At 41.2% G+C, this 275,203-nt stretch overlaps 3 protein-coding genes and 1 non-coding gene across 8 annotated transcripts; 1 reads left to right on the top strand and 3 right to left on the bottom strand.

The window, feature by feature from the left end:
- Nucleotides 1-13,989: 13,989 nt before the first annotated feature.
- Nucleotides 13,990-28,700, bottom strand: ELP6 (elongator acetyltransferase complex subunit 6). The gene is given in 7 exon segments (XM_068558382.1): nt 13,990-17,532; nt 19,041-19,187; nt 20,754-20,955; nt 22,352-22,470; nt 25,115-25,185; nt 26,488-26,566; nt 28,191-28,700. Coding segments are annotated over 7 exon segments (1,257 nt in total). The 3' UTR covers nt 13,990-17,403.
- Nucleotides 28,701-67,163: 38,463 nt separating this feature from the next.
- Nucleotides 67,164-80,441, bottom strand: CSPG5 (chondroitin sulfate proteoglycan 5). Of its 2 annotated transcripts, none has more exons than XM_068558195.1 (5): nt 80,204-80,441; nt 78,387-79,521; nt 75,396-75,584; nt 73,460-73,535; nt 67,164-67,337 (listed from the first exon to the last, which is right to left on the bottom strand). In XM_068558195.1, the coding sequence occupies exons 1-5, from the start codon at nt 80,298-80,300 to the stop codon at nt 67,176-67,178; spliced, it is 1,659 nt and encodes a 552-aa protein (XP_068414296.1). In that variant the 5' UTR covers nt 80,301-80,441; the 3' UTR covers nt 67,164-67,175. The 2 variants fall into 2 exon arrangements, 1 of the variants encoding a protein (XP_068414296.1); XR_011075683.1 differs by having other exon boundaries at nt 67,235-67,337; nt 75,396-75,498.
- Nucleotides 80,442-86,366: 5,925 nt separating this feature from the next.
- Nucleotides 86,367-272,274, bottom strand: SMARCC1 (SWI/SNF related BAF chromatin remodeling complex subunit C1). 4 transcript variants are annotated; one of them, XM_068557306.1, is made up of 28 exons: nt 272,080-272,274; nt 264,305-264,424; nt 237,070-237,155; nt 228,439-228,520; nt 227,214-227,306; nt 224,288-224,357; nt 216,360-216,429; nt 212,962-213,037; nt 199,307-199,432; nt 197,174-197,295; nt 194,380-194,504; nt 190,406-190,465; nt 182,613-182,650; nt 179,730-179,851; nt 176,777-176,848; nt 174,270-174,383; nt 173,542-173,695; nt 172,383-172,496; nt 166,461-166,520; nt 159,365-159,623; nt 158,205-158,366; nt 134,872-134,927; nt 133,068-133,182; nt 132,233-132,387; nt 121,576-121,710; nt 105,443-105,704; nt 91,142-91,318; nt 86,367-88,802 (listed from the first exon to the last, which is right to left on the bottom strand). In XM_068557306.1, the coding sequence occupies exons 1-28, from the start codon at nt 272,272-272,274 to the stop codon at nt 88,705-88,707; spliced, it is 3,318 nt and encodes a 1,105-aa protein (XP_068413407.1). In that variant the 3' UTR covers nt 86,367-88,704. The 4 variants fall into 4 exon arrangements, with proteins under 4 accessions (XP_068413407.1, XP_068413408.1, XP_068413409.1 ...); XM_068557307.1 differs by having other exon boundaries at nt 132,233-132,384; XM_068557308.1 differs by lacking the exon at nt 86,367-88,802 and adding an exon at nt 89,114-89,374.
- On the top strand, nt 250,459-250,560 carry LOC137774374 (U6 spliceosomal RNA). The gene has a single exon (XR_011075895.1). It is a non-coding gene; the product is annotated as a U6 spliceosomal RNA (small nuclear RNA).
- Nucleotides 272,275-275,203: the final 2,929 nt, after the last annotated feature.

Genomic DNA, 275,203 nt, shown 5'->3' with positions numbered 1-275,203 from the left:
TTTCCATTTGCTCACGGGCATGTAACCATCTTCTACATGGAACACATATTTGTTGTAATAGCAATAGCTATGTCCATCGAGTGTTTACTCTTCACCAGGTGCTTGAAACCAAGTCCCCCTAAAACCGAGTTCCTCTGCCGAGTTTATGATTATCCTCTCTACCCAAAATGTTACTCCCTTTCTTGTCCAATACATGTTTCCCTCAAGACTGAGGAGTAGCAGAGAAAAGGGGGCATTGAAATCGAGCAGGACCCTGTGGGGCCCTCCTATAAGCAGATAAGTTAGGGGGTCCCAGAGAAAGAGAACCAGGAATGGCTTTCATGATATTTTGTGATCTAAGCCTGGCCACAATGCTTGCCCTTGAACAGGTCTCAGTAATTAATGATCTAAGGGATGAAAGGGATGCAGGAACAGAGAAAAGGCAGTCAGACAATAGTGCAGTGATACAGCAGAGTTCTAGTTCCTCCTCAAGGGATACACACAACATGTATCTTTGAGTTCTGCAAGAACCAAGGCCCCCATCCAGGTGGAGGACAGAAAGATGATGTTGACCCTCCTGACTTCAATCAACTAAAGCTTGGACTCTGTCGACCTTTGCCCCAATTCTATGTTGAATTCTCTTCTGCTTAAAGCCCCTTCATGAATATGCATGTACCCTTAGCTTAAAACTTCCCCAATTTTGCTGTTCAGGGAAACGCTGCTTTGGGAAAGATCCCTGGTGTTCTCCTTACTTGCTGCGAGTAATAATCATTCCTTCTCCCAATCTTTGGCTTGGTTGTGTCTATTGGCTTGATACCCACCAAGAGGCGAGCCCAGTTTTCAAGTAACACTCCCAGGTAGCAAAGCCTTTCCGTGTCCCCGTTTCTTGTTTGTAGGAAAAAGGCTTCAGCTTCCTTGACCTTCCCTGAGTTCCAAAGGGCAGATTCAAACAGTTACTAATCACGGAAGTGAGGGAATGCAGAAACAAGTGAAAACAATCCTAGTTCCTCCTCCAGGAATTTACGTAACAATATATCACTTTGAGTTCTTCTACTCGAACTAAGGTCCCCACCCAGGTGGAGGATAATAACTTCAGGTTGAGCACAAGATTCCTGGAACACCTCCCTTCAGCCCTCACCCCAAATTTTGCCTATACAAACTCTTCCCTGACAACCATCAGGGAGTTCAGGTCTTTCGAGCACGAGCTGCCCATTCTCGCGTGGCCCTTGGAATAAACCTTTCTCTGCTCCAAACGCCTATGTTTCCATTTGTTTGGCCTCACTGTGCACCCAGCACATGAACTTGGGTTGGACAACATGCTGAGCTGAGCACTTTGCACATGTCCTCTCATCTGACCTTCCTGAAAACCCCAAGGTAGGTCTCGTTACCTGGTCTCACAAGAGAAGGGGAGGCTTTGCCCAAGATGAGGGTGCAGGTCCCAGCGGGCCCAGCGCTGGCCCATCCTGGGACGCTGCCCGTGGTGATTGCCTGCGGGCCAGCCCATGGGGACCTTGATCACACCACCCCACGTACTCGTGAACACAGGTCTCAAGTGTCAGGGGGCAGCCTCACCCCACCCTGCTGCCCTGGGCATGCTCCCCTCAGCTTACCCCACACCCACCCTGGTGCTATCTGGATATGGCAGATAGATCCTGTTCCTGCCCTTGAGGGTGGCAGCACTGGGGTTGCATAAAGGACAGATATAACCACAATGCAAGGCTAAAATCAGACGTGGCCCTTCAGGCAGCTCCAGCCACCTCACCCCTCACAGGCCTTCTTCACAGTCATGCCCCTTCCCATCAACCCTGTTCCAAATTCTCCATAGTCTTGCCTTCCTCCTTGCCCACCACAGTACTATCATGGTAAAATTAAACAATAATGGTGTTGGGCTGTACCCCGCAGGCCTACAAGCCCTGTACTTGCCCAGCTTCAAGACCGAAGAAAGAGCCCAGAGTCAGCAACAGAGACGTCAGTGGTGTAATGGATGGGGGAGCTTACACGTCTGAAGCAAGGTCCTGGAGCGACACCCCACCGTGTGCGGTGGACGGTGGACAGGACATGGCGGCAGGCTTCACGCCCAAGTGGAAGGAGAGGTTACCAGTTATAGGGGAATTGATGTCAGGTGGGCTCATTAGGTACCAGGGAAACCAGCAGAGGGGCACGCCCCTCACTGCCCCTTTGATAAGAATAATCACCAGCTGGGGTCGGGGCAGGAGCGTAGGAAGGTCAGTCAGGTGCATAAGATATAGGTGAAGCAGGCACTGGTTGGGCAGGGGACTGTACAGAGAGCAAGAGAGCAGCCATATTGAGTAGCCTGACCATACAAGTGGGGACAATTGACCTTGGCCCAGAGTGACCTTTAAGATTTTGCCCTGTATTCAGAGTTGGCTTTTGGCTTTAGATGAGAATGTTTATAAAGGAAGAACTCTTTTTTGTTATTTTTAAATTAGAGAGGCAACAACAGAGAGCAGTGTGGGGAGCCTTACCTACACCCGTTATCTCACATCACTCCACGTCTGATCCCTTGCAGTGCCATCATCTGGCCCCTCAGAAAACTTGGGCAAAAAGGACCTCAGATCTCTGTCACCAGTTTTTCCTTCTCTCTCCACTGCCTCGTTCTTTTTGGCAAATATAAAGTCTACCCAATTTTTTTAGTTTTCTGAGTGAATGTCACCGTGCAGACCAAGTCCCAGTTTCTTCCCTTTACTGTCAAGTTCCTACAAAGAATGCAGTTCCAAGCTTGCCGCACAGCAGAGTCACTTAGGGGAATGTTTAAAGTGAAGTTGGAGTCTCCCTGAGCACCACCCCAGGCCCACTGGACCAAAGTCTTCTCTCCAGAGATTGCTGGAGACCTGTCTTTTCACAACCCCTACCACAGGGACTTAGCTAGACTGTCTTTTGGGCACTCCTGTCACCCTCCCTACTCCCCGTCCTCCCCCCACCCAACCGTTTCACCCAACCTGTGTTTACGGGGGAATGACGCTCAACAAGCTCTGGAAACCTTCCCCCAAGAACAAGAGCCTCCAAAACTGACAAGCACTTAATTAAGTGCCTCTGTGCCTTGCAGCACTGTCAAGAGCCCCGCGCTGCACAAGAACCACGGGGGACCCGCTGAGAAACCTAAGGCTCATGGGCCCGAGGTGAATCCACTACTGAATGTCCCCCGTGAGCTGAATGAAGTGGCCATGATTTTAGGGCTTTTCCAACAATTTATTATGAAAACACAGGGAAAAGCTGAAAGAACCATACAGTTAACAACTATATATTCTAGATTCTACAACTATTAATGTTTTGCTTAGTATCACGTTTTTCTTAAAAAAAACAAAAAACAAAAAACCTTTATCCACCTATCAATCCATCTTATTTGTTACGCATATCCAGGTAAGTTGCAGATACCTGATTTTAGTTTTTAACTATAACAACACACAACCTACAAGTTGACTGAAAAACAACACAAAACCTAAAAGTTGAAAATGGTGTATTACTTGCGGACATTATTGAGGACTATAGCCTGGAAACAGCCTCTCAGATAGCTCTGAGGAACTGTTTCAAAGAGGTAAGGGAGGAGCCAGGATATATAGCAGTTTTTGCTGGGGGGGAAAAAAGTAGTCAAATATCCAAAAAACTACTGCTAATCACAAAAACAGATATCTCAAGTATGGGAAGACGCAAGAGTCTGGGCTCATTGAAATCATTCCTTTGATACGCATCTTAACTATGAGGGGCATCCATCCTGAATGCCCCTCGGGGTGCACGGTTGTTGGGAGGCAGGCGGCTGCAGTGGCTGATGACTTGATGGTGGGCAACATGTGTTGTTTACTGAAGAGGTCGGCAATATTTTTTTGTCTACAAGCTCCATTTTGCCCTAACTAGCCAAAGCTCAACCTTACTTCGGATTGCTCCCCACGGTAAATTCAAAATTAAAAAAAAACTAAATGGAGCTTAGAGATCATCCAGAAGTGATAACAATTCCCAGTTCTTGGGATTCCATGCTGGGCCAAACCTCAGGACAGTCTTGAAAAATAGGGGCTAGGTCTATTTCACAGATGCAGAAAACTTCCCTGAGAGGTGAAGAGATTTGCCCAAGGTCACTCTGATAACTGACCAAGCAGGCCACCACAGGACTCTGGGTTCCAGCCCACTGCCCAGCTACCTCAGCCTGTCAGGGACACAGAGAAGGGTGTTTCACAATGATAGGGCTCTGTCCTTGCAATCACTTGCACTAACACTCATGCTCACCCTGAATTAAGCATTAGTGATAGCAGCTGGCAATGTGGTAAAGTGGAAAGGGTGCTTCAGGACTGGATTCCTTGGGTTTGAATTAAGGTTCTGACACGCAGCAGCAGCTGCTCTGCAGCCAGGAAAATTAACTCAACCTCAGGGAACCTGGACTTAGGAGTCAGGTTCCAAGATGCAACCAAGAAAACTGACCTCTGTGGTTTTCAAAAAAATTACATCGCTATGAACACATGTAAAATACTGAGATTCTCATAACCAGTAGCCATTTTAATAACCATGATACAGTCATTAAAAATATTCAAAATCTCTAAGTTGTATTAGTAGTCATTCAATGCCTTTATTACCTGTCAAGTTCCTACTATGTGTCAGAGGCCAGGGATATAAGTTCTCTGCACTACAGAAGTTGTCTTAGTGCATACCTTTAAACAAAACCTTACAGGCAATATGATAAAGAATATTACTAAGGTCATAATAGCTGCCAATAATGACAAACTATTGATTGTTGGCTCCTTGCCAGAGATGGGCTTTACAATATATTACCTCGTAAAATCCTCACGATGGCCTTTAGAGGCAGGTAAGATACACCTCATTTTAAGGATGCAAAAAGTAAAGCGCCTAGAGCTTTAACAACTTGTTGGAGGTCACGGAGAGGCAGCATCAAATGTCAATCTGCACAACCCCAAAGCCCCTGAAATTCTGTCACTGAATTTCCAAGTGCTATGGATGGAAGGGAGTTGTTTGGCAGGAAACCAAAGAGCAGGGATCACCAAGGGGATGCTCTATGAGCAGGGCCTTGTAAGGTAAGGCTTTGCAGCAATAGCTAATGCTTAAACTACATGCCAGGGCTACCTTAAACGTCATCACTTATTTTACCCTGACAACCCTTTAAACCCATGAAACAGGCTTATTATCTCCCCATTTTGTAGATGATGAAACTGAGGCCTGGAGAGGTTAAGTCACTTGAGCAAGGTGATTATAGTCGATTACTTCATTGTTCCCTTCTCTGTAAGCAGATCATACACACAGACCAGCCCATTGTCAAGTGACTGTGGTGCCTCCCTGCAGGGTGAGTGACTTCATTGTCAGCCTTGGCCATGTGTCTTGCTTTGATCAGTGGAGTCTGAATGAACGTGATCTACACAGGTCTGGAAGAAGCTTTAAGAGCCATTGCTTGTGTGGATGAGCCTCCTGTTCTTTCCCTTGGCCAAGAAAACAGCAGTCCCAAATTGGGACTGCTCCTTCCACCTGGGTCCCAGACCAAGAGGCCATGGAGCAGAACTGCAGCAATGACCCACAGCCCCTGGACATGTAATGTGAGTGAAGAATATGTTTGTCAATGTAAGTCACTAGGATTTGGGGACTGTTTGTTACTAAAGCAGAGCTCTAAGTTGAGGGAGTCAGGATCCTAACCTCAGTAGCTATAATTTAAATGCCATAAAATTTACCTCTTTTAACTGTACAATGATTTTTAGTATAGCAAAGTGCAACTATCACCATAATCTAACTTTAGAACATTTTCATCATCCCCAAAAGAAACCTAGTGGATTGTTTCCCTTTCTCACCCCCAGTCCCACAGAATTGTGCAATACATAATCTTTGTGTCTGGCATAGAGTTTTTGAGGTTCACCCATGTTATGGCATGTATCAGAACTTCACTTCTAATTATGCCAAATAGCATTTCATTGTATGGATATATCACATTTTGTTTATCCAGTCATTAGATGATTGGTGGGTTGTTTCCACTTTTTGGCAATTATGAATAATACTGCTATGGACATCAACATGAGTGTTTAAGATAGCCTCATCCACCAGAGGGCAGACAGCAGAAGCAAGAAGAACTACAATTCTGCAGCCTGTGGAAGGAAAACCACATTCACAGAAAGATAGACAAAATGAAAAGGCAGAGGACTTTGTACCAGATGAAGGAACAAGATAAAACCCCAGAAACACAACTAAATGAAGTGGAGATAGGCAACCTTCCAGAAAAAGAATTCAGAATAATGATAGTGAAGATGATCCAGGACCTCGGAATAAGAATGGAGGCAAAATTCGAGAAGATGCAAGAAATGATTAACAAAGAAGAATTAAAGAACAAACAAACAGAGATGACCAATACAATAACTGAAATGAAAACTACACTAGAAGGAATCAATAGCAGAATAACTGAGGCAGAAGAACGGATAAGTGACCTGGAAGACAGAATGGTGGAATTCACTGCCATGGAACAGACTAAAGAAAAAAGAATGAAAAGAAATGAAGACAGCCTAAGAGACCTCTGGGACAACATTAAATGCAACAACATTCGCATTATAAGGGTCCCAGAAGGAGAAGAGAGAAAGGGCCTGAGAAAATATTTGAAGAGATTACAGTCGAAAACTTCCCTAACATCGGAAAAGAAATAGGCACCCAAGTCCAGGAAGCACAGAGAGTCCCAGGCAGGATAAACCAAAGGAGAAACATGCCGAGACACGTAGTAATCAAACTGAAAAAAATTAAAGACAAAGAAGAATTGTTGAAAGCAGCAAGGGAAAAATGACAAATAACATACAAGGGAACTCCCATAAGGTTAACAGCTGATTTCTCAGCAGAAACTCTACAAGCCAGAAGGGAGTGGCACCATATATTTAAAGTGATGAAAGGGAAGAACCTACAACCAAGATTACTCTACCTGGCAAGGATCTCATTCAGATTCGACGGAGAAATCAAAAGCTTTACAGAGAAGCAAAAGCTAAGAGAATTCAGCACCACCAAACCAGCTCTACAACAAATGCTAAAGGAACTTCTCTAAGTGGGAAACAAAAGAGAAGAAAAGGACCTACAAAAACAAACCCATAACAATTAAGAAAATGGTAATAGGAACATACATATAAATAATTACCTTAAACGTGAATTGATTAAATGCTCCAACCAAAAGACACAGGCTCGCTGAATGGATACAAAAACAACACCCATATATATGCGGTCTACAAGAGACCCACTTCAGACCTAGGGACAGACACAGACTAAAAGTGAGGGGATGGAAAAAGATATTCCATGCAAATGGAAATCAAAAGAAAGCTGGAGTGGCAATACTCATATCAGATAAAATAGACTTTCAAATAAAGAATGTTGCAAGAGACAAGAAAGGACACTACATAATGATCTAGGGATCAATCCAAGAAGAAGATATAACAATTATAAATATATATGCACCCAACATAGGAGCACCTGAATACATAAGGCAACTGCTAACAGCTATAAAAGAGGAAATCAACAGTAACACAATAATAGTGGGGGACTTTTAACACCTCACTTACACCAGTGGACAGACCATCCAGACAGAAAATTAATAAGGAAACACAAGCTTTAAATGACACAATAGACCAGATAGATTTAATTGATATTCATAGGACAGTCCATCCAAAAGCAACAGATTACACTTTCTTCTCAAGTGCACACGGAACATTCTCCAGGATAGATCACATCTTGGGTCGCATATCAAGCCTCAGCAAATTTAAGAAAATTGAAATCATATCAAGCATCTTTTCCACCACAACACTATGAGATGAGAAATCAATTACAGGGAAAAAAATGTAAAAAGCACAAACACATGGAGACTAAACAATATGTTACTAAATAACCAAGAGATCACTGAAGAAATCAAAGAGGAAATCAAAAAATACCTACAGACAAATGACAATGAAAACACGATGATCCAAAACTTATGGGATGCAGCAAAAGCAGTTCTAAGAGGAAGTTTATAGCAATACAAGCCTACCTCAAGAAACAAGAAACATCTCAAATAAACAATCTAACCTTACACCTAAAGGAATTAGAGAAAGAAGAACAAACAAAACCCAAAGTTAGTAGAAGAAAAGAAATCATAAAGATCAGAGCAGAAATAAATGAAATAGAAACAAAGACAACAATAGCAAAGATCAATAAAACTAAAAGCTGGTTGAGAGGATAAACAAAATTGATAAACCTTTAGCCAGACTCACCAAGAAAAAGAGAGGACTCAAATCAGTAAAATTAGAAATGAAAAAGGAGAAGTTACAACAGACACCGCAGAAATACAAAGCATCCTAAGAGACTACTACAAGCAACTCTGTGCCAACAAAATGGACAACCTGGAAGAAATGGACAAATTCTTAGAAAGGCATAACCTTCCAAGACTGAACCAGGAAGAAATAGAAAATATGAACAGAACAATCACAAGTAATGAAATTGAAACTGTGATTAAAAATCTTACAACAAACAGAAGTCCAGGACCAGATGGCTTCACAGGTGAATTCTATCAAACATTTAGAGAAGAGCTAACACCCATCCTTCTCAAACTCTTCCAAAAAATTTCAGAGGAAGGAAAACTCACAAACTCATTCTACGAGGCCACCATCACCCCGATACCAAGACCAGACAAAGATACTACAAGAAAAGAAAATTACAGACCAATATCACTCATGAATATAGATGCAAAAATCCTCAACAAAATACTAGCAAACAGAATCGAACAACACATTAAAAGGATCACACACCATGATCAAGTGGGATTTATCCCAGGGATGCAAGGATTCTTCAATGTTCGCAAATCAATGTGATACACCATATTAACAAACTGAAGAATAAAAACCATATGATCATCTCAATAGATGCAGAGAAAGCTTTTGACAAAATTCAACACCCATTTATGATAAACACTCTCCAGAAAATGGGCATAGAGGCGAACCTACTTCAACATAATAAAGGCCATAGATGACAAACCCACAGCAAACATCATTCTCAATGGTGAAAAACTGAAAGCATTTCCTCTAAGATCAGGAACAAGACAAGGATGTCACTCTCGCCACTATTATTCAACATAGTTTTGGAAGTCCTAGCCACGGCAATCAGAGAAGAAAAAGAAATAAAAGGAACACAAATTTGAAAAGAAGAAGTAAAACTATCACTGTTTGCAGATGACATACTGTACATAGAGAATCCTAAAGATATCACCAGAAAACTACTAGAGCTAATCAATGAATTTGGTAACGTTGCAGGATATAAAATAAATGCACAGAAATCTCTTGAGTTCCTATACACTAACAACAAAAGATCCGAAAGGGAAATTAAGGAAACAATCCTATTCACCATTGCACAAAAAGAATACAATACTGAGGAATAAACCTACCTAAGGAGGTAAAAGACCTGTACTCAGAAAACTATAAGACACTGATAAAAGAAATCAAAGATGATGCAAAGTGATGGAGAGATATACCATGTTCTTGGATTGGAAGAATCAATATTGTGAAAATGGCTATACTACTCAAAGCAATCTGCAGATTCAATGCAATCCCTATCAAATTACCAGTGGCATTTTTTTACAGAACTAGAACAAAAATCTTAAAATTTGTATGGAGACACAAAAGACCCCAAATAGCCAAAGCAATTTTGAGGGAAAAAAACGGAGCTGGAGGAATCAGACTCCCTGACTTCACACTATACTACAAAGCTACAGTAATCAAGACAATAGGGTACTGACACAAAAACAGAAATATAGATCAATGGAACAGGATAGAAAGCCCAGAGATAAACCCAGGCACCTATGGTCAACTAATCTATGACAAAGGAGGCAAGGATATACAATGGAGAAAGAAACAGGCTATTCAATAAGTGGTGCTGGGAAAACTGGACAGCTACATGTAAAAGAATGAAATTAGAACACTTCCTAACACCATAACAAATTCAAAATGGATTAGAGACCTGAATGTAAGACCAGACACTATAAAACTCTTAGAGGAAGAACACTCTTTGACATAAATCACAGCAAGATTTTTTTTGAGCCATGTCCTAGAGTAATGGAAATAAAAACAAAAATAAACAAACGGGACCTAATGAAACTTAAAAGCTTTTGCACAGCAAAGGAAACCACAAACAAGATGAAAAGACAACCCTCAGAATGGGAGAAAATATTGCAAACGAATCAATGGACAAAGGATTAATCTCCAAAATATATAAATAGCTTATGCAGCTCAATATTAAAAAAAAAACAACCCAATCCAAAAATGGGCAGAAGACCTAAATAGACATTTCTCCAAAGAAGACATACAGATGGCCAAGAAGCACATGAAAAGATGCTCAACATCACTAATTATTAGAGAAATGCAAATCAAAACTACAATGAGTTATCACCTCACACCAGTTAGAATGGGCATCATCAGAAAATCTACAAACAACAAATGCTGGAGAGGGTGTGGAGAAAAGGGAACCCTCTTGCATTGTTGGTGGAAATGTAAATTGATACAGCCACTATGGAGAACAGTACAGAGGTTCCTTAAAAGACTAAAAATAGAATTACCATATGACCCAGCAATCCCACTACTGGGCATATACCCAGAGAAAACCATAATTCAAAAAGACACACGTAGGGACTTCCCTGGTGGTGCAGTGGTTAAGAATCTGCCTGCCAATGGAGGGGACATGGGGTTGAGCCCTGGTCTGGGAAGATCCCACATGCCGCGGAGCAACTAAGCCCGTGTGCCACAACTACAGAGCCTGCACTCTAGAGCCCGAGAGCCACAACTACTGAGCCTGTGTGCCACAACTACTGAAGCCCGCATGCCTAGAGCCCGTGCTCCACAACAAGAGAAGCCACCGCAATGAGAAGGCCACGCACCACAATGAAGAGTAGCCCTCGTTCACCACAACTAGAGAAAGCCCACGTGCAGCAACGAAGACCCAACGCAGCCATAAATAAATAAATAAACAAATAAATAAAATTAAAAAAAAAAAGACACATGCACCCCAATGTTCATTGCAGCACTATTTACAACAGCCAGGTCATGGAAGCAACCTAAATGCCCACTGACAGACGAATGGATAAAGATGTGGTACACATATACAATGGAATATTACTCAGCCATAAAAAGGAACAAAATTGGGTCATTTGTAGAGACCTGGATGGATCTAGAGACTGTCATACAGAGCGAGGTAAATCAGAAAGAGAAAAACAAATATCGTATATTAACGCATATATGTAGAACCTAGAAAAATGGTGCAGATGAACCAGTTTGCAGGGCAGAAATAGAGACACAGATGTAGAGAACAAACGTATGGACACCAAGGGGGGAAGTGGTGGTGGCGGTGGTGGTGGTGTGATGAATTGGGAGATTGGGATTGACATGTATACACTAATATGTATAAAATAGATAACTAATAACAACCTGCTGTATAAAAAATAAAATAAAATTCAAAAATTCCAAAAAAAATGAGTGTTTATGTGGATGTATGTATTCATTTCTCTTGGGTAAATACTTAGGAAGAGAATGGCTGGGTCATACAGTAAATCTACATTTAACATTTTCAAGAAACTGCCAAACTGTTTTCCAAAGTGGCTGCACCATTTAACGTTCCCACCTGCAATGTATGAGGGTTCCAATTTCTCCTTATCCTTGCTAACACTCGTAATTGTCAGGTTTTTATTTGTTTTTCTTAAATACATTTATTTATTTATTTATTTATTTATTTTTGGCTGCATTGGGTCTTCGTTGCTGTGCACAGGCTTTCTCTAGTTGAGACGAGCGGGGGCTACTCTTCCTTGTGGTGTGCAGGCTTCTCTTGTTGCAGAGCACGGGCTCTAGGCACACAGGCTTCAGTAGTTGTGGCTCGCAGGCTCCAGAGCGCAGGCTCAGTAGTTGTGCGCACGGGCTTAGTTGCTCCATGGCATGTGGGATCTTCCTGGACCAGGGATCAAACCCATGTCCCCTGCACTGGCAGGAGGATTCTTAACCACCGTGCCACCAGGGAAGTCCCCTGGTTTTTTTGTTATACCCATTTTAGTGCTTATGTAGTGGTATCTCATGGTGATTTTTTAAAATATTTATTTATTTATTTATTTTGGGCTGTGTTGGGTCTTCATTGCTTTGTGCGGGCTTTCTCTAGTTGTGGCGAGTGGGGCTACTCTTTGTTGCGATGCACGGGCTTCTCATTTTTCATTGCGGTGGCTTCTCTTGTTGTGGAGCACGGGCTCTAGGCATGCAGGCTTCAGCAGTCGTGGCACACGGGCTTAGTTGTTCCACAGCATGTGGGATCTTCCCGAACCAGGGCTCGAACCCATGTCCCCTGCACTTGCAGGCGGATTCTTAACCAGTGTGCCACCAGGGAGGTCCTTATGGTGGTTTTAATTTGTATTCCCCTAATGGCTAATGATGTTGAGCATCTTTTTATGTGCTGTTGGCCATTCCTATCCCTGCTTTAGTGAGATGTCTATTCAAATCTTTTACCCATCTTTTAACTGGATTATTTGTCATCTTATTGAATTGTTAAGAGTTCTTTATATATTCTGGATACAAGTCTCTTATTGTATATCTGGTTTACAAATACTTTTTCAGAAAAACAAACAGAATGGATAACTATTTCAGAAATAAACAGTACTAAAACTGATACAACAAAGAAAAGTAATGATAAAGACTACTAACAAAGAAAAAATTGTAAATTATCTCCAAAAAGTTACCTGACCTTGACCAATGCAAGACCTAAGTTGGAATAAAAAGCACTAAGAATTACAAAGGATATAAAAGGCAGCAAGTTCCTCAACATGGCTTATGAGGCATATAGTGCTCTAATGCTCAAACCTGAGCAGGCTAACACAGGTAAACAAAAAATTATAGGTCATCTTCATTCACAAATATAGAAGGTATAATATCACAAGAAATAAATCTCAATAATAAATATTTTAAAATCTTATCAAGGTTATAGCAAACATCAGGTTATAGAAAATACAACAAATACCAGTAAGATAAGAACATAAGAGGAATTCAAGGCTTATACAACAGAGACAGAAGTGTTACCATGCTCACCACATTCACAGGAAAAACAGTGCCTTACCTCAGTGAGGCTGAGAAAGTCTACAGAATACAATGATTACTGGTTAAACTTTTTAAAAGGGGGACAGGAAATTGACGAGGAACATTTCTTCCTTCTTCACCTTTCCAAGGTTATTTTTTAAACTGACCTGATAATATATATTTTTTAAAATTAAGAATTACTATATAAAATGCTCTCTATTCCCTTAAAAACAGAAAATTAGACAACAAATACCTTCACACCACTCTTATTTAACAAATTTTGAAATGCTGATTCAAGTTATTTAAGGGAAAAATAAGTGAGGTTGGTATCATTATTTGCAGATGTTAACAATACCCACAAAAAGGAAAAAAAGAAAAAATATCTAAAAATTTCAAGAATCTCAAAAAAATTATTAGAAGTAGTAGTTTATAAAAACTGTATGATAAGTTATAAATTTTAAAAAATCAACTGCACTCCTCCATCAAAGGCACCAAGGAAAGATCAACAAAATCAGATAATTCCTTTTCCAATATCGAAAAGCATTTAATAAGAGGGTACTACATTAATTTCGTCATTATTTTCTAAATAGAATTATTTATTTAAATAACACAACTTTTAAAATGAGAGAGAAAAGTCCTGAAGAATACTTTAGAGCTTGATAAGAGGTGGTGAATTTCATCTGGATAAATAAGTGGGCACAATATCCTTTTAATGAAGACTCTTGATACAGACATACACTAACCTTTCAAGACCTACTAAAGACAAACTTCAGAGGGTTCATTTTACGAACTTTACACATAAATAAATCAGAACTACATAAAGAGAAAAGAACATTACTTTTTAGTAAATACTGTTGGTTATTTAGTTATCAGCATGGAAACAAATTATAATACTGTAACAAATTCTAAACAAGTCACAATTTTAAGCATATTTTAAAAATTATTTTAAAGTTGAAAAAAAACCAACAAAGAATAACACCTTCATTCCACTGAGGAAGAAATATACATTTCTGAATCCTGAAGAACTAAGATACCGTCAGAGACAAAATAGAACATTCCAAGATCCTGTTCAAATAGTACTGCCTCCATAAATTCTTCCCCAACTCTCTGCTCCCTCGATTCAAAAAAAAAAAGTGAGGGGAAATAATTACTCTTTCCCTCCTTCCTATGACCATCAACCTATCAGCCCCCCATTACTTGAAATATTTTTTGAATTTTATTTTATTTTTTTATACAGCAGGTTCTTATTAGTTATCTATTTTATACATATTGGTGTATATATGTCAATCCCAATCTCCCAATTCATCTCACCACCACCACCTCCCCGAAATTTTTTTTTTTTTTTTGCCACACCATGTGGAATCTTAGTTCCCTGACCAGGGATCGAATCTGAGCCCCCTGCAGTGGAAGCTCTGAGTCTTAACCACTGGACCTCCAACTTGAATTGTTTTTATGGCCCTCATCACCTTCTCCACTGCATCACATTAAGTTCCTATTTTCTATGCCCATTAGAGTGCAGCAGATGTCTTTATCTTACTAACCCCTTATATAAAATAGGTGTTCTACAAATATTTCTTGAATTAATGAATATATCTGAATATATCCGAATATTTTAAAAATGTTTCTGAAGGTTTTTAAAAACCAGAATGTAGAAAAATATACACGAACAAAGACAATGATAAAATCTTACTTTCCAAAATATTACAAAGAAGAACTTCCCTGCTGGCACAGTGGTTAAGAATCCGCCTGTCAATGCAGGGGACACAGGTTCAAGCCCTGGTCTGGGAAGATCCCACGTGCCGCGGAGCAACTAAGCCCGTGCACCACAACTACTGAGCCTGTGCTCTAGAGCCCGAGAGCCACAACTATGAGCCCACGCATCGCAACTACTGAAGCCCACGTGCCTAGAACCCACGCTCTGTAACAAAGAGAAGCCACCGCAATGAGAAGCCCACGTACCACAGCGAAGAGTAGCCCCTGCTCGTCGCAACTAGAGAAAGCCTGCGTGCAACAACGAAGACCCAACACAGCCAAAAAGTAATTAAAAAAAAAAAAAGAAATTAAAATAAAACAGAATATTACAAAGAATAAAAAATAAGGTTGACACCAGATTTTTTTTTTAATTTTTATTTGTTTTATTTATTTTTGGCTGTGTTGGGTCTTCGTTTCTGTGCAAGGGCTTTCTCTAGTTGTGGCAAGCGGGGGCCACTCTTCATCGCGGTGCGTGGGCCTCTCACTATCGCGGCCTCTCTTGTTGCGGAGCACAGGCTCCAGATGCGCAGGCTCAGTAATTGTGGCTCACGGGCCCAGCTGCTCCGCGGCATGTGGGATCTTCCCAGACCAGGGCTCGAACCCATGTCCCCTGCATTAGCAGGCAGATTCTCAACCACTGCACCACCAGGGAAGCCCCAACACCAGATTTTAATTGATAAATAATTAAGGGTGAGGAATGGACTCTATACATATGGGAAAACAGAGAAAATTATATCCTAGTCATTAACCCAATGTTGGTGGAGGAAACCTATAGATCACTGTTAACTGGCGCCATCATCCTGAAGAACAACTTGATGACATGTGAGGGTCAGTCCATGCTTTCATTCAGAAATTCCACTTCAGGGAGTAGGCTCTAAAATGTCATCATTCCTCACCCGTTGTAGGCCTCCTCCCTGCTTTATTTAGAGCACTTATCCTGGTCTAACTCTATGTCTCTAAATTCTCAATTCTGTTGACTGTCTCTGTCTCCTCTACTAGAACATCAGCTCTTCAAGGGCAGGGACCTATTTTGTCACTGTCATACCCTCAGAAGGTGCTCAGTATTTGTTGAATGAATGAATGTTCTAAGGAAACAAATACTTACCCCCATCCCCAAACAGGTATAGATGTAAAATTCATAACAGCACAATTTATAATTACAAAAATCAGAACCCGACATGCCCAGAGAATACCTAAGCAAATTAGAATATAATGACACCAAAAAATGTCAAGTAGCCATTAAACATTAAAAATTTAATGAAAACATTTATAAATCAAGTGAAGAAATTATAATAGCATATCATGTAAAAAATGTTTTGTGGTGCCTTACCCATTCAGAACTGCAGCCCATATGAAGCTGTATAAATACTGACGAATTAATAAAAGAATCATTGGATTCTTTCCTGACTACTTTAAGTTACACTCATAATTTTAAAATATTCTATCAAGTCTGCAGTATTTTGAGAAGAAAAGCAGCTACTGTTTCAATGGGAAAACTAACACAATAGTCAGTATGACTTGAGGAGCGGGGTGATAAATTGTTCCCTTTTGCAAAGACTAAAAAATGTTTAAAAAAAAGTTAAAATTAAACAATGGGTATGAAACTTCCTTAGTCCCTGCAAAGCAGTGTTATTTTTCCATTTTATTTATTTTTAAAATCAGATTCTTTGTGGTATAATGTACATACAATAAAATGTACCCATTCTAAGAGAATACTCAGAGGTGACCCTGACTGAAGGGCTAAGTGTGGCAATTGGCATCTACAGGATGCTGGGGAAGAGCTCACCGCCTTCAGTCTTCACAGGTGAGGGAGGCACTGGCTCCTCCCCAAGGTCCTAGCCTACCTGGCAGCAAGAACATTCCTTCCCCCCCTCACCAAGGCCATGCACACCTGTGCCCTACGTGGGGCCTCGTGTGGCCAAGGCCAGGGTGCCGGGCCCACGATGGCTTGGTCTCCTCAGCATATGGGCAAGGTGCTCAGCTATGACAGAAACAAGAAGAGCCAACTTGTGAACTGGGCAGGAGCCTGCCTCTGGTTTCCATGAGGGTCAGGCAGCAAGCGTGGACTTCAGTCAGGCCTCCGTTACTGGCAGCAGGCTCTACAGCTTTGAGCGTGCTTCCAAACCTCTCGAAGCCTATTTCCTGACTGGACTGAAGAAGAAAATACTTTTTCAGGATGAAGGTGAAAATGAAATGAGACAATCCACAGGAAGCCATGAGGTGGGAACTCACTTTGTGCCGGCCACGAATATCCTAGCTGTCACCTTGGACACCTGCCATCCAGGACTGCCTCCTGGCTAGTACATCCACACCCACTCTGGCTCTGAAAGGCATCACAACCAAAAATGGGCAGCTGGGGCTAAAGCGTGTTTACGAGGAAAGCTCCAAAGGACCCATTTCACCCAGTTCAACATGCAGCATCTCAGCTGAGGCAGGGTTGCAGCTTCCTCATGTGTTTTCTAAACAGGGCCCAGGGGAACAAAGGCAACCATCACAGCACCATTCCACCATCCCTGGGTCACAGCGGAACTGTCAGTCCACAACAAAGGTGTAAAGATCCATTTCTGCTCAGTTGCTTTATCTTTCACAACTAAAGATAGTCCAAGGTAGCTTCAGCTGGCCCTAAATCAGGTCACAGAACAGCAGGAGACATTCCTTTGGCAAAAAAGGACACATTCTTGTCCTGTATCTTGTACTGGTAAGTGAGGCTCCGATCTCGCTGGGCTGTGGGCTGTGATGGTCTCCTCCACAGGATCCTCAGCTAAGTGACAAAGAGAAGAGTGAAAGAGGAAAGGCCCCCCCCAAATACCTGCTCCATTGTGAACCCTTCCTGCTTCATCGGTGACCTTCAATTGAGGTCATGCACCATGCAGTAATGGGACCGACTTCCAAAACAAAGCTTACTACCAGCCACCTAAAAATAAAGGTTTCCCCTCCATTACAATAGTAATATTTGCTCATTACAGAAAACATGAGAGACAAAGAAAAGTAAAAGGTAGAAAAAACCCATCCAGAGAAGAACCATTGAAGTATTTTTGTGTATATCCCTTCGGTCTTTTCTGTGTGCATGGTTTTGTACTTTTTGGCTAGATGAATTTTGAAAATCAACACAACAGAATGTGTACACTCAATTCCGAGGCTCAGGAAGACTGGACATTTGTCTCTAGTGACTAGAAAGCTCTGGAGGGCTGACTGGCTTCAGAGCCATAAGCTGCCGGCAGAAGCTTCTCCTCAGGCTATGCCTGGGGCGCACCACCAGCACAGCATCTCTGGGCCTGTGCTTCGCTTTTCCACACCTGACTCTGAACGACTCTGGGCCAAAACGCCCACCCACCCTTAAAGGGTCAAAAGGGGTCAACATGAAGTTAACCTGGAAGAGGTGGTAAAGGCTTTGGGGTGATCCCAAAAGAGAAGTTTCAGAAGGCAGAGAACCACGGCAGCCCCTGGGCATGGGGAGAACCTGACCTCCCTCCCAGGGCAGGACTCAGCTTCCACCTAAGTACTCCAAACATCCCAGGCAGAGGCAGCAGTGGGGGTGGCAACGCCAGCCAGTGGAATGGCCTTCCCAAGTCTCTATTTTATTATATTTTTATTAAAAAAATTTTTTTTGGCTGCGTTGGGTCTTCCTTGTTGCACGCAGGCTTTCTCTAGTTGCAGCGAGTAGGGGCTACTCTAGTTGCGGTGCATGGGCTTCTCACTGCCATGGCTTCTCTTGTTGTGGAGCATGGGCTGTAGGCACGCAGGCTTCAGTAGTTCTGGCGTGTGGGCTCAGTAGTTGTGGCTCACGGCTCAAGAGCGCAGGCTCAGTAGTTGTGGCGCATGGGCTTAGTTGCTCCGCAGCATGTGGGATCTTCCCGGACCAGGGCTTGAACCCAGGTCCCCTGCATTGGCAGGCGGATTCTTAACCACTGCGCCACCAGGGAAGTCCCAAGTCTCTATTTTAAAAGGAACGGTGTTGGCCTGAATATACAAAGCCTGCTGTGGTCCTGCAGAGGAATTCCGCTGTTTACTGCCTTCCCCTGTAGACAGCCATCTTCTCTTCAGGAGCTCCCCTTTGGCTGCAAATGGACCACCATGGAAAACCTGCCTTGGTGCATGGGGCCAAGCACCACTTGGGGCGGACTGTGACCTGCATTCACACAACTTCTGAGGCTTCCCTTCCACCTGAAGGCACGCCCCAACCAGACCACCCCACAGCCGGACACTATCCCACGGGCAGCCTAGACTCGGGAGGCGAGCAGCTCCCAGTGAGCCCCAGCCCCTGCGCACCTGCCCATGAATGTCCTTGCAGAAGCCGGTGGCCAGGCCTTCAGCCCGCAGTATCAGGTGGCTCTGGTGACCAAGGCCATTCAGCAGGATGTCATTCTCCTCGTCCTCGGCATCTCCACTGTCGTGCACAAGGGCCACTACATTTCCCTGCAACAGAGACCATGATGGAGACTGATGGCAAGGGATGCCAGGACCAGGGTGTGCTGGGCTCTCAGAGCCTCCACTGCCCTGCACCCCTCTCACAGATCAGCCTCCCAGCTGTAGCATCCGCTTTGTGGGAAGCACCCGTGCCTGGGCTCCAGGACCATAACTGCAATCATCTGCTGGATAGTTTCACCAGCACATCCAACCTGTACTTCAGCTCAATCCATCCACAAGCAAGGAATAGTGTCCAATTGTTAAAAAGAATAAAGCAGATCTGTGTGTTCTGTTTTGGGGCAATGGACAGCAAAACATACTGTGTGTTAGTAAAAGGAAAGAAGTACCAAACTGTGTGAATGGTAGGTTACCAATATTGTGAAGAAAAATGCAGGGAGACAAGTGCACATACAAACGTGTTCATGACTGCATAGACTCTCTGGAAGGATATACAACAGAGGAAAAGAGACAATTACTTTTGGCTAAAATAGCCTTTATACTGTTTATATCTTCTTTTTTGCTTTACTGAACTATTCCCAAGTTTTACTTTTTCAACTAGAAGAAGTATTGTTACAAAAAGAGGCTGGTAGTGGGCCACAGAGCAGGCTGAGCTGCAGAAGCTGACTCTGACTGCTTCACTCCCTCCACAAGCCCCAGTGAACTGTGTCCTCCAAGCCCCACACATTTCCTCCTCCTTCCCTTCTCTCCCCATCACCCTGGCACCTGGCCCTGTGACTGTAGCCAGGATGGCCTCAGAAGGTCCCCTGACCCCAGCTTCCAGGCAGGACCTTGCACGCAGGTGAGCAACATGCATTGCTGGATCCACACACCCCTGGCCAACCCATTTACCCACTCCCCACTGCTCTGCACCCCGCCTGGCCCTGTGGGCCACACGCTGAGCTGCCGTGCTACAAGCTTCCCCTCACTTAACTCTTGCAGTCTGGTTCCTGGGAGATGGGCACCACAGCTGTTCCTATTTTGTTAAAATCTCTAGTATGGCAGAATTTCTATTTTTGCCTCACCACTTGACAATGAAGGTTACACCCTATCCCTGTATTGCACCTCACAATTTTAATATTGTTTTATTTTTTTGGCTGCACCTTGCGGCATGCGAGATCTTAGTTCCCCGACCAGGGATCGAACCCATGCCCCTGCAGTGGAAGCACAGAGTTTTAACCACTGGACCGCCAGGGAGGTCCCTTCACCTCACAATTTTTTTTTTTTTTTCACCTCACAGTTTTTAAAGCAGTTTTACACCCATTATCTCAGCCAACCTTCAAAACACACTCAGAGCGATATGACACCGCGTGGCAGAGCGGGGACAGCAGCAGTACCGCAAATGACCAGCCCCGTTAAAGACAGTGCCGGCACCCTTTTAGTTTTCAGGGCCTTATTTTTCATCAATGGCAGGTAGTGGAGAGCAAGGTGCATTGACTGAAAGGTTCCTGGGCCTGCCAGGGTAAAGCCAAAGCCCCAAGCACTTAAACAGAAAAGATCACTGCAAGCAAGTGAGGCCTGGGCCTGTCGGCCCGTACGGGTCACAGGCAGGAGCACAGGGAGCAGGCCCATGATTACCTTCCGTTCCCGGCACACGGTGGCTCTGCAGTAGTGGACGAAGTCCAGCACCGCCACTGCCCCCACGCCCAGGCTTAGCAGCACACTGAGGTCGTCCACCAGCAGCACCGGGCACCTCCAGGCAGCCTCCCCACTGTCCATGGGCTTCAGGGCCTCCTGCACAAACTCATACAGCGGCTGCAGGTTCCCAGAGCTGGCCTCCCTGGGACACAGGGCAAAAGTTACCAGAGAGCTCACGTGCTCTACAAGTGTTTATGAGACTGCACAGCACCACAGGAAAGGGTTAGGGGGAGGGAAGGAACTGGATTCCAGTCCTTGGCACCAAGGGGCTCATGATCTGGCTGGAAAGAAAAGGCACGCATGCACACGTGAGTACATTTACTTCAGTTCAAATATTCCCTGAGGCCTACTAGGTACAAAGCACTGTGCTAAAAACTGGCAGACACAGAAATAAACAGCCCCCAAGGCTCATACAGCCTCTCAATCCAAGAACTTAAGGCATCTGAAAGACTCATTGGGACTGGGCAGGAGAGGCCTTCCCAGGAGGTCACAATTGGGTATGAAAGCTAAGCAACGGTTCAGGTGTCCTGGGGGTGAGGGCAGCAGTCTAAGGGCTACCGGTGTGCTCGTGTGCGTACCAGGTCCAACCTGTTTCTGACACACGTGGCCCTGCTACCTCCATCTCCCCAGTGACTACAGCAGTTGTCTCCCAGCAATAGGTCGGGGCCCGGGGCCCAGGCACTGGCCCCACTGCCCCACACTCCAGGGCTGAGCCCCACTGACAGCCGGGACAACAGTGCCCTATAACCTGGGCTCAGGTGTAAACCAGGCCCACGCACTCAGACAGACACCCAGGTTCAGAGATGCGAAGGGCTGTGCCCCAGGCCACACATACAGGGTCAGGACACGTGGCCTTCTGACTCCACACTGAGCCCGGCCACTACGTAAGGCTGAGTCTGAGGGAGCGCAGAGCGGGGAGAGGTCCCGTACAGACTCCCTGGGGTGGAGGAAGCACAGCAGCCAGGTGCGGCATCTGCTACATCTGTGACTGATGCTCATGAAAGACAAGAAGCAGGAACACCAACCTGCAGGCAACAAACTTTTTCTTAAAGGGCCAACAGTAAATATTTTAGGCTTGTGGGTCATACGGTCCCTGTCTCAACTCTCACCTCTGCTGCTGTAGTGCCAGACAGCCAGGGACAATACGCGAACAAACAAGTGTGGCTATTCCAACAAAACTTTATTTACCAAAACAGGTAGCTGGCCCATGGCCCGTAGTTTGCTGACCCCGTATCAAGCCAAGAACAGAAAAGAGGTGTGTGCTAGGGCTCTGAGCCAGGGTTGGAAAAACCAGCAAAGCACACTATTCTGCCACATGTCCAGCAAATAATGCTTTCTATCGCTTCAGGGACAGCCACACACCCTCTGGCCCACGGTCAGAGCCAAGGACCTTCTGATAATGCTGCGATACCAGGGAGGTGTCTGACTCCTGAAGCCAGCTCTGTCCTCCCATACACTGAGGAGAAGGAATCACACAGCAACCCTGGGCTGGGCCTACCTGCCAGGTGTGCTCTGGGCTGGGTCGTGGGCTGACTGACCTGAGGAACTGCAGGGGGTGTGGATCCTCCTGAGGCCGAAAGAAGACGTCCACCGCAGACTTGAGACCCTCGAGGAACACGAGCTGCCCGCATTCCCGCGCTGTGGTCAGGCTGACACCCTACACCCGATGGAGAGGCGAATGAGTTCCTGCACCTTGCGGGGGACCCACCAGAGAGGCTAGACTCCAGCTCACGAGAGGGCTCCAGACACGTTCTGAACCCTGCAGACGTGTGTCTGTCCACCCTCCGGAGGAGCCCGTGTCTTGCCTCCCCTGGGCGTTCCCAACACACAATCCCCGTTCTGCTTTCAGATGTGCATTTACATTTACCTGTCACATTTTTTTTTTAATTTACTTTCTTTTGCTTATATATTTATTTTTATGATTACCCAGTACTGGTTTTTAATTTATAATAGTAATATAAAGTTTCTTTTTTAAGGGCACGTAGTTACAAAATTTTAAAAACAGTACGTGGGGGGGTGGTGGTGGGATGAATTGGGAGATTGGGATTGACATGTATACACTAATATGCATAAAATAGATAACTAATAAGAACCTGCTGTATAAAAAAATTAATAAAATAAAATTCAAATATTCAAAAAAAATACAGTAAGTAAATAATAACAGTAAAGACGGTGGCAGGATGACATTCTCTGCTGCAACTACTCAACTCTGCTACCGTAGAGCAAGAGCAGCCATAGACCATTCATGAGCAAATGGGGCTGGCTGTGTTCTAATAAAACTTTATCTACAAAAAACAGGGGGTGCAGGCTGTGGTTGGTCAACCCCTGCTCTAGACCAGCACTTCTTAAATATAGGTCTTCATGAAACACGCAATTAAGAATCTCTTGAGATACCTGATTAAAATGCAGATCCCTGAGCCCCACTCCAGCTCTCCAGAAGCAGAAGCCTTGGGGGCAGGGCCCAAGAATGTGCATTTCAACAAACACCCAGAGATGGTGACACCATCTAAATGTGCAACCCACCGTTCTGTCTGTGCAGAAACAGGTGACATGGAACTTCTTAGACTCCTCATGTCCCTAGACCAGGCCTCAATCACTCATTCATACACCAGAGTTCACTATATGCAACACCATTAGCAACGTAGCCACCCTGGCAGAGAGAAGGATTCCTGATCATCATCTTTACTCTCACTCATTACCATTCTCCTGATGTAAGAACAATAATACACCAAGAGGATGGAAGCTCACGCTCTAGTACTTTGCACACCCAGTGCTGTGCATGTCTTTCCTGCCGTGTTGATGATTCCAAGGTAACAGAAAAAGCAGCCAAACTGGATATGAGAATACACAACTTTCTCATCTATAAAAACAGATGCTAGGGCCACAGACATGCCTCACAGACCTGGAATGCAACACACGTTCGTGACATGACAGTGCTCCCTGAGCTCACGATCTGACCTCTAACACAGGAACTTCTCCCTTCCCTGCAAAGGATGAGAAAGAGCTTACCCTTCTCTCACTCTCTCATTGTTTTCTCCCCATCAGAGAAGAGGCAGTGATGTGGCCCAATAGTATGACTGGCACTTCAAAGATCACTGCTGATGGGTGGCCTTGTTCTCTCCCTCTCTGAGGCTGACCTAATCAAAACAAAAAGCAAAAACACACTACAAGGGACTTCCCTGGTGGCGCAGTGGTTAAGAATCTGCCTGCCAATGCAGGGGACACAGGTTCGAGCCCTGGTCCGGGAAGATCCCACGTGCCGCAGAGCAACTAAGCCCATGCACCACAACTACTGAGCCTGCGTGCCACAACTACTGAAACCCACGCGCCTAGAGCCCACACTCCGCAACAAAAAGAAGCCACTGCAATGAGAAGCCCGCGCACTGCAACGAAGAGTAGCACTTGCTCGCGGCAACTAGAGAAAGCCCGCGCACAGCAACAAAAACCCAACGCAGCCAAGAAATAAATAACATAAATTTAAAAAAAAATCCTAGCAGGACTTTAAAAAAACAAACAAACAAAAAAACACACTACAATAACAACCCAGTAAATTCACCAGGTCACAGGTCACAAGTATTGGGCCAAGCCAGGCCAGGAGGTTCACCAGCCTCTGGGCCACCTTATTCTTGCTTGGCTGCATCTAATGAGATGAGGGGCAAACCAAGATGAGGTAAGAGGCACATGACAAAAGCGCCTGCCTCTCCCCACATTTGGTTCCTAAGCCCTAGACTTAGGGAGACACAGTGGGAGGCACTCAACTTGGCAGCAGACCAAGCTGTGATCTCTCACTCACTAGGAACAAGATTAAAGCTCACACCGAGAAGGAGAAAACCTGAACTGGTCCAGACTCAACAGAGAAGAGTATGATTAATTAACAACAGATCTGGGACTTCCCTCGTGGGGCACTGGATAAAACTCCGCACTCCCAATGCAGGGGGCCCGGGTTCGATCCCTGGTCAGGGAACTAGATCCCACATGCATGCCACAACTAAGAGTTCACGTGCCGCAACTAAGGAGCCCGCCTGCCGAAACTAAGACCCAGTGCAACCAAATAAATAAATAAATATTTTTTAAAAACACACACCAGATCTGGTTCTACAAACTTTATAAATTAACAAAACATGTAGAGATGCTGCCTTAGCCCTTCAGATAAGGGGTTCAGGATTCCATGGTTTCCTTAGTCCCTCCCTTGCTAAATTCTCCACAACCCAAACAGGGAAGCCCAGCCTGACAGCACACTCACACATGCCTGGCACACACACTCACTCAGGGATCTCATCACAGAGTTCTAAAATATTTACCAGCTTCTGTCCCACGATATTGTAGTGACTGAAGGACTGGATGAGTGCCACAAAGCAGACTTTACAATTAGCTGGAAAATAAAGTAAAATAAACTGATTTTTAATAAAGTCTCTACTTACAATCAGTCTCGTATACTTCATACCTCTGGAAACAAAAGCAATGAGGCAGATCTAGAGAACCGAGGCCTTGCAACCTGACATACCCAATTTGATTCTAAGATGTACTTTTTCTCGTATTTAATAATAATACCTTATTTCATTGATTCTGAGATGTACTTCCTCTGTGAGAGGTATTACTAGGAATCTTAATTTGTTCCACTGAAAATAAATTGTGGTTTTTTAAAAAATTATATTTTTCTAATTGCTTGTTGGTGTACAGAAATACAATGGATTTTTTTGTTTGTTTGTTTTGTTTTTGGCTGTGTTGGGTCTTCGTTTCTGTGCGAGGGCTTTCTCCAGTTGCGGCAAGCGGGGGCCACTCTTCATCGCGGCGCGCAGGCCTTTCACTGTCGCGGCCTCTCTTGTTGTGGGGCACAGGCTCCAGACACGCAGGCTCAGTAGTCGTGGCTCATGGGCCTAGTTGCTCCGCGGCATGTGGGATCTTCCCAGACCAGGGCTCGAACCCGTGTCCCCTGCATTGGCAGGCAGAGTCTCAACCACTGCGCCACCAGGGAAGCCCTACAATGGATTTTTTAAACTAGTCTTATACCCAAGAGGAGACAAGGAGAGCACAAAGAAGCTCTAGCTACCTTATGAACATAATTAATTCTAATAATTTATCTGTAGATTCTCTTGGTCTTTATAAGCCGACAATAACATCATCTGGAAAGGAAAATAACTTTCAAAGCAGTAAATTATTACAATTAAGAGTGCCAAAGGTCTACCTTGTTTCCTGGCCTGGCTCAGTGGGGACTCAAGGAAAATCAATAAGTCTTTTTTTCATTTGGCTGTTTTCTTCTTCTAATCAATTTCTGTGGGTGAATTGCAGTGGCCATGCTGTTTTCTTCCCTGTGTTCTTTAGGAAGCATCTACTGCCAGGGCAAAGTGTTAATGGGTCAAGTGCCTAGAGACTTCAAAGTAGACAAGGACCAAGGAGCAACTAAATGAGAAGTCCACACAAGGACCTCCGGGAGGCAGTGCCTATGCAGGACGTGGAGAAGTGGAAGGCGGGACTGGATACAGGGAGCACATGCCACTCTCTGGCAGAGTAGGAGACGGAACCAGATGGTCCAGTAATCAGCTACCTGATAAACAGCCATTTGGCTGACTGAACACCAAAGCCCTGGCTAGTTAATACGATTCCTATTGCTGCCTGAATCAGGCTTTTTTTTTTTTTTTTTTTGCCTTGGGTTTTCTTTTTCTACAGTCCATACCTTTGAGATAGAAGGAGAGAAAGTGGTGCACAAGGAAACTGCCATCTGTCTTGGCATCACAGAGTAGAGTCAGTTTCCCCTAAAAGTAAAGAAGAACACAAAAAGATGAATTAGACTCCCAGGAAAGAGGTCAGCTGAGTGTCAAAATCTAGCCGGTTGTATCCACCCCTAAATTTCTACACCTGGAGACTCTGCATATGTGTGTGTGTGTGTATTTAACCACAAAAAGAAGAAAATAAGTCAAAATTATGGAAAAACCAATAATTAAAATGATTGGTATTAAGTCACTCATTATGGGCAAGCATATCTCAACCTCATAATTCCCAAGGCAATAAAGAATAGAATCCCTTCTCTTCCTCACCAGTCTTGGAGAGAATTAAATCCTGAACAAAGGAAGCTTTTATCATGGAATCCAACAAAAATCACTGACTGCCAAGATTTTAAGGGGTCTTCTAAAAAGTCATCTGATCCAGCTTCCTCCCTATTTCTAATCCTGCTTCCAATTCTGTCCCCTAGGTAGGGGAGAGTGAAGAAGTAGTTGTTGACAGAGACTTCCAGTATCAAAGTCCTCCTCCCAAAGGCCCTGGAAACTGCTTCAGGCAGAGCTCTGATCATGGAGAGCCCTGGAAAGACCTCTAACAATGGTCTCTGCAGGGCCTGGCTGCCCTGCTCCAGCCACCCCTAGTTCCTTCTCAGTGACAGGGAAGGTCGTCTCTGTGCTGTTGTGATTTTTTTCACTTATAAAATATGAAAGATCACACTAGCAGAATTTGAGGGTTAACCCTAGCGCCATTTGTCATTTCCTGGCGCCCACTTCTATCCTCCATTCCCTGTGGCCCTGGGCTTGGACTTTGGAGGTGCTTGTAGTAACTGGCAAGGTAACCAGCGCCATCTGGAGGCTTGGGCAGAGAAGAACTGCTGGGCAATTAAGATGCACAAGTATCCACTGAATACTATTTGCCAGGCATTAGGGAGTCATAAAAAGGCTTTACACACTTGGTGTCCTGTCTTTCTGGAAGAGCTTACCATTTCATCAGAAAGACAACAGCTATGAAATAAGTCAGGTATATTCCTAGGAGAGGTAACCCTTGGGCGAAAGCGTGGAAATTTTCGAAATGCCCTAGAGTGTGAGGAGGGAGAAGAAAACAAGAGTAGCGAGCCTGTGGTGCCAAAGGTGGACTCCTACAATCCAACGTTGGCTGAGAGCAGCTTCAAAGAGCACTATTCGAGAACACGAGGAGGAAGAGGAGCAGCAGCATTCCCTGCGACCTGCCAAGCGCTCCCGAGCCAGAGGGAGGCTCAGGATGGTTAAGAAGCTGGTCCCACGTGATGGGTGGAGAGTCGAACTCTCCTCTCCTCTCCTCTCAGGCAGCCTCTTTTGGGGCGCCGTAACTCCCACCACACTGAACACGCAAAGGGCTCGCCCGGTACACGTCTGTGAACTTAAGCCAATCCAAACGTCGGACATGCTTCCTATGGACTTTCAAGGGCACGCACGACCTATGAGAAGGCGCGAGATGCCCACCTCCCACAAGCCCAAATGTCCAGGCCAGCTCCGGGCGGGCCCTCTTTGCACTACAACTCCCAGGCGCGCCGGGGTCCCCGGACGTCGCGTTATTTCTCACGGGTCCGCGTGCGCTTCCCGTACGGTCTTCCGCCACGCTCCCAGGACGTGCCCCCTTCCTGACCGTGCAATCTCTTACCTGCTCCGCCTGGTCAGGGGTGGTGTTGAGAAGGTTATTGAGTTCCGGGAACATTCCGAGCAACGGGAACGAGCACCCTAGACAGGAAGATGGGGGTGCCACGGGGACAGCGGAGGCTGAAGAGCAAAACCCACGACACAAGACCGCGCGGAAGGAGCGCGCACGCGCAACGCCGCTTCTAGGCGCCGGCCGCAGCCAATCGGACGGGCGCCTTGACCCGGGCCGCATCCGGCGCACGCGCGGGGATGCGCATCCGGCCGGGGGACCGGGGTGCTGGGAGGTGCGGTTCCTTACCTGCGGGTCTCCAGCAGGGGCTTCCCCCGGCCGAGGCCCCGGGAGACCGGTCTCTTCCTCCTTACCTTGACCGCTGTCTCTCCCCGGCCCGGGGCCTCCGAACAGTACGGCCTATCGAGCTCCTGCGGGGTGCCCCACACTGCTAGAAGCTCGAGCTGCATCGGCGACCCAGACGGGCGAAGATGCCCTCCCTCGCGCAAAGCAGAAAACAAACATAATGAACACGGAATGATATATTGAAAAGTTTTATGGAAAAATGAAAAAGCAGGATAAGGGAGTAACGATGGAGTGGGGGTAGGTTTCGGAATTAAAGAGGTTGTCAACGTAAGGTCACTGACCACGTGTGGTTGAAACACGCTCTGCAAGCTCCTACTCGGGGCTTTTGCACTAACTGTTTCCCCTCCCTCTACTGCTCTTTTCCTAGATACTCAACCGTTCAAAAAATCCCCCACTTCTTTCAGATCTTTGCTCAGATGTCACTTTATCACCGAGGTGTTTCGTAAGCATCCTATTTAAATCGCAAACAGCCCCTTCCCCAGCACTTCTTATCCTTTCCCCCGCTTTTATTTTTTTTCCATACCATTTATATCTAGTATACCATGTATAGTTCTAGCCCAATCAATCTCAGATCCCCAGGGATAAACGTGTAATTCGAAGAAGTCAATTTTATTTGATCATTACAGTGAGGGAGATAGCAAACAAGTGGAGCCCACAGGCTTATCAACAAGCACAGGAGAAAGTTGTATGAGGATCTGGGTTCAGGGGAAATTTAAATGAAGCAGTGTTTTGATGGGTTCACATCAGAGCACAGCTGTTTGAAGAAAAAGTCAAAATGTGGCCTGACTGCAAAGTAGCCCAGGGTTTCCATGGAAATGAGAAGATTAAGATAGATGTGGGGCTTCCCTGGTGGCACAGTGGTTGAGAATCCGCCTTCCAATGCAGGGGACACGGGTTCGAGCCCTGGTCCAGGAAGGTCCCACATGCCTGGGAGCAACTAAGCCCGTGCGCCACAACTACTGAGCCTGCGCTCTAGGGCCTGCGAGCCACAACTACTGAAGCCCGCGCGCCTAGAGCCCGTGCTCCGCAACAAGAGAAACCACTGCAATGAGAAGCCCGTGCATGGCAACGAAGACCCAACACAGCCAAAAATAAAATATAAATAAATAAATTTATTAAAAAAAACACAAAAGATAGATGTGGAATGTAGCCACTTATCTGAAGCTCTGCATCTAGGCTGGAAATGGAGGCTCCTGTCTCTATGTGTCAAAATCACTTAGATCCTCCAGCTAAGGGTGGATGTTTCACGATTACTGCTATGTGAGAAAGAGGAAAGCAGGCAGGGGCATCCAGGGGCTGCCCTGACACTCAAAGCTAGGTCTCCATGTTTTCCTGTCGAGTGTGAACAGTTTCACAAAACATCAACATCAGCCTCATTGTGATGGATAAAGACAAAACTACACAACTCCATCATCATGTTGACCACAGAACATGAACATTGTCTAAGACAAAACCGAAATATCCCCTTTCCCAGAAAATGAGTGCCGCTTCATACCAATAATATAGCCACACGTTAGTTAGACCACCCTATGCTAAGACATGTTAACATAGCGAACCATAGAATTTAATCCTGTTGCTCAGCCATAAAAAGAATGAAATAATGCCATTGGTAGGAACATAGATAAACGTAGAGATGACCATACAAAGTAAAATCAGTCAGAAAAAGAAAAATATGTGATATCACTTATAGGTAGAAGTGAAAAATTGATGCAAATGAACTAATTTATAAAACAGAAGCAGAATCACACAAGGAGAAAATAAACTTAGGGTTACCAAACGGAAAAAGCGCAGTGAGAGGATTAAATAAGGAGGTTGGGATTAACATATACACACTAATACATATAAAACAGATAAGCAAAAATGACCTACTGTACACCAGAGGGAACTCTACTCAACACTCAGTAATAACCTACATAAAAAGAGAATCCGAAAAAGAATAGATACATGAATATATACAACTGAATCACGTTGCCATAGACCTACAACAACATGACATAATTGTAAATCAACTATATGTCAACAGAAAATAAAAACTATTTTTTTTAAAAAAAGAAAGAAATGCCTATTCTATTCCAATCAGAGCTCAGTGACGGGGGCTGGTGTCACATCCCTAAAGCTTGAGCAGACTTGGGTCCCAAGGCTGGACTGTCCTGGTGCTGAGGGAGCTGGGAAGGATGTGGTAGCAGAGCAGCCCCCCTTGGACTCGTAGTGACAGGTCCCCTCTGGATGGACCACAGTCTCCGGATCCTGGCGGGCCCTCCTACACCTCAACCAAGCCTAGTGCACCCAAAGAATGGTGGACCCTCTGAGCTGGAAGAACTTTGAAATGTCACGTGGTCTGCACGTCTCCTGGTGGTGGGGTTCCCACGTGCAGCCTCTTTCCTTAGAGGCGCCCCACCTATATACGACAGCACCCTCAGCATAGCGATTTGACAGAGGTTGGGATTTGTCTGGGGAGGGGGTGGGAGGGTAAGTGGGAATGAGAAAAGGAACACAAGTCCTTGGGTGTTTCTTCTGGCACATTCCACTCTAATTCACAACCCAGGAACTGGACTAGCCCTAAGGCCCCTGTACCTTAGTAACCAGAGTTGGGCAGGAGGAAATGCTGCTGCCTTGTGGCGGTTTCCCATAACAACAACTTTAACCCCGCTGCTTATGGGCACTTAATATTCACAAAGCCTGCAGGGCTAGAAATGACACCTGCCCCCAAGAAAGATCCTCAGGGAGGTAATCAAAAGAATTCAAGACAGGGCAGACCTTCAAGCAGCCAATTTCAACAGGGAAGCTGTACTCACACCGTTTAAAACAAAACCACACGGAACGATGCACAACATTGCTAATTCTTAGAGAACGCAATTCAAACGTACAACGAGGGATCACCTCGCACCAGTCAGAATGGCCATCACCAAAAAGTCTACAAACAATAAATGCAGGAGAGGCCGTGGAGAAAACGGAACCCTCCTCCGCTGTTGGTGGGAATGTAAATTGCTAACAGGCGCTATGCACAACAGTACGGAGGTTCCTGAAGAAAAAAACCAAAATAGAGCTACCAACTGATCTGGCAGTTCCACGCCTGGGCCTATGTCCGGAGAAAACCATCATGTGAAAAGGCACATGCACACCACCATTGCTTGCAGCATGATATACGATAGCCAAGACATGGAAGCAACCAAAATGTCCATTGACAGATGAATGGATAAAGAAGATGTGGTATAGATATACAAAGGGATATTTATCAGCCATATAAAAGGATGAAATCATGCCAATTGCAGCAACATGGATGGACCTAGAGGTGATCAGAGTAAGTCAAGTAAGTCAGACAGAGAAAGGCAAATCTCATACGATATCACTTACAGATAGAATCGAGAAAGTGACGCAAATGTTCTAATTTACAAAAGAGAAACTGACTGACAGACTTACAATTGTTGGTTACCAAAGGGGAAAGGTGTGGGGGGAGGAGTAAATTAGAACGTTGGGATTCACATATACAGAGCAACATGTATAAAATAGATAATCCACAAGGACTTACTGTACAGCAGAGGTAACTCTACTCAACACTCTGATATACCCTATATGGGAAAAGCATCCACAAAAGTTTGCATGACTGTATGTGTATAACTGTATCAGGTTGTTGTACAACTAAAACAAACACAATGGTGTAAATCAATTATACTCATATAAAGTAAAAATTAAATTAAAAAAAGAAATAAATGCTTAATATATTCCCCGCAGTACTCGGTAACCTGGCATGGTGTCAGTCTCTGGGGCCTGAGCAGGCTTTGTTCCCACACTGAACTCTTGTGGGTCCGCGGGAGCTGGGGAGGATGTGCCAGCAAATGAGCTCCCCTTGGACCTGTAGTGCCTGGTACTCTCTGGATGGGACCACAATCTCCAGATCCAGTTGAGCCCTCCTATAGCTGAACCAAGACTAGTGCACCCAAAGTTGCTCAATGTCAGTAATAATCAATAAACGCAATCAAAACCAGAGTTATGTATCACTCCACACCTAACATATACACACTACTATATATAAAATAGATAACAAACAAGGACCTACTATATGGCACAGGATACTACAATATATTCAAAATCCTTTAATATAGAATAATGGAAGATTTTGAAAAATAACATATATATATATATTTATAACTTAATCGCTTTGCTATGCATTTGAAACTTTGTCACTGAACTATATTTCAATTAAAAAAAAATTAACCTCACTTTGTTACAGTATCCAATCCCATGCAAACCTTCCTCCAAATCACCTAACAACCTCAAATATTTAATTCTGTTCTATTGCTCTCATAATAACACTCCCTATGGTTTCTTTCTTTTGCATTGTCTTTCACAGCAATGAGTAATTAATCCAACCTTTTCAACAAGTGGTATGTTTTTGGTATTTGTTTCCTGGAGCAAATTGACATATGATTTCAAACAGTAAAGTCTTGTTTTTAGAGAATAAATTTTTCAGCAACAATGCAGTAGTCTCTCAAAGAAACGTGTTACGTGAGACTCCAGCAGACACATGTCCTTGAGAGAAATACTGTTTCCTGTTAAATCTGGCTTTATCTGTGTTGTCAATGAATAGCAGGACAGGTGTTTACAGATTGAGCTAATTGTTCTTTTCTTAGTTTCCTTATTCATTGGAATCTTCATGCTAGGAGGCAGGAGGGTGGGATTTTTGTCTGTTTTATTTGCTCTTATTTCCTAAAACAGTGGCAGGCACATAGAAGGTACAGGTAAACCTCATTTTACCGTACTTCGCAGATATTGTGTTTTTAACACATTGAAGTTTTGTGGCAACCCTGCATCAAGCAGGGGCATCAGCCCTATTTTCCCAACAGCATTTGCTCACTTTGTGTCTCTGTGTCACATTGTGGTAATTCTCGCAATATTTTAAACTTTTTCATTATTATTATATTTGTTATGAGGATCTGTGATCAGTGATCTTTGATATTACTACTGTGACTCACTGAAGGCTCAGATGATGGTTAGCATTTTTTAGCAATTAAGTACTTTTTAATTAAGGTATGTACACTGTTTTTTAAGACATAATGATATTTCACACTTAATATACTGTCACGTAGTGTAAACTTAACTTTTGTATGCATGGAAAAGCAAAAAATTCATGTGACTCACTTGACTGTGACATATACTTCATTGCGGTGGTCTGGAAGTGAACCCACAATATCTCTGAGGTATGAGTGTACTCACTTTGAATGAATAAATTTATGTGTATTTTTCTGCAACTATGGGCTGTCTTTTCACTCCACGCCCCCCCCCCCTTTCTTGATGATGTCCTTTAAAGCAAAAAAGTTTTTTTATTGTGGTAGTCAAAAAGTTCGCTAGGTTTTTTCTGTAAGATGGCTCTAGTAGTGCGTAGTCGTCTTTAACCTCATTCAAAACAATTTTGTTAGGTTGTATTGTGACAGCTGTCATATCAGTGTGCATTAAAAAAAAAAAACTTATCAAAGTTGGTGAATTTTTGTATAGCCATTTTAATATTGAATATGGAAAAAAGGCAACATTTTGGCATATTACGCTTTATTATTTCAAGAACGGTAAAAACACAACTGAAATGCAAAAAAAGATTTGTGCAGTGTATGGAGAAGCTGTTGTGACCGATCGAATGTGTCAAAAGTGGTTTGTGAAGTTTTGTGCTGGAGATTCTTTCTCACGGGACAATGCTCCATAGTCAGATAGACCAGTTGAAGTTGATAGCGATCAAATCGAGACATTAATTGAGAACAATCAACATTACACCAAGTGGGAGATAGCCGACATACTCAAAATGTCCAAGTCAAGCGCTGAAAATCATTTGCACCAGCTTGGTTATGTTCACCACTTTGATGTTTTGGTTCCACATAAGTCAAGTGAAAAAAACCTTCTTGACTGTATTTCCACATGTGATTCTCTACTTAAAGGTAAAAAAAACGTTCCATTTTTAAAACAGATTGTGATGGGTGATGAAAAGTGGATACTGTACAATTGTGTGGAATGGAAAAGATCGTGGGGCAAGCAAAATGAACCACCACCAACTACACCAAAGGCCGGTCTTTATCCAAAGGAGGTGATGCTGTGTATGTGGTGGGACGGAAGGGAGTCCTCTATCATGAGCTCCTTCCAGAAAACTAAACGATTAATTCCAACAAGTACTGCTCCCAATTAGACCAACTGAAAGCAGCACTCGATGAAAAGCATCCGGAATTAGTCAACAGAAAACGCATAATCTCCTATCAGGATAATGCAAGACCGCATGTTTCTCTGATGACCAGGCAAAAACTGTTACAGCTTGGCAGGGAAGTTCTGATTCATCTGCCGTATTCACCAGACATTGCACCTTCGGATTTCCATTTAATTCTGTCTTTACAAACTTCTCTTAATAGAAAAAATTTCAATTCCCTGGAAGACTGTAAAAGGCGCCTGGAACAGTCCTTTGCTTAAAAAGATAAAAAGTTTTGGGAAGATGAATTATGAAGTTGCCTGAATAATGGCAGAAGGTAGTGGAACAATACGTTGGTCAATAAAGTTCTTGGTGAAAATGAAAAATGTCTTTTAGTTTTACTTAAAAACGGAAGTAACTTTTTGGCCAACCCAATAGTTTCAATGAAGTCCAGTTTATTTACTGTTTTGTTTGTTTGCTTGTGCTTTTGGTGTCATTTCTAAGAATCCATTGCCGAATCCATTGCCAAATCCAGGGTCATGAAGATTTACCCTTATGTTGTCTTCTAAGAATTCTGTAGTTTTAGCTCATACAGTTAAGTCATTGATCCATTTTGAGTTAATTTTTGTATAGGATGTGAGGTAAGAATCCCTGTCATCTGGGATTCTGATAGGGATTATATTGAATCTGTAGATGAATGTGAAGAGTACTTCCATCTTAACAATGTTAAGTTTTTCAATTCATGAACATTGGATATTTTTACATTTATTTAGATCTTCTTTCATTTCCTTCAACAATGTTTTGCAGATTTCAGAGTATAAGGTTTACACTTTTGTTTAATTTATTCCTATGTATTTTATTCTTTTTTATGCAATTGCAAACAGAAATTTTTTCTTAATTTTATTTTTCAGGTTGTTCATTGCAAGTGTATAAAAACACAGTTGATTATGTATATTCATCTTGTATTCTGAAACCTTGCTGAACTTATCTGTTCTAGTAGTTTTTCAGTAGATTCCTTAGGATTGTCTACATATAAGATCTTGTCATCTGCAAATAGAGATAATTTTACTTCTTTCTTTCCAATCTGGATGCCTCATATTTATTTTATTGCCAAATTGCCCTAAGTAGAGCTTCCAATTCAATGTTAAGTAGAGCTTCCAATTCAAAGTGGAATAGGAGTGGCGAGGGCAGACATCCTTGTTTTGTTCCTGCTCTTAGTGGAAAAGCATCCATTCTTTCACCATTGAGTTTGATGCCAATTGTGGGTTTATCACTGATGCCCTTGTTTGGGTTGAGGAAGTTCCCTTCTATTCCTAGTTTGGGCAGTCCTCTTATTCTTTTTGACGCTTCTTTCCCCAGCCCTGGTAGTTTCCTCACATGCTGAATACTGAAGGATGACCCTCTGCAGATCTCTAGGTTCTCTCTCTGTGAAACTCTCTCCTCTCTGGTACTCTGTCTGATGTCTATGAACTCTGGCAGCCTTGGTCTCTCCAGACCCTCAGCTCCATCTTTTCAGCTCCGGGATAATTACACCTCAGCTCCTCCTCCCTGTGTGGAAACTCAAGGCAGTGGGCTTGGACAATCAGGGGGCTCATCTTGTGATTTTCCCTTTTCCCATGGATCACTGTCCTTCTTTACCTGATGTCCAATGTCTTTAAAGTTGTTGTTGCATATATTTGTATATTTCATCTTTTTTTGGGGGGGGGTTGTTGTTTTAAGCAAGAAGGTAAATCTAGTCTTTGTTACTCTAACTTGGATGGAAATGGAAGTCTGTGGATTATCTTTTGATGACCCAAAATTTAGCAAAATTGTCTTTTATTGTATCTCTTTAAGAAAGTCTTCCTTACCCCAAAGGTCATAAGGATATAGAAGATTTTCTCCAAAAGTTGTGAAGTTTTTTTTTTCACATTTAAGCCTTTAATCCATCTTTAATTGATTTTTGTGTTTGTGGTAAAGTAAGGGACACAGATCACCTATTTTTTTTCATTTCATTTCATTTATTTTTGGCTGTGCGGCTTGCAGGGATCTTAGTTCCCCAACCAGGGATCGAACCAGGAACCCTGGCAGTGGAAGCTCAGAGTCCTAACCACTGGACCGCCAGGAAATTCCCCAGATCACTTTTAGAAGTAGCATGTTTCATTTAACCTTGCTGTAATTTGATCTGTATCGTATTGAATCTTTAGATCGAGTTTGAGGAGAATCGGTATCATTTTAATATAAAATATTGGCTCTTCATGTATTTATCCATTTTCCTATCAATAGTGACGGGTTAGTTATAGCTTTTTCTATTACAATGAAGACCCTTGTGAACATACTCAACCATGTCTCTTGGTACACACGTGCAAGTTTATCTAGGGTATGTTGGGGATGTAGGGTGAATTTACCATAAAGCTAATAAAGCTCACTTTTCATTCATAATGTTATATTCCTTTTCTTTCTTTCTTTTTTTTTTTTAGGGGTTTGCAAATTGGTGATATTCTTTTTTTTTTTTTTTAATATTTATTTATTTATTTTTGGCTGTGTCAGGTCCTAGTTGCGGCACATGGGATCTTTCATTGAGGCATCTGTCGTTGTGGCATCTTTCGTTGCGGCACACGGGCTTCTCTCTAGTTGTAGCACGTGGGCTCGCGGGCTCAGTAGCTGTGGTGCACGGGCTTAGTTGCCCCGTGGCACGTGGGATCTTAGTTCCCTGACCAGGGCTCGAACCCGCGTCGCCTGCATTGGAAGGTGGATTCTTAACCACTGGACCACCAGAGAAGTCCCTGTATTCCTCTTCTTAAAGGGAATTACTCTCCCCCATTGAATAAGCCTCAGGTCCTCAAATACCTGGATTTGCCCTTAGTCATAGTGTATGCATGTGTTGGACAGACCAATGCAAATATAGAAAATTCCAACACAGAAGGATCTGATGCAGGAAATTGGGTCAAAGGGTGTTGGAAGGAACTGGAGGAACAAAAGGAAGAAGGGGGTTTTACATAGCAGTTAAGAAGCTGGTACTGCCCCTGGGCTGCAGCGCCCTCCTCTGTATGGAAGGGGCTGGAAGCCTGAAAACTACATCCTCCAGACTGTTTTGCCAACTGGAAGAAGCCATTTTTTTCCTGCTGCTGGTGACTCTTATGACAGCAGCAGCAGCAGGTGACTGTGGGCTGCGGCAGTGGTAGAGAGTTGCAGCAGCAGCCGGAGAGCAGGCTCCTGGATTCCAACATCAGCAATGCTTCCAGTGGCTCCATGGCTCCCGCCACTCCCTCTTTGTCCAGTCTTCTCACACCCTCACTCCACCAGATCTCCAGATCCGTTTTGACCTACAGGTCTTCAACGTGTCCATTTTCTTTCCATTAGCTGGGCCTTCCCAGCGGCATTCCCTTTCCTCCCCATCAGGGACTGTGCCCTGGACTTCAGAGGTCTCTGGCAATCACCCTCAGTGTCTTCACCTTGTTCTCCTCTCTACAGCACCTGCTGTACAGCTCCTTGCCCTGGGTGCATCCTCCAGCCCCACCTCCCTGCTTCTGGATGCTGCTGACCATTGCTGCTAGAAAACACCACATGGCCCTGCCCCAGCCCTGCTCCAGCCACTGCTGCATCTACATCATAGTTTCCCCTTGCCGTCCTGTCTCTAAGCTGATGAACTGTTTCCTCCAAGTGCCTGACACCTCCACCGTCTGTGACAAAACAGTTTTTTTTTTTTTTAAATATTTTATTTATTTATTTTTATATTTACTTTTGGCTGTGTTGGGTCTTCGTTTCTGTGCGAGGGCCTTCTCTAGTTGTGGCAAGCGGGGGCACTCTTCATCGCGGTGCGCGGACCTCTCACCGTCGCGGTCTCTCTTGTTGCGGAGCACAGGCTCCAGACGCGCAGGCTCAGTAGTTGTGGCTCACGGGCCTAGTTGCTCCGCGGCAGGTGGGATCCTCCCAGACCAGGGCTCGAACCCGTGTCACCTGCATTGGCAGGTAGATTCTCAACCACTGCGCCACCAGGGAAGCCCAACAAAACAGTTTTTATAGCACCAAGTTGTAGGTGAACCTGCAAAACCCACAGACTGCAGGCAAAAGTAGAAAAGCAAAGCTGAAAGCAGGCTTGGGTAATCCCAAGCATGTCCACCAGAGGGCAGCAGACACCGGCTAAAGCTGCCGGGCTAACAAACCCCGAGCGTTCATTGCACAGTTGATTCGCAGGCCTTTGACCAGGGTCCGGGATCACTGGCGTCCTTACCTCCCCAATCCGGAAGCCCAGCAGTGGACTTTTCATGGGCTCTCCTGTTCCCCAGTAGTGTCCCCACCGCCCTGACCCCTCACCCCGCCATGGCTCACTCCCGCTCAAAGGCCGGAGTCCTCACCTGGCCTCCCAGGGCTGGCCCGCTCCTGCTCTGGACTCCTTGCCCGCTGCTCACGCACTCCAGGCCCACTGGCCTCCCTGCTGCTTCTCGAGGCCTCAGACGCAACCACACTCAGAGCCTCGCGCTTTTGTTCCCTCTGCCTGCAAGACTCTTCCTCCACGGGTCTGCGGGGCTCCTTCCCCGAACTCCTTCAAGGCTTTGCTCCCTGAGGCCTTCCCTGAGCACGTCCCATGTAGTAGACATGGAGTCACACCACCCAGACCCCCTTTCCAGAAGGATCTGCAGGCAGGAGCCGTGGCCATACAACCTACAGCTGCCAGTTCTGCCAGAGTCCACCTAGGCTTCACAGAGCGCCCTCGTCTGCTGACCGAGAGAAGTGCGGGGCCTGGGGCCTGCGGTCCGGTGGTTTCCGCGCCGGGGTTGGGGAGCCGCGCTCTGGCAGAGGATACTTGCTCCAGAACGCCCTAGCGGGGTCTTGTTGGACTTGTGTCACTGTTCAGGTTCTCCCTCTGCCCAGTCCTGTTTCCTCCCCCTTTCTTTCACAGGCATTGACCCCGAAATCCACCTGAGCATGTGCTTCAGCTAGTGTGACCCCTAGCACTCCCCACCTCCCACCCTGCATTATTTTTCTCTGTAGAACTTATCGTCTAACTCACAATTCAGTTTGCTACCCAGTGCCTCTCCTCACTAGAATGTAAGCTGGGTGAGGGCAGGGATTCTGTCTCTTTATTAACGAAGCACCTAAAAGAGGGCCTGTGACACAGTAGGTGCTAAATAAGTGTGATGAATGAATGAGTGAAGGGGACATGGACCTGTGGTTGTTCTGGTAAAGCGGGAGGATGTGTGCTTTTGAGAAGGTTGCAGAAGATGAGAGAGGAGAGTTCTTAGCCTGGCTTCCCCAAAAGGCTGAGCTGAGATGACGTCACTTACTGGGAAGGGAACCCCAGAGCAGAGAGGGAGAGAGAAGTTGGAGAGGCCTGGGCGGAGGTGTGTTGTCGAGCTGGGGTCTGGGAAGAGCATGCAGAGAGCCCCCCAGAACGGTGCCCCTGCAGGACAGGTGACTGGAACACTTGCTTTTCTTTCAGCTTCCTCCCTGCTGACCGAGGGTCTACCCGGGAGTGTGGGTTGCCCGTGCCCCAAGTGGTCTGCTGAGCCTGCCCCTCTTGTCGGAGGAGCTTCAGGGCACATGAGACTGTGCTTGGGGTGAGAGGGAGAGCACACAGGGGGAGTCAGAGCTGATGTCAGAGGAGAGTCTGTGAGGGGCTGCAACCATGGAGGGAGGAAGGCGGGGCGTTGGTGCCGTGCTGACGAGGAGCTGGGAGTTCAGACGGGGCACGGAAGCCACAGCACCGGCTGCATTAGAAGGGGTGGGGCAGGAGGCCAGGAGGGGCTGAACTGGGCCTAGCTGTGTGGTGGGGAGGGGAGAAATCTTAAAAACCAGTGCAGGGGACTTCCCTGGTGGCGCAGTGGTTGGGAATCCACCTGCCAATGCAGGGGACACGGGTTCGAGCCCTGGTCCGGGAAGATCCCACATGCCGCCGAGCAACTAAGCCCGTGCGCCACAACTACTGAGCCTCTGCTCTAGAGCCACGAGCCACAGCTACTGAGCCCACGCATCTAGAGCCCGTGCTCCGCAACAAGAGAAGCCACTGCAAGGAGAAGCCCGCGCGCCACAATGAAGAGTAGCCCCCGCTCGCCACAACTGGAGAAAGCTTGCGCGCAGCAACGAAGACCCAATGCAGCCAAAAATAAACAAATTAATTAAAACAAAACCAAACCTGTGCAGGCTGGAGAAGTGAGAAGACCCTGGGGGAGGGGGTGAAGGGCTAAGAGTAGGAGGGAGGCATCACTGGCAGCACAAGAGGAGGAGGAGGGGGTCAGGATGAGTTTCAGCCAGAGGTGTTCGAGGCCCCAGTTCCTGTGCTCTTTCAGCCAGACCATCTTCATATGCCCGTCAACTTTTTTTCCTTCTCAAAGTCTAGTTGCTCTCAGAGGAGATGCCTGAGGGGGACACCTGGCCACATGTGCTCACCAGTCTTGGGCCCTGCGTTCTACCTGCTGCTGCTCCATTGTCTTACCCAGTGCACTGTGTGCCAAGATGGGCAAGAAGACCAAAAAAATGGGTGAAAACGGGGGCGGAGGGTGTTGTCTTACGCTTTCTGTTCTGCATACCCTCAAAGTCTTTTTACAGGAAAGAACTACAGAGATGCAGAAAATATAAATGTTACTGCGTTGCCTATGACAGTCACCTGGTGATTTGACGTCTTGCAATATCCAAACCAAAATCCTGGCACTCTTAATTGTCCATCGGTTTTCCACCTCTGGCATAACAATGTGAGAAGCCCTGCATTCCCACTCCCCAGTCAAACTGGTGACAATTATAAAAAGAAACCCAGCCATTTAAAGTCCCTGGAAATTGTCCTAAGGGCATTCAGCAAATGAAGAAACATTTATTCAAAAAATCTACTGGGTAAGAAAAATGAAAGCTATGGCGTTTGAACCAGTCCCATTCCCACCCCCTCCCGTCCTAGTTCAGCAAGATGGAAACTCCACTCCAGACTGTGCAGCCAAGAACACTAGGGCTTCCTCTCCCCGCAGCTCCCAGTTGGAGAACCATCTTCACCCTAGGGACAGGATGCCAGCATTTTTCATCCTGTTACCTGTTGCTGAGGCTAAGTTCTGGGTGAGTGCGACGCAGGTGGTGGCTCCCTTAGCCCACCCAGGTTCCGCTGGTGAGACGGAGGCTCTAGCTTGGGTGCAGTGCCACTGAGAATACCAGGGTCCTGATTGTCCTCAACCTGGTTCATAAGGTGCAGATAAGCCAAGAAGAGTTGAAGTTGCTTCCCCACCTCCACAGAGTGACCAGCTCCTGGAGGTGTGCCTTGTCCCAGCCATTGTCCAGAGCCACAGCTCAGAGATTTTGCCCCGGGTGAGGAGAAGGCAGGGAGTCCCAAAGTTCTTGCCAAAAGGATTGACTTCATTTGCAACAGAAGTTCAAGCCTAGAGGTGCTTTCAAAAACAGTGGAGGTTGTAAGTGAAAAGCAACTAAGAGATTGGTATGTTCACTTGAGGTATAAGCAAAACTGTAGGTAGGTTGGTTGGTTTACCAGAGAGAACCAGGGAAAGATATAGCTAAGAAGAGCTACCTTGGGGTCAGAACAAATCTCAAACACTGACCTTAAGAGATATGCCTTCAAAGGAGCCTGAATTTAATTGGATTAGCCTGTGGAACAATTTATACCCCAGGGGAGTATTGAAAACAGTGGAGCAATCAGCTTGCAATTAGTGGAGCTTAACAGCCAGGTGTGGTCAGGGAAAGAGATAGTGAAAGAGAATCCTGCCAAAACTACTGATATCCCAGAATGACTGTGGGTGTACCTCAGGCAGACCTGGCTGAGGGGGTGTGCCACAACTACTGAAGCCCGCGCACCTAGAACCCGTGCTCTGCAACAAGGGAAGCCACCGTGGTGAGAAGCCTGGGCACGTCAATGAAGAGTAGCCCCCGCTCGCTGCAACTAGAGAAAGCCCTGCGCGCAGCAACAAAGACTCAACGCAGCCAAAAATAAATTAAAAGAAAAAAAATGTCTGGCTGCCTTAGAGTTGCTCTACTGGAGAGTCCAAGTGGAAAGACCACAGAGAGACAGAGGGAGATGCCCAGGGAGCCCCAGCTGGGCTAGTCTCCAGCTTTGTGGTCTTAACCCAGGCCAGACACCAGACATGTGAGTGAAGGAGACTTTGAGGTGGTGATCCCAGCCCATCCCCCCTCTGACTGAAACCTCATGAGACACCCCGAGTCAGAAACACCCAGCTGAGATGCTCCCAAATTCCTGACCCACAGAAACCTTGGGAGGTAATAAATGATTCTTGTCTTGAAGCCACTTGCTTTGAATTATTTCTTACACAGCCATAGAAACTGGAACACTTTCTCAGTGAGGCCTTCTCTGACTACCCTATTTAAAATTTCAAGCCACTCCCCCACCTTATCATTCCTTGTCTCCCTTTTCTGCTTTATTTTTCTCCCCAGCATATACCACTGCCTGACACAGTATAGATTTAATTATTTAATATTGCCATACTAGTATGTCATCCCACCAAGAACAGGGATTTTTTTCCTGTCAGGTTCATTGCTGTACCCCCAGTGCCTAGACCAGTGCTTTGCACATAGTAGGTGCTCAGTATTTGTTGAATGGAATGAGTGACTCTACCCAGTAAAACTGCCAACCGCATACATGAGAATAATAAACACTGGAGTCTGAATGGGGTTATCTCTGGGGAGGGAGGAAGAGGAAGCATATATCAGAGGCTTTAACTATATGTGTTTTCTTCTTGAAAGAAAAAAGCAAATACGGCAAGATGTTTATACTTGATTAAAGAGTGTGTTTGCTACATTATTCTCTATACTCCCCATCATAAAATTTTTTTGATAAAAATACAATTTGTACATGAATGTTCATAACAGCTTCCTTTGTAATAGACAAAAAAGTGGGAATAAATCAAATGTCCGTCAGTTGGTGAATAGATAAATTGTGGAATATACTCAGCAATAAAAAGGAACAAAGTACTGATCCATTTGACATCCAAAATCATTATACTGAGAGAAAGAAGTCTTATCCAAAGGAGTACGTACTTTATGATTATGTTTTTAAGAAATTCTAAAGCAGGCAAACCCAACCAATGGTGGAAAGAAATCAGCCTCAGTGCGGTCCTGGAGGACGAGGCCTGGCTCCCAGGCCGGCCCAGCAGCCCCTGTCCTTCACATTCCTCCCTCCAGGCCCAGCCCAGGCCCTCCCTCAATGAGTGACCCTGGGCAAGTCATGGCCTCTCTCTGGGGCTCAGTTTCCCCCATGGGAATTTCAATGGAGGCTGGAACATGTGGCTGTATGCTTCCTTCCATCCTGACACTCCAGGATCCTGGGATTCCTGTGCAGCCCGCAGGTGGCTCAGGCCTCTGCAGCAGGGGCGGATGTGTCCCCAGGCCCAGGAGATCCGACCTCAGGCAGACCTGGACCGGGCTGGGTGTCAACCATCCCACTTGTGGGGCTGGGGCTCCCTGTGCTCCCCTAAAGCACAGGGCTTGGAAGGTGAGAGATCTGGCGGTCCCTTCTCAACTTTTTTTCCTGTTTCTAAGGCTTTGCAAGCCAATGAAAATGCAGTGCTGAGAATAAAAGCCCCTTGTCCTGAGTTCTGAGCCCTAATCCTCTTATGTATCATATCGCCAGCGGAAAGCCGGAGCTGGTGGCAGAGGGCTGCTCTGATTTCCCTGCCAGCCGTCCCTCGCCCCACACGGTTGTGCCAGCCCAGTCCCATCACAAAGGACCGGTGCCCCGGCCAACTCACTGCACAGCTGAATGTAACCGCCACTTGGGCCTCTGATGATGAAGGGATCAGACCATGATGAAGGGATCTATCGGGGCTGGATGGCCCAGGAAAGTCTGAGCACCTGCCCGCCCAAGATCTACAGGCCAGTTCAGAGACACAAGTCCGCCCAGTGTGAACTGGCGCAGGGGTCTGCCTCCCTCCCCTGGGAGCCCAGACTTTTCCTCAAGCAATAAGGGGGGCCTCGACTGGGTAGTCACAGGGTCTCTCTGGGCTCACCCATTCCTTCAGGAAGCATAGACTGAGCCCAGCTCTCAGCTGAGGCTGACAGGGACCTGAAGAGGTGGGCGATGGGACACCCACCCAGGGTCTCTGAGGAGTGAAGGGACAGACACTTCCCATGAAGCCAGAAGCACCACAGCACCAGTGTGGCCATGGGAGGGCGCACCCAACTTGCCCGACCCCCAGGGAGGCTGGGCAAGGCTGTTCGGACTGATGAGCGAACAGGAGATGGGCAGGTGGCTGGAATCGGGCTGGGAGAAGAGGAGAAGACAGCCCCTCTCAGGAGGAAGGAGCCGCAGCCCTGAGAATGGCTTTCCAAGGGTTTGGTGAGAACAGCTGGCCATGGTCGCACAAGACAGGAGCCGCAGCCCTGAGAATGGCTTTCCAAGGGTTTGGTGAGAACAGCTGGCCATGGTCGCACAAGACACTGCAAAATGTCTGTGCTGGAGACCCATGGGGCCCAAAACATGGGGCCTCACAGCCTCCACACAAAGAACCCCAGGCAATGGGCTCCTGGCACACTGTGGGCTGCCTCTCCTCCTACCCCCTCCTGAGCCTGCTCTAATCACGCTTCCAACCTCACCAACCCCATGGACCTGCTCGTTCAAGGTCACCAGCGACCTCCACGTTGCTAACCCACCATCAGGTCCCACTGCCATCATCTCAGTTCAGCAGCAGCCGCGGCAACACATCACACAGACCCTCACTCCTCGACACGGTTCTTTGGCTCACTCGCCTGGTGATCCTCCTACCTCCCTGACTGCTCCTTTTCCACTCCCTTTGCGGGTTCCTCCTCTTTCCCCAGACCTCCTCACCATGGTGGACCCCAGGGCACAGGCTTGGAGCCCGCAGTGGCTTCTGCTTTTAAAATAATTACAGCCAGTGTGGAGGGCTCTGTGTTTGGCATCAGAAAAAGAACAGCGCCCCCTCCTTCCTCCTACCCTCACAGCCCTGATGCGCTGCTGGGACCCTGCTCAACACACATCCTGTGCTCCAAACACAGCTGCCACGTGGTGTGCCTGGGTCTTACACAGTAACCACGGTGTGGCTTAGAGCAGAAAGGTTAAAATAGCTCTCCAAAGATTTCTCACTGTACTTGACACTCATCGCACACCATCACAGCACTTCACACCCCTGTTGATCCAACCATTCATTCATTCATCGTCACTCATTCGACCCACGTGGATTCACTTCTCCCGGGCCCCGTGGGAAATGCACCGAGGAAGACTTCACTGAGAAACCAGAAAATAAGCACTGTGTCCAAAGGATAGATTTTTTTAAAAAGAAATTTCAAAATATTTTTCCCTAAAGGATTAATAAAAGCATAAAGATTCTGCCTGGGTAAAGATATTTGAACAAACAGATAGGAAGGTTAAGAGATAAGAAATACCGGTCTGGGGGGGGAAAAAAACCCTATAGAAATACCCTATTAAATATCATAGGTCCCTCTCTCTGTACACTTTGTAAAAAAAAGTAAAATAAATAAGAAAATCATATAGGGATATGTGACATTATTGCAACTGTGTACTTGGGAATAACGTGACTAAGTTCATGTTTTTTTCTTAAGAAAAAATGTACAGTTTGTATAAACATCAAAAGCAGTGGAAAATATGAAATGCTGGTCTGAAGTGTGACATCTTGAGTGAAATAGTCACTTCCCAGCAGTGCACCCTTGATTAATTTCACTGACCTTCAGGTTCCTCCTACTCAGCATAAGAAAGAAGGAAATCCTGGGACTTCCCTGGCAGTCCAGTGATTAAGACTTCGAGCTTCCACTGTAGGGGGCACGGGTTCAATCCCTGGTCAGGGAACTGGGATCCTGCATGCCGTGCGGAGCGGCCAAAAAAAAAAAAAAAAAAAAAAAAAAAATTAAATTAAATTAAAAAAAGAAGGAAATCCTGCCATTTGTTACAACGTGGATGGACCTAGAGGGTATTATGCTAAAGTGAAATAAGTCAGATAAAGACAAATACCATATGATCTTACTTATATGTAGAATCTAAAAAACAAAACAAACAAAACAGATTCATAGATACAGAGAAGAAACTGGTGGTTTTAAGAGGAGAGGGGGATGGGGAAATAGGTGAGGGAATAAATAAGTCACAAGGATGTAATGTACAGTGTAAAGAATGTAGTCAATAATACTGTAATAACTTTGTATGATGACAGATGGTTACTAGACTTTATCGTGGTGATGATTTTGTAATGTATTTGAACATCAAATCATTACGTGGTACACCTGAAACTAACATAATATTGTATATCAACTAAAATTTAAAAAAAACAAACTAACAGAAAAGGCAATGCCTACATACATCTGAGGGTTGTCATGAGAATGAAATGAAATTATGCTGTTGAGTATGTTGCATAATACCTGGTAGCTATTATGAAGTTTACTAATCACAGTTCAATAAAGCTTGAATAATTGAGGGTTTCTGTGAAGGAATATGCTGGTCATCCAAGGGTTAAGCAGAAACCTTTCAGGTTTTGTCATCAAGCTGCTGTCACTGACACACTCCTGTCTGCAAATATGCCAGAGAAGTCAAGATATGATGCAGGCCAGCAGCAGCCTCGGGCGACCACACAGGGAGGTCTGGAGCCAAAATGGGCCATCAGGGTTGTCTGGCATTGGGTCAAGATGGCCAGCTTTTTACCCCCACTTGGATCAGTCATTGGATGTGGGCCATCCTGGGAAGGGGGTGACCTCAGGAAAGGTGGATCTGTGCAGCTGGGACAGTGCCCAAGGGACTGGCTTGCTGACCACACTCTTGGGGGGATCTGGGTGGGCACATGGCGGAGATGGGCTGGAGGGACGGAACCAGGCCATGTGGAGGGGAGGGCAGAGATGACAGGAACTGGGTGGTGGGGGATGACTGACAGGGAAGCTTGGCCTGGGGCTGGACCCTGACCAGCCGGATCCGGAGCAGAGCTTGGGAGGTGGGGCCTGTGAGCCATCACAGCCTGAAGTGCCACGCTGGGCAATCTGCCACCTAGAGCCCAGCTGATGGGCCCAGAAAGTCAACTAGCCACCCAGGAAGCAGCCGCACAGCAGGAGCTTTACAGTTTACACAGTGCTGTTCACCCTCCCCTGCATCATGAGCTGGCTTTCAGCATCACTAAGCCTACATCCTGGGACCAGCGTAGCCAGAGATGAAGGAACACCAGGTGAAAGAGCCAGGTTCTGGGGCTGGGTGATGACTTATGATGGGCTTGGCTGGGGTGTGAATGGCACATCTAGCAAGTGTACAGATGGCAGAGACATGAGTAGTTAGCTCCTCTGTGGTTCCTGAAGGACAGAACTGGGGCTTGAAACAGTCCTAACAGGTTAGAAATAGGAAACTCAGTTTTCATAAGGCCCCATCCAGCACATGGGCCCCCAAACCCAGTTGAACAAATAGAGTCATCACCTCCCTCAGGAAAATGACATCAGCAATTTTATGGGTATCAGCTCAGGATGACTCTACAGAGGGATGTGTGATGCTCGTTGTGGGAACAGGGCCAGTCAGTGAGGCCCTCAAACCCAGGTAAGGAGGGCCCTGACTGTCCTCATGGGGCAAGGGGTCCTCGGGGCCAAGGGACATGCCTGCTCAGGGCACATACTCTCCCCTCCAGACCACACTTGTTACCTGGGACCCCAGAATCTCTTGCCCAAATGGCTCCAAGCCTACTTGCCTGGCCCTCTTCCCTAGGATGGTGTCTGAGAGGCCAAGTGGTGTGAACAAAGACGGGACATGTTAACTGAGGTGTCCCCATGTGTGTTCTTGAAATATCTCACGTGGAAGGTGGAGCCAGGGGTAAGAGGGAAGGGGACCAGGCTGGGGGCAGCAGAGCTGCTCTCACCGCCCCACCACATTCTGGGGCAGAACTCTTGAGTCCAAGAACCCTAAGTTCAAGCTTAGCCTTCCAAGTCATTGGGAAGGTATGAAGGTCAAAGCTGAGGTTTGCTCATTGAATGGTTAGCTTGAATCATAACTTGTGAATTTTCAGACACAGATCTGCCCCAGCCCTGTGAATGTCTGGGTTGACCTGGGGCAAGTGGCGCCTCTGGGTTCACACCTGGGGTACAGAGACCCCTTCTGGACCTACCAGGATGCTCTGAAAAGAGCACCCGGGCGTCAGCCAATAGAGCTGTCACATGAAGATGGCTGAAGGGACTGAAGACCTTCAGCCAGGAGGAGAGAAGGTTCAGGCACAGCATTCTGGTTGCCTTTTGGTCCTGAAAAGATCATCAAAGGAAAAAAGAGACTGATTCATTCTAAGTGCACCCAGAGTAGAACTAGGAGCTGGCGGTGACTCAGGGAAGAAAAATGACCCGTTTAACAAGAAGGCAGGGAAGGTGGCAGAAGGAAAAAAAAAAAAAAAGAATGGACAATGGTGGGAGGAAGTGAGCACCTTCTTGCTGAAGGAAGGCCAGCTGTGCTGGCTCAGGATCTGTGGGGATCTCCTAGAGTTGATTTAAGCCACAGCTAGAGGACCAGGACCAGCTGATAATTAAGCTCTTCCCTACCTGAGAGGCTCTGTGAGTGTGACTAGTGTAAGTCATGTTGCAAGCCTCTCACAGACAAGGTCCCCCCGGGCCTGCCATCACGTATCTGAAAACTCTTTCCATTTTCCAGGAAGGGTAAACGGAGGCACAGAGCAGAGAAGTCACAGGAGGGCCTGGCTGCCCAGCTTTCCCCGTGATGCTTCCGATGGGATCTGCCCTCTACTTTTATTGGCCGTGTTCTCGTCTGCCTTTTTGTGGGTTTGGCAGGGTCTCTGGGGGGTGTGACAATTCTCACATGGACACATCTTCATGAATGCCAGAAGCCAGAGTCCTGTGCCTGGTGCTTGGCAGTACCCGGGTGGCCATAGGAACCAAAAGGAGGTCTTTTTTCCTGTGGGAACTCATTCCAGTTGCCAGCAGAGTGAGGAACAGAGCCATGTCACTTGGCTTTCTAGTGGTTACTCCTGGCAACCTTGCCTGGCCTTGCTGTGGCCTAGCGCAGGGACCCAGTCTACCCCAGGGCTTCTGTTTCTCCATCTGTAAAACAAGGGTGAACTCCTGCCCTGGCTGGCCACAGAGCCGGCCGGATCAGGAAGCGTGCTGTTCTCCTTGAGAGGGCGAAGCAGCAGCCAGAGCAAAGACAAGTGAGAAGCAGGGCCTGCCGCCTCCCAAGAGAGGCCCAATTAGGCCAGTGAGCAGTTCCCACCAGAGGCTCTGGCCAGCCCTCAAAGCCGGCCGCGTGGGCAGGCAGTAGCAGGCAGTGTGATCAACGGTGGCAGCCCCGGCCGCCCACTGGGCCTAGCCTCAGGAACTTCAAATGAGCACATTAGCGCCAAGGGGGAAGCAGGCCAGCTCCCTTTCTTCTGCAGGGAAGGGGTGAAAGGGAGCCAGTGTGAGAGCACCCAGCTACAAGAGGGCAAAGCCAAACAAAGGGCTACGCTTTTGAGGCCTCCTGGGACCTCTGCACAGGCCTCCCCTGGGGGCCCCAAAGATGGGTATCATGTGGATCCAGAGATGGGTTCACTCCACAGGCCCCAGTCAGTACACCCTGAGGAAAGCTCAGCCCTATTCCAGCCCTGGGGGCCATGGATGCAAACAAGAAACTGCCCTGTTCTCAAGGAACCAGAGTCTACCATTCATTCATTCATTCATCCATTCAACAAAACTGCTGCCTATCTACCGAACCCTGGGGCCATGGCTGTGAACAAGACCGTCAGGATCTCCGCTCTCAATAAGCGATATGGAAGTCAGACAGAAAACAATAACCCAATAATGAAAAACCAGAGAGGCAACAGAGTGGTTGTGAACACTGACTCTGGAGTCAGAAGGCCTGGGTTCAAATCCCAGCTCCAACTCTAGCTTCTGACCAGGAGGAAGCTATTTAACCTCTGTGCCTCAGCTTCCTTCTCTGGAAAGTGGGGATAATAAAAGTATCCATTGCACAGCGTAGTTATAAAGATTAAATGAGTTAATAATTGTAAAGTACTTCAAACTGTGTCTGGCATATAGTAAATACCGGTAAATATTTGTCAAATAAAAAATAAAAACAGCGTCAGGTAACAATAAATATTATGAGGACCCTACTGGGGAAGATGTGTGTGTTGGGTTGGGGGGAGCACATTAGAGGAGGTGAAAGTTGAAATGCTTTTGGTTTCAAGTAACAAGAAACCTGGAGGCTGGGCAGCTCCAGAACTAGCCAGTTCTGGTGCTAAATATCTTTGAAGAACCAGGCACTTTTTATCTCTCTGTTTTGTTATCCTTAGCCTTGCCCTCAGGCTAGTGCCCCTCAGAGTCTCAAGATGGCTGCTGCAGTGCCAGGCATTGCATTCATGCATGACATATTCACTGAAGAGATTGGCTCTTTCTGGTGATAGGAAAATTTCCCCAGAATTCCTCTAGCGAACTTTCCTTCCCACCTCATGTACCAGAGCAGCATCACATGCTCAAGATTAAAACCAGTCACTGGCAAGGTAGCAGGGATCACCTTGACTGGGTTACCAATCAGGATCTACTTTGAACATGGGGTCTTTCAGAGGAGGCATAATAATGAAACAAGAACAAGGTTCTTAGGACTGGGACACCATATGGTAGTGGTGTAGGCAATTAACAAATTCTGCAACAGAGTGTAAGGCAAGGTCTCATTAAGGATATCCATGTGACCAGGGATGAGAAGGAGCCATCCATACAACTATGAGCTTGCTTTTCAAGGAACAGAAGGAAGACCAAAGTGCCTGTAAAATGGACTGAACAAGGGGGAGGTGGTGTAAAATGATAACATAAATGATAAATGATAAATGGTGTAAAATCAATCATCTAAGTTTCTACCTTAGGAAACTAGAAAAAGAAATGCAAATTAAATCCAAAATAAGCAGAAGAAAAGAAATAGGAATTAGAGCAGAAATAATTGAAATTGGAAACAGGAAAACAATAGAGAAAATCAATGAAACCAAAAGCTGTTTTTTTTAAAAGATCAATAAAATCAATAAGCCTCTAGTCAGGCTAACTATGACAAAAAGAAGATAAATTACTAATATCAGAAATTAAAGAGAGGACATCACTACAGATCCCATGGAAATTAAATAGATAATAAAGAAATACTATAAACAAAAGAACAGATAAATAAATCAATGGAACAGAATAGAAAACCAGAAATAGACCCATATAAATATAGTCAACTGATCTTTGACAAAGGTGCAAAGACAATACAAGAGAGCAAAGATAATCTCTCTAACAGATGGTGCTGGAACAACTGGACATCCACATGCAAAAAAATGAATCTAGATATGGATCTTACATGCTTCACAAAATTTAACTCAAAATGAATCATAGATGTAAATGTAAAACGCAAAACTATAAAACTCCTAGAGGAGAACATAAGTGAAAACTTAGATGGCCTTGGCTATGGTGATGCCCATTTAGATACAATACTAAAAACACTATCTATGAAAGAAATAATTGATAAGCTGGGTTTCACTACAATGAAAACTTTTGCTCTACAGTAGACAATATCAAGAGAATTAGGAGACAAGCCACAGACTTGGAGAAATTATTTGCAAAAGACACATCTGATAAAGGACTATTATCCAAAATATACAAGGAACTCTTAAAAACTCAATAATTTAAAAAACCAACCTGATTAAAAAATAAGCCAAAAACCTTAACAGAGACCTCACCAAAGACAAATAAGCATATGAAAAGACAGTCCATAACACATGTCATCAGGGAAATGCAAATTAAAACAGCAATGAGATACCACTACACATCTGTTAGAATGGCCAAAATCCAGAGCACTGACAACACCACATGCTGACAAGGATGTGGAGCAACAAGAACTCTGATACATTGCTGGTGGGATGGTGGGAACGTAAAATAGCACAGTCACTTTGAAGATAGTTTGACGGTTTCTTACCAGACTAAACATACTCTTACCATATGACCCAGCAATCATGCTCCTTGATCTTTACCCAAAGGAGTCGAAGAATATATGCACACAAAAATCCACACAAGGATGTATATAGCAGCTTTATTCATAATTGCCAAAACTTGGAAGCAACCAAGATGTTCTTCAACAGGTGAATCAATAAATAAGCTGTCCATCCAGACAATGGAAAATTGCTCAACACTAAAAAGAAATGAGCTATCGAGCCATAGAAAAGACATGGAGGGGCCTCCCTGGTGGTGCAGTGGTTAAGAATCCGCTTGCCAATGCAGGAGACACGGGTTTGAGCCCTTGGTCCGGGAAGCGTGCAACGAAAAGACCCAGTGCAGCCAAAAACAAACAAACAAACAAATAAACAAATAAATAAATAAATAAGAAAAGACATGGAGGAAACTTAAATGCATGTTGCTCACTGAGAGGAAACCAATCTGAAAAGGCTACATACTGAAAAGGCTGCAACTATGTGACATTCTGGAAAAAGCAAAATCTTGGAGACAATAAAAGGATCAGTTGGAAAGGGGAGATGAATAGGCAGAACACAGGATTTTTAGGGCAGTGAAACTATTCTGTATGATATTATAACGGTCATTATATATTTGTCCAAACCCATAGACTGTACAATACCAAGAGTGAGCCGTAGGTAAATTATAGACTTTGGGTGATTCTGATGTGTCAGTGTAGGTTACCAATGTGTCCTGGTAAAGAAATGTACCATTCTGGTGAGTGATGTTGATAATTAGGGAGGCTGTGTATGTGTCGGGGCAGTGGGTATATGTGAAATCTCTGTACCTTCCTCTAAGTTTTGTTGTAAACCTAAAACTTCTCTTTAAAAAATAGTCTTAAAAAAAGACTACTGAGTAAAGCAAAACTTAGAGTAAAATTCATAGTCTTAATATGGGTATACTAGAAGAAGGACTGAAAAATAATGAGCCAAGCATCCATAAAGAGGTTAGAAAAAGAACAGCAAAATAAAGTCAAAGAAAGTTAAAGAATGGCAATAATAAAAATAAAATCAGGAAATAAGGAAATAGAAAACAAATGTACAACAGAGATGAACAACAAAAACCCAAGAAGTTGGTTTTTTGAAAGGACACAACTGATAAGCCTCCTGTGTCTAATGAAGAAAAAGAGAGAAGGCACAAATAACCAATATCTGGAATATAGATGGGACACAACTATAGATCCTGTAGACATTAAAATTACAAGAGGATACTGAAAACAATATTATGCTAAAAATTTTTGACATTCTAGATGAAATGGACAAATTTCTAGAAAAATATGTCATCAAATGTGACATAAGGGACTTCCCTCGTGCTCCAGCAGTTAAGACTCTGCACTACCAATGCAGGGGGCCCGGGTTCGATCCCTCTCTGGTCAGGGAACTAGATCCCACATGCATGCCGCAACTAAGAGCCTGCATGTTGCAACTAAAAAAAAGATCCCACACCCCGCAACGAAGATCTCACACACGGCAGCCAAGATCCTGCACGCCTCAACTAAGACCCTGCGCAGCCAAATAAATAAGTAAATAAACAAAATTTTTTTTTAAAGTGACACAAATGTAGAAAATTTTAACAATCTTGTAACTGTTAAGGAAGTTAAATCCACGGCTAAGAAAACGTTCCACAAAGAAAATTCCAGGCCCAGATGGCTTCACCGGAAGAAATGGTGCCAATATTAGGCACTTTTCCAAAGAGTATAAAAAAGAGTATACTACCCAATACTTTTTATAAGGTTATCATAACCTTGATTCCAAACACCTAACAAAAAAGGAAAGTTACAGGCCAACCTCACTCAGGAACGTATATGCAAAATTTCTAAAAATACATGCTATCAAATTTAGCATAGCAATAAAGTGAAAGGTTAATGTATCCAACCAAGTTACATTTATTCCAAAATTGCAAGATTGGTTTAACATTTGAAAAATCAATGTAATTTTATGTATTAAGAGGATAAAACAGGAAAATTACATGATTATCTCAAGAGATGCAGAAAAGCTTTTGATAGAATTTAACATCTATTCAAAGTAAAAACATTTAGCGAACTATGAATAGAAGGAAACTAATTTGATGAACGGTATCTGCAAAAAAACCTACAGCAAACATTACTTTTAATGATAAAAGTTTGAAGGCTTTCCTTTTGAGACTGGCAATGACACAAGGATGCCTGCTCTCACCCTATCTATTCGTAATGTACTGACACGTCCTAGCTAGTGCAATAAACCAAAAAAGAGAATTAAAATGTGTAATAATTGTAAAGGAAGAATTAAAACTATTTTTCTTTGCAGATTATATGATTATATACATACATAGAAAATCTAAAATCTACATATAAATTCTTATAAGAGTGTTTATCAAGGTTGCTGAATATCAAATCAATGTTAAAAATAATTGTTTCTGTATAAAATATAATAGAAACCAGAAAATGAAAAACTCTGAAAAGACATCATTTACAATACCGTAAAAAAAAAAAGTACCTAGAAAGAAATCCAGCAGACATGTTTCATGCAGAAAACCATAGAACAACTTTAGAGAAATTCTAGAAGACCCAAATAAATGGAGAGATAGACCATGTTCATTGCTTGGACAACAATATTGTAAAGATCCATTCTCTCCAGATTGGACTATAGATTCTATCCAGTTCCAATTAAAATGTCAAAGATTTTTATCTATGTTTTTGTTTTGGTGGAAACTGACAAGCTGGTACTAAAATGTATGTAGAAATGCAAAGGACTCAACATTGCCAAGACACTTTGAAAAAGAAAGTGGGAGGACTTGGACTACTGGATATCAAGGCTTACTATGAACCTAGAAACACAGTGTGATTGTAGTGCAGAGGTAGATAAGTAGACCAAAGGAATAAAGTAAAGAATTCAGAGACAGACCCATTCATATGCACACATTTGAATAATGCAAAAGTGACACTTCAGAGAAGTGGGAAAATGAGAAATGGTAGCCTTTTCAATAAATGATGCTGGGCCAACAGGATATCTACTTGCAAAAGAAAAAAAAAGAAAGAAAGAATTGGGATCCCTACCTAATATCATTTATAAAAATCAATTGCAGGTGGATTACAGACAGCAGTGTGCTGATGAATGTTTAACCACTAATTCCCCAAAGGAAACAATCCCTGACTTTCAGTGTTTACTGAGTTCCACATTACAAATACTCCTACCATGGCTTATTCCAAGTAACTAGCGTAAGGTCATAGAAAGCAGAGTAGGGGAAAAAATCCACAGAAGCACTACATAGACGGTATTTCCAACATACAGATTCAATTGACATGAAGAGAAGGAAGTGATGAATTTTGACTATTTATTACCTTTGGGTTTGTTTGTTTGTTTTGTTCGTGCCCCGCTGCTTGCGGGATCCTGGTTCCCCAACCAGGGATCCAACCTGTGCCCCCTGCAGTGGAAGCGCAGAGTCCTAACCCCTGGACCACTAGGGAATTCCCTTACCTTTTTTTTTTGTTGTTGTTGTTGTTTTGTTTTTTAATATGTATTTATTGGCTGCGTCTGGTCTTAGTTGCAGCACGCAGGATCTAGTTCCCTGACCAGGGATCAAACCCGAGCTCCCTGCTTTGGGAGTGCGGAGTCTTACCCACTGTACCACCAGGTAAGTCTCCCCTTACCTTTGTTTTTAGTATTTTTGTTTATTGTAAGTTTATACAGGTTAAGTTTTAATAATTACTACATTTAACAACTGGCTCACAAAATGCATGAAAATTTAACAACTTTCTCATGAGCCAGTATGAGTCACCTCTAATGCACCACTGATTTTAGACCTGAATGTGAAAGGCAAACACAGTTGTTTTTTTTTTTTTAATATGGAATTATTCTTCAATTTTTGAAAGTTTATTATGAACAAAAGATTATTTAGGAAAATACTTTCATGATCTCAAGATAGGGAACAATTTCTTTTCTTTTCTGGGTAAGTTTCTTGAGGTATATGGAGAAAAGAGTTAACATAGCAGGCCTGAGCATTCTGTCCTTAGAAAGACCTGCTTACAAGATTGGCCCTTGGTTAGCATCTGGGAACTTAAGATTTTGGAAGGGTTCTCACTGTTCCCTAAGTGGTAAGAGTTTAGGTACTATCCACTGTGCCTAAACTGTTCTGCAAACAATGCAGTTTACGCTGAACACCGCCTTCTTTCTGGGAGACTGGAATTTTCGTACGTGCTAAGCAGTGGGTGCCTACATAACCACTCCCCAGTAAAAACTCTGTGTCTCCTATGAGCTTCCCTGATAGAGACCATTTCAAATGTGTTGTCACAATTCATTGCTGGAGGAATTAAGCGTGTCCTGTGTTGAATCTGCCATAAGCTCCTGGTTTTCTCTGGACTTTTCCCTGTGTGCCTTTTTGATTTGCTGATTTTGCTTTGTATCCTTTCACTGTAATAAATCTTAGCTGTGAGTCTGGCCACATGCCCAGTTGTATAAATCCTACTAGTGAATCATTAAAGCTGGGAATGATCTTGTGGAGTCCTGACACAAGGTATAAAATTCATCTTTTTAAAGTGTACAGTTTCATGAATTTTGACAAATATGTATATTTGTGTAGCCATCATCGCAAGCAAGTTATAGAACATTTCCATCACTACAAGTTTCCTTATGCATCTTTGCAATCAACTCTCTCCATCCACCTTCAGCCCCTGGCAACCACTGATCTATTCTCTGTCACTATAGTGTTGCCTTTCCCAGGATGCAAAATAAATGGATTCATACAGGATGAAGCTTTGTGATTCTGGTTTCTTTCACCCAGCCTCATGTTTTTGACATTCATCCACGTTGCAGTGTGTATGAGTAATTCATTCCCTTTTGTTGCTGAATAGTATTCCATCATACGGCTGTACCATGGTTTATTTATCCATTCACAGTTTATGTACATTTGGGTTGTTTTCTTTTTTTGGTGATTATGAATAAAGCTGCTATATACATACATATACAGGTCTCTGTATAAACATATAGTTTATTTCTGAGTAAATATCTAGGAGTGTGATTACTGTGTTGCGTGTATGTTTATCTTTATAAGAAAATACCAAAGTATTTTCCAGAGTGGCTATACCAATTTGCTTTCCCAGAAACAATGTTTGAGAGTTCCAGTGGCTCCACATCCTCACCAGCACTTGGTATTGTCAGTCTTTTTAATTTTAGCAATTCTACTAGGTATGTAATGGTATCTTACTATAGTTCTAATTTGCTTTTCCCTAAAGACTAAACAATGTTGTATATCTCTCCATGATATACATGTATCTTTGGTAGCTTATTTGCTACCCACATCTTTTATGTTGACATGTCTGTTCAAATCCTTGCTCATTTAAAATATTGGGTTGTCTTCTTATAAGTGAACTGTAAGAATTCTTTATATATTTTGAGTACAAGTCCTTTATCAGATATGTGTTTTGCAAATATTTTCTCCCCTCTCTGGCTCATCTTCTTTTTCTTTTCATTTCACTTTCTTAACAATGTTTTTCAAAGGACAGAAAGTCTCAATTTTTATCAAAATTAAAAATGCTATAAAAATTTTATCAAGTTCAATTTAACTACAAATTACTTTAATAAATATAGGGTTATTATGGCTATGTATTTCTTTTTGATTGAGCTTTAGTACTATTTGTCTTTGAAGGAATTTGTCTCTTTAATTGAGATTAACAAAGGTATTGGCAATTAAATTGTTCACAGAGTTCCTTCATTATTATTTTAATGTTTGTAGTACTTGCAGTGCTGCATGACCCTTTCTTCATTCTTTATTTTTTTTTCCATTCTTCATTCTTGATTATTACATACTTGGTGTCTTCTCTTTTGTTTTTCTTGATCAGTCTTGGCTAGAGATTATAAATTTTATTAATTGTTTCAAAGATTTAGTTTTTGTTTCATTTATGTTCTCTGTTGTTTTCTGGTTTTCTGTATCATTGATGTCAGCAGTGATCTTTATTATTTCCTTCATTCTGCTTGCTTTGGGTTCATTTTTTTCTAGCTTATTAAGATGGAAGCTTAAATCATTTATTTGAAATCTTCTTTTCTAATAAGAGCATTTAATGCTATAAATCTCTATCCAAGCACTGCTTTAGCTATATTCCCCAAATTTTGATGTGCTTTCATTTTCAATCAGTTCAAAATATTTTCTTATTTCTCTTGTGATTTAGTCTTTGAACCATGGGTCAAAAATGTGTTGTTTAATTGCTAAATGCTTGGAGGTGGGGGTTTCTAGATATCTTTGTTATTGATTTCTAATTTAATTATATTGTAATCAGAGAACATGCTTTGTATGATTTCAATACATTTAAAATTTTGAGATTTATTTTATGGTCCAGAATATCATCTGTCTTGACAGAAGTTCTATGCGCACTTGAAAATAGTTTGTATTTTGCTGTTGTAGGGAGGAATGTTCTAGAAAGGTCAATTAGATTAAGTTGGATGATAGTGTTATTCATGTCTTCCATATCTTTAATGGTTATTGGTTTCCATATACTGAGGGAGGAGTGTTGAAAACACCAACTATAAGTGTAGCTTAGCTATTTATCCTTTTATTTCAATAAAAGGATATAATTTTTAATATATATATTTTGAAGCTGTCATTAGGTATATACATTTTTAGAATTATCATATATTCTTGATGAACTTGTTTATCATTATGTAATAATCCTCTTTATCCCTGTAATATTCCTTGTTTTGAAGTCTTTTGTATGTTATTAATGTAGTTAAAGGATTTTTTAATTTCCCATTTTGTGTTGATCTTTTTGGTGTTATTTCTAGCATTTTCATTACTTTTCTTGTAATTTCCATGTTTCTACTCAAATTCCCCATCTGTTTATGCATGCTGTTATTTTTTCTACTAGATCCTTTAACATACTGATCAGTCTCTGTCTGATAGGTTCATTATCTGGGTCATCTCTGGGTCTGGTTGTTTTGACCATCTTATCATTTGACAGTGGTTTGTTTTTCTTTTCTTTTTTGTTTGTCTCTGAGTTTTTAATGAATGCTAGATGTTGTGTGTAAAAGAACAGTAGAGACAGGTAAATAGTATTTATGTCCAGAGTTGGGCATGCCTCTTTTTCTGTTAGGTTCTCAGTATAGGGATTGAATCAGTCAAGTTGGTAGTAGGGTTGAGCGTGAGTTGTTTTTTTTTTTAATACATTTATTTATTTATTTTTGGCTGCGTTGGGTCTGTTGCTGCGTGCAGGCCTTCTCTAGTTGCGGCGAGTGGGGGCTACTCTTTGTTGCGGTGCACGGGCTTCTCACTGTGGTGGCTTCTCTTGTTGCGGAGCATGGGCTCTAGGCGCACGGGATTCAGTAGTTGTGGCTCATGGGCTCTCTTAGAGCACAGGCTCAGTAGTTGTGGCACACGGGCTTAGTTGCTCCGTGGCATGTGGGATCTTCGCAGACCAGGGCTCGAACCCGTGTCCCCTGCATTCGCAGGCGGATTCTTAACCACTGCGCCACCAGGGAAATCTGAGCATGAGTTTTTTGTTGCTGTAATTCCTCCAATGGTGGGCTACTGCTGCCTTTGGATTAATGGGAGGCCTGGGACGCTGGAGTGTTTTTCTGTTTCTGCATTCCTGTTTCAGCAGGCCCTGTATTCTTGAACCTCAGAGAAGGGGAAATTTCTTCATGCTTTTTCCACTCCCCAGCAGTAAACTGTTGTTGCTTGTTCATCAGGGTGAGCCCTGTGGTGAGGGCAGCTTTTCTCAGCTATCCTGGTCTAGCTTCAGTCTGAGGCAGGCCTTGTGCACCTGAGTCTCAAGGTGGGGTTTCTTAACTTTCTTGCCCTTCCCTTCCTTGCCAGCCAAACAGATTTTTATCTGAGAGGAGTCTTAGGTGGGAGCAAGATTTCAGATCCTCCTGCAGTGGTAGCAGACCTTTGCATCAGTGCAGGGTCTGGCCCCACCCCTCCCCCAGGGTTGTATGGGTTTACTTTTACCCTCCCCCATACTTTTGCTTGGAAATGATGGCAGAAGGGATTCTTGCTCTCCCCCCACACCCGAGAGTTTTTTTAAAATTTTTAAAAAATTTTATTTATTTATTGGCTGCGTTAGGTCTTAGTTGCAGCACACAGGATCATCGTTGAGGCATGCGGGATCTTTTGTTGCAGTGCTCAGGCTCCAGGGCGCATGGGCTCTGTAGTTTGTGGCACGCAGGCTCTTTAGTTGAGGCGCGTGAGCTCAGTAGTTGTGGCGCACGGGCTTAGTTGCCCTGCAGCATGTGGGATCTTAGTTCCCTGATCAGGGATCGAACCCGCATCCCCTGCATTGGAAGGCGATTCTTTACCACCAGACCACCAGGGAAGTCCCCTGGAGAGTTTTCAAAGCAAGGCTTATAGTGGGGAGAGAGGCTTCCTGTCCCTTCTCAGAGGCAGACAGCTTTGCTTTTATCCCTTTCATTTTTCCTGGTCATGGGAACATGAAGATTTCTAGCAGCTTAAGGCTTTTGCTTTGATTGATAGACGTCTAGGAAGCGGGTGGTGTTTTGTTCCTGTGCACCAGTAACTAGGGTGCTCTCAGATCTTCTGCCACTTCCCTCCTGTTTTTCTTGTGAGCACCCAATTGAGGCTTGTGGAAAAGAGCTTGTGAATGGCTGTAGACAACCCTTATGTCTGGAGCTCTGGAGCTGGGATTCTGAACTGTCAGGCTAGCTCACACTCTGCCTTTATGAATTCATTGACATTTTAGCTGTCTTCTTTCCTACTTTTGTGGTACTACCTCTTCCTCCTGGGCTCTGCCATGGATGAAGTACATGTGCTCTGTGTCTCTTTGAAGGGGTTTATCACCCTTTGGAGTTCAAATTATCTAGCTGCTTTGTGACCTTAGCTCTCTGATTGGGCTCACGAAGTTGTGACTGTGTAGGTTATCTGACTTTTTCTTGCTGTTAGGGTTGAGTGATGTTCTCATGTGACTTTCAGTATCCTAGGTGGAAGCAACTCTTCAGGAATGATTTTGTAACCAGAAAGGATGACTGGTAAATTTGACTTCATAAAAATTAACTTTAAGGGAATTGCCTGGTGGTCCAGTGGTTAGGACTCTGCACTTCCCCTGCAGGGGGCATGGGTTCAATCCCTGGTTGGGGAACTAAGATCCTGCAAGCCATGCAGCGTGGCCAAAAAAAAAAAAAAAAAAAAATTAAAAATTAACTTTAATATTAACTTAGTTAACATGAAGAGTATGAAACTGCAAGACACAGAGTGGGAAAAGATATTTGCAACACACAGGACCGATAAAAAGCTCATAAATGGGATATATAAAGAATGCCTGTCAAACTATTATATATAGAATGGAGATAAGGTCCTACTGTATAGCACAGGGAACTGTATTCAATATCATGTGACAAACCATAATGGAAAAGAATATGGAAAAGAATATATATGTATAACTGAGTCATGTTGCTGTACAGAAGAAATTAACACAACATTGTAAATCATCTATACTTCAATAAAATTAAGAAAAAAGAATACCTGGGAATCAGTAAGGAAGAGATAATCTAACAGATAAATTGGCTAAAGAGTTAAACAGGTGCTTCACAAAAGCAGAAATATAGATGATGAATAAACATATGAAAAGGGGTGCCATTTCATTAATAATTAGGGAATGCAAATTAAAATCACAATTACACACCATGAGGGAGCCTATAAAAATGGCTAAAATTGAAAATGTGTGACAATATCAAGTTTTGGCAAGGATGTGGAGCAAAGCAACTCTCCTCCACTGTTGGTGGGAGTTATTAGTTGATAACAAGCACTTTCGACATTATCTTGTTAAGGTAAAGACAGGCTAAATTCCATCCTAGCAATTCTGCTCCTAGGTATACACCTCAGAATTGCAGGACACGTGTACCAGGAGGCTAACCCCTCGGATGGACACATTCTTCCTTGGCTTTGATAAACCTTCGGCCAGAGTACTGCTGAGTCTGGCTGGCCATCTGATCTCTTCGGGTACCTATGCATATCTTTGCTCCCATGTACTTTGCAGAATCTCATTGTAACACACTCAGGAGACAAAATTACTTCCAAGTTTGCTTTAGCGGAGCCCCACATTCTTCCCCCAAGTCTCTCCGGTACCTGTGCTGAGGGAAGAGCCTCTGCTACAGTTCTCAGCAGTGGTGGTACTTACACATCTCAGTAAAGCCGCCTTCATCCCCCTGCAGGGACTCACCCTTTCCCTTGGGCCTGAAGGTGGTTTTGTATAGCCCCTTCTGTGTCTCAGAATCCCTCCACATACTTTACCTCGTATGACCCCGTGACATGGGAAGTAAGCTCCACCAGGCAGGGCTTTTTGTCCGTTTTGGTCATTGCTCTATCCCTGATGCCCAGGTAGTCCTGTTAAAAGATAGGGATTTTACAGGTGAAGAACTTGAGGTTCAGAGAGGTCACTTGACTCCTAAATGGAGAGACCTTCTAGCCCTGAGTCTGGTGTGTAGTGTTGTTTTTTGGAGTACAGGATAACTTTTTTATTTCTATAAATGATATGAGAAAGGACAAGGAACTGTAAATATAGCGTCTACAGTGTGATGTCATACAGAGGAAAGGACTGAAAAAGTTCAAGGTCTGGTTTCTAATACTGTCACTGATGCTTGCCTGTCCTAAGGCCTGGTCTCCAGGCTCTGGTGAGGATGTGATGAGAACACGAATCTGAAAGTGTGCTGTAAATAGTAAGGTGTGTTTGTGGGTTGAAATGTGTCCCCCCCAAGAAGGTATGTTGAAGGCCTAACTCCCAGTACCTGTGAGTGTAACCTTATTTGGAAATAGGGACTCTGCATTTGTAATCAAGTTAAGACAAGGTCATACTGGATTAGGGTGGGCCTTAAATCCAATGACTTGTGTCCTTATAAGAAGGCCTTGTGAAGACACAGAGACAAAGACACACACAGAGGGAAGACAACCATGTGAAGGCAGAGGCAGAAACTGGAGTAACTACAGGCCAAAGAATGCCAAGGATTACTGGCAACCACCAGAAGCTAGGAAGAGGCAACGAAGGATTCTTCCCTGGAGCTGTCTGAGGGAGCACAGTCCTGCTGACACCTTGATTTCAGACTTCTAGCCTTCAGAACAGTGAGAGAATAATACGTTTCTGCTGTTTGAAGCCATTCAGTTTGTGGTAATTTGTTATGGCAGCCCCAGGAAACTAACACAGGTGTGCCACGTGTGTAAAGGATACACCTTGTATCAACGGATGGTTCAGCATCGCACGTACACGTCTCCCAAGTGAAACGACCCATCAGTGCTGAAAGGCTCCCCAGACTAATGATTTTCCTTCCATGCTGCCTAAGTTACCCACATTTTCAGTTTGTCCTTTCTTTAGCGAGAAGGACACAGGGCAAGCTGTGGAGTGGGGTGGAAAAAAGCACAAAGAAGGTCTCCAGGGACTATCCTCTAAAAAATAAAAAGCACCAAGGGGGATGCTGAAGGGGGATGTCTCAGTGCTAGGCAATTACTGTGGGCGCAGATGAGGGAGGGAACAGCAGAGCTGGAGGTCCCCAGAGAGGATGCTTGCCGGCCCCATGGAGCATAAGCACCGAGAAGCACAAGCACAAGGCAGGAAAGAGGGCCGGCACAGATACACATCAATATATCCTATTCCAACACGTCAGCCCCTTCTTTGGGTCAAAGACTCTTGGCAACATGAGGTAAGTCTATTCATTAGGCCTGCACTATCTCCTGTTGCCTTCTGATCTGGGCTTTCCTATCCCTCCTGCATGTGCTATGAAGGTAGGATAGGGCCAAGGGCTTTGATCTGCATTTCATAATGTTCTTGTGGGAAAAACAAAACAAACACAATACTAACAAACCCTTGTGTCTGGATGGGATTTAGAATTTACAAAGTGCTTTCACATACAATCCCTCTTGGTTGGGCCTCCTTGTGAACGATCCAGAGGTGCTTATCCATGAAACACAGGTCTGTCCCCTAAATCAGAGATTACAGGAAGTCCTAAGCAGAACCATGCCAACCTCCCAAAGTGGATATGGGTCAGGTTACGAAACCATAATACACACAGGCCAACAATCCCAATATGCAGCCCTATCGAATAGCAAGGAGCAGACTGAACTCATGGCACCAGTGGAATGCCATCTGGGCAAGAGTCCCAAGATGAAAACAGAGGACTTCTGTTGTCAGTAAATGGGAGACTAGGTGAATTGGACCAACCCTTCCACTAAGGACAATCAAAAGGCTGTACAAACATCTTAAAAGCATCAACAAGCAAACAAGATTCTAAAGAATTGCTAGGCTGACATCCCAGAGAGGACAGGAATCCAGACAGGTAGGCCCAGCATTCAGGGTCACTTTTCCCTGGAGGCACTTGCCCATTTGGAAGAGGTGACTAAGAGAACGAGCTGTGTGTTTCTGAAAGTCTTGCAGGGTTGGGAGTTGGGGGGTGTTGGAGTTCAGGGTCCTCCAAAGGTGGGACACTGATAAACCACTGCCTGTTTTGGGCCGAGACCCCAGACGATTGTGCCCTAAGGGGTAAGGATGAACCAAAAGCAAAACAGCCTTTGCACAATCTGATAGGTCTGCAGTCTGCCTTCAGTGGCCAGGAAATCTCCAACTTTGAATCTGGAATAATGTGATCTCAGAATTCTAGTGCCCCGGCCATGTGACAGAAGCAAACAAAAACCCCCTCTAAAGGAAGAGTCATCCTAGGTCTGAAAATCTCAATAAACAATTTTTCAAATACAATGTCCAGCACAAAATAAAAAATAATGAGGCACAAGAGGAGACAAATCAGGGGGAATCAGCAGAAATTAGGCAAAAGAGACATACTCATGGGGATTCCAGTTATTGGAATTATCACAGATTGAACACAGGCAAAGTTCTAGAAAACTCCCCCCACCAGTAGTCAGTAATTCTGGCTATTTGAACTCTTAACACTCTCTCTAATCCATCCTCATATGTTGCCTGGATTGCTACAATCCCCATTCTCTCTGCTTTTACCATCGTCTACCTTGGCAATCTGTCCTAAATTGCCCTTTCCAACCTCATCACCTAAGACCTCTCTCTCTCACAATCTCTAGTCACATAGAACGGCTTTCCTGTGAGTATTCTCCCTCTGCCTTGAATGTCTTCTCCTGCATCTTCCTGAAAAATGCCCCCTCATCCTTCAAAGTCCAATTTAAACCCCTCTCCTTGAAGCCTTTCTGAATTCATAACTCCAACTCTCACAGCTTTGTATATACCTCTATTAAGTATTGACACACTGTATTATAATTATTTGTTTATAAGACTGTTTCTCAAGTACACCATTAACTTCTTGAGGTTAGGGTCTATCTTATTCATCTAGAGTTCCTGGCGTCTAGCATAACACCTGGCTGACTTAAGTGCTGAATAAATATTTATGAAAGAAGGAAAGATAGGGCTTCCCTGGTGGCGCAGTGGTTAAGAATCCGCCTGCCAGTGCAGGGTTCACGGGTTCGAGCCCTGGTCCGGGAAGATTCCACATGCCGCGGGGCAGCTAAGCCCATGCACCACAACTGCTGAGCCTGCGCTCCAGAGCCCACAAGTCACAGCTACTGAGCCCGCGTGCCACAATTACTGAAGCCTGCGTGCCTAGAGCCCGTGCTCCGCAACAAGAGAAGCCACAACAGTGAGAAGCCTGCGCACCGCAACGAAGAGTAGCCCGCACTCGCTGCAACTAGAGAAAGCCTGCGCACAGCAACGAAGACCAACGCAGCCAAAAATAAAATAAATAACGTAAATAATTTTTTTAAAAAATTTAAAAAAAAAGAAAAAAGAAGGAAACAGTATTCTTAACAATAAGTGTTACAGACTGTTATGGACTGAATTGTGTCCCCCCAAATATCACATGTTGAAGCCCTAACCCCTAATGTGACTGTATTTGGAGATAAGGTAATTAAGGTTAAATGAGGTCATCAGAGTAGGGCCCTAATCCAATAGGACTGGCGTCCTTATAAAAAGAGGAACAGATACCAGAGAGCTCTCTCTCTCTCCATATGCACACAGAGAAAAGGCCATGTGTGGACACAGCAAGAAGGTGGCTGTTTGCAAGCCAGAAAGAGAGGCCTCACCAGAAACCAACTCTGTTGGCACTTTGATCTTGGACTTCCAGTCTCCAGAACTCTCAGAAAATAAATGTCTGTTGTTTAAGACTCCCAGTCTGTAGTATTTTGTTATGGCAGCTCAAGCAGACTAATACATAGACCATTTCTGGGATTTCAAACATGTATAAATACACATCTTTAATGAAGGGAAGAATTCAACTCAAACTGACAAGAAGGGGTAGGGAGTAGAAAAAATTACATCAGGAAAATGGCTTTTTAAAAAGTTTTATTTCAAGAACTTTGTTTTTTACTGGTATTTCAAAAAAAGGTGGGTCAAAGTACAAAAAAAAAGTCAGTTGAATAACAGCATAGGTTTAGAAATCACAGCAGCAGAAGCAATGTACAGACAGCACAGACAAAACAATCCAATGTATGCAATTCTCTTTAGGTTCTTTTCATATTTTGTGTTTTTTCCCTCCTGTACAAAATACACCGAAGCATGCCATGAGATCAGAAAAAAGAAAGGAGTTTAACAAATGGTTACAAGAAATACTCTGTACAAGAGGAGATAATTCTTCTTCCCCTGCCCCCCCCTCCACCCCCGCTCCCATTTCCTCTCTTCTTGCTCTGCTTTAGGTTAAGTCGTTCTGAAGACAATTCACCTCCAAGTCGGCCTGGTCACCTTTGCCACCCTCGAGTTTGGGCGACATGGAGTTCTGAATGTTAAATGGCTCCTCCTCTTTCAGGCAGGACTTGAGAGCTTCCTGGATTTTATGGGGAGCACTAGAATCATCCTGAAAGAGGAAAAAAAAGGTGAGGGAGGGTTGGGAAGGAGACAGTGGGTAGAGGGATCAAATAACATCTCAGATTTTTCAATTTGGCTGAAAGAATCATAACTGAAAAAAGGAAGAAAGCTCTGAGACATGAATGAACCAAAGAGACTCATTAGCAGCTACTTTTTAGGAACATCATTCTCAAAAACACTGGCCAGATATAGATGAAAACTTGACAGGTAATTGCATTACAAATACCTTTAACTTAGGCCAGTCTGAGGTTTTCTCTTTGGCAGAGACTGGGGAGAAACAGTCCCTTTTAATACTTGGCCTGGTCCCTCTAAAGCCTCACCTGTTGGTGAGCTCTGCCTGGCCCCTCTTCACACGGCCCTCCATCTTGTTGAGTTCTGCTCTCACAAAAAGGTCTTGATCAGGAACATGACTTGTCGGTGTATTCAGTGGGGCACAAACTGGACTGTGGTCAGGTGCAGAGCTGTTCCTGGCAAAATTAAGGCCTCTCTCCCCACAGCAAATATATGTTCTCTGACTAGAGGCTGGAGAAGTGTGAGCCTCTTCCTATCAGAATTTATCTACCAAAAGATGCTAACTTACAAGGTGTTTCCTCAATCCAAGCCCTGTGCTGCTGGTTCGCAACCCATCTCTGACTGGTACCCATGCCCTCCTGCCTAGCCAAGTGTGCTGCCTGCAGCCCTATGACAAGCTCCTGAACCTGAACTGAATTTGTTAAAGGTTTTCAGGAAACCCACACCAGTACACAGTGCTCCGGCTCTGCATTCAGAGAGCTCTTACAGCAACACCTGCCTTCCCACTACTCTTTTCCTTTAGGACCGCCTGAGGGGATTTTACCCTGTGCGACTCAGTGGGCCTCAGTTCTTTCTCAAGTGCTTGGAACTGTGCTGATCAAAGAGGTCGTATAGCTACCCAGGCAGGTTCATGGATGGCAAGAAGGGAAACGTCCCTATCTGATCAGCTAGCTCAGACCTTTCTTGCTTTAACCAAAATTCAAGGTACTCATCATGCTTAAGGACCAGGGCATTCTCCACAAAACTGTGAGCTTGGGCTTCCCTGGTGGCGCAGTGGTTAAGAATCCGCCTGCCAATGCAGGGGACACGGGTTCGAGCCCTGGTCTGGGAAGATCCCACATGCCGCGGAGCAACTAAGCCCGTGCGCCACAACTACTGAGCCTGTGCACCCAGAGCCCAGGCTCTGCAACAAGAGAAGCCACCAAAATGAGAAGCCCGCGCACCCCAACAAAGACAAGCCCCTGCTCACCGCAACTAGAGAAAGACCGCGCACAGCAACGAAGACCCAACGCAGCCAAAAATAAACAAATAAATAAAATAAATTTTAAAAAACCCAAAAAACTGTGAGCTCTTGTCCATGCTCCCTGCTACTGAGTTTGACCCATAATGGCACTAGGTCAGGCAAGTGACTAGTTGGAAAGTAGGGAAAGGCTCCAGGCCTACATCGGATGCTACGGGTGTTTAAACATACTGTGCATGTAGAAATCACTGTTACCTGCCCCTTGCTCCAGCCTCACTTAGCACTTTCCCAGAAGACCGGCTTGAACAGAACAATTTGATAGAGTTTCAAAGACCTCAGGAGTAATTTACAGACAACAGCGGAACACATGTTCCCCATTTCCAGTGAGACAAGCACAAGAGGAAATGAACTTCATTCTGTGCTGAGGCAGGTTTCAGGCAAGGCAGCTGCGCACAGCACGCGTAGGCACTTGATATTTTCTACCACTGCTTGCAGAGGTTTAGAAAAAACTGTTCAATGGCATAAATGTATATGTGCTGAGATGGAAAGATTGCCCTGATATATTGTGTATTTTGTACACACACACACACACACACACACACACACACAGGTTTTTTACAGAGAGGGAAGCAGAATGAGGCAGAACTTCTGTATCGTGTCGGGGGAGACGCTGGGCATGATTGCTTGAGACCCTGAGTAGAATGGACTTTGGATCACAGCAAAACTTGAAGCAAAATAGGATGGCCTGTACTCACCTCTCCTCTTACAAGCGTGGAACTCACTTTCATGTTTTTCAAGATAATTGCCCCTGCTCCCGCCCCATCACACACACCTTGGGGGGATACAGGGGCACAGGGATATTCTCGTAATGTGAAAAAAGTGGATTTAGTGAGTCTTATAGACCTGGGCATCAAAACTGTGATGCCATGAAGGTGGGGACCCAAATTAAAACTGGCACCGTGAGGGCTTATGGGATTTGGACAGATGAGAAAGCTGCCTTCTGGGTCAATGGGAGGAAGAAGTAGATCCTAAAAATAAGGAACACAGGTATCCAGACAATGCTATGAGATGAGCTAAGTACCTTCAACATGTAGAACGGGTGAGGGCGTGTCTAGACCAAGATGGAGCTATCCTAGTCCAAGTGTTTCCCTCAGAACTCCATCCTCTTAAGCCTAGGGTTGCTGAATCCCTCAGCAGAAGGATTATGTGCCTTTGATTTGGTGGAAGTCCCTCATCCAGAGGGAACTGGACTTCCCTCTGGGCTGTGTCCTGGGAACTATTTCTGGCATTCTGCCCCAGCCGCATGGGCATCCTTCAGCCAGGGGTTCAGGCCTGGACGCCTACTTGTCCAGAAACAAGCCTCTATCAGAATGGGGCGGGCAGTCAGTGTTTTACCAAATACATGGAAGAAACAGAGACTGGGAAGTAAGAAAGGTTTAAATTGGGGGGTGGGATGGCGGTGGGAAACACTAAGGGACATCTTGGAAGGTCTGTCAAATCGCAGGAGGACCAAGTTACAGCCATGGCATTGCTCTAACAGCACAGCTGTGAGAACCAACAGGGCGGCTCTCAGCACTTGGGCAGTTTGCCCGTGGAGTTCAGGTGACTTCACTCACGCTGTGCAGCTGGAGAGCGCCCGGCTTCCTACACACTCGCCATTCCTCCTGGAAAACGGCAAACCTCCACAGCAGGGGCTGAGGAGCTTTGGGCTTTTCCTTTTCCTCCCGAAGTTCCTTTCCTAGGCTGGCTGCTCAGCTCCAGAAGACTCACACGCACTCGGCCGCTGGCTCACCAGCCACAGGGCCCCAGGTCAGTCCAGAGGGCCCAGGCGAGGAGCAGCACAGAGCGATGCATGTAGCAGAGGAAAGGGACGTGCCCCCTACACAGACACCAGCCATGGACCCTTCCCCCACCAGACCCAAAGCAGCGTGGGTTTTTTTGTTTGTTTGTTTGAAATCTTTTCAGAGTGTGGCTTACAGAGATTACTGAAACTGGGTAGGAAAATGACCCATTCAATCTCCTTGACTTATGTAAAAGAAATAACCCCTCTACTAAGATAAATAAAACTCTCCAAAATTTTAGGAGATGCCAAAACCAACAAGGAAATTTGAGGGGTGAAGGGAGAGGGATGGGGAGACTAAATGAGCAGGCTTGACTCAGGTGCCCCCGTTTCAGCTCCTAGCTCACCTGGAGGTTTTCTCACTTTCATCCTGCTGCTCGCATCGCTTGTAAGCAATCACTGGGGTGGCTGAAGCAAGGGCTAGGGCTCCACTTCATCATAAAGTGGCAACTGTCTTAACTGTCAATGCCCACAAGATCTTGACTATGACCGAGTCTGACTTCTGGGCTGGGTGGAGGGAATTAGAGATGGAGTTTGTAGAAAATCCGCCTGCTGGACAGGAGAGTCACCCCCTCACATGCTCAGAGCTTTGGCAGAGAGGACAGGATGTGTCCTGGGGCACAAGCTGAGGGAAGGATGCCAGGTGGAAATGGCCCTCAAGATCCAAGAGGAGCCAGAGAGCACGACTTCGCTGACGGATGCCCCGAGTGCTGCCCAGACAACCCCATGGCCCTTCTCAGGCGGAGTCTACCATGGCTGACCACCCTGCTCCATTCCATTTTTGTTTTGCCATATTCTTTTTTCTAAAATTTATTTATTTATCTATTTATTTTTGGCTGCACTGGGTCTTCGTACGTGCTTTTTTCTCTAGTTGCGGCGCATGGGGGCTACTCTTCGTTGCAGTGCTTGGGCTTCTCATTGTGGTGGATTCTTTGGTAGGGAGCACGGGCTCTAGGCGGGTGGGCTTCAGTAGTTGTGGAACACGGGCTCAGTAGTTGTGGCTCGCGGGCTCTAGAGCGCAGGCTCAGTGGTTGTGGCGCACGGGCTTAGTTGCTCCGTGGCATGTGGGATCTTCCTGGACCAGGGCTCGAACCTGTGTCTCCTGCGTTGGCAGGCGGGTTCTTAACCACTGCGCCACCAGGGAAGCCCCTCTGTTTTGCCATACTCTGAACTCAAGGTCAGTGGCAGCTTTCATGGACAAATGCCTTGCTTTCACAAAGTTGGCTCAGCCAAGAAGAACTGGAAACCTTTGTATTGCCTCATGCAACCAAGGCCTCCAAGAGGAGCTGTTTCTTTCCCCTCCATCTTTGTGAAGAGGAAAGGTGGACATAACAAGGGTGCCAGAAATGCATGAGTCAGAAACTTTGCTAAGGACCCTCGCACTCCATGGACAACAAACACCCTGACTGCAGGCACCACTGTATGCGTCAGGCCTGCCGTCCCACACGTACGAGACGGCAGATCAGACAGTGGACCTGAGAGACCCCATGGCAGGCCATCATTCACTAGTAGTCCATAACTGACAACTAAATGCACATCACTGCAAGGGGCCTGGTAAGGTAGGGACAGGGTGTCCCAAGATAAGGCTCATCCTATATCCTTGTGGGTTGATTAAAGTGGTTACCAATCTCAGCAATTACAGGACATGTTGTTCTCTTGGTTATTATGTCCATCTTGAACTTATTAATATCTTGGTGCATACCAAGTATGTTCTTTCTCTACCCTTTATATCAAAGACTTTAAAAAATTATCCTGAATTGGCCTCTTTCATTTCTTATTTTAAATAGACCCCTTTGCTCCTCCTCCACCAGGCCAAGCTTTTCTTTTCTGGGATTTGGTGATCAAGGTCTCATGTACCATTATTCTCTCTTTCCCCTTCTGGGGCTACACTTTCCCCACCTATAAAAAGAAGACAATGGTCTAGATCTGTGCTGTCCAATATGGTGGCACTAGCCACATTCTGAGAGTTCTGAAGCCACAGGTAGCTGATGGCTGCTGTAGTGGACAGTACAGACACACAACTTTTCTATCTCACAGAGAGTCCCTCTGGACAGCACTGGCCTAGACTGTGAAGGCCCCTGTGAGCTCTTATACTCTATGGCCCATTATTTCAAAGAACTTCTTTAAAATTTCCTCTTAAACTCCACTGTTTCCATCTGAAAAGTCTTAGTTTCACTCCGTTATCTGTGTAATGATGCATTTACCTGGAGGTATGGAGCCTGTGTCATGTGCAGAATTCTTGTGTTTGGATCTGATATGATTTGCGGCTTGGATGGTTTCTGCTTAATTTCTGAAATTCTGACAGTACCCAGTATTTGACTGGTTAGTCTGGTCCAGATAACACACTGGGCCAGTATCTTTAGAAAATGGTCTGTTGGGACCTTTTATTGGGTTTCAACTTATATTTATGAGCCTATCCTCCTAAGGACAGATTTACCCCTAGACTTATGCTTCCACCTCACCATAAGTGTTTTGTGCTTACCTCAGCCGTAACCAATGTGTATAAGCCTGCTCATTTTTAGGGTCCTCAAAACAGTGTCAAAGACACTGTTTTTCCAGCCATCCCAGAGGTTTTCCCACTCATCCCAAAGAGCAACCACCATTTGCTTCAATGACCAGCAGGAAATTCCCTAGCAATGAAAGCTGAGCCTTTCTCCTTGATATAGAAAATAGAAAGACAAAAATCAGACTTCTAAAGCCTAGATGAAGCTAAAAATCATGTGTCATCCTAGAAACAGATCTTCTGTACTTTGTATAACTTTGCTTGTCCAGGAAGTGGTACACCATCACGCCCTTATTCTCACTTTCACGGCCCCAACTGCCTGCCCTATCCTGATCCTCAGAGCTCTGAAGAGTGGCTCCACACTCTGAAGTGGACCAGAGATGTGGCCAGGGGCTGGAGCCTGCACAAGGACAGATGTGAAGAAGACAAGTTACCTGACAGATAACATTATCATAGAGAGCCAAGGCACAGGCATGGGGGGGAGCAGGTATGGGGAGCGTTGCAAAGTTTCCTTACATTTGGGTGAGAGCCCTCGGCAATGGTGGAGAGGGAGAAGTTATCATTGTGGAGCTCAGATGGGGTCCGGAATTTGCTGGTTAGGACAGAAGAGAGAAGGGAAAAATGTAAGTGAAATGATCACAGCGAAATCTGATAGAAGCTTCATGGGTCAGGTACTGTATTTCATCAAATGCCACAGATGCACCACTAAGAAAAATCTTCTACCATTTAAACCATGATCCAATGCTTTCTTATCACCTAGAGTTTTTATTACACACTTTAAGGGGCTCATTTAGACTTTAGATAAAGAACTGACAATGATATGAACAGCTATGACCACGTTTGTGTACGCTAGACAATTACAACTACATCATGACTGCCATCAGGCCAACAGTGGTTATAAGACGCCAGCGACTGTAAGATACAATCCAGTTTCTGAGATGTTAATGTGTGAAAAAAAAAGTGTATCTTAGAATCAATAAACTGCAGCAGTATCTGTAGTGCACTGGGTACATGTAGCATTTTCAGAGCAGTAACCAGGCTTGGGAAAGAAAGAAGGTATGCAGAGGGAAAAAAGGGAGTTGGCATTTGAGCTGAAGGGCTGCGGGAGCCATGTTTTGCACAAAACACATAACCAGCTACAGGAGGACGACCTAGAAGGAGGCCCTTCCCTGGGCCTCAGCTCTTGCTTCTCCACTCGCCTGGCAGCTGCTTCTTCTCTCCTATCAGCAGCAGCCCTGATCGGTGGTCCCATCCCCACCCTGACCCTCCCCACCACTCCAACCCCCTGGTGTCAGCGTGAGGAGCCAAGGGTCTTGGCTTGTGATCACATGCACAGATACAGCCCTGCCTCAATGCACAGGCACAATGGAGAGGCCCTTGCAGGCCCACAACGGTTAGCTGAAAGGCTGCAGAGAGCTGCTGGCATCTGCACATCTCACGAGTTCACCCAGCAAAGGAGCAACAGATGGCGTTTTGTCCTTTTCCCAGGACCTGGGGCAAGTCCTTCGGTCACGTTCTCTGGAGGGAGTCTCGGGTCAGGGGGAGGGGATTACTTGGACAACAGGCTGAAAGGGGGGGTGGGCGGCAGTTCTGCATAAATTGTCTCTTGGGTCCCGAGGAAGCTGAACTCCAGTCTCCTCCTTCTGTGACTCCTGTGACATTTAAGAAGGTTCTTTACTTTGCTTAGTGATCACAGTGATTCTCTCATAGTGTGTAAGGTCACATTCGAGTGTTCAAGCATGGGCTTAAAGGGTAAATGCATGCTGATTCTCACATGTGCACAGCAGTCACTCCTCTGCTAAGAGAAGAGCTGAAATGAGACTCCATATCCCCACATGGCCCTTAGAATCCACAGTGGAGAAAGTGAGGGCTGGGGTCTCACCACCCCCCACATTCTACTTAGGAGGGGGAAAGAGGACTTCCTTGAGTCCTCTGCCCTTCTGCCTGGACCAAGGGCTGACAAGTTTGGAAAGCAATGCACTGCAGTGCTAGACCCTCTCACTGAGGAGGAGCTGGTATTGAGTGACGGCAGATCTGAGGGAGCTGGAGTCACTTCATGCTGATTTGTGAGCGAAATCCTCACGCTGGCCACAGGCTGTCAGAGACCCAGGAAGCAGGTGCAGTCAGGTGGGGGTGGGGCACTGAGCACAGTAACTTACTTGACCAGAGTTGGGAGCTGCTATACTCTGGTTACCTTTTCTAAGCACCTTCTATACGGCGGTGTGTGTGTGTGTGTGTGTGTGTGTGTGTGTGAGGAATGGTGCTGGGCAGCTGCAGTGTGCCACAGGGGCTTAACCTCTGCTGCAATTCCAGCACGTTCTGTGTAGGAATGGTTACGCTTGGGTGAATTTTTGGTATGAAAAACACAACCAGGGATGGAGAGCAGGTGCCAGAAACCCTCAGGACCACATCCCTGGATCAGATGGGGTGGGGTCGGCTGTCACAGACTCACCTGGTCCTGCGCAGCTTGGTGTTCTCTGTCTTGAGCAGGTAGAGCTTCTTGGCGAAGAACACCGTCATCATGAAGAGCAGGAGCAGCACAAGGGCGGCCGAGCCTACGGCCACACACATCACCTGGAAGTCAGTGATGATGGACTCGCAGCGCATCCCCTTGTGCCAGATGTAGTCCTGCGTGTTGCACCTGCAGCGGTGACAGGGCGAGACTGAGGCGACGGGCTGGCAGCCGTGGCCACAGTGAGGTCCTGGCCCCTGACCCCAGGACTGCCCTCAACAGCCTGCTCCTAGTGGGACTTTGGGGCCCCCATCTGTGCAGACATTATGGTTGCTATTGTTGCCTTGTCCTTACAACCATTCCATGAAGAGGTTCATGACACAAATGAGGTAACCGGGGAGCTGAGAAACTGAGCAAACTCAGTTTCGAGGAGGGAAGGGAACCCTCATTTTCCACCTCAGTGAGAATAATCACAGGATTCTCCCAGACCCCCCAGACCGCTCCAACCCCCCTGGGCTCTGGTGAAAAAAAAAAGATGGAAAACAAGACCAACAGGAGCTACAGCTACAAAGTAGTAGGATCCGCCCTACACAACGTGAAAAACCTATCTTGTGGCATTGCAGTCCCATCTAGTTCACGTGGCTAACCAGACACTGAAAAATAAGGAAGCGACAGACAAGGACAAGCACAAAGACAGATGTATATTCTCCCTTATCTCTGCAGCCCCCAAAGTGCTGCCCCTAAAGCTTCCAGTCCTATTACCATGAGAACTGTCATGAAAGCAGAGTGAGAATCAACCCTCTGGGTGGGTTTCAGTCCTTTCGTTGAGTGACTTTCTCCTGCCCTTGGGACATTCCCAGGCTCCAACTCTTCCAGTGACATTGCTGTTTCCATGGGAACCAGGCTGCTTCAAAGAGGAAAAATGTGGAAGGATACAGAGGCAGGCAAAGGAGGGAGGACATGAACCTCAGGGTGAATGACAGACAAGAGAAAGGGGTCCAGAAATGGGGAAATTTTGCATGGAAGAATTAGGTACTCCACACCTAGAATAGGGCAGGGATACGAGGTTAGCAGGGAATTCTCTCTTTTCCAACTGCCCCTTTGCAGTCGTGGGGGGCTGTTGGAGGATGGCGGGGAAAGAAGATCCCTCTAACCGACCATTCTAGAGAAGTTATGCCATAGCTCTGCTCATTTCTCTGCAGTGGTCGGTGTGACAGAGACAAAGGCATGCTGCAGTCTGCTACCAAGGGCTCAGCAGCCTCCTGTGAGTGGAATGCAAAACAGTTTCCAAGTCAGGGCTGGGCCTGGGTGTACCCACCAGAGGAGGAATCTCTGGTAGAGAGGCCCAGTGTGATCCTGGGATGGAAGCTGTGCAAGGGGAGCTGGAGTGGACTTGTGTGACGCCCTTCTGAGGCAGGACCCACTGGAGGATCCATGGTCAGTACAGGCATGCTGCTCAGTGAGGACACGCTTACTCTTCCATTTGGGAGTCCTCTGATAGCTCCAGGAGGTTCTGGGAACTGTCTAGCTCTCCAGAGGCAGCAAGGGCTCCAAATTTCATACTCTGATGGGGAGCTTACTTTGAAGGTGAAAACTCAGGCCCCCAATAGGTTGAAAGATAACGATTTTTGCAGAGATTCCATAGTTCCCAGGCTAAAATCATTACTGTAGTCCCCCCAACTAGAGGCTGAGGAGCAAAATCCCAGGGTTTCCTCATATTTCTGGTAGCCCTTAACCAACCAGCAAGGTCTCGTTGCCATAATTTCTTGATCACAGTTCCTCTTTTTGGCAATGGCTGGACAACTCCAATCAGAACTGTGTGGACACACCCTATATGAGTGATGCTAACGTCATGATCATTTATAGGGAAGAAGAACTTCATAGGAAGGAACTGGAACTTAAGCTTTAATGCCAAAGGCACAGCATTCATGCATTCTGTATGTTATTCTTCTACCAGAACATTAAGACCTACAGAAATTTGAATTCTTCACATACCTCCAAAGAGACCAAGAAAAAGAAACATCAGGAATGACACTTTAAAAAGAGACACCCAGATTACAGAAATGCTTCTCCTAGGACCAGTGGAAACAAGTCCCAGGAAGAATCTGAGGCGTCCATGCCACTTCTAGGGCCTGTAAAGGATGGAGACAAGCAAACCACCCAGGTCACCCCAGACTTGTGCTTCTTCCAGAATAAGCCAGTGAGCTCTCCAGCAGGTTAACTACCTTGCTGTGACGGCAGGTGTATGGGGTAATTACTGATGAGGCATGGGATGGTGGTTGCAGACAATATCTTTACTCTGACACTAAACTCTCTGGGTCTTTAAAATATGCTGGATTGGGTGTCCCCAGGAAGACAACAATCAAGGAAGGAGGGGCAAAGCCACTACCCAAAGTCAAGAAACCCCACCACATCTGCTATGCCAGGAAAGACACTCTGCTTGACTTGACCTGTTTGAGTGGCTGCTCTCTGGGTCTGCTCCCAACAAGAAGGTCTTCACTGTGACTTTACGTGCCACCCCAGGCATGTGCCCCACAGGGTCACAGGGCCTTCCTCCTGCCACACACATGGCTCAGAGGGAATGGTCAGCAGTTATCTCTCCTCCCAGTACGTTTATGGGCCTACTCCTTCTGCTAGTTTAGTCAGAACTCGCCAACAAGAACTTGCCCTCAGGCCAGCAAAGGCCTTTCCCAAAACCTTTTCGTTTTGCCTCTGTAGTTTACTGGTTTGGTAAAGGACACAACACTTAGAGGAAATACACAGTCTTATTTCTGAGGAAACTCTCCTAGTGATGAGATCACAGGAAGTGCATGTAAGATGTAATTCTATAGAATATTTGCTGTGACTATCCCTTGACCTGGGACTTCCGTGAATGCACAAGCTCTGGGATGCTGTGCCTGTCACATTCCCCTCTCTGCTGAGGCAGCCTCCCATGCCCTCTCCAGGAGTTCTCTGACAAGCCCCCGGGGAACCTGCCTGTCACACCCTTACCTGCAGAAGGCCCCTATGTTCTCCACCAGGTAGCACTGGCCGCCATTGTGACAGTAACTTGGGAAGAGGTCGCACACTGACCGGCAGGAGCCGTTATGTCGCACAAAGCCACTGCGGCACTCAGTGCCATTCTCGCTTGGGGCCAGGTCCTTGCCTGGCTCTCCTGGGTGGGGCCTGAGGGCGATGCTGCTGCCGGGGACCATCCCCAGAGTATGCTGTGGAGGGACAGCATGCCACCGACCAGTGGGCTGCCCTGTCCCGGGCCCCAGACCAGGTTTCTCAGTGGGCACTAGAAGGTCATTTTCATCTTCCAGGTCTCTGCCTCCTGCTGCGTCCTTGTCATCTTCCTCTTCCTCCTCTTCTTCATCTAAATCATCATAGAAGGATGTGGTAGGGTAGAAATCAGACTCATCAAACGGGGTGAAGTCATCGTATAAGTCAAGCAGGCTCCAGGAAGGGGTCTCTCCCCCAGGATCAGGGTGGTGCTCTGAGATACCTGGAGACCCGGGGAAGCTCCCCAGGTCGGCGCCACGGCCCTCACCATCCAATCCTTCGAAGTAGTCGATGTCAATTATATCTGACGCCGTGTGGGGCTCCAGTGTGCCCTGAAAGGGGTACGTGGGCTCTGGCCCATGAGGGTCAGGTGTGCTGCCTCCCAGGTTCAGCCAAACCTCCAAGGGGCTCTCCTTGGGGAGTTCAGGGTCTGGGCTCAGCTTGTCGCCAGGGGTGGGTGAGGGTGGCCCGCTGGCCTCTGTAGCCTCGGGGGTGGCGGGGGGCGTCGATGACTGCCCGAGGGCCGTCGATGACTGCCCGAGGGCCTTGTCAGGAGCCGGGAGCGTGGCTGGAAGGGCCTGGGTGTCGCCGCTGCCCGCCTCTGCCGTCACTCCGCCCAGGCCTGGGCTGTCCACCTCCAGCCAGGCTGTGTCCGTCACCGCCGCCGATGCCTCCAGAGCCTCCTCTGGCCCGACCCCAGGGCCCACCACGGCATGCTCGCCGCCTGGCGCAGTCCGAGAGGTCTCATCTTCCCCAGCTGCTGGTGGGCCGGCCTTCTCCCGCGTGTCGTTAGCACGCGGCTCCCATGCCAGGACCCTCTTCACCTGCCTGTCTGCCTCGACGGCTCTGCCCGCCTCACGCACTGTGGGCGGGAGGGAGAGGGGCCTGGCGTCAGGGCAGCGGGCGTGGTAGGACCTTGGGTTGCGCCCCGCCCCGCCGCGGCTGCTCTCCCAGAACCCCGCCAGCCCTAAGCCTCTGCTTCAAGATTTCCCAAGGCCACGCCCCATCTTTAAGTCCCGCCCCGAGCCCGCCCCATAAGCCAGGGAACACACCCAGCCAAACGTTTCCTCGCTCAGGCCCCGCCCCCAAGCGTAAGGCCCCGCCCCCTACACCACCCGCAGTCTAACCAGGGAGGCCCCCGACTCCAGCTCCAGGCATAAGTCTTACCCTCGGGGCTCCACTCCACCTCCAGGCCCCGCCCAGAAGTCGCACCCTGAGGGCCCCGCCCCGAACTCGCATCCTCTTGCCCACCCATCACCTCCAGGTCCCGCCCCGAAGTCTCACCCTCAGGCTCCGCCCACCAGGCCCCTCCCCCAGCCAACACCTGGGTCCGCACACCAGAGTCGGGGCCGCCACCCACCACTCGGCCTCCCCCAAGTCCCTCATCTCCTCGTGCGCCCCTTCCCCCGCCCGGGCTGCAGGCAAGGCGCTGCCCCGCCCCCTTGCCACAGCTCACGGACTCCGCCTGTACCCGAAGCCAGTGGGACCCTGGCTCAGGGTGGGGCGCGAGAGCTGCTGGGGTCCGGGTCGCTGTCGGTACCTACCCGGTGCGGCCCCAGTGGCGAGGACCAGCGTGGCCCCCAGAAGCAGCAGCAGCGGCGGCGGCCCCCGACCCGGGCCCCCGCCCTCGGCTCGACCCATGGCGCGGCGTCCCGACCGCTGTCCGCGGTCTGCCCGGCTGGCTGCGCCCTCGGCTCGCCGGCCGCCGCGCCTCCCGCCGGTGCTGCGGACGTATCACCCCACGATGGGCAACGGGAGAAGCCGCATGCCGCCACCGCCGTCCGCCGCTGTCCCCGGCGCGCCGCGCCTCCCCGCCTCCCTCGCCGCGGCTGCCGCGCTCAGCGCCGCCCCCACCCCGCCCGCCCCGCCGCACGTAGCTCTGACGCCTGCCCTGCTCAGTCCGCCTGCCAGGGGGACAGACAGACCCCCGGCTCCGGATGCGGAGACAAACGGACGTTGGGTAGCGCGGGTGCAGGCGCAGAGCGCCGCGGGTGGCGTTGGCTGCCAGGTGCACTGGCGGGAGACCTGCGGGGCGGGGCCGCGGTCCCGCCCTCCCCGTGGAGGGCTGGCACGGGGCCCCCACCCGCGAGGAACCCACCCGCCAAGCGACAAGTAAGGAGGCGGGGGCGCAGACACCCGCAGGCTCGGGGCGGGGCTCGGAAGGGCCGCAGGGGGCGGAAGCCCGAGCCCGCGGTGTGGCAGTGAGCCAAACCTGGGGGGCACGGAGCCTCTCGGATTTCTGCGCCAACCCTGTGTTCGGGGCGGAGAAGGGTCTCCGGGAGGTCTCCGAGTCCCCACGAGGGCGGGACGGGCGCTGACAGCGCCAGGCAAGGGGGCGAAGTGGACCTCCCAGGCCCTAATCGGATCAGACCTAATCCGTCTGCAGCCAAAGCCCCCGACCTTGCACAGCCAGGCCGGACGGAACGCATCCCGGGGGCAGGGGGCAAGCCCTTCCTGGAACTGTGGCTACAATGCCTTCCCTCTCGCCTGCTCAGGGCAGCCTGGGGAGCGGCCTTTAATGCCGGTTCCTTCCTCCCTCTCCAGGATACATTGCCCCCCCAACACCACCATGTGTCCCGGGCCACCAAAGCTCAGGTTGGTGGGTAGTCGCTAGCGGCCTGGATCACAGCCTGGGGACACGCGGACGCCAGGCCACGTGTTAAAGTCTGTGGGCCCTGTCCAAAGCTCACTCTGCCGTCCAAAACCACTCATCTCTGGATCCCTGCTTGCTGGGGAGTCACCTAATTTGTCCACCAAACCGACTGTCTGCCTCTTGATCTTCTGGTAACCCAAATGATATCTGGGGTCACTGCTCGAGATGTGGCAACTCTGGTATTTGAGAAACTCTCATTTCTGTCACTAGGGAATCACATAAGTGACCAAGATGGAGATTCTCCTAATCTCTTTCTAGTACATGTCTCTGGATGGGGTTGCCTTGATTCAAAGCTCGTTTCTCTCACTGGAACTAGATCTGCTGCAGTCTACTTGCTTGTGCTGGTTGTTCCCTCCTCTCCAGGTCTGCCTGGCAAACTCCTTAACTCAGAAAGCTCAGTTCCTATCACCTTCCCATCCCTGAAGCCTTCTCAGCCTGACCCAAGTAGTTAGACACTTTGGCCCTGATCTCATTGTCTACAGCAATTCTCTATTGGACTGCAAGACACTTGAGTGTACAGCTCCTCGTGCAGAGGGAGGCTCCCTAAGGTGGGGAGGAGGCATAAATGAATGAATGGCAACCATCATACTCCCACCCCAGAACCGTGGGTCTGGAGCTTCCTGCAAAGGGGCGGACTTGCTGAGGCTCTTTCCATGGCTTCATGTTGCCACTGGGAGAGTAAATACCAGTTTGAAATACAACCTGTTCTGAGCAGAGGGCCAGGCAGGACTTTGCACTTGCCTGTTGCCACAGAGGCACTAATGCACCCTCCAACACCATCTCTGCTTTCCTGTACCTTTTTTTTCTGGCCTTATGTACAAGTCTCTGTGTTGCTCTTCTTCTCTGTGTCTCCTTGACTCTTGGGTGATGGCTGTCAGAGTGGAGGACCTTGGTGTACATGCCTACCTCCTCCTTCCTGAGGCCAGTCTTTGTGGGAAGGAAGCCTCACAGATGGGTCCTTTGGTGCCTAGAGCATGACAACCACTCCTGTGTTTTTCACAAGAAAGGTCTGGATGGGGGCCCTTTTCCCATCCCTCTGTTAAAGCTCTACCTACCCCAGTTTATTAACTCATTTTAATATACTTTGTTAAATATTTAAGTATATCCTTTTAAATTCAATTTTTGAATTAAGTAAAACAAGCACATGGTATAAAATAAAGTTAAAATATGAACTATCTCCTTCCTCAATGACCATCTTCCCTTCCCTGGAGACAGATTCTGTTACTACTTTCTTCATTTGGGGATTTTAACTCAACTGTTGCCATTCAGTTTCATTCTGATCCTCCCTAGCAGATCTCACCAGCAGTTTCAGGACCGAGCACAGCACACCTGGTTAGGTGGCACCTCCACAAGACAGACAGCAGAAGCTCGTCAAGGCAGTGGAGTGTGACTGCAACAGCAGGATTCGGCATCAGATCTGTGTGACCTTGGGAGAGTCAGTATCCTGTCTCATGTGTGAAAGGGTAACCATACAGTGTCAAATGAATGTGATTTTTTTTTTTTTTCTGGGCACAAGGGCTACTAGGGTAGGCATAGAAACTGGAGAGTGAAAGGGAAATTGACCTCTCTCTAGAGCTTACACCCATGTCCCCACATTCAAGTCTCGTGCATTTGGGCATCAGGGATGCTTTGAGGCAATGGCTTCTGCATGCCTCTGAAGTTCCCACTGGGTTTGGCAGTACCAAGGAAGGCACAAGGCCCATTGCCATGGCTACAGCCTGCCGCCCTGTGCATAGAAAGCCACTGACTTCGCCAGGGGGCTGCTGTCCAGGGCATAGCTGCTCCTGTTGCTGTGGCTGGGGGCATACTTCAGTCTCAACAGGAAGTAGCACAGTTCCTGGCTTTAAGTCCTCAGTAGTAACCACTACCATTTTTCTGAGTTTTTAGTTTTCCTAGTGCTCTAATTTGTCTTATTCTGCACAACCATACTATTAATGTTTTACTGGTCATTTTACACACTTGCAAATGGACGCTGAGATCATGCTAATTAAGTGGTAAGGCTAGGATTTGAACTAAGATCTTAATTTCAAATCTTTTCATTTTAATATGGAGGCTTTTCATTCTTGCTTCTTAATTTCAGAAGAGGAATCAGGATGCAGAGGTAGGGCCTCACTTGGCAGAATGGAAGTCCAGCCTCTCTCCCTGCCCACCACTTCCACCCGGGTGTTTAAAAGTTAATGCTGTGTTCTCTTAACAGAGTACAACACAGCAGTCCAGACTTACGTCCTGTATCAGTCAGAAAGGGGCATCTAGCATGGCTTCTTTCCTGCCAGTGTGCTGCATAGAGATACCTGGTTCTGGGCTGCAGGGCAGTCAGCTCTGTGCCATTTTTGGTGATGGGCTGCTGGGAATGGTCCTTCTTGCACCTTTACCAGAAGAAGGGAAGAGCCAAGGGGCGGGGGCCTGAGTTCTTTGTGCTGACCACCACCTCCTCTCTCCGGAAGCTCTGGATTCTCAACTTGCACAAGTGCTCTCATCTTAGAAAAAGACATTACATCCTGGAAGCGGTCATCTTGTTTGGGGAGTGGGTCTGCTACAAAATTGGCAAGTCCCCTGAACTTCATTACCCCAAAGCCAAGTCAGCTGGGAGAAAGCCACACAGCACATGTCAACACAGCCTCAGATGTGGAGCAACCAGGCTTGTCTTCTTGCAGAAGAGTCCTGCTGCCTCAGCAGGCAACCTAAGTGCTTCTCGGGAACCCCACTGCTACCGCAGAATATGCAGACTGGAACAAGGAATGCCACAGTCAATTTGGATGGCCGTGGGAAATCCATTAGTGTCAGGGCCAAACCAGCCAAAGAAATCAAGAGCCCCGCCCACTTCCTAAGCCCTTCAGGATCACCTGATAGTGAGGGAAGACAGCCACAGAACCAGAGTGGGAGGTGTTTTCCTTCGTGTCACAGCTGTTTGACAGCAGTGGTGACTGTACTGTACTCAGGCATGGTGATTTTGCTGAGGCCTGCAAAGGCCGTACCCTAGGGGTAGGTGGTGGTGTAAGGTGGCTGCCAGAAATCAGTCACCTGGCTGCTCCTCATGGGTTTGGAGGGGCCTGGAAAGGCCTCTGGGGGCAGTAAGGAGTAAAGATGGCTCCAGTTCTACAGGGCAGGCCAGGAGCAAGAAGACAGGGGACAAGGCTCTCTTCCGCTGGGGTCCCATGAGAGCTGGAATAGGGATGGGTGGTCCAAGAGAGAAGTAGCTATAATTAATTTTGGAAACTTTGTCTAGGTTGATTTATAGAACTCTCTCCTTCTACCCTTTTAGTCACCCTTTGGGTATGGCAGTCCTGTCTCAGCTCTGTACTAAGGAGTTCAGGATCAAAGGTGCTTCCTAATGACAAGAGTAGTAGCAGGGCTAAAGCGAGCCACAGGGAAATGAAGTTCAGGGGAGCTGTTCACAAGGAGGTCCAACGTCAAGCATCCTGGGCTTGAAGGCAGGCAGCATTTCCTTCAAGAATGTATCTTTCCATCTCTTTCTGAAAGATGACTTAAGTGGAGATAATCCATTAACAACAGGGGATCAAGGTGCTTTCACACTGTTCCCAGGAAGAAGTCCCCCTTCAACAATAGTGGAGCAACTGAATAACAGCTATGCTCTTGGAACTGTAGAAAGCAGGGGCTTTATAATAAAAATCACAGGCAGAGGTTTGCAGAAAGAACAGGGGTTAGTTGGCATTGGGTATCCAGATGAAAGAGTTGTCTGATTATTCAGATGGAGGTTTTCAGGAATGAAAGCCAACCCTCAGGTTACCAAACCTCGCAGGACAGAAATCATGGAAGAACATCCAATTCACAGACTAATATACACTGTCCCCCAGAAAACAACTGAATAGACTCTTCCTTTTACTTCATGAACACTTAGCACTATCTAAACTATTTATGGTCTGGTATCCTCCGGACCATATACCTTATCCCCCATTTTTCTACAAAAATGTAAGCGGCCTGGAGTACAAGGGCCTTGCCTTACCTTATTCGTAATAATGACTGCATCCAAGTTCTAGTGCCTGCCACACAGTAGGCTCTCAAATGTTTACTAGACTAACGGGCTCACAGAATGACTGTCAGGAACTGCAGAGAGATTGCTCTACCATACAATCTTCTTAACCAGTAGTTCTCAAAGAGTGGTCCCATGACTAGCTGCATCAGGATGTCCTGGGAATCTGTTAAAAAGGCAAAATTTCAGAACACACCCCAAACCTGCTGAATCAGAAGCTTTGAGGATAGGGCCCAGAAGCTGTATGTTAAACTCGCAGGTGATCCTGACCTGCACTGAAGTTGGAAAACTGCTGTCCTTAATCGCATTTGGGGGAATCATTCCACAGGAAGGATCTGAGGAACCCGTGGAAACCTGGTTAATTGTACATGTCTTGGTGTGCTCTAAAAAGAATTCACACTCAGGTTTATAAACCAGTCTTCAGATTGAATCAAGGATTACCTTTCCTCATAACCTTGAGGGAAGTGTAGGAGTCCTGTGAGACCCAGCTGGCTCTAGCACTCTTTACTAGAGGGAAGAGTCAAACAGGTCAGAAAGCACAGCACCATCAGGTGGCACACTTCCATGAAGAGCCAAGTTTTCACCTCCTGGCAGACACAGAATCTGCTTCTTTTGCTCCATTGGGTTCACAAGCATCTTGAAAGCATTGGTTTCTGTTTTCTGCACAGGGCGTGCACCTGTGGGTGCTCAAAGGCTGTCCATGAGAGCGTATCAAAGTTCACAGAATCATCTGCCCTCAATGCCTGCCTCCAACTTGAGGCTGTCTAAACTGCAACCTGACATTCTCTACTGCACCAAGCAGAACTACTCCTCTCTTGGAGGTGCCAGGATGTTGGCCACCCTTCCTGGAGAACTTCCACTCATCTTTCTCCACTTTGACCATGGAAATAAAAAGTGGGCAAGGCACATCAACCATATGTTCCTTAAGCCTCATGAAGGTGAGAAGGTGGTCAGCCAGTCAGGAAACCCGCACCACTGAACATTAATTGATGACTAAGACCAGGTGAGGCTGAATATTTAGACTCTTCTTGGGACACATGAAGAAACTGGTACATGAACGCAGAGAATGGGACTAGAATCCAGAAATGATGTTCCATTTATTCACTGAAAAAGAGGGAGATTAGGCCTTCTTGATGAACTTCTTCCAAACTCCCAAAACTCCCTCTCTTTTCCAAAATAACACATTGAGAAACATGTTTGTACAAAAACCACATATTATTCCCCCCCTCACAAAATCGGGTGGCTGTATTACAGGAATGAAACCAGATCAGACATAAAGAGAAAATGTCACCACTTATACTGAAACATAGCAGTGTTAAGAATTCACGTATTCTGTAGATTATCAGCATAGTAAAAATACTTCCACCTGGATCTTTTAAATTTGAAAGTGATCACATTAAAGACCTGAGGTTACAAGAGACCACAGTATGAACCAGAATTCCATTTTCCTTCTAAGACCTCAGTATAAAAGGTAAGTATTTGGAATGAGTTTCCTTTGGGAAAGACTGGTGTGAAAATAAAACCCTGGCCATTGTCAAAAGGCACGGGGGTCTTTCTGGAGTCAAAAGCAATGGAATTAAACTCCAGTAGGAACAAGCTCATTTCCACTCCAAGAGCCCAGAATAAACTCAAAAAAGGAACAAGGTCTCCTTGGTTCCAGTACTCTGATGGTGACCAGGGCCACCTGGTTAGAGGTAACACCTGAGGGTTTGAAAGGCAAATCTTAATTGTGGTTTAATTTTTTCTTTTTTTGCTTTCTGATATTAAGGAAGAAAGTTCTAGGGTGTTTTATAAACACCTTCCCACACTCTCACATATGTAAAGCTTTATAGAATATATAGAAAAGGTATCCAAAAGATGTTCCACTTGCATTCTAAATGAAACTGACACTTGAGACTGTGAAGAAGCCAGGTGCTTTGGAAATCAAGCTCTACTCAAAACACCCTTTCCCCACCCATGGAAAGACAGAGGGGAGGGAAGAAGGACAAGAAGAGAAAACCAAGAACTCTTAAGTCACTCATCAGCAGGGGCAGAAATGGGCTCATATTAAGGCATTTTTGTGGCTCTTCCTCTGGAATGGTATTCCACTCTCCTAGCCCGAGCACCTCACCCTCAAAGCATGATGCTCTGATTGCCAAGTGAGTTCCTTGGTACCCACAGCATCTCCTTGACAACCCTGTGATAGATGGAATGTGAGATCTCAGACAGGGAAGGGAGAAGGGATGAGAGGCTGTTGATCCTGCCCCACTTCTCCAATCCCACCCCAAACCTAAAGTACCGCTTCACTAAATCCTTCACCCTGGCTACTGCAAGAGGTAGTTTGGGGACTTGTACCCACAGCCAACCTAACCAAGTTCCATGAGCTAAAATGTTTATCAGCACTATCTACTTACTTTTTTTTTTTTTAAGGTTTTTTTTTTTTTTTAAAGGAGAAAAAAAGAATGCATACAAAGCAGTGAATAGTGGGCTAGATTCATTGGGTGGCCGTTGCCCTAGACACCCAAAACTTTCCTGGCTAGTCTAGGGAACTAAGGAATGCCTCCCAAATGCAGCCCTCAAAGCTCACACTGCCCTCAGAAAAACAACCCCCCCCACCCCGCCCCCAGAATCTAACAAACCATCTGCATAGAAAACCAGAACCAGTGGGCCTGGGGAAGAAGTGGATCTGTTCTAATGCTTGTGCTCTCCCCTACCAAGGACTAAAGGGGGATGTTCTGCCAGGCAGGCTGGAGGCTCTCACAGTCCTCACTAGGGATGAAATCAGTGGGATCCCTTTCCCCATCTCTTTTAATTCTGGTGCGTCCATGTGTGGCAAAAGTCTCATGAACCTTCACCATCAGCACCATTCTTAGCTCAGATAAGCAGAAATAAGGTCACTTATAATGCCTTAAGGTTTATCCCTTCTGGCTATCCCCTCTGCCCATCACTATTTTTTGGTTCCTATTAACTTAGGATGCTCTCCTTTAAAGAAATAATGACACCCCCCCCCCAAAAAAAGAAAAAGATAATGATTATAAAGCATTATCCATAAAAGCATAAGACAAAGCAAAAAAACTGCAGGAGAGCAAAAATGACAGACATAGAAATACTGATGTTGACAGGACCTGCAGATAAACTGTCAGCATACCCCGTACCAGGACAGGGAGATGCTGGGTATTTTTAGGATGACCAGGGCACACTGTCACCACAGGCTTCCCCCTGAGTGTTGGAGGAGGACCTAACACAAGACGTGTCAGAGCATGGACAGGGGTGGCAAGAGAAATGGGGAAATATGGGATGTGTGCTTGGGGCTGCAAGAAGAAAAATCCTGAAAGAAACCCAAGGAAGCTGAGGAACACAAGTCCCGTCATCCCCACTCCAGCTGGTGGCGCTGGGCGTGGACGTCCCCTGCATCTTCCAGGCTAGGGCGCAGCCGAGGCTGGTGGGCCTGGAGCGGGAGGCGGAGGGACTCCTTCTGCAGGTGGTGGAGGAGGTGGCTGCTGCTGCGGCGGAGGGGGATCTGCAAACACATCCAGAAGTAACTCATCATTGCTGGAAACACAGGGGCTCGGGAAAGAGCCCATTCAGAGAAAAATGACTTAAGGAGGAGGTTTCTTTATCGCCTGTGAGGCACTGCTGCCGCTGCGATCTACGTGGCGCAGGTCCATCTGGACCTCCAGGTCACTGCTCATGTTGCTTCCCCTGACCCATGAGGCTGGGGGAGTGGGGAGGTGTCTGAATCTGCCCCAATCTCCTTCAAGGCCCACCCCTTCCAAGAATCACTCCAGACCTTTTCAGAACTTAATTATATTTTGATTTTATTGTATTTTAATGGTTCTCGCTGCTAATTTTATTTCTTCAGTTAAATGATAAGCTCCTTCCTGGGCAAGTTCTGCGTCTTCTTTTCTTTCTCTCATAGTGCCTAGCCTGGGCACAAAATAGATTATCAGAAACTTCTTGCTGATATTAACTATCTCCAGCAGGGCCAGAAAGCTTCACTTGAGGCAGCTGCTGACAAGTTGGACAGTCCTGGGAGGCCCCACAGCTCCTGAACTGCAGTCCTTGGATTTTTGGCCAAAACTAGGTCAGGTCCTGAAGGGAACAATTAGTATGAGTGTCTGGGGCTCTTTCCTGTTTCAATTTTAGCTGCTTTTCAAAGGAACCCTGGATATAATTTAATCCAGGGATTTTTAAACTAGATTTTGCCGGAAATGAAAACATATGAAACAAATAATTAAACTGCAGCCTTCCTTACCAGTCAATTCACCCAATTTTCCCCCTAGGAGGTTTCCACCAAACTGCTAAGGCTCTTCAAAGCATTTTGAAGCCCACTGATCTAATCCTTTGTGTCATCTTGCAGTGGAGAAAACCAGGGCCTGACGACGGGAAGCGACTCGCCTGATGAGGCCTGCCCAGTGCCCTGGAGCCAAGTCAGCGGTTCAGAATCCCTGAAATTCACTTGTGGCAGGAAGTGATCGGGAGCAAACCTTCCACATTCTCAAGGTGCTCCACTGAGGGCCCTTTAGGATGGAATCCTGTACACAAATTGCGGGTTATCAGCAGGACATGACAGTGGTAAAGACCAATGACATTATCTCTGCAACGGGGATGGGCAAACTGGTCAAACCTCCTTATCAGCCAGCACATTTGTATATTGCCTGTAAGGCGGCAAGGCAAGGATTTTCTTGCCAAGGAAAAGAGGTACCCACTAGACTACGGCCTCTGACCACTGACTCAACAGAGATACCTTTTTCTATTGCTGTGATCCTATATTGACCCAGCTCAATTGCTGTCTTTCTTCTGTGCACCTACTTTGTCCTTGCCCCTGTGGGTCCAATGAGAAAGGAGATGTACCTCTGTCGATAGTCCCTGCTTCCTGGCCCTAGGAAGTCTCCCAGAGAACTACAGTGAACTCAAGTCACTTCACAGCCTCGCGTAACTTATGGTAAACCCTATACTACTATCCACTAGTTCATTTCGTATTTTCCCAACTAAAGCTCCTGGAGGCCAGGAATTCCTGTGCGTCCTAGCTCTCTGTATTGTGAACAGGAGCTAACTCCTCCTCACATACGTGACTTCTAAATGGACCTGGGATCACACATGTGGCTGGGAACATGGCCACTATCGGCTGCATTTTGGGATCATTACTCCTGGTCTACAGGAATAAAGGGCAGGCCAGGCTCTGATGCAATCCTCTGGAAGCCAGGATTGGAGCAGAACAAGGGCTCCATGGCAGAAATGAGCTAGCTGGCTTTGCACATATCACCAGGCAGACATCGTTCAGCAGCATCTGAGCCTTCTCCATGGAGCCTGCTAAGACCTCAAATTCCTTCTCAACACAGCCCCGAACACTCCTTCCTTAGTCTAAGCAGCCACTACGAATATATCAAAATGGCTACAAGAAACTTACTTGTTATTCCTGCCCTAAACCAGATCCTATTCTTTTCTTTACACCTACCACTTTTAAACCCTGAATCCATAAAAGGCTCCTATAGGGAAAATAACTACCAGTAGCTCTGTATGTCTTCCAAGATTCAAATTACATAGGCTTAAACAGGCGTGGGCAAGGCATGCCCCTGGCCTCCCAACAGACCCTGGAGTCACGAGTGCATGCCACGAAGGCTATGTATGGCATAAGAGCCTGACTAACTGGGAGCACTTTGCACTCATCACCTGGGTACCTGTCCATCAGGGGTGCTGAAGAGCAATGACTAAAAAACCAGTCTTTTGGAACCCACTCTCACAGGTCATACTGTCCATGGACCTGTCAAACCCCAGAGAGAACAAAAAGCCTGCCTCCCTGTGTACAGCCCTCCCTAAAAGACACGGGGGTAATGCATCTCCCACCTTGCTACTTACACATGCCGTTAGGTGCCGTGAGGGGTACCCGGGGTCCTAAGATGTTTCCTGGGATTGGAGGCATACCAGGAGGGGTAGGGCCACTCCCAGGGGGGTGGATGTTGGCTGCAACGGTGGACATCATGCGGCCTGGCATGGGCTGCCCAGGCATCATGGAACCTGGACCTGGTATCTGACCTGTGGAGGGAGATTTAAAGTACTGAGGTAAATGTACTAGGAAAAAAAAGGAATCAACTCACTGCCCGAGACTGCTAAATACAGACAAATACCTAACACTCCAAAACAATTAGAAAGATCAACACAGCAATAATCTGTAATAATCTCTCTGCCCAGGGTGGGGTGGGGGGACAGAGGGATAATGGGGCAGATCTGTGAAGTGAATGATTACCCTAAACCCTGCTATAGGTAGGTAGTAGCTGTAAGAAGCAGTTACCAAACATCCTTAAAAGAAAGCATTCATTCTGGTTAGTTTGGGTGAACAATGGATTATCCAATATCTTCCTGAGGACACAAAATGCCAAGCAAAGACCCACAGGGAGCGGAGAGAAGGACTTTAACAGCAAGTCAGTGCACAGTCCAAGGACTGAAGCTCAGTCCAGATTGAGCTTCACGCACAGGCTATGTGGGAATGTGTATGCCTGAAAGAGTATTGATCACTACTGTGAAATCACAATTAAAAAGGGATTCTAGGGGCTTCCCTGGTGGCGCAGTGGTTAAGAATCTGCCTGCCAATGCAGGGCACACGGGTTCGAGCCCTGGTCTGGGAGGATACCACATGCCGCGGAGCAACTAAGCCCGTGAGCCACAACTGCTGAGCCTGCGCATCTGGAGCCTGTGCTCCGCAACGGGAGAGGCCGCGACGGTGAGAGGCCCGCGCACTGCGATGAAGAGTGGCCCCCACTCGCCGCAACTGGAGAAAGCCCTCGCACAGAAACGAAGACCCAACACAGCCAAAAAAAAAAATTAAAAAAAAAAAAGGGATTCTAATTGGAATTCTGAAGTCCTGTTCACAAAAAAATCTCTCCCTCTCTCCCCAACCAGGAAGCACTGGCTCTGGAGAACCATGGTGGGGGAGACACATGGGAGACAGGCAACTCCTTCATCTCTTCCTATTGCTTTGATGTGCATAATGGGATACGCTAGACATAAGGACAGTGAAACACTTCCTGCATTCAGTTTCACACTGAGTCTTTAGAACTTTCAGCAAACTTTTTCTGTAAAGAGCCAGATAGTAAGTATTTGGACTTGGCAGGCCATATGGCCTCTGTCACAACTATTTAGCTTTGCTACTGTAGTATGAAGGCAGTCAGACAATATGTAACAAATAGGTTACCTAAACATCTTTATTTATGGGCTCTGAAATGTGAATTTCACATAATTTTCATGTGACATAAACATTCTTTCGAGTTTTCCCCAACCACTTAAACTGTAAAAACCATTCTTAGCCTATGGCCCCTACAAAAATAGGAGATAGGCCAGATTTGGTTGCAGTTAGCCAATCCTCCCTTAGATATGGTGGTGGATATGTATTAATTCTTCAACTCAGTGGTCTGGCTCCTGGGCTTGGCTTTAAAGAGCCACAAACAAAGGAGAATTGTTTAATGGGCACAAACCAAGGCTGAAGCTATATATAAGGACAAATTATAATCTCTACAGAATAAGGAAAGAGAATCTATTATAGTTTTTTCTTTCTTTCTTTTTTTAATCTAGGGACATTAACACACCTATGTAAGGTCAACTATATGAAGCTGAACACAGGCTTCTAGGCATAGTCCTGAGACAGCTGGAAATAAGAACACTTGAGGTTCAAGCTTGGAAGATGGGACTACCAGACAGCTAACTGGCAACTAAAATATATAGAGCAGTACTGGAGATAACTCAAGTGAAGAATCCTCTGTCAGTGCTTAGAAAAAGGCCTGTCTTAAGAAAGACACACAAAGCTTCAAGCCTCACACCATCTATTTCCAGTGTCTGTTCCATGAGCCAGGACTCAAAGAGCGGAGCCTTTCACTACAGGGTGTCAATGAAGAGAACCCCAGTGAGATACAAGAGTCAGGAAGAGAAGTGGTCCACTGTCTTTGGGGGACTATTTTTTAAAAGCATAGGGAGGCATCAACCTTATGCCTCAGAATGAGAAGAACAGCAAGTTTTGGGTCCTCTGGCCCACCTTCCTGTGCTCTATAATGCAATCATGCAAAAGTGCAGCAGAGGAGCCCCAGAGGCCCATCTGCTGGAGGACAACTTGATCAAATCACCTCAGAGAAAGCAAGAGCAGGTGCTGGGCTGACACTACCACTACTCCTACACCACTGAACTTCAGTAATTAAAGCTGGGTGCCTGTGCCACAGTGCTAGGATGGATTTAGGCCGTGCTGAAGAGTCTATCCACGTAGGGAATGACACAAGAGATAAAAAAACAAATGCCAAGTATATTATAAGCCATACGAAGGATGAGTACACATGAAGGTGTGGCAGGCAAATCAAAGGAAAACTATGGAAGCAAGTAAAAGAAAACAATACCTTCTGGTTAACCAAGACCAACTTGCGAATGACTTGGGACTTTGGATAATGTGTATATAAAGTGAAGGAGGCGAATTAGGAACAGGATAACAGCAGACTATCCTAAGTACAAGGCCTAGACTGATTTACACAATCAGAAAATAATATGAATATTGTTCCATTTATACGTAGCACCTTCATACTCGCCATTCCCTCTGAGGTAACTGCATCACCTTATTATCTATCACCTGCATTTCACCGAGGAGTAACAAGCTCAAAAGGTTATTAAAAAAAGTGCCCAGGTTACAGAGCCAAGTTGTCCACGCTTGGTTTGTCTGACATGAATCAAAGCAAAGGGGACCGGATGAGTCATACACACAGAATGGGGTGAGGGACTTGGCTGGTAAGGCTACAGGGGACTGGGTGAAAGGTTTTGGAGAAACGAGGAACATGGGCCTGATTTTCTGTGTGATGGAAAGCTTTAAGAAGGGATGCAGAGGAGTCTGAGCCTAGAGCAGAGGAAGAGAGCTTTTGCAGAGAAATAGGGGCTGCATGAGGGCAGGATAAGTAGATAAGAGTTGAGCCTAAGTGTCCATCATCGGATGAATGGATAAAGAAGATGTGGCACATATATACAATGGAATATTACTCAGCCATAAAAAGAAATGAAATGGAGGTATTTGTAATGAGGTGGATGGAGTTAGAGTCTGTCATACAGAGTGAAGTAAGTCAGAAAGAGAAAAACAAATACAGTATGCTAACACATATATATGGAATCTAAGGGAAAAAAAAAGGCCATGAAGAACCTAGTGGCAAGACGGGAATAAAGACACAGACCTACTAGAGAATGGACTTGAGGATATGGGGAGGGGGAGGGGTGAGATGTGACAGGGTGAGAGAGTGTCATGGACATATATACACTACCAAATGTAAAATAGATAGCTAGTGCGAAGCAGCCGCATAGCACAGGGAGATCAGCTCGGTGCTTTGTGACCACCTAGAGGGGTGGGATGGGGAGGGTGGGAGGGAGGGAGATGCAAGAGGGAAGAGATATGGGAACATATGTATATGTATAACTGATTCACTTTGTTATAAAGCAGAAACTAACACACCATTGTAAAGCAATTATACTTCAATAAAGATGTTTAAAAAAAAAAAAGAGTTGAGAACAGCACCCTACAGGCTTCCTGGGGATGGGTAAGAGAATGAGGAGGAGGGGTGAGTATGAAGCTGAGAATGAGAAAGAATTCGGGTTTGGCACCTAACTGGCATGTGAAGTGTAGAGAATGGGGAAGGACTTTTGCTTTGGGAACAGGAGGTGCGGAATTGGCTGTCATTCCAGTGGAACACAGAGATGGGGTGAAGGGAAGATACAGAACTCTCAAAGTTTCCAATGGGCAATAAGTAGCACACACAGAGCCTTATTATTCTAAGAATCAGGGTCTGTCCTCTGTAACTCTCCCAGCTTCCTTCCTAACAAACACCTGTGAGGCCATTACTAAACACAATGCTTTGTTTCCCACTCTCTGAGTCTCTACTAATGATTCTCTGATGGTATTCCAGGTGGTGAGACAGGGCAAGAGGAGATACTTTTGCTATTGTTGGGGGCAGGAGGCCTAGTATGAAGTCCAGACTTACAGAATCCCAACCTAGAGATGAAAGAACACTTTCAATGGACTTGCTGTGATGAATGGAAGCCATTCACTAGAACAGATAATACGGCCCGTGTTTATCAATGGGTACAGATTGCCTCCTTCTACCCAGTTCAACCTGGACAAGAGGCCTTGAGCAAGTCAGGAAGAACATTTTGCCAGCCCGTCTAAGGTCTCTCTCTCCAGAAAACCGACAGCAGAACACTGAAGAATGCCTTTACAAAAAGGCCAGAAAGAGTACTGAGTAAGGGAGAAAGAAAGAAGGAAAAGCATAGACCAGGTGTGCGCTAAGTGATAAGACACACAACTGTTCAGTCCTAACCAATCTCGTCCACAACAGTCTGACCGAGTTTTTATACTTTGATGTCTAGAGCAAGGTGTGGGTTGTCCAAACTCCTGGCTGACCAGTGAGCATCCCGGTCAGAGAGCCACCCAATACCACTCTCGACAGGGAAAGTGAAGATGAACGTGACTGGAAGCTGAACAGTGCGATCTCACTTCCACTTCACGCCGACCCAGATGAGTGGCCTTGGACAAGTCATTTAGAACGCCCTGAGCCTCAGTTTCCTGAGATTATTATAAAAGTGATGCTAAATATCTGTTGTACTCTCTCTGTATGATCAGGGAAACTGTTTATTTCTTATGGTGCCTTATTATGTCACTGGCTCTGCCTAATGAGAGGCAGGGCAAATATTCTCATTTTATAGACAGTAAACAGAAGCTCAGAAAAGTTAAGAGACTTCTTTACGGTCATAGAACTTGTAAGAGGAATGAGATCCAAGTCTTCTGATTCTAAATCCAATTCTCTTTCTACCACACTATTCTGTGCTCAAATGAAACAGTTCCTGTGAAAGGACTTAATATAACAGTCAGCATTAAAAAAAAAAAATCTAAGATGTAAACTTTAATTCCAAACACCATGTTTTCTTCTTTACTATATCAACAATAAGGAAACTGCTCTGCTTCCTGCAATAAATAATTTTATCAAATATACTTTCCAGCACCTTGCAGTGGGTTGGATGGTGGCCCCCAAACAGATAACGCACACGTTCTAATACCTGGAACCTGTAAATGTAACCATATTTGGAAAAAGCATCTTTGCAGATTTAAGTTAAGGACCTTGAGTTGAGATCATCCTAGATTATCCTGGTGGGCCCTAAATCCAATGACAAGTGTTCTTATAAGGGACACATGGACGAAAAGACACAGAGGAGAAGGAAGGTAAAGATGGAGTAAAGAGAGATGTGGCCACAAGCCAAGGAATGCTACCAGCCACCAGAAGCTGGAAGATGCAATGAACAGACTCTCCCCTAGGGCCCCTGGAGGGAACATGACCTTGCTCTAGCAGCTCCCAGAATTGAGACCTACATTTCTGTTGTTCTAAGTTACCACGTTTATGAAAGGGGAAAACAAAGACTGAGCAGCTCACCCAATGTCATAAAGTGTATAAATAGGGGAGCCCAGCTCTGACCTGGGTACTCTGGCTTCAGATCTGGTGTTTGCAATACAGTGCACTCTGAGCATGAAGGTCTGGAGGAGGGGGGCCCATCTGTCTTCCAGCAGACTATGTGATACAAACCCTGCTGCCAATAAAGTGATGGGTCAGTTATTCAACCCACACCTAGCTCCAGAAACAATCTGGCAAAGAGGAATCAGTGGCACATGGACACAGGCTCACAAGGTGATACCTACCAAAACACACTGGGATAACCTGCAGGCTCGGCTGTCAGGCCCATCAGTGCTGTTTCCAAAGCTACCTGCTCAGCGGCAGTGGCCCATTTACCTATTTCCCTACATCTTTATGGCGACAAGCTGGGATAGAGTAGCTTTAGGGTTTCCAAGGCTATTTGCCGAACAGCTGGAAAAAACCTTTCCTTTCTCTTGCTATAAATCCTGAAGCTTTCTGTAAAACAACATTCTTCTATCCTCCTGTCAAAAACAGAGCCATAAAGCCACTGGGGTATGGGTATTTAAGGTATGAGAGGACAATGGCTCCTTGGGAAAGGTGGAAGCAAAAAGGAAGAACTAGAAGAAAAACAGTTTACTTCCACTGTGGGACCTTGCACAGACAAACATTTCTCAGGAAAGCAAGAAGCACCAAGAGTGAGGCAATGTCCCTGTGCCATCCAGAGGTGCTGGTGTGCCTATGGCAGTGGATTTAGAGGACAAGGAGGGGACAGAATGTTGCTCTGAGCTGCGGCCTGTCACTTCCCAGGCAAAGACAGTTGTCTCATGGAATCCTTCAGGTTGTTAGAAAGACTGAAGTTAAGGGCCCAGTTTCAAGATAAGGAAACTAAGTCTCAGAGAGGCTATGGAATTTGGTTGAAAGTCACAAGGAACAAGAGACTGAGCTGTCTGACCGTGAGGCTCATTCTCCTTTCCTTTACACCACCCTGCCTTAAAAGGGTATTTCTTTCTGTGGAAAAGCCGATTTCTCTCTTTTTTTAAAATAAATTTATTTATTTTGTTTTTGACTGTGTTGGGTCTTCGTTGCTGCACGCGGGTTTTCTCTAGTTGTGGCGAGTGGGGGCTACTCTCTGTTGTGGTGTGTGGGCTTCTCATTGCAGTGGCTTCTCTTGTTGTGGTGCATGGGCTCAGTAGTTGTGACACGCAGGCTCAGTAGTTGTGGCTCACGGGCTCTAGAGCGCAGGCTCAGCAGTTGTGGTGCACGGGCTCAGCTGCTCCGCGGCATGTGGGATCTTCCCGGACCAGGGCTTGAACCCGTGTCCCCTGCACTGGCAGGTGGATTCTTAACCACTGTACCACCAGGGAAGCCCCTCACCACTTTTAAATGGATGACAATGTCTGAAGGCATTTCCATTAACTCTTAATAAACATGAAGAAGTCTGACCTACAGATACCTAAAATGAACCAGAGCAGGCCTTACCAAACAAAATAAAGGGTGTGTATATGTACTTTCCATTAAAAAAAAATTCAGGTGTTTCCTTTTCCAGTAGAGGAAGGTGAGAGATAGAGAGATGTGGCTTCAGAACAGCAGTATCAAAGCATATACTGGTGGGAGTCTGACCTACATAGAAGCTTTTTTTTTTTTTTTTTTTTTAAAACAGCAGGCATCTGAAAGCCTGAAAAATGGAAAGGTTTGCTAAAATTAGGCTTTGCCTAGTGGAAAAATCCCTCACACTCTCAGGTTTATTAGATCTTATACTAAAGCGTTACGGCCACCATGCCTAATAGAATATTAAGGATTTTATTTTTATTCTTTGGGATGGGAGAGGCAGGTGGGTAAGGAACACAAAACTAGGAAAGGGAACCTATGAATTTCCAATCTTAAGCACATTTCATTGCTGTTTCTAACCATCCATGGCACACTCTCTGGCTGAGTCCCCCAGAGAACAGAAATAACAATCGGGTCCAAGCGAGGGGAAGCCCAGGCTCCTCGGAGATTGCTCCTCCTGCAGCAGCTTCCGGGGGGCACAGACGCTCTTTGTTGAAGACTGTGCCCTCACTGTTCTCTCTGTGAGGATAACCTGCTACTCCGGAAAGTGGCACAGCAGCCTTGTTATCACATCATGCAAGCAGGACCAAAGGCACTGCAGATAATAAAGACTTGGCTATGTGACGAGCTAGTCCTTTTCCCTTTCCAGTGTGGGGCTCTGAGTTGGGTGGAGAGGGGAGGCTGGGAAGTGATGAGTGGTTGTAATCCTTTCCTAAGTAGTATTTCCCATGGGGAGGGTTCTGTAAGTGGGTCTAACTTGGGGGCTTAAAAGTCAAGTGCCTAATGCCTTGCTTGAAATTTCCTTGAACAACCAATATTTACTAACTGATGCAAAATATTCTAGTTTTATTATTAAAACATCTCTACCATCCCTGATTTCTCATCAAATCAGATCAATTCCTACTCTGATTTTTCTTAGGCACTTCTAAAAATTCTTATATTATTAATGAGGAAACCATAAAGATATTTAAACCAACATGTCCTTTTCTCTCTGCTTTTCACACACAGAGACACATAACAAAGGCTTCCTCAATGCAGGTGGCTCACTGCAGATCCATGAGGCATGAATACTCAAGAGTGCCTCATTTACTATTTTTTTTTAATAGAACTTTATTGGAGTATAATTGCTTCACAATACTGTTAGTTTCTGTTGTACAACAAAGCGAATCAGCCATATGCATACACATGTCCCCATACCCCCCCTCCCTCTTGAGCCTCCCTCCCATCCTCCCTATCCCACCCCTCTAGGTCATTGCAAAGCACCAAGCTGATCTCCCTGTGCTATGCTGTTGCTTCCCACCAGCCAACTACTGTACATTCGGTAGTGTATATACGTGGATGCTACTATCACTTTGCCCCAGCTTCGCCCTCCCACCCCACGTCATCAAGCCCATTCTCTATGTCTACCTCTTTATTCCTGCCCTGCAACTAGGTTCAAAAGCCCAAGGGGAGGGCAGAGCTTACACTGCACTTACATACTAGATTTTTAGGTAATCTTCCTGTAAATACACCTGGCCCTCCGTTCCTCCGTACCCATGGGATCTGCATCCATGGATATAGAGGGCCGACTGAATTCACTGTACAGTGCCATTTTATATAAGAGACTTGAGAATCCATGGATACTCATGCATTCCCCCAATGGGGCTCCTGGAACCAATCCCTGGTGGATACTGAGGGATGACTGTAGGTGCCAAGGCCCCTGGAGGGTACCCCCTGCAGTCAGAAGTGTTCTCCTTGCTCACAATCAAGAACATCTCAGGAAGCAGCAGCCACTACCCAAGGCCACACTCCTTGGTTCCCCATGTGCTGTCATGAACACAATGGTCCAGGGTGTGGGCAAGGGATACCATGCATGTGCTCAAGAACTGGTGGCTATCATGACTATTCACCTTGTGCCATTTAGAATGGCAGTCTTACAGGAAGAACTAATAAGCCTTTAATTTAGGAATAACTTCATGAAATCAACTGTTTTTCAATTTAAATGAAAAGACATGTAGTGCTGTGTATTTTACGAAGATCAACAAAACCTAAGGGTGGTATAAGGATGGCTATGGCCACCTCCAGTTTCCATTTGCCAACTTTATACTATAGATTCTTCCTTTGACTATCTGTTTGGTGGAAACAAATCAACTTGGGACACTTTATCGCAGATAAGAACAAAACCTACAAAAAGCTGGAGCTCCCAGGTGAGTTAGGAGTCGGACCAAATAATAAAAGCCCAGGAAGAGAGCAGCATACAGGTGGTACTCTCTATACAAAAATTCTAAGCATTTGAATGAATTAGAGGGGTGGAGGGGAAGACTGCAGAGGTACAAACTAAATGGAATATGTACAGGTGTCAGTTTATACTAGCCCTGCTGGTGCCTGGGCCCATACGTGTTTGACAGTCTGGCAGATTCACAACAATGAGCCATATTTTAATGGGCTCTACCACTAACTGATGGCCAGTTATGTGGAGAAAGATTACATGTGATTTACCTACAAAATTATTTAAATTCTACGAAGTCAGAGAGCTGGACAAATTCACCACTCAGTAACAAATCTGTCTTAACCTTCTTCTCACCACTTCCCCAACCTTGCTGGCTTTCAGAGGTTGATCTTTCTCCTTCCTTCACACACCATAAATTCTGACCAAACAACAAAACCTAGCAAACTGACCTGGATAATTACCCTCAGCTCCTAACATAAATGCTGTGGCCCGCTAACTTTTCTAGAACCTAGGAAATATTAGTTGGAAGGACCATGCTCACATTTATTAACTTATACCTGTGGCAAATAAGAGACTAAAGCTCTTCTCCACCTAAAACACTACAGACTCCCTCACTTGCTTTGATATATAAGGCCTCTTTAGCCAATTTCTAAAATATGGTGTACAAGACTCAGCTGTTACAATACAATCAGCCTTTTCTGATCTGTCGATATTAAGAAAGCTTTTAATTAGTGGGTTCAATTTATTTTTCTTCATTTTACTTTCCAACACACCTGATTTTTACATTCAAACTCTGAAACAATCTCACAAAAGGGGAGACTATGAAAAATGATTACCTTGAGCTGCTGGAACTCTCATACACTGCTAGAGAGAATGTAACTGGCATTACCATTTTGGCAAAATTTTGGCAGCATCAACTAATGTGAATACATGGATATCCTAAGACCCATTCTAGGCACATAACAAATTCCACCACTTAGGGGAGCACGCAACAGAAATGTATACCTATGTCTCCAAAAGACATGTGCACATGCATGTTCACAGCAGGAGTTACTATTCGTAATAACTAAAATGGAAATGAATCAAATGTCCATCAAAGGAGAACAGATTAATAAATCATGGTAGAGCCCCATAGTAGACACATACAGCAAGAAGAAAGAATAAATCTATGACCAGTCACAACAATGCAGATGCAGCTCACACAGTGTTGAGTGAAAGAAGGCAAACAAACAAAGATCAGTATGTGATTCCATCCAGATAACATTCAAAACCAGCCCAGGGACTTCCCTGGTGGTGCAGTGGTTAAGAATCTGCCTGCCAATGCCGGGGACACAGGTTCGATCCCTGGTCCAGGAAGATCCCACATGCTGAGGAGCAACTAAGACTGTGCACCACAACTACTGAGCCTGCACTCTAGACCCCGCATGCCACAACTACTGAAGCCCTCACGCCCTAGAGCCCACGCGCCACAACTACTGAGCCCACACGCCGCGACTACTGAAGCCCACGCGCCTAGAGCCTGTGCTCTGCAACAAGGGAAGCCACTGCAATGAGAAGCCCGTGCACCGCAATGAAGAGTAGCCCCCACTTGCCACAACTAGAGAAGGCCCGCGCGCAGCAACGAAGACCCAACGCAGCCCCCACAAGAAACCAAAAAAAAACCCCCCAAAAACCCCAGCCCAACTAGTGTATGATGTTAGACATCGGGACAGTTGTTACCCAAGGGCAGGGAGGAGACTGAAATGGGCATGAGGGGGCTTCTGGGTACTGGTTACACAGGTATATTCTCTTTGTTAAAAATCATCAAGCAAAATACTTATGGCTTGTGTATTTTTCCATATGTACATCACATTTCAATAAAAAATGTTTAAGAAAAGAAGGACTTCTCTGGAGGTCCAGTGATTAAGACTCCGCGCTTCCACTGCAGGGGGCGCAGGTTCGATCCCTGGTTGGGGGGACTAAAATCCCACACCACCGCACTGCGTGGCCAAAAAAAAAGGGAGGGAGGGAGGGAGGGAGGGAAGGAGGAAGGGAGGGAGGAAGGAAGAATAGTTCTTTAAAATAGATTTTAAAAAACACTCTCACCATACACACAATGATCATTTTCTTTAAAATTCACTTAAGAAAAGCCTATCTCTGTGAGAAAGTAAAAAGAGAAACAAAACCTATTTTTATTCTAAAGGCTATTTTATGAACCCTAGTTTTTTACCACTATCTCCCTAAAAGAGCTGTAACTGAGTCTGCTCTAAACCCCCTTGGTCCTCCATCATCGGAGGTGGCATCATGACATCATTTTGGAATAGAAGGAGCCCAGTATGAATCCTGGCTCCACCATGCAGCAAGGCGACGTGGCCTTGGCATGCACCAGCTCTTCAACTGTAAAGGCAGGACAATAAGAAGTAAGCAAAAATACTGGGGGTGAAGGGCCTGGCATACAAACACCTGTTCTCACCAGGATGTAATTTAGAAAAAAAGGTAGAAGGGTATCTTTTCTAAATGCAGATGGTGGAACTCCTGAGAAGTTCTCTGTGAACAGTTACTGTGGATGATGATGCTTTAGCACCATTAAGAACCAAATACCAAGGAGCCACAGCGAACCCCCTCCTAAACATTTATCCCAAGAGTTTTAGGAATTAAATTTTTAAAATAACTGTTTTCGAAAAATCACTTTGTGATCATCACTCTGTTAAGCAGTCATATCTTTCAACTTGGAAGAAAATTAGATCTCACAGAGAGGTTTTAAGATCCACTCAAGCAGACAGACAGGAAAACTGAGAAATAAAGTATCCTGTGTCATGAGCCTGGCAGACTTCTAAAACTATCTCCACAAATGTCATTTAGATCAAGTGGCAAGTCAGATGATGGTAGCAAATTCCACAACTGCAATTTAATAGTGTGTGTGAGAGTGTGTGTGTGTGTGTGTGTGTGTGTGTGTGTGTGAGCGTGTGTATGAAAATGAATGCTTCCCAAAGTCAACCTAGCCCCATTTTTGGGTCAAGGCAATAAGAACTAATATCTAAACATGTTTGGGGTTGTAAATTAAAAATTCATGTTGGTAACACAAGTTGTCAGATCATAGTTTTTTCTGTCATGGCTTCCTCAGGCAAACATGCCTGGTTATTTCCATGAGATTTAGAAATTCTGTCATTTGAGGAAGTCAGGGCAACTGACATTAGTCATGTTGGGAATCTTCTCAGGCCTCCAAGGGTCTTTCTATTTTTATTTCAGCTCACCTCTACACGCCCTGGCCAGAGAACTTGCATCCCTCCCCAGAAAGCACAAATTCTGGCTCTGGCAGGCACTTGACACATGATTATAAAGTACCTATAAAAATCTTACAGGAAGACTGTTACCAAAGCAATATAATACACAGCACACAGCCATACATATTACCCTCTAGGAAGGGAAGGAATATTGCAGGGGGTTGGGGGGGGAATGCTGAAATTAAAGGTATATTTTAGGTTTAATGATGTCAGTAGTTAAGTTTGAAAGAATCATGAGCTTGACTTTCAAGGTTGTTAAAATGTGGTGAATAGTTGCCAACCTGAAGGGGAACCTGTGAGCTAAAAGATGGGACAATTTGAGCATGAAAATGAGTAAGGTCCATAATAGATTGAAACTCATAAAAATATATAAATTCACAATACTAAAAACATACACACACAACAGAAAAAAAACCCTTATTGGTAACCTTTGGAGACTGTGTGTGTGGGGGGTGACTTGGCAGAGGGGTTGAACTCATTATTAAGGTAACTGATAAATAAAGGGAAAGGATCAAGCATTTATCCAGCCTTTCCTGTAAGGACTGATTTTCAGGGTAACTAAATGATTGGTGAAGAAAAGCTTTTTAAATAAAAGAATCACTGCTAATAAATGTAGAAGAAATACAAATAAATGCAGATGGAATAATAAATTTAGAAATCTTACCATTTTGTAACACTTGATAAAATAACTGATCTAGGAAGCAACTCTCAATGGCAGGTAAAATCTTAACTGAGTCTAATGGGGAACTCTGGAACACCAGAACCACTGACCAATCTGAACGCCACCAAGAAAGAACCAACATTACAGGAAAAATGCCTGCACCGCCAAAGTGAACTTGAAACTGCTAAAATATCCAGCGCCACCCTGTGGTTTATTTATGGGAGACGTGTGGGAGGGAGGAAAGGAGGGGGAAGGATATGTGAAATGACACCATGCACTTTGAGTGCACGATCGGACACAGCCATGGGCGGAAGACCCTGATGTCTTCAACACATGAATGGCATTTTAAAAAAGAAGAAAAAAAGGGAGGGTGAATTGTTAACACGTTAAAATAGATTTAAGAGAACTATTAGCGAATTCAAACAAATGAAGCATTCAAAGACATTTAATTTATGTTATTAGGAATTATGGTTACTTTTGTTGGGTGTAATATAGTAGGTTATGTTAAAGAATAAGATTTCCATTGGTTAGAGATACGTTTTGAAGTCTCTCTCTAACACCAAAGTGAGGAGGAAGAGATAAAATGTTGATAATTTTGAAGCTGTGCAATAGGTATTTGGGGGATTATTATGCTAGTCTCTCTACTTTTGTCTATAGTAGAAGATTTCTATAACAAAAAGTTAAGAATGGCAGAAAGGTGATGATCGCTATCATAAGAGTTCATTGTGCTATTCTTTTTGTGTGTGTCTATCTTTGAAAATGTCTATAAATTAAAAAAAAAAAATGTAGACAATCCAAGGATGAATTTTTAAGGATCTCTGGGATATATTGCCGACCCACCCAAGAAAAAGGCATAATGCCAAGAGGTCCCTGGAAAAAGAACATGGCAGGCATTATGTGGTGATGGCTATAAAACCAGATTCACTTGTGTAATATCCTAGATGATAATGGACATTCTGAACAGTTTTAGTCAGAAATCACCAACAGTGTGGGTTGCCCCTCTGATGCTCTGTGCCACAGGGATGACCCCAGACTGAGTGGTGAGCAGAGCTTTCCTCTCACCTGGCTGGGGTGGATGAGGCGGCGGCATCTGGTGGTGCATCAGAGGGTAGGGAGGGGGCTGCTGATGAGGCATCATGCCAGGGTGCCCTGCTGCTCCCAGTGGTGCCAGGACAGGTCCTCCTGAGTGCTGGTGTGCCTGTTGAGGGTTCTGCCCATGCTGCTGCTGTTCCATTTGCTGTCGGGCTCGCAACTCAGCGTATTTCAGCTGTTCCATGTGGAAGTTCTGGCGTTCAGTAAGCAACTGCTGCCTCTGTTGTTCTAACTGTTAAGAAAAGGAAGGGAAAGAGAAATGAAACCAGGAGAGGCTTTCAGGACTGGATGCCAACACAGGATATCTACATGATGCCTAAGCTCCCAATACCTCATCACAGTTACATAGTCACCTCCTCTCCTGAAACAACCACAGTGAGAGAAAAGGCATTATTTCCTGAGTAGAATGAAGTCAAGTTCTTCTCTATGTTAAGTATAAGGTCTGCCTTTCCCTGGAACCTTCACCCGGTGGGGGGCTATTGTACTCAGGACACTTGTAATTCCCTCTGTTTGGTAGGCCTTCAGATATTTAAAAAACAGTTTCCATGACTGCCTTACTCTTCCCCAGGTGAAACAAGCCTCTCCTGTCCTCTTAATAGTTCCTTAGATACTAGTATTTCAAGTCCAACCAACATTTCCAGGTGCTCTCTTCTGCATGTGAGCCTTTTGGTTACTATTTTAGAATGTGACACCAGACTTAAATATCCTCTGGATGAGTGGACGTGGCCTTAGCTGCAAAGATACACATTTTCTATATGGAACTTTGACGGTACCATTGTAAATCTTAGCTTCCAAGTACCCAAAAATTATACTGGGTGACACTTTCACAGCATATTTTAGAAGCCTAAATAAAAACTTACATGAATCGTGGTTTGAAGAAAATAAGCATTTCAATATTCAAGATAATCTTTCTGGGGGCTTCCCTGGTGGCGCAGTGGTTAAGAAAACGCCTGCCGATAGAACCAAGATGGCGGAGTAGAAGGACGTGCTCTCACTCCCTCTTGCGAGAGCACCAGAATCACAACTGGCTGCTGGACAATCATCGACAGGAAGACACTGGACTTCACCAAGGAGGATACCCCACGTCCAAGGACAGAGGAGAAGCCACAGTGAGACGGTAGGAGGGGCGCAATCAGAGTAAAATCAAATCCTATAACTGCTGGGTGGGTGACTCACAGACTGGCGAACACTTATACCACAGAAGTCCACCCATTGGAGTGAAGGTTCTGAGCCCCACGTCAGGCTTCCCAACCTGGGGGTCCGGGAATGGGAGGAGGAATTCATAGAGAATCAGACTTTGAAGCCTACTGGGAATTGATTGCAGGACTTCGACAGGACTGGGGGAAACAGAGACCCCACTCTTGGAGGGCGCACACGGAATAGTGTACGCATCGGGACCCAGGGGAAGAAGCAGTGACCCCGGGGGAGACTGAACCAGACCTAAATGCTGGTGTTGGAGGGTCTCCTGCAGAGGCGGGGGCTGGCTCTGTTTCACCGTGGGGACAAGGACACTGGCGTCGGAGGTTCTGGGAAGTACTCCTTGGCGTGAGCCCTCCCAGAGTCTGCCATTAGCCCCACCAAAGAGCCCAGGTAGGCTCCAGTGTTGGGTTGCCTCAGGCAAAACAACCAACAGGGAGGGAACCCAGCCCCACCCATCAACAGTCAAGTGGATTAAAGTTTTACGGAGCTCTGACCACCACAGCAACAGTCAGCTCTACCCACCACCAGAGCCTCCCATCAAGCCTCTTATATAGCCTCATCCACCAGAGGGCAGACAGCAGAAGCAAGAAAAACTACAATCCTGCAGCCTGTGGAACAAAAACCACATTTACAGAAAGATAGACAAGATGAAAAGGCAGAGGGCTATATACCAGATGAAGGAACAAGAAAAAACCCCAGAAAAACAACTAAGTGAAGTGGAGATAGGCAACCTTCCAGAAAAAGAATTCAGAATAATGATAGTGAAGATGATCCAGGACCTCGGAATAAGAATGGAGGCAAAGATCGAGAAGATGCAAGAAATGATTAACAAAGACCTAGAAGAATTAAAGAACAGACAAACAGAGATGACCAATACAATAACTGAAATGAAAACTATACTAGAAGGAATCAATAGCAGAATAACTGAGGCAGAAGAACGGATAAGTGACCTGGAAGACAGAATGGTGGAATTCACTGCTGCGGAACAGACTAAAGAAAAAAGAATGAAAAGAAATGAAGACAGCCTAAGAGACCTCTGGGACAACGTTAAACGCAACAACATTCGCATTATAGGGGTCCCAGAAGGAGAAGAGAGAGAGAAAGGGCCAGAGAAAATATTTGAAGAGATTATAGTCGAAAACTTCCCTAACATGGGAAAGGAAATAGCCACCCAAGTCCAGGAAGTGCAGAGAGTCCCATACAGGATAAACCCAAGGAGAAACACGCCGAGACACATAGTAATCAAAGTGGCAAAAATTAAAGACAAAGAAAAATTATTGAAAGCAGCAAGGGAAAAATGACAAATAACATACAAGGGAACTCCCATAAGGTTAACAGCTGATTTCTCAGCAGAAACTCTACAAGCCAGAAGGGAGTGGCATGATATACTTAAAGTGATGAAAGGGAAGAACCTACAACCAAGATTACTCTACCCGGCAAGGATCTCATTTAGATTTGATGGAAAAATCAAAAGCTTTACAGACAAGCAAAAGCTAAGAGAATTCAGCACCACCAAACCAGCTCTACAACAAATGCTAAAGGAACTTCTCTAAGTGGGAAACACAAGAGAAGAAAAGGACCTACAAAAGCAAACCCAAAACAATTAAGAAAATGGTCATAGGAACATACATATCGATAATTACCTTAAACGTGAACAGATTAAATGCTCCAACCAAAAGACACAGGCTTGCTGAATGGATACAAAAACAAGACCCATATATATGCTGTCTTAGACCTAGGGACACATACAGACTGAAAGTGAGGGGATGGAAAAAGATACTCCATGCAAATGGAAATCAAAAGAAAGCTGGAGTAGCTATACTCATATCAGATAAAATAGACTTTCAAATAAAGAATGTTGCAAGAGACAAGGAAGGACACTACATAATGATCAAGGGATCAATCCAAGAAGAAGATATAACAATTATAAATATATATGCACCCAACATAGGAGCACCTCAATACATAAGGCAACTGCTAACAGCTATAAAAGAGGAAATTGACAGTAACACAATAATAGTGGGGGACTTTAACACCTCACTTACACCAATGGACAGATCATCCAAAATGAAAATAAATAAGGACACAGAAGCTTTAAATGACACAATAGACCAGATAGATTTAATTGATATTCATAGGACATTCCATCCAAAAACAACACATTACACTTTCTTCTCAAGCGCGCACGGAACATTCTCCAGGATAGATCACATCTTGGGTCACAAATCAAGCCTCAGTAAATTTTAAAAAATTGAAATCATATCAAGCATCTTTTCTGACCACAACGCTATGAGATTAGAAATGAATTACAGGGACAAAAACGTAAAAAACACAAACACATGGAGGCTAAACAATACGTTACTAAATAACCAAGAGATCACTGAAGAAATCAAAGAGGAAATCAAAAAATACCTAGAGACAAATGACAATGAAAACATGACGACCCAAAACCTATGGGATGCAGCAAAAGCAGTTCTAAGACGGAAGTTTATACCTATACAAGCCTACCTAAAGAAATAAGAAAAATCTCAAGTAAACAATCTAACCTTACACCTAAAGAAACTAGAGAAAGAAGAACAAACAAAACCCAAAGTTAGCAGAAGGAAAGAAATCATAAAGATCAGAGCAGAAATAAATGAAATAGAAACAAAGAAAACAATAGCAAAGATCAATAAAACTAAAAGCTGGTTCTTTGAGAAGATAAACAAAATTGATAAGCCATTAGCCAGACTCATCAAGAAAAAGAGGGAGAGGACTCAAATCAATAAAATCAGAAATGAAAAAGGAGAAGTTACAACAGACACTGCAGAAATACAAAGCATCCTAAGAGACTACTACAAGCAACTCTATGCCAATAAAATGGACAACCTGGAAGAAATGGACAAATTCTTAGAAAGGTATAACCTTCCAAGACTGAACCAGGAAGAAACAGAAAATATGAACAGACCAATCACAAGTAATGAAATTGAATCTGTGATTAAAAATCTTCTAACAAACAAAAGTCCAGGACCAGATGGCTTCACAGGTGAATTCTATCAAACATTTAGAGAAGAACTAACACCTACCCTTCTCAAACTCGTCCAAAAAATTGCAGAGGAAGGAACACTCCCAAACTCATTCTATGAGGCCACCATCACCCTGATACCAAAACCAGACAAAGACACTACAAAAAAAGAAAATTACAGACCAATATCATTGGTGAATATAGATGCAAAAATCCTCAACAAAATACTAGCAAACAGAAACCAACAACACATTAAAAGGATCATACACCACGATCAAGTGGGATTTATCCCAGGGATGCAAGGATCCTTCAATATACGCAAATCAATCAATGGGATACACCATATTAACAAATTGAAGAATTAAAACCATATGATCATCTCAATAGATGCAGAAAAAGCTTTTGACAAAATTCAACACCCATTTATGATAAAAACTCTCCAGAAAGTGGGCATAGAGGGAATCTACCCTCAACATAATAAAGGCCATATATGACAAACCCACAGCAAACATCATTCTCAACAGTGAAAAACTGAAAGCATTTCCTCTAAGATCAGGAACGAGACAAGGATGTCCACTCTCACCACTATTATTCAACGTAGTTCTGGAAGTCCTAGCCACGGCAATCAGAGAAGAAAAAGAAATAAAAGGAATACAAATTGGAAAAGAAGAAGTAAAACTGTCACTGTTTGCAGATGACATGATACTATACACAGAGAATCCTAAAAATGCCACCAGAAAACTGCTAGAGCTAATTAATGAATTTGGTAAAGCTGCAGGATACAAAATTAATGCACAGAAATCTCTTGCATTCCTATACACTAATGATGAAAAATCTTAAAGAGAAATTATGGAAACACTCCCATTTACCACTGCAACAAAAAGAATAAAATACCTAGGAATAAACCTACCTAGGGAGACAAAAGACCTCTTTGCAGAAAACTATAAGACACTGATGAAAGAAATTAAAGATGATACCAACAGATAGAGAGATATACCATGTTCTTGGATTGGAAGAATCAACATTGTGAAAATGACTATACTACCCAAAGCAATCTACAGATTCAATGCAATCCCTATCAAATTACCAATGGCATTTTTTACGGAACTAGAACAAATCATCTTAAAATTTGTATGGAGACACAAAAGACCCCGAATAGCCAAAGCAGTCTTGAGGGAAAAAAACGGAGCTGCAGGAATCAGACTCCCTGACTTCAGACTATACTACAAAGCTACAGTAATCAAGACAATATGGTACTGGCACAAAAACAGAAACACAGATCAATGGAACAAGATAGAAAGCCCAGAGGTAAACCCACGCACCTATGGTCAACTAATCTATGACAAAGGAGGCAAAGATATACAATGGAGAAAAGACAGTCGCTTCAATAAGTGGTGCTGGGAAAACTGGACAGCTACATGTAAAAGAATGAAATTAGAACACTTCCTAACACCATACACAAAAATAAACTCAAAATGGAATCGAGACCTAAATGTAAAACCGGACACTATAAAACTCTTAGAGGAAAACATAGGAAGAACACTCTTTGACATAAATCACAGCAAGATCTTTTTTGATCCACCTCCTAGAGTAATGGAAATAAAAACAAAAATAAACAAATGGGACCTAATGAAACTTCAAAGCTTTTGCACAGCAAAGGAAACCATAAACAAGACGAAAAGACAACCCTCAGAATGGGAGAAAATATTTGCAAACGAATCAACGGACAAAGGATTAATCTCCAAAATACATAAACAGCTCATTCAGCTCAATATTAAAGAAACAAACAACCCAATCCAAAAATGGGCAGGAGACCTAAACAGACATTTCTCCAAAGAAGACATACAGACGGCCACGAAGCACATGAAAAGATGCTCAACATCACTAATTATTAAGAGAAATGCAAATCAAAACTACAATGAGGTATCACCTCACACCAGTTAGAATGGGCATCATCAGAAAATCTACAAACAACAAATGCTGGAGAGGGTGTGGAGAAAAGGGAACCCTCTTGCACTGTTGGTGGGAATGTAAATTGATACAGCCACTATGGAGAACAGTATGGAGGTTCCTTAAAAAACTAAAAATAGAATTACCATATGACCCAGCAATCCCACTACCGGGCATATACCCAGAGAAAACCGTAATTCAAAAAGACACATGCACCCGAATGTTCATTGCAGCACTATTTACAATAGCCAGGTCATGGAAGCAACCTAAATGCCCATCAACAGACGAATGGATAAAGAAGTTGTGGTACATATATACAATGGAATATTACTCAGCCATAAAAAGGAACGAAATTGAGTCATTTGTTGAGACGTGGATGGATCTAGAGACTGTTATACAGAGTGAAGTAAGTCAGAAAGAGAAAAACAAATATCGTATATTAACGCATGTATGTGGAACCTAGAAAAATGGTACAGATGAGCTGGTTTGCAGGGCAGAAGTTGAGACACAGATGTAGAGAACAAACGTATGGACACCAAGGGGGGAAAACTGCGGTGGGGTGGGGATGGTGGTGTGCTGAATTGGGCGATTGGGACTGACATGTATAAAGTGATGTGTATAAAATTGATGACTGATTAAAAAAAAAAAAAAAAAAAAAAAAAAGCCTGCCAATGAAGGAGACACGGGTTCTATCCCTGGCCCGGGAAGATCCCACATGCCGCAGAGCAGCTAAGCCCGTGTGCCACAACTACTGAGCCTGCGCTCTAGAGCCTGTGAGCCACAACTACGAGCCTGCGTGCCACAACTACTGAGCCTGCGCTCTACAGCCCACGAGCCACAACTACTGAGCCCACGTGCCACAACTACTGAGCCCGAGTGCCACAACTACTGAAGTCCGCACGCCCAGAGCCCGTGCTCTGCAACAAGAGAAGCCACTTCAATGAGAAGCCTGTGCACCACAGCGAAGAGTAGCCCCCACTCGACGCAACTAGAGAAAGCCCGTGCGCAGCAACGAAGACCCAACACAGCCAAACAAAACAAAAGAAAAAAAAATTATAATTTTTTTTTTAACGTGGCTACTAGAAAATTTTAAATTACATATATGGCTCATGTATTTCTGTAGGAGAGCACTACTCCAAGGCATTCGATAAGTTAAGGAAATGTAACATTTTAGCTTTCAGGAATAGTCAGTTTTATAGATAAATACTACATAATATCATTAGCAAAATCTAAGTGGAATACCCATGAGAATTAGCTTATGAATCTGGGCTCTTAGCAGAGAGTAGCTTGGGGAAAAGTCCCCATGGAACCTAGTGAGAAGCCTCACTGGCTATCAGGAGTAGCAAGTAGGGAATGTCCACAGACGGATGGGGTGCTGGAAGACAGGCCGTGGACACAGCATGAAGACAAGCGGCACGGCCAGATGAGGAGAAGAAAAGGAAAGAACAGATGGTAACGCTTATATCCCCGGTGTTGGTTAGCTGGCTTGCACAGAGTCTCCCTTGGGAGAAGATCTGAAACGAACGATTTTGTGAGTGGCTGAGGGTTATCAGGAGGGAGGAAACATGGTGCTACCATGGCCTAACAGGCTGGTGCGGGCTCTTCATTTTCTAAGGGTACCCGAAGAGGCTGAAGCCTGGCTCAGTTTAACATATCCTTCTTCTCATAATCAGAAGGGAGTTGCAAGGTGCAAACAGCAAGAGAATCCTCTGGAAGTCCAGCTCTGCAAGATGACTAATCAGTGAGATAATGTAAGTAAAAGGCAGACCAAAAAAACAGAATCTAAAGATTCTGACCATAAGTGCTATGCTCAGAAAGGTTTTGCTTTCTTCTAACCATTCTTCCCAGGAAATTTAGCACTTTGCTGAGGTTAGACTTAAGAGGTTGCCAGAAGAGGACCTCAACCTATGTTTTTGTTGAGCCACTATTGGTCTGGACAAGTCGGCTGAAGCCCAGCAGTTACGTTAAGAACTCCAGAATATAGGTCAAGATCTGCTTTATAAAAAGCTGAACTGTTACTGGATGAAGACTTTGTGTCTCTGAAGGGAAATTTTAGTCTCTGCCTTACCTATCTCAGTGGGTTTTTTGTGTTTTTTTTTTAACTGAACCAGCCTTACTTTGGGAACTGACCTTAGTATCGAAGTATTAATCTTGGAAAGAAAATTTGCCCAATCTTCCTAGTTTACAAATGAACTAACCTCAATTATACTATTTTTTCCTGAGCTTCATCTGTCATTTCAAAACATAGAAGGTAATTAAAAGGTAATTAGAAGAATTAAAAAGGACGTGACTAACACACACACACACACATCCCTGAAAAGAACACAGTTTAAGCTTTAGATCCAATGTGGAATGAACAGGTCCTCTGAAGTGAGAGCAACGTCCAGACAGCAGGCTACCAGTTGGCTCCAGAGGGCCACCTCTGTTCTAGGGCACATGCAACAGAGCTTATGGACACATACTGGCCCCACCATCCAAAAGAAATACCTCTCTTGTTATAGATATCTTACTGTTATTGAATCCAATTGAAGACTGCATTCACTTTTGTGGCAATGAAATGTGGGAATCTTTGAGGAGAGTTTGACAGTACTGACTGAGCAAATTTTATTTTATTTTATTTTATTTTTTTAAACTTTGGGTTTATATATTTATTTATATATTTATGGCTGTGTTGGGTCTTCGTTTCTGTGCGAGGGCTTTCTCTAGTTGAGGCAAGTGGGGGCCACTCTTCATCGCGGTGCGCGGGCCTCTCTTTATCGCGGCTTCTCTTGTTACGGAGCACAGGCTCCAGACGTGCAGGCTCAGTAATTGTGGCTCACAGGCCTAGTTGCTCCGCGGCATGTGGGATCTTCCCAGACCAGGGCTTGAACCCGTGTCCCCTGCATTGGCAGGCAGATTCTCAACCATTGCGCCACCAGAGAAGCCCCTGAGCAAGTTTTAAATTCACATAACCAAAGACCCAGTGATTCTACATCTGGAAATCTGTCCTAGAAATCTGTATGTATATATAGTGTATAAGGACAGTCATTAAAGTACTATTTTTGATGTACATTTATGTCTGAGATGCACTGAGTAAAAAAAAAGCAAGTTGCAACAACAATATTTATGTCAATTATATTTTAAAAAAAAAAACCTTTGTGTCCCTGTATAAACATTACATACACACTGAAAATGTTCTGAAGACACTAAACTATTAACAGTGATTATTCCTAGGAATGAAACTGAGGGTAGAAGACACTTTTTAATTTATTCATTTCTTTATTATTTGAAAAATTTTTCATCACACCTATTTTTGTAATCACAAAACAAAATACTAAAATTACCCAAGTTATATGCTTCAGATAACTTGATTTTCTTCTCTCCCTTTTCTATTTCCAAGGACTATAGATAAAGCCCCAATAGCTAAACTGGATAGTGTAAATTACTCATGTAAATAGGGCGCTAATCAATCTGTTCACTTTCTTTCAAGACTCCGATCTGGCTCGGCTGCCTGTGGCCCTGATCTGAAGACATTCCCACCCCCACTGCATTCAAACCCTGCCTTCCTCTCCCCCTTCATTCCTACACTGTGTATGTATAAAGCAGCCGAATCCAAGTGGAACCGGAACATAACAGCACTCTTCTACACCAAGACCCCAAACACACACACACAGCTGCAAGTGCAGCTGAAGTTCACACAGAGCTCTTCTCCCAACTTCATTTGCATAGAACAGGGAGGCGGGGTGGGAAAGAGTAAAAGAAGGTGGGGGCCTCAAAAATCCATCTACACTGCTAAGGGTCGAAATATCAGCCGAGACTTGAAGCCTCTGACTACTTGGCCTCAGAACTGAAGTACCTTTGAAAGTTTTGGTATCAGTACCCAGACATCCACTTAAGAGAAAACCAGATATACTCATTCCTTCTTACACCTCTGGAAAAACAAAACAACACAACTGCATCTTTCTGCTCCACTGGAGGCAGAAATCCAAAGGGGGACACGGCACCACTGCTGTGACTGTCATTCTGTCCTTGTAAAGTGCTTGCTGCCTGAGGCCCTATGACTTTTTTTGAATCAGAAGTAAACCTGCTCAGTCCTAAGTACAGCTTTCTTAATCTCAAATAAAACTACCCACAATGTCACGGTGCATGTCTAATAACAGTTTCAATTATATGACAGGCAGTACAGAGATGAATTACTACAAATACGCAGAAAACAAAGTTAAATACAATTCTCCTGGGGCAGTATAAAATTAACTTTTTGTTCTTTTTTCCTTAATTTATCACAGAGTACCACAAACTTTTCTAACCCTACACCCTGTGTGTGAGGACGTCCCATTAGTAATACCTTTAAATCCATCCAGAACTTGACCGTTTCTCCTCACTTCCACGGCCCACCACCACCTCACGTGGACTTCCCAACAGCCTCCTCACCAGTCTCCCCTTTTCTAAACTTGTCACTTTATATTCTCTACAGACAGCAGAGAGACTGATCGTCACTTAACTGTAAGGAAGATGATGCCAGTTTTCTGCATGTATTCCACATTTTTATGGAATAAATAAAATAAGCCCTGCAATTATTCCACATGTTAATCACAGTAAAATGAAAGGCCTCTGGATGGTTTACAGGGACTTCTGTGATTAGGGCACCATTATCTCTGCCTTCACCATCTTACCTCTCCCTACTCATTCATGCCCCAGCCCACCCCACCTACTCCTTAGTTCCCAAACATGTCAGTCACGCTCCTGCCTCAGAGTCTCTAATGCTGGCTGTTTCTAGGGCTTAGAGACATTCGCCCAACTGTCAGTTTCTCAATAGGGCTTACACCGATGACACCACTTAGAACTGAAATCCTTCCCTTGCCCCGCCCAATCTCACCTACCCAGCCTGAAACATACAGGTATGTATACATACACAGTATATATGCATGCATACACATACAAAGCACATAACATTTAACATCCTTCATTAATTATTTAAGCTCTACCAAGGCAAAGAGTTTTGTTGGGTTCTATTCACCAGTGTATCTCCAGTACTTAATATGCCTAGAACAAAGTAGGTGCTCAATAAACATTTGCCAAACGAAAAAATGAACTTAATCCATCATCTATGACGTGAAAGCCATCAGCTCTGGGCAGGCTGACTCTTCAGTCTCCTCAGCAATCATACCTTTCTCTTCACAGTTTTGGATTTGGACCTTTTCTACAACTCAGATCAGTCCTTCCTTTACCAGGAAGCCTTCCTTGATAATCTGAGCCAATCACGGCCTCCCCTCCTCTGACTCTCCATAGCCTCACTACCTCATGGTATCTTTGTGTCAGTTTCTCATCTACCCTCTCACCTCTTTAAGGACAGGGTCCAGGTTTCTCACAGCTTTGAGTTTCCTACAATGTCTCTCTTTTCAAAGGTACACAATTTCTATACCTAGTCAAATGAGAGCATTAAGTCCAGAAGCTATAAATGAGATCAACACAGAGATTCTCACTGGTCTCTCACTGGAAAAAAAGTATTTTTTTTCCCCCCTTTAATCCAAATAAGAATGCTTTAGGTAGGACCCAGGCCTTCCAGTTCTCTTCAGTCCCCAGCATAGCCCATGTCTGACACCTGTTCTCTTGAGTGATGTGTGCCACGTGCTTGGCACGGAAGGCTGCACACTTGGGCAGACCCTCTCAGTTTCGAACCCAGGGCCAGCTTAGCATCCTCACCTCAACTGGGGTCAGTAGTCTTTATTGGGCTTCCCTGGTGGCACAGTGGTTAAGAATCTGCCTGCCAATGCAGGGAACATGGGTTTGAGCCCTGTTCCGGGAAGATCCCACATGCCGTGGAGTAACTAAGCCCGTGAGCCACAACTGCTGAGCCTGTGCTCTAGAGCCCGTGAGCCACAACTGCTGAAGCCTGCACGCCTAGAGCCCGTGCTCCGCAACAAGAGAAGCCACCACAATGAGAAGCCCGTGCACCACAACAAAGAGTAGCCCCCACTCACCGCAACTAGAGAAAGCCCGCGCACACAGCAATGAAGACCCAACGCAGCCAAAAATAAATAAATAAAAATAAACAAATTTTTAAAAAAATAGTCTTTATCATGTCAATTCCTGGACAGACTCTGTATATTCCATAACTGACTTCCTCCAATATTAGTACTTTATGAGAGGACTGTAACAAAAGCTACTGAGCTCTAATTATAGCTGTATACATAATATCTATAAAAGATATTAAATCGTTATATCCTTATTCTTAATTTCTAAATAATTAAGACTCCAGAGAACATCTGATTTTACGTCATTAGAGAAAGAAACTTCATATCTGATTCTGAAAGTGTACTAAAAGATTCTTGAAATCTATTGCTATATAAAGAAAACCAAATGTTTAATTCCAAAAAGCATACCCTGAAGCTACTGCTTACTAGGTAAAGATGAGCAGGACCTCACCTACAGTGAACTGAGGAGTGTGGTAGGCAGAGCACTAGGCAGTGGGTTAGAACGTGCCGCTCCTGGCTGACCTGACCCTTTTCCACAATTTCAACTTTCATGAGTCATAACAAAGGGTATCAAAACCTTGCATATCTCAGAGTCTCTAGGTAAAAATGCGTTAAGAATGGCTCATTTCCTTATAAATTTTGAAGTACTAGATAAAAACACAGAGCTGAACAAACACAGGTTTGAGACCCAGCTCTGTTATTTATGAACGGTGTGATCTGAGATACATGAAGTGTACCTTGTTTAAGCTCTGGACTCTTCGTCTATGAGAATGGTTAACAAAGAAATGGTCTCATGTTCCCACCCAGCATCATTGCTGGATTCTAAATGTTCTAAATAATGTTCTAAATTCTAAATGTTCTAAATAAAGCCAACAAAGACTTATAAATATTAAGGATTTAATATATAATTTTTGATTATTGGTTTGCATAAAGGGAGGCATAGAAATATTTACTGAACACTTACTCTGTGTTCTAGGCAGTGTGCCAGGCACATGCCATAGTTCTCTCATTTAATCCCCACAACAGTCCTGTGAGGAGAGGAAATCATCAGTAGGAAAATAGCCACGGCTTTGTTCGCCCACAGGGAAGGACAGGATAACTAGTGCTGGGAAGGAGAAAAATAGATTATGTCTTACTGTGCATGAAATGAATGGAAGCCATTTTAAAGTTTGCAGGATTTTTTGGTTGTTGTGATAGTGAGCCTCCAAGGTTGCCCCCAGTGATCCCGCTTCCTAATACTTAGGCCTTCCCCACTGAGCCCTGCCAACCCACAGCCCCACCCAACCCCAGAATCAAGGTTGGGCTGTGGGACTGAGAGAATATAGCAGGAGCACAGGAAAGTGACTGCCAAGTTTAGGTTATAAAAGATACGGTGGCTTCCACTTGGGGTGCTCTCTCACGTTCTTGCTCTTTTCAGTCACTTGCTCTGGGGGAAGCCACTTCATGAGGAGTACTATGGAAAGGCCCACGTGGCAAGGAACTGAAGCCTCCTGCCAATAGCCACACGAATACGGTTGGAGGGGTATCCTCCAGCCCCAGCTGAACCTTATGAAGACTGCATCCTAAACAGAGACCCTGAGCCTGATCCGCTCAGGAAAGCTGCTCTCAGATTCCTAACCCTCAGGAAATGTGTGAGATACTGTTTTCAGTCACTGCTTTGGGGTAGTTTTTTACATAGCAATAACTAATACAGGTATGCTACTGACATTCAGTGGCTAGGGCTAGGGACTGTCTTATACAATGAATTTTACTGCCCCAAATGCTGATTAAGAAAAAACAGGCCGACCACCAAAGGAATTGAGAAGATCAACCTTGTGTGGTGAAAAAGATTCAGTAGAATGTTTTCCCACATTTTCGGTTGTGCTGTTTTATTCAGAGACTATTCTGTAAAATGTTTTATGTGCTCAATTAGAATTTAAGATAAAAAAATAGATTCAAGTAAGAAAAACCCAGTGGACTCAGATTAATTTGAGATAAATAACTATTAGAAATCCAGAGCACAAGGATGTCTGCGAATCAGTGGAGAGAACTGGGAAGGGACTGAGGACTCTGCTATTGCAGGGGACAGTTCCACTAGGGGGGTTTAAAAGAGTGAGGAATCCACAAGTTCACCCTCTGAAGATAAAGCAATTTAGAGCTGAGAAAAGAGCCCCTTGACAATCTAGACATAGTTGCATTAAGTGCCCAGAGAGGGTCATGTCAATCTTCCAGGCTAACAACATCAGTTCTGCTTCATGAATGACAGCAAGGCGTCTGGTTGCCAGTGGGAACTACGCAATGATCACTTGAATTCTGCATGTGCCAATAATCCATTATGTAGCCCCCTGTTATCCCAAGTACCCTAAAAAAGGCTATCAAATGACAAAAGGGCAGCTTATTAGGGTAAGATAAACACAAACACTCACTCTTCAAAGCTCTAGCTCACCTCTAGGAAGTTTTCTCTAATACCCTCTCCTTCTCCGCATCTTCCACGTATGTTCCCTTAAGAACTGAACACACGATATTGTCATTCGTCTTCTTGACTGTCTTCCCTGTTAAACTAAAGTAAGGTCCCCTAGGGTAAACTTTCCTTTCCACTTTCCCAGCTTCTGACACTGATGCTGGCATACACCCATTCAACAGACACGTAAACAAGGGCCTATGATGTGCCAGTTGTGTCTGAACAAAGACACTTAACAAACTCTGCCCTCAAAGAGAATATACTCTGGTATGGGAAGCGGACGCATGAACTAGCATTTACAATATAGTAAGTGCTCTGTTAGGCTGCTACAGAAGCAAATGGGGAGGGCATGTCACTCACAGGTTCAGGGCTGAGGGATGCAGGAGGCTGGCAAAGAGTAGGAAAAAAGGCCTTGCTGGTGGAAGAGCAGGATGCACTCAGGTGGCAGAGGATACACACGGCCATGAGGGAAGCCTGCATGTGGCGTGCTGTGACATGGCTGGTGCACAGAGAGCAGTGGAGATGAGACTGGGGTGGCCTGTTGCTCCTGGGGCAGGAGAGGGCTGGTGATGTGAGAGGTACTTACAGGATTAGGGAAGTGGGGATGAGGTAGCATAGGGTGTGGGTAGGATAGTTACTGAAGCAGCCTCTTCCTCATGAGGCCAGAATGTAAGTGGAAGAACAGGTCTTAGGACAAAATGAAAACGGGCTATTGTGATAGTTACTGAGCTACTCATCATGAAGAATCTGCCAGAGGACTTGCTTGGATTAACCACTAAGAAAGAGTCTAACAAATGCAAATGGATCCTTAAAATTAAAACTCTTCTGGAATGGTTTAATCTTAAGGTTCTCCCATTTAGAGATACCAGTATCTGGTATGCCGATAAAAAAGTCAAAACAATCAGAAAATCAGAAAAAGTCCTAACTAAATCCTCAAATTTAGCCCACTGTTTAGAAAGGCATTAATTCCTTTCCTGGTCAACTCATTAAAAAATAAATTTCTCCAGAGAACTTCATCCCTGTCTCTCCAAAAAATCCCTTGAAATAACCAAATGTTCCCCTGATTATATGTTTCTTACTTTTTGTGGCTTCCTTCCTCATTCTTGGCCTTTTTCATAATTCTTTTTGTCCTGTTTGGGCCACGTCCTTATATCAAGTGTATGCCAGAGAAAATGCTGCTTACCAGTACTCTGCTAGGCCTGGTTCCACTTGCTCTTCCCCATACAGGAGAGGGAAGGTAACAAATAGGTAATAAAGCTAAGTCTAAGATCCGACTATTACAGAAGGGAGAATTTGATACCATCATGTATCTGGAAAGCCAAAAGGTGTAAGAAGCTGAGGTTTAGAAAATTATTTTCAGAGTTACTTTTATTTATCATCACTGGCTGATAATCCTTTTGAAAGGGCAAAGCAAACACAGAAAAAAGGTTAGACGACAGCCACGGAGACCAACAAATTACGTTACTGTCTTTTCTCTATTTCTATTTCTCGTATTTTATGAAAGGTGGTCAGAGTTTAATTGTGAAAAAGCCACTATAAAATTCCCCTTACTTACAGCTTCTTTCTCTCTGTCCATGATGGTTTCCAGTTCCTCAAAATGTCTAAGTTTGATCTCCAGTTTCTTCATTTGTGTCTCAACCAGGAGAGCTACCAGAGACTTGATCTTTCTCTCTTCCACGGCAGCCAAGTGCTAAGGGCAAAAAAATCATTCAAAGTATTTAGGTAAACGTTTGCTTAAAAAACAGTAAGAAAATGCTGAAATTGCTATTGGAAGTGGGAATTATGGAATTAAGAATGGTGCCTTAGATGCCCCCTTTGCATGTTTTCTACTATTTATTTCAATTTAAAATAACAGGGACTTCCCTGGTGGCACAGTGTTTAAGAATCCGCCTGCCAATGCAGGGACACAGGTTCGACCCCTAGTCCGGGAAGATCCCACGTGCTGTGGAGCAACTAAGCCCATGTGCCACAACTACTGAGCCCGCATGCCACAACTACAGAAGCCCTCACAACCCAGAGCCCGTGCTCTGCAACAAAGACGAGCCCCGCAATGAGAAGCCCGCGTACCGCAACGAAGAGTAGCCCCTGCTCGCTGCAACTAGAGAAAGCCCATGCACAGCAACGAAGACCCGACGCAGCCAAAAATAAACAGATAAATAAATAAATTTTTTTAAAAAATAAAAAATAAATAAAACAACAACTATCCATGCCTGAATTTCTGGTACTTACAGATATAAATCTATATATAGATATAAATCTATAAATAACAGAAATTAAGGATTAAAAGGAAACTTCTCCCATGCTAATCTACTCTCTTCAAAGAGCCCACCAAGGAGGAAAGGTTGAATCAGGGCCTTGAAAGGCAAAGAGGAGGACACCATGGCCTGGAAGGTACGTCCCCATCTACCACCCACTTACCTCCCACCCTCACTCTGTAACTCTGTCTTTCCCTCCTTATGAACTGTCCCGGAGCAGGCAAGCAGTGCTCTCCCTCAGCAACCAACACTCAGATGCAAAGCCCCTAGTGAGTGTCTACTGTGAACAGAGAGGAGGGGGTGAACAATATTCCACCCCTAGTTTGGGGATAGGGTATAAGACAGGAGGTTATTCTGGAAGAATGTACCACTCACTCCCCTGTACAGGACTGATGAGTCCTCCTCATGCTTCCTGTCAAATCAGCAGCACACAGAGGAAGATGCCACACTACTCAGAGAGGATGAGGATCCCACATTTGGCCAACGTCCTGACTACGTGCAAAGGATCAATACCACCTTCTCCAGACACCATCCAAAAGCTTATACCAACAAACTCCCAACACTATTTTGTACTATTACATCTACTGAATTTATGTGCTTATCTTGCTTCTACACAAGGTTTTGAGAAGTAACATGGAGTGGCTGACTTACTGATCTGTGTTTCTTATAGACTCTAGAAGGAGTGAACATACAGGAGGAGTTTAATACAGGCTTTTGGGAACTAAACTGGTAGAGAACACTTAAATAAGAGCCTTATTTTTCACTCTTTTATAGTTGATAAAGAAAAATATAATTTTATACCTATAGAGACCCATCTGCAGGAAGATTCAGAAGTGTAAGCAAAAGATTTTATGAAAGAATCTACAGCTATTAATGGTCATGTTTGCCTCCCTAACTACATTAAGCTGCATCAATAACACCAAAAGTTTAAATAAAGATTACATGATTCTAAGCCTGCTATCATTGATCGTGTTATGCAATTTTATATTTCTAATGAGATATAAAAAAAAAAGGTTACAAAAAAAAATTCAGACTGTCACAGACTTCTCAAAAGCAAAACTAGGTTTTTGAAAACAAAGGTAAAAATGCCTTCTAAATTGTGAGGGATAATAAATTTCAGTCTAGAATTTCAAGTACAACAACTTAAACCAATTAGGTGCAGAATAAAGACAAATTTCCAAAATCAAGGACTCAAAATCCTACACATGTTTTTGAAGGACGTGCTCCAGTTAACTTCGTGTAAACTGAGAGAAAGATAAAAGACATGAGATCCGGACATCACAGACTCAACCTAAGAAAGAAGTCCTAAGTTAACAGGGTGGCACAAACAGGCCAAAAGCAAATAGGGACAAATGAAAGAAGACTGGCAATATACTGATAACCAAAGCTGGGTGAGGGGTACAGAGTCATTACACTATTTTGTCTACTTCTGTATATATTCCAATAGTTGCATAATAAATTTTTAAAAAGGGCAGAAGGTGGGTCAATAGACGGTGCTGGGACAACTGGATATCCAGAAACAAAATGATAAATTTGGACCCCTACCTCACATAATACACAAAAATTAACTCAGTAGATCATAGATGTACATGTAAGAGCTAACACTAAAACATTCTTAGAAGAGGTGGCGCAGTGGTTAAGAATCCAGCTGCCAATGCAGGGGACACGGGTTTGAGCCCTGGTCCGGGAAGATCCCACATGCCCGTGCGCCACAATTACAGAGCCTGCACTCTAGAGCCCGTAAGCCACAACTACTGAAGTCCATGAGCCTAGAGCCCATGCTCCACAAGTGAAGCCACTGCAATGAGAAGCTCACTCACCGCAACTAGAGAAAGCCTGCATGCTGCAACGAAGACCCAACGCAGCCAAAAAATAAATAAATAAAATAAAAATAAAGATTAATATAAACCCTGATTTTCTTTATAGAATTACTTAAAACAAATCACTGCATCTTCTCATCTTCCTCCATCTTGCAATCCCTATTTATAAGAGGAGAGATAAAACAGATTTCTCTGAAAGAACTGGCCTGTTCCTATGTAGTCTCACTTTCTGAATTTTACTGACTGAACCCTAATGGACTTACTAATGTGCCATTTCTCTATCTCCTACATTTCTAGATTGCCTACATTACTAGATTCTTTTTGTTGATTTAACCTCCATGACTATTCATATTTTTACTGGTAAGAGATTCTGATCTGGAAGAAGACAAGAAATTTCCTTCATGAAACAGCATGCTTCCTGCTATTAAAGATTCTAAGAAATTCTGCTAATTTATGGATTTGGTGATATATATGTACCACCCAAGAAGTCACCAGAAGTCAAAAAGGCTTAAGAAGTAGATTCTGAAGGGAATTAAAAAGACTTCACAGGGGCTTGAAGTGATTAGACAGACAAATGTTACTAAGCATTGGACAAAAGTTGCTAATGGATCGGATCCAAATTTGTCTGTTTTAAGAAGAAAAAAAGATGGTAAAAGTGAGAGTTAACTGTTGGAATGCATTATGGGAGTAGGGTGAAATATGTCATACTACACACCCTGGTAGGTATTTTCACGCTACTTCTAATAATAACCTACCAAGAAACATGTTATCTCCATTTTATATAGAATGAAACTGCAGCTTAGAGAAGTTAAATATCTTGCCAAAGGTTGCAGTTAAATCAACTGGGAATTGAATTCAGTTCTGATGAGAGCCTAGAAGCAAAGCTGGGCAGTAAGAAAGGTGACAGAGAGAGACAGGGAGGAACTGACAGTACTGTATAAATGTTTCCTTCTTTCCTTATTTTTTTGGGGGTGGGGTCCCTAAAAATTAGAACTCAAATCATAATTAGTATAGCAGAGGTGCTAAACAAAGAAAAAAAAAGATGGACACTTTTTTAAGCTAGCTGTTGGGTTTTTAATTGTAAAATGTTTGAAAACATTTTCCTTGGAATGAAGAATTTTTATCAGATTATGTTTCTGGGTTGGTTGGGGTCACAAGACTCTAAGTCTGGAGATCTGGGTTTTGGTACTAGTTCGGCCCATAACTAGTTACACTAGTTACCTAATTTTAGGCCCATCATTCACTTTTTAAAAAAAAATTATTTATTTTATTTACTTATTTTTGGCTGCATTGGGTCTTCGTTGTCATGCGCAGGCTTTCTCTAGCTGTGGTGAGTGGGGGCTACTCTTCATTGCGGTGCACGAGCTTCTCATTGCGGTGGCTTGCCTTGTTGTGGAGTATGGGCTCTATGCGCATGGGCTTCAGTAGTTGTGGCGCACGGGCTTAGTTGCTCCGTGGCATATGGGATCTTCCCGGACCAGGGCTTGAACCCGTGTCCCCCACGTTGGCAGGCGGATTCTTAACCACTGCGCACCAGGGAAGCCCCTATCATTCATTTCTATGGATCTGTTTCTACATCAGTGAGATGAAAAAGTTCAATAAATTCTAAAATCATTGTGTGATAACACACATGAAACGTTCGTTGTTAGGGCTTTTAAGTATCTATCAGACAGTAATCCATTTATAAACAAAACCTGTATGAAAATCATTGTGCAAAAGTAGAATAAATTTATGTGTTGTGTCTATGTGTGAGAGAGAAAAAGAGTTTCATTCCAAGAAATTTTGAATAGTATATAATCCCTAATTAGATTTCACCTAATAGAGTCACTCCTCAAGGTTACATTTCCAACATTTTATTCTTTAGTTTTTTTCTTTTCCTTTACACTAAAATGTCTAGTCTAATGTCTCCACTCAGATGACTGTGAGGTTCAAGGTTAATGACTGATTTTAAGTTCCTAAGAGGCAGGGACTATTCATATCTATTTTAGGCATCAAAATAAACCTAGTATTGTAGTACAGTGTTTGGCACATAATGGGCACTCAAATACTGAATAATCGAAGTATGGCACTTTCCATCTTACAGAGTGCTTTTTTTGGGGAGCCACGCCAGTGCCATATGGCTTGCAGCAGGATCTTAGTTCCCTGAATAGGGATCGAACCCGGGCCCCCTGCAGTGGAAGCGCAGAGTCCTAACCATTGGACCGCCAGGGAATTCCCCAGAATGCTTTTTTATACATAAATTTGACTGATTCTCATCGATAATCTGGTCAGAAAGGCAGATCAGAAAGGACCGCTGATTAAAAAAACATGATGTAGGTTCAGAAAAGTTATGTTAGCTGCCTAAGAGATTAGTAAACAGCAAAGCTCGAACTAAAATTTTAAAGTCTAAATCCAAAGGATTTTAGTTATCACCCAATGTCTGTTATTAACAATTAACAATTGATATTTTACTGGCTACTTTCCTGGGGAATTCTTAGAAGGGACTTGTGGTAGGTTAAAGACGGCCATAAACTCACTGGCCTTTCTTCCACTGGAGAGAGAGGGTCTACGACCCCTCCTCTCTAACTGCCTTGCCCTACAGAAAACAGTGGTGATATTTTCTGGGTCCCAGCTTGGGAACTCCCATGTCTTGTCTCTTGCAATGTTCTTTCTGGGAGTCCCAAGCTGCCATATGAGAAGTATATGATCATCGTGCTGAAGCGACCACAGGAAGAGATCTGGAGACTACATGGAGAAGAAACTGGACCCAGCTACCCCTGCCAAGGACTAGGACTTAAGGAAGTTACCTTGGACCCTTCCAGATGAACCTACCTGTAAGGTGAATACCACTAAATGACTCAACAGATAAAGCATGGAGCAGAATCACCCAGCTGTTCGGTGCTCAAATTTCACAAAATCATGAGATATAATAAAATGGTTTGTTTTTTAAACCACTAAGTTTTGCTATTGGAAAAAAAATGTGGTACCTGGAAATAGGGCGCTATTTGAACAAAAACCTGAAGTGTGACTTTGGCTGTGGGATCATGTGGTGAGTGCATTCTCAAGAAAACCACTGGTGAGAGCTTAAAAGAGAGGGAAATATTACTGTAGATTGAACAGAAGTAGATCTTTGCTATATGGAAGCACAAAGTTTGGAAACACTGTCACACTAGTGACGTGGAAAATAGGGTAATTAATAAATTTGTGGATCTGGCTGGAGTGATTTCCAGGCAAAATGTAAACATTCTTTTTGTATTTTATATAAGAAAAGAGAGGAACCAAAGAAGGAAGAATTCAGTTTTCAGGTACAATTTAGACGAAACAGAGCACGGTTTGAAAATAAAACTGTTTCTCATCACTGGTTACTCCCAGCAAGAATTTGAAACTTAGAAATGGCTTTAGGACAAAGATCAAATCCAGAGCACTACAGTAAAATATGAACTCAGAGTAAATAGCTCCAGGTGTGCCTGGCTGTTAGACCTTTTGAAGGGAGTGCATAGCAGGGTTTCTAAGAATCGTAAGGGTATGCCTCTGCTAGACAGGAGGGCCTCTAAGTATCTTTAACAGCAGGTGTCCTATATTTTTTCATTGAGCTTCTTGGATCTATAAGTTAATGCATTCCATCAAATTTGGCAAGTCTTCAATCAGCCACAATTTCTTTTCTTTTTTTTTTTTTAATTTCCCTGCATCTTTTTTGTTTCCTTCTGGGACTCTCATTACATGTATGTTGGAACACCTGACTTTTTCTGCAATTTCTGAGCTGAAGCTCTACCACTTCTCAAGAACAACTGATTCTCCTTTTGTTGTCTGCCTGGTTGATACCAGTGACCTGAAATGTTTGTTGTAAACTTGTTTTCTATGTTGGCCTCTATATCCCCTCATCACCCTGAATCTGGACAGAATGTCTGACCAGTAGAGCTGGGTAGAAGTTACACAGTGCCAGGTATGGGCCCAAGCCACAAGACATTGGCAGGTTTCCCTTCTTATCATCCGGGACACTTTTCTCTTAAAGTTTCAAGCTGCCACATAAAAAAGTCCAACGCTTTGATACCACCCTAGTATGAAGAAGCCCAGGATAAGTTCTTAGAGAGGCTGTGTGTAGACAGTGATGCCAGCCAGCCTCCAGGTGGTACAGCCACCCCAGCCTAGGCATCAGGGGTGTGAGTGAAGCCATCTCAGGCTCTCCGTAATAGCCCAGGCATGAGATGAATACACAGTAAACTAGCCAACGCCACACAGAGCAGAATTTTTCTAGCTGAGTCTGCCAGAATTTCTCACTCATAAAAATCATGCGAAAGCGTAAAATGATTATGATTTTAAGCCACTAAGTTTCGTGGTAGTTACATAGCAATGGATAACTGGAGCAGGAATACTGCTAATGCTCACGCTATGGATTCTTGACAGATGTGACAACAGTGATGACCAAGGCCTTCCAAAAACAGGGCTATAGAGAGAGCCCCAACTCTTCACATAATGGCTTTATAGAACCTAAGAAGAATAAGATGGTCTGGGAGTGTGACACAGATGACGTATGGAATGTGGGAGAAACAACCTAAAAAACAATTAACGGTAAAAAGTAACTCGATCGGGACGGCTATGTGAACTTTACATAAAAAATCACGGCTTCTAGCTGGTAGAACAGAAATAGTTTCTATTTAGTCATGTAAGGATGGAAGTGAACAGGGCTAACCGCAGGCAAAATGATCAAATAGGTCAATTTTTCCTTCTGTCTCCTCTCCGCAGTACCATCAAGTAAAGAGAGATGGCATCAATGATCAATACGTATAATGCAAATCAATTCAATCAATGTTTATCTGGTAAACCGTTGTGACTAAAATGTACAATGAAAATTTTCCTATCTCAAGAAAGAAGTTTAGGCATAAGGGAGCAAGTTATGAGGTATTTCTGAGAGGTAAGAAAAAAATCTTCCTGTTGCTCCAGAACTAACACCCAGTTACCATAAAGACAAATCTTGTTTTTAAAGTATGTGGACATGGGGTGGTAGTAGAAAAAATCTGAAGGAAATGTCTGTGTGGCCTTAAAAAAATGTGATTTCTGCTACCTTGAAAGAATTGAATCCTACTGCTGCTGATAAAAGAGGACCTATTCTACTTTCTGGAGTTTCTAAGTTTATTCCAGCAGTAGTTCTGTATTCTTACTTCCAGCTAAACCTAGATGGAAGGGATGGAGAGCACCCAGCCAACAGTGCTCCTTTTCACACCCACATACCACTATTCAGGTGGGTTAGTCGACAGCTCGTCAGTAGCTGGAATGAAAAAGTGGAGGTGATACCCAAGAGCTCCTCATATGGCAAGGGTGGGGAAAGCCAGAAAGCATGCCCACCCTATCTGTTTTGGAGCTAGATCTAGAACCTCTAATTATCACTCCATGTCAGAGAGTGACAAACAATTAAAATGTATCAAGGAAAACTCTTAATAACAAAGCTGTTTATAAACTCAGAAGAACAAAAAGAGAATAAGAGATAACGTGGATAGGCTAGATAAGTTGTACTAATTACAGTAATTTAAGTGAATTCCTTACCCCTTAATTACCATGTAGCACAAAAATGATTATGTGTGCTGTGAAATGTATCAGATCCAGCTATAAGTGGCACTGAACAATTCATGTGTGCCAAGTCATGTAGCATGAGCATGTGAACAGTTTCACAAATCAGTGGAAGACACAGGTGTTCTGAGAACGAAGACCCAAGTTCCCAGTTATTAGAAATAAGAGTGAGTGATGATGAGGGAGTAGAAATTCAGTGACCTGGAAAGAAAATGTTCTTTGGACACTCTTCTAAACCTTGTATGGACTATCCAAGGGCCAGGGCAACTGATCCATAAAAGCAGTTTCTCTGCAGTGAAGGAGTCAAACAGCTGTGCCAAAGTGGTCAGTGGTACACAGTATACAAACTTTTGTGCCCAAAGCTGCACATATTAACAGCTATGAAAACATCATGAAGCATTCGTAAAACTTTTTATGGTAATCTACCATTTTAGTTCCTTCTTTGGCAACTTACCGTGAAGCACACATAGTAATACAGAGAGGAGAAATAATGGGAAGGAACAGTGAGAGAGGCACGCTCTGTGAGAGGGGCGGGTATCCAAAAAAGCCCAGCTGGAGATGGGAGAGGGGGGCAGTTTGTCTGGTAGAATTGCAAGAAACAGTTCAGGACAGACAGGCAAGAAATGACACTTGAGAAGTGAGAAGGGTCCCGATCATGAAAAGACTCCCAAATTCCCTAAGGAGTTCGAGCCTGAGAGAGACAGGGAGGTTATTTAAGAAAGTATCATGCTGATATTTGTTTGTTTAAAGATTCTTCTACATATGATTCCTTTCATATTAAGTCATGGTGTTAGGAGACAGGCTAGCCTCTACTCCTGAAGGGAATCACAGTAACTGGAAGGGACGTGAGGAAGCTTCTGGTGAGCTGGTAAGGTTATGTTGCTTGATATGGGTGCTGTTTGTGAGTCTATAGGTGGGTTCAGCCTGTGAAAACATTCACTAGTTGTAGACATATATATCTACTTATTTGTATATAAGTTATACTTCAATGAACAATTGAAAAACAAAAAAGATTACTCTGGCTGATGGACAGAGAATGGGATGAAGGAAATAGGCAATATATGATGGGTGTGGGGCGGGGGGGGCCTGGGCATTATCGGATGAACTAGAGCACCAGGAAGGATCTGGTGGCTGAACAGCTATGGAAAATGAAAGAATGAGAGGAGTCAAAAGTGACTTGAGTGAAGACTGGGTGGATGGTTGTGCTATGCCCTGATAAAAGGCATACAGGAGGAAAGCCCTCCTGGCTTCCAGCTCCTCATTTATAAAATGAGAAAACATGCCCAAGACAATCCTTAAGGTCTCTGAGATCCTTGATGACAGTATGAACAGTAAGAACTTGGATAGCTTAGAGACAATGAGATAGCCAGGAGTCCAACCTGGCAGAAGACAGAGAGTAAAAAAAATGCTTCCAACGAAGGAAGAACAAAACCAAACAAATGTGAAACAACAGTCAAACTGGTGTCTACATCGGTATTCATTTAAACAAGAGTACACCTCACAAATTCCTAGAGGTTGGGGGTGGTAGAGGATAGAGAAGACCTAAAATTGTACTTAAGAACCATGAAGATCAGGAGGCATCTTTGGAAGAGACTGGCTAGTACGAATATGCAGAACCTCGATCTACTGTGAAGTAACATTCAGCTGGGGTATCTGTCTGAACTGACTCAGCAAGACTGTGACCTGTAAACACCCCTCCCCCACACCGTCTGCACCTACGTCAGACGGGTAGGCTCTCAAAACAGTAGTCTTACGGTTTGAACTGGGTCATCTATGGATCTGTTATAAATCATGCTACACAGATTAAACTCCTGGAGAAGTAGTTCACAGCAGCTAAACAGTCTGGGGGAATTAAAGACCATGAAAAACATCTTTACCAATGGATCAAGAACAGCTCAAGATAAAACGATTAGCTATGTTCTAGTAACCACTGCTTGAAATGTGGTGACCTATAATGACAGGAAACTACTTTTGAGGGTAAAATAGAAAAGGGGTAAATAGATTTTTTTAAACTTGACATATTCATGCCTGGAATGCTTTGAAGTGCTAAATTAAAACAAAGCAGGGAAAATGACATTCTCTTTTCTTCTTAAATATGTTGGGAAGCCAATACTATGTTATAAATAGAGAAAACCACCCCCAGGAAAGCTGGCAAATTCAAGAAGAAAAAGAGCTATTTAGGTTCCCTCTCTTTCAGTCTGTAAGAGGAGGGTGAAGTATTTATACAGGGAAACAGATTTTTGTCTTAAAAATTACAAATACTTCAATCTGGTAGAAATTATTGGAACTATAGTCCAAGACACGTTCTGCAGGCACATTAGAGGGACTTTAAATTCTGCTTTCAATCACTGCAGTCTTCACAAAACTGAAGGACACAATGAATAAATTGAAGGCAGCCACCTTTTAGGATCAGGTCTGCTATTTCCACCATTCTCCTGCCTGTAGAATTCCTAACCGAGAAATGTCACTCAAGCAAATAGTCATCTTCTATGGGGTGCAAGGCTCTTTATACTAAATGTTCCCAAGAACCTCAAAACAATACAGCCATTCACCGCTTAAGAGCGCACTAGGAAAAGAGCTGTCAAGGGCAAACCTTGGCTTTGGTTGCAGCTGAGGCAAGAGCAGCTGCTGCGGCTGTGGCTACATTTCCTTCAGAAATTTCATGTTCTACTTTCTTCTTCCCAATATCACTTTCTCTTTCTTTACAAGTATCAGTGAGTTCCTTGTTCTCTTCAGTCTCCTTTTCTTCTGGGGGGAAAAAAAACCAAACCAGAAAGCTTTATTACCAGTGTGCCCAGTCTCAATAGGCCATCTTACTTCTCACCTCTGCCACATGATGAACTAAGACTGATGCTACAAAGAGATCTCAGTGCCTTTTGCTTCTTAAGATTTCTACTGAACCATTCCATGCATGTAAGTCTGCTTCTATTTGAGATGGATGTTCTAAATAGTACACTTTGTCTTCTCTTTATTTCTCTAAGCTCTCTGTGTAGTTCCCTTGAATATAAAGGAAAATTCAGGGGAACTAAGCCCTAAGACCAATATGTTTGTTCATCAGTCAATGAAATGCTCTGGGAAACCCGAGGGTCTGGAGAAAATCAGAAGCTGAGAACAGAGTACTTCTGCAAGTCTTTCGAGTCAGGCAGGATGGGACACGCCAGCAACGGACTGGAAATAAAATGGCAGGTCTGTGTGGTGACTTCAGGCACAGCTGAACAACTTGTTTGTCTATATATCACTGAAAACAATGTAGCCACTAGCATCAGCACTGGTACCTAAGTGCAAAATAAAACTCAAATGCATATTTACTGTTATGTTAAGAAACACATAATAAATGAGGGAATATTTCTACACAATTTAACTGCCTACATTTCTCCAGTGCTTTTACTGTTTTATATAATAAAGTCCAAAGAGTTTCCTCAAATTACCTGATTTGGTATCTTCACTAACTTCACTATCCTGTTCTTTCTCACTATTTTTTTCATTTTCTCCATCTTGAGCTTTATCACCTTCATCCATTTCATTCTCCCCTTTGTTTTCTGCCTGAAAGGGTTACAAAAGAAGAGGATAGAGAATGAGAAAAAAATTGTCCTTTTACAAGTGATATTATCTTAGAATAACAAAAGGTTCCACTATTTTGGGGAAGAAATGGACTAGGTTCAGAAAGGTCTTGGAGAGAAAAACTGGAAAAGAAATTAATAAATTCAGAGAAATACCTTTCACTACCCTCAACTCCTGAGTGCTCACGAGACTTTAAGTCTCCGAAGCACAAAGTTCCCATCCTCTCTGCTATAAGGCTAGGGATACAGTGTCCAAAGGAATGTTAGTGGGACTCATTTTCATTATTTACTGGTTAAATACTAAATAACTAAACAAACAAATAAATAAATGGTTAGTTGGCTAGAAGGACTAAGAGCATTTAAAATGCACAGTATTGTTTAAACAACAAGGTCCTACTGTATAGCACAGAGAACTATATTCAGTATCATATAATAAACCGTAATGGAAAAGAATATAAAAATAGAATGTATATATATACATGTATAAGTGAATCATTTTGCTGTACAGCAGTAATTAACACAGCATTGTAAATCAACTACACTTCAATTAAAAAATAAATAAATAAAATGCACAGTATCAACCAAGAAGCAAGATGAAATGCTGCCAAAATTAAAAGTTGACAAAGCTCTTCAATACAGCCATTTGCAATGGTTTTTAGGAAGAGCCACACTAGAGCAATCATTCATGTTCTGGGGACTGAAAACTTCAATTCCTCTGTGGTCAGGATTTGGTATCATTTGCTGATTTTGAAATCCCTGTGACCTTCGACAAATTGTATAACATCGTCTATAAAATGAAGAGACCATTATTGACTTGATGAACCTGTTTTAAGAACTCAATAAATTCATAAATGTAAATTACAAAGCACAGTATTTAGAACATTGTAAAAACTGTAATTAATTTTACTATTTTCCCCTTCCTCTCCTTATCTATATACAATTTTAAAGCACCGAATATAATCAAAATCTTAAATCCCTGCTTGTATATAGTCACTCAAACAGTGACTGACTGATTATCATGTATCCCGATCTTGAAGAGGCCCGATCTTGTACAGTCCTATTCTTCTTGGCTCCCCTCACGTTTACAGCCTCTACGTGACAGGGATCAGGACACAAACATACTAGGCACTTGGATGCCCTCTGCACACTGCCTTTAGTGTCTCCCCCTCCACTGCTGGTTGGAATATTCGATTCCCCATCCTCCATTTCAATCTTTGTAATTTTACTTGCTCTTTAAATCCTACTTCAAATGTCACCTTCTCATTAAGTTTTCCAAATATTTTTCTGCTGACAGTTAATTCTCCTAGAAAATTCCTTAATATTCTACAATTCTCTTCTGGCACAAGGACAGAACCCAAACCCTACAATTCAATATTCTTAAGGACCATAACTTTTGTATTCATATTCCCAACTGTGCCTGAAAGGGGTACCGAAGCAGAAGTTAGGGAGTAGATAAATCTTTGCTAAATAAATAAATAAATGAAAAATATCCTGTATTATGCCTTAAGAGAACTATACCTTAAACCAGCAAAGTCCAAATGGCTGACAGAATCACTTATAGTCCTCTGAGAGGGACCCAAAAGATCAAAATAAACCCAAACTGTTATGCTGTGAAAGGTAGTGCTCTCTGGCTTGCCTGCTGTGGGAGAATTCAGACAGACTGATTTTTTACCTTTTCAGGCTGCTGACCATCAGTATCTGTTTCCATTTTTTCCTCTTCAGCTCCTTCTACAAGCAAAGGAATAAAAACAAGTAGTAGTACAATGTGGGGGAAAAGTAAAAGTTATTATAAAGCTGTGAAAGTATATGAAATACAACTACACACAGTAATACGGACAAATCTCACAACCATAAGGCTGACATAAAATAACACATACTTTATGATTCTACTAATTTAAAGTTCAAAAACAGATGAAAGTAATCCGTGGTGTTAGAAATCAGGACAGTGGTTAGCCAGGAAAGGGGTGGGTTCAAGAGTGGCTTGGGGTGCTGGTAATGATCTGTTTCTTGATCTTGGGGCTGCTTACATGACTGTGTTTAATTTGTGAAAATGCACTGAACTGCCCACTGAGGGTTTTCATTTTTCTGTATGCATAAAAATTAAAGTTCAAAAACACCTTTTAAGTAAAAAAAGGCAAAAATAAAAATAATTTATTTTTAAAGATACTTAACAAGTATATATTTTGAGTCAGTCAGATACTAGAGAAACAGTGCAGAGCTAGCGATTCACTGAACCTCAAGAGCATCACACTCTGGCTGGGGAGGACATAAGCCAACAAGCCCACTGTGTTTGTGTACAGATGAGACGCTGTGGGAAGCACAGAGGGTATGGCTATCTCAGTCAGGGAAGGATAATAATTGCATGAGAATTTTCGAGGCAGACATGGCTGGCGGGTGGGGGGCGGGGGCAGTGGTAGTACTTGTATAGAGAAGGACATTTCAAGGAAAGGAGGCAAAAAGACTCAAGGGCGTAGGGGAAATTTAAGTTGTGGTGACAACTAGAAAAGAGAAGAGAGATCAAAAAGAGGGAGATAATGCTGATAGGGGCTGTATAATGAAGAGACCTGAATGTTGTGCTAAGGAGGCCTTAACTACATCCTGTAGATAAAAAGTTAACAAAGACTTAAAAACAAAAACATGATACAATCAGATAAATATTTCTGGTTTTAGAACTTTATACATAAACAAATGTTTCAAACATAATGAGGGTTTGTTGTGGTTTTAAATAAAAACATTCAAATATCCTATAGCTTAAATTTTTATATTGTCCTCATAAATTATAAGGCTAATAGCATTTATACTCAATGAGAATATTTAAACATATTAAACAAAGATGTTTAAAACTAACAGTGTTAAAGTTACTAAATAGGAAAATCTCTATTTTTCCAATTCTTAAGAATATAATGAGATCTTCTTGCTTCCAGAATTACGGCTGAATAGGAGCTCCAAAGGACATGATATTTTAAGACATCATGAATCTCATATCAGGTAGAAGAGCTTTTAAAGATCACCACCTTCCCCAAAATGCCCAAGGCGTACAGAACCAGAAGTGGGACCAGAGTGTGGAAGTAGTGGGACCAGGTTCTGATTATTTGGGAATCTGAAAGGGAAAGGTTGACTAGACATATTTGCTTCTAATACCTCACCATCAGGAAGTTGAGCCCATGGACTAGCCAACTGCAGGGCAGGAAAGGAAGCCTAGGATTCGTGCACAGAGAGCCAGCCACAAGGATGGCCAATGTGATCTCAAGCCAGTGGCAACCTCTGGCTACCTGAAAAAGCAGCAGAAGCATCCTCTGCAGATAGTTTTTCCAATTCCAATTTTAGTCAAAAAGACATCAGAGTAATAAGCTCAACAAAGAGCAAACATCAAGAAAGAAAGCCACTAAGACTGAACAGAAACATTAATCAAACAGATTCAGAACCTGAGGATTGCCAATATGAGATCTGTCAGACCCTCAATCTAGTGTAGCCATGGATGCAATATGTAGAGAATCACAAAGATCTCCAATCAACGTGAGAGTATTAGCGATTATCAGAAATTAGAAAAAAAAAAACCCAAAAGATAAAAATATTTCCTAGAAATGAAGTCAGGGTAAACAGATTAAATCAGGTGAAGAGAGAATTACAAAACTGTAAAACATATCTAAAGAAACGATCCATATATAGAACGGGACAACGGGGAATATGGAAACATGGAAAAAGATATGCCAGGCAAAACCAAATCCAAGGAATGGCAGTAGCCTTTCTGTGGTACTGTAAGTCAATATAGACATTAAGAATAGAGTATTATTAGAAGTAGATGGTAAAACATAATGATGAAAAAGGTTTAATTCACCAAAAAATTGTTAATTTTTTATACTTTTAGGAACCTAATAAGAGTGCCAAACTATATAAAGCAAAAACTGACTGAATGGCAAAGAGAAAATGAAAATGTACATCATAGTAGGGAATTCAAACAGACTTGTCTCAATTAAGACATACAGTGGATGGTTCTAACATATACATGTAGAATTCTACACCTAACAATTAGAGAATATATACATATTAATTTCAAGCTTACATGGAACATTAAAAAAAAAATACTGATCACATCTTATAGCACACACACACACACAAGTGAATAAAAAGTTTAATCCATTCTAAAAAAAAAAATACTTATCACATATTAAGCCATAAAGCTACTTTTCACAAATTTCAAAAAGTCAATGGTATACAGACTAAGTTCTCTCACCACAGTGCAATGAAATTATAAGTTTAAAATATAAATTTCTCTGTGCTTGGAAATATAATTTTGAGAATCAGTAAAAATAGCACTTAGGAGGAAATGTAAATGTGAAATAAGCCTTCTTATTTTTACCTTAGAAAAGAAATAAAGGTTCAAAGTCTACAAGCTGTACATCCTTTTTAAGAAAATAGAAAAGAAAAACAGAATATAGGAGGTAGGGAGAAAAAAATTACAAGAGTGGAAAAAAAATCAAAGAAATTTAAAAAATAGAGTTTAAATATATAACAGAATCATATATCTCTTCCGTGACAGATCAAGAAAATAGATGAAAGGCACAAATTAATAATATTAGGAATGGAAGAAAGGCCGTAACTATTGATAAAAAAGCAAAGGTCAAAAAGGAAGTTGACAACAACCTACTGAAGAGGCGAAAATATTTGCAAATAATATGACTGATAAAGGGTTAATATCCAAAATATATAAACAGCTCACTGAATATAAAAAAAAATCCAATTAGAAAATGGGCAGAAAACCTGAATAAACATTTTCCAAAGAAGACATACAGATGGCCAATAGGCACACGAAAAGATGCTCAAAGTTGTTAATCATCAGAGAAATGCAAATCAAAACCCTATGAGGTATCACCTCACACCTTTCAAAATGGCTCTCAACAAAAAGACCACAAATAACACATGCTGGCAAGCATGTGGAGAAAAGGGAACCGTAGTACACAGTTGGTGGGAATGTAAATCGGTGCAGCCATTATGGAAAAACAGTATGGAGGTTCCTCAAAAAACTAAAAATAAAACTTCCATATGATCTAGCAATTCCACTCCTGGATATATATTCAAAGAAATGAAGACACTAATTCAAAAAGATACAAGCAACCCAATGTTTGTAGCAGCAGTTACTTAACAGTGGCCAAGATATGGATACAACCTAAGTATACACCAAAGGATGAATGGATAAAGAAGATGTGGAACACACACACACACACACACACACACACACACACACACACAGGAATATTACTCAGCCATAAAAAACAATGGAATTTTGCCATGTGCAACAACATGGGTGGACTTGGAGGGTACCATGCTTAGTGAAATAAATCAGACAGAGAAAGACAACTACTCTATGTTATCACTTATATGAGGAATATAAAAAATAAAACAAACTAACATAACAAAACAGAAAGACTCACAGATATAGAGAATAAATTAGTGGTTACCAGTGAGGAGAGTGAAGGGGAGAGCGGCAAGACAGGGGTAGGGGATTAAGAGGTACAAACTATTAGGTATAAAATAAATAAGCAACAAGGACATATTTTATAGTACAGGGAATATAGCCAATATTTTATAATAACTATAAATGTAGTATAAGCTATAAAAATATTGAATCACTATGTTGTACATCTGAAACTAATATAATATTGTAAATCAACTACACTTTAATAAAAAAGTGGAAGTGACAAACTGTTCTGAAAAACTTCAGGCCAAATAAAATAGGAAAATTAGATTAAATGAACAAATTATTAGAAAATTTATTTACTAAACAGATTTGGGAAGAAAAAGAAGTATACTAACAGAAAAACTGAAATAGTTTAAAAAAAACAAAAACACCACAGGTTCAGATGTTTTTACTGGGGAATTCTACTTTTTTTTTTTTAAATAAATTTATTTTATTTTTTTATTTTTGGCTGCATTGGGTCTTCGTTGCTGCGCGCAGGCTTTCTCTAGTTGCAGCGAGCAGGGGCTACTCTTCGTTGAGGTGCTCAAGCTTCTCACTGCGGTGGCTTCTCTTGTTGCGGAGCACAGGCTCTAGGCATGCAGGCTTCAGCAGTTGTGGCTCACGGGCTCTAGAGCACAGGCTCAGCAGTTGTGGCTCACGGGCTTAGTTACTCCACGGCATGTGGGATCTTCCTGGACCAGGGCTCAAACTCGTGTTCCCTGCGTTGGCAGGCAGGTTCTTAACCACTGTGCCACCAGGGAAGCCCTCTACCAAACTTTTAGGGAAAAGATGATTATAATCTTCATAAACTTTTCTGGAGAACACAGAAAAGGGAATACCTTCTAACTCATTCTATGAGGCCAGTATAACCTTGATTCACAAATCAGATATGGACAACAGATAAGGAATATTAGAGGACACTAGACTAAATCTCATTCATAATCACAAATGAAAAACTCCTAAACAAAATATCTAAAGACAGAAAACAGCAGTATATAAAAAAGGCAATATGTTATGACAAAATAATATGACAGTAACAGAAGAGTGATATAACATTAATATGTCTATCAACTTATTTGCTCACACACATAAAAAGTAATAAAACTGAGTATCTTTCATGACAAGCTAGCTTTCATGACAAGGGCTAAAAGGAAAGTTCCTGTGCTCCCCAAAGATTGTTACTGATAATCCTACAATAAATGTCATTCTTCATGGAGAGATGCCTATAGTATTCCATTTAAAATCAAAAGCAAGACATGGATACCAGTATTACTACTTTCCTTTGATACTGCCATAGAAATCTTGGTCTAGGTAGTCAATAAAGAAAAAGAAATTAAAGAGGGCTGGAAAGGAAACAAGAAAATACTTATGATTTGCAGAGAATAAAACTATGTACCTAGAAGAATCCACAGAAAAGTTATTAGAAATAATGACAGCGTTGCAAGGCAGTCAGCTATAAAATTAACATGCAAAATCAACTGCATTTCGATATGCTAACAAAAATCAATTCTAGATAAAGACACATAAAAAAAAAAAACTTGAATCATCTCCTAATCACAACACAAAAAGTGCCAACCATAAAACAGAAGACAAAACTCTATTAATATCAAGGACTTCTTTTCATTGAGATGACAAAAAGAACAAGTAACAAAATAAGAGAAAACACATGTAGCACAGCAACTAGAAGATTAGTACATCAGATTTATAAAGAAAAACATAAATACTATAGAAAAGTAAGTAAAAGACAAGAACAGTTATTTTACAGAATGACATATGACCAGTAAATTTAAGATACTCAAATTAGTTATAAGAGAAATGTAATTTAAAACCATAAAAGAACATCATTTTACACCTGCTAAATCAGCAGAGTCTAACACTAGGAAGGTGTTGGATCAAGTGTTACTGGTCAACTTTGGGAAAAAACTTGGAGATTCCTAAAACAGTGTTGCTCATGTTCAAGGTTCAATGTTCCAGAATGTTCAATGCTCTTTTCTCCTTTCCTTTATTAAGAAATCTACTTTATGAAAAAATGACAACTGAATTAAAGAGAGCTTAGTGATGCATACTTCTTAACTCAGTGTGGCAACTGGTCCACCAACCACACTTCAAGGAGCACTGCATCTAAGCAAAACCCTATATGTGTACACTGTGAGGCATGTACAAGACTGTATGTACATGCATGTTTGAAATAGAAAAACAGGAAACAACCCAAACTGTCTGTTCAACAATAAGAGAAGGGATAATTAAAATGAGTTATAATCACATACCAGAATATCTTACAGCAGTGGAAATAAATTAACTATGGTTACATGGATAATGCAACTTCATGAATAAATATTGAAAATATAATACTGAGTTAAAAATAAAAGTCTTAGAAGTATAAATCTACCATGTTTTCTAAAGCTTAAAAACAAACAAAATTATAACCAACATATATTAAGTACATCTTTGTGATTAAAAATTGCTTATGGGCTTCCCTGGTGGCCCAGTGGTTAAGAATCCACCTGCCAATGCAGGGGACACGGGTTCGAGCCCTGGTCTGGGAAGATCCCACATGCGGTGGAGCAACTAAGCCCGTGCACCACAGCTACTTCACCTGCGCTCTAAAGCCCACAAGCCACAACTACTGAGCCTGCGTGCCACAACTACTGAGCCCGCGAGCCACAACTACTGAGCCCGCGTGCCACAACTACTGAGCTCGTGCGCCTAGAGCCCATGCTCCGCAACAAGAGAAGCCACCGCAATGAGAAGCCCACGCACCGCAACGAAGAGTAGCCCCTGCTCGCCGCAACTAGAGAAAGCCCGCGTGCAGCAACAAAGACCCAACACAGCCAAAAAATAAATAAATAAAATAAATAAATATTAAAAAAAAATTGTTTAAAACGTAGCTGAACAATATTAAAAAATTCAGGATTCTTAAGGCTGGGAGTGGGAAGGTGAAAAGATGAGGTAAGAGGGAAACAGAGAGAAATCACTGGTAATGTTCTAATTAGTTCAGATGAAATATGTAACATGCATTAAGACACATTAAAATATAACAATAAAATGACTTGAACAAAAAAACCAAATGCAGATGGAGTTTTTTTAAGCCCCCAAACCTCACAAGTTACTCTTTTTTTTTGAGAATCATACAGGTGTTTTATTTATTTATTTTTAACATCTTTATTGGAGTATTATTGCTTTACAATGGTGTGTTAGTTTCTGCTTTATAACAAAGTGAATCAGCTATACATATACATATATCCCCATATCTCCTCCCTCTGGCGTATCCCTCCCTCCCTCCTTATCCCACCCTTCTAAGTGGTCACAAAGCACTGAGCTGATCTCCCCTCACAAGTTACTCTTAACTGAATGTGCATTAGGCCACCTTTGCTGAGTCAACAATTACACACTGAATAAGTATTATGTGGGAGAAATGCAGTATTTTTTTTTATAAAAATAATCTACATTTGAAATAACTAACCACAACCTATAGCTCTGCATTCTAAAAAGATAACACTCTCTCTCTATTGTAAGGCAAGCCAAATTTGATATCAACTCTTTAATTAGCTATGATTCCAAGATGAAGAGTTACATAATATTAATATCCATTCATATAATGATGGTGCAGTTAGAGACAGACCCTCTGTAAGGGGGAAAATCTCAGACTTTTAAGGAGATGTCTATTAAGAGTTTAATTATGAGTTGTGTATTTCTCAAAATGCTACGTGCAAGAGTATGTAAAGTGTCTTCTATCAACATTTTTTTAAAGCTGCTATTAGACATATTCTTGGGGAGAGAGAGACAGAGAGAAAGAGAGGGAGGGAAGGAGAGAGGGTGCGCGCATGCACGCTTGTCTTTGGTCTGAATTCTGATTAGAACTGTAAACCCTGAAGAGGTTGCAGCCGCTCACATATCCCTTAATGTCATATTTTTTAAATATTTATTTTATTTATTATTTATTTTATTTATATGGTTGCACTGGGTGTTAGTTGCGGCAGGTGGGCTCCTTAATTGTGGCATACGGGATCTAGTTCCCTGACCACGGATCGAACCTGGGACCCCTGCAATGGGAGCGTGGAGTCTTAACCACTGTGCCACCAGGGAATTCCCCTCCCTTAATGTCACCTTGTTGGTGTCAATAAATTAGAAGGTTGAGAATCTTTCCCTACAAATATATGGCCTGACCCATGTCTGCAGAGTTAATGAAAGAAGATACTAGAATGAATAAAATGAAATCCAACTTAGAAACACATAACATAAACTAGTGAGCGACATGCCAAAGACAAAAAGAAAGTAAAAAAAAAATCCTCTGACCAGGTAATTAATGCCTTGTCAGCCAGGGGAAAATACCAACATCACAGTTTACAATTAGCTCTTTATGCTGTAGAACGGGTTGGTAAACATTTTCTGTAAAGGGTGAGATAGTAACTCTTTTCAGCTTTGCAGGCCCCACAGTCCTAGTTGCATCTACTCAACTCTGCCATAGTAGCACAAAATCAGCCACAAAAGCCGCTTGGAAATGAATGGGTGTGGCTGTGTTCCAATAAAACTTCATGGACACTGAAATCTAAACGTCATATAATTTTTGCGTATCACAAAATACTATTCTTTTGGTTTTATCCAAACATTTAAAAATGTAAAATCCATTCTCATATATTGTGGGCTAAATAAAAATAGGTGGCAACTTGGATTTGGCCCAAGAACCAAAATTTGCTAACCCCTGCTCTAGAAAAATAGGATGAGTTCTGGATACAGACTAAGTACGAATCCTGTCCCCACAATTTACCAGCTCAAGTGACCCTGGGCAAGCTCCTTAGTTGACAGCGGCTTCAGTTTGCTTAGGTACAAAAGGAGAATAATTATTATTTCCTTCACAAGGGTAGTGCTAAGGATTAAGTTAATTATTTCATGTAAAATGCAATAACTGTCTGGCTCATAGTGAGTGCTCAATGACAATTATTAATATTATCAGAAAGTTCAGTTGGCTGGACCCAGGCCCTATCTCTCTATTAACATGAGCCCTTTCCGTGGCCTTTGGCACTGCTTCAGGGACAACAAAGGGCTCTCATTCTTCCCTGGACTGCCAAAGATCCTTCCCAATCTAGTTTATTATCTGACTTACCCTCCCCATGTGATCTTTTCTGCAAAGGACCAGTTGGTTTTATAAAATGACCTGCCCATGTCCCATTCTCTTAAAATGTTACTAATGGGTCAGCGATACCTGACCAATCTGATCGACAAGGGGTCAGCAAACGAGGGCAGCTTTTGTAAATAAAATTTTATCAGAACACAGCCGAGCTCATTTATTTAAGTATTGTCTATGGATGCTTTTGCACCACAAAGGCAGAATTGAGTAGTTGCGACAGAGACCATCTGGTCTGCAAAAGCCTAAAGTTTTTACCATTTGGCCCTTTATAGAAAAAGGTTGTTAACCTCTGTGATAGAAAATTCATGCTAATATGATAGTCCTGCTTATGAACAAAGATACTCTGGACACTGTATCTTTGAGACACTGTCTGAAGACACTATCTTCAGAGACACTGTCGGACTCTGAAGGTCTCAACTTTAATGTTGGAAATTGAGGGACACTGGTGGTGAGACGCGAGGGTGGCCTCATGCGACACCTGCCTCAAGGTTTTCACGTCCTTGTATGAACCCCTTCTCTTGAGTGTGAGTAGCATCTGTGATTTGTTTCTAGCCACAACAGAATACAGCAAAGGTGACAGGATGTTAGTTTATATAAGACCCTGTGCTGTTACTTGCTCTGGAGACCCTCCTTGCTGGCCTGATGAAGTAAGCTGCCATGCTGGGGAAGCCTAAATGGCAAAGAACCCTGGGTGGCCCTAGGAGCTGAGGGAAGCTTCCAGCTAGCAAGAAATTGAGGCTTTCCATTCTACAACTGGAAGTAAATGAATTCTGAGAACAGGAGTGACCTTGGGGGTGGATTCTTCAACAGATGAGAACGTAGTCCAGCCACCTTGATGGTAGCCTTTTGAGATCCTAAGCAGAGGACAAGTTAGGCTGTGCATAGACTTCTGACTCACAGAAACTATGAGATAATAAATATATCTTGTTTTAAGCCACTAATTTTGTGGTAATGTGTTATGCAGCAATAGATAACCACTATACCTCCTAAGCTTTTGAATGAACCTCAACCGAGGGTGAGAAGCAAATTATCTAGCATCCATGATAACAATGCCTTCAGAGACTACAAATAGAAAATGGTCTCATCCACCAGACTATTTCGTTTCCAGTCACCACCCCTTTCTCCTAGCTTCTGCAGTGCAGGGTGGTTTTCAGTCTAGTAATAATATGGTTAGCAAAACCAAAATGAGGAGAGAGAGAAACCATTCCCTAAAGAGTTGAGGGAACTGGAAAAGTTAGCTTTGAGGAGAGAATTAAATGCTTGCAAAATACCTGCCTTTAATAAAGTATGTTATGAATAAGTAATGATGCTCTTTAGAAAGAATTATGATTATTTGGTGAGAATACTCTCCATTTCCTACACATCATCTGTAAACTGCCAGCAGTTACTTCCTAAAACAGACAAAACCACGTTACTTCTACTCTCTGGCATCTTCTCAAAGTCTACAAGGTAAAAGCCCTTCAAAATCAGCCCCACACCTACAAAGCTGCCCTTGGCCACAGTACCTGCTCCCCACAGACTTCTTTGTACTATTTTCAGAATATGCCACCTATGTTCATTCCTTCTTCCTTCTTCATTACTGTTTAAAAGGTCATGTCCTTGGTGCAGCCTTCCCTAACTGACCCAAGCATAAATAATCGTGTTTCCTCCACATGTGCCTCTACCTATAGCTGTATTTCCTTTTTATAATGATATCCCCTCCCCCACCATAAATATTCTTCAAGGACAGGGTGATTATTTAATTCAGTGATTCACAAAGTGTGGTCTAGGTACCTTGGGGGTTCCCAAGGTCAAAACTATTTTCATAGCATAACAAAGATGTTACTTGCCTTTTCACTCTCATCTCACACAAGTGTGGCGTATGGCTTTCCAGAGGCTGCATGATGAAGTCAGCTACAGAAATGTGCACCTATGTATTATTTTTTAAAAGTTTCCCAGTACCAATTTTTAAACTTTTTTAAAAAAATAAATTTATTTATTTATTTGTTTTTTTAAAATTTTTGGCTGTGTTAGGTCTCCGTTGCTATGCACGCGGGCTTTCCCTAGTTGCAGTGAGCGGGGGCTACTCTTTGTAGCAGTGCGCATGCTTCTCACTGCAGTGGCTTCTCCTGTTGCTGAGCACGGGTTCTAGGCGTGCAGGCTTCAGTAGCTGTGGCTCACAGGCTCTAGAGCGCAGCCTCAGTAGTTGTGGCGCACGGGCTTGGCTCCTCCGCGGCATGTGGGATCTTCCCGGGCCAGGGATGGAACCCATGTCCCCTGCACTGGCAGGCGGATTCTTAACCACTGTGCCACCTGGGAAGCCCTCCCACTATCAATTTTTAATATAGTAAATGTCAACAGATATAATACAAATAAACTGAAGAAGCATTTTGGGTTCCTTGATATTTTAAAAAGGCAAAGAAGTCCTGAGACCAAAACATTTTAGAAATGTGAGTCCAATAATTTTTGTCTTCCCAGGGAAGGAGAGAATGGTAGGAACTCATTCAACACTTCTGGGAGACTAATCACGTCATTCCCTGTATTAAAGTTCAAACGTTCCATAAAGCTGGCAATATACAGTCTAACCAGGCTCGCGAGCCTCGTATCAAACTCTCTATAACCTAGCTCCAACCTACCTCTGTAAGCTGCTCTCTTTCTACATCCTTATTTGAACTTTGTATTGTGGCCAACCTGGTTTACTTCCTGCCATTTGAACAACCTTCCATTTCCATCTCTGTGCCTTTGTTCACATTGTCCTACAGAACTGAATACTGTACTTGCTCCAATCAGGCTCAGTGACATTGTAAACTTCTTTTTTCAACATTCAGCTCAAATCCTACTTTCTTTGTGAAGTCTTCTCTAGCCTAAAATTACACGTCCCATTGTGTTCATTCTTACAGCACTTCCTATCTACAGTCCTCCTTGAACAATACTATATACTTCATTCTATCTCCAATCCTCCAACACTGAATTATTTTTCCATGTATATGTAACTCATCACAAAAAATAGCCCCAATTATTAGAGGGTATTTCGTGTGTCTTACATAACTGCCCCACAGCAAGAGAGCTACATCAAGTAACTGATATAGTTATACCTGATTTGACCAAAAAAAAAAAAAAAAAAAGTCACCAAAGGCAGACAATTGTATTACATAAGGGAAGCCAATTTCTTCCTAAAAATTCTTATCCTACCATCTAATAAATATGATTCATTAGGCAAGTCACTTAAATCCTAGCTAGTCCTTAGAGGTTAAATGTCCTATTGTGAGCTGCTCAGAAGTTTGAATTTCTATTTCAATGCCTCTGGAAATAGATCTGAAAGAGCCCTTCAAATAAAACAGTGACAAACAGAAGAGAGAAGCCCACTCCACATGACGTAGTCAAAGATCAAATACTGATCTACTTTTTCCTGAGGTTCACTAGCCTAGCATGTTTTCACACATTGGTGTTTTAGAACTGCCTGACTTTAAAGATGTTATGGGAATCCTCAGGATGAGAAGAATGAGGCTATTTATATGCTGTGAATAGTATCTGAGGCAAGAATTGTAACAGTCACTTCTGGGCTTTATGTTCCTAGAAAGTGACCTTTTCAACATTATTATTATCAGGATGCTCTTCTTAATCTCCTGATGGACTCCAGACTAGTTCTTAACCTTCTCGAAAACTAGGAGTAATAAGTTGGGTTCTTCTGCACAGAGCTGTGACACATTATTCAAGATACACTCCTTGGAGTCCTGTATTCCATAAGGTGTTAATCCACTCACTGATACAGAAGAATCTTCTCTGAACGTTCTACTTGTGATTCAATTTCCCTAAAAGCATAGTCAATTATAAGGAAAAAGCATCAATGAACTTAATCTTTCAAATTCCTCTAAACCAGAATTAAGATACAGACGGTAAATCTACTCAGTAGCAAAAATAAATAAATAAATAAAATAAAACCAATACTTGAGGCTAGGAAATACAAATGGAGGGTACAATAGTAAGTATCTGACAGACTCTTGACAGGTTCTTAAATATACATATACATTCCAACTCTCTAGGGAGAAGGGCTGATGACCTAAAAGGGGCTGAGAGTCATTCCGTTATGATATTTATTTAGGAAAATGTTCTTATTCTTAGGAGACACATGCTGAATTATTTAGGGGGTACAAAGAATCATGATGTCTACAACTTACTTTGAAATAATTCACCAAAATAATAATAAAATAAAAATTATTTATTAGATTCCTAGATAGATAAAAATGGCAAAATTGAACCTAACTGGTAGGCATATGAGATTTCACTGTGCTATCCTATCAACATTTCAGTATGTTTGGCTACAAGTAAACAGGTTATCAGAAAGGCTATTTTGTTTAGTCTCCAGGTCAAATTAAAAAAAAAAGTTAATGAAGCTCTTTAATAAAAGGCTTAGTGATAAAGTAAAAAAAAATCTTTAATATTCAAACATATTACGTACATTATTTGAAAAACAAATCAATTTAACAATTCCTAGATGGGGTCTATTCTCAACCTAGTAGAATAAAACTTAAAAACATAGGTCAGACCCTGACACTCTTCCGCTCAAACCCCTCATTTGGCTCCACCTCAGAGTAAACATTAAAATGTTACAATGGCCCACAAGGCCCCTCATAATCTCCTTTGACCTCCTCTACCCTGCAATTCAGCTACCTGCCCATGATTCTCCTTGCTATTCCTCAACTATGCCAGGCAGCTCCTGTCCAGCGGCCTGTACACTGGCTGCTCCCAATGCTTGGAACCCTTTGACCTTAGATGTCTACACAGTTCCCCCTTCCTTGCCTTCCACTTACATCTTTGCTCAAATGTCACTTTCTTGGTGAGACATTCATTCCCTGACCATTTAAAACTGCAATTCCCCACACTTCACTCTTATTGACAGGTCCCTGCTCTATTTTCACCATGCCACTTACCAGCCAACACACTCTTTCTACATATTTACATTTAATGTATACATTCTAAGCTTTACATATTAGATGCCTGTCCATCTTCCACCTATAAAATATAAAGTCCACAAGGGCAGGAATTTTGGTTGGCTTTGTTTACCAGTACCCTAGCACCTAGAACACAATGAGACGCCATGGTAACACAACATATTTACAGTCTTATTTATCTCTGAGTTAAAAGGGGAAAAAAAGTTTAGCTTAAAACTGATATCCCAGGCCTTCCCTGGTGGCACAGTGGTTGAGAATCTGCCTGCTAATGCAGGGGACATGGGTTCGAGCCCTGGTCTGGGAAGATCCCACATGCCGCGGAGCAACTGGGCCAGTGAGCCACAACTGCTGAGCCTGCGCGTCTGGAGCCTGTGCTCCGCAACGAGAGGCCACGATAGTGAGAGGCCCACGCACCACAATGAAGAGTGGCCCCTGCTCGCGCAACTAGAGGAAGCCCTCGCACAGAAACGAAGACCCAACACAGCCAAAAATATAAATAAATAAATAATAATTAAAGGTGCTAATAATTTAAAACAAACAAAAAAAAAACTGATATCCCATCTAAGAATGGTTATGTGGTATGGGCTCATACACTGAATTTTGCTGTGAGTTTCTCAGCACTTAATCTTGTATAGATGAAACATCCACAGTCACTCTTGCCTGTCTCTTTATGCAGAGCCTAGGTTTTCAGGAGGGCCGGTCTTTTCCTATTGCATTTGCCATAGTATATAATGTAATACATACAATGGAGCTATTAGACCTTTAATGATCCTTGTTCAATGAATGAAAAATACACAAACATACCTACATATTTTACTTCTGGCAGCATGCTAACAGGGAAGAGAGGTTGAGCTTTGGGGTCAGAGACATTTAGGTTCAAATTTTACCCCATTCTTAACAAGCATGCCAATGTAACCTGCCAACACCTTAGTTTCCTTGCTTCTACTTAATAACAATGCCACTTTCTCCAAAGGGTTGTCCTGAAAAGAACCTTAAATGACGACACAGAAAACCCCTATATAATGTGTGACAAACATGGGTACTGAGAAAGAAATGTTGGTTTCTGATGACTTCTAAGCAATGTTTAAAACTTCTCTTCATTTCTTTGGCCTTAACTTCTCTCACCTTCCCCTATAACTGAAAGCAAATAAAATCTCATATTTTTAGGTTAAATAAAAAAGGTCTCAAATATCAGTATTATTTTTTCTATTCCTAGAATGGTCTCTGGTCAAACAAAAAACCATACAAACTTAGAGAAATCAGTAGATACTCATCAATGATTACAGTGTTAAAAGACGCTGAACTAAAGAAACTCCTGGGACTTCCCTGGTGGTGCAGTGGTTAAGCATCCGCCTGCCAATGCAGGGGACATGGGTTCGAGTCCTGGTCCAGGAAGATCCCACATGCCGTGGAGCAACTAAGCCGAGCACCATTAACTACGGAGCCTGTGCTCTAGAGCCTGCAAGCCACAACTACTGAGCCCACACGTTGCAACTACTGAAGCCCGCGCACCCAGAGCCCGTGCTCCACAACAAGAGAAGCCACCGCAATGAGAAGCCCACGCACCACAACGAAGAATAGCCCCTGCTTGCCGCAACTAGAGAAAGCCCACGCGCAGCAACGAAGACCCAATGCAGCCAAAAATTTAAAAAAAAAAAAAAAAGGCAGCACCAGCATTGGAAAACAATTAAAAAAAAAAAAAAAGAAACTCCTTTTGATAACTTACTTCCCTAAATAATTCCCATGAGAAGTCTCCTAATAAATGAAAAATAAGGTGTTTCAGACCTAGTGTTCACCTATCTTAACTTTTATTTCACCAAATACTTCCCCCCAAATCCACAATAAAAAGTTAGATAGGCTAATGAGAGAAATCCAGTCTTGTATTTCATAAGGAAACTTATTTATTTTTTCCCATATTATCATTTTACCATCATTAATACATAAAAGTTACTAGTGTAACTGTAAATTAAGTATCACAATAAAAAGTATGATTAGTCTACCACCTAGGCACAATATTACCTTGATAAGGAAACCTACATCATTCTATCTCAAATCTGTGTGCTATGTAATAAGGCACTATTTTGTTATATAAAGTGTAAGTTTAAATGTAAATTTGATACTTCCTTTCTTTGACTCAACTTGTAATGTGGTTCAGAAAGATAGGAGATACACTACTGACTCCCCACTACAACTTTGCTGAGCCAGTTCTACAGGGAGCACCATTTGTTGTTTCCTAATTTATTCTATTAGTCACAGCCCAATATAAAGCACTTTAACTGTAATAGGCCAGCATTAGTTATAGAATTCTGTCTACAACTCATTTAGAAATATTCATATTAGCCTGGTATTTTCCTTAACCCTTATTAAATGGTAAAAGGACCCAAATTCTATTGCTGCAACTAGTGAGTATACACTGCACTTCAGAAAGATTACCTGATAGGCCACCTCCAGGTACTGCAAATGAAGTTTACTGTTCATGCCATTCAAAGAATCACCCTTTGTAGTCTCCAGTGCTTCCTGCAGCAGTCTGATCCAAGCTTTACAAATCATACATTCACTAATGAATCAGGAAAATCTAGCCCCACAGGACGAAGGTTGCTAGATTTTTTTTTTTTTTTAGTCCTCTTTTAAATCCCACTAAACTAGAAATGGCCAACTTTGCAACCTGTTTCTTAACCACTAATCCTTTATGGTATCATCTACCAAAATTTTTAAAACAGATTTACATGTAAAACCATGTCCCGGATTTTGCAAAGTACAGAAACTTCTTTGAATCAAATAAGAAGGCTTTGCCAACCCTTTTCAATTCCATGACCACAGGGAACCAAAAGACCCTACAAATGAACCAAAAACACACAAAAAAAGTTGAGGAAAGTAAGACCTTTCCCAGGCATTCAATAGACCCAGGTTTTCCTGGCGTGAGCTGGGCACTGCCTCATGGTGCAGAATCAACAAAGAGCAACAGAGATGTGGCTTGGTTTGCTAATTTCAGTCTCCATCTAAGAGAAAGGAAAATAAGTGAGTTTTCAAACTAAGAAATACTGTAGATACTGTAAATTACTTAACTCAAAGCCTTGGTACTCTGGATTAGTAACCAATATTAACAACAGTTAGGTCAATAATTTGTTCTGAAGACTAGAGTGAGAGGTTTGATTAATCTGAAAATCTGTTTCCATTATCTGCAAAATGAAACTGCTAGATTGACACTTTCAAGAAAGTAGAGAAAACAACAGGGGGTAGGCCCTATGCAAACTCATGGAAACCCTAAGATTTTAGGCTAGAAGAGACCTTACTGGTACCTACTCAAACCACCTAGAATAGAGCACCAGGAGTTCAGATGGTATCATCTGTGGCATACTGGCTGACAATTTATATTTTTACTTCATATTATCTTTATTCTATAAGAATAAATGAAAAAGACAAAATCACTGCAGCTGAAGCATAGGTTGTATAAATTTCATACAACTGATACAAACTCAGAACTATTAGGCAAGACGACAGCAATAAATCTTTAGCTTGAGTTATTCTTCAGAAATTGTTTCATGATGAATGAAAAAAATTAACGAACATAAGAAACGCTGGAAATACACTACTGATAATTGTATATAAAACAGTATTTTTACTGTATTTTAGTGTGAAAATTACCCTCTTATAACATATAGGAACACTTCTTGTTTGAGAAGTCAAGTATTGCTTATGAAGCTACTTCATTAAAATTCTACTCCTCTTCAAGATCAATTAAACAAAAACAGATAGAAGTCCTTACTAGCAAAAATATCATTTGTCCAATATCACAGACTGGCATAGCTAAATGACACATTATAGAGAGTATCTAACCATCTCTTTCTTATTACAGATGAGAAGAGAACTCAGAGGTAATGAACTCAGAGCTTTTTAAAGTCCTGTGACTATACAGGGCAGAACCAAAGGTAGAACCATGTCTGTAAAATCCTAAAATCCAACAAACAATATGCTGTCTGTAAAACAACCAGTTTACATCCAAAGACACAAATAAACTGCAAGTAAATTAAAGAAAAAAGAAATTCCATGAAAACACAGCAAACAAAAGACAGCTGGAGTGGTATGTTAACATCAGATAAAACAGACTTCTAAACAAAAAATGTTACAAGAGAAAAAGAAAGATATTACATAATGATAAAAGGGTCAACTCATCAAAAAGATATAACAATTATAAACATACATGCAACTAACAACAGAGTCTCAAAATATATGAAGCAAAACCAGACAGAATTGAAAGGAATACAGTCCACCCACTATAGTTGGAGATTTCAAGACATTTCAAAAAGGATGGAACAACTAGGAAAAAAGATAAAGAAGCAGACAACTTGAACAACACTATAAACCAGCCACACCAAACATACACAGAAGACACGATTCAATGATAGCAAAATACAAAATGAATATTTTCACCAGGACAGACAATATGTTAAGCAACAAAACAAGTCTCAATAAAGTTTAAAAAACAGAAATCACACAAATTATCTTCTGTGAATAAAATGGAATGAAACTAGAAATTAATAACAGAAGGAAATCTAAAAAATTCACAAATTGGTACAAGTAAACAACATGCTGTTTTATTTTTTTTAAGAAACTATTTTCTATCAACCTCTTTCCATTTTAAGAGTTTGTGGAAGAATAGCTTAAGACCACTGAGTGGTTTAAAAAACATACTCTTAAACAACCAATGGGTCAAAGAAGAAATCACCAGGGAAACTGCAAAATATTTTGAGAACGAAAACAAAAACAAAACATATGAAAACTTACGGAATGCAGCAAAAAGAGGGATATTTATATAGCTATGAAAGTCTACATTATCTACATTAATAAAGAAGAAAGATCTCAAATCAATATCCCATCTTCCAACTTAAGGCACTATTAAAAGAAGAGCAAACTTAACCAAAAGCAAGAGAAGGAAGGAAATAATAAAGATTAGAGTGATGATAAATTAAGAGAAAAGAAAAACAATACAGAGAACCACTGAAATCAAAAGTTGGTTCTTTGAAAAGATTAAATTGACAAGCCTTTTTCTAGACTGATGAAGGAAAAAAAAAAAAACTGGACCAAATTACTACTATCAGGAATGAAAATGGAAACACTACCAACCTCACAGAAATAAAAAGGAATATAGGGCCTTCCCTGGTGGCGCAGTGATTAAGAATCCACCTGCCAATGCAGGGGACACTGGTTTGAGCCCTGGTTCAGGAAGATCCCACATGCCACAGAGCAACTAAGCCTGTGTGCCACAACTACTGAGCCCGCACACCACAACGACTGAAGCCTGCATGCCTAGAGCCCGTGCTCTATAACAAGAGAAGCCACCGCAATGAGAAGCCCATGCACCGCAACAAAAAGTAGCCCCCACTCACCACAACTAGAGAAAGCCCACGTGCAGCAACGAAAACCCAACACAGCCAAAAAAATAAATAATTAAAAAAATTTTTTTAAAGGAATATAAAAGAACATTATGTACTTTTAAAAAAACAGCTTTACCAAGATATAATTCATACACCATATGATCAGCCCACTAAAATGAGTACAATTCAATGAATTTTAGTATCTTCCCAGATATGTACAACAATCACCACAGTAAATTTCAGAACATTTTCATCACCTCAAAGAGAAACCCCATACCCTTTAGCTATCATCCCCCTTTACCCCTGTTCCTCCCAACCCTAAGCAATAATTAATATACTTTCTGTCTCTATAGATTTACCTATTCAGGACATTTGATATAATTGGAATTACATACTATATTGTCTCTTTTTACTGGCCTCTTTCACCTACCATATGTTTACAAGGTTCCTCCATGATGTGGCATATGTTAACACTTCATTCCATTTTATGGTCAAATAATATTCCATTGTATACCACATTTTGCTTATCCATACAGTTGATGGATATCTGAGTTGTTTCTACTTAGGGTTTTATGATTTTTTTGTGTGTGTGTGGTGAACAAACTTGATAATCTACAAATTCCTAGAAAAACACAACTACCAAAACTGTTTCAAGAAGAAAAAGAATAGACTTTCTATAGCAAGTAAACAGATTTTCTATCAGTAGTCAAAAAACATTTTAAATACAGCCACTAAAGAAAACAGTATGGCGGTTCCTCAGAAAACTAAAAATAGAATTACCATATGATCCAGCAATCCCACTCCCGGGCATATATCCAGAGAAAACTCTAATTCGAAAAGACACATGCACCCCAACGTTCACTGCATCACTATTTACAATAGCCAAGACATGAAAACAACTTAAATGTCCACTGACAGATGAATGGATAAAGAAGATGTGATACATATATACAATGAAATACCACTCAGCTGTAAAAAAAGAATGAAGTAATGCTGTTTGCAGCAACATGGATGGACCTAGAGATTATCACACTAAGTGAAGTAAGTCAGAAAAAGACAAATACCATATGATATCACTTATATGTGGAATCTAAAATACGACACAAATGAACTTTATCTATGAAACCAACAGATTCATGGACACAGGGAACACACTTGTGGTTGCCAAGGGGGAGGGAATTGGGGGAGGGATGGAGGGGGAGGTTGGGGTTAGCAGGTGTAAGCTATTATATACAGAATGGATAAACAACAGGGTCCTACTGTATAGCACAGAGAACTACGTTCAATATCCTATGATACATCATAATGGAAAAGAATATTAAAAAAAATATATGTATAATGGAATCACTTTGCTGTACAGCAGAAAATAACACAACATTGTAAATCAACTATACTTCAATTTAAAAAAACATTAAAAAAGAGCATAGGACTTGAAGGATTCACATACAAGTTCTATCAAACATTTAAAGAAGAACAAACACCAATACTTCTTTAACTCTTCCAAAAGTTAGAACAATTTCTAAAGCATTCTTAGAAGTTAGTATTACCCTGATACCAAAACCAGACAACGATATCACAAGAAATAAAAAGTACAAACCAATATCCCTTATGACTACAGATGCAAAAATCTTTAACATAATACTAGCAAACCTAATCTAATACAATATTAAATGGATTAGTCACATTGATCAAGTGGGATTTATCTCAGAAATGCAAAGGTGGTTCAACAGGTGAGACTCAATTAATATGTGACACATAAATATTTACTTATGGAATAAAGTAAAAATACCACACAATCATCTCAATTGATACATTAAAAGCAGCTGATGAGAACTTCCCTGGTGGTCCACTGGTTAAGACTCTGCGCTTCCACTGCAAGGGGCACGGGTTCAATCCCTGGTCAGGGAACTAAGATCCCACATACCGTGTGTGCAGCAAAAACAAAACCCCAGCATCTGATGAAATCCAAAATCCTTCCATGATAAAAACACTCAACAAAATAGAAACAGAAGGGAACTTTCTAAAGTTGATAAAAGGCATCTATGAAAATCGAACATATAACATCATACTAATGATAAAATGCTAAAAGCTTTCCCCCTAAGATCAGAAAAACAATTTCATTTACAACATTCAAAAGAATAAAATACAAAGGAAAAGATTTAACAAAGGAAATACAAGACTAAAAACTTCAAAACATTGTTTAAAGAAATTAAAGACCTAAAATAAATGGAAAGGCATCCGATGTTCATTGCTTGAAAGACTTAACACTGTTGAGATGGCAATACTCCCCAAACTGAATGCAAATAAAAATCACAATAAGATACCACTTCACACACACCTAGGCTGGGTATTTTTTTAAAAAGGGAAGGGGAAAACAAGTGTTGGCAAGGATGTGGAGAAATCGGAACCTTCATACATTCCTAGTGGAAACAAAATGGTAAAACCACTGTGAAAACAGCTGGATAGTTCCTCAAAAAGTTAAAGAATTACCAGACAACAACAACAAAACAAACAAACAAAAAAAGAATTACCACATGATCCAGTAGTTCCACTCCTACATACCCAAGAAGCAGAAAATCACCAAGTAACCTGTACATGAATGTTCACAGCAGCATTATTCAAAAGAATGAAAAAGTGGAAACAATACAAATATCCATGAACTGATTAATAGATTAGTAAAATGTGGTATATCCACCCAAGTATATTATTCAGCATAGTACTGAATTACACTATAACATGGATGAACTTTGAAAACACTATGCTACCTGAAAGAAGTCAGACACAAAAGGCCACACATAGTATGATTTCATTTATAGGAAATATCCAGAATAGGCAAATCCATAGAGACAGAAAGCAGAGTAATGGTCAACAGAGCTAAGGAGAGAAAAAATAGGAAGTGACTGCTTAACTGGTACGGGGTTTTTCTTTTGGGGTGACAAAAATGTTCTGGAATTAGATAGTGGTGATGAATGAACAATACTGTGAATTTACTAGAAGCCACTGGATTGTATACATTTAAAGTGATTAAAATGAAGAATTTTATATGAATTTTATTTCAATTTAAAAATCACCCAAAACAACAATAAACTTAAACCTACTCAGCAACGTATAAATTAACCACAAAAGTCCTTTCAGAATTCTTATGTCTATATGCTCAAAACCTAGATCTAAAAACAGGCATCAGATACCTCACAACTGTGATATTATTATTATTATTATTTTTTTGTCCAGTATTTTTTTTTTAAGTTTAAAAAAATTATTTATTTATTTATTTTTGGCTGCGTTGGGTCTTCGTTTCTGTGCGAGGGCTTTCTCTAGTTTCGGCAAGCAGGGACCACTCTTCCTCGCGGTGCGCGGGCCTCTCCCTATCGCGGCCTCTCTTGTTGCAGAGCACAGGCTCCAGACGCACAGGCTCAGTAGTTGTGGCTCACGGGCCTAGTTGTTCCGCGGCATGTGGGATCCTCCCAGACCAGGGCCCGAACCCGCGTCCCCTGCATTGGCAGGCAGATTCCCAACCACTGTGCCACCAAGGAAGCCCAACTGTGATATTATTAACAGTTATGAGGGGACTTCCCTGGTGGCACAGTGGTTAAGAATCTGTCTGCTAATGCAGGGGACATGGGTTCGATCCCTGGTCCAGGAAAAGGCCACATGCCGTGGAGCAACTAAGCCCGTGCACCACAACTACTGAGCCTGCATTCTAGAGCCCGCAAGGCACAACTACTGAGCCCCACATGCTCTAGGGCCTGCGTGCTGCAACTACTGAAGCCCGTGCACCTAGAGCCCATGCCCCGCAACAAGAGAAGCCACCGCAATGAGAAGCCCGCACGCCACAATGAAGAGTAGCCTCTGCTCGCCACAACTAGAGAAAGCCTGCACGCAGCAACGAAGACCCAACACAGCCAAAAATAAAACAAAAACGGTTATCAGACAATTTTTAAAATTCTATCATAAAAGGAAGAGATAAAAAAATCATACATTAATTTTTTATGATGCAAGTTTCTATTGATCATTGTACTCACTCCTAAGTGCAAGCAGACCCAATTATTCTAGCAAGCTGATAGGAAAATACAACACCTATTATCCCTGTCCTTGGGGGCAGCAGTGACTCACCAAGCTTCTCTGGCTCATCTGGCCCTGTGCCTGCAATGCAGCTGCTCTCCAAACCATAGGTGGGATCCACTTTCCCAGAGGCTCGTGCTGCTTCTTGTACTTTCTTGACGTGAGCTTCCACCAATTCCAGTGGCACCTCCTCCCGGACTCGAGAAAACTCTTCTGTTTAAGAATAAAATGGAACAGTGATATGGTTTTGCATAAATATTTGCTTCAATGTAAACTAGGTAATCTGACACAACATTAGTGTATCGTGTGTAACCTAGTGACCTTTCTGGAGACTCGATCTGATCTACCCCAGCAAATCAAGGGGGCCAAAGGAGATAAACATGTACAGTAATGGAATTCTATGACTCTACGTTTTACCCTACATGACACAGTGTCTTACTATATAAACAGGAGATCTTTAAATTTCTATTAGTAACAATCAAAACTGCTATCCAGGGACTTCCCTGGCGGTCCAGTGGTTAAGACTCCATGCTTCCACTGCAGGGGGCCTCAGTTCAATCCCTGGTCGGGGAACTAAGATCCCGCATGCTGCAAGGTGCGGCCAAAACTAAATAAATATTTTTAAAATAATACAAAAGAATAAAAAATTGCTGCCCAAATTTCATCTAACTCTGATGGCTAGATTTTAATCAAGACAACAATAAGGATAAAACAACCAGAAAGTCAAGAAAGAGTTCTATGGTATGAGAAAATTCTAATTAGAATTAATGTAATCCAAGAATGTTAAATGACTCCTTTTTGCCAATTATATCAAATTCTAAATGAATCACAAAACATACCATTAAAAACCTGTTTTGTCCCTCTAAATTCTTAATAAATGCTCTTAGTTTGAAAATTATTATATTTTAAGTGTTTTAGTTTAAAATGTTATAATACTTCAAATACAACATGGTATCTTCAAGGGGTAGTATCTGATTTTTTTTTGTTATTTACATAACTGAAATGAATGTAACAGCTGATAACACTTAAATTTGAGATAAAATTAGCATAAGAGGAAATATTTTTTATTATTTTTATTATTTATTATTATTATTTCATTATTTTATTATTTATTATTATATATTATTATTATTATTATTTATATTTATTATTTTTATTAAACCATTATCTGAAATTGTTACTCTGGCGAGATGGCTTAAGAAAGTCCATACCCAAAGCCGCTCTGGCTGCAGCAGATGCCACACGAGGATCCACCACAGACGCCAAAAAAGCAACAGTGCTCATGACTGGGTTTCCTGACTGACTGAAGGGGACAGGCTGGTAGGCCAGGGGCCCCAGGGAAGCATCAGAATTCTCAAGGTATGGGTCCTCAATGGGAAGTCTCAAAAAGTGGAGGATGCATTCATCCTGAGTGCGACTTCCAACGTGTTCTGACACTTTGTTCCAATCATCCTTATACATCTCCAGAGCCTATAACAGAAAAAAACAGGAGCTTTAATATCAGGTAACAAGGAAGTATTTAATGACATCAGAAGCCTGTGACTGTTCTTTAGATAGACTTTAAAAACAGTAACGAAAATGATTATACTGTTCATAAGAAAATAGGTAGCTGTGATTGTTTTCATTATTATATTAAATTCTCCGTCAAGAAAAATAAATAAAAGGCATGCATATTACAAAGGAAGAACAACTGATTTTTATTAATACACACGATTGTTTATATAGGAAATCCTACAGAATCTACAAAAAAGGTATTAAACTAAAAAGTTTAGCAAGGTCACCAGTTAAAAGGATAATAGAAAAACTCAATTATTATATTTCTATATATACTAGCAATGAAAATTTTTTAATTGGAAAAAAGTATTTAAAATAGCACAAAAATGAAATACTTAGGGAAAAATATAATGAAGAATGTGTAAGACCAATATGCTGGAAAAAATAAAACATGCTGAGAAATCAAAGACCTAAATAAATGAAGAGATATGCTGTGTTCATTCATGAGAAGTCTCAATATTGTTAAGATGTCAATTCTCTCCAAATTGAACTACAGATTCAACGCAATCCCATTCAAACTTTTTTGTTAAAAATTACGAAACTCATGCTAAAATTCATAGAGTACACACATTTCTAGTTTAAAAATTTTTAAGTTTTCAGAGAAAATGCTGAAAAACTCCAACAAAACAGTAAAAGCAGTCTCCAAGGGGGAGAGGGATAGAACAGTATGAAGGAAGCCACAAATAGGTGGTGCTGAGAAAGTCAAGGAATGAATTGGGTAAAAGAATCTCTTGGGGAGCTACCGTAGCTACCAAAGTTACTACTCTTACATGGTTCTCTCTACAGCCATGACTCTCCACCAGGGGCAACTGTGTCTCCTTAGGGACATTTGGCAGTGGCTGGAGACATTCTGGGCTGACACAATTGGAGAGGTGCTACTGGCATCTAGTGGGTAGAGGCCGTGGATGCTGTTAAAAATTCTACAGTGCACATAAGAGACCCCGCAACAAAAAAGCTATCTGGCCCAAAATGTTAATAGTGGCGTGGCTAAAAACCCTACTGTAGAGCCTGATTTGCTAATACCATGTTAAGATGAGTTCACCATGATGATGGTTCTCTCCATGTTTATTGCCTCAGTGAATTCTTTTTTAATTTTTAATTTTAATTTTATTTTTTGGCCATGCCACGAGGCATGTGGGATCTTAGTTCCTTGAACAGGGATCGAACCCACACCCCCTGAATTGGAAGTATGGAGTCTTAACAACTGGACTGCCAGGGAAGTCCCACCTCAGTGAATTCTTAAATCTGGATTCCAACTGCTGCTCCAGGCTTTCTTTCTCACTGGAGTGGTACAGGACTCCTCAAAAACCCAAGCCAGCAAATCACCTTACTCATTAAATCCCTTGAAAAACAAGGCTAATTCTGGGTATCCTCTGGACAGTCTGTGGCTTTGGGTAGTTCTAAAAGGAATTACTTAGAAAAAAGACACAGATTGTAACAAAAAACAAAAATCAATCTATCTCATTAGGGTCCTTGGGGCCAGAAACATATAACTGAGACTGTCGTAAGTTTCTGATCATGGGTAGAGATTTTCTTGACATGTTCTAGCGTAACCTTTTCAAACAAACTTATTTTTTAAAGTTTCTTTCTTTATTCATTTTCCTTCAGCCAGAGAAAGATAAGAAAGTTCAGGAAGGTTTTTTCCAGAATAAAGCTAAGGAACTGTCATGCAAAATTCAAGCCAGAGCAAAGGCTGAGAAACAGTGAAGTTCTGAGCCTGGACACTGGCATTACATAAGAGGGGCAGACTGAAGAGATGTTTTCAAAACAACATGGTGACCAACTGGCCGGGAAGGAGGAGAAGGGTGACATATAGAGAAAAGTTATTAGGAGACATTTTACACTACAAAACACTTTCATTCCTCCTGTCATCACTGGGGTCTTCACCACCGCTTACTTGGATTCTTAGAATTGCCTGTCTCTCTACCCTTAAATTCATCCTTCTTCCTGTTGCTAGAGTGAAGTATGTTTGACACAGGACACCGTCTCTCTCCTGCCTGAAACTATTTCAGTGTTCATCATTATCTTACGGAATTAAGGCCAAACATGACCAGGGCTCTGCTACTTCTTCCACCTCACCTCCGTACTCTTTAATGTTCCAGGAATACCCAGATCCCACAACACTGTTCCTAAGTACTGTGCCTATGTACAGTTTGTTCTGCACTGGAAATATCATGTACTAGAACCAACACCAGCACCCCACTCCAGGAAGCTGTCCATTATATCTCATCCACCCAGCCCAGTTGCGCAGCCACTCCTCTGTACCTCTCATGCTCCAGTCATACCTCTAATTGTGTTTTAATCGGTTTCAGTCACAGACTAGACTATGAATTCCTTAACTGTAGAGACTATGGCCTAGCCATCTCAATCTACAGCGTCTACCACAGTGCCTGAAACACAGTACCCAATAAAATGTGCTCAATTTAACCACAGGTAACTGGACTAAAGCAGGAAAGGAAGCTGACTTTTGCATGGCTCCAAGCATCAAAAAAACAACCTGGGGAACTCCCTGGCGGTCCAGTGGTTAGGACTCTTCACTTCCACTGCCAGGGACCTGGGTTCAATCCCTGGTCAGGGAACTAAGATCCCACTCCCAACGGGAGAGGCCACGACAGTAAGAGGCCCGCGCACCACGATGAAGAGTGGCCCCCGCTCGCCGCAACTGGAGAAAGCCCTTGTACAGAAACAAAGACCCAACACAGCCAAAAATAAATAAATAAAAATAATAAATTAATAAAAAAACCCAATAACCTGCAGCATTCCATACAATAACTGTGCTTTGATAAGAAACCATATCAAATAAAGTATTTTTAAATAAAAGTGGTGGTCTCCCTCTTGTACTGTTGGTGGGAATGTAAACTGATACAGCCACTATGGAGAACAGTATGGAGGTTCCTTAAAAAACTAAAAATAGAACTACTATACGACCCAGCAATCTCACTACTGGGCATATACCCTGAGAAAACCATAATTCAAAAAGAGTCATGTACTAAAATGTTCATTGCAGCTCTATTTACAATAGCCAAGACATGGAAGCAACCTAAGTGTCCATCAACAGATGAATGGATAAAGAAGATGTGGCACATATATACAATGGAATATTACTCAGCCATAAAAAGAAACGAAATTGAGTTATTTGTAGTGAGGTGGATGGACCTAGAGTCTGTCATACAGAGTGAAGTAAGTCAGAAAGAGAAAAACAAATACCGTATGCTAACACATATATATGGAATCTAAAAAAAAAAAAAAAAGGTCATGAAGAACCTAGGGGCAAGATGGGAATAAAGACGCAGACCTACTAGAGAATGGACTTGAGGATACGGGGAGGGAGAAGGGTAAGCTGGGACAAAGTGAGAGAGTGGCATGGACATATATACACTACCAAATATAAAATAGATAGCTAGTGGGAAGCAGCCGCATAGCACAGGGAGATCAGCTCGGTGCTTTGTGACCACCTAGAGGGGTGGGATAGGGAGGGTGGGAGGGAGGGAGACGCAAGAGGGAAGAGATATGGGGACATATGTATATGTATAACTGATTCACTTTGTTCTACAGCAGATGTGTATAAAATTGATGCCTAATAAGAACCTGCAGTATAAAAAAACAAACAAACAAAACAACTAATACTAAACTTTCATTGGGTTATTTGTATGGAAATATGTTAATATAAATGTTTCAGACATTAAAAAAAAAAAATTACAATTGTGAAAAATACTTATCCGCCATGAAAGCTCGTTCTACTTTTTTTTTTTTTTAATTTTTTTATTTATGGCTGCGTTGGGTCTTCGTTGCTGCACGCGGGCTTTTCTCTGGTTGTGGCGAGCGGGGGCTACTCTTCATTGTGGTGTGCAGGCTTCTCATTGCGGTGGCTTCTCGTTGTGGAGCACGGGCTCTAGGCACGCAGGCTTCAGTAGTTGTGCCTCGCGGGCTCTAGAGCGCAGGCTCAGTAGTAGTTGTGGCACACGGACTTAGTTACTCCGCGGCATTGTGGGATCTTCCCAGACCAGGGCTCGAATCCGTGTCCCCTGCATTGGCAGGCAGATTCTTAACCACTGCGCCACCAGGGAAGTCCCGCTTGTTCTACTTTTTAAAAGACTTTTCTAATGAGACTGGTCACAGTATTATCAAATTAGATTTTTTCATATTGTATAATGAACTGCATCAATATTTGGAAGATCTGCATAATTCAGTAAACCAATATTTTCCAATTTATCAATGAAAGACATTATGCAATCATACATGGATAAAAGATCCATTACTAGGGCAAGAGAGATCAATGGATTCCATGCTGCAACTAACCTTTAAGAAACTATCAGTGGTCAAGTTTCAATGTAACACAAGCATACCTCAGAGATACTGTGGGTTCAGTTCTGGACCACTGAGATAAAGCGAATACTGCAATAAAGCCAGTCACATGGGTATTTTGGTTTTCCAGCGCATATAAAAGTTATGTTTACACTATACTGTTGTCTACTAAGTGTGCAATAGTAATATATGTCTTAAGAAGAACACTGTATGTACCTTAATTTTAAAATACTTTGTTGCTAAAAAATGCTAACCATCATCTGAGCCTTCAGTGTGTAATCTTTTTGCAACAGTAACATTCAAGACCAGTGATCACAGATCACTGTAACAAATATAATAACAAAAGAAAGTTTGCAATATTGTGAGGATTACCAAAATGTGACACAGAGACATAACGTGAGCAAATACTGTTGGAAAAATGGCACCAACCGACTTGCTTAATGCAGGGTTTCCACAAACCTTCAATTTGTTTAAAAAAAAAAGGAGGGAGATGCCTGTATCAAAGAAGAATATTCATAATTACCTGAAAAGGCCATTAAGATACTTCTCCTGCTTCCAACTACATATCCAGGTGATACCAGACTTTCCTAATATACTTAAACTAAAACAACATACCTGGTAGAAAAGCAAATATGAAAATCCAGCTGTATTCTAGTAAGCCAAACATTATAGATTTGCTAAAATATATAAATGCTACACTTTTCACTAATATCTTTTTTCAAAAGCTGTTTTTCATAATAATGTTAATTATGTTAACTCAAAAGGGGTTCATTGTTATTTTAAGTGAATTAAATATTTTTCTCAGTTTTAATTTTTAATTAAAAAAATACTGATAAAGTCACATAAATTAAAACTCTTTGGAGTCCGCAAACAAAATTTTGAGGGTACAAGTGCTTCTTGAGCCCAGAAAGTTTGAGAACTGCTGACCTAGTCTAATCTTTTATTTGATACTTGATTTCTGAATTGCATATTTTATACGATACACAAGTTTCAATCAGATGCAGTACTCCAGTGAAAGGGAGCTCTCTTCCTCCATAAATTCACTGCTCTAATGTTACAGTTATAATTGGTGTAGATGCTGCCAGTAAATTACCAGCAGCAATCATCAACTTCTTCCAGGCTGACCCCACTATTGAAACTAGAAAGCCATGTATTTGTTTCCCCAGGATCACATGCAGTACTAGGTGTTTATGAGACCCATTTGATCAGTGAGATAGAAAGGAAACACTGATGAGGGGCTTCTGGGAAAGCTTTTCCTCACAAGAAGAGCCCAGGAAGAGAAGTCTCCAGGTGCCTTTTCCAATTCTCTTCCTGTTTTAAATAGGGATGAGAAGTCTGGAACTAACTACCAGCCTTCCTGTGACCAGAACACAAAGAGACAGAATGTGGACAGCTAAGGAAGGCAGAACAAAACAACAGAAAAACTAGGGACCTGATGATATAACTGAACAGTGGAAAGAATCTTGGAATTGCCATTCTGAAGAAATCTAGTTGAACAAAAAACCAAAGTTCTTTTGGTTTAATGTATTGCTCATCAGATTTTCTGTTCCATGTAGGCAAAAGCATTCCTAACATATTTAACAATAAACTTCCTCATTTGGTCCTAATTCAGCTCCCACAGATACTATCCACAAATACTAAGTAGGGTAATGAAGTCTCCATTTTACCCCAACAATTGTTGTTCTATAACTAAAGACAAATGGTCCCTTCTTCGGAAATGGTTGATAAATATGAAACCAAATACTCTCTTTTTCCTACCCTTCAGGGTAGAAATAATTCTGAGATCTAGTTCTGTAAGAATTTGCAAGAATCTCTAATGACATAATGAAATTAAAAAAGCATTCAATATGCTGACTGACAGAGACACGATGCATAATCACGGGCTTATCAGTCTTCTGCTTTCATAATTAAGATAATTTTTTCAATGGCAGGTATCTTCATCCACTTCTCAGAAATCCTTTTGGGAAATATGGAGGTTGTACACTCAAATGCATACAAGTACTAGGGAACTAATCTACAACGACTGAGGTGGGCTAAGTTAAGAAAATTTGGACTATGAAGAAATGCCCCATTTCAAAGGAACATCTGCTACCCAAGGCCAGCCAGCTAATTATTGCTATCGGAGAATAAGGGCCCAGAGTTGCCAGATCTTCTAATTTTGGAGGAAGAGTTAGATATCTAGACTGTTTTGGCAAATCTGCAATATTTAATTGTTGGCAACAGATTTAAAACAAAAAGAACCCAACCTGAGCCAAAATAACACATATCCAGGCTTGATCTCCCCTACTGACAGCTAGCACATCACCTCCAGTGTGATATTTAAATAAAACTCATTACATGGATTGAAAATTTTCAGGATAAATTCCAAAGGTATATTTAAAATGCTAGTCACAGAAACTTAGCACCCATCTCATATGAATAAAGGGGCTCCATCACTAATCTGCTTACCTCCAGTAGTAGAAGTGTCTCCTGTTCAGTCCATTCTCTTCCAGCACTAGCACCTTTACTCTAAAGAAAAAAATTCAGAAATTATTTACTCATTCCTAAAGGTTGAATATGGAGCTCATCAGGATTCCCTTCTAAGTTCTGCAGACTGTTTTCTGCAAACCACCAAAATAAGTCCCTGAGTAACAAGAATAAAACACATAAGGAACCAAAACTCCCAACAGAAAGGCTGGCTTATTTCAAAGATTTCTTGCTATCTACCAAGGACTCATGGACTACTTAGACATTAGACATGGATTACTTAGACCACTTATTTCTATTATTTATAAGAAAACCAAGGCTGTGTTGTGTAAAACCAAATCAATTGATTCATACTTCTTGATTTGCAGATTCTACTCCATTCATGGAGAGGACTGGCTGTGTAGTATACTTGACATTATTCTTCAGCTGCATATGTTACTAATTCAAAATACACATTCTAACATATTATCCCTTCTCTGAAAATTCTATTTTGGGAGATTACAATTTAAGAAATGAAGAGAAAACTTCTATAGTCCATGATTTCTTTGTGTCAATAAAGTTTCTCAATTCATTTGACTCAACCTTTCTGCACGATTGTGCTATACACTGCAGGTAAAAATTATGATTTATTAGGTCTCCATAATATTCAATCCATATCATTATGAAATATTTGTTCATTTGCAAAAAATGTACTAAAAATAACTAGTCTTTAAATACAGAATAAGAAGAGGAATCTAAGAATTGCAGGATTAAAAGCCTAAAGTATGCCTTAGTGAGGAAGAAAAGATGTATGTAGCTTTAACTCCCAATACACTGCTCAGGCTCCTTGAGGATTACTTTAAGAGAACCAAAGGCTACTCTTTTTTATTTTGTTTTTGGCAGCATGTGGGATCTTAGTTCCCCAACCAGGAACCCAGGCCCTTGGCAGTGAGAGCACGGAGTGCTAACCACTTGACCGCCAGGGAATTCCCCCAAAGGCTACTCTTAATGAACAAACATCAGAAGTGACCATCAATCAGATATGGAGCCCTGAGTGGAACAAAATTCATCAATATTTCATCTAAATTCTGAAAAAGAAGACCCAAATATAGGGCAGATCTGTATAACCTAGACACGAATGACATTTACTGGGTAGGTCCACAGCAACCATTTCCCCACTTCTCAGCCACAAAGCATAGAAAGGATTTTCCCCATTCCTACTGGCTTAATAAGTCAGTTAATGTTTCTCCTCTTGATTACAACTTGAGTAACTTCATCAGGGCCAGGGTTTCTACATGATTTTAGAATTTCTTTCTTTTGTATTTATTGAGGTAAAATATATGTACAACAAAATCCTATGTGTACAGTGTGACTACAATTCTACTTATACACCCACGTAACAACACTCAAATCAATACTCAAAAGGCTCCCCCCTTTAACCTCCAGTTGTTAACAAACCACAAAAGTACTGATACACACTCTTCTGAATTCTACAATCGTAGGCTAGTTTCTGTGGATCTGAATTTTATATTAACAAAACCATTCAGTATGTAGTTTATGGGTCTGGCTTCTTGTCCAATATTATGGTAAGTAGATTCAACCTCATTGTTATATGAAGAAGTGAAACATTTCATCTCTGTGTAGCATTACATTGTTTAAATAAACCACAATTTACCCATTATATTATTTACAGTTTTTGGCTATCCTGGGTAAGGCTGCTATGGATATTCTCGCACATTCTTTTATAAACCCATTTATCTGGTCTATATAGCCAGAAGTTGGATAATGGGGTACATATATGTTTAGCTATAATCATGTTCTCTACACTTTTACTTTCTGGAAGAGCTTGTGTAGATTGGTATTATTTCTTCCTTAAGTGCTTGGTACAAATTCATCAGCAGAATCATCTGGGCACAGAGTTTGGTTTTAAGAAGATGTTTAACTACATATAGATATTGTATAACAGTGTATAAATTATACACTTTAATAAGGTGGTTCAAGTGTATAATTTCTAGTGGCTGCTCTAAAAAATTATCACAAACTTGGTGGCTTAAAATAACAAAAATTTATCCTCTCACAGCTCAGGAGGCTAAAAGTTCAAAATCATTATGACTGGACCAAAATCAAGGTGTTAGGGCAATGCTCCCTCTGGAAGCTCTAGGGGAGAATAAATTCTTTGTCTCTTCCTTCTTCTGGTGGCTGCCCCAGAATTCTTTGGTTTGTAGCCACCTCATTCCAGTATCTGCATCCAAGGTCACATGGATTTTACAGCCTCCTCCTGTCTGTAAAATCTCTATACTTTTCTCTTATAAGGACAAATGTGATGGTACTCAGAGCCCACCAGAATAATACGGCATTATCTCATCTTAAAAATCTTTACCTTAATCACATCTGCAAAGAATCTTTTTCCATATAAGGTAATATTTACAAGTTACAGACATGAGGACCTGATTTCTTCGGAGGACATTATTTTTAACCTAATATGTCAAGTTATCTCTATCCTGGGAAGACTTTTATATCTTGGTTTTTCAAAAAAATATATTTATTTATTTGGTTGCGCTGGGTCTTAGTTGTGGCAGGCGGGCTTCTTAGTAGTGGCTTGCAGGCTCCTAAGTTGCAGCACACAGGCTCCTTAGTTGTGGCATGCGAACTCTTGGCTGCAGCATGCATGTGTGATCTAGTTCCCTGACCAGGGATTGAACCTGGGCCCCCTGCATCGGGAACACGGAGTCTTAACCACTGCACCACCAGGGAAGTCCCAACTTTTATATTTTGTTGCTTTCAAGGGATTTGCCCATTTCATCAAAGTGTCAAATATTACCATGAAGTTGTTAAGCATATTCTTTATTGCCTTTATATATAAGTAGAATCAACAGTGATGTATTCTTTCATTCCTGATCAGGGATTTGTGTTTTCTCTTTTCTTCTTGATCACTCTGGCTAGAGGTTTAACAAATTGATTGATCTCTTCAAATAACCATCTTATTTTATTAATCTTCTCTATTGTTTTCCTATTTTTGGTTTCTAGTTTAATTTTGCTGTGGTGAGTCAACCACATTCATTCCATATGTATAAAATCATACAACCACACTGTATAATTTCAATCCTTTAAAACTTATGATACTAATTTTATTGCTCAGAATTGTGTACATTTTGTTGAGTATTCCCCATGAATTTTATTATGATTATTATTTTTTTTTTACTTTTTGGCTGCACTGCACAGCACGTGGGATCTTCGTTCCCTGACCAGGGATTGAACCCATGCCCCCTCCAGTGGAAGCATGGAGTCTTAACCACTGGACCACCAGGGAAGTCCCCCCGAGAACTTTAAAACAATGTGTTTCTGCTATTCTGCAGAATCTTCTATAAATACCAATAGGTCTTATCGGTTGATAGTGGTGTTGTAGGTCTTTTATACTCTTGCTGACTTTGTCTATTTGTTCTATCAATTACCGAGAAAGAATCGTTGAAATCTCCAACTATACTTGAGTGTCTGCCTATTACTCCTTTCTGTTCTGTCAGTTTTTGCTTTATATGTACTTCGAAGCTCTTTAATTAGGTACGTACGTATTTAGGATGATTGTGTCCTCTTGATTAATCAATCCCCTTATCATTATGAAATGCCTCTACTTCTGGTAAAATAAGTTGTTCTGATGTCTACTACTTTTATAAATATTAATACAGTGATTCTGGCTTCCTTTTGTTTAGAAGGTATGTCTTTTTCCACTCATTTTCTTTTAGTCTGTGTGTTTGTATTTAAAGTGGGTTTCTTGTAGACAATACGTTTGTCTTTGATTTTTTTTATCCAATTTGACAATCTCTGCTGCTGAACTGGAATATTAAAACCATTAATGTTCAATTCAATACTACTATCCCTATGGTCAGATGTAAATCTTCCATCTTGCTATTTTCTATTCTTCCCATCTGTTCCTTGTTTTCTTGTTTCCTTCCCTCTTGTGAAGTAACATTTTTGTGAAGTATTATGCTGTTTTTATTCCATTATTAGCTTATTAGTTATGCATCTTTAAATAGTTAATCTAAGATTTACAATATCCATCTCTAAACTGTCACAGTGTACTCTCAAATAATATTTTAGCACTGTCACATATAGTGTAAGAACTTTAATAGAGTATACTTCCAATTCCTTTTCCTGTCCTTTGAGTGATGTTTGGTCCTTAACATCAATATGCTGTGAACCTAAATACATATTGTTATTTTTGGTTTAAACAGTCTATTATCCTTTTAAACAATTAAAAATAAAAGGGAAGTGTCTTTAATACTGACCCATATGTTGACCTCTTCTGGCACTCTTTATTCTTCCATGTAGATCCAGTCCCCTCCCAAAATGCTTTATCAAATTATTAGTTTCCCCTATAATCAATCTTTCTCAACAATTTCAGAACTTTACAACAGTTTAACTCAATTTATTCTTCTTCTGCCTTTCTATTTTTGTCATTTCTACATGTTACAAACCCCCAAAATGTTCGTTGTTTAAAAAGTCTACATTCCTTTATATTTAACTACTTATTTACACTTCTCCATGCTCTTTATTCTTTCTCTAGCATCATGTGCTTCCATTTGGAATCATTACCCTTCATCCTGAAGAACTTCCTTTAGTGTCCTTACATTGTGAACTAGTGATAACTGCTCCACCTTTTGAATGTCTGTGAACGCCTTTATTGCACTTTCTATTTTGAAAGGTATTTCTACTAGATACAGAATTTCACAGTGACAATTTTCCTTTCAGCATTTAAAAATATTATTACACTGTCCTCTGGCTTCTATCATTTCTGTTGAAAAGTCAGACATCAGTTTTATCATTGTGCCTCTGAATTTAATGTGTCCTTCCCCACCCCCCCTGCTCCTTGGCTGCTTTAAGATGTTAGCTTTAAGAGTTTAAGCACCGGGACTTCCCTGGTGGTGCAGTGGTTAAGAATCCACCTGCCAACGCAGGGGACATGGGTTTGAGCCCTGGTCTGGGAAGATCCCACATGCCGTGGAGCAACTAAGTCCATGTGCCACAACTACTGAGCCTCTGCTCTAGAGCCGCGAGCCACAACTACTGAGCCCATGTGCCACAACTACTGAAGCCCACGTGCCTACAGCCCCTGCTCCGCAACGAGAAGCCACCACAATGAGAAGCCCACGCACCGCAACAAAAAGTAGCCCCCGCTCACCTCAACTAGAGAAAGCCTGCCCGCAGCAACGAAGACCCAACGCAGCCAAAAATAAATAAATTAAAAAAAAAAAAAAAAAGAGTTTAAGCACCATGTGCCTGAGTATGGTTTTCTCTATATCCAAACTTGGATATGTTCGGTCTCTCTTATTCTGTGAGTTGGTATCTTTTCATTAGTTATGGAAAATGTTTAGGCCTTACATCTTCAAGTATTGCTTCTGCACCATTCTTTCTCTCCTCATAGGTCTCTAATGATAAATATTAATTCCTTTGACTGTATCTCATGTGTCTCTGTACTCTTTTCTCTTTGTCCTGTCCCCTCAACTTCAACCAATTTCTTTTTCTCCTGTTTCAGTTTCAATGTATCTATTAACCTGAGTTCACTAATCCTGTCTTCTGCTGTGTCCAGCCTGCTGTTAAACCTATCCAATGGGTTAATTTCAGTATATTTTCAATTGTTCAATAGGTATTTGATTCTTTTTATATATTCCCATTCTCTGTTGAAATTCTCCATTTTCCCCCTCATTTTAACACATTAATCACAGTTATTTTTAAATACCTATCTTCTAACCATACTAAGGTAAGATAAGTGACTTTTACAAAATGTCATCAGATTTAAGTAGAAAGCACCTCCTTACCCTACAGAAAGTAAAACAAGTTTCTTACGGAAAATGATGCTTCTTAGAAGGAAGAAGGACAAAGAGCACGTGCTAGCTTGTAGTCCGTATGTCCCCATAGAAAAATCCTTACCTTTGCTAAGGTTTTCCTGGAGTAAATGTCAGTACGAAGACCAAAGTTCTGCAAATCAATTGGTTTTTCCTTGTTCTTCTCAGGAAAATTTAACATCTGCTGAGCAGCAGGAACCTATGAGTCAAATAAATGATAAATGGCTGTATTAACCTCTACAAAGTAAAGGGGACAGAGGCTTTTAAGGATGTTTAATATTGGCACTTAAACCACTAGAGATTCTACAAAAAAATAAATACCTACACCTTATACTACACTTCTAACAAAAATTCAACATGTAAGAAACATTTTTTTTTTTGCCTCTCTTAAGTCACAGAGAAAATAGACAAGTCTTCTTTAATATTTCACAGTGGAGGGCAATTTATAGGTTAGATTCGTGTTATTCCAACTGAATGGTATACATAATCCGACTGACATAATAATCTTTTCAAGGGACTTCCCTGGTGGTGCCCTGGTTAAGAATCCACCTGCCAATGCAGAGGACACGGGTTCAAGCCCTGGTCTGGGAAGATCTCACATGCCGCGGAGCAACTAAGCCCCGTGCACCACAACTACTGAGCTTGTGCTCTAGAGCCTGTTAGCCACAACTACTGAAGCCCGCGTGCCTAGAGCCCGTGCTGCGCAACAAGAGAAGCCAAAGCGATGAGAAGCCCATGCACCTCAATAAAGAGTAGCCCCCGCTCGCCGCAACTAGAGAAAGCCAGAGCACAGCAACGAAGACCCAATGCGGCCAAAAATAAATTAATTAAATAAATTTTTTAAAAAGTTCTATAGAAGAGATTAAAAAAAAAAAAAAGAACATGTGCATAGATGTCCACTTTCCAAATGTTAGGAAGGGGAAGAAGTTCTAAACAATTTAACACATTTATACAGTCTGCTTCTTTACTAGTGTCTTTGATGGCAGAAGTGATAAAGGAGCCATGAGTTATGAAAGCAAATCTATAACAGGATAAAGCATAGACTCTTGGCATTAATGGGAGAGCATTATCCTAAACAACTAAATATTCTTATGGACTCAAACATTTACAACATACAAACAAACATAACCTATCAGCTAAGGAACAGCACTTATATATGACTATAATAGTAACGCCTGAATATAAATGCTAGAAGTGGTTGTCTATTACCACCCAGACCTGAAAAAAAGGCTGCACTAATTTACCTGAGGTGATCGAAGATGTAGAGGTACAAGCCCAGAGGGGGTATCAGCTAATACATTGAAATGAGGAGTCGGAGGAGGTCCCATTGCCATGGGTCGACTTTCTGGATCCACTTGGTAATTAACAAGCCCCCACTGCTCTAAAAAGGCATGAACCCTGAAGGATAAAGCTCTTAAAGTTAAAATCTAGAGAATGTACCTCATCATCTTCATAAGCATCATTACATTTCATTAAAAAACAAAAGAAAAAAGACCCTAAGTAAACGTGTTCTCTTGTAGGCTATGAACCATCACAAAGTAACTGACAATTTTGGTTTGAGGGACAATTTCTACAAACTCAAAATAATGTTGAACATAGCACCCCCAAACCTAGTATAAAGCCTAATCATTTCAATCACAGAAATGAGGGAACAAATGTTCATGTAGGTCCATGGTCAAAGAGCTCACACATAAACCAAACTCACAGGAGGAGACCTACATTTTGGTTTTTTCTTTAGACAGATTTAGGGCACAGAGCTTATCCACTCCCCACCCTAACCCACTCTCCATCTACGGTCAGTTTATGATTAGACCATACAATAAAAGATGTAAAATGTAAAATTAAAAAAAAAAAAGGATGCTTTAGGTATTTTATTAACCAAGAAAACATCCAGTTTAGTCAACCTAACATTAGCAATGTATCAGTAACCACCTGCAGTGAAATATCTGAGAAAAAGTCAAGACATTTTTACCTCATCACAGCACATACATCTCCAGTCAAGTTCCTCCGACAAGCAGTGCTGGTTAAATATTCCTGGGGATTTAGGCGGTATGTGTCGATCATAAAATTTCGATATGCCAAGTATCTAAAAAGTAATGGCAAAATTCATAAGGTGAACACACATCCTTTCAGAAACGGTAACTCATAGAGCCAAATAGTTCCATATTCCCCAACCAAATACAACAAAAAGTTAAGACAACAGTCCAACAAACAATAGTGATAATGTACTGAGTATTTACAGTCATAAGTGTAACTCAGAGTAAGAATCCCTAAAATGCAAAACAACTAACATATAATAAGCACAATAGAGTAATCTGATGAAGATAGTGTGAAGTAAAATAAGTACAACCTTGGTCACAGAGGTCAATCAATAATCCTTAGTTGCCTGCAGAATTTGCAAATAACACTTGATTACTCAGGCTGTCTCCCTAACTACACTACTATGTACCTAGCATTTACTGTGTGCCAGCCATAGGTCTAAGGACTTTCTGTGTGGTAATGCATTTAATACTCACAATCTCTCTATAAGGTAGGATCTATTATTATTCTATTTATAGATTAGGGTTAAAGAATTTGTCCTATGGGACTTCCCGGGCGGTCGAGTGGTTAAGACTCTGTACTTCCAACGCAAGCTGCGCAGGTTTGATCCCTGGTCAGGGAGCTAAGATCCCACATGCCATGAGGCACAGTGGCCAAGAAAATTACAAACAAAATGCACACACACACACACACATACACACACTCACACACAACTAGAACAGAGAGCTAAGATCCCACATGTCGTGAGGCACAGCGGCCAAGAAAATTACAAACAAAACACACACACACATACACACAACTAGAATTTGTCCCAGACCAAAAGGCTGGTTAAGTGGTGGAGCTAGAATTCAGCAAAGTGTGGTGGCTCTGGCTCTGACAATGGTTATATACTTCCTGACTATCAGTTTTTTAGAGATCCCAGCTATGCAACAAGTAGAACCTATGAAGCCAAACTCAGAGGTAAGACAACTCATATAAAAAAGGAGAGAAAAACTGAGATTCTGCGTCATAGCAGATTCCACATCCACAGTGTACCCAAGCATTTCTGCCATAAAATACTTAAAACAAGTGTGTAAAGAAGGTAGAGACCTAGCAAAACTTCTTACCACGAAAGTAAAGCAAAAGACTAGCAGCTTGAAGTTAGCTACGTCAGAGTAAAAAAGGTATACTATTCAAAGAGTCCTGTACAAGTACAGCTGGATAAACAAAGACTGAAAGGTGAATTTACAAGTTTAAATGGGCTAAGTTGTGCTTTTACATAGCAGACTGCCAAGAACTGTAAGTATTTATAAATACTGGCAATTTGCAATTTGGTGGCAATAGGCAAATTAGCCAGAAGAATATACCATGTCTAAATAGGTGAAAAAACCTGACTGGGCTTCTTATGCCAAATCTTTGATTCTGGTTTTAAATGACTCCTTACAGCTTTGTTATGAAAAGCTGAAATTAGCTTTGACACCTAAACTTAGAATCTCAAACTATCATGGATAATTTACCACGACAAAATATTTATTATTAGATTTTCTGTATTACACCCATGTGATTTGTGTGTAAAAGCATCCTTCCCTAAACAATTTAAACAAGAGACATCTATTTGCGCAGTCACATGTGTATAACAGAAAACAGATTAACACTATGAAGATAAGACACGGAAAGGTAATTATAGTGTGGCAGATAACGGATTTATTTTAGGGGGCAAGGATTTCTGGAAGTCTATAATTAAGGGTCACCAGGCAAAGATAAAAATACTTCCTAATGAACTTCTTCCTTCTAATAATTCTGCTTCCAATGCAAAAGCACAACAATGCTTTATGTAATTAAGATCAATTTATATGCAGCTATTATCATCATACTTGGCATTCTCTTATTTATTTATTTATTTTAAATTTTTTTGGCCGCAACTCGTGGCATGTGGGATCTTAGTTCCCCGAGTAGGGATCAAACCCGTGCCTTCTGCAGTAGAAGCACGGAGTCTTAACCACTGGACTGCCATGGAAGCCCTTGGCATTCTTTTAATTAAAAGTCATTCATCAGGAAAATAAGATAAAGGTTCATTTTCTCCTAGATTATATATAATCAATAACAAACAGGTACTCACAAGGTGAGTTAGGGAGAAAACTGAACTCAGTTTAGTGAGTATCTGTTACTGAATTCAATCTTTAGCTGCAAAAGCTGATGCGTATGTATCAACAGTTCAAGATTGAGGAAGAAAAAATTTGAAACAATTTCCTTTGAAGCAATGAGTGATGTGTAGCTGAGATATGAACACTGTTCTGAACAGAGTAAGATATTTGTAAACTTTCAGACAATAGCAAAGATTAACTCAGAAGGGTGCTTTAAGAACCCCCTGCCAAACACATCCAAATATTAATTTTTCTTAATACTGGTTCCACTAAAATATGTAACAGTATCAGGATTACATCTTTACATTTCACTCACATCTCTGGAGTCTTGGATTTGTTTTTTCCATTGAAAAACTCAGGAAGAGCACGCCGTTCAATCACATGAATACTGAAGGGGAAAAAGACAATTAGGAGTTCTCTTTGAAAAATAAAATCCTGAAATTTGAGCTAAGCTTGTTTAATTTTCAAAGTGAAACTGATAAAACCAAAAACTGAGCACTACTTGCAAAATTTAACTGGCTTACACAAGTTCCTATGTATTAACAGTATGTAATAATAAAATTAAAGAATATATGTAATATATATTTATAAAGTTATATATAATATATAGAGCTAAAGAAAGCTTTCCCTTTCTCACCTCCAATACTTAGTGTAGTTCTTCTATTCCCATAACCAAACTCAAAAAGTTCTATAAACACACTGAAGGCTTCAGATTTTATGTTCTTATCATAACACACCGTAACTAGATGATGAGCCACAAATTAGGAAAAGTTCTTTGGAAATTGGCTGACAAAAATCATAGTAGTTGGCATGGCAACAAATTGGTGAAATGAATGATCGACCAAAAGACAACAAAACTGACTGTAATCGGTTTCCTAGGCTCAACATTAATGCACCTTTTCATCCAGCATTCAGAAACTTTGTGGTGAACTGAATTTTAAAAAATAGTTCAGTGATTTACTGCTTTTAAAAAGATCACAGAACTAATTTTTAACATTCAGATAAAAAGCACTGATAATTTTATAAAATGTTACAGGTGATAAGCACTGTAGAGACCATGTGAAATGATCAGGCCTAAAACACTCTACAAATGAAACCAACTGTACCTTTAGCACAAAGGTTTTGACATTAATGCTAATCAATATTTTTCCTGATGACACATTTTAGTTTCTCAGTGCCTTTCCAGATATGCAACACGTACAGAGATTACACGGGAAAGAGCAAATCAACAGTCTGTGAACACAAATAAAAGCATTCACTCTTTCATTATTTGGTAACGTTTAAATTGTTTGAATTGGATACTACCAAATACTATAAATAAAATGAATCACCTGGAAACTTACAGGAAGATAATTTCTAAGATGAATTTATGTTCCATAGATATATGTATAATGAATTTCCAAGTTTTATTATTAGGAGAATAACTGTAAGCAATTAATTATAAACTGGTCCTAATATACCTCTCATTGTTATGTTACAGGTTAGGGAGAGGCCACAAAAACAATTTCACCAAGAACAAAACACACAAGAATGTTTAATCGCAAGCACTTTCTTTTTCAAAAATCTATGTTTGAAGTACTGGCAGCTGATTCCTTACGTTCTGAGAATGAGTCAAGGAGTAGAAGGAGTGGGATATTCGGAATCAGAAAACCTGAGTTCTTCCAATTAGCAACTCTGCAACTTTGCACCACTTCAACTGAGGCTGTAGTTATCTATAAAATAGGGATATAACTAATACCTCTACTGTCCATCTAACAGCACACTTTGTGACATGCAAAGATCATCATGCAAATGGAAGTGTTTCTGTAACCTATAAAAACCTAAAAAACTATGTACTGTTATGACTTTCCCCTTTTTGAGGGGAAAATGCTAGTTTCTCAAGCCATTCTGAATCTTAATCTGTAATTACAAATAACAATAATGAAACTTCCAAATTTGAAAGTAATTTAACATAATAATCAATGTAATGAAGACTGACCTTCAAAGAAAAGCGATATCTTATTCTGTTTCAGCTTCTACTTATTCAAAACAATGAGGAACAGCATTCAGAGTTAGTTTTAAAAAGTATGCTGAAAAGTCTCAATAGTAGAGGCCATACCTTGTGGTTTTGGACAAAAATGAGGTATGACTCAAATGGACCATCCACCCTATTCTTTTAAGTTGGTTTTAAAAGAGATATATATATAAGCACAGGACCACGAGATTGTAAGGGCAGCATCACTAGACTAAGTATACAGCCTTCCAATGAAAGTACCTTAAAGAAACTAACATCTATTTGGAGTTCTGGTACATATATTTAAAAATAAAAAACTGTCCAACAAAAATCAGCCTGACGTGAAAGAGTTACATTTCATAAGTAATCAATAGGTAAGATATGTACATCTCCATTTATTTCCAGCCATGTTCCAAGGGTGCCACAGTGGCTGTGGTAAATGACAGGGAGGGTGCTGAAGAGGTTGTTTTCCTGAACTCTCTTACATGCCACGGTTTATACAAGAAAGGGCTCCTGTTTCCGATTAACATGAAGCCATTATTGGGTACTAAGATGAATTTTTCTTTATATATTTCCATAATGTTTAAAAATCATATAATGAACATCAATATTTTATAATTATTAAATACTCAAGCATTTGCCTGTCTGAACTAAAACTGACTCCAAATGAGTCAGGTTCAAGTTTACAAAATTTTACAACCCTAAGTTACAACACAATAGTTTCTATCCCCAAGTAAAACAACCAAAAGAACACATTCCAAAGTTAAAATAACTTTCCATCCCCCTTCATCCAGTGTGACAGTGATTACTGATGAGGGGACCTGGGCAGAAGAGCACAATTTTTTTTAAAAAAAAATAATAAATTTATTTATTTATTTTTGGTTGCACTGGGTCTTCGTTGCTGCGTGCAGGCTTTCTCTAGTTGTGGAGAGCAGGGGCTACTCTTCATTGTGGTGCACGGGCTTCTCATTGAGGTGGCTTCTCTTGTTGTGGAGCACAGGCTCTAGGCACGCAGGCTTCAGTAGCTGCAACGCGTGGGCTCAGTAGTTGTGGCTCGTGGGCTCTAGAGCGCAGGCTCAGTAGTTGTGGTGCACGGGCTTAGCTGCTCCACGGCATGTGGGATCTTCGCAGACCAGGGATCGAACCCGTGTCCCCTGCATTGGCAGGCGGATCCTTAACCACTGCACTACCAGGGAAGTTCTGAGCACAATATAATTTCAAGGAAAGTTTTCCCACTCTTAATTACCATGTTCACAGATGTAAGCGACCTACTCACCAGTTATAATCAAACCACGATGCATAGCTAGGAATAATAATGTGATTGGTCTGCTCTGTCACATTATCTTCACCAGGGTCAACTGACCGACTCTGATCACCTTTGCCAGGATCTTCATCTTCCTATAGAAAAGAAGCCAAAGTTCAGAGAAAGAGAACTACAGAGAGATATGGAAGAGCTTTCAAACTTCTAGTAGCAGGTTACAGAAAATGCAGCTAGCTGATCCAATTTCAAGGACCAGGAGAACAAATTTCAAGTAAAAATAGCCTTTCACAGTTTTTAAGGTACCTTCACAAGATGTCCAGATGAGATAGCGTATTTTATTCCTCCTTTTTACAGATGAGGGAATCAACTCAGAAAGCCCAAAACTTTTTCCACAATAGCCTGCTACTTATTTGTCTAGTTTTACCTAATCCTAGAATCACAAATCTAAATTACTAGTTCTCAATTTATTTATAAGGAGGTAACACAAGGACACTGAGACATAAGGATAAGGTTTCCCCAATCCCAAAGACTGAGTACTAAGTATTTGCCAACAGCGATATGTGCAATATCTCACTTATTCCTCACAATAACAGCAGGTACTGTTTATCATCTCTTTTGTGGATGAGAAAATGATGCACAGAGCTAACAAGACATAAACAGGATAAAACTCCAGAAAGCCCAGCTAGAGGGCCTACACTCTTAACCACTCTTACTGATGAAAATTGGTTCTGACTTTTATCACATTTATGTAGGTTTTGCAAATGATTCCACCTAAAAACCTGGTTTTGCTAATACAGTAATTTCAAAAAGCACTGCTTTAGGTCAAAACACAAGAACATTTTTTATGCTACCAGTAAACAGTAATAATTACTTTTTTTTCTTTGGCTGCATGTGGGATCTTAGTTCCCCGACCGAGGCCCACAGCAGTGAAAGCACGGAGTCCGAACCACTGGACCACCAGGGAATTCCCCCAGTAATAATTACTTTCAAATAATATTATCTAACATACTCTTTATATTCAAGGGGATCCAAGTGTCCCATAAATGTCCTTTACAGATTTTTCTCCTCAATACAAAACCTGATCAAGGAGTCCATATTATATATGATATTCACGTCTCCTTTAACCCCTGACTCCTTTTTGGGGGAGATTTTATGACATTAAAATTCTTGAAGAATCCAGACCAGACAGCTTGTAGAGCATCTACCAATCTCTATTTATCACAATGATTCTTCATAATTAACTTCAGATTAAACATTTTTACAAAGAATACTACAGGAAATAAGCTTATTAACATTCAGATATTTTCAAATTGTGTAGGGTTCTATCTATCAACCTTTTATCTGTGGTGTTTTTTACTGTTTTTAATCTTATAAAATTCTTTTCTGTTAAGAAACCAGTCAAATTTTGCATCATATTCTTTTACAATGGTTCCATAGTTTAATTTCTACCTTTAACTTAAATCAACCTAAATTTCCTGTGTTATGTTATTTTAGGTGAGGATCTAGTTACTGCTAGAAACTTAAGACAGTAGTTTCCTTAAGATCAGTGAATACCAAAAAAAAAAAATTTAATGCATGAAATCATCAAGGAAACTCTGGTTGTTACTTAAATGATATTGAAACAAATGTGTTAATATTGATGACAAAGGTAAGGAATTTTATTTCCCAAACAAGGGAAGCTAGCAAAATCTATGCTCATGGTTAATTTGTTTTTGTGGCATAGGTTCTACAAATTCAATGTGATTCAATTCAGAAAATTTTCTTTATTCAGGAAAACTAGGGAGAGGCTGGTATTGAAATGAATAAAGGCTGACAGTCTACAGTTTAGTCATCTCAGTGAGGAAAGAAGCAGGATGACATCATGGGACTGGTGTTAGAGTAACCACCTCTAACCATCTTAGGTTTATGTTACATAACAGACTTGTCCATAGTTTCAAAAGTACTCCCACCTTTGGCATAAAAAAGGGGGGGGGGGCATAATTCTTTGGTTTTCTATTTTGGCCTCCTTTATTGCCACCCAATACTTTCTACTCTAAAAGATGACATCTTTTTACAAATGTAATATTCATAAATGTTTATGAGTAGCTCTTTGAATAAAGAAGTTTGATTTTAAAGAAAAAAATCATAAGAACAGTTCAGCTGAAGAGCCATCTGTAGAAGAGTTTCTTGAAATACTTTTCCTTGAAATCCGGTCATGAATATTTTCATTTCATGACTGTGTAAAAAACAACAATAAGTGTCACTATGGGGGAAGTTCTCTGACTCACTGAAAAAGAAAAAAAAGAACTAACCATTTTCAGCATTAAGGAAGTTATTTCAAGGAGATTAAGAATTAGTTACACATCTTAACACAGTTAGAAATGACAACCTGAATAAACAAGGTGCCATTTATTTAAAGAGAAATAAAGCCTTGCCTAAAATCCAACACCATCTTACAGCCTAATTATTGACATGTCTCCACAGCAAAATTGATGAAACAGGAAGTAGCTGACTTTAAGGCTCAAAAAAGGTGAAGAGTATGATCAAAGGCTACATCAATTGTGGGCTGGGGCTGCACTAATAGAAATGGGAGTGAGAAAATCAAGGCAAGGCACGGTCCCTGCTCATCTGGAATATTGTGCAGCTCTGATTATTAACTTGCAACCAGGAGAGTAATGGAACCAGAAACTATAGCATATGAGGAATACTACCTGGGAAAATGGCAAATTCCTCTTGATAAAATTTGGGGGGTGGGTCAAGAAAGACACACTATTTTGGGGGTGTGTTAAAAAGAAATTACAAAATCAGAAGGACCTCAAAATGGAATATTTCTAAGGAAACTTCCAAATCAGTGTTTCTACTGCTTGATACACAGGACCCTTAGAGTTACTGTTGCACCAGGCCTAGCTAAATCATTACCTTTCCTCCTGTTGTGACTGTTTCTTCATCCTGCTCATCTGCAAAATCAAAACACGTAATTCATTTAACAGGTAAATGCTCTCTCGATTACCTGGAAACCTTAAGGTTTAAGGAATGATACTGGACAGAGAAAAGGAAAGAAACAGCATTATTAAAGCTAATTCACCTTGAATAATTCAGTAAATTAGAATTGTACACAGAAGCATAGAGGTGAGTAAAAATTCAAAGCACAAATCATTAAAATTCTCCAACAACAGGGAACTTATAATTAAATACTACTTGGGCTACAATCTTAGTCATGATCTTACTTAATAATAGGTAAGGAACTTGGTTTGGGCTCTTGCCTCCAGAGGTTTAGTGAAACAAAGTAATGACATTTCGGATCCCAGAGGAAATGAGTAAAGAATGAGGAGTAAAGAAGGAGGTGATAATCAATCCCTACAGACAAAGTCCTGCCAAGAGTGTTAATACCTTCTGAGGATAGGGGACTACAGGACCTAAATGTTAGTCTTGCAAAAGAACAAAGGCAAATCCATGTATAATTTAAACTAGGCAGCTGACTTCCATAGTGAAAGGTAAAAGTTCCACGGTGGAAAAGGTAAGAGGTTACAGCACAAATAATTACATGGTTAAGTTCCTGTAACATTTTATTTTTTATATAATTATTATGACCCTTGGCAGTGACTAAGGCACTGTAAAGTTTAAAGAGAACACCAGGAAGCCATTTTTTTCCATTATTCCTTCAAACAAGTATTTCCAAGAATCTGCTATTTGAAAAGCACTAAATAAACTGCTTAGACAGGGGTCAGGATCTATAGCCTACAAACTAAATCAGGCCCACTGCCTGTTTTTGTATGGAATCTCGGAAATTGACTCTTAGTGTGTTCCTAGTCAACAGTTAACTGATAAGAAGGGTGGTTCGCTGTGCCTAGACTGTGCACAACGCAGCTTATGATAAACTTCTGCAGCCTGAAATTCTGGTATGTGTTAGGCAGAGGGTACCCTACATTACCAGTAGAAACACTGATCTCAAACAAGCTTCCCTAGGTGGAAACACTGCATGTGTGTTGCTGTGGGAAGAGCGCACTCTGTGCGATCCCTCACGTAAGGGAGAGAGCGTAAGGAAGCCTGCACCCAGACTCTGCCTGTGTTATTTCCCCTTATGATCTGTTTATGCTTCCTATGTTGCTGTGATATATGTCAGCCATAAGTACAACTATATGCTGAGTTCCATCATTCCTTCTAGAGAATCTCCAAACCTGGGGATGGTCTTGGGGATTCCTATCACACCTGTAAGTGAAGAATGATTTTTTTTATTTTTAAATGGTTAAAGAGAAAATCAATAGAAGAATAAATATATCATGACATATCAAAAATTAATTGAAATTCAAATTTCAGTGTCTGTAAATAAAAGTTTTATTGGAATAAACCGTGATCATTTGTTTATATATTATGAATGGCTGTATCTGCATTACAATGGCAAAGCTGACTAGCTGTAACTTAGACCTTATAGCCCAAAATGCCTAAAATATTTACTATCTGGCCCTTTTTAGAAAAGTTTGCCAACCCCTACTTTAGAGGATATAAGAAGATGAGTAGTATTTTAACAGGTTATAAGGAACCAGCCTTCAAACATTTAACTAAATTTTATGCACCAGCCACCGTCCAAGTGCTAAGGACACGGGCTTCCCTGGTGGTCCAGTGGTTAAGAATCTGCCTGCCAATGCAGAAGACATGGGTTTGAGCCCTGGTCCAGGAAGATCCCACATGTCGCAGAGCAACTAAGCCCGTGCGTCACAACTACTGAGCCTGCGCTCTACAGCCTGCGAGCCACAACTACTGAGCCCGTGTGCCACAACTACTGAAGCCCATGCACCTATAGCCCATGCTCCGCAACAAGAGAAGCCACAGCAATAAGCCCGCACACCACAACAAAGAGTAGCCCCTGCTCGCTGCAAGTAGAGAAAAGCCCGCGTGCAGCAATGAAGACCCAGTGCAGCCAAAAATAAATAAAATAAAATAAACAAATAAATTTATTTTTTAAAAAAATGCTAAAGACACAATGATGAACAAGAAAAAGTCCCTGTCTTTATGGAGTTTATATTCCAGTTAAGAGTGGCAGGAGATGGAAGAGAAAATAAACAAACAAAAAGATATCAAATGTTGAAAACTGCTATACACAGAGGGAGGAACACTCCTGAGCTCATTCTACGAGGCCACCATCACCCTGATACCAAAACCAGACAAGGATGTCACAAAGAAAGAAAACTACAGGCCAATATCACTGATGAACATAGATGCAAAAATCCTCAACAAAATACTGGCAAACAGAATCCAACAGCACATTAAAAGGATCATACACCATGATCAGGTGGGGTTTGTCCCAGGAATGCAAGGATTCTTCAATATACGCAAATCAATCAATGTGATACACCATATTAACAAACTGAAGAATAAAAACCATATGATCATCTCAATAGATGCAGAAAAAGCTTTTGACAAATTTCAACACCCATTTAGGATAGAACCTCTCCAGAAAGTGGGCATAGAGGGAACCTACCTCAACATAATAAAGGCCATGTGTGACAAACCCACAGCCAACAACGTCCTCAATGGTGAAAAACGGAAACCATTTCCACTAAGATCAGGAACAAGACAAGGCTGCCCACTCTCACCACTATTATTCAACATAGTTTTGGAGGTTTTAGCCACAGCAATCAGAGAAGAAAAAGAAATAAAAGGAATCCAAGTTTGAAAAGAAGAAGTGAAGCTGTCGCTGTTTGCAGATGACATGATACTATACATAGAGAATCCTGGAGATGCTACCAGAAAACTACTGGAGCTGATCGGTGAATTTGGTAAAGTAGCAGGATGCAGAATTGATGCACAAAAGTCTCTTGCATTCCTATACACTAATGATGGGGAATCTGAAGGTGAAATTGAGAAAACACTCCCATTTACCATTGCAACAAAAAGAATGATATATCTGGGAGTAAGCCTACCTTGGGAGACGAAGGACCTGTATGCAGAAAATTATGGGACACTGATGAGAGAAACTGGAGATGATGCAGGTAGATGGAGAGATATACCATGTTCTTGGATTGTAAGAATCAACATTGTGAGGGTGAATATACTGCCCAGGGCAATCTACAGATTCGGTGCAGTACCTATCAAACTACCACTGGCGTTTTTCACAGAACTGGAGCAAAGGATCTCACGGTTTGTATGGAGGCACAGGAGACCCCGAATAGCCAAAGCAATCTTGAGAAAGAAAGGCGGAGCTGGGGGAGTCGGGCTCCCTGACTTCAGACTGTGCTGCAGAGCTACGGTGGTCGAGGCAGTGTGGTGGTGGCACAAAGACAGAGGTGTAGATCGGTGGAGCAGGATGAAGGGCCCAGAGGTAAAGCCACGCACATATGGTCACCTTATCTTTGATAAAGGAAGCGGGAGTGTACAGTGGCGAAAAGACAGCCTCTTCGGTGAGTGGTGCTGGGAAAACTGGACAGCTACACGTGGAGGAATTAAATTGGAACACTCCCTAACACCATACACAAAAATAAACTCAGAATGGATTGAAGACCTAAATGTAAGGCCAGACACTGTTAAACTCTTGGAGGAAGGCATAGGCGGAACACTCCGTGACATGCATCACAGCTGGATCCTTTTTGACCCACCTCCTAGAGAGACGGAAATAAAAACAAAAATAAACAAATGGGACCTAATGAAGCTTAGAAGCTTTTGCACAGCAAAGGAAACCACAGACAGGACAAAAAGGCAACCCTCAAAATGGGAGAAAATATTTGCAAATGAAGCAACTGACAAAGGATTACTCTCCGAAATTTACAAGCAGCTCATGCAGCTCAATATCAAAAAGGCAAACCCAATCCAAAAATGGACAGAAGACCTGGGTAGACATTTCTCCAAAGAAGATATGCAGATTGCCAACAAACACATGAAAGAATGCTCAACATCATTAATCATTAGAGAAATGCAAATCAAAACTACAATGAGATACCATCTCACACCTGTCAGAGTGGCCATCATCAAAAAATCTACAAACAATGAATACTGGAGAGGGTGTGGAGAAAAGGGAACCCTCTTGCACTGTTGGTGGGAATGTAAATTGATACAGCCACTATGGAGAACAGTATAGAGGTTCCTTAAAAAACTAAAAATAGAGCTACCATATGACTCAGCGGTCCCACTACTGGGCATATACCCTGAGAAAACCATGGTTCAAAGGGAGCCGTGTACCAGTGTTCACTGCAGCTCTATTTACGGTAGCCAGGACATGGAGGCAACCGGGTGTCCATCGACAGATGAATGGATGGAGGGGATGTGGCACATATATACCGTAGATTATTGCTCGGCCATAAAAAGACACGAAATTGAGTTGTTTGTGGTGAGATGGATGGGCCTGGAGTCTGTCATACAGAGTGAAGTAAGTCAGAGAGAGAAAAACAAATGGCATGTGCTAACACATATGTATGTAATCTAAGAAAGGGAAAAAGGGTGGTCATAAAGAGCCTGGGGGCAAGACGGGAATGGAGACGCAGACGTACTAGAGAGTGGACTTGGGGATATGGGGAGGGGGATGGGTCGGCTTAGACGAGGTGGGAGAGTGGCATGGACATATATACACTACCAAATGTAAAACAGATAGCTGGTGGGGGGCGGATGCATGGCACAGGGAGATCAGCTTGGTGCTTTGTGACCGCCTGGAGTGGTGGGATGGGGAGGGTGGGAGACGCAAGAGGGAGGGGATATGGGGATGTGTGTGTATGTATAGCTGATTCACTTTGTTACGAGGCAGAAGCTAACACACCATTGTAAAGCAATTATACTCCAATAAAGATGTTAAAAAAAAAAAACTGCTATACAGAGTCTAAAAACAAAATAATATATTTCAGAGAGGAATTGGGTGGGTGGACCCTTCACAGCAAATATAGAGGGAAGCCTCTCTGAAAAGGTGACATTTAAGCTGCAACCTGAGAGAAGGACAAAGCAAGCATTCCACAGAGAGGAAGAAGCCAAATCAAAGAACCTCAGGTGCGGATGTACCCCATGACTTCACAAAACTATAAGCATGAATAGAAGCTGAGAGAAATGAGCGGGACACAAGAGCAGAGTGCAATGATACAAAGCATTAGCACTACAGATAGACAGTCCTAGATCTGAATCTGTGCTCTCTCACTTAATAGCTGTACACTTAGGAACGTTACTGAAACCCTCCAGTCTCTATTTCCTAATCAGTGAATCGGGGCTAACACGGTTTTATGGAGAAACGCAAACAGCTAGAATGACACCTGACAGGTACTCACATAACATAAAGATGGACACTGTTCCTTGATTTGTAAGTTAGAGACAAACATCCGCTAAAAGCAGACGTGCGGTAAGTTACAGCACTACCAACACTGAGTCATCCAACTCTGCAGAGGGACTATTTTTTTCTTAGGAAGTGACTAACAGAAAGAATTCTGGGTAAGGCCGTCAAAAATGAACTTTTTGTCCTTTGGGTCTTAGTAAACCAAAGGATAATCAACTTCTCACTAAATGGTGGTAGTACAATATAATGATTGTACTCTCTCTGGTCAAATTATACTATTTCATTTTAGTTTAACAGATTTTCATCCCTGAAGGAGTTTGGTACCCAATGGAAATAGACTTCTGATAATACAGAAGTAGGAGGGGCACCCTTCATACTGACTCCTAGATGGTAATACTCAATAAATGTTCTCTTCCTCCTTCTAGATGTGGGCAAATACACTCTCACCTCAGCCCCTGAATCTTGACCTTCCAGAGATCTCACAAAAGAAAGAAATGACTGGGTATACTTGGCTCAGTGGCATATAAGGCAAAATATGGATCAGTTAAAAAAACAAACAACTCTGAACAATAATTCTCAGTTGATGGATCAGTCACCCTTGGCATGGTTCAGGTTATAGCCAACGCAGAAAGTCAGATGCTTACATGATACATGGGAAGCCTGTTGGTCCCTGGATGAAAGGCCAGGACAACAATTTCAAATTGCAAAGAGCCAAACTCTCCAGCTATGGTCAGCAGCATCCACAGCCACAGCACTCCTGACTGAGACCTCAACTTGTTCACAAATACAACGGGAAGATCTCCTATACCCAGCACTAAAACTTTTAATCCAGTTGGAACCCCATCCTTTTCCTAAAATTGGCTTCAATTTGACTCCTCTGATAAAATCTACGACAAAAATACTCTAATAGTCACATCACTTTTAAAAAGACAATTGTCCACTCCCTTAAAACTACAGAATTATTCTTTTTCGGGATATAACTTTAAACTATCATTCTATTTAACAAATTGTCCCAGTGAAGAGTATTCAAGTCTTAACAATATTTTACCTTTCACATTATTAAGAATATAAAACAGAAGACTGTTTATAGTTAGTTTTTGCTTTCTTGGCCTTTGATTCAGTGGGTAAGTGATGGCTGTAGAATAGGTGATATAAACTTATGGAAAATGAAAATTACTACTAGTTATTAAAGATCCATATTCTATTAATAATGTTAAAAACAATTACGATAGGATTTTGACAGTATCTCTTTCTATTGTTTATTTTGTTGACCTAATAACACCTTTATATAAACTGTCATCAAGACAATTTCCTGCTTTACTTTCAACATAACCAAAAATAGAATCATCCACTGATGTACAATGACAGGCTTTATGCCAGAAAAAGCAGGATGTATTTAGTGAAATGAAGTAGACAAACTCTCCCAAACACCCACTCATGTCTGCCATCAAGAATCAGAGCAGAAAAAAAAAAAAAAGAATCACAGCAGTTTATCTGAAATACAGAATTCACTTGACTAGGACATAGTGAAATACAAGTCTCATTTTCCACATAAGGAGATCTTGAAAATCCCTATTAGGTCTAAAATCCCATCAATTCATAAATTTAATATATACTGAAAACACGAGGATCCCCTTTGATTTTTACAAATGAAGAAAGTAAGTGAGATCATTATATATATAACTTTCAGGAACAAAGATGTTTAAAACTATCCTTACTTTTAAAAACTGGAACAAGTGACTACCCTCAAAGCACATCCAAGAATTAGACCTTACTTGTGAAAGTGTACTCTATAACTGGAAAATAGAGTAAAAGGATGATGTGACTCTCATTTTATCCTGTTAAGGAAATTTTCTCTTTTTTAAAATATTTATTTATTTGGCTGCACCGGGTCTTAGTTGCGGCATGTGGGCTCTTAGCTGCAGTATGCGAACTCTTAGTTGCGGCATGCATGTGGGAACTAGTTCCCTGACCAGGGATCAAACCCAGGCCCCCTGCATTGGGAGCACAGCAGAGTCTTAACCACTGGACCATTAGGGAAGTCCCAAGGAAAGTTTCTGTTTGCTTACAAAGTATTAACAGTCAACAGATTTTTGTTCTGAAGACACAAAATCAATCTGCACATGTTGTGAAACAAATACTTCAGGCAGGTTATAAAAAGTGCTCTAATTATAACTGTTTCTTTAAAACTCAGATATCCTGATTTAGATATAATATTACCACCTTTGCTAGTCTGCAGGAAAACATTACGCTCTGAGAGAGGCAGATCAGTAAGAATGGAGAGAATGGATCATAAGAAATTAAATTTCCTAATATGGTAGCAAACTAAACAACAATGGTACTAACATAGCCATAGATAATATCTGTGCTAGAAAGCATAGCAACTGAAATCTCTCAGTAAAGAAAGGATTATCAAGGGAGCTGACATATTCAAGAGACAAAACTGTATAGATTTTCTGATTTTTACCTAGATCTGCTACAGTTCCTCCTTTAACAGGTGTATTTTCACTATCTTTCTTTGGGTTTACTAGAAAGAAAAAAAAAATTATGTTTTAGGGGGAAAGTTCTACTTGTTTTTAAGAAAACAGAATAGAGATTAAAAATTACACGACTCTCACTGCATCTCCACCATCATTCAGTACTTACCTTTGTGCAAAACCTACTCACCTTCACGTAAAAACCGCAAGCCCAGCTGAGAAACATTAACACTTAATGTAACAGACAATATTCTGTAATTAATTAAACAAGCAGCAATCTTTTTCATCATAAAAGCAAATAATACAGAAATACAGAGAGTAAACCCTGAAAAGAACCTTTCAACCCCTTTACCAAAAGTATTTTTTGTGTTTTTTTGTGCACTTGTGGATTCCCATTTCTGTGCCATTCATTAAGACAGACAAATTGAGGGAGAACCAATACCTTTTATACATCTATGTAGACTTCAAAACATTCTGAGGGTTTTTAAATCTTACAGATATAAAGTTATCATACTGTGCTTATTTCCTTAGTACTCTACTTTTCTACTTTTGTACTTAGTTTTCTACTTTTGTAACAGTGCACCTGTGTGATCTTTCCATGTATTTTTAGTTACGTCTCTTTCATTTTTAATAGACACTCTGTGTCCATGAGTGGATCATGAGGTAACTAGCCCTATATCAATGGAAACTTTATTTTCAATTTTTCATTACTGTGTAATCAACATTCTTTTATACTTATCTTTATGCATGCATGTAATTACTTAATATGGATTATGAAATTAAAACTGTTATTGTACAGTTTTTTAAATTTAATAGATACAGCCAAATTGTGTTAAGTGCCTTCACCAATTTATACTTCCATCAATAGCATCTGAGAGTACTCACTTCCTCAAAACAGTTGTACTTTGGGAATCATCTACTTTCTAAGTTTTGAAAATCACATGGATGAAAAGTTACTTTAATGATTTACATATCCTTGGTTATATGAGATTAAGCATCTTTTCATACATTTTTTGATCCTAGGTTTTTTAATAAAATTACCAGTACATAATACTTTGTCCTTTATTCTGTAAGGTTTAAGAATCTTTATACATATTTAGGGTTTTAATTCTCTGTTTGTTAAATGGGTAATGAATATTTTCTCTAAGACTAACACTTGTTTAAAGTACATTAGTATTTGGAAATTTACTTTTACAGTTTTGTTTTTATTTTATTTTTTTAAATTAATTAATTAATTTATTTTTTGGCTGTGTTAGGGGCCAGGCTGGGTCTTCGTTGCTGCGCGTGGGCTTTCTCTAATTGCGGCGAGTGGGGGCTACTCTTCGTTGCAGTGTGCGGGCTTCTCATTGCAGTGGCTTCTCTTGTTGCAGAGCACAGGCTCTAGGCACGCAGGCTTCAGCCGTTGTGGCACGCAGGCTCAGTAGTTGTGGCTCACAGGCTCTAGAGTGCAGGCTCAGTAGTTGTGGCGCACGGGCTTAGCTGCTCCGCGGCATGTGGGATCTTCTCGGACCAGGGCTCAAACCCGTGTCCCCTGCATTGGCAGGTGGATTCTTAACCACTGCGCAACCAGGGAAGTCTCTACAGTTTTGTTTTTAAATTGAGCACTTTAATCCACCTGAAGTTTAAATTCTTATATATGAAGAATACTAAAATTTACAGGACGTGTGGAACAGTTTGATCTTTTCCCATTTATTTGTGTTGCTAAATTCATAATAATTTTAATTTATTCACAAATATGGATCTACATTTGAATTGCCCATTCTATTTTTTCTTTTTTTGGCTGCGTTGGGTCTTTGTTGCGGCATGCAGGATCTTTCATTGCGGGTGCAAAGGCTCTTTGTTGTGGCACGAGGGCTTCTCTCTAGTTGTGGCGTGCTGGCTCCAGGGTGCGTGGGCTCTGTAGTTGTGCTTAAGCTCCAGGACACATGGGCTCTGTAGTTTGCAGCACTGGGGCTCTCTAGTTGAGGTGCACAGGCTCAGTTGCCCCGCAGCATGTGGGATCTTAGTTCCCCAACAAGGGATAGAACCCGTGCCCCCTGCATTGGAAGGTGGATTCTTTACCACTGGATCACCAGAGAAGTCCCTGAATTGGCCATTCTATTCCACTGATGAATGCAGCCATTTTTGTGTCTAAACCATACTACATTAATTATTATAGCTTCCCAGTTTTAGATGGTTATCTCTTAGGACTATCACCACCTTCATAGTTTTTATTTAAAATTATTCTTTTGATTGCCTTTGTGAATTTTCTCTTCTATATGATCTTTAAAATATATTTGTGTGGTTTTTATTGCCCAATTTTGTATAACACGGTGATTTTTAGAAACTCATGTAACATTATAGATGACTATATTTTTCATTTCTTAAAAATACAAATGACTACTTAAAAAAGAACAAAAAAGAAAAATGTTGTAGGGATTACAACACACATCAAAGTAAAATACATGAAAACATTACAAGACAGAAGAGGGCATAGGTTAAATTATATTATGGTAAATTTCATACATTTTTATCTCAACTAGACAACAATGATTCTAAATCGATTTGATAAATTAAGGATATATTATATACTGTAATCCTTAGAGCAACCACTAAGAAAAATATAGCTAAAAAGCAAATAGAGAATAAGAAAATCCATACAGACAGGAAGTAGAATAGTGGTTGCCAACACATGGGGAAAGGGAATAATTTGGACTAACTCCTAATAAGTATAGGGTTTCTTTTCACAGGGATGAAAACATCTGGAATTAAGACAGTGGTGATGACTGCACAACATAGTGAGTTTACTAAAAACCATTGGAGTGATTAAAATACACTTTAAAATGGTGACTTTTACGCTCTGTGAAGTTTAAAACTATGCTATATATAGGGACTTCCCTGGCAGTCCAGTGGTTAAGACTGCTCTTCCAATGCAGGGGGCATGGGTTCGATCCCTGGTTGGGGAACTGGGATCCCACATGCCATGCTGCATGGCCAAAAAAACCAAAACTATGCTATATATAAAAGAAACCATATAAGTTCGAAAAGAAAAGAAAATAGAGGGGCTAGAATAGAACATTAAAAGCTAAAGAGGAAATGAGAGGGACAAATGGGAAAAAAGCATGATTGTAGACTTAAACCCAAACATATAGATAATTATGTTACATTTAAGTGGACTACATACATACTCCAATTAAAAACAGAAAATGTGTACATTGGGGGAAAGAACTAAGTCTCCACAAATTGATGTTTAAAAGCAATGCTTTACATAATTAAGGTGAAAGTAAAAGAATGCCAGAGAGGTACAAATTGAAAACATAAAATGTATGAAAAAATTTATAGGACTGCTGAAGTCTTAAGTACAGTGGGGACTAATAAAACATAGAAATTTAATGAAAAGAATGTGGAGAGATGAGGCTTTATTATTATCAGAGAACTTAGATTTCAAGACAAGCACTATTATGGCACCTAGAGACATGATACAAGCCTCAATTCATCAGAAGAACACGATGATCTAGATGTATATGCCCTTAAACAGCAGAGCTTCAAAGTACAAGAAAATACAGGAAGAAAAAAATTTAACAGGAATAAAGGGACAAACAGACAAATCCACAATCACAGTTAAAAATGTCTAACATCTGCCTCCCAATAACTGATTTAATTAGTTTAAATTGCACATAGATACGTACTCCATTTTTTCATATGTATATTGATTCTGTTAGGATTTTAAAACCATTAACTTTAAAGCATTACTAAATTTCGAGAACTTTTTGATCACAGCGTGTTTTCCCGATAAATAGCAAAAGTATACCAAAAGACAGGAAAAGAGGGAATTTCACATACGTTAACCTTAAAAGGGGAATCTATTAATATTTGAAAGTTAAGAACTGGAGACACAGAGCAAGAAGTGAATCATCCCATGGCACCGCTGAGAATAATTAAATCACATCTAACACTCTCATAGTCTAGGCAGAAGGATACAAACCATTTTTTGGAAGAACCACCTCCTCTATGTTGGGTACAGGTGTTGGGTCTTCCATGTCCTTGGTAAGATCTTCTTGCTCATCTTCCTCTTTCTGACTTCTCCGCTTCCCATAAAGACTAGCTTGGCTAAAACATAAAAGATACATAATCACAAACAAGACTGACGATAGCTACTTACAGCAAACAATTTCAGAGGCTTTAACTACACTGTTAGAGAATCTACGCTCAGAATCACTTAAAGGACAAACAGAAATCAAAAAAATTAGATACATTCCCCAAATTACATCTAACCAGTCAAAAGGAAAAGAAAACTTATAGGGCACAAGAAATGACCACAGAAATTCTGCAATACAAATTTGCAGACAGTATCCTAAAAGGTGCTTAGTGTAATAAAAAAAATATCTGCTACGGAAATACAGCACATATTTTATCTCTGATCATAAAGAATCACTTACATAAGAAATTTTCTCAAAGATACATACAAATAACTGCTTTTTGGTTTTTTGTGGTTTTCCGTATTTTCCTGGCTCTTTGTATCATCCAAACATCAGGAACTGCAAAGTAGAATCACTTAGGACGGTACTAACTTTTGTATTTTGTAAAAATTGCCATTGTTCTTTCACCACCAATTCAATCAAATCAACATTTATTTTTAAAACTAACACATGCCAGAAAGCATATTAAAGTTCAAACAAGAATGGAATGACTCCTTACCTTGAGGAATTACAGGGAATACAAGACAGAAATCATTAACTACCTCGTATAATGTGATGTGTACCAATACAAAGAAATGAATACAAGGACCACAAAAATACAACTCAGAGAAAGAGAACTGTAACAATTTACTAAAACGTTGGCAGTGTTTCAGGATGATGAGTAAAAGCATAAAAGCTTAAGAAAAAAAATTTCCCGTTTTGGGGTAGTAATCCAGAATACACCGACAAGGAAGGCAGAATGGAGGAAGAGCTTGCTGAGTTCTCACACTGCTGAGAGAATGCTCCAAGTTCTCTTTTTAGAGGGACAACATGTTGGCATAGGTTAGAATAAGGTATACAAAGCAAAAAAATTTGTTTAATAAAAATTACATGACAATTTTTTTTTAAGCCTATGAAACTAAAGGTGGCAAGGAGGTAAAATACTTCAAAATGAAGAAAAGATGCAGGAAGATGAATAAAACAAACGTTAGGAAAACAGGTTTCAAGATGTTTTAGTTAAATAGACTATTCTAAGGGGAGACTTAAATGAGCAAAGTCCTGCTCATTAGAAGGCAGATGCATTCAATTAAAGGACGCGCATACATTTATTTTGGGAAACTAAATTTGGTGGGGTTTATACTCAGAGTAGAGGCTAAATGCCACCAATGCGAGCATCCCAGACATCACATTTTGGTTCTGGGACAACTCATGTCCTGGCAGCCCATCTTAGCCCATAAAGGGGAGAGTAGCACATCTATTTCAGGCCCGGAAACATTTGGAAAAGTTGTTATGATATTCTTTACAAGGATCTAAGGTAGCTCTGAAATCTCTAAACATCAACAGTAAGTTTCAGAATACAAGTTTAAGAGATAAGGTTACCCTCAATAATCCCCAAGAAAAACCTATTTTGTTGTTTTAATTTTTATGTCACAGTACATGTGACTTGATAAAATAACAAAAATCTTTTTATAACTGTAACTGACTCATTAATATTATTTATAAAACTAAATAAGAGTTTCTTAACTTCCCTAAAAGCTTCTACGCATGGTTAAGAATGCTTCAAGTAACCTTAACCTTCAAGAAATAACGTGATTCAAGGCATGTTCTGGGCAACAAAAGGCAAATTCGGCGAGAGAAGAAAGTCACAAAAGGAAGCTGATAGAGAGAAGATGACTGCACTGTAAAGATCTACTTGATAACAGTCAGAAAATCGAGAAATTTACTACCACATGAAAAGAATAAATTTTGCAAACTGTCATTTTCTAAAACTAAACTATAACCTCTGAAAAACTGCTTAAAATGTATTTTGAGGGACTTTCCTGGTGGTCCAGTGGTTAAGACTTCGCCTTCCAATGCAGGGAGTGTGGGTTCGATCCCTAGTAGGGGAGCTAGGATCCCACATGCCTCCCCGCCAAAAAAACCAAAGACATAAAACAGAAGCAATATTGTAACAAATTCAATAAAGACGTTAAAAATGGTCCACATCAAAAAAAAAAAGTCTAAAATATGTTTTGAGCTAGACAACCCTGAAATTATTAACTATCTACTTAGTACATAATCATAAAATTATTATGTATTGTCTACCATTTATAAGTATCTACTTCAGGCCAGGCACTGTGCAAGGTCTTTAAAGTCTCACTTAATCCCCACAACAACCTATTCAATAGAAACCAAAATCTCCACTCAAGCAAGATTCACTAAGTACAAATGTGACTTACTGAATAAGGCACTACACTGCTGCAATTTGCAGAATATGGAGCAGACAGAGGTTCAACTCCTCTATAAGTCATTTGGATCATGTATGGGACAGGTGGTAAAACTGGAGAAAGACAGTAACTCTGGTGAATATAATTTCTTAAATTCCTTACCAGCCACACTTCTCAATACATACATTGATACAGAAAAAACGTTCTATTCGGAGATAGAAATGTATAAAAATGACATAAGATGCCCATCAGATAACATCCCATAACAAGATGAGCTATCAAAGCAAAGACTTCCAACCAAGTCAAAGTAAGACAAACATCCAATGTAAATGTAAAAATCTGCAAAGTTCTTTAGTCTGTTTCAGTGCCTTCTGAATCATGTTGCAGTTCTTACCCTTTCTTCCCACTCTTCTTCCGGGACTCTGTCGGTGTGGGAGGTGGAGGGGAAGGTGAATGTTTCCTCTTTCGAGCATTAGCTGATGCTTTTCTATCTCTTCTCTCTGGACTTCTGACTGGCTAGGAAGAAGTAAATGGAAGTAAATATCAGCTAGCTTTGCTGACTCCTCAGTTTCTACAAACCCTTGTCCAAAGGTGAGTTTTCACAAAGATAATACCAAACACAATGGCTCAGAGGAAATGAAAGGCACAACATTAAGCATCCTGGACCATAAGCAGTCAGGAGACTTTCCCTGACCTTCCAAGTGATGCACCATCAATGGGTATATTAGAACCATCCCACAGGTATTCAAACTATGCTGTAAAACAGACATGCCCAAACCCCTCACAACTAAAAACTGTTCCTGTTCAAATTCTGTGTTCCCAGGTGGGAAAAGCATTTTCAATAACCACTGGAAAAATATGAAACACATGCTATTAAATTAATGAAATACAAAGACTGGCTGAATGATCTTGTGAAAATGTACCAGAAACTACTCCTAGTTCATCATTAAAAGGAATATAAGAGAAAATGACTCAAAAGAGGCAAAATTTTACAAGATTGCAATTTATGATTTAAAAGTCAACCCACAGGCGTAAAACTATCCCTATTTGCAGATGACATGATCTTATATATGGATAATCCCAAGGAATCCACAAAAAAAACTATTAGAGCTAATAAACGAGCTCAGCATAGTTGCAGGCCATACATCAATATACAAAAGTCAGCCTGTAGATAATAAATTTAATACCAATTTAATAAAACAGACCATAATAAGGAAAATACACCTAAAATGATCCAAAGTATTGCACCTGAGGTTGAAAAACGAATCAGAGATTAAAACATCAATTAAACATTAATGATTGGGGGGCTTCCCCGGTGGCGCAGTGGTTGAGAATCTGCCTGCCAATGCAGGGGACACGGGTTCGAGACCTGGTCTGGGAAGATCCCACATGCCGCGGAGCAACTGGGCCCGTGAGCCATAATTACTGAGCCTGCGCGTCTGGAGCCTGTGCTCCGCAACAAGAGAGGCGTCAATAGTGAGAGGCCCGCGCACCGCGATGAAGAGTGGCCCCCACTTGCTGCAACTAGAGAAAGCCCTCGCACAGAAACGAAGACCCAACACAGCCATAAATAAATAAATAAATAATAAATTAAAAAACAAAAAAAACCCAGACATATTATTAAAAAAAAAAAAATTAATGATTGGGACTTCCCTGGTGGCGCCGTGGTTAAGAATCCGCCTGCCAATGCAAGGGACACGGGTTCAAGGCCTGGTCCAGGAAGATCCCACATGCCGCGGAGCAATTAAGCTCATGTGCCACAACTACTGAGCCTGCACTCTACAGCCCGCGAGCCGCAACTACTGAGCCCATGTGCTGCAACTAGTGAAGCCAGTGCACCTAGAGCCTGTGCTCTGCAACAAGAGAAGCCACCACAATGAGAAGCCTGTGCGCTGCAATGAAGCATAGCCCCCACTCGCCGCAATGAGAGAAAGCCCACACACTGCAACGAAGACCCAACGCAGGCAAAAAAAAAAAAAAAAATATCCAAAGCAAATAGGGATGAACTAAAAATAAAAAGACATGAAAAAGACTCCGTTTTTAAATATTTTTTTCTTAAAGATAAAGAATATATGGTGTGTGACAGACTTTTGTGAGAAAGTCTCGGGGCTGAAAATAGGTATGAAAGAACTACACTTTCTAAATTATTGGTTAAAAGTATATGTCTCAAAGATTTTTTCAAAAACTAAAATACAAAACAAAAAGCAAAAATCTTAAGTGTCCCCAATGAAAAAAGAGTTAAAATTACCCTGTAATGACATTTGGTTCACAAAATTAATACTCAGATCTAGAGAACAAAATCAGTTGTACTACCTTGCACACTGCATGGGCCACTTTAAATCTTAATGACCCTCTGAGATTCTCATGCCCCTTTTTGGGGGATGCCAGCTCCTGAGATGGTTGTTATGGCCATTTCATAACTTTTACATACACTTGATGGCTGAGAGTTTATTAATGAAGATTTGATAACATTCAGGCCAAGAAAGAAGAAAACACCAAGTGAGAAAAATGGTGTCAAACCAAATACCTCTTCATTCTTTGTTGAAATTCGCTGACGAAAACTCACGGGCTTCCTGTTCTCATCCACCTCATAATCCTCCTCATTCATCCATTCATTGAAAACATCAGTGTCCAAAATCCATTTTGCATGAACCTAAAATCACATCAAAGCATGAATATCTACATAAATAATAAATCACTACAGTTTTTAAAGTATTCAAAATGAAAGTAGTTGATTTATTACACTCAAAGCCTCAACTGCATAGAACAGTTTAAAAATATGACTATTAGTGACATATGAGTGGCAACTTAACGATTTTAATTTTTATTCCATGTCTTTTACTGAGTAAACAGTAAAAAAGCATGACTGGTTTTGTGTAGACTGAGGCTTTGATAACCAAGACCCTGAAATTTGATAATCATGTCATCTTTTTTCTTTATTTCAGCTTTATTTAGGTGTAAGTGAAAAATAAAACTGTAAGATATTTAAGGTGTACGTTGTGATTTGATATACATAAACATTGTGAAAGGATTCACCCCCCCCCCAGCGAGTTAATACATCCATCCCCTCACATATTTATCTTGCGTGCGTGCGCATGCGCGTGCACATGAGAACACTTAAGTCTACTCTCTTAGCAAATTTCAACTTTACAGTACAGTGTTATCAACTTTTGTCACATTTGACATTAGCTCCTCAGACCTAATTTATCTTATAGCTGAAAATTGGTACCCTTTTACCAACCGCTTCCTATTTCTCCTACCCCCCAATCCCTGGCAACCACTTTTCTACAGTTTCTAGGAGTTTGACTTTTTTTTTTTTTCTTTAAGATTCCACATATAAGTGGTACCATGCAGTACTTGTATTTCTCTATTTGGCTTATTTCACTAATCGTGGCATCTTCATCTTCACAAAAATCAGTGACAGAAACATTCAAAGGCAAAAGGCCAAAGTAAATCATTGCTTTAGGCATAAGGAATGTCTCTAGGTTTATACATTCGATAACATTCTAAGAAATGATGAAAGAGGACATTTACTGACATGTTGCCCAGCCCTGTCAAGTACACATGGTGCTCTAAAGAGGCCTTTCAGGGACAGCCAAGGTTGGGACAGGGTGGAGAAGTGAGAGTCAGATTTGGGGTTCTTTCCAGTCCTTTACATGGCCACTTCTTTCATTTTTGGTTTTTTTTTTGTTAACGTTTCTAAGAATAAAAGGAAGGGTTCTTTGGATGTTATACAGATACACATGTAGATACAGATATATATAGATATTTAAACCACAAGCCTAGCCTATATAATACTTCTATTTATTCAACAGTATTTCTCAAAGAGAGCACAATTGGAATTGGGGACTAGACTTCTTTCCTGTGTGGGACTGCTGTTCAGTCATGGGTGGTGTGTGTGTGTGTTGCAGTGTGTGTGTGTGTTGCAGTGTGCGTGTTGCAATTAACATGCCCAGTCAAGAATCATTAAAATACTAACATGAGAGCAAAGAGAGCAAAAGAGAGCAGCAACTACAGCTACGAAGTCTTCAAGAAGTAAAAACCTACAACATGGCAATCATTAAGAGACTATATGGACTTGCCAATAAAAATATTTTGTCAATCTAAGCTCCCCACTGCTCCCCCCTTGTATTTTAAAAAAAGGAAACGTTACTACATTGGTTGTTAAGGATATTGCCTGAATCATATACTGCTTTAAGAATGACATCGACCTGACTACATGCCTCTTTTCCTCCCAAAACGAGAGCTACACAGTAACACACACAAACACAAAATTAATACCCGTCAAGGAGAATACAAGACCTTAAATAATGTAACTCGAAAAGACTTCTATATGTATAAATTATGAGAATAGGATATAAATAGAGCACATGAGAAACCTTAAGCTAATTAGAGAAAAAAATCTATTTAAAGGCATGACTATGTTCAAGAAAAGGGTAAATTAATTCAGTGATGTAATTAATTACAGAAAAATTTAATTCAGTAATTAATTCAGAAAAATTTATGTCACAGCATTCGAAAACATAATAGTCTTTTCCAAATTATTCATAAGTATGTATATATTTTAAAAGTAGAGCTGAATATTCACACTGTACATTCTTTACTATCCAGAAGACCTTGAGAGAATTCTCTTGAGAAAGTATGTTAGGACAGTATGGACAACTAATGATCATTTGTGCCAGGCACTCTGCTGAACACCTTACATATAATATGATCTTGTTTAATCCCGCTAAGCAAGGCAGGTTAGTCTCTCCAGTTTTCCAAATCAGCAAACTGGGGCACACAGTGTCAGCAAGCTGCCCAGTTACTTACCTACCAAGAGGCAAAGCTTTGCACGGAGTTCTGCCTAAGCTCTTATGCCACTATGCTCTATTACCTGTCTCATAAAAACACCTTAGGGTCAGAATAATATAATAGGTTATGCAACCTTCAGCAAAGTTATCTAAGTTCTGTAACCCAGTTTCCTTACCTATGAAATGATACGATGGTGAACTCTGCTATCAAGCCCAGTCCTAAACTTCTGACAACTATGATCTTCAACACAGTATGTTTCTAAAACTCCTTCCGTAATACTTTACAATGTTATATGGCTCACAAGTCATATAGTTTATCCCTTTAATCAACATTTTTTTCCACGTAACAACTTAACTCTGACTAGACAGATGTCTAGATTTGACTACACACAAAGATATATGTTTGAAACTGCTAGACAATGCTGGAGACTGAGTAGTTCTAACATTAGAGAGCACAGTTCACATTTTTTTCAAGTTTTCAATGGGAATAGTTTGGTTATAACCTCTCAGATTACATTTAAAGGTAGTTTTTGTTGTTGTTGTTTAAAATCATCTTCCTTGAACATAAAGGGACAACACAAATATAGGAGGAATTGGTATGCTTTTTACTGGGGGGGGTAAGGGGTCAGATACTAAATATTTTAGGCTTGCAAGCCATATGTTCTCTGTCTCTACTCAACTCTGCTGCTATAGTGTGCAATCAGCCACAGAAAATACATAAATGAATGGGTTTGGTGGTGATCTAATACAATTTTATATACAAAAACAGGTGGCTATAATTTGCCAACCCTTGTAAAAGGAAAAGTAGTTTTACCCAACTGACACTCCATATATGAGGTTTAATAGAGAAAAAATTTTCCAAAAATATCCTTTAATTACTATATGATCATTCTGAGATGATCAATGAAATGTGAAGAAAATTATACAACTTTACTGAAAGATATAAAAGACCTAAATAAATTGGGAGATAAATTGCCTCCACAAATTGAGAGGCTCAGTATTGTAAAGATGTCAGTTTTCTCCAAGTTGTTCTACAGATTAAATTTAATTCCAATCAAAATCCCAATGAGTTCGTTTAACATGGACCTTAACAAGCTGATTCTAAACTTTACACAAAACAGCAAAGACCCAAAAGACTCCTGAAGAAGAAAAAAGTGGGAGTACTCAAGTCAGAACAAATAACTAATAAAACTTTATAACAGAGCCAAGAAACAAATCACGACATACATAAAAATTTACTTTTAACAGAAACGGCATGGATCAGTGGGGAGAGAAATCCAACTTCAATATTTTTCCACCTTGAAACTATAGCTGATCTAACAGAATATGGGGAAAATTTTTTTTCCCTACATCATAACATGCTTAAAAATTAATTCCAGGTAAATTAAAGATCTTTATATATGAAAGGCAAAACTAAAGAATTTTTAAAGATGATTTAAGACAATATCGTGATGACCTTGGGATAGAAAACAAAAAGGTAAGCTACTAGGAAAACCTATTTTTTTAATTTTTATTTTGTAATAAATTTATTTATTTGATTTTATTTTTTATTTTTGGCTGAGTTGGGTCTTCGTTGCTGTGCGTGGGGGCTTTCTCTAGTTGCGACAAGCGGGGGCTACTCTTCGTTGCGGTGTGTGGGTTTCTCATTGCAGTGCCTTCTCTTGTTGCGGAGCACGGGCTCTAGGCACGCGAGCTTCAGTAGCTGTGGCACGTGGGCTCAGCAGTTGTGGCTCGCAGGCGCTAGAGCGCAGGCTCAGTAGTTGTGGCACACGGGGTTAGCCGCTCCACAGTACACAATATGATTACACTGATATTAAAGCTTTTTAAATGTGAAAACTAAAACAGGATTTGTGTAGTTTTGTGTGTGTGTGTTTGTGTGGTAAAACTACATAAAAAAGACAAGCCAAACATTTAGAATAAAGGTTAGCTCTGAGTGGGCAGGCCAAAGGATGAACATGGAATGTTTCAAACGTAATGGTAATGTACTTTTTTGAGAGTGGCAAGTACACAGGTGTTTTTTAAAACTGTGATCCGTTTTTATTATTCATATTTAATAAATATTAATATCCACAATTTAACATTTTAAATTAAGTGCTAACTTTCTCATAGCAATCACATTTCCTCTAGAGCAACAAAACAATACATAAGCATTGTTTTATACAATAATAGAGAAAATAAAATTCCAGTTCAAATATTCTGACTAAAGACATGCTTAGTTAGCTCCTTTTCTCTAGATTTCAGGGGTAAGATCTTCAAGCATTAAAAAGTATTATACTAGGATTATATTCTCTTGAAGGTAAAATAAAAATGCAGGTTCAAGAAGAAAAATAAAGTATATAACACACTTGACTTTTAACGAAAAGCATATGCATTTATTCTTAAAATGGATAACAGTGAGTACAAATTGGAATTTAGACTTCATAGGATACATTAAGAAAAAGTATTTAAATATGATAAATTAATTTAAAAAGGATAACGAACAAGGACCTATTGTATAGCACAGGGAACTCTGCTCAATATTATGTGGCAGCCTGGATGGGAGGGGAGTCTGGGGGAGAATGAATACATGTATATATGTATGGCTAAGTCTCATTTGCTGTGCACCTGAAACTACCACAACATTGTTAATCGGCTATACTCCAATATAAACTAAAAAGTTAAAAAAATTTTTAAAATTTAGTTTGTAAATACAAACATAAAAGCAAAAAAATAAATAAACATGAAAGATTCCATGTACTCAGTAACTATTTAAATTTCTAGTGAAAAATTTTATATGTTAACTAAACGTAAAACGAAGTAGGGGACTTCCCTGGTGGTCCAGTGGTTAAAAATCCACCTTCCAATGCAGGGAACGTGGGTTCAATCCCTGGTCAGGGAACTAAGATCCTACATGCTGCAGGGCAACTAACCCCGTGCGCTGCAACTACTGAGCATGCGAGCCACAACTAGAGAGCCAGCAGGCTGCAACTACAGAACCCACGCGCTCTGGAGCTCGCGAGCCACAACTAGAGAGAAGCCCGCATGTCGCAACAAAAGATCCCACATGTTGCAATACAGATGCCACATACCAAAACTAAGACCCGACACAACCAAAAATAAAATAAATAAATAAATAAATAAATATATTTTTAAAGTAAGTAGTTCCTAATTTTGCTTTCTTGGACATACATGATCAACAAAGTTTGAAAACCACTGATTTAAAGTATTTGTAATTGCTTTTATTGCAGGGTGGGCATTCTTTAGCTATTGTATTTCCCTTTAAAAGTCATTCTAGGGACTTCCTTGGTGACCCATGGTTAAGAATCCGCCTGCCAATGCAGGGGACACGGGTTCTAGCCCTGGTCTGGGAAGATCCCACATGCCGCGGAGCAGCTAAGCCCGTGCACCACAACTACTGAGCCTGTGCCCTAGAGCCCACGAGCCACAACTACTGAGCCCATGCGCCACTACTACTGAAGCCTGCTCACCTGGAGCCCATGCTCCCCAACAAGAGAAGCCACTGCAATGAGAAGAACGCACACTGCAACGAACAGTGGCCCCCACTCGCCACAACTAGAGAAAGCCCGCGCGCAGCAACGAAGACCCAACGCAGCCAAATAAATAAATAATTTTTTTTAAGTCATTCTATTTTTCTAAAAACAAGACAAAGAAATGCTATCAGCTGCCTCATTCCTTATAAGAATTTGTCATTCCGATAAATTATACCCAGGAATCGGGGAGAGTGGGTGTGAAAATCACAGAAACATCACACAAGGGAACAACTGTTGCACTGGCACTCTAAATGAGGATTCAGCACTTACTTGTAACCCATACATGGAGACACAAAAAGAATGGTTAAAAATTTTTCTGTAGTCTACACGTCAAGTAAAAAAGTTTATTTCTAACAAAGAAAGGCCAGATTTTAAAAGTTAACATTTCCCGGACTTCCCTGGTGGCACAGCGGTTAAGAACCTGCCTGCCAATGTAGGGGACACGGGTTCGAGCCCTGGTCTGGGAAGATCCCACATGCCGCAAAGCAACTAAGCTCGTGCACCGCAACTACTGAGCCTGCGCTCTACAGCCCACATGCCACAGCTACTGAGCCCGCAAGCCACAAATACTGAGCCTGTGCGCCTAGAGCCCGTGCTCCACAACAAGAGAAGCCACCGCAATGAGAAGCCCACACACCGCAACGAAGAGTATCCCCTGCTCGCCTCAACTAGAGAAAGCCCGCGTGCAGCAATGGAGACCCAACATAGCCAAAAATAAATAAATTTTTAAAAAAAGAAAAGAATGTCTCTATGTATATAACTGGGTCCCTTTGCTGTACAGCAGAGATTGGCACAACACTGTAAATCAACTATACTTCAATTCAAAACAAAACTACAAAAAAACCCCACCATAACTAAATTAAAAAATACAACTAAATATTTACAATATATTCTAAACATTTAAAGAACTTTTATTACTCTAGGAGACAACAGAAAAAACTTACCCAAAAATGAGAAAAAAAATTAAAAAAAAAAAACATTAAAAAACACCCTTGAAAATACAAAAAGATGTTCAACTTCACTCACAAAAAGAGATACCAAATTAAAATTAACATAGATACCATTTCTCACATATCAGGATTTGCAAAAATTCAAATGCTTGACAACATACACTCTCTTGGTGAGGCTATGAGGGAAGAGGCACTCTGGCTTCACTGTTTACAAGAATTCAAAATGGTGCAGACTCCCATGGTAGAGGCACGAATCTAACAAAACTATGTATTTTCATTTACTCCTCAACACAGCAACTCTAATTCTAGAAATTTACCTTGACCATACACCTTAAAGAAATAAGACAATACATACGGCACAAGGTTATTTATTGCAGCTTTGTCTGTAATTCTAAAATAATGGCAACTATTCACATTTCCAAGTATAATGGAGCACTGTGAAGGTATGACCACCAAGAGTTTCCAGGAAAGATTAAGCAGAAAAGGCAAAGTATAAAAGAGGGAAATAAAAAAATATGCAAACACCTACATATTTTGGCAAAAAGAAACACAGGAAGGATAAGCCAGAAAATAGTAAGTTTATTCTACAAGGAATGGGGAGATGGGAATAGAACGAACTCATGGGGAAGTATACATTTTTTGGAAGCATACATTTTTTGAAAGCACATTAGAATTCTACATATTCAAAACATAAAACTAGGGAGACCCCTGGTGGTCCAGTGGTAAAGAATCTGACTTACAATGCAGGTGACGTGGGTTTGATCACTGGTCAGGAAACTAAGATCCCACATGTCGCGGGGCAACTAAGCCCGCGTGCCACAACTACTGAGCTCACATGCCTCAACTAGAGCCCGTGTGCTGCAAATTACAGAGTCCATGCGCTCTGGGACCCACACACCACAACTACAGGGCCCACGTGCCGTGGAGCCTGCATGCCACAACTAGAGAAGAGAAAAAACCCGCACGCCACTAGAGAGAAGCCCGCACACCACAACGAAGAGCCTGTGCACCGCAATGATGACCCTGCGTGTGGCAACTAAGACCTGACGCAGGCAAAAATAAATAAGTTAAATAAATAATAAATAAATCTTAAAAAATAAATATATATAAAATTAAACCAGCTTGGATGGGAAGAGGGAGAGGAAACACCAAAACTGAAATCAAACTGAAAGAAATAAACCTAACAATACTTCAAATAAGTAACAACCGCACTGAAGGGAGGGGAAAAAAGGTTCATCCAGGTAACTCATGAACACACTATTTGCCAATATATAATACACCCTCAGTCTTGGGCAGGGCTAGGGGAGCAGGAGAACCACAAACATATCTTGAACTCTTTTAGTATTTTTGTTTATGATAGTGGCAGGGGCAAAGCAATTCTGAAACTAATTTGAACGTATTCATGAACCGGGTAAATGTGTTGATGCTGGGAGCCAAGATTCTTACTCTCGGAAGAAGAGACATATAAATATGGAGTAGGGGAGGCCAAAAAGGAACACTGTGGGGACAGATTAGAACTGGAGGTATCATTATGGCCTCATTATTTCTAAAATATATATATTATGTGTATATGCACGTATATGTGTACTCAACTACTGTTTGCATTTGAGTTTACAGATACAAAATAGCTCTGAATAGAAAGGACCTAGAAGCAAAGATACTTCAGTAGCACTGAGCATACCTGTACCCAGATCGTGGTCTCTAATATCTTTTCCTACTGAAAGAAATGAGAGCTCCTCAGAGAAACAGCTGATTCTAGGCATGAGGAATGGAAGATACTAAATGAACCTGGAACATCCTGCTATGCCCTAAAGGAGGTGCTCAAAAATGACAAGTGCATCACAAGGATGACAAGCCAAGGACTTCCTTGGCAGTCAAGCGGTTAAAACTTCGCCTTCCAATGCAGGGGGTGCGGGTTCGATCCCTGGTCGGGGAGCTAAGATCCCACATGCCTCATGGGCCAAAAACACCAAAACATAAAACAGAAGCAATACTGTAACAAATTCAATAAAGACTTTAAAAATGGTCCACATCAAAAAATCTTAAAAAAAAAAACAAGGATGACAAGCCAGCCTGAAGGGGCTCCCAGTAGCCAAATATGAAACAACTTCAGCACAAAATAATGAAGTAATGAATTACTGACCACTGAAAAATTACAATTCCATGAATTCACACTGACAACAGACAGATAAATAAATATGTAAAAGAGGGAAAAGGAAGGGTTCTTGCTTACAGGAGAACTCTGAAAGCCAACTGGTAAATGTGGAGGGAAGGGCTGGAGTGGAAAAGTATCGCTGTGTAATCATCAAAGAAAAGACTGGTTCAGGCAAGAATTCTAAGTGGATGCTAAACCTGGGTGACGGAGGATTTTGATGAGAAGGAGGATATCTCCACGGTCTAAAGAATCTTTCACAAATTGGTTATAAGTTGCAAATGGAGGGGAAAAGTAACCATACAGTGGAGCCATCACAGAACACCTTAACTGGGTGATTAAGATCACCAGTGAGGAGGGACTTCCCTGGTGGTCCAGTGGTTAAGACTCCATGCTCCCAATGTACAGGGCCTGGGTTTGATCCCTGGTCAGGGAACTAAATCCCACATGCCGCAACTAAGAGTTCACACGCCACAACTAAAGATCCCACATGACACAACGAAGATCCCATGTGCTGCAACTAAGACCTGGCACAGCCAAATAAATAAATATTTTTTTAAAAAAAAAGATCACCAGTGAGGAGCAGATGGACACAGCATGCCTGCCAATATGATGCCCTGAGAAGGACACATCACTCATGCAGCATTCTAAGTAGACTGCAGAGACTGAATCAACCACAAGGAAAGATCAGAAATTCCAAATGAGAAGTATTCTTCTGAAATTCAAAAACATGGTAAAAGGCAAGGAAACACTGTGGTAATGTTACAGATTAAAGGAAACTAAAGTGACATGACAGAGGAATTCAATACCTGGTATCAGACAGAATTATGTAATAGGAAAAAAATGGGTTTTTTTGTTTTGTTTTGGCTGTGCAGCACGTGGGATCTTAGTTCCCCAATCAGGGATTGAACGTGGCCCCAGCATTGAAAGCGCCAAGTCCTAACCACTGGACTGCCAAGGAATTCCCCAAAAAATGTTATAAAAAACATTTTAATCAAAATGGATTAAAGACTTAAATGTAAGACTGGGTACTATAAAACTCTTAGAGGAAAACATAGGCAGAAAAACTCTCCAATATAAATTGCAACAAGATCTTTTTAGATCCACCTCCTTGAGTAATGAAAGCGAAAACAAAATTAAACAAATGGGACCTAATTAAACTTAAAAACTTTTTCATAGTGAAGGAAACCATAAGCAAAACGAAAAGACAACCCACAGAATGGGAGAAAAAAATCTGCAAGCGAAGTGACCGACAAGGGATTAATCTCCAAAATATACAAACAGCTCATGTAGCTCTATGTCAAAAAAAAAAAAGCCCCCCAAATGGGCAGAAGATCTAAATAGACATTTCTCCAAAGAAGACATTCAGATGGACAAAAAGCACATGAAAAGATGTTCAACATCACTAATTATCAGAGAAATGCAAATCAAAGCTATAATGAGGCATCACCTCACACGAGTCAGAAAGGCCATCATCAAAAAATCTACAAACAATAAATGCTGGAGAGGATGTGGAGAAAAGGGAACCCTCCTACATGGTGGGTGGGAATGTAAATTGGTACAGCCACTACAGAGAACAGTATGGAGGTTCCTTAAAAAACTAAAAATAGAACTACCATATGATCTAGCAATCCCACTCCTGGGCATATATCCAGAGAAAACCATAATTCGAAAAGATATATGTACCCCAATGTTCACTGCAGCACTATTCACAACAGCCAGGACATGGAAGCAATGAAATGTCCATTGACGGAGAAATGGATAAAGAAGATGTGGTACATACATACAATGCAATACTACTCAGCCATAAAAAAGAATGCAATAATGCCATTCACAGCAACATGGATGGATCTAGAGATTGTCATACTGAGTGAAGTAAGTCAGAGAGAGAAAGACAAACATATCATGATATCACTTATATGTGGAATCTAAAAAAATGGTACAAATGAACCTATTTAGAAAATAGAAATAGAGTCACAGATGTAGAAAACAAACTTATGGTTACCAAGGGGAAAGCGGGGGGTACAAATTGGGAGATTGGGATTGACATATACACACTACTATATATATAAAACAGAAAACTAATAAGGACCTACTGTATAGCACAGGGAACTTTACTCAATACTCTGTAATGACCTATATGGGAACAGAGTCTAAAAAGAGTAGATATATGTCTATGTATAACTGATTCACTTTGCTGTACAGCAGAAACTAACACAACATTGTAAATCAACAATACTCCAATAAAAATTAATTTAAAAAAGATTACTGGGTCAAGTGGCAACACTGGAATATGGATAGTAGACTAAAATATTGTGTCAATGTTAAATTTAATGAACTTGATTACTGTGCTTATGTATGAGAATTTCTTATTCCTAGTAAACACACACTTACTGGAGTAAAGGCCCATTATATATGCATCTTTATTTCAAATGATTCAGAAAAAACATATTTATAAACAGATACAGACTATAAATGATAAATCAAAATGGGAGTAAAATGTTAACAGGCAAATCTGGATAAAGGGTATACAGGTATGCCATGTACTATTCTTTTTCTTGCAACTTTTTTGTAAGTTTGAAGTTATTTCCAAATAAAAAGTGTCTTTTTAAAAAAAAAAAAAAAAAAAAGACTAATTTTGGTTAATCCCATTTTCCTCATATGGAATCTAAAGCTCAAAGGCTGTCTTTCTGAAAGTCACACAATTAGAAATAGGTTGAACCAGGTCTAAAATCTAACATTTTGATCCAATTTAAATGCTCCTTACACAATATAAAAGTCAATAAAAATCATGTAAAATCACCCATGGAAAGGAGCAGAGCTCGCTGTAAAAATACTGATTCTGGGACTGGCATGAGAAAATTACAAAGGAGTTTGGGGGGCTTCCCTGGTGGCGCAGTGGTTAAGAATCTGCCTGCCAATGCAAGGGACACGGGTTCAAGCCCTGGTCCGGGAAGATCCCACATGCTGTGGAGCAACTAAGCCCGTGAACCACAACTACTGAGCCTGCGCTCTAGAGCCCGTGAGCCACAACTGCTGAAGCCCGTGCACCTGGAGCCCGAGGAGAAGCCCACTGAAACAAAGAGTAGCCCCCGCTCACCGCAACTAGAGAAAGCCTGAGCGCAGCAACAAAGACCCAACGCAGCCAAAAATAAACAAAAATTAAATAAATAAATTTAAAAAAAAAAAAAAAAGGAGTTTGGAACATCTTTTTGTCCCAGAAGGTAGGAGGTATGCAAAAATGCATCAAATAATGCCAAAAGGTCACAGGAGGTGGCTTAAAGGCGTTCCCACTGGCCAAATTTAGATAATTCATCAAAATGAAGAATGGTAGTAATGCCACTGCTTTGTGAATGCATAGACCACAGACACACATAAAGGGAGAAGGGAAAGCTTGTCCCTGCTGCAAAATGCCAACTGCAAGCACAGATGGAATGGATAGAACTAGAAAAGCACCAGTAATAACTTAATTCAGTCACAGAAATTATTAATGGATGAGCAAACCTTCAGACACAAATTCAATGAAGAAAAGTATATTTATGTAGTCTCAAAGTATTTCCCTATAAAATATTTTAAATGTCAATGAGAAAAATGGTAATGTTACAGTGGGAAAACCAGGCAGACAGTACCTTCACAAATGATCAAACTATGAGCCATAATGGGAAAAATGGACAATATGAGGCTGCCAATATGATGCACTGAGAAGGACACAATATTAGTTATGGAGTACTGCAGCCAAAAATACATAGCGTGAATATAATAAGAAGGAAATACACGAACTAAAATTCAGGGACATTCTAAAACAACAACTGACCTATGTATTTCAAAAATGCCAATATCATAGAAGAAAAAAGAAGGGCTGAAAGTTTCAGATTAAAGTAGACTAAAGAGATGTGACAACTAAATGCAGTGTGTGATCCTGAACTGGATCCTGGATCAGGGGAAAAACTAAGTATAAAGCTTATTATATCAGTGGGACAATTGGTGAAAATGGAGTATGGGCCCTTTATCAGGTAATAAATTATTTCAATAATTAACAACAGGGGGTACTTCCCTGGTGGTGCAGTGGTTAAGACTCTGCGCTCCCAATGCAGGGGGCCTGGTTTCGATACCTGGTCAGGAAACTAGATCCCACACGCATGCCGCTAAGAGTTAGCATTCCACAACTAAGGAGCCCGCAGGCCACAAATGAGGAGCCCACCTGCTGCAACTAAGGACCCCGAGTGCTGTAACTAAGGAGCCCACGAGCCACAACTAAGACCTGGCGCAACCAAATAAAAATGAATATATAAATATTTTTTTTTAAATAATAATTAACAACGGGAATCTGGAATAAGAGTATAAAACTGTACTTTGTTTTGTATTATTCCTGCACTTTCAAAAGTATTTCCACGTTAAAAGTTGAAACCATTATAATAGAAATGATTAGTAAGAGAAGTCTGTATCATAATAAAAGCCACGCAGGCACTGCTTCCAGCCTTCCTAAATGACATCATCAACGATGTCCAACTCCACTCCTAACACTCTCAACTATCTCAAACCACAATCTAACTTTCCTTTGGGGTCTCCTCAAACATCACTGCAGATATATGATCTAAGACCTGGATAATGAGGTCTTCATGACCATAGGTATCTCTTAATAGGATGACAAGAAAGGAAGAATCATCATTCTATCTCTTTAAAACACTGTTGAGAACAGCTAAGAAGGGCTATTAAGTTATGTAAGAATAAATTTTGTTTTAAAAAGGATCTTTCACCTTCCATGGCTTTTCTGGAATTGGTGGATCTTCAATTTCCGCATCAACATCATTACTATGGACCCAAGTATCATAGCTGTAAAGAAAATGAAAAAAGGAAAAACAAATTAGAACCCAAATTCATTCACTAAAAAGACTTTGATCAAGAGGTAAAAATACATTTTAGAAATACTATTAGGATCCAGTAATAGCAAATTATCACATACTTTTATCTCTAACACTCTGACAAGAAAACTCTTCTGCAGAGGTCTACAGTAACCTTCACATCATAAAACCCAAAGTTTAAAAGCCTCAGTCCACAGAATTTCAACATGTTGATCACTCCTCAAAGCATTTCCCTTATTTGTCCTCTAAGACAGTACTATCATCTGGCATTCCTTCTAGTCACAAGCCTCTCTCTTCAGTCTCCACTGCCAGTTTCTCCTCTCCTCCCAAACCTCTTCAACACTGGAAGGCCCCAAGTTTCAGTTTTTGGAACAATCCTCTTACTTATTCATTCTCTTGATGATCATCTCATGCAGTTCTATGCCTTCAAACATATACTGATGACTTGAAATCTCATACCTGCCCTATTCTCTGAATTCTGCACTCATAAATTCAACTGCCAATTCCACATCTCTCATTACGTGTCTAATAAAGCTTTCAAACCTAATACTGATACACTCAAAATTCAACATATAATGCCATCCCAACTCCAACAATGTGATCTAGCCAATCATCCTCCTCTCAGGAAATGCCAATTCCACTTTTCCAGTTGTTCTGGCCAAAATCCTTGCAAGATATCCTTGACTTCACTCTCAATTACATCCTACAATCAAACTATCAACAACTTCTACCACTTCCACCTTCAAAATATGTCTAGGATCTATATAACTTCTCACCCTTCCATGTTGACCCAAAGCCCCTGGGAGTCCATTTTTCACACAGCAACCAGAGCAATCCTTTTAAAAACTAAGTCAGTCCACATCACTCACTGTTCAAAACCTGCCAGCTCCCACCGAACTCAGAGTTAAAGTCAAAATCCGTACAGTGGTTTGCCAAGGCTTCATGATCTGGTCCTATGACCTCATCTCCTAGTACTCTCCCCTCACTCATGTTATATTCAACCCACATGGGCTTTAGTGGTATGCTTTGAATGTCAGACGGTGGCCACATCATGCCCTTTACATATGCTCCTCATTACCCAGATATCCATCTAGCTCACTCCCTCCTATCTTCACATGTCTTTGCTCAATGGTTCTCTTATCAGTGAAATCCTACTCACTGATATAAATCACTCCCCCTACTCCACAATTTTGAAATAAGCATAAAATTACCTACCAAATTAAAACTTTATCAACGCTCCTATACTGGCCAATAAATTATTATAAAGCTAAGTGATATCTAAATGAAATATAAGTACAGTAACAAGCATTGGCTTCCTTTAGCCACTTCTCAGAAGTCAGCTGAAAAGCATTTGGAACAAGTATAGCTCAACAGACCTATTAACAGTACTCTGGTAAGTTTTCTAGGAACAACTAAACATGAGCTGGTGAAAAAAAGTTCCTTTGCCAATTAATTAACTACCCAGGTAAAGACTGCAATGGTGAGTAAAACAATTAAAAACCTTATATTCTTTAAGTCTTGACAAGAAAATGTTACAGTAAGAAGTGAGGGCACAAACTATAGTTAAGAAAGTGAACTAACAAGGCCCCTTGAGAAGGCAGGACATGAGCTAGCCATTATAGTTTATTTGATACATAAACAAAAGGCTAGCAAACAAGCTAACATGTCTTATAATGTGTTACTATAAAATTCATTTCAATCCTATACTTTATGTAGTTTGTCATAAATTTGAGTTTCCACCGAAGTGTTTCAAAGGCAAGCTGAGTTCCTGTAATAGTTTCTATGATACTGAAAAGTTTGTTTTAATAGTGCCATGAATACCTAAAGCCTTGAGATAAGAAATGTTCTCTAGAAAGTATTTACTTAAATATTATTAATTAAAAAAAAATGTTAGTTCATGTAAAGTGGTCAATTATGGTTCAAAAAAGGTTGATAAGCAAGCTGACTTGATTTGGTTCTAATTAAGTCAACTTGTATGAAAACTGTGAATATATTCTTAAAAACTTGAAGATATCTAAAGACGTATTTCTTCCTCAAAAAATATATTTATAAGTAAAATAAAGTCACTCAAATAGATTAACTTCAAAACAACACATAACCAGACATTATATGTCTCCTGATGAAGAACACACACCTATGCAAGTCTTGTTCCTTCCCTAAACTGAAATAGATTCTGATCAACTCCAGAGAATGGAGAAACATGTTCAAATACACCACAGTGATGCCATAAAAAATTCCACACTGTGGTAAACTCTGCAGGACAAACAACCTGGTTTCTTAAGTAATACACTGTAAGGAGGGGTGGGCTTCCCCACAGGGAGAACCTATAAACTGAAAAATACTTAAGAAACATATCAACTAATCACAAGATGTGTTTAAATTCTAATTCCAACAAATATCAATCTTATCAATCAATCAAATATATCATATGACAACAATTACTTGATATTTGACATTAAGGAATTCTGTTAAATTTTTTAGGTTTGACAGTGGTATTGTGCTTTTTTTCTTTTTTAATGAGTCCTTATCTTTCAGAAATACATACTGAAATACTTATTACTGAAATATTGAAATGATATGTTTGGGATTTGCTTCCAATAATATGGTATGGCTAGAAGTGGATGTGGATACAGATGAAAGAAGACTGGTCTGACATGAAAAACCCACAACGGAGAGTCTCTCCACTTGAAAATAGTGAAATGAACACTTAAACAGCTCTACTGTAGGTTTAAGAAGATGAAGTACATGAAAGGTTATCCTTATTCCTAAATGCCCTCTATGCAGGCATAAGTTTAATTAAACAAGAACCACCATTTTCACTGACATTTGTTCTTGTTTATAATATTCTTTATTCACATTTAGATACTAAAACACGGTATGAGTTATGATATATACTTCATTTTAGACATAATTTCATCCGTAATAGAATGGCATAAGTATTTAAAAATCAATAAATAAATAAAATAAAACTAACCAGTCATAAAATACCCGGAAGAAAAATTCATTTCTTAAAGGAAACAAATCTAAATTAGCAGTCTAATACCGTACTGAAGGACTGTTTTGGCAAACACAGCAAACACATCAGTTTAAGATAAATAAAACCTGTGACTTCATTGAACTCTATAACTTAATAAATAAGAAAGTCAGTAAGAGAATACTCAAAAGAAGGGAGTTCAATGACTAAAACAAATCAACAAAATTGTCCCTATTCAGAAAGCGAAACTATATATAAATAACTCTGGCTTGCACTGACAAAACTCTTTATACCAGATGTAAGGACATATCAACATTACCTGTCTGGGTAAAACCCCCAATGCACTAACACCTGCTTGTCTTTTCTCATCACAGGTCTCAACCACTCTTCTGAAAAGGAAAAAGAAAAAACTTTAGTCAATCTGACAAAACAAATGAATAAACTATTACTTAGACTTAACTTTTACCTAGAGTTTTTGGTTTGCTAGTAAGCTCCTCCCAAAAATCTTTCCTCCTAATTGAATGTTATCTGCCATACTAAGGGGAAGTTTTTCAGCTGTGTATTCAGACTTACTAGATTCTAGGCCTATTATCCATCGCTCTTGACAAAACCAACTGTCTACTTTAGTATTTAAAATACTCTCCCCTTCCATCCACCTGCCTATTTGTCTCTAGATCCATCCAAACCAATATCACTATATTCTTTACTGCTTCATTTCCCATACAGAACCTCTCCTCCCTTTTTCTGTGAAGCTTTGCAATTACTACACATTGTTCAAGGTGTAAGTCATGCTTCATCTCCTTGATGAAAGTTTTACCAACTACTCTTTTTCCTCCAGATCCACTTTCTCTGGTGTCCTACAGCACTTCATAGTGCTACATCAAAGGTTTTAACAGTAATACTATTTTTATTATTCTTTAATGACTTCCTATGTGTTAATATAGTCCTCCCAACAAGAGTGTAAACAATATGATCACATAATGTAGATATTCTGATTTCAAGTTTCCTTACCAAAGATAGGTGCAAATTTATATAATCACACGATTCTTGTTGATTTAATCACAGTTGAATCACATCTCCATTTCAGTACTTATGATTCCTTTGAGTCTAAATTTAGCTTAGAAAACTTGTTTCTAGTACTAAAAGGGAAATGATGAGGTAAGCCCCTTGAAGCTCACATAATAGCAAAGTAGAAAAACTAAGTGAAATCAGCCAAGTAAAATTGGCTTCTCATTGCCAATTTCAACATGAAATAGCCCCACCTTCACTGACTGAAGCCATGAAGCCCACACGCCTATGCCCTTTTTTAAGTATCCAACTGCTCACCTTACTATCTTGAAAGAAATCAGGCCCTGTTCCTTAACCTGATATCCCAAGATGGCCAAGGAATAAGTGAAAAGGCCAGTGGGCCTTTCAGAACTCGCTCTGTATAAATAAAATATACTGAGACTCTCTAGTAAGAGCTGTCTTTTACAAAGAATACAAAATCTATCTCAAAGGTTGTGCAGCTTTAGGAGGTAAAGAAAAAAGGATATCTATCTTTTCTACAGCTGACTTTTATAAAGATTGTGACACTGACTGTCTTTGAAAATTTTCCCAGTAGCAGAAATAACTAAAAGTTAGAGATGTGAATTCACACTATTCCTGGACATGACAATAAGTTACACAGAATCAGTTTAAAAAACCTTAATTTTCAAGTAAAATTTAGTCCAAACTCAGAATACATAAACAGCTCTTGCAACTAACAATAAAAAGACAAATAATCCAACAAAAAATAGGCAAAGGACCTGAATAGACATTTCTCCAAAGAAGATATACAAATGTCCAAAAAGCACATGCAAAGATACTTGGAACTCATTAACAATTAGAGAAATGCAAATCAAAATCACAAAGAGATACTGTCTGACACTCACTAGAAAGGCTAATATTAAAAACCAGGAAATAAAAAGTGTTGATGAGGATGTAGCAAAATTGGTATCTTCATACAATGCTGATGGGACTGTAAAATGGTACAACCACTTTGGGAAACAGGTTGGCAGCATCTCAAAATGTTTAACATAGAGTTGCCAGTATGACTCAGCAATTCATTGTCTAGGTATAAACATAAGAGAATTGGAAACATAAGTCCACGCAATAACTTGTGCATAAATAAACATAATGGCATTATTATTATAAATAAATGTCCATCAACTTTCCATTGACTAAACAAAAGGTAGTATATTCATACAATGGAATGTTATTTGACCATAAAAGGGAATAACACACAGGAAGTGATGTCAGCAAAGTGACAGCTAGGAAGGCTCAGAGACTTTGTTCCACCAGAGACGACTTAACAATATACCATCCAAAAAGCCTGGCAACCAATTAAGAAGTCGCACTACCCCAGGTAAGCTCAAAGTCGAGAACAGCTGCATTGAAACAGCACGAAAAGTCATTTCATATCAACCACAATTACAATTCCCCCAAGCCAGCAGAGCTCAGCAGGATCAGGAGGAAAAGCTCAGCTCTCAGCTTCTCCCTTGGGCTGAAAAGAAGAGCGGTTGTGTGTTCAACGTTCCTACTTTTCAGGGGGCTGCCAAGGGACTAGTCTGTCTCACCTGACTTGGAACACTAATGGAACTGGCATATTTTGGATGTGTGGTGGTCACAGAGAAGAAAAAAGAGCTCAGAGGTTTACTGTAGCACCAGAGAACCACAGTGCCACAGATGGCTGGCTCAGCTTGCTGTGATCAGGAGAAAGCACACAGAACCCAACTTCTTCCTTGGTAGGGAAAAATTAGAGGGAATAAATATCCAGTGTTCTGGCTTTTAGGTGGGCTGCCCAAGGGACAGGTTTCTGTCTTAACTAACTCAGAGTGCTGATGGGGAACCAGCATACTCTGGAAGCCTGGGCACCCCAGAGATCAAAGAGGGTTCACTCAGTGGCTTGTTGCAGCAACAGCAAACTTGTGGTACAGCAGCCAGACACTCGAGAGAGCAAGAGATTATAAGTTCCTGAAAGAGGAAACAGCAAACCTCTCTAACTGAGAAATTACATACTCAAGCCCAGAAATTGTTTGAGGGATGCCAGGATCTCAAGCTGAGCTGATTGGTGAAGGTCTTCCCCTGTACAAAGCCAGACCATAAAGACTGGGAGATGTGGCTGTTTTTTCGAACGCACAAAACAAACACAGCAGAAGGGACTTCCGTGGTGGTGCAGTGGTTAAGAATCCGCCTGCCGGGCTTCCCTGGTGGTGCAGTGGTTGAGAATCCGCCTGCCAATGCAAGGGACACGGGTTCGAGCCCTGGTCTGGGAAGATCCCACATGCCACGGAGCAACTGGGCCCATGAGCCACAACTGCTGAGCCTGCGCGTCTGGAGCCTGTGCTCCGCAACAAGAGAGACCGCGACAGTGAGAGGTCCGCGCACCGCGATGAAGAGTGCCCCCGCTTGCCACAACTAGAGAAGGCCCTCGCACAGAAACGAAGACCCAACACAGACAAAAATAAAATAAATAAATAAATAATTTTAAAAAAAAGAATCCACCTGCCAATGCAGGGAACACGGGTTCGAGCCCTGGTCCGGGAAGATCCCACATGCCATGGAGCAGTTAAGCCCGTGCACTACAACTATTGAGGCTGCGCTCTAGAGCCCACGAGCCACAACTACTGAGCCCGCATGCCACGAACACTGAAGTTCGTGCACCTAGAGCCGTGCTCCGCAACAAGAGAAGCCACCACAACGAGAAGCCCATGCACCGCAACGAAGACCCAATGCAGCCAACAAACAAATAAATAAATAAACACAGCAGAAAATAACAAGACACAGAAATAGAAAGGGAAAATGGCCCAATCAAAGGAATAAAATGAATCTCAAAAGCCAACCCTAAAAAAACAAAGATCTATGGATTACCTGACAAATTCAAAATAACCATTTTAAAGAGGCTCAAGGTACTACAAGAGAACACAGTTAAACAACTAAAACAAAATTAGGAAAACAATATATGAACAATATTAAGAACATCAACAAAGAGACTGAAACTATAAAAAAGAACCAAACAGAAATTCTGGAGTTGAAGAATATAATATCAAAACTGAAAAATTCTCTAGAGGGGTTCAACATCAGACCTGGCCAATCAGATGAAATAAACAGCAAACACAAACATTGGTCATTTGAAGATACATGTATATGTATAACTGAATCACTTTTCTGTATACCTGAAACTAACACAACATTGTTAATCACCTATACTCCAATATAAAATAAAAATTTTTAAAAACCTGGCCATTTAAAATTATCAAGTCAGATGAACAAAAAGAAAACAGAATTAAGAACAGATAAGAAAACCGAAGGGACTTATCTGTCCATCTAAATAATTTATTTTGAACAAGATTTAGTCTGTTTTCCTCTTCTAAACAGTATGTCAATTTTTAAGAATTCTCTTCACTTATTTTCTTCTCTGAGGAACTACATATTCCTTCTGCTAAAACCAGTAATTCAACCTATGTTCTTAAACCAAGCCCTTTATCCCTACCAGGTCTCAACTCAACTATGTGCTTCAATTTACTTTTGCTCTGCCCAGAAATACACTGTAAAGCCACCACTGAAAGACAAAACCCAAACCGTCTGGTGGGTGCCATCCTCCACTTTCTTTTCCCTGCCATACATCCTGGGAAACCAGCGATATTCCACCAACTCTACAACTTGCTCTCATTTCCAAGTTACTGAAATTTCATTCCCAAATTATTTCCTGACTGACCAAATGCCCTGTCTTAGGCTTCACTTTGATTTCTTTGTAGAAAAATTCCATTGCCCACCTCATTTGTTCGGAAATGCTTTCCTTTCCTTATTTTCCCTTGACTATTAAGATATGGACCATCCTGGTTTGCCACCTATCTCCTTTGCTCTTCTGATATATGAATTTATCCCATCCAATGATTAACATACCTCCTCACTCAGCAATTTAATTCAGAGCTTCCCAATGGGTCCTGTTCTCTAACCAGTCTCCTTCTATCTGGTATCCCAGAAATCAGCTCCCAGGAAAATTTTCCTACTACAGCCATAGTTGCACGCTTCTCTTCACCAAAATCATCAAAATTTGTCTACCCTCTCCCTCATCCACCAAATAAAAACAAGCCTCTTTAAAGCAGACTCAGGGGCTTCCCTGGTGGCGCAGTGGTTGAGAATCTGCCTGCCAATGCAGGGGACACGGGTTCGAGCCCTGGTCTGGGAAGATCCCACATGCTGCAGAGCAACTGGGTCCGTGAGCCACAACTACTGAGCCTGCGCGTCTGGAGCCCGTGCTCCGCAACAAGAGAGGCCGCGATAGTGAGAGGCCCGCGCACGGGGATGAAGAGTGGCCCCCGCTCGCCGCAATTAAAGAAAGCCCTCGCACATAAACGAAGACCCAACACAGCCAAAAAATAAATAAATAAATAAATTTATTTAAAGCAGACTCAGGTCCTCTCACCTACCCACTTATTTCCCACTATCTAAGACACACAGCCAAACTTTGCCATTTGCTTTTCCTCAAATTTCATAGTTTACTGCCTCTATGCTTTTGCTTAATTTGTACCCCCTTCTAGCATGCCATACTCAAAATATTACTAATATCTTAAATGTCACCTTTTATTTTAAACTTAACTAATCTTCATAAAAGGTATACCGCATCTGCAAGGGTTTTACAACATGGTCTGTAATGTGTTGTGGCTGGTACTGTTATCATCTGCACACTCATCTAAAACAGTACCTGTAGCCCAACAAAGCTTCGTTGAGAGTCAACATTTACTTGACAGCCAGTTATTCTAAGGTAAATCCTATAGTGTGAAGAATCACATTTTACATTAAAAAATAACTTCCAATATATTAAAATTAAAATTTAAATGCCATCTCCTAATAATTACTACTGATAGCAATACCAAGCAAGCATTACTATATAGTAATCGAGGCTGTACTTCAACAAAGGAGAAAAACAAAACCAGCATGAATAAGGAATCATTAAGTATCTAAATGTAACAATTACAGTTCACATCTTTTGTTAAAAGGCAATTTTTTTTCCAAAAAGTTCACAACCTAGATGTTTTATAACAGCCTTATTAGTGAAAAAGAGTCAGCCAGCAACAGAAGGCTATCATAAACAGCTATTCACCACCTCCATCTAGTGGAAACCAACTGCTATTACCTAACAGGATAAAATCTGAGAAACTACCAATTAAACACTGAAGGCAGAGTGAAGTTTCACACTTTATAAAAGCATCATAATCACAGAGCTAAAATTGTGACTGTTACAAATAAAATCAAGCTTTCAGCAACAAAACTGATTATGGAAAGACTTAAATGTCACAGCTAAAACTATAAAACTCTTAGAAGAAAAGACAGTTGTAAAACTTCATGACACTGGATTAGGCAATAGTTTCTTAGATTTGACACCAAACACACAAGCAAGCAAGCAAGCAAGCACCAACCTAACCTCTTACAACTGTTTGTAATATCTGTTGGATCTGTAGTGATGTCCCCCTTCCATTCTTGACATTATTCTTTCTCTTTTTCTCGCTTATCTGCAGCATGACTTTAACAGCCTTATTAGTTTTTTCTAAGAACCATTTCTGAGATTGCTGATCACCTTGCTATTGTATTATTTTCTACTTCATAAAGTTTTGCACTTATCTTTACTATTTATTTCCTTCTTCCTTTAGGTTTAACTTGCTGTTGTTTTCTAATTCCTTGAGATAAATTTCTTATGGACCATTGATTTTTCAGTCTTTCTTTTTTCCTAATATATGCATTGAAAGATATAAATTTCCCTCTGGGCACAGCTTCAGCGGCATCCTACAAAATTTAATGTTCTCGTACTTTATTATTCACTTCATAATTATTCAGCTCCAAAGATATTCTATTTCCTTGTAATTTCTTCTTTGACCCAAGGATTATATGGCAATATATTTCTTAATTTTCAAGCATCAGGGATAATCTTGTAATCTTTTTGTTATTGACTTCTAGCAAAACTGCACTGGTCAGGAAAAAACACTCAGCATCAGGTAATTAGCCATTCAAATCTGATATAATTTGGCTTCTTATATAGATGTCCTACACGGATATGTTGTGCTTACAAGAAGACTTGATCCCTATAAGAGATCTATTTCTCAATCTAAATTAATTAACCATGTTAGTTAATTCATAGTTTGTTTCCCAACTTTCCAACCCTTGAAAGAATGGTTAGCACAAATCAGTTTCCATAGATCTAATGAACTCTGGCCAATGACAAAATCAACTTTTATGATAGCAGAGTTGAAGATCAGAATCTGAACCATTATAAATTCACCAAACTAAAATATTGCTGAGGGCTTCCCTAGTGGCGCAGTGGTTAAGAATCCGTCTGCCAATGCAGCGGACATGGGCTCGAGCCCTGGTCCGGGAAGATCCCACATGCCATGGAGCAACTAAGCCCATGCGCCACAACTGCTAAGCCTGTGCTCTAGAGCCCATGAGCCACAACTACTGAGCCCACACGCCACAACTACTGAAGCCCACGCATCTAGAGCCTGTGCTCCGCAACAAGAGTAGCCACCGCAATGAGAAGCCCGCACACCTCAAAGAAGAGTAGCTCCCCCTCTCTGCAACTAGAGAAAGCCCGCGCACAGCAACGAAGACCCAACACAGCCAAAAATAAATTAATTAATTAAAAAAAAAAAGAACAACAATCAAATCCAAAGTAGGCAGCAGAAAGGAAATAAAAGATCAGAGTGGCAATCAATCAAATAGAAAAGAGCAAAGCATTAGAGAAATTCAATGAAACCAAGAGCTGGCTGCCTGAGACCAATAAAAAATAAATAAATAATATTAAATAATTAATTAATTAAAAAATATTGCTGAGGGGCCCTGTTTAGACAGTCAGTAAGCCAATCTTCCCAAGAAATGTTCTTCTGTCTTGCAATTTCTCTTAATTTTCAGAACACAAGAGATACAGCAAACATTAACATAGTTAACATATAATGTATAATGCTTGCCTAGACTTAATACCCAGATAATGATTACCAACAAAGAAATAAGTCTAATGATCAGAAAACTGGACATCACAGAATTAGTTTGCTAAGCCTAACTCAGCAAAAAAAAAAAAAAACTATAAATTTAAATCATCTATGATATTTATTTAATATTTGAAAGTCTCTTATTTTTTTAAAGCTGGTTATATTGTTTAAACCTCTGCTAATATAATTTAAAATCTAGTAAAGTATCAGTTTATCAGTTCATAACCAAAAACTAACTTACCATCCTCTTGTGAGGAAGGATATGGATAAATGTGGTGGGAAGCTTTTGACTTCTCATCAGTAAATGTCCCCTGGAAAGCAAATGAAGAAGTAATGTAAAAATAAAACATATAGCAAACAAACTATGAGACGTCTCGCCAGATGCAAACTGCCTAAGAATTATAAAGGCATTATTCTACTTTTTATATTTTTTTGAGAGCAGTATTTTAAAACTATAATATTTTCATTATTTTTAGTCAAGGAAAGGGACGGTGATTAACAAGAAAAAACAAAAATAAATTATCCATAGACACAGTTTACATCGTTGAATAGGAAAATAATACAAATACTTCTTACCTAATTTTCTTTGTTGCTTTTTTTTTAAAGACTTTTTTTGATGTGGACCATTTTTTTAAAAATTTTTATTGAATTTTTTACAATATTGCTTCTGCTTTTTATGTTTTGGTTTTTTGGCCATGAGGCATGTGGGACCTTAGCTCCCGGAACCAGGCATCGAACCCATACCCCCTGCACAGAAGGCAAAGTCTCAACCACTGGACGGCCAGGGAAGTCCCCAGCTAATTCTCTTTGAATCTCTCTCTCTCTCTCTGGCTAACCTTATCAGTAATTTGAATACCTCCAACTAATTCTGAAAGTTACTCCAAAGTCATCACAAATTATCAATATTACTTGAAGTAAATCAATGCAAGTTTATGGCCATGAGACATAACCTAAGGCTACATACATACAGGATAGACATTTGACTTCACTCTAGCATGTATGTATGTGTCTGTTGTTTTAAGTCAATGTTAGAATGCTAAAGTCAAGTTCTAGCTAGGCCACAGCAATAATACTACATACAGTCTAGAATATGACTTGGAAGTCATTCAGACACAAAAGTGCTCATTCTAGAGACCATAAGAATGATGAGAAGTCTTAAAATCAGGTGTAAGTAGCACATTAACATATTACCTAATTTTTGTCTTTGACAATGAATATTTACTAAATACTATAATTAGAAAAATATAATAATGCTATTTTCAGCTGCAGGAAAACTCTAAGCTTCTTATACTTAGGGCTATCTAAAGATTAAGAAAAAAAATAAATAAAGATGAAGTAGCTACCAAATAAGGCAAGGAATTCTTAATCACTAGAAGTGTTTGAGTACACTTTTAACAGCCAGAGGAGAGGCTGAAAAGGGGATGTCGACATCTAATGTGCAAGGCAACAGTCAGAAGAGCACACTGTTGAGGACTTTGGCCTCTGGAGTCCATCAGACAGGCCTGGGTTTGCACCTTAGCTCCACCATATACTACTTAACATGACATGGGCAAGTATCTAATTTTTTTGTGCTTCAGTGTCTTCTGTGAAATAGACTGGTAACAATAAAACCTATTTCACAAGAATTTTGTTAGGACTAAGTTAATAGACACAATGAGCTAATAACAGTGACAGGCACACTGTAAGTGCTCAATGGAGTTATTAATGCATTTTAAATGCAAACGCCTGATCATCAGTATTCAATAATGGTATTATTATTAGCTTTTAGGATCTCTTCCCTAACATTCTATGAAACCGGGAAGATCTTTATATCTCACTGGAGGTTACCCCTAGAAAATAATCACTAAGTCAGATGTCTTAAGAAATATGACAGCAATAAATGTTCAGTATAAATTGTAGGAAAACACATAAACTTTTCCCAGGATGATTTGGTAGCAATAAGAGTATATAATTTCAGCTTGAAATCAACAACCAGCTGGTTAACTTGTTCCACTTATGCCCTCTAACATTCCACCTGTAATTAAGCTATACTTAACAGTCACTCCAATAGATAGTCTAAAAGAGAAAAGGTTAAGTGATTTGTTCAAATTCATATGCTAAAGTGGACTTCAGATTGCTTGAACTGAAGGCACAATCCTATTACCCTTCTCTTTGGTACAGATGTTATATGTAGGAAAAAGACTGTACTAAATCTCCAATTTTAAGAAGTACTGGGTTGGCCAAAAAGTTCGTTCGGGTTTTTCCATACCATCTTACCAAAAACCCGAATGAACTTATTGGCCAACCCAATATTAGAAATATTTGCTTTGAGAACTTGGAAGATATTTTACTAGATGCTAAAACATAATTTAACCAGCAATTTCTCTTGCAGCAGAAAAAAGACAGATATTTCATGAGGCTTCTCAACTAATTCTAAGAATTGGTAAAACTGTCATTCAAATGATTATATTTCAAAAAATTATCTTCTGAGTATCCTCAGCTACTTTACCATGACAAAAGTCTGCTTACAGTTTAGCCACATATGTAGTCACAGACCTACACATGCATAAATATGCAAGGTCTTCACCTAAAATGAAGTTAGAGAAAGGAGGTGAAGATGACAGAATATAGCACTGGTACATGTAAACCAAGACAAGGTAAGCTTATGGGGAAAACAGAATTTTCCAGTTTTTCAAAGCTACAAATATAAATACAATACATATAATGGGGGGAGGCAGGTTTACCTGAGGTAGTATCTGATCTCCTACCAACAACTGTGTCACCAGCTCTCACTCTGTTTGACTTTATAATTATGGTGATGCACAGTATGCTGGTCTCTGTAACTCTACATAAACATATTTCATAGTAAGACTATGATGAATCCATACCAATGACTTTACTAAATGCTACTCTAGGATACATACATGTATCAAATCATCACACTCTATACCTTAAATTTACACCATGTTATGTGTCAATTATATCTCAATAATGCTAGGGGGAAAATGCTATTCTAGGCTAAGAACTGGAGGTGAGTGGAGAGAGAAGAAAACTTGGTACTGTAAGAACCAAAAGAGAGAAAACTTTCACTTAATGTATATATATATACAGATATCAAAAGGTATTATAGCTGAGATTCATAAGAATTTTATACTACACAATGCTTCTGAAGTGATCATGTATATTACCTGATGTCGTTTGATTATATCTTTCAATTTGTTAGCCAACTTCAGATCAATGTCTGGAATGAGGTAGATGTTGGGTCTGGTCAGACAATTGCTCTGAGGATAAAAGAACAGATTTTGAAATTCTTTTGGTTTTGAAATAATGTCACATTATTTATGCATTTACCCTAATGGCAAAAGTTGGCACTCAAAGCCATACTGCTTAAAATAGGAAGATGTACTTTGGTAGAGAATGTAAAAGTCTTATTTCAATATAAAACCTAGGTGTTCAGCAGGCCACTTAATGCCATTCCCAGATCCCTTCTCTGCAGCTAGGTACACCTGCACAAAACACTGCTGAGACTTGTGACCTAGAGAAATTCATTATCTTTTTCATTAAGGTACCATACTGATAAATTAATCCTCATAGTCAATTTACCTGAACTTACCTTAACAGTCTAAGTCTAATGCAGCATTTTCACCTAACCTGGGAGGTGGGGGTTGGGGGAGAATACACGGGGAGGGATGCCCATTTTGGCTCATCATCTAAGTTACTTAAAATATCAAAACTGTGGATTATAGCTCTTTCCCCCCATTTCTAATCTTATAAATAGCAATGATTAAAACATGCATATTAACTCCCCAAACTATCACCAAAAATCAACCAAAAAATAAAAACCACTCAGTTATTTCTCCAAGTTAATAGTCTGTGAGAGAAGTTTCAGGCATTAAGTTAATGATAATACCTAGCAGAATTGCCAGCTGCCTCTCCCCAGGAAGGTTAATTCAGTGATCACTAAAAATTACCTATCAATAAAAACACTAAGAAAGAAAAGAAGAAAATTAAGTGTTCTCTTCTCCAGGTTATAATCTAGTTGGGGAAATAAGATTTATATTTATGGCACAACCATGAAACAAATCCAAAGAAAATGACTGTATACACAAGGGACTAGTAGGATGAAAGAATACTTATATTAAATGTGAAAGATTCAAATAATGGATTAGGTGAAATTAATAAAGAAAAATATCACAGATTATTTTACCAAAAGTTTAAGAAAAAATATTCTATAAATGACAAGTTTTAGTCATTCTTTGTAGCTCTAAACCCCAAAAACCCATAAAAATAATACAACAATAGATTTCAGAAAACTTTTCTTCCTTTGATCTTTTGGCAATCTAATAAAGCCAATCTTAGAACTGAAAGTATACTAAAGGAAAAAAATTTTAATAATCTAACTTTCTGAGTTACCTGCACCAATGTTTTTTCAATGTTCATAAACATTTCAACATTACGATCCATTCGCGATGGATTCTGTAGATCAAACCTCCGCCTGTAAGAGAAGAAGATCATCAGTTAATTTGTCTCCCACCTTAAACAAAAGTGAAAACTTGGTTTTAGTATTCAGTGCAAATGAGTTGGAAATATTTAGAAATTAAAATAGCACTCTACAAAATGTATGATATTCTCTCAGCAGTATAAGAAATCAGTGTCAACACCTTCATAAAACATTAAATTTTATGACATTAAGATCTACTCCAGTTAAAATGATCTACCAATTCCAAGAAGTATCCCCTGTTTTCCTTAAACCTAAGATATTTTACATCACACAGTAGTCCACAGATCCAAAGACAGTGAACTACTATACCATTCTTCAAGTATATGGAAAGTCTATCTACTTTACATACGCTTAAAAGTCATCTGTTCAAATTCAACAATGCCTGTAATTCTCTTAGAGCCTACTATTGTCCCAAATGTGGTAAAATCCGTCTATTTACCTTTACTTGAAATCCTTCCCCAATGTCTCTATCTAAGTACCCAAGCATAACATGGGGGTGTTGTCTTGGCCTATTCTTAGTCATTTCCATAGGGTTAAAATCTTTACAAATCTGAATGCTTCTTTCCTCATTATCTTTTATTCAACATTTACTTTGCTTTTGTTCCATTTTAATTCCAGGGAGAGGAGTATAGCTTAGTGATTGAGAGTGTTGGCTGTGGAGTCAAACTGCTATGGGTTCTAATTCTGATCCCATCTTTATGTAGTCTTGAGTGATCTACTAATACAAGGATCAATTTCTTCATGAGTACAATGGGCCCTAAGGGTTTTTGTGAAGGTTAAATGAAGTATATATGTTAAGAGCTTAGCAGAGTGCTTATGCTTAATCTGTTAGTAAGTGATCAATAAATGTTAATCATGGTTATAATTTTTTTTTAAATCATCACTACCATGCACTAACTAGGATTAAGCAGTTTGAGTCCAGAGCTCATGCTCTTAATCCTCAGGTCATCCTGTTTTATCCTGCAGATGCTCCCCACACCTCCAACATTTCTTTCTAACTCTGCAGCCTTTCTAGAATGTCACCACCCACTCAATGGGCTTGATACTATCACTTCCAGAATCAGTCCTCAAGTCTCTTCCTCTATGAAGCTACTGCTGTCTTCCTACATGTTACTAATATAATACATCATGTGCACCTGCTGTTACAGCCGCAGTCATTTTGCTGGTAAGACATTGCATTAGATGCCTTGAGGACAAGGACCAGGTTTTCTGACCTTTACAGCCCTGTGGATAATGGAATGTGTGGCTTTATTCTGACTGAGGTCTAATATTTGTTTATTACGACTTTTTCATTACTGTGCTAAGACTGAAACATTTCCTAAAGTAATGTCAATTAAGAAATTAAGCAAAGTGTCCACTAAAGCCCAGAAATAGGTAATTTAGAATAGAACTAGTTAGATTTTAAAATAACATTTATAGATAAGAGGGACCTCCATCCCAGATAACTGTACCTTGATTTATCCTTGGTACACAGAACTTTTTCTTAAAGATCACCCCCCCATTTTTTTTTTTTTTTTTTTTTTTTAAGTTTTTGAGTATCCTTCTTCCCTAACCTCTTTTGAGGAAGGAGTAGGTTAGAAATTCCAAGCAGTTTGCATTAAGTGGCAAGACAACAGATTAGCAACCAACTAACCAGGACAACCCTATTACAGCTGACAGCTTTCCATTGGTTCTTTCAGCACAATAAAAGTAGAGACATTTGAGTGTCTCCCCTTTCTAAAGAAGCGGTTGCTCTTTCATGGGCTTCTGATAGTACAGGACTAGATCCAGGAATGCATCACTTACAGAACTGCTTACTTAAAGAGTTTACTTACTATTCATAGAGAAACTGCTTCCTTAACAAATGATTCAGATACTGGAGCTGAAGAGAATTATCTCTATTAGAAATCTGAGAAATAGTTTGAAAGCAACCATTAAACAAATTAAAATAGGGCTGCGTGGATTTGTCTGCAAATGGAGATTAAAAACTAAATGAATCTGTTAACAGAGAAAGAATCAAGAATTCATTCTGCCTTTCCAATTGCTGAAGAGTAAAAGTTTCTCTTTAGAAAAGTATTCCAGCTAATAAATAAAGAAGGAATGACAGAAAAACAGTCTCTAACAAGGAATAATCTGAATAACAGTAAGGATCTATACCTTCACATTAGAATATCTACAATCTAATCTTTTTCAAAATTAGAATACTGCCACCTGGTAAGTTTTACAACTTTAAAGATAAGATGACTCTAGGCATTGAACATCAACTATCCATTACAAAAAGAGAAACAACCAGACATTACATGCCTCCAGATGGAGAAACAAAACACTGTCTATGTTACTGCTAAAAAAAATGAAACTGAATCAGACCACACCTCCAGATCTAATTATCACTTTACTAGAAATTAAGACTATGGTAAATGATCTTCTTGGGGATGTATCAGCAAAATCTAGGACATAATACAATTCTACAAGACAACCTGTTTTTGTAAAAAATAATAGTAATTATTTTCGAGGAAAAGAAGAAAGAGTGAGAAGGAAAATCAGAAATTTTTAAACAGAGATTTAAGAGTCATATGAACCAACTGCAACGTATGAATCTTGTTTGGATACTGACTCAAACAAAATATAAAAAATGTTCACGAGATAATAAGGGAAACTTGAACACTAAGTAGATATTTAATAACATTGAAAACTTATTGATAATTTTCTTGGTTATGATAATGGTACTGTTACTATGCTTTTTTTTTTTTTAAAACAAAATTTTTTTAAATTTATTTATTATTTATTTTTGGCTGTGTTGGGTCTTCGTTTCTGTGCGAGGGCTTTCTCTAGTTGTGGCAAGTGGGGGCCACTCTTCATCGCAGTGCACGGGCCTCTCACTATCGCGGCCTCTCCTGTTGTGGAGCACAGGCTCCAGACGCGCAGGCTCAGTAGTTGTGGCTCACGGGCCTAGTTGCTCCGCGGCATGTGGGATCTTCCCAGACCAGGGCTCGAACCCGTGTCCCCTGCATTGGCAGGCAGATTCTCAACCACTGTGCCACCAGGGAAGCCCTTTTTTTTTTTTTTAATAGATTTCTGTTTACTACATGGGGCATTCCTTTTTTTTTTTTTTTAATTTTATTTATTTATTTATTTATTCATGGCTGTGTTGGGTCTTCGTTTCTGTGTGAGGGCTTTCTCCAGTTGCAGCAAGCAGGGGTCACTCTTCATCGCGGTGCACGGGCCTCTCACTATCGTGGCCTCTCTTGTTGCGGAGCACAGGCTCCAGACGCGCAGGCTCAGCAGCTGTGGCTCACGGGCCCAGCCACTCCGCGGCATGTGGGATCTTCCCAGACCAGGGCTCGAACCCGTGTCCCCTGCATTGGCAGGCAGACTCTCAACCACTGCGTCACCAGGGAAGCCCTACTATGCTTTTTTAAAATCTAATTTTAGAACTAAATACACAGAGAAGTATTTACAGATGAAATTCTATTAAGCTGAAGATGCATGATTAGACATGGCAGCTCATTATATTATTGTCTCTTCTTTTATGTATAGTTTATATTTTCCATAATAATAAACTAAAATGGTTTCCCAAACAATGATTTGATAACATGACACATTAAAGTTTTCCTCAATCTGCAGTATGCGAGGTAAGCAAAAGTACATATATGAATATTAAGAAAACTTGAAATAAAGAAATCAGGTAAATACAGTATAACCTTTAGTTGAAAGATTTTATTTGACTTATTCTGAAATTACCAAGGGTATTCAAATAAACTTTACTTTTTATAATATGGAAAGATGCTCAAACCTGCCCAAAAGGGAAATGCAAATTAAACTAAAACTGTAAAACCTTTTTTTTGACTCTATCACAGACTGCCAAGATCAAAAGGTGAGGTAATACAAATAAATACAACTATTGGCCAGGGAAAAAGTACACTCTCAATACATTTTGGTAGGACAATAAATCAGCAAAATTCTGTTTGCAGATGATTTGGCAACTGTATTATGTTTCTTGTTATTTCAACTTGAGTTGAAATAACAAGAAACATAATACAATTATGATTCCATCTGACAATTTCAGAGTGAAGCTAGCACTGGGCAGGCCTCATAGGAGGGCTCTAGAAAAGGGAAAAAAAAAAATTGAAAGAGATATTATTACCCTAAGACCTATAGAGAAAGACTACACATGAACACATTTTCTTTCTTTCTAACTTAAAACTTTGGGCCATTTAGGCTGTAAATATAAGCTCTCCATTGAGGGTTTATTAATTAATTAATGCGTCTTCTGCTTTATTTTCCTCTGGGAATCTGCTAGGCAATGTCTTGCAGCAGCCTTTCAATCTAAGACAATACCTACTGTCTGTCAAAAAGGCCTTATTAGCTGTATTACTCTAAATTCGCTACTTCTTGTTAATATAGTTAGAAATGTTCTCTTATCCTCAGCCATGCATAAAAAAGTCTGAATAAAACTAATCAATAATGAATCCTAGCGAATGAGTTTAACTCCTGGGAAAGTGGTATAAAGGGCCTCAGAAGCAAACTTCTAAAAGGCAAAACAGGGGCTTCCCTGGTGGCGCAGTGGTTGAGAATCTGCCTGCCAATGCAGGGCACACGGGTTCGAGCCCTGGTCTGGGAAGATCCCACATGCCGCAGAGCGACTGGGCCCATGAGCCACAATTACTGAGCCTGCGCGTCTGGAGCCTGTGCTCCGCAACAAGAGAGGCCGCGATAGTGAGAGGCCCACGCACCGCGATGAAGAGTGGCCCCCACTTGCCACAACTAGAGAAAGCCCTCACACAGAAGCGAAGACCCAACACAGCCAAAAATAAATTAATTAATTTTAAAAAAATATATGTACTTAAAAAAAATTTTTTTTTTTAAATAAAAATAAAAGGCAAAACAAAAATGCACTGAGCTGGGAGCAAGGCAAATAGCAACAGTACAGCAAACAGTTGTACGGGAAGTGACCAAAGTGGGCCTCGAGTGTAAGGGGCTTTGTTTAATGAGGCTAAGCTATAAAAGCCTGAAGACCATCACCAGTAAGAGGTCCAGTATGCTGCATCCCAAAAGAATGGCACACAGCCTAGATATAGAGACTGGAAATAGGTAGGCACATATGGGAAGAAGAGGGAGATCCACTATACAAAAGTAGACTAAAAAATTATATCCCACTAGGTATGTGATTTTGAGGATAACGAAATTGGTTTGAACCCTTGCGTGGGGTGCTCGCTCGGGGGGGGGGGGGGGGGGGGGGGGTGTGTGTGTGTGTGTGTGTGTGTGTGTGTGTGTGTGTGTGTGTGTGTGTGTGTGTGTGTGTGTGTGTGTGTGTGTGTGTGTGTGTGTGTGTGTGTGTGTGTGTGTGTGTGTGTGTGTGTGTGTGTGTGTGTGTATTTTTTTTAATTAAAAAGCTAGATGACTAACAGAAAACAGTGTTTTAAACTATGCTATCAAAATGGATAATTCTTCACAAGTTAAAAGGTCTAAACCACATTTTCACTTAAATGACAACCTGACTTAACCAGCATTTCTCAAGTGTGGTCTTAGGATCATCTAGAGTGCTTTTTGAAAATGCAGATTCTGTTTTCATGCCAAGCTTAGTAGATGACACTCTATGTTCATAAAGCCCAGTAATTTATATTTTTAACAAGGACTCCAAGTGATGCCTAGAAGTTGAAAGCCACTGCCAGAGACTTTCTGTGGTAAAAACTGAAACAAAATATTTTAATCTGAAGGAGACTTTGAAGAAGGAAATAAAAGTTGAACAATCAAGTCTTAAGGTAGAAAGAAAAGTATTATCATTCTAACTTAAACAAAAAGGTCTGACCTTGTCTGTAAGAAATAAATGTCAGTAGCAAATAGTGTCATAGGGAAAAATAAAAGGTTACTTCTCATGTTAAGACAAATCCTAGGGACTTCCCTGGTGGTCCAGTGAGTAAGAATCCATGCTCCCAATGCAGGGGGCCTGGGTTCGATCCCTGGGCAGGTAACTAGATCCCACATGCATGCCGCCAACTATGAAGTCCACATGCTGCAACTAAGAAGTCCACATGCCATAACTAAAGATCCCACATACCGCAACGAAGATCCCGTGTGCCACAACTAAGACCCAGTGCAGCCAAAATAAATAAATATTTTTTTTAAAAAAAGACTAATCCTAAACTTTATGTTCGTTGAACCTAGTTTACCATTGCCAAGCAAAACTAATAAAATACAAAATATTTTCATTCAATAATCTCTTTGAAAGGCATTAACTATGATTACAACATATAGCAACCTGTTTAGAACTGTAAGAGAATAAGCAAGGTCCTAATCACTCTACAAGAGGGCACTGACATTTACTTTTCTGTCACTGGGCTGAACTTGGTTGCATTTAATCTCTTCTTCAGGAAATGTTTTTGGATTTCCACAGTATGTCAAAACCATCCTTCTTGGTGTCCCTCAGTTATATATAACTATACTTGAAAAACTACAAATAAGGGCTTCCCTGGTGGCGCAGTAGTTAAGAATCCGCCTGCCAATGCAGTGGACACGGGCTCGAGCCCTGATTTGGGAAGATCCCACATGCCACACAGCAACTAAGCCCGTGCACCACGACTACTGAGCCTGCACTCTAGAGCCCGTGAGCCACAACTACTGAAGCCCGCACGCCTAGAGCCCGTGCTCTGCAACAAGAGAAGCCACCCAAATGAGAAGCCCGCACACCGCAACGAAGAGTAGCCTCCACTCACCTCAACTAGAGAAAAGCGTGCGGGCAACAACGAAGACCCGACACAGCCAAAAATAAATAAATAAAATAAATAAATTTATTAAAAAAGAAAAGAAAAAAAAAAACCACTACAAGTAAGACGTTCCTTTTTTTTTTTTTTAACACTATTTAGAGATATCCAGAAAGATCAAACTCAAACACACTAATTTTAGAATCTTTTTTTTTTTTAAATAAATTTATTTATTTACTTTTGGCTGCATTGGGTCTTTGTTCCTGCACGGGGGGCTTTCTCTAGTCGCGGCGACCGGGGGCTACTCTTCGTTGCAGTACATGGACTTCTCACTATGGTGGCTTCTCTTGTTGCAGAGTACGGGCTCTAGGCGTGCAGGCTTCAGTAGCTGTGGCATGTGGGCTCAGTACTTGTGGCTCACGGGCTCAGAAGTTGTGCCTCGTGGGCTCTAGAGTGCAGGCTCAGTAGTTGCAGCGCATGGGTTTGGCTGCTCCGCGGCATGTGTGACCTTCCCAGACCAGGGTTTGAACCTGTGTCCCCTGCACTGGCAGGCTGATTCTCAACCACTGTGCCACCAGGGGAGTCCCTCTAATTCTGGACTCTTAATCTGTACAGTCTATTCACAAATATACCAATAATTACCAGGTGTTCCCACTCAACCTCATGTGTTCCCACTCAACCTCATATACGTGACATTCCATCCTGACATAACTGGAAGCTAAGAGGAAGCAGGAAGTAAGTAAGAAAGCAGCAACAAAAAGAAACAACGGGAAAAGAGAATGGCCATAATGAGGAAATCAACAAACTTTGGAGCTACACTGTGAGGTTCGACTGGAGAACAAGGGTTCAGAACAGTATGTTGGGCATGGGGCAAGTCAGAAGCAGTATCAAGATGATAGCCCACTGTTCAGATGTCCAAATGGGTGGGCAGTTACTAAAACATGCACTGTTGGAACATAAGTGATCCACTCACTGCAAGTGTGTAAGTCACAGGAGATGGGGGAAGGTGTGTACTGCAACTGGTGTATAATTATATTGGAAAGAGGATAATTCTGGTATAATCTGAGAAGAAGACTTAGAAAAATTCTTACTCCTCATTCCTCTTAAAGTCTCTAACTCTATCCTTTACTTCTTTTTTGGCCCCATTTTTAATTTAAAGATGATTTATTTTACATATCCTTCTAAACCATCTTAAATCTTTTCAGATAAAAATATTTCACTGTACTGGCACACAAAGCGAGTTACACAATGACTTAGGAAAAGACATTTCACTTTGACACTCTGTCCTCAAGAGTCCAGGTCAGACTTGGAAGAGATACAAGCTGAACAAGAAAACCAGTAAAGAAAAGAGTTCCAACTGGGAAACCAGAGCGAGGGTATAAACCATATGAGAGTACCCAGACATGCTGTCAATCCTAGATCAGGGAATACTCTGGCAAGAGCTGCAACAGCAGAGCTGAAAACAGAACTGAAAAACAGAAGGCTACCCTCTCATAACAACAAACTCTCATGCTCATTTAATCAATAAAACAATACATAATGTGTCTTTCAGCACATTATAATACACATTTATGTATTTCACAGTGAGCCTACCTTCCCATTTGCTAATAATGCACATCCATCTACTATCTACGTACAGCCATATATGAAAAATAACTCGCATAATAACTGCAACATTTGTTTGATATTTTTCTTGGATGTAGGCAAAAAGTAAATTAGGGCTCTAGATAAAAGACAACATACTCTGGATATTAATCATAACGTGCTTATAGAATTCTCTAACACCATACAAAGGAGGAACAGGTTTAACACTGAAAAACTTCAATATCACAGCAAAACATGCAAATAAATACAAAAACTTACCATCCCTGTTCATTTTTATATTTGTAAGCAGCCCCAAGAATGTGACACAAGGTGCCTCCAGCTTTGAAATCCATGAAACATTTTGCCTAAAAAATGATACAAGTTACACATGAGAAAAATCAAAGTTCTGACAAAATTACTCATGTCTGAATTCTAAGCTTAATAAACTCAAAGTTATAAACAACTTCTAATTTAATAACCTTAAATACTTCTGGAACAAACTGAGGTAAAAAGAAATTTTTCTATTTTCTTTAGAAAACTTTCTTTAAGTAAACAGTCTATGAAAAACAAGATTTACAAAATATACATCAAACTGTTTCAGCAGAAAACATTAAATGGACAAAATACTGATATACCACCAACTCCACTGGTAAATTTAAGATCTGATTTTTAAAATGTACAATAAGAAATATTAGGCCGGGCTTCCCTGGTGGCGCAGTGGTTAAGAATCTGCCTGTCAATGCAGGGGACATGGGTTTGAGCCCTGGTCTGGGAAGATCCCACATGCCATGGAGCAACTAAGCCCACGAGCCACAACTACTGAGCCTGTGCTCTAGAGCCCACGAGCCACAACTACGAAGCCCACGAGCCTAGAGCCCGTGCTCCGCAACAAGAGAAGCCACTGCAATGAGAAGCCTGTGCGCCGCAACAAAGAGTAGCCCCCCACTTGCCGCAACTAGAGAAAGCCTGCGCACAGTAACAAAGACCCAAAGCAGCCAAAAATAAAATAAATAAATTTATTAAAAAAAAATTTAGGCCAACATAACTGATGAAAATAGATGTAAAAATCCTCAACAAAATACTAGCAAACCGAATCCAACAGTACATTAAAAGGATCATACGCCACGATCAAGTGGGATTTATCCCAGAAACGCAAGGACTTTTCAATATCCGCAATCAATCAACGTGATACACCACAATAACAAACTGAAGGATAAAAACCATATGATCACCACAACAGATGAAGAAAAAGCTTATGATAAAATTCAACATCCATTTCTGATAAAAACCCTCCAGAAAGTGGGCATAGAGGTAATATATCTCAACATAACAAAGGCCATATATGACAGACCATAGCTAACATCATACTCAATGGTGAAAAGCTGAAAGCATTCCCTCTAAGATCAGGAACGAGACAAGGATGCCCACTCTCACCACTTTTCTGCAACATAGTTTTGGAAGTCCTAGACACAGCAATCAGAGAAGTAAAAGAAATAAAAGGAATCCAAATTGGAAAGGAAGAAGTAAAACTGTCACCGTTTGCAGATGACATAATACTATACATAAAAAAAATCCTAAAGACACTACCAGAAAACTACTAGAGCTAATCAATGAATTCGGTAAAGTTGCAGAATACAAAATTAATATACAGAAACCTGTTGCATTTCTATACATTAACAACAAAAGATCAGAAAGAGAAATTAAGGGAACAACCCTATTTACCATCGCATCAAAAAGAGTAAAAATACCTAAGAATAAACCTACCTAAAGAGGCAAAAGACCCATACTCTGAAAATTGTAAGATGCTAATGAAAGAAACTGAAGATAACACAAGCAGATGGAAAGATATACCGTGTTCCCGGATTGGAAAAATCAATATTGTCAAAATGACCATACAAGGCAATCTACAGTTTCAATGCAATCCCTATCAAATTACCAATGACATTTTTCACAAAACTGAAACAAAAAACTTTTTTATTTGCATGGAAACACAGAAGACCCTAAATAGCCAAAATAATCTTGAGAAAGAAGAATGGAGCTGGAAGAATCACGCTTCCTGACTTCAGATTATACTACAATGCTACAATAATCAAAACAGTATGGTACTGACACAAAAACAGACACATAGATCAATGGAACAGGACAGAAAGCCCAGAAATAAACTCACGCACTTATGGTCAATTAATCTATGACAAAGGAGGCAAGAATATACAATGGAGAAAAGACAGTCTCTTCAATAAGTGGTGCTGGGAAAACTGGATAGCTACATGTAAAAGAATGAAATTAGAACATTCTATAACACCACATACAAAAATAAACTCAAAATGGATTAAAGACCTAAATGTAACACCAGATGCTATAAAACGCCTAAAGGAAAACATAGGCAGAACACTCTTTGATTTAAATCACAGCAATATTTTTTTGGATCCATCTCCTAGAGTAATGGAAACAAAAGCAACAATAAACAAATGGGACCTAATTAAACTTAAAAGCTTTTGCACAGCAGAGGAAACCATAAACAAAATGAAAAGACAACCTATGGAATGGGAGAAAATATTTGCAAACAATGTGACTCAAGCAAGGGATTAATTTCCAGAATATAAAACAGCTTATGCAGCTCAAACAACCCAATCAAAAAATGGGTAGAGAATCTCAAAAGAATACATACACATGGCCAACAGGCATATGAAAAGATGCTCAACATCACAAATTATTAGAGAAATGCAAATCAAAACTAAAATGAGCTATCACCTCACACCAGTCTGAATGGCCATCATCAAAAAGTCTACAAAGAGGGCTTCCCTGGTGGCGCAGTGGTTGAGAATCTGCCTGCCGATGCAGGGGACACGGGTTCAAGCCCTGGTCTGGGAAGATCCCACGTGCCGCGGAGCAGCTGGGCCCGTGAGCCACAATTACTGAGCCTGCACGTCTGGAGCCTGTGCTCAGCAACAAGAGAGGCCGCAATAGTGAGAGGCCCGCGCACTGCGATGAAGAGTGGCCCCCGCTTTCCACAACTAGAGAAAGCCCTCGCACAGAAACGAAGACCCAACACAGCCATAAATAAATAAATAAATACTTTTAAAAAAAAAAAAAAGTCTACGAAGAGGGACTTCCCTGGTGGCGCAGTGGTTAAGAATCAGCCTGCCAATGCAGGGGACACGGGTTCGATCCCTGGTCTGGTAAGATCCTACATGCCGCGGAGCAACTAAGCCTGTGCGTCACAATTACTGAGCCTGTGCTCTAGAGCCCACGAGCCACAAGTACTGAGCCCGCGTGCTGCAACTACCGAAGCCCGTGTGCCTAGAGCCTGTGAAGAGAAGCCACTGCAATGAGAAGCCCACACACCGCAACGAAGAGTAGCCCCCAGCTCACCACACCTAGAGAAAGCCCATGCGCAGCAACAAATACCCAATGCAGCCAAAAATAAATAATAAATAAATAAATTTATTTTAAAAAGAAAAGAAAAAAGAAGTCTACAAACAATAAATGCTAGAGAGGGTGTGGAGAAAAGGGAACCTTCCTACGCTGTTTGTGGGAATATAAATCAGGGCAGCCACTACTGAGAATAGTAAGGAGGTTCCTTAAAAAATTAAAAATAGAACTACCATATGATCTAACAATCCCACTACTGGGCACATAGCCAGAGAAAAACTCTAATTTGAAAAGATACATGCACCCCAATGTTCACAGCAGCAGTATTTACAATAGCCAAGACATGGAAGCAACCTAAATGTCCATCAACAGTTGAATGGATAAAGAAGATGCGGTGTATACACACACAAACACACACAAAACTGGATAATACTCAGCCAGAAAGAAGAATGAAATAATGCCATTTGGAGCTACATGGATGGACCTAGAGATTATCATACTAAGTGAAGTAAGTCACACTGAGAAAGACAAATGTCGTATGATATCACATAGGTGGAATCTTAAAAAAATGATACAAATGGGGAATTCCCTAGTGGTCCAGTGGTTAGGACTCTGAGCTTCCACTGCAGGGGGCATGGGTTCAATCCCTGGTCGGGGAATTAAGATCCTGCATGCCACGTGGTGCAGCCAAAAAATTAAAGAAAAATTTTAAAAAAATAAAAATAAAAATCATTTTTAAAAAAAGATACAAATGAACTTATTCACAAAACAGAAACAGACTCACAGACACAGAAAACAAACATATGGTTACCAAAGGGGAAGGGGGGAAGGATGAATTGAAAATTTGGGATTAACAGCTACACAGTACGATGTGTAAAATAGGTAAACAACAAGGACCTACTATATAGCACAGGGAATCATATTCAATATCTTGTAATAACCTATAATGGAAAAGAATCTGAAAAATATATATATATGTACGTATGTATAACTGAATCACTTCGCTGTACACCTGAAACACTGTAATCAACTATACTTCAATAAAAGAAAAAAAAGAAAAAACTCTAATGGACGAAATACTGATATACTACAAAACTCTACTGGTAAATTTAAAATTTGATTTTCAAAATGTGGAAAATTCCAGTAACACACAATTTCCAATATGGTTCTCCTGTTGAATAAGAAATATTAGTATACATTAGGTTTTTTTTCCAATTTAGGTTCCTGACATTAAATTTTAGAAAAATTATAACTGAACTCTTAAAATATTTTAATGACCACTGAAACATGGTATAACTATATTTAACTATGCATTTAAGTTATAGCTAAAATCTGTGCAACAATTTAAAAAAGATTTGCACTTTATGGATTATAAAAGCAGAGCTCAAATAAATCAAATGCTGAATAACTTCCATATTTTGGAAGTAAAAATGTAATATAAATGTGATCATCAAATAGGCTAATAAGATAAAGTGTTAGGGACTTCCCTGGTGGTCCAGTGGTTAAGAATCCACCTTCCAATGCAGGGGACGTGGGTTCGTTCGATCCCTTGTCGGGGAACTAAGATCCCACGTGCCACGGGGCAACTAAGCCCACATGCCACAACTACTGAGCGCACGTGCCTCAAAGAGAGAGCCCACATGCCACAAACTACAGAGCCCACGCGCTCTAGAAACCACGCACCACAACCAGAGAGAAGCCCACACACCACAAAGAGCCCACACCGCAATGAAAGATCCTGCATGCTGCAACAAAGATCCCGCATGCCACAACTAAGACCCGACAGCCAAAAAGATAAAGAAAATAAATAAATAAAATAAATATAAAACAGTAAAAAAAAAAAAAAAAGGATGAAGTGTTAAAAATATACCATTCATTTTTTCCTTTGAAAACTATTATTACAAAATAATATAATGAAAAAAACATATGATATCAAATATTAAGAGAGACAAAAACAGAATGGTGGTTGGTAGGATCTGGAGAGAGAGAGGAATGGAAGTTATTGTTTCACGGGTACAGAGTTTTCAATTTAGGAAAATGACAAAGTTCTGGTGATGGATAGTAGTAACAGTCACACAACAACATAAATGTACTTAATGCCACTGAACTATACACTTAAAAATGACTAAAATGGTAAATTTTGTTATGTTTATTTTATAATTAAAAATAAATAAATAGTATGTTTTAAAATAAGAAATATTAAGAATCATTAAGATGAGCTCTTCCAAAGTAAACAGACAAGTAAGCCTCACAGATCAGTCTGGTTATCTCATTGCTTTTTAAACATTACATGGGTTTCTGAGTTCCTAATTTTTTGCCCAACACTATTCCTGGTACATCCCAAAAGCTGCATTACATATTCTAAACAAAAGCATCTGGGTGCAAGTCTTATCATTGACAACTTGTTATTTATCTGAGAAAATGTATATTAAAATTTTGTAGTGTTGGCACTTAAACTAGAATGATGTGCTAAGGTATCTACTAGAGTAGAATGAGACTTAGTTCTCCTACTAATCCTTCTCTGAACCGCCCAGAGATTGAGCTAAAATGTTCTTGCCAACCACATGGGCATATCACTATTGCACACATGCACACCACTCGCAGCGTAATACAGAACTGACTGGTTTAAAGATCTGTTATTCGAACTCCTTGAGGACAGAAATAGTGTCTTATTCAAATCTTTAACATCAATATTCAGCGGAGTACCTGACAATGTAGGTAATCCATAAAAATTTTCTCAACAGTTTTACTGTACTAAAATCATTTAAAAATTCAGATCCAAACTACTGAGAAATATATATTGAGCAGATCACAATAAAACATCTCTACATGTAATTTAAGGTGATAGTCAATTTCTAAACAGATTAATTTGAGAAATTAAAATATTATCAGATATAGGCTTAAGACAGACAAAATAACTTCTATCAACAACTATAGGGACAAGTGATGAATGAAGAGGTAGAAAACTGAGACCTTCAATTTTCTAATGGTAAGATCTGAATAAACGGAAAGAGGGAGACTCACAAACCTGTCAAGGGTACTAGTTCCAGTAATAAAGTGCAATAAGAAAAACATTCTTAAAGATGTGGCAGAAGAAACAAAAGAACAAATAGGGACCTTGTCATACATCAAGGATTCTTAGAGCTTGCATGGAAATGGATTTGGGATTCTGGTCCTCCTGACAAGCTCAGTATCAGAATCACCCACATAAAAGTGTAGTAGACCAGAGTCAGGGGATGGAAAGCTGGAGGCAGAGACAAGAGACTTCTCAGGGACACCCACTGGCCCCTGACTGTACTTCCTCATTCAATCCTCATCCCAACTACCCTCACCCTGAAGAGGGCCTGCTCAAGCTGCCGCTGGATGTGGCTCAAATATTAGAGCTCAAGTTCTTAAACATTCTCTAAAGAAGCCAGATCGTTAAGAATAAATTCCTCTTGATTAGTACTGAAAAACCTAAAGAATAATAGGGTACCGAAACTTGAGCCTTCCAGAGCCAGCAAAGGCAGCCTGCCTTTCGTGAGTTATCTAAGCAGCTGCATACCCCAATTAGAGACTCTGGGGGTCAGGGACAGCTCTAACAGGCTGCTTCTATTCCCAGTTGTGTGACCACAACTCCTTTTGATAAGCTGTTACATCTCTGACTAAATTGGAAATTTAATCTAATCTTATTCTGGATGTATATAAAGTGGTCTCATCCTTATACAGCCCATTTAAAATTCTGCTGAGCTGAGTAAACCTTAAAAAAGATAAACCTAACTGCAATACTTAAAAGTGCTTTAAATTTGTGCCGTAGTGTCCTTATTTCTTTATTTTTTGACTTATTCATTAAAGACAAGGTAGTGCCAACGTGCAGTAAAAAGGACGACAATGGTATACGTTTGTGTGAGTAGAATATACACATTTATAATGCCATGTTTGGGTCTGTTTATCAATGAATGACTGTGCCAGAAGGCGGATGTGAGGAAGTGAATAAAGGAGCAGAAACTGAACATGAGCCAGAAACCAAGAATGTTCACAGAAAATCACAGTCATCTTCATAAATTGAGAACAGTTATGGGGGAAAAATCCTATCACTTAGAGTCCAGAATCCTTTTACCTCACAAAGTACAATGACAGTAAACATTCCATAAGTTTCTTTATGTATTTTAACTGCTTTGAGTTAAAATAATGCTTTCTAGAAACATTTCCCAAGTTTATTAATAAAAGAAATGATAATAGTGTTATAATTATCACCTCTAATCATAGGTAATCACTGGTGTAGTATTCTTATTCTTGAGGAGAACAAAAAGTATTATAATTACTACCAATTACTGAGAATTTACCATGAGGCACTTTATATATATTACCTCATTTACTCCTCACAAGTTCACTGTCTTCACCCCATTTTACAGATGAAAAGGTGTTGCTGGCTCTAGCAATATGGCAGACTAAATAACCAGAAAACTCTACCACTAAAAAATATGTTTGATAAAAAATACAGACATTATTTTAAATGTGTAGCTGAATTAGAAGGAGAACAAATCCCCAGGGACAAAAATAAAAGAAGAAAAAAAAAATTCAAACTAAAAGTCAAAGTGGCAATCTTGTTGAGTTAAAAACTAAAATTCTAGGGTGACAGGAGGCTGAGGATAATGGGATTAAATAGGTAAGTAATATCAACCTTGATAACCTAAATGCTAGGGTTTGAGTTTCTCTACAGGGTCAGGAAGTAAGACTACAGACCTATGCAAGTGAGGACATTAGAACTAAGACAATCACCTATCACACACATACACACATAACACCAGGGGTATCAACAGGTTGCACCATTAGGGAAAGGATAAGCTGGAAAAAATATCTGCCAGCTAAAAACTAAGAAGGAAAACAAGCTTCCGCCTCAAGATAATTTGAGTTGGAGATGTACACTATCAATACTTAGTCTAGGAACCCCATGCCAAATTAACAAAAGAATTGGTCCTAGGGACTTCCCTGGTGGTCCAGTGGTTAAGACTGTGCACTCCCAATGCACGGGGCACACGTTGCATCCCTAATAAGGGAACTAAGATCCCGCATACTGCACAGTGCGGCCAAAAAAAAAAAAAAAGAATTGGTCCTAAAGTTGGCAGGTCCTCTGAAGTGCCTTAATGAGCAAATTCTCAACCCAGATCAACAGGATTCCCAAATAAACTTCCACTGAAAGAGAACTGACAGGCCACAATTCAAACATAATTAAGTGTTTTTAAGTCAACAAACAAAGCTAACAGCAAGATTAGAATCCTAACATTTTCAGATAATAGAAAAAACATGACAGGGCTTGTAAAATTAGAACACATAAAGTGATTAACGACACTAAAAAGACAGAAAGACTTGAGAAATATATATATGTAACCCATAGAACAAATAACATCCAATGAAAGTAAAAGCACAGTTGACAGAAAATTAGACAACTAGACACAGAAGAATAAAAGCTAAAGTTTCCTAGAAATTTTAAAGGATATAAATCCTCAGCTTCGAGAAACACATCAGGGGCTTCCCTGGTGGTGCAGTGGTTAAGAATCTGCTTGTCAATGCACGGGACACAGGTTCAAGCCCTGATCCGAGAAGATCCCACATGCCGTGAAGCAACTAAGCCCGTGCACCACAACTACTGAGCCCGCGCTCTAGAGCCCGCAAGCCACAACTACCGAGCCTGCGTGCCACAACTACTGGAGCCCGTGCACCTAGAGCCCGTGCTCTGCAACAAGAGAAGCCACTGATATGAAAAGCCCGCGCACTGCAACGAAGAGTAGCCCCCGCTTGCCGCAACTAGAGAAAGCCCGCGCACAGCAACGAACACCCAACGCAGTCAAAAATAATTAATTTTTTTAAAAAACTGGTAAAAAAACAAAAGAGAACAGCCCAATGGTACAAAATATAAAAGGGTGCTCAACTTCATTAGTTATCAGCAACTACAAAACAATGTGTATCACCACAAATCCACCAAAAAACTGAAATTAAAAAGACAACTTACAAGCATTGGTGAGAAAGTAGAGTATTAGAACCCTTGTACACTGTACACTGCATGTGGGAGTATAAGTTGGCACAAGCGTTCTGGAAAACTGGCCATATCTGCTAAAGCTGAACATGCACCCCCTGTGACCCAGCAATTCCACATGTGGGAGTGTAACTGACATAAATACCTATGATTACCAGAAGACATATGCAAAAATATTCACAGCAGCACTATTTGCAATAGCCCTAAACTGGAAATAACCCCAAAAACCCATCAATGGTAGAATGGATAAATAAATTGTGCAATATGCCCACAGTGAAATACTATGCAGCAAGGGATGCCAAATTATGACCAAGTTGCCCATTTTTAAAATTTTCATTTGAACACAGTCACACCTACTCATGTAGGTATTGCCTTTGGCTGCTTTTTATGCTACAACAGAGTTGGGTAGTTGTGACAGAGTCCATATACCTGCAAGCCTAAAATATTTACCATTTGTCCCTTTAAGAAAAAATTTGCCAAACCCTTAAACAATAACCAGAATGAACAAACTACATGTAATAACATGGAAGAATTTTACAAATCTAACATTTGTCTGTGTGCTTCAAAAATTTAAGTCATGAAGAACAGGTAGTCCAGTGGTTAAAAATTTAAGTCATGAATGACAAAGACACAGGCTGAACTATTTCAAATTAATCAAGACTAAAGAGATACAACTAAAATGTGGGATCTTGGTTTAGCTCTTGTAAGAAACATTTCTGAGATAATTGGTGAAATGTGAAGACAGATTATATAGTAGATAATGGTATTGTGTCAATGTTAAATTTCCTAAATTTGATAACTGTATTTGTAAGACAATGTCCTTGTTCTAAGGAGATCCAGGCGGCAGTCTGAAGGCTCTACAGTTTTGCCCTCCCTGCTAGATTGGACCCCATGGACATCAGGAACTTCTCCAGTCACTCCAAGAGTGTAGTATCACTCCTGTGGTGACTAAGATGAGTGATTTGTCTCCAGAAGCACTTTTGTTCTTGCTTCTCAGACTTACATGCTAATCTTGGTCTTTTCCTCCCCCCATTCCGAAAGTCCTAGAATTTAGCATGATCTTGGCAAAACAATACCATTCTCAGATACAGATAATAAAATACTTAAACCTGTAGGGACCATAATGTTCACTGATTCCTAGTTTTCTAATGCTTCTTTGCCACAGAACACTTTCAGGAGCAGAAAGCTCAAAAAGAAGTCTATCAGGAAAAACTGTTCAAAGTGAAAAATTTGAAGACAACAGATTCCTCTTAGACCTACCCATTTATTCCTGCCACTCAGGTACTCTGAAGGGAACAATTATAAAACCAAGGATCAGATCCAACTCCTTTTTCTGACGACTCTAAGCCTTTTCTTATTAACTTCCTTTTCCCTAAAATTTTTTTATTTTATTTTATTTATTTATTTATTTATTTATGGCTGTGTTGGGTCTTCGTTTCTGTGCGAGGGCTTTCTCTAGTTGCGGCAAGTGGGGGCCACTCTTCATCGCGGTGCGCGGGCCTCTCACTACCGCGGCCTCTCTTGTTGCCGAGCACAGGCTCCAGACGCGCAGGCTCAGTAATTGCGGCTCACGGGCCTAGTTGCTCCACAGCATGTGGGATCTTCCCAGACCAGGGCTCGAACCTGTGTCCCCTGCATTGGCAGGCAGATTCTCAACCACTGCGCCACCAGGGAAGCCCTTCCCTAAAATTTATTTAGCACAAAGCATGGTTTATTGACTCAAACAAAGGAAACAGATCATTGAAGTGACAGTCCTCAAACTCCCATCCTTTCCTCTACACCAGACTGACCAAGTTCATGAGAATTCCTGCCATGAAGTCAGTCACACTTAATGGGTAGAAATTCCGAAGTATCAGTGAGAGATAGCCTACAGACTGTGACTTGTTTAAAATGTCCCAAAATAGTACTACACAGTTCAATCACATGACCTTATTTGTTAGAACTGGCTTTGACAACAAATTTTACCCTTAAAGTATTCATTACATTCCACCAAAGATAGATATAAAAACCCTATATAAGTTCCTATGACAATTTGAAAATCAATTCCAAATATTTTAATGATAGTCCCTTGAACTATGTGTACCAATCTCCTCAACATAGTTCCTTTTGAAGAGTAATAATCATTTCACTGAGTTCTGATAGTTGCTTTAAAATCAGTCCGTACTGAGCTTTACATTTTTGTAGATATTTTAAGAAAAGCTCAGTTTCAGAAAGTAAATACAGTTCGGTTCTCTAGCTTATTTTTTTAAAGAGCCTTCCACTCTCCCTGTCTTTGAGACAGTTACTAACAACACAGCAAAGGTACATCAACCAATAAATACATACTAAACACTTGCAGTGAGTAAGAAGGTAAAGCAAGTCTTATCAATGTTCAACTGAAAAATCTGGCTTTAATTCAAAGGGCACTACAGCATTCTGTTAGTTCTCAGGTTCACAGCTCATTTACACAAAATACACTATCTCTGGAACATAAGTTGAAGAGAAACAAGAAGACGTGGCTCTTTGGGGCCTTCCTTAAGAGCTGGAGTTGATAGCAAACTAGCATAATAAATGTTTAAATAATATGTATGCCTTACATCTACATTTTTACTTTTACCAAAAACACTTTTGCTAGACAAGTCAGCAATCTACTTTTTGTGTCTTAAAGTACTACATACTACTTCTAATTTCTCAAAGAGCTTTTATTATCACACATCATATGATTCTAACAACTATGCCATGGGATCAGTAGGGCAAGGAACACGTTCCCAGAAATGGTACTACAGGTCGAAGTGCCTTCACACAAGGTTGCAGAGTGGTAGGATACGGCTATTTAATTCCTAAGCTCAGGGCTCTTCCCATAACACCTGGTTCAAGAAACTATTTGGTGGAGATTCGGTATCTTACATTATTTCAATTTAAGAAATGAATGAGGGCTTCCCTGGTGGTGCAGTGGTTAAGAATCCGCCTGCCAGAAGTTGAGACACAGATGTAGAGAATGGACATATGGACACCAAGGGGGGAAAACTGCGGTGAGGTGGGGATGGTGGTGTGCTGAACTGGGCGATTGGGATTGACATGTATACACTGATGTGTATAAAATTGATGCCTAATAAGAACCTGCAGTATAAAAAAACAAACAAAACAACTAATACTAAACTTTCATTGGGTTATTTGTATGGAAATATGTTAATATAAATGTTTCAAAAAAAAAAAAAAAAAAGAATCCGCCTGCCAATGCAGGGGACACAGGTTCAATCTTTGGTCTGGGAAGATCCCACATGCCGTGGAGCAACTAAGCCCATGCACCACAACCACTGAGCCTGCACTCTAGAGCCCGCAAGCCACAACTACTGAGCCCGTGTGCCACAAATACTGAAGTCCGCACTCCTAGAGCCTGTGCTCCGCCAACAAGAGAAGCCACCGCAATGAGAAGCTTGAGCACCTGAACGAAGAGTAGCCCCTACTTGCCACAACTAGACAAAGCCCGTGCGCAGCAATGAAGACCCAACATAGCCAAAGATAAACAAATAAAATAAATACATTTATAAAAAAAAAAAAAGAAAAAAAATGAATGAGGGGGCTTCCCTGGTGGCACAGTGGTTAAGAATCCAGCTGCCAATGCAGGGGACGCGGGTTCGAGCCCTGGTCTGGGAAGATCCCACATGCTGTGGAGCAACTAAGCCCATGCGCCACAATTACTGCGCGTGCACTCTAGAGCCCGAAAGCCACAACTACTGAGCCCACATGTCACAACTACTGAAGCCCGTGCACCTAGAGCCCATGCTCTGCAACGAAGAGAAGCCACCACAATGAGAAGCCCACACACTGCAATGAAGAGTAGCCCCTGCTCGCCGCAACTAGAGAAAGCCCACATACAGTGACAAAGACCCAGTGCGACCAAAAATAAATAAATTAAATTAAATTTTTAAAAAAATGAATGAAGGACCTCCTTGGTGGTCCAGTAATTAAAAATCCACCTTCCAATGCAGGGGATGTGGGTTCAATCCCTGCTTGGGGAACTAAGATCCCACATGCCACAGGGCAACTAAGCCCGTGCACCACAACTACTGAGCCCGCGCCTCAAGTAGAGATCCCACGTGCCGCAACTAAGACCCAACGCAGCCCAAAAAATAAATAGTTAATTTAAAAAAAAAAGAAATGAATGAGCTTTATTTTAGGCAAAATCAACTGGTTTTAAAGTCTATCAAGACTTCTGACTGAAGTCAGATTAAAGACAACCATATTTTAGTGCTGATCTCCAAAACCTAAAATAATGCTTTAAAAAAAATTACAGGAGTGCTTGCTGTGGCAGCACATACTAAAATCGGAACAATACAGAGAAGATTAGCATGACCCCTGTACAAGGATGACTCGCAATTTGTGAAGTGTTCCATATTTTGGGGGGGTTAGCAGATGTAAGCTTTTATATATAAAATGGATAAACAACAAGGTCAGAGAACTATATTCAGCAGCACAGAGAACTATATTCAATATCCCAGGATAAGTCATAACAGAAAAGAATATAAAAAAAGTATATATGTATAACTGAATCACTTTGTTGTACAGCAGTAATTAACACAGCATAAATCAACTATACTTCAATAAAAAAAATAAAGTAAAATGAAATTTTATTCTTTTTTTTAAATGTATTTATTTTATTTATTTATTTATTTTGGCTGTGTTGGGTCTTCGTTGCTGCGCACAGGCTTTCTCCAGTTGCAGTGAGTGGGGGCTACTCTTTGTTGCGATGTGCAGGCTTCTCATTGTGGTGGCTTCTCTTGTTGTGGAGCACAGGCTCTAGGCACGCGGGCTTCAACAGCTGCAGCACGCAGCCTCAGTAGTTGTGGCTCACAGGCTCTAGAGTGCAGGCTCGGTAGTTGTGGCGCACGGGCTTAGTTGCTCCACGGCATGTGGGATCCTCCTGGACCAGGGCTCGAACCTGTGTCTCCTGCATTGGCAGGCGGATTCTCAACCACTGCGCCACCAGGGAAGCCCAAAATTTTATTCTTATTAAAAAAAAAAAAAAAAAAAGCTATAGAAAACATGCTGAGCTAAGTATCCAGACCAACCTTCCAGCTGAAAAGAACTAAAAATGCTGGGTAAAAATACACACTACATCTTCTAATAAAAGTAAAAGAGGAATGGAGAATTCCCTGGCAGTCCAGTGGGACACCATCAAATTTACCAATATACACATGAAGAGAGAAAAGAACAAAAAATTCATGAAGAAATTATGGCCAAAACTTCCCAAATTTGATGAAAGACATGTACTTACACATCCATGAAATTCAACAAACTTGAAGCAGAATAAACTCAAAATGATCCACACCAAGACATATTATAATCAAAATTTCAGAAGACAAAGAGAAACTCTTAAAAGCAGCAAGAAAGAAATGACCCACCATATATAAGAAACTGTCAATAAGATTAACAGCCAATTTCTATTCAGACACCATGGAGGCCAGAAAGCAACAAGAGGAGCTATTTAAAATGCTGAAAGAGAGACTTCCCTGGTGGCGCAGTGGTTAAGAATCCACCTGCCAATGCAGGGGACATGGGTTCGAGCCCTGGTCCGGGAAGATCCCACATGCCGCGGAGCAACTAAACCTGTGCACCACAACTACTGAGCCTGAGCTCTAGAGCCCGGGAGCCACAACTACTGAAGCCCGTGCGCCTAGAGCCCGTGCTCCGCAACAAGAGAAGCCATGGCAATGAGAAGCCTGCGCACTGAAAGGAAGAGTAGCCCCCGCTCGATGCAACTAGAGAAAGCCCGTGTGCAGCACAAAGACCCAAAGCTGCCAAAAATAAATTAATTAATTAATTAAAAAATAAAATAAAATAAAATAAAATGCTCAAAGAAAAACTGTCAATCAAAAAGTCTGTGTCCTGAAAAACTGTTCTTCAAAAATGCAGGAGATGAAAAGATGCTCCACATTATATGCCATCAGGGAAATGCAAACTGAAATAATGAGATACAGCTACACACTGATTAGAATGGCCCAAACCCAGAACACTGAGAAAACCCAATGCTGGAGAGGAATGGAATATTATTAAGTGCTAAAAAGAAAACAGCTAGCAAGCAATGAAAGGACACTGAGGAACTTTAGATGCAAATTACTGAGAACAGCCAACCTGAAAAGATTATATACTATATATTCCAATTATATGACACTCTGGAAAGGCACAACTATGGAAATAGTAAAAGGATCTGTGGTTGTCAGGGGTTAGTGGGAGAAGGGATGAACAGGAACAGGACTTTTAGGGCAGTGAAACTATCCTGTGTGATACTGTAATGGTAGGTACATGTCATTTATACATTTGTCAAAACCTGTAGAATGCCCTACCCCAAGAGTGAACCCCAAGGGGCTTCCTAGGTGGCGCAATGGTTAAGAATCCGCCTGCTAGGGGCTTCCCTGATGGCGCAGTGGTTGAGAATCTGCCTGCCAATGCAGGTGACACGGGTTCGAGCCCTGGTCTGGGAGGATCCCACATGCCGCGGAGCAACTAGGCCCGTGAGCCACAACTACTGAGCCTGTGCGACTGGAGCTTGTGCTCCGCGACAAGAGAGGCCGCGATAGTGAGAGGCCCGCGCACCGCGATGAAGAGTGGCCCCACTTGCCGCAACTAGAGAAAGCCCTCGCACAGAAACGAAGACCCAACACAGCCAAAAATAAATAAATAAATAATTTTAAAAAAAAATAGCAACATACCAAAATTATTTAAAAAAAAAAAAATCCACCTGCTAACACAGGGGACATGGGTTCCAGCCCTGGTCTGGGAAGATCCCATATGCCACGGAGCAACTAAATCCATGCGCCACAACTACTGAGCCTGCGCTCTAGAGCCTGCGAGCCACAACTACTGAGCCCGCATGCCACAAATACTAAAGCCTGCGTGCCTAGAGCCCGCACTCCACAACAAGAGAAGCCAACTCAATGAGAAGCCCGCACACCGCAACAAAAAGTAGCCCCGCTCGCCGCCAACTACGGAAAGCCCACGCACAGCAATGAAGACCCAAAACAGCCAAAAATAAAAATAAAATAAAAAGAGTGAACCCTAAAGTAAATTATGATGTCAGATGATAATGATGTGTCAATGTTAAGTTCAATCAACTGTAACAAATGTACACGCTGAAGCCAGATTTTGATAATGGGGGAGGGCCATGTCCCATATGTGAGGGCAGGGGGTATATGGGAAATCTCGGTACCTTCTACTCCATTTTGCTGTGAAGCTACAACTGCTATAAAAAAGGTAAGAGAATGGTATGAAATTTACGTTAACTTTAATTTAAATGAAACTAACAAATTTCTTGAAAAATCCAACTCACCAAAACTGACACAAGAAACAGAATCTAATCCTATATGTTAAAGAAACTGAATTGGTTATTAGAATCTTCCCACAAAGAAAACTCTAGGCCGAAATGATTTCACTAGTGAATTCTATGAAATATTCAAGGAAGAAATAAATCAATCTTAAGAAAACTTTTATACCAGCAAATCAAACCTGGTAATATATAAAAAGGATAATATATCATAATCAAACAGAGTTTATTTTGGAATACCAGGCTAACTGAAAATCAATGAATGACTGAAATTCACCATATTAACAAAATAAAGGAGAAAAACTTTCTGATCATCTCAAAAGATGCAGAAAGCACAAGACAAAATTCAACAGTCATTCACAATAAAAGCTCTCAGCAAACTAGGAATAGTAGACAATTTCCACAACCTGAATTAAGATCATACTTGAAAAACCTACAGTTAACATTGTACTTAACAGTACAAAACAATGTTTTTCCACTAAGAACTAGAATAAGGTGTGAATTCCTGCCTTAACCATTTCTATTCAATGAGTCAGAGGTGCTAACCAATGCAGTGACACAAGAAAAAGAAACAGAAAGAATAAAGATCAGGAAAAAAAGAAATATTATAAAGTTATAGTAATCAAAAAGTTAGTATGAGCAAAAAGATGGACATTTAGATCAACAGGAGAAAATGGAATCCAGATACAGACCCAAACACATCTGGTAAACTGATTTTCAACCAATGTGCCAAGGCAATTCAACACAAACGGTGGCTCTAAAATAACTGGATAACCTGCTGTATAAAAAAATAAATAAAATTAAATGTAAAAAATTTTTTACATAAAATAAAATAAAATAACTGGATATCCACACTGGAAAGAAAACCTCAGCCCTTACTTCACACTAAACATAAAAATTAACCCAATATATATAAAACCTAAATCTATAAAATTTCTAGAAGGAAATAAAGGAAATAATCTGCAACTTTGGGGTATACAAAGGTTTCTTAGAACACAAAAAACACAAATCATAACAATCGATAAATTGGGCTTTATCAAAATTTAAAACTTTTGCTCTTACAAAGATACTGGTAAGAAACAAAAAGTCAAATCACAAACTGGGAGGAAATTTTGCAATATATATATCATAAAGAACCTGTATCCAGAATAAAAATATATTTATATTCTTATATTTATAAAAATACAAATTTTAAAAAATTTATTTAAAAAAAAAGAACTGTGCAGAAAAGAACACAGCAGGCCTGAGATTACTATCCTCAGTAATGCCTGCTTGCTAGTTGGTCTTCGGCTGGCACCTAGGAATTGATTCTCAGAGTATTACTAGTCAACAGTTAACTAATAAGAAGAGTGGTTCACTGTGCCTAGACTATTCATGCAAGCAGTGAGGTTTGTGATAAATATCTGGTTTCCTTCTGGGAGTCTGGAACTGTAGTATGTGCTAGGCAAAAGGTTTCCATGGACAGAAACACTGCATACGTGCTGCCACATTTTCACTGCTGGGGGAAGAGTGCACTCTATGTGACCCCCTCATATGAGGGAGAGCATAAGGAAGCCTGCAGCATGGATTCCTGCAGACTACACCTGTGTCTTTTTCCCTTGTAATCAGGCTATGTATACTTACTACATTACTGTACCAAATCTTAGTTTTGAGTGTAACTATATGCTGAGTTCCATGAGTCCTTCTAGCAACTCGCTAAATGTGGGGGGTGGTCTCGAGGACCAAAAAAAAAGTTATTTAAATAGGCAACACACAAAAGAAGATGTACAAATGGTCAACAAGCACATAAAAAGATGTTTAACATCATTAGTCATTATGCAAATTCCATGGATATGTAGTGGAATCTAATGCTTTAGATAAAATTGTAAAGACTAATTACAACAACTGTTGGAAAAAATGCAAAGGAACTTGGAACTCATACACTGTTGGATGGTATCTAAAATGATACAACCACTTCAGAAAAGAGTTTGACAGTTTCTTAAAAAGTTCAATGTTACCAACCATATGACCCAAACATTCCACTCCTACCTATTTACTCAGGAGAAGTGAAACCATGTCCACAGAAAGACTTGGACAGTAACACTGATAGGAGCTTTACTTATAAAGCTGGAAACCCAAATTCCATTAAAGAGTGAAAGGATAAATAAATTGTAGTTTATCCTTACAATGGAATACTAATCAACAATAAAAAGGAACAAACTATCAATAAATAGAACAACACAGATGATACGTATCTCAAAATCTGTATGCTGAGTGAAAGAAGCAAGGCAAGAAAAAAAGGATATATACTGTGGGATCCATTAACATATATTTCATGATACTGTAAATGAATCTGTATGTCAGTGATTGCCTCGGGACAAGTAGAAAGGAGATGGATTATGAAGAAACTGTTGGGGTTGATGGAAATGTTCATTATCTGAACTCATCATATATTAAGTATGTACATTTACTGTACATCAATCATACCTCGGTACAGTTGGAGAGGGAAACGTTATGGGAAAAGAAAAAGGGAAATGAAAAAAAGTAAGAAATAAGTTTAAATAAATAAATAAATAAAACATCACCCAAATGAATGAGAAATATGATATCAGTGAACTAAGGTTTCTACTACTGAATCCACACGGTATGGACGGGACTACAGGCCTGCCATTAACACTAGTCATATACTGATAGTTTTCTGGAGCCCTGGTCAACACCTGGCCCAGCGTGTCCTCTGCCTGGCATACAAGTCCAGGCTTGCAACACAACAGCCCATACCTTGCAGTCCACCAACCTCTAACTGATCATGCTAGATCGTTTAGGCTCACTGCCCTTGCTGGCAGTGAATGACAAGAGCCAGAAGCTACCTAATTACACTTTTCAGAGACTTATTCTTTTTTCTACAGTAATTTGTTTTATCTACAGGATTATGGCTGAGCATTTCGCTGGACTATCCCATTTTGGCTCAATTTCTTTTTTCATGTTTGCAAATACTTCCACTAAGGCTCACAGCACAAAAGAATACATATGATTCCATTCACGTAAGATTCAAAGACAAGGGACTTCCTGGGTGGTGCACTGGTTACGAATCCGCCTGCCAATGCAGGGGACACGGGTTGGAGCCCTGGTCTGGGAAGATCCCACATGACGCAGAGCAACTAAGCCCGTGCACCACAACTACTGTGCCTGCTCTCTGGAGCCCGTGAGCCACAACTATTGAAGCCCACGTGACTAAAGCCCGTGCTCCGCAACAAGAGAAGCCACTGCAAGGAGAAGTCCAAGCACCGCAACGAAGAGTAGCGCCCGCTCGCCTCAACTAGAGAAAGCCTGTGCGCAGCAACAAAGACCCAACGCAGCCCAAAAATAAATAAATAAATAAACAGAAAGAAAGACCCAAAGACAAGCAAAACTACACTATCTTGTTCAGAGACACATACAAACACAGTAATACATACAAAGGACAGCAAAGAAAAGACTACAACTCGGGGAAAAAAGGGTTTCTAATTGGGGAAGGAATACATAAGAATTTCTGGATTGGTGTTAATGTTCTATTTCTAACCCGGGTTGTGGTTAAATGGGTGTTCTCTTTGGAATTATTTATGTCAACATCTGCTTTATTCATTTTCTGTATGTTATACTTTAAAATAAGTTTAAAGGAAGGAAACTAAGTGCTTGCTCCACAAAGTAACTGTCGCATGCGATTCACTTAAATGTCTGCCTGTATTCGACTTTCATCAGAGTTCTAAGCTACAAAGTTAAAGGGCTAACTTCCAATACATAGACAATACTCATATTCTTCTTTATAGTCCCATGTTCCAAAAGACAGACTCTCCACTCTGAAATTTAGCGAATGGCAGAGTCACAGTTGCAAATTAAATGATAATTTTTAAAAACGTTTTTAATATTTATTTATTTATTTTGGCTGTGCTGGGTCTTAGTTGCAGCACGCAGGCTTCTTACTTGTGGCATGTGGACTTCTTAGTTGAGGCATGTGACCTCTTAGTTGCGGCATGCATGCAGGATCTGGTTCCCCAACCAGGGATTGAACCTGGGTCCCCTGCCTTGGGAGCACAGAGTCTTACCCACTGGACCATAAGTGAAGTCCTGATAATTAATTTTTTAAGTGTTGACAAGTTGCAAATCTTGAACATATTTATAAACATCAACGTATTTAAAATTAAAATCTTCAACTTCTTTAGACTCTGATTTGATCTTCTAGTAGTCTTCTAGATCTTAGAGCTTTGCTGTTTTTAAACATAGGTCCTTATGATCTATTTTATTATTTTTTTTAAGATTTAATTTTATTTATTTTTGGCTGCATTGGGTCTTTGTTGTTGCATGTGGGCTTACTCTAGTTGCTTCCAGTGGGAGCTACTCTTCATTGTGGTGCACGGGCTTCTCACTGCAGTGGCTTCTCTTGTTGCAGAGCATGGGCTCTAGGCACTCAGGCTTCAGTAGTTGTGGTGCGCAGGCTCAGTAGTTGTGGCGCACAGGCTTAGTTGCTCCGTGGCATGTGGGATCTTCCCGGACCAGGGCTCAAACCCGTGTCCCCTGCATTGGCAGGCGGATTCTTAACCACTGCGCCACCAGGGAAGTCCCCTTATGATCTATTTTAAAAGATAGAATACGACCCACGCACCTATGGTCAATTAATACATGATGAAGGAAGCAAGGATACACACTAATTATCAGAGATATGCAGATCAAAACTGCCATGACGTATTACCTCACCCCAGTCAGGACGGCCATCGTCAAAAAGTCTACAAACAGGGCTTCCCTGGTGGCGCAGTGGTTGAGAATCTGCCTGCCAATGCAGGGGACACGGGTTCGAGCCCTGGTCTGGGAGGATCCCACATGCCATGGAGCAACTGGGCCCATGAGCCACAATTACTGAGCCTGCGTGTCTGGAGCCTGTGCTCCGCGATAACAGAGGCCGCGAGAGTGAGAGGCCCGCGCACTGCGATGAAGAGTGGCCCCCACTTGCCACAACTAGAGAAAGCCCTCGCACAGAAACGAAGACCCAACACAGCCATTTAAAAAAAAAAAAAAAAAAAGTCTACAAACAATAAATACCGGAGAGGGTGTGGAGAAAAGAGAATCCTCCTACACTGTTGGTGGGAATGTAAATTGGTACAGCCACTATGGAGAACAGCATGGAGGTTCCTTAAAAAACTAAAATTAGAACTACCACATGATCCAGCAATCCCACTCCTGTGTATATATCTGAAGAAAACCATAATTCAAAAAGATATATGCACCCCAATGTTCACTGCAGCACTATTTACAATAACCAAGACATGGAAGCAACTTTATATCCATTGACAGGTGGATGGATAAAGAAAATGTGGTATATATATATACAATGGAATATTACTCACCTATAAAAAAGAATGAAATCATGCCATTTGCAGCAACATGGATGGACCTAGAGATTTTCACACTAAGTGAAGTAAGTCAGACAGAGAAAGACAAATATCATATGATATCACTCATATGTGCAATCTAATTTTAAAAAATGATATAGGGACTTCCCTGGTGGTCCAGTGGCTAAGACCCTGTGCAGGGGGCCCAGGTTCGATCCCTGGCTGGGGAACAAGATCCCACATGTATGCCACAACTAAGAGTTCTCATGCTGCAACTAAGAAGTCCGCATGCCGCAACTAAAGATCCCACATGCCGCAATGAAGATCCTGTATGCCGCAGCTAAGACCTAGGGCAACCAAAATGAATAAATAAATAAATAAAATAAAATAAAATAAAATAAAATAAAATAAAATAAAATAAAATTTTAAAATGATATAAATGAACTTAAAATAGATAACCAACAAGGACCTACTGTATAGCAGAGGGAACTCCACTCAATTTTCTATAATAACCTACATGGGAAAAGAATCTGAAAAAGAATGGATATATGTATATATATATAACTGAATCACTATGCTGTACAGCTGAAACTAACACAACATTATAAATCAACTATACTCTTAATAAAAATTTTTTAGTAAATAAATAAAATAAAAATATAAAAAGTAGAATAACAAAAATTGTCTAGCCTGTAGTTACAATTATGTTTGTGCTATGCATGCAAATGTACTAAGCCTTGAAGGGATTATGGAATAACAAGAATTTTTACTTGTGGAGGTAAAAAATATTTCAATTCATATTATGTTTACCTATGCAATATATTTTTAGCCTTACAAAGTACTTTTTCCCCCTAAATCTTTCTAACTTCTCAGCACTAGATAGAACCTACCCTATGTTGAGCCAGCTGTTTAATATCCAATATGACTTAGGAAGTTAGTACATAAAGTTCCATTTTGATTTTCAAAAAAAACAGCCCAAAGAGTGAACTCCTACACCAGTCCAGTTTATTCAGGAAAAAAAGCTTTTTATGTAAATAGCTTACATGTTTCACTAAAACATTCTCTGCTTTATTGTCTCTCTCCTCGATTTTTGTTTTACACCATTACACATTTTATCAATCCCTTTCATTTGGAAAAAAGCTAAACACTATTCTGAGAGAAAAAGAAGTACATCTGGTCCCACTGGCACTAAGTCATGAATTATTTTTAATTTTGGTTTATTCCTAAAAATATTCTTCTCTAATCTTTAAAATCTGGAAAAACAATAATGGTTTACTTCCCTGGAGTTAAATATTCCACAAATAAAGTCCCTTGTAAATACTATTTTTTAAGACACTCATACAATCCTAATTAGAAATACCAAAAACACAATGTGAATCACCTTACATATAATACTTCATATAAAGCTACATGTAAATTTTATTCTAAATGATTTTATACTTGATAAAATGTAATCTATAAGTATTATATTACAGTGTTTTAAATGATGAAAACTTCAACCAGTTCCTGATTTGATAACTCTAATCCAGTTGATAATATAAGAGAACACGAAATAAACACTCAAGTATTTGGAGGTAAAGGAACATGGAGCTTTCAAATGATTCAGAATAATATGCCCAAACACGTAGAGAAAAAGACAATGCTAAAGCAAATGTGGTTAAATGCTAAAACTTCGTGATTCTAAATGAAAGTGAAAGTTCTTTATACTATTCTTGCAAATTTTTACTTTCAATTAATTTTAAGTTACCCAAAAACCTCAATTGGTCACATAGTTCAGAAAATGAAATATGCTGATTATCCAGTGGAGTAGTTCCCATTTGTTAAAAAATGAGCAAGTACCTCAATATCTAACAATGTATTTATAAATTATATGCATGTACTTACTATAATGCTAATATACTACACATACATATAACTTAAATCACATATTAAGAAATAGGTATTTTGGGGCTTCCCTGGTGGCGCAGTGGTTAAGAATCTGCCTGCCAATGCAGGGGACAGAGGTTCGAGCCCTGGTCTGGGAGGAGCCCACATGCTGCGGAGCAACTGGGCCCGTGGGCCACAACTACTGAGCCTGCGCGTCTAGAGCCTGCGCTCCACAACAGGAGAAGCCACGACAATGAGAAGCCCGCGCACCGCGATGAGTGGCCCCCGCTCGCCACAACTAGAGAAAGCCCACACACAGAAACGAGGACCCAACACAGCCAAAAATAAATAAACTAATTATTTTTTTTAAAAAAATGGGTATTTTGAAAGCATTAGCTAAAAAATAATTAAAATAAAAGGAATGATCTTGCTCTGCAAATGTGAATTCAACCAGTACCCGGTAATTCCCTAATCTCTTCCTCTAATTCAACCTGTTTTCTAGAACTCCAGATCTCATTTCCAACTACCTATAGGATTTCTAAACCTGAGGTACCTACAGGAGAGCCAACCTCAACACAGACTAAACTGAGTACCTTTCTCCAGAAACCTGCTTTTATACTCTGGCTTCCACCTTAGTGAGAAAGGAATCTGCTCAGTGTAGTCATCCCAGTCAATTCTTTCTTATTTCAGCCCCACAACCCACCCACCATACAGACAAAAAAAAAAAAATCACAAAGTTCTACCCCCTTGCTGTGCTTCCCAATCACTTTCAAGATAAAAGCCACACTTCTAACACAGTAAACCTGTCATTTTATGACTGATTCTGGCCCATATCTCTGCCTACTGTCCTCAGTTCTAACCCTGTTGAACTATTTGCAACTACATTAAAAGCCTTTAGGCTTTTATATGTTGCTATCACTGCCTGAAAATCCGATCTTCCAGCATGTCCCTAAAGAACTCATACTCTACTTTCAGGACTCAGTTCAAATGTCCTTTCCTTTGGAAAACATTTCCTGAGATGAGGAAAGTCAAAGGCTCTATTCACATAGGTCACCAGAGGGTAAGTCAGTCCCCTGAAGACAAACAATACACTGTATTACTCCTTGAATTCTTAGAACTTGGCACATAATCAAATGCTAAATATTTGCTGAACTCAAATCAGTGAGGAATGGACTTCCCTGGAGGTCCAGTGGTTAAGAATCCACCTTCCAATGCAGGGGACGTGGGTTCAACCCCTGGTTGGGGAACTAAGATCCCACATGCCACAGGGCAACTAAGCCCGTGTGCTGCAACTACTGAGCCCACATGCCACAACTAGAGAGAAGCCCCCGCACCGCAAGGAAGAGCCTGCGTGCTGCAACTAAGACCCAACTAAGTCAAAAATAAATAAATAAATAAATAAATAAATAAATATTTTTTAAAATAAAATAAAAGCAGTATAAAAACAAACATTATTTTAAAAAAAAAAGAAAAGAAAACAAACTTCACCTTCCAATGCAGAGGGTGTTAGTTCAATCCCTGGTCAGGGAGCTAAGATCCCACATGCCTCACGGCCAAAAAAACAAAATATAAAACAGAAGTAATACTGTAACAAATTCAATAAAGACAAACGGTCCACATCAGGGCTTCCCTGGTGGCACAGTGGTTAAGAATCTGCCTGTCAATGCAGGGGACACAGGTTCGAGCCCTGGTCTGGGAAGATCCCACATGCCACGGAGCAACTAAGCCCACGCGCCACCAATACTGAGCCCGCGCCACAACTACTGAAGCCCACACGCCTAGAGCCTGTGCTCCGCAACGAAGAGTAGCCCCTGCTCGCCCCAACTAGAGAAAAGCTTGCACACAGCAACGAAGACCCAACACAGCCAAAAATAAAATAAATTTAACAAAAAAAGATCCACATCAAAAAAAATCTTAAAAAAAAAAAAATCAGTGCAGAAAAGCAGCACCCTTTAATAAATGTTGTTGGGTTAACCAGATAATCATATGGAAAAAAGATAAAACTGCTTTTCTTTTTTTTTGTGAGCACTGGATCCACTGCTCACAATGAATACCAAGATAAATTCTTGATGGATAACAGAGTTACATGTAAAAAATGACACTACAAATAGTGTAGAAATTTGTTCTTCTACAAATACTAGAACAACACATGGCTGGAATCCTTTATCACCTACAAGTGGAGAAAACTTCCCAACGTGATTCAAAAAATTACGTCCATATATTTGACTTAATGAAAATAAATGTCTGGAGAGCAAAAATACCATAAGTGAAATGAACAGACTTACTGCAATATCAGTAAAACCATATTTTTTATTCTCAATTATATCTGAGAAATCAGTGAGTTATTAAAACAAAAAGTTTAGAGATGAAATAAGAACACACAAATCAAAAGCTTTTGAGATTTATAAAAGGTCTACCAATAATAAATTCAGTAGAGGCAACAAACAGCAGACTGGAAACTACAAAAATCCGAATCAGAGAAATGAAAGACAAAAATTATGGGAAAACATAGCACAGGTAGTTCCCGGAAATCTAATATCTGTACAATCAGAGTTCAAAAATATAAAGAAATACAGGATGGCAGAGAAGGCTAACAGACTGAATGTTCCCTGAGCCAAAGAAACAAAACTGAGTCTTCAGATCATGACTTACAACAACTAGACATATTTATGAATTTTAAAGATCAGTATTAAAAAAGGGGAAATCAGGGACTTCCCTGGTGGCGCAGTGGTTAAGAATCCGCCTGCCAGTGTAGGGGACATGGGTTCGAGCCCCAGTCCGGGAAGATCCGACATGCCGCGGAGCACCTAAGCCCGTGCACCACAACTACTGAGCCTGCGCTCTAGAGCCGGCGAGCCATAACTACTGAGCCCGCATGCCACGACTACTGAGGCCCGCACACCTAGAGCCCGTGCTCCGCAGCGAGAAGCCACTGCAATGAGAAGCCTGCGCACCACGACAGAGTGGCCCCCACTCGCCGCAACTAGAGAAAGCCCATGCGTAGCAACGAAGACCCAACGCAGCCATAAATAAATAAATAAATAAATAAAATTTCAAAAATTAAAGAAAAGGGGGAAATCAACAAGTAGTATCAGATTTTTCTGTACAAAATCAAATGTTAAGAGAAGAACAAAACCTTCAAATTACAAAAGGAAATAAGGCATAACCCACTATTTCTATACCAAGCCAAACTTTCAGTCAAAATACCAACTGCAAGGAGAACAGAATCATATTCTCACATAAGCTCAGAAGAATCCCACCTACAAAATATAAAAAAATTCCAAGAAACAACATTCTAGCCACAAGAACTGCATCAGGAGAAAAAAATGGAAAAGACTTAGTACAGTAAAGACAATAAAGAAACTACAACATAGTAAAATGTTAACAGTTAAGTCTAGGTAATAATTGTTGTGATGTTTAATGCAAATTTTAAATGACTCCTGAAAGAGATGTTTCCTACAGTTCAAAAGCAATAATGTCCTATAGCTAAAATTCTGTAGCGATTCCTCCTTTTTCCTATTCTATAGGATAGCAGCATCAAAATAAAGAGCTGTAGGCTGCACCCAAGAGTACAGAAACTGAAGATGTTCCAGTGTGATAAGCTGATGTACTTACAGGGAGTTTGGTGAAGGCCGGGTTGGTGACATGTTTCCCAAAGGCATCTTCCTGGAACTGGAGAAGCTGTACCACCAGCCCAGCCAGTGTTTTATTGGTAGGAGCATCCGCATGAACATACTGCAAGATAAAGACAGAAACTCAAAAACTGGGACAACTGTGCAGAAGACAATGTTAGCTTACTTCCCAGTACCTAAGTACCGGCCTGGTGGCAGATTTTTAAGTGTCTGAGACACTTACATAAACAAATACTGGGAGCCGTGGGGAGGGACAGATAACATATCCTTTCAGTTAACAGATCTTAAGAATGAGAAATACTATGCCCAAGAAACCAAACCCAAGTGTCATCTCATCTGCACCTGGACCTAAATTAGATGGTGAGATCCTGGACCTCAAACTTGAGCCTGATGCTACTGAATTGGCCTAAAAGTTTGTTCGGGTTTTTCCATAAGATGTAACAGAAAAACCCGAACGAACTTTCTGGCCAACCTAATATAATGGAATGAGACATACTGGCCACTATATTTCGCATGTGGCCAGAGAGCCAACTGTGTTACAGTTTTTCAAACAAGTCCACAAATTCTTTGACTCCTCTCAACAAGAGGTGGGGATCTATGGCCCTCCTCTATTGAATCAGGACCATCCTTAGTGACTCGCTTAAAACCATTAAAATGCAACAGAAGTGATACTGTGTGACTTCTGAAGATAAATCAAAAAAAATCATGCAGCTTCCATATAGTTCTTTTGGGACACCCACCTTTGGAGCCCTGAACAACAATGAAGTCCAACCACCCTGACATCACCATACTGAGGAAGCCCAGGCTACACTGAGAGGCCACATGGAGAGGCCCCAGCTGCTGTTCAGAAGACTGACAGCACAACCACCAGACACATGAGTAAAGATGATTCCAGGTGATTGTGGCCCCCAGCTGTCAGGTCACCCCCAATCATCAAACATCCCCAGTCAAGGCCCCAGACACCACTGAGCAGAGACAATTGGCCTTACTGTGCCCATCCAAATTCCAGACACACAGGAACTCTAAGCATAATAAAATGGTTGCTTTTATGCATTAAAAAAAATACATGTGTGGGCACTTAAAAATGGTTAGGATGGTAAATTTTGTAAGTTTTTTACCACAATAAAATTTTTTTAAAACAAACGTACATGAAAAGTTATCCATGCTGATGTGAATAACGTCAAGAAGGCCAAATTCGTGGTAGACAGCAAGCAAGCATTACAGCAAGGAAAGATAAAGGGTATGTGACAGGGAAAGCATAAATTACTGAGTTCAATTAAATGCAAAAATTTAACTTAGTATTAAGCATTCACTATCACTTTGAAAAGCCATCATTTTTTTTTCTTTTAACCTCCAATTTTTTTTTTTTATTCATTTATTTATTTATTCATTCATTTATGGCTGTGTTGGGTTCTGTGCGAGGGCTTTCTCCAGTTGCGGCAAGTGGGGGCCACTCCTCATCACGGTGCGCGGGCCTCTCACTGTAGCCGCCTCTCTTGTTGCGGAGCACAGGCTCCAGACGCGCAGGCTCAGTAATTGTGGCTCACGGGCGTAGTTGCTCCGCGGCATGTGGGATCCTCCCAGACCAGGGCTCGAACCCGTGTCCCCCGCATTGGCAGGCAGATTCTCAACCACTGCACCACCAGGGAAGCCCTAACCTCCAATTTTGAGCAGGAAAAAACATCTATACTTCCTTCCATAAAAAAACTAAAAGTTTTCTTCCTGGAAAAAACCTCTTTCCCAGTACCACCCAACATTTCAAGATAATGTTTCTATTGCAATAAATAAAGTCTAAGGGATACATATACAGCAAAATATGAGCTACACAGTCTACCATTAATTACTATGCCTTAAGTTGACTGGCTCTCAAGATGTGCTACTGTCCATCAAAGACAGAGCATAATATAAAAGGGCAATTCTTCTTAGAGCTTAGTATCCTCGCAAATTTTTATTTGTTCAGGTATGTTAGCTTTCCACTCTAAATAGAACAACCAGCATGCAGTTAACTTTGCTGAAGACTGGTTAACTTTGCTGAAGACTGGTATTTTGTTGGAATTTTTTTTTTTTTTTAATTTTTGGCTGCACTGGGTCTTCCTTGCTGCGTGCAGGCTTTCTCTAGTTGCGGTGAGTGGGGCTTCTCATTGTCGTGGCTTCTCTTGTTGCGGAGCACAGGCTCCAGGCACGCGGGCTCAGTAGTTGTGGCTCGCGGGCTCTAGAGCACAGGCTCAGTAGTTGTGGCACATGGGCTTAGTTGCTCTGCGGCATGTGGGATCTTCCCAGACCAGGGCTCGAACCCGTGTCCCCTGCATTGGCAGGCGGATTCTTAACCACTGCACCACCAGGGAAGTCTGGAATGCTTTATTTTACATGAAATCCCCAAGACCAAAGGTTGGTAAAACCCAGTCTACTGCCTGTTTCTGTGTGGCCCACAAGCTAAGAATGGTTTTTACATTTTTTAAATGGCTGGGAGAAAATTAAAAGAAAAATAATATTTCATGACACATGAATATTACATAAAATTCAAATGTCAGTGTCCATAAATAAAGTTTTATCAAAACACAGCACACTCATTCATTTGCACATTGTCTATGGCTGCTTTCCTGCAAGAGCAGAGTTGAGCAGTTGCAGCTGAGACTGCATGGCCCGCAAAGCCTCAATATTTACTCTTGCCCTTTACAGAAAAAGTCTGCCTATCCCTGTTGTAGACTACTCCTTTTTGTCCTTACAGATAGCTTCCTTTTATTTAATTTAAAGGTGTCCTGTAAAAACACATTTCCTTAAGGCCACAAAGTGAAACAAGTATATCAGACATGAGCCAGTAACTGGAAACAAGTTTCATACAATTAAGCACATAAGATGTCAATTCTGTTAGTCTAAAATAATGGTTCTCAAGTTTTAACCCCACTTACTAATTCAGTAAGTCGGGCCCAAGAATCTGCATTTCTAACAAGTTCCCACATGACACTACGTGACTGGGAACTACACTTTAAGAACCACTGGACTTTTTTTCAAAAATCTACTTCAAATATTATCATATATCTCAGTTAAAGAACAAATTTTATTATAATTTAGAAGTTAAAAACCAGGTAAGCAATTTTTAAATGTTAAAAACTTCTTACAATTCCCCTTTCCTACAATGCCAATTCCCATAAAAACCAAGTTTACTTTTCTGAGGACTATAAACTTTCAAGTGAAAACTTAACATCAGATTTTTTTTCCAATTTACTCAACATAGTAAATCTTTAATAAGTAACACTCAATTTTGAAAGTAATCAGTGATACTCAACATAGTATAATCTTTAATAAAGAATAAACTCTTCAAGTCTAACCCACAGAACTGGCAAAGTATGTTGTACATACCCACAAGATAACTTTATAATCTTTAATAAGTACAAGCTTCTCAAAAGAATCATATAATGTACTGCAAGTTTTTCCGCACATGGTAAAGCAACGTGAAAAATTAATAACCGTAACTTTTTATTTTTCATATACCTGCAGACAACTGAACAGCGCCAAATCCTAAACCTGAAAGACACCATTTGGAGGAAGGTTGTTCGGCGAAAAACAAACCAACCCTCCAGGCAAAAAGTAATTTTTAATGACTTACATACATAGCTTTGTATATATTCTAAACTTCACTACTATCTACACAATTCATTTATTGTCATTCAGAATGAGAAAGATTTCATGTGGACAACCCTACAGTTTCAGAATAAAGATGGCCAGGTGCAAAGCCCAATCAAAATGATTATATTAGGTATTTTAAGATCCAATTTTTAAACTATAAAACATTTTTAACTCCATTTACTTTCTCCAAATCACCCACAAAAATGATCAAACATTAAAATGTATGCAAGAGATGACACTTTTAACTAATAAATTAAATCTGACATTAATAAATTAATGTCAGATTCATACCCTCTCAAAAGGCAGTCAATGTACGACTATAAGATTTTAACTCGACTTATAAAAATTTCAAAGAGTAACATTCTATTTAACGAATAAGAATGAAGCAGGGGGACCCAATGTATCATTATACATGGCAAAAGTATCACTACCACCTCAAATTTATATAATCCTACCTTCGAGGACTATCTCATTTGATTCGAACAACTGTCTATGGGAGTCACAGTCTTACTCCCAACTTACAAATGAAAAATTAAAACACGGAAATCAAGTCACCTGCTCAATGACACCAATTAGCAGCCAAGAGTACTGAACTCACGTCTTCCAACCTAACGTAATGCTCATTCCACTATCCCATACAGACATAAGTTCATTTCAACTGCTTCCAAAAATCTCACCTAAACATAAAAAGTTCTTAATAGCTTTCAAAATAATGAATCCTGATTAAAGGGAAAAAAATTAATAATTATATAGACTACTTCAGTCATAAAAATTTTATCTTTTGATCAAAAAAAAGTTCAACAGAATGTTTTACTTAAGACAACAAAAAATTTTTTAGTCTCAAAGTATTCTGATTAAGAAAGTTAGGAGGATATGTTTAGAAAGTTGTTATCAATAAATCTGCTTTATATTCCCTGTGACATTAATATAGTATCAAAAGTTTAACTTATCCATAAACAATTCTATTGTAGCAGATGTCCCATCTGGGAAAAAAAAAGTCTTAAACTGTTAAATACTTTATGTAAAGGGCACTGAAATGCCTTCCTTGGGCAATCTACTCTATTTTAGAAATCTTTGTTAAATCCAAAGCATCTTTATTTAAATCATCCTAAAATCTTAAATCTTATTTCAGGGGCAAGCCAAACTTCGGGAAGAAACTTACCTGGGAACTTAATGGCTTATAGATATACTTCACCTTCACAAGGTTTTATCATCTGAAAATCACTCTGAACTAGGGATAGAAACATATCTTTCAAAGTTAGGATGAAAGATATGCACCCAAAAAAAAAAAAAAAAAAAAGAAAGATATGCACCCAGTAATACAAAGCAGGCAGCTTAGGTAGATAAACAAGCTTCCGCACTGCTAGTGGACTGAAAATGCAACCTCAGGCAAACAGTTAACCTCTCTGTGCTTCAGCTTCCGCGTACCTAAAGTGGTCACCTCCTCTGGACTCCTTTGGCTAGCTGAAGCTCATCCCAGTCAAAAAGTATTCACTCTCCTTTCTGTACTGCTAAGCCAAATGTATCAACAAAGCCTAAATAAACAGATTTCTATACTAGTTAATCTGTTCATTCATGGAACAAATATTTACTGAGCACCTCCTATAGGCATTCAGAAGACAAAAACGATACAAGGAAGTCCTCTTTTAATTTGAAATCACTTGGGTTTTATAAGTAGGTGCCTATGTCTATCTTTTCCACAACACTGTCAGTTCCTTAAAGAGAGGGATTATGTGCAGCCAAAAAAAAAAAGGGGGGGGTGGGGGTTGGAGCCAGGCAGACCTTTGAATTCCAAATTTGCCACTCCTAACTGTAATTCTTAGAGAAGTTACTTAAATCTCCACCCTCAGGTGTCTCTCACGTGGAAAATGAAGTAAATAATATCTTATCATTCAGAACTGCTGTGAGGATTTAAGTGACTTATGTTTTAAATGCCTGGGTAAGATGGATGCTCAGTTGTTCACTGAGTGCATACATAAACCCATCAATAAAAATGCTACTATCAATGTCATGTTTATTTCATTTATTTGCTGAGATTTATGAATTTGAAAACACACTATTAAATGCAATAGAAAAGTTTAGTTAAAACCTATCAATGTGTATACCAGGTAGAGATATATCCTGTACAGAGGAAGCAAAGAACCTTCTGGTAAATATTTTCACCACACCAACACCACTCTCAGAGGCTGATAGGATTCTGACTGTCAGGCCCAAGGGATATACAATTCTTAATCTGCGTAGGCCCAAGAAACACACTCTAGCTTTAGGAAACACTGAGAGGTCAAACCTAACTTTAACTTTGTCTTTAAGGCCTCAGGCACACTGAGCCAACACTAGCCTACAGTCTTCAACACTTTGGGACAAATCCTGCAATCAGCCTCACAGCCACTTCCTCACCCACCCAAACAAATCTTTTAAAGATTATCCAAGCCTAAAGCTGCCCTCTTAAAATTGGGCGCAAAGAGATGCACAGAGTTTGGAGAGGTAGAAATTACTATTACTGTATTTCCCTTTTTCTTTTCCCTTCCTTGCTATCCAAAGGAATATTCCGCCTATTTCTCTTTGTTAAAGCTACATTGATAAAGTAATACAATATTATATGTCAATTATATCTCAGTAAAACTGGGGTAAAAAATCCAGACTGGGGGGAATAAATACATTAAGGTATATTAATTTAAGATCCAAAGTACTGGCTGAAGGGCACATGATAAACAATACTTTAATAATATAAATATATTCAATTCCCTTAGCTACTACCAGAAGCTCTATTGCCAACACCAAAAAAGTGACCAATTTACCATTGTACAAGGAAAAACAATATTCTTGTCTACCTACATGTAAATGAGAAAAAGCTACAATCCCAAATGTGACTGCAAAATTTCAGGGGGGAAAAAGTCAAAGAATCAAAAAATATACTGTAACTAAAAATATACATCGCCTCTCACTTCCTAAAACCTCAGATAAGAAATGGTCATTTATTAAAGTACCACAATGGAACACAAAAGAACCCAAGATCCCTGCCCATGCCTAACAACTTCCAAAAGCTGATGGGCTCCACTGCGCTGTACACCCCAAATGAGTAGGTTCCTAGACTACCTTTTCATTCATTCCAACAAATATTTACTAAGCAACTACTAAAGGCGAGACAATGAGATCAAACATGTTCCGGGACACGTTGTAGTGAACAGGCCTAACAAGGTCCTTGCCCCAGGGCTATGGTCCACAACGGGGGAAGTAGAGAACTGAAAAGGGTGTTCCGGAAATTTGGGGGCAAAGAGAGTATTTTTGGCAGTCCGCGTCCTTACACCTTCTAAGGGAGTCATTCCTAAATAGTCACATAAAGGGGAAGCTAAAAAAATATTTGTTATAAACAAGAGACTAACTTACAACTTTTAATACCACTGACTCAGCGGAACTTACATTCCAAAGGTAGAGCAAACAGGTAAATGAAAATAATCTCAAAAAGTGGTATGAAGAAAACAAAGGTGATATGAAGCGGGTGATCTAACATGAATGGGGTTCTCAGGGAAGGCCTCACATTAGCCACAAGTGAACATTAACTCTTGCACTCCCACTATACATAACCAGAAGTAGTGAAGTAAAAACCGTCATTTTTTAATATTAGTTCTCATGAATATTGTAATTATATTAACCTGCTGTAACCAACGTCCGAGTACAATCGTCCATAGTCCGTCTTTAGCATACCAACAGCAGGTAGTAAAACCTTAATCACCTCACTTGACTTTGAAGACTAGTCTCTAAACAAAACTTGCCGCTTTTACACCTCTGGCTCAGACAGTTTTAATAATCATTGTTCACACACCTAAAGCAGCCCAACAAAACAGTAAGATTCACACCCTCCGGGTCGCTGAGCTCGACCTGCTCCTGCAGGAGCAGGCAGGGGCTTTCGCCCGGGGTGCATGGGCTCCCAAGAGCGGAGCTCCGAGGGCCAGTGGAGTCCCGGGCGCGCGGACGCCGAGAGCGCACCGCGGGGGCGTGGCGGGCCCTGCGCCTGCCTTTGTTGTCCCTCGTGGCGCGCGGGGGGAGGGGCGGCCAGAAGCCCGCGAGGCCAGTAGCCGCCCCCGGCCCCCGTCGCGTGGCCTCCCGGACCCTACGAGCGCGCGAACCCACCTTCTTGTAGTGCTTGCCCAGCCAGACCCGCACCGAATCCAGCTGGGACACCGTCTCCGGGCTCTCCCAAAACTTGCTGGTCGGGCCCCCGTCCTTCCGCCGATAAACTGCCAGGCCCGCGGCCGCCGCCGCGCCTCCCAGACCCGCGGCGCCTGCCGTCGCCCCCAGCCCGCCGCCGCCCGCCGCCGCGGCCATCGTCGCCGTACGTCGTCCCCACCGCCCAGCCCGCCCCGCCCCGGCCCTCGCGGCGTTCCTCGTTCGCACGCGCGCGCGCAGCCGCCACCTCTGCCTCCCGGCCCCGCCCAGTCAGCCCCCTTCCGGCGCGGAGGCCCGGCCCCACCCCTTCTCGGGACCGGCGCCTAACTGACGAGGGCACACGCATACGCATGCGCAGCACTCTCTCCGGGCGGGCCTAGGGCGAGCTCCTCCCCCGCCTCTTCCGCCAGGCTGTAGGACAGCGCACAGTCTCCGCCCCCCAGCTTCGGCTTCTGAGTGTGTGGCTGTTTCCCGGATACCTGCGTCGAATCGTTATTCAATCTACTACTGCACGGAGGTTCTGTGTCATCGTCCGCCACCGCCGGGGAGAAAGGGGCTGGCGTGAGATTCTCCGAGAGGAGAACCCGTTTAGGGTGTCGCGTGCTGGCGGAGGAACCCACACGCCGGATGGGAATCTGCGCCTGCCCTGCTTGACCTCAGACCTTCTGCACCTAGTGACCCTGTCGTCCTTTGTAAACACCTATTTGGGACCGCCACCCTTTGCAACAGCTGTTCCCCTCTGATTGTCACTCAGGCGCTTTCAAATCATAGCTTAAAGGTACTTCAGAAAAGTGATCCCTGACCATGCAATCTTGAACAATCATTCTCACTCGACATTGTCGGCGTAACACTCACCGTGACCTGGCATTTTACTTATTTTCTTATTGAATACTTTCCACATAAATTGCATGAGACCCTAGTCTTGACTTGTTCGCAGGTGTACCTTCAGTGCTGGGAACAGTGCCTGTTACCTAACAGATGTTCAATAAATATTTGATGAATGAGTGAATGACCTACAGGGAGGCAGAAGGCAAATAATTTTAAATTATTAACGAAATATGATTGGCCATTATGGGGTTTTGAACTTAATGCTATCTGACCCCTGAACAGCAAGTGACTAATTGCTTGTGAGTTTTTAAGACCAACTTTTAAGAATGAAGACACTGTGATCAGGGAGGAAAGGAGATTTCAAACACGTGAAAAAACTGGAACAAAGTCTTTAAAGTGTGAAAGCATACTTGGAGAAACTCCTTAAGCCCATGGAGTGGAAGCAGAGATGTTATTTGGGGTGGCAGTGAGTTTTGAATATCCTGTAAGCATTAGAAAACCAGCTTGAACAGAGAGAATGACAGGACCAGATTTATCGATTAGGAAGTAGCTACTGCAGCACTGTGAATGATAGAGTAGAGGAAGAAAGGCTGGAGAAAAAGGCATGGACAACAAAAGAAAAAATAAATTGGACTTCATCAAAATTAAAATCTTTTGTGCTTCAAAGTATACCGACAAGAAAATGAAAAAACCCACTGAATGAGAGAAAATATTTGCAAATTATATACCTGATAAGAGACATACCCAGAATATAGAAAGAACTCTTACAACTCAATAATGAAAAGAGCAAGAACCCATTTGACAAATTAACTAACAACCAAATGGAATAAACTTGGTACATGCAACATCATGGATGAATCTCACAGATATTATACTGAGTGAAATAAATCTTACCCAAAGGGATATATATAGTATGGTTCAATATATATGAAGTTATAGAACAGGCTAAACTCTGAAGTATGGTTCCCTCTGGGGAGTGGAGGGGAAGGAGGGACATGAGGGTATTTCCTGGGGTGATAATAAGTTGTAGTTTGAAATAGATTTGCATTACACAGATGTATACCAATTATGGAATGGTAAAGAAAATTTATGCATTTTACTATAAATTTCCCCTCAAAAGAAAAGAACACTAAACAAATACTAAACTCTCATTCAAAATATGCATGCTAAAGTGTTTAACGGTGAACTGTACCTTTCACACAGCTCTCCAAACTGCAAGCTAAAATTCACATAGCAATCTATCAAAAAGTATTTTTATTGCTCAATAGGTGAAGAGTTGATTAGGTTTCTTCAATTTTGAGGAAAAGAAAAGAATTGGAAACTGTATGATTGATGCCAGTTGTTACAGTCATTAGCTTTCTCAGTTTCTGGGAAGGATACCAAAAGGCTTCTCTAAAATGTATCAAAGACTAGTGTTTAGCAAATATTTTCTATAAAGTGTCAGATAGCAAATGTTTTAGGCTTGCAGGCCATATGTTCTCTGTCACAACTACTCAGCCCTACCATTGTAGCACAAAAGCAGCTGTAGACAATACATAAATGAGTGAGCATGGCTGTGTTCCCAGTAAAATTTTATTTACAAAAACAGGTAGCAGGGGCTTCCCAGTGGTGCAGTGGTTAAGAATCCGCCTGCCAATGCAGGGGACACAGGTTCGAGCCCTGGTCGGGGAAGATCCCACATGCCGCGGAGCAACTAAGCCCGGGCGCCACAACTACTGAGCCTGCGCTCTAGAGCCTGCGAGCCACGACTACTGAGCCCATGCACCACAACTACTGAAGCCCACACACCTAGAGCCCGTGCTCCGCAACAAGAGAAGTCACTGCAATGAGAATTCCGCGCACTGCAACGAAGAGTAGCCCCCGCTCAGCAATGAAGATCCAACACAGCCAAAAAAAAAAAAAACAAAACAGGAGGCAGACAGTTTTTGTTTGGGATGATGAAAATGTTTAAGAGATGGATAGTAGTAATGATTGCACAAGACTGTGACTGTACTTAATGTCACTGAATTGTGCACTTAAAAGTGGTTAAATTGGTAAATATTATTATATATTTTTTACCACAAAAAAAAAAGCATATGTGGCAGGCCAGATTGGGCCTGTGCTATAGTTTGTTGACTCCTGACAAAGACTATTATACCTATTACCTTTAACTTAGAAGCATCTTGTTTAAATCAATTTACTCAGATCTGCTTGAGAAAATCACAATATTGCTTATTTCATTGAACTTTTACAATATTTTTGGTAAAATACTTCTATCACA

This window comes from Eschrichtius robustus, chromosome 12, assembly GCF_028021215.1.
Source record: "Eschrichtius robustus isolate mEscRob2 chromosome 12, mEscRob2.pri, whole genome shotgun sequence".
Classification (NCBI taxonomy): Eukaryota; Metazoa; Chordata; class Mammalia; order Artiodactyla; family Eschrichtiidae; genus Eschrichtius; species Eschrichtius robustus.
This window is presented reverse-complemented; position numbering and strand designations above follow the sequence as displayed.

Coding starts and splice junctions, on each gene's coding strand:
- CSPG5 (XM_068558195.1), bottom strand. CDS start 80,300: ATGGGTCGAGCCGAGGGCGGGGGCCCGGGTCGGGGGCCGCCGCCGCTG. Junction 75,585..78,386: donor AACATAGGGGCCTTCTGCAG/GTAAGGGTGTGA, acceptor TCACCGCTGCAG/GTGCAACACGCAGGACTACA. Junction 73,536..75,395: donor ACCAAGCTGCGCAGGACCAG/GTGAGTCTGTGA, acceptor TGTCCTAACCAG/CAAATTCCGGACCCCATCTG.
- SMARCC1 (XM_068557306.1), bottom strand. CDS start 272,274: ATGGCCGCGGCGGCGGGCGGCGGCGGGCTGGGGGCGACGGCAGGCGCC. Junction 216,430..224,287: donor TCCTTCCTCACAAGAGGATG/GTAAGTTAGTTT, acceptor TTTCCTTTTCAG/AAGAGTGGTTGAGACCTGTG. Junction 199,433..212,961: donor TTCCAGAAAAGCCATGGAAG/GTGAAAGATCCT, acceptor ATGTGATTTTAG/GTTCATGCAAAATGGATTTT.